The following is a 288,358-nucleotide window of genomic DNA, read 5'->3' on the forward strand; positions in this document are numbered from 1 at the left end:
GTTGTTGCAATGGCCCTCAACAAATGGGAGTCATCCCCCAGCTTGACCCGAACCCACATGTTATTATGAAGGGATTGTATTGCCCATAACAGCCCAGCTTGGATGTTCCTTTCTGTCAGTTTTTTCCATAATTTCTCCTGCTCTACCCTCTCAAACGCAGATTCATCGTCTAAGAAACATAGATGAATCGGTTGATTGTACGTTATTGCAAAGTCGTTCAAGAAGGAGAGGCCATGATGTTAGTTGTAGTCCATATATTCTTAGTAAAAACCGGTTTCATTCAGAGGAATTATGGAGTTATCCTTTGCCCACAACTGGAGTTTTTTCTAGTAGCATCTCCGCAAAATATTTAGCTTCATTATCTATTAGGGTCACCAGGTGGTAATTACCTGTTTTTTTGTGTGGCCCCTCTAGGCTTGGTTGAGATGATTGATGCGTTCTCAGCTGTGGACACCATCTGTGAAGCATCTAACCATAGCTTGATCACAGTTGGGTCCCAACAGGCAGACAGTACCCACATGGCCAACACAGTAGTGTGGCCCAGTCCATCCCTGGGGTGTGACTCCTGTCCCCTTCCCAGGGGAAACTCTGTCCACCAAGACAGAAAGCCACAGTGGCCACTAACAACTGTCAGTGAAGAGACCCAGGCCTTAAGCCTCTAAGGGCGCACAAACCTCTGTGACATCAGAGAGTGGGCGGCAGTAGCCTCTGGTGCCTGGCACCCTTTGTCCACGTAACCTCCTGTCAGGTCAGGGATGGCATCCTGACACTGACCCATCAGACCCCGGCCTGTACCCGGCGGCTGGACAAGAGACTGGGGTGGGCTTTGCCACACCCAGTTCTCCTCCTCTGGGTTCAGTACCATCTCACCTGGAGTGGTTCACTTCTTCCAGAATTGTCAGGGGACCTGTGGCAGTTGTCCTGCACAATTCGCCCACCAGTTCAGCGGTTCCATCCTGCAACTGGGTTCTCACTCTAGGGTCTGTACCCTTAGACTGGGCAGAGGTCAGGGGTGAGGCTGCCCTCTCCCCGCCCCCTCACTGGGGCCCAGTACCCTCCCACCTGGAGTGGTGCCCCTAGAAGACAACCCAGTAGGGGTACTGTTAGCAGTCACGCCTTGCTCTAGGTCAGGGGGGACACCCTGAACCTGGCCCTCCAACCCAGGGTCTGTACCTTAGGCTGGACCTGTGCCTGGCAACCCAGGACTTCTGGGGGAGTACACTAACCCCCCCTCCCCAAGGGAAACACACTCCTCTGGAATTGGGTAAGAGTCTGCCTCATGCACCTCTCTTACCTCAGGTCCACCTGACAGAGCATGAAGATCCCCCAGGCCAGAAGTGGCTTCACCAGGGTCAGTCCTGGGGGACTCCAACCTCAGCACTGGCAACCACTGACCCACTGGTCCTTCCACTGGGGACTGCACCCCCTCATCCCTCTGTCTAGACTCAAGCACCCCCTCCCCCCAATGGAGAGGTGCTGCCAGACACCACAGCTGGTGGAATGCTAGTTACAGTAGTTTCCCACAGCTCAACTGACACCCTGGGATCTCCCTCAGGGAATGGCCTCCCGGTACAGACTAGGACCCCCTCCTGGTGTTCCCTCATGGAACCAACCAGGTCTTGAGACTGGGTTTCAGGCATCTCAGGACACAGCCCACTCCAACTCCTTCCCCTCTGAGACAGGACATGGGATCCTACACCTCTCCCACTACTCTGGGACATATCTGGGCCATCACAACACTCCCCGTACCTCACTTGGTTGAGAAAAACCTGAACCACCTCCTTCAGGATAACCCCCAGATGCTTCGTCAGACCCTCCAGAATACACCACAATGTCTGCCTCCAGTGTGAGCTCCCTGGGGTCAGAGAACTCACACTCCACCAGGTGTTGGCATAGCTCTGGAAAACTGGGACTTAAAATATGCTCTCCACCAATTGAATCACACAGCCCCACACAGGTGTTTACCAAGGGGGGATTCTTTTCTGGCGAAATCCTGTTGCTGCCGCTGACCAGACAAGCGGGAGACCTGTGGAGTACCCTTATTTGCTGCTGCTTTGCCCTCCCGCCTCCCGCCGTGTGTTACCCGACTCCACTGCCATCTGGGAGTACGAGGTGGCCGAAAGGAGCGCGGTCGAGGGAACTTCAATCCCCAGAAGGCCAAGCGGCGCACGCCGCGTTACCAGCGTCATCAGCGCGCCTGGAGGCGCTCAAATAGCGCATCACCCCGGTCGAGGGGGGGGATTCTTTTCTGGCGAAATCCTGTTGCTGCCGCTGACCAGACAAGCGGGAGACCTGTGGAGTACCCTTATTTGCTGCTGCTTTGCCCTCCCGCCTCCCGCCGTGTGTTACCCGACTCCACTGCCATCTGGGAGTACGAGGTGGCCGAGAGGAGCGCGGTCGAGGGAACTTCAATCCCCAGAAGGCCAAGCGGCGCACGCCGCGTTACCAGCGTCATCAGCGCGCCTGGAGGCGCTCAAATAGCGCATCACCCCGGTCGAGGGGGGGGATTCTTTTCTGGCGAAATCCTGTTGCTGCCGCTGACCAGACAAGCGGGAGACCTGTGGAGTACCCTTATTTGCTGCTGCTTTGCCCTCCCGCCTCCCGCCGTGTGTTACCCGACTCCACTGCCATCTGGGAGTACGAGGTGGCCCAGAGGAGCGCGGTCGAGGGAACTTCAATCCCCAGAAGGCCAAGCGGCGCACGCCGCGTTACCAGCGTCATCAGCGCGCCTGGAGGCGCTCAAATAGCGCATCACCCCCGTCTCGCGGGACGCGAGCGGGACGCCCGGGGCGAAGCCCGGGCAAAGGGCGGGCCCTCTACGGCCCTCATCGGCCGGAAGAGGCTGGGCTGGGCCAGAGGTCCTGGCACAAGGTCATCGTAAGTCCCTGTTTTGCTTTGTATTTACCTTGCCATCACTACCCTTTACTGTATGGCTACTGCAGCTACAAGCCCTGCCCCAGCGGGGCTGGATAAAAGCATTACTAACCGAACACTGGATGACTATTTCTTTAAACCAGCCATAGAAGGCAATAAGGAGCTCACATTAGCTGAGAGGAGGGCCGATCGCCGCCGGTCCATTGAACGTATAAAAAACAGAACCCTCTCTGAACCTATAATGTCTGTCTCTCTGATCGACGATGTGATCAGCCCTTCAGTAGTCAATATCTCATCGACCCCCAGTGTACCTTTGCTTTTTCAAGATTGTCTAGCCCCGGCAGTGTCACCCTCCCAAACTCAATTAGCCACCTCACCAGTGACTATTGTTGCCAACAACACGCCAAAGTCCCTGATATCTCCCACTATAAGGCCGGGTAAAATTGTAAGAGGCAAAAACTCGACGCTAGTGACACAAAAAACGCTTGGGCCCCCTCCACCTAAAAGAAGAAGGAAAACAACAACTGTGATTAAGCCCAAGATAAGTCACTCCGAGTTTGGTAAAAAGATGAACACTGTTACTACAACTTCAACGGGAGCCTTAGACACCAATCAAGCTATAACTGCTAGCTCTGTTCCTCTGACATCTCCAGCTCAAGTAATTTCAGATTTAGACATTCCCCATATCCAGATGGAGGTGGACTCGCAATCCACCACTCCTAAGTTACTTCTGGACAATATTGAACTGATTATACGTAGCTATATGCTTGCATTGGCAGAAAGATTTAAGGGGATGGAGCTAAGACTAGGTAAAATTGAGGGGGATTTGACTGCGCTAGGGAACTTTGTACGTTTACAGGGTCAACCTAAAGCACAACACCAACAAGTCAATACAACCACCCAACCCCTCCTAAAAAATACTGTGGGCCTTATACTATCGAAACCTAGCACAAGCAATAGCCAGGCAGCTGTTGTAACCCCAGCTGCCCTTAACCCCCCAAATGTGGCCCCGAAAGTTCATGCTGGTAATACCAGCAATAAATCTTTACCAACAGCCCCTTCTATTGGCCAGGGTAGACTTACTACTTTAATACCACCTAGTAATACAATCATTATTCCATCTAGGGAACCTAGTACTTTCCCGGACGGACTCCCCAGACCTGAAGGGAAGGAGAATAATTGGGGCAGTGGGGGCCACTCTAGGATACCTCCTACAGAAGTCCCCCCAGAAGCATTACCGTATGTGGTTATACTTACTGGGGTTCCGGAATTGCCTAATGGCAAACGAGAGGGTTATTCACAATTAAAAAACAAAATAACGCATTGGCTCTCCCTCTATAGACCTAAACCCACTGCAATTAATGGAGAGATAGTCCATGTCCGGCGCATGTCCTGGTTGGGAGGCAGAGCGAAGGACATTGGCGGTGATGTCGTAGTTATAAATTTCAGAGACAGAAAAGCTGTACATCACATCTTGAACTGGCCATATGGTAATGAAAAGAACTGTGTAGTACCACGCCCCCTGACGTACTTCTACCCCAGATCTACGGTCCTCCCCCAACAGCATCTCAATAACAACCCTTTCACCTCTTCCCAATTCCATAATGTTGAGTCTGCTTTAAATCCCGCATACATGTATCAACCGGCCTCTTTCCCAGTTATACATGGGTGGAATACTATACCTTTTCACCACAAAACAGGCTCATTTGGGAATATGTCAAGTTTGTTACCATTTACGCCTCTGGAGCTCTCTAACAGGTTCGAGGCGTTTAGTGGCCTGGAAGATTGCGACTGATGCTTAAGGAGTACCGCAGTCACGGGGGGTGGGGATAGAGCCTCAAGTCCCATAAGGTCATTTGTGAAGCTGGGGTGTTGTTGCAGCGGAAAAGGCATGTACATTGCTCCTATAACCGGTGATATAATTAGTAGTTCGCCTAAAGTGTCCCCTTCAGTGTTCTTTGGGGAGATTGAGGCGCCTTTAATATCTGTGGATGATGTAAGGACAGTAAATGATGTCTCAGAATGTGGTACAAATAAGACAGAATGCTCAGTAGGTAACCATGAAAACCATCCCAACACACCATTGTTAATAACGGATCCTTTATTTAAAACCGTGAATTCTCACACCGAGTATGGGGCATCTGTCCCTATATTAGAGCATAGGGAATTAACTATAACGAGTATTTTGGATCTGGCGGTAACTGGCGAAGCGTTGCCTACTTTAATATCTACTCCACTTATCAGAGAGCCGGTTATTTGCCCTGCATTTGAGGAATGTGGCAATCTAATTTCATGGAATATCGCAGGTTTGGCAAATAAGCTACGAGACCCAGCATGGCTTACATTCATTAATACATTTAGCATTGTGTGTCTTCAAGAAACTTGGATGGAGAACAAAAATGTCCACATTGAGGGTTTTCTAAGTTTCATTAACCCAGCGGTTGCTTCGACCAGGGGCAGAGCCAAGGGCGGCTTGGCCATTTTTATTAACCTAGGTCTGTGCTGCAATATATGCAACTGTCACAATGTTAACTCGAATACACAGATGATTGATATAAAAAATGGTAAGAATGTGCTGACATTGGTCAACTTTTATAATGCAATTAGCAGTAACGAAGTTTGTAACATTGCCTCCCTACTTGATATATTGAGCAAAAATGTCTATACTGTATCACGATATCTGTTGTTAGCGGGAGATTTTAATGTCCAACCATGTGGAAACCCAGCTAAGACGCCAATGGGGTCTTTAGGGTGTAATATGGAGGATGGCTTTCATTTTTCTCATAGTAGGGGCGGTAAGAACTTAAACGACTTGGTGCACGAATACAATCTGACTGCAGCCATGTCGCTGGTCCCCGATACAAAAATTTTTGAGACCCCAACCTTTAAAGGACATGGGCAGGGAACCTTTATTGACCATATACTAATGTCTTCGGACGTTGTTCATTGGGTCTCGCTTTCACTATTCTCACTAGTGTTTACAGTGATCATAACCCCCTTCTCTTAAAGTTGGGTGGACCACTTTTAGCAAAACGACAGTCACGCACTGACCATGGTACGCTAAGGTGTGTAAATGGTAGACGTCGCATCAGATGGTCAATGATCAACCAAGATACCCTGTACACGAAAATAACCAGTGCATGTGAAGAGGAGCTATCTGTTTATTTATTGCCTGAATCAAGCCCTGTGAACATTCTGTCCAGGTTCGAGGGGCTGGTCACTAAAATTGGCTCCATGCTCACAGTGCCTACCAAGGGAGATAGTGAGAATAACTCCAAATGGTTCGATCAAAATTGCTCAAAGGCAAGTAGGGATCTGAAACAGGCATTAAAATCCAAACCCAGAGACTGTGATCTGATAAGAAATCTCCGCATGGCCTATAGGAAAGCCACAGCTACCAGAAAAAAGGAAATCAAGGCCAATGTTATTGAATCCCTCTTAGACCCCTCAGTGCTGGGGAACAGCAGCAAGTTCTGGCAAATAATTAACAAACCCTTGTTTGACAATCCAAATGACACAGCCCTTGGAACAAACATCTCAGAGGGGGAGTGGGTGTCCCACTTCAGTGCAATTTTTAAGAGTAACGAGCACCGGGTAGACTTTGATGTTTTATCTTCAACTGTGACTCCATTGTGCTTCACAGTACAAGAGACTGTTAGGGGAATACAGGGTCTAACCACCAACAAGACCCCAGGTCCGGATGGACTGCCACCGGATCTGTTTAAGTCCAGTATTCCTTTCTGGGCTCCGGTTCTTACCGCTGTAATCAATGCAGCGGCGACAACTGGGTGCCCTAGAATCTGGGGTCTTTCCACCATAGTCCCCATTTTTAAGAAGGGCGATCGCAGTAGCCCGTTATGTTACAGGCCTATTTCTTTATTAAATTCAGTAGTTAAAGTGGTGGGGGGCGTAATTCTCAACAGGTTATCCACTTGGGCTAAAGATAATAACATCCTTTCACCCATACAATATGGGTTCAGATCAGGTCATTCGACCATTACGCAGTGCCTGAACCTATATCTTATCCTTAGCAAGTATACACTGGCAAGACAAGGCACTGTCTACATGGCATTTATGGACCTGTCGTCCGCATTTGACTGTGTAGACAGAAGCCTACTCTGGGCTGCTTTGCTGAGAATGGGTGTAGAGAGTAACCTTGTCCACTTCCTCGCTGATCTGCAAACAGATACTAGAGCGAACGTCCGTTACTCCCAAGACCTTAATGTAACGGACGAATTTAAAATAAATCGAGGTGTCCGACAGGGCTGCATCTTGGCCCCATTTTTATTTAACCTGTACATTAATGAACTGGAGGACTATCTCCTTAACGTAGAAGCAGATTATCCCTTAGTTGAACGTAGAGGGGTACCTGTATTACTCTACGCAGACGATGCTGTTCTTATTTCAAGAACAGCAATCGGTCTCCAGAAACTTTTAAACTCCTTCCACAAATTCATGGAGTCACGTGGTTTAAGCATAAACAATGCCAAGTCCTTCGTCATGAAAGTAGGCAAGGGTGGTTTGAAAATCGACCATTTTAGTATAAATGGCGAGAAAATACCATCAACCAATTCCTTCTCTTACCTTGGGGTTCTGCTTGACAATAAATTGTCTTGGGGCCCTGCAGTCTCCAAGAAGAAGGGAGCAACAGTAAGGGTCAATGCGGCCATCCTTGGCTTTGCAAAAAAAAATCGGCAACTGCCCGATGGCCGCATTGCTCAAACTGTACCAAGCAAAAAGCGTGGCTGGTGCCTGCTATGGGAGTGAGCTTTGGGGTTATCGTAAGAGTAAAGACCTAGAGGTCACAGAAAATAACTTCCTAAAAAAGATTCTGAGACTCCCCAGGGGTACTGGGAACTACTCGGTTCACGAGGAGCTGGGGATCCCCCACTTAGGTGATAGAATAGCAGTAAGCCCCGTTATATGCTGGCTGAATTGCTGGCTGAACAATGACATCCCATTAACACATGCTATAATGAAAGAAGCCTTACAGCTAAATGGGAGGTTTAAAATACCGTGGGTGAAGTACATAAAGGACAGCCTAACGGCAATTGACCGACAGGATCTGTTTTATGCCCCAAATTTAATTACAAAATCAGATGTTAGCTTGGTTAAGAATGCTATACTACTGTTAAGAGGTACCGACAGAGAAGAGGTTGAGATGCAGAAGGCCAGTGTTAGGAAACATCTTCTATTAAAAACCTGCTTGCAAATGGAACCTTACCTGACTTGGTCTATGTCTAGTTATGAAAGATTTTTGTTAACAAGGTTCCGCTTTGACCTCTTCCATCTTTTACTGGCAGTCCCCAGTGGGGTTCAACGGGGAGAAGTGTTGCCAGCTTGTGGCTGCGACGGAAAGTCTCCACAAGATCTGGCACACTTCCTTTTCATTTGCCCCTATTATTCGATCCCACGGAAATTATACCTCAAACCGTGCCTCAAAAAGCTGAGTTTTTCACAAATTAAACCTGCACTTTATTATTTACAACTACTGAACAGCGATTGCACTTTATTTGTTTGTAATTTCCTTAAAAAAGCCATCAGCTTTAGGAAAAGCATGGATGGCTAATTACACTGCAATTCTTTTAGGTGATTTTAATATTACAGTTATTTATATTTTTATCACATGTTGCCCATGCTCGTACTGCCTAATATATTGTACTGTATACTGTGTCTCTATTTGCCAATTGAAGTGATTTGTTTTTAATGTTATTTTTATTGTGTGTTTATAAATTGCACTTTTATGATTGTAAAACCTACAATCGAATAAAGATTTTGAATTGAATTGAATTGTTTACCAAGCTACCCATCTAGTGCCTCACACAAGTACCCCACATCACTCTCCTGAGATTGGCAAGACAGTGTCTGACTGCCTCTGTCATTCAACCCACACTCCTCTGGGAATTCGGACTGCAGAACCAGGAATTCCAAAGGAAGGCAACCATGGTAAATCTATGCTGGAAACTCAGAGCAGCAGAGTTGGGAACTTTGAACAACTTATGCTGGTTGAAAATAAAACAACAACTAGAGCAAATAACCCCAAATATGTGGGGGGCCAACTGCGGATAGCACTGGAAGAATTAGAGATCAATGGGCTTTGGAACAGCAAGTTGGAAAAGTCCACATTTAAAAAAGCTTGTAATAACAAAGCAAAAGCATTATCCTTCGTGGAGGATAAAAGGGGATTATTAAGACGCCGCCACGCATGGGTCATAATAAATTCTTATACACGGCTAAGACCACAACCCTATCTAGCAGCTCACTTCCGATTGTCTTTAAAAAGGAGATTCATGGCATACAGACTTGGAGATCATTGTTCATTAGACTTGGCGCCCACCTGGAAAAATAAGCATCAAACAAAGGCATGTCGTTTATGCGGTTATCACATTGAAACTCTGAGCCACTTACTGTGTGTCTGTGACTCAGTGAAATCAGAAAGAAGGAAGCTGCTGAGAACAGTTTTTAATGATTTAAATATCAGCACCTGCAGACAGGCGGCGACAAGTTGGATGGGTGCCGCATCAAACATTTTAATATGTAGGGGGATAAAATGTATGATAGCGGTAGAAAGCTTACTTATAAAAGTGGGCAAAGACTGAAGGCTCTGTGCCACAAAGGAACTAAGTAGAATTTTTATTGAACTGAAAATGTTTTTTTTTCTTTTTTTAAACAAAATATGTTTATATGCTTTATGGTTTGTGAAAACCAAATAAAGTTATTTTTGACTGACTGACACACTCCTCTGGGTGGTAACCACACTCACAGACCAGGACTTCTATCATGGGAGAACCCCTTTCCCTGCACCTCTCATCTAGAGTTAGTAGAGCATCACTCCCACCACTAGGAATATGATCCCCTGTGCCAGTTCACCAATCCACTTCAGGGACACTGCACACCACTGGAGCTACCTCATAAACCTGAACCCGCTGGTGCATGTCAATCCCCTCCTTCAAGTAAGGAGCCACATCTCTGGGTGTGTGTACTTCTTCCTCAGCACTAGATAACACCTTTTTGCTGCCACAATCTGAGCTGGACTCCACTTCTAGTCTAGCCAAGCTAACTTCCTGAGCTTCACACATTTCTTTTGCAGCTAAGGCTTGCTCAGTTGCTCTATCTCCTCGCACTCCTGGTTTAGCTGCCTCAGCCTCTGGTCATGAGCACAAATCTGATTCCTCTCTTCAAGTGCCAATCTTTCCCAAAATGCTTCCTCCTCAGGGCCACTGCCTTCTTGGTATTCTGGGTGGTGATCCTCCTCCTCAGATTCCTACTCAGAGTCATCTGCTAGTGTTGCTTTCAAGCATAGCACCTCATAGCTATGCAGGGCTGCCTCAAGATCCTGCCTGTTGATGTCCTCTTCACAGGTACCCCCCTCTCCTTGCAAAAGACTTTTAGTTCACTCATCTTGTAGATGTGCAGGTGCCAAAAGTTGACTTCCATTTTGACATGACCCAACAGGTGCAACAACTAACCAGAGTTTCAACAACCAAATTCCAAAGGGAAACAGGAAAAAATAGTATATGGTTGCATAATGGTCTGTACTCTACTAGTAGTGTACACCAATAACTATATGTAAGACACAAATACAAGTCTAGATCCTCCCCGCTGACCACCAATGTTAGAAATGGCGGTCTCTAGTTGGCAATGGGTTGAACCTATGTCCAAGTAGGGACACTTCTTCCTAGTCAGGGTAAGGGGGATAAACTTCTAAAATACCCCCTGCTCACCCCCTTGGTAGCTTGGCACGAGCAGACAGGCTTATCTCAGAGACAGTGGGTAAAATATATGTGCATGCATACAGTAATACAGTGAAAACACTACAAATGGACACTACACCAGTTTAGAAAAATACATAGTCTTTATCTAAACTAAACAAGATCAAAACGACAGAAAACCACAATACAGTAATCAAAATGTAATCCTTAAAAGGCAAAAACAGTTCTGTCCAAAGCAAACTATGGACGCAACACTTTCAACACAAAGGATCTTGGATCTGTCACAGTCACACAAAAAAAACAGCCACAGTGAAGGTGATGCATTGGTTCCCTACGCCCAGTGAAAGTGGTGCCTCAGTTCCTTACTCCAGGGGAGGTGATGCGTCGGTTTCTTACTCCAGGGGAGGTGATGCATTAGTTTCTTACTGCAGCCCCCATGTTCTTGTAGACTTGGCACCAAAGTGCAATGTTTTGCGCACTGGAGGTGAGGTGTTGCTTTGTGAGGCTTCACGTCATTCAGCGTTGGTGCTGGGGGCTGTGCGGCACAGCTTTGTGTCGCCCGGCGTCGGTTCTGAGAGACGTTGCACAGATTGGCGATGCTTTGCGCTATTTCTTGCAGAGAGCAGTTGCAAAACCCACTTCCGAGGCCTTTTGACTGCAGTAGGCACCTCAGGCAAGGGTAGGACTCACAGATGGCAGAGTCCAGCAGCACCAGCAGAGTTGCATGAAGTCTTTTGTGTCCCTGCATCTTCTTAACAGGAGGCAAGCTCTATTTCAAGCCCTTGGAGATCTTCATCAAGCAGGGGACACAGCACACAGCAAAGACCTTGTCCTTTCCTAGGCAGAAACAGCCACTGCAGGCCAACCCCAGACAGCAAACAGAAAAGGGGCAGCACTCCTTCTCAGTTTCCCCCAGCTCTTCTCCTTGGCAGAGGTTCCTCTTGATTCCCAGAAGTAATCTTTGAAGTATTTTCTATCCCTGAGACTTCCAACATGAGGCAACCTCTACTTCAAGCCCTAGGAGAAAACTCTAACAGCAGGATGATGAAAGCACAGTCCAGACCTTGCCCTGCCCAAGACAGAAGCAACCACTGCAGGCCAATCCCAACATCACAGGAGCACAAGGGCAGTACTCCTACTCCAGCCTTCCCGGTTCTTCCTCCTGGCAGGTTCCTTGGTTCAACAGTGATCTAAAAGCCTGGGGTCTGGGCCCCTCTTTTTATACAGTAAATCTCTTTGTGCTCTCCTTGCCCAGGGCTTTGAGCCCATTCTAAACCAGTTCTGGGGGACACTTTGCAAGTGCACAACAACCTCCATTGTCAGTGTAAGTCCTGGATCCAGACATACCACATGGGGGCAGAGCCATCATTGTGGAAGGCAGGTACAGCCCTATTCAGTGCAGGTGCTACTCCTCCCACCACTCTAAATGCAGACCAGGCCTATTCAGCCTAGTTCCGACTCATCCAGACTTTCTGGAGCCACTGCACATCCCCATCCCCTGTCACTCCAAAGCCAGACAGTCAATACACATCCTAGCAGAGACACACTGGCTGGCTAAGCAAGAAAATACCTACTTTCTAAAAGTTTTATTTTCAAACACGAAATGAAAAAAATCACCCTCATTAAAATATGCATTTTAACATTCTGAGTTCAGGCATATTAAACTTTATTTTCCTACCTTGTTCCCAGGGGTGGTTGGCCTATAAGATGTTATAAGCAAACTCCTCATTCTATCCTATGGGAACAGATAGCCTTGCAATAGTGAAAAACAAAATTGGCACAATTTAATTATCTGGACATGCCACACACCAGGACATGTCCTACCTTTCACATACACTGCACCCTGCCCACTGGTGTACCTTTGACCTACCTTAGGGGTGACTAACATGTAAGAAAAGGGAAGGTTAGGGCCTAGCAGGTGGGTGCACTTGCCAAATCGACATGGCAGTATTAGATTGCACACTGGCACTGCAATGTCAGGCATGAGTTATATTTACAGGCTACTCATGTGGGTGGCACAACCAGTGCTGCAGGCTCACTAGCAGCATTTGATTTAGAGGCCATAGGCACACACAGTGTACTGTACTAGGGACTGGCTAGTAAATCAAATAAGCCAATTATGGAAACACCAATCCATAACAACAATTGACAAAAGAAGAGCATATGCACTTTAGCACTGATCAGTAGTGGTAAAGTGCCAGGAGTAATAGAACCGACAAAAAAAGGTCAGAAACAAAGGCCACAAATGAAAAAATCTGGGGATAAACCCGCTGTAGTAGCCAGGTCTAACAATCATAGTAATAGTGCCATCAAATATTGAATGGACCTTTGAATCATCCTGTTTTAACTATTAAAGTATTGGAGTGCACTAAAATGTCTGGTCAGCCACAGGAAAACATATTTTTTGTTTCGAATGTGTCACCCATCTTTAGTTATTTGCCTACATGGACGTACTAGGCTTAGCTTGGATCAGCCCAAAAGCCTAACCATTGATCATAAAACTGTCAATTATGTTGAGTGATGGAATTATCCCTGTGCACAGTAGTCTAGGCTAGGATTTGAGTTGGTAGGAAGAGTGTGAGAAGGCCTCACCTTAGTGGTCGTTTTGTTTATTCCTTTGTTGTGAAGGAGTTATAGGTGGCAATTGTGTATGTTTCTGGAAGCAGTCATTTGCAATTATCTGCAGCTCGCTTCTTTAAAAAAAGGAATTTAAGTTAAGTGCGAATGTGTTGTACTAGGAGGCAACTTAATGTTTCGCTTTCCATTTTTTTCTTTTAGAAACCTTTGTCATTTATAACAACAAAATATGTTTTAATGGAAATGTAACTATATCCTCTGTTGACTTCTGTAAACACCTACCAGGGGCGTAAAGCAAATGCTATTTTCCTATAACACGAAGGTCGTCTTTGCCCCACAGAAGTACTGAATCAATCTGTGGCAATGTGCACTAAGGTCCGGAGCCTATCTCCGGAAGCAGTAACACCATATGACACACACAACACTCGCGGTGGCCGCTTCAAAGAACATTCTATTTGCAGACCAAAGAAATCAGGAGGGTTCTTATAACTGTCATCTACTCTGTGATAGGAGACAGTGGAAACGCAGAAAATGTTAATGTCACTGTACTCACCGTAGTGGTGTGATCACTCTTAGGTTACTTCACCTACTAGAATATTTGAAGTGAGAAGAGTAACTATCAATGGCAGGCAATATAGGTAAGGAGCAACGAATAGCCTGCGTGAGGAATGAAACTAAGGACATCCCCTCTCAATTTAGGAAACGTTGAAACAGGGAAAGAATGTAAACACGGGTGACTACTCCACTATTGGGTTGAAGAAATTAGCAAAATGCCAACAGGCAGACAACACGACAGGTATGTGACTTAAAGGCCGTCCTGTGTGTGTGTGTGTGTGTGTGGGGGGGGGGGGGGTCGGTGTATCCACGTGAGTCAGGTTGTGCACCTAAATGTGTGTGTGAATCCATGGACAAAATTAATTAATTTACTGAAAAGGAACAAGTGGTAATTATGGTTGCAACGCGAGAGAAAATGACAAGCTGATGATGCGTGGGGAAAAACTGTAGTTTTCTTAAAATTACAATGTGCTTGTAGAATCCGAATTTGCTAGTGCAGCAAAATTGAAAATTGCACTTCGTTCACATAAATATTTTCAGACGAGGGACTGTTTGGCAGAAAAATGTCTTTTTTCAGATAAAACTAAAACTCGTGTTTTTTTTGTATTTTCAGAATAAGATGGTGTGTTTGAGGATCAACAGAGTGTGAAAGGGCGAGATTTTGATCTATACCTTATATCTATTGATCCAAACCTCGATCTGGTCGACTGAACCTTTATTGCCTGTCTTGGAAGGAAACAGTACACCTATCTGCAAGTTAGTTCACCCAATAAAGGACTCTACTCTTAAAGATCACGGACAACTTCTAGGTTTCAAAAGTTTATTGTAAAGATATAATGAGCTGCAAATACAAGCATCTCAGAATGAGATTCACGAGATACACAGGTCCAATTACATACATGTGCTCTCGAAAAGCCCTCAGACGAGCAACAGAAATCACTAACACAAGTTCTAAAAATAGTAAAGCTATAAGCATAGACGCATATCGCTCCTTCATTTAGATTGGAGGAAAACAAACACAGGTTAGGCGTCCCTACCCTGTTCTAGATGGTATCCCTACTTAACCAAATCCCAACCTAACAAAGGTGTCAGCAATGAATGACCCCCAAGGGAAGTCACCCACTCTAAGTCTCTTGGTGAAAACCTAAAGTTCTCCAGTCATGACCCCTCACTGCCTACCCATCCGCTCTCTAAAGGGTCCTCAGGTCTCTGCTCTAACTCCACCCAGGGGTGCTGTCCCTAATACAAAACAGTCAACAACATTTGAGACGCCCCTTGTGGAACGCCCCTCACGTGGTGCAACTTCAGGCTTTTTCCATGATGCTTTGTATTGGGCCTCAGACGTTAGAGTTGACCTTGCTTCTCAGATTCTTCTCCGGCCCGCTGATACCCCTTAAACATTCCAAAACCCTCCTCCATGTCTGGGCCGTCTACTGAACAGACCTCTATTCATTCACTTATAATTGGATCCCCCCTTTCCTGTTGCAGACAGATATCTGCCGCCAAGAACCCAACTCTCATAGACTTCTAAAAAGGCTTGCAACATTTCTCAGCCCAGACATGTACGTGTAAATCAATGCTAAAACATTTCAGGCCTACAATATTTCTCATTATGATTATAGCATTCAACTTCTTCATTTAATTAAAGCATGTTAAAACTCTTATTCTTTTATTTAGAAAACATTACTATAAATCATGGCCCATTAATGCAATGACCAAAAACGTTAAACAATCTGTGTCGTGAAAAGAACCACCTTCCCTTTCCCTCCAGCTCTGGCCCTGAGGCCTACCACGTTCTGCTCTTAACCACATACCACCTTATGTTTTAGCAGCTTCACGACATAGATTCAAAATAATCACGTCTAATAAAATCATATAATGTCACACATTTCTGTATTAGTTCCACTTCTACTTAAATCTCTATATTAGCTATACCTTTAGAATATAATTTCAGATACTATTAGCACTCATGGCATTTCTCTTCATGACTGGTGCTTACTATAGGTAAGTGTGATGTACTCATATATTTAAATCAGTTTGCGCTCTCTCAGTTCCCCCCTTTGATGACCTCTCGGGGTCATCACTAACATTTAAACTGCAGTTATTGCTGGCATTCTCTGCGCTTCCAGAGCTCTCAGACTCCTGTACTGATTATCTTGTATGGCAGCCAATCTCTGCAACTGTTCTCTTTGGGCCCTTTCTGACCTTCTTGCTCTGTACCATTTGAATACCCTCACCAATCCCCACAATATTATCCCACAGATCAATATTATGATGATAGGCTTTAGGATATACCATATAAAGCTTTTGCCTAAGGTGGAAAACCACCCTCCAACTGTACTCATTCCGTGGCCCACCTTTTCCCAGACATTTTCTCTACTCAAGTCTTCGATCTCTTTGTGTATATTAGTTATGTTCTTAATAACCTTCTCAAGGGGTTTTGAAAGGTCTGGAATGTAAGTGCAACATTCCTGGACCTTCAAAGCCTTACAGACTCCGCCCTCTTTTGCTAATAAGACATCTAATGCAAGCCGATTTTGAAGAACCATAGCCCTTATCGATTGCATCTCTCCTTCTACCAGCATTAAGGACTGAGCAGTGCTGGCAGACAACCTGTCGACAACTGTTGCCAGTCGTCTAATTTTAACATCATTAAGGATTATTCCCAAAAGAGGGAACATAGCTCCAAAGACATCTCCAACCATTTCGGCATCACCTACATCTCTCCTTCCCCTCGATGATGTCTGACCCTCAATGATCACTAAGTCTTGTGCATGATATATTTTGGGGAAGACAATTGCCAAGTAACATGATCCATACCAGTTGTCAGGTAGTCTCACGTAAGCATTTCTTCCACATACAAAATACACATTTGGAATCACTTGCATTCCCTTCAGGAAATCCTTAGTGTAGTACTCTAAATTAAAAGCATGTTCACAGTCAACTTCACCCACGTATACATTTTCATAATACGTTTTGGCTCGGTGTAGACATAACTTTCCTCTCTGCGTTTTATCTAAAGCTATTGGACCACTACTACCCTTTCTCTTATGTGACTTCTCTTCCTCGGTCCAATCTAATTTCCCTTGTCCTGATTTCTTCAAAATCTTTTGTCTCCTGTAACGATCATCCACCTGCCCTATGAACTTTTTCTCGACTTCGGACACCTTGCATGTCAGATTATTTCTACGGGCATGTGAAGTATCTAAGGTAATCCAAGGAATGAAGAACTTGGCCAATCTGTCTTCACTCTTCCAGTAATCCCATTTATTCATCTGCTTATAATTTGGGACTTCCGGCAACACTGAATCATAATTAGAGAAATAGTATTCAAAACTATCTCTCTCATAAAATATACTAAGCAATAAGCTACATGTAATGCCATATGTCAGAGGGAGGTGATGATATCGAATTCCTTCATCTACAGACGCAGGCAACTGCATGCAGACGTAGCAATCCTTAACCTCCATGGCATCCACGTATTCATACAAAAGTTTAGCATAAGCATTCGACCTAAAGTCTCCTTGGGACTCGTCCACATGTAACCTGCGGGCTTCTGCAGCCAATAACGCTTTCTCTTGAGTGTTTTCCCTTTTCTCACCTGCAACAGTGGGTGTAAGTGTTACTACAGAATTCGCATCAGTTACCTTTACCTCTTCCTCATGTCCCTTTACATAAGAAATTGTTACCACTAAAGCTATTAATATTATCACTCCTACTATTAGTGTACCTATTATACATTTAGCTCTGCGGTTCGGGGTGCCGGCCTCCATTTCGTCAGACAATCTAGCTTTTCCCTTTCTCTTTGCAAAAAGTTCTTTTCCTCTCGTTCCTTTACAGTCTCTTTCAATCCTTTTTTGTCTTTAGAATCCACACAGTTGGAGGCTGACAGCCTTTTTTCGCAAAAGTCCTTTCACAGTTCAAAAAGACAACCCTAGCCCTTCTCCATCAACTCAAGGGATTCCCTAAAATTCTCTGCTTCCTGGGCGCTAGGTAATCTTCTTTTTCTGCTTGCTTTATTTACAAAGTCCTTTAACAGTCAACTATCAGATTTGTGGTTGCAGCTTCAATAGCATAGTTCAATATTTCCATGCGAAGAGTATGCTCTTCATGTGCTGTTATCTTTGTACCAAAGTCGGGGAATTGCAATTCTGTAAGAAACATGTGCTTTAACTTGCTGAGGCGGGGAGGTCTGGGGAGCACGAATGTTAGTGACCCTTCTTGTTCGACACCGGGTACCAACAGTTGTATTTCCACGGTGATAATGGGCTCAGAACTGGACACCACCACCGCTCGGATCCTCCCTGTCTCCGGTTTCACAGACATTTGTCGCCAGATATGTCCACTCAGGTGTGGAGTATCTTCTGTTAGGCACACGCACTCTTCTTGACCTTCTTCGGTCCGGTGCCTCAGCGCCCTGAGCACCTTCTTCTGGGTCTGAGTCTTCTGATATCGGAGGAAGGGTTGCTTCTGGAGTTGACCTCAGGCTAGAACTTCTTCTTTGCGGCCAAATTGCTTCTCCACGTGCCCTTCTACTCCTTCTCCTTCTGGTCTGTTCTCGCTCTCTTTCAGACCTGTCAGGGTCAGACTCGTACTCCCAGCTGTCTTCTCCTTCTGTAGCGTCTTCTGTTTCGCTGTTGTACTGACCGTCCTCAGCTTGGTCAGACTCGTTCCCTGCTTCCACTGGCACCTCTACAGCTTGGCTAGCCCCCTCTATGGCTTCTTGGTCCTCAGCTGGACGTCCATCCGAGAGAGGAGCTGTTTCCAGAGGTGCTGGAACCCTTTTCGTATGTGACGCGTGTATCCAATTGGGCAGGCCTCCCACCTTTACAGCTGTACTTGTGATCAGGATGACCTGGTAGGGCCCACGCCAACGAATATCCAAGCAGCTTCTTCTCACATGTTTCTTCACCAGGACCCAGTCCCCAGGATACAGGTCATGGCAAGGGCCCTGGCACGCTGGAACCTCTGCAGCCTGCACCTGAAGGGACACAGAACGCATGGCGTCAGACAGCCCCTTACAATAGTCCAGGATCATATCATCTGTGATATTTAACAGTGCAGTAGCTGGAATAGATGGCAGCCTCATTGCTCTCCCCATTAACACCTCATGTGGTGACAACCCTGTTCTTCTGTCTGGGGTACTACGAAGGCTCATGAGTACTAATGGCAGGGCATCAGGCCAACTCAGGGTCGTTGAGGAGCAAACTTTCGCTATTCTGGACTTGATCGTGCCATTAATTTGTTCCACAATTCCTGAGGCTTCTGGTCGGTAACTGCAATGTAGCTTTTGATCTATATTTAGTGCAACACAAATCATCTTCACAAGCTCGCTGTTAAAATGTGTTCCCCTATCTGATTCCAAAAAGGCCGGCACCCCGAAACGAGGGATAAGTTCTCTAAGCAGTAACTTAGCCACTGTGAGGGTGTCGCACCTACGTGTAGGGTATGCCTCAACCCATCTGGAGAACACACAAACAACCACCAGGACATAGCGGAGGCGGTTGCATCTTGGCATTTCAATGAAATCTATCTGCATTCTGTTGAATGGACCTCCTGATCTTCCTATGTGACTTAGTGCAACTGGTGTTCTTTTCCCTACGTTCAGCTGCTGGCAGGTCACACAACGCTGGCACACTGCTTCTGCTGCTATTCTAAACTTAGGATTGTACCAAGTCTGTCTAAACACTCTCAGCATAGCATCTCTCCCTAAGTGTACGGGACCATGTATGAGTCTAGCCATTGGACTCACCATCTCATTGGGCAACACTGCTCTGCCGTCTGCTGAGACCCAAAAATGAGTCTCACCCATTACACATCCTGCCTTTTCCCACGTTTCTTTTTCAGAATCAGGAGCATTTTCTTGCATGATTGACAATTCATCCCAAGTATCAACAGTTTCCAGTATCATGGCTAATTCAGTTCTTACATTTATTCCACCCACATCCACCTCTGTGAAAGAGTAACCTTGTTCTGCGCAATACCGCGCAACTTCATCTGCATATCTATTGCCTTTCGAAACAAAGTCCTCATTTCTGGTATGTGCGATGCACTTTACAACTGCGATACTTGCTGGACATTGCAATGCTTCTAACAACAGGCGCACAAACTCTCCATTGCGAATGGGAGAGCCTGAAGAAGTCATGAACCCTCTTTGAGACCATAACTGCCCGTAATCATGAACTACCCCAAACCCGTATTGGCTGTCGGTGTAGATGGTGACTCGAATTTGATTGCCTGCTAAGCAAGCACGTGTCAGGGCAATAATCTCGGCTACCTGAGCGGAGTGTACTCCTTCCAGGCACCCAGCTTCCACAACTCCTTCAATTGTACAAACAGCATAAGCTGCTCTCAACTGCCCAACTTCGTCTCTTACACATGAGCCATCGACAAAGAAAACTTCGTCTGGGTCGGTCAGTGGCTCATCTACGATGTCGGGTCTGGGTTTGGTGCATAGTTCAGTCACATCGAGACAGTCATGGTCTGTATATTCATCATCATCAATATCATTTGGAAGTGGCATTAAGGTAGCAGGGTTCAAAACAGAGCATCTCTTGAGGGTCACGTTCTCTGCAGCAAGAATAACTTGCTCATAGCGCGTGAGCCTGCTATTGGTCAGATGCTGTGTTTTGGTCCTGGTCATCAACAGTTCAACAGAATGTGGCACGCACACCTCTAACGGGTGCCCCATAACAATATTTTCACATCTCTCAATGCTGACACCCGTTGCAGCAACGGATTTGAGACATCCGGGCAACGCTGCGGCTACTGGGTCTAAAGTAGCCGAGAAATAAGCAACTGGTCTACGGGCATTCCCATGGATTTGGACCAACACAGACAACGCACAACCTTCTCTCTCACAACAGTAAAGAAAGAATTGTTTATTGTAATCAGGCATTCCCAATGCCGGAGCACGACACAGGTCCTCTCTCAGCTGTAAGAATGCCATCAAACAGTCTTTGTCCCATGGTACCGGATCACTCACCTCTTTGTGCGTCAGTTTTTGCAAGGGCTTTGCTTTCAGTGAAAAGTTCACGATCCACTGTCGGCAATAACCCACCATCCCTAGGAACATCCTGACCTCTCTCTGTGTCTGAGGCGCATTCATTTTCATGATCGCCTCTATCCTGTCTGGTGACACCTTTCGTTTGCCTTTCTCAATTCTGTGTCCCAAGTACTGTACTTCTGTCAGGCAGTACTGCAATTTTCCCGGGGACACCTTGTGCCCATTGGCAGCTAGGTGATTTAACAAAGCAATGGAGTCTTCCCTGCAAGCTTCTTCTGTTTCTGACGCCACAAGGAGGTCGTCTATGTACTGGACCAGAACTGACTTCTGGGGCAGCACTAGACTTTCAAGATTTTTCTTCAAAAGCTGGTTAAAGATCGATGGGCTCTCTGTATACCCCTGAGGGATACGACACCATGTTAGGACGCGATTTTCCAGCTTAAATGCGAAAAGAAAATGGCTATCTTCGTCCAAAGGGATCGAAAAGAAAGCCTGACAAAGATCGATCACTGTGAACCACTCAGCTTGGAATGGAATCTGAAACAGTATCACTGATGGATTCGGTACCACTGGACAACATGAAACGACTATGTTATTAATTTTTCGAAGGTCCTGTACTATCCGAAATTTCCCATTTGGTTTCTGCAGACCCATAATCGGGGAGTTACATGGACTACCCACGATTTCTTTCAGTATTCCCTGTTTAATCATGGACTCGATCACGGGTTTTATGCCTGCAATCGTTTCTGGAGTCAATTTATACTGGGGTGTTCTTGGGAATTCAGCATGTGGTTTCACTACTATTTTCACTGGGTCCACCCCTTTGACCAATCCAATTTCCTCCCCAGTGAAATCCCATACTTCTGATGCCACTGTCTCTCTCAAGTCCCAGGGAAGCTCGTCCACTGTCAAAGTAGGGTACAGCTCCACACATATTCTTGAGTTTGCAACTTTGAAATCTGCATCATCATCATTAGTCAATACCTCCACTCCCTGGGGGGTACAATATATAGTACAATTCAATTTGCATAACAGGTCTCTTCCTAGCAGACACACAGGGCTTGAATCGCAAACCACAAATTGGTGCTCATCGCTGTACTTCCCTATTTTCACCTGTACCGGTTCTGTCAATTGGCTGGTTATTCTCCTGTTTGCGACCCCTACCACCTGTATGGTCTCTCCAGACATGGGCAGGTCTGGAACTGCAGCTGATCTGATCGTGGATCTAGTGGCTCCTGTGTCCACCAGAAATGTCGTAGGGCACCCTGCTACTTCTGCTTCAACATAGGGTCCCCTCTGATCTACCTCTAAGGCTGCCCCAAGGGTGCAGTCTTCTCTTTCCACTCTCTGTCCAGTTAATGGGTCCACATAATAGCACTCTTCACCTTCCACAAACAGGGGCATTTGTCTATAGGTCTTACCCGTACTCCCTACTCGAGGAGGTTGCGGGAACTGGGCTCGGGGAGGAGCCCCCCCCCCTTTGAGCACCTTCCCTTGGTATGGCGTTACCCCTCTTGTAGGTGCACTCTGAACCTCTTCCTCCTCTATCTCTTGCTCTCCTATCTCTACATTGTAAGGGCACTCGCGTTTCCAATGCCCCAGCTCGTTGCACTGGTGGCACCTAGTCGTTTTCTTCAAGGTAGCTATGTCTATTCTGGGTCTAAAGGTAGTACTCTCCTCATTACCCTTGTTCTGACTGTACTGCTTCTTACCTCCTGTACCTGTCCCTTGCTGCTGTTGTTGCGGTCCCCCCTTTCCTGCTGTCTGCAATTGTACCACCATCAGCTTTTCTTTTAGTTTCTTAGCCTTGGAGTCTACCTCATCACAGCAGTACCTGGCATATCTCAGTATTTCATCTAGTGGTTTACTTTGCCAACAAATCGAGTGTTGCTGAATCATTAAACTAATATCCGGTCTCAGTCCCAAGACGAATTTGGACACAAATTGCCCTATGTCCTTTGGATCCATTACATCCAAGCCGCTATACTGTTTAAACGCCTTCAGCAATCTCTCGTAATATTCATGGACTGTCTCTTTGGGTTCCTGTCTCGTTCTGTCTATTCTGACCCAATCTATGTCTTGCATTGGCACTTTTTCTTTCAGCCAAGTCATCACTCTCTCGAATTTTGCCATCACGATCTCGGACGGCCCATTAGTCCTAGCATCTCTCTCTGGCTCCGTTGTGGGCCACTCAGCGCTAACCTTGCATGCTGTCCACAGATCTCCTGGTACTACAATGTCAAACAGCGTGTTCAGATCTATCCATAGGACTTTTGAGATCTTTACAAACCTCTCGACTTGCTTGTACCACTCCACGGGGCTCTCTCGTAACTTGGGGAAAGATGTGGTAAAAGCAGCTAAATCTCCCCTACTCCAAGGGACATGTACATAGCTCCCATTGGCAACTTCACGCAAAGGGTAAGCTTCTATTCCCTGCTGTCCTGGTGTTATACCAATCATGCTTCTTCTGCCGGTCCCTTTCTTGGACCACCTCTCTTCCCATTTATCTAGTGCCCTCCATGTCCTTATTCCAGTAATCAGTTCCCTTATGTGTGTTTTCAGCCCAATCGTTCTCCTCTCATCTAGATCTCGATCTGAGTAATGTAGCCTGTGGTTACCCTGTAATGCTTTGGTTCTTGACAAGTCCACCATATATTTGCCTGCTAGTTCGACTAACTTCTCATGGACTGCTCTCGCCTTTCGTGTGATGTCCTTTGCCATATACAGTATTTCATCCTGTTCATACATTTCCATTCTTTCTAAAGGTAGGGTACCATCTACCATGTCATCCAGATCTGACCTTAAGCTGGAGACATCAAGTCTCTTGGCTTTTATCTCAGCTCGCAATATGTCTTTTGAAGGGGGCTCACTGGTCTCCCTACCATCCCAACTTCGAGCTCTGCGTTTGGGCTCAGGAGAATTAATGGGTGGCCTCCCTTGCTCCCATCTCTCCAGGTCCCATGCTCGGCCATCCGATCTTGGAAGGTGATGGAACACGGGCCTGTTATCCCTACTCTCTCTCTGCCCACTCTCATCTTCTTCTCTCCTCTCACCGCACATCTCTCTGTTATTTTCCCTCTGGTCGCTACACTCCCTTTGCCTCGTATCGCTCAGTATCCGATACGATCCTTCCTGGTTCCCCATATTCCCTGGGCTGCGCTCATTTCTGTCATCACAGGGACTATGGTGCGACCTCTCACAACTCCCATTCTGTTCTCTGGTGCCAGGCACACAGTGTGGACACTTAAAGCTATTCCTGTACTCTTGCGCCCTCCTCTCCCCTTCACTGAGTATTGGGCACGCCACCCCTCCACTCCCGGGACCTCCGTTTTCCAGGTCTGTTCTACCTCCATTCCGGGCCCAATGGGTGACTCCCCTACTCCCTCTACAGTCCCACTCCGGGCTACTCTCCCCAGCCCCGCAGTGAGTCCGTGCTCGGCTGTCCTGACTTTCCCTTTCTGCTTCTGCAGCATTGATGCACTTTTGAGCCTTCACTGCCTCGTCCCACTGCTTCATGTACTCATTTAGCTCTTGGAAGGATTTTCGTCCAGATCCCCTCAGATCCATTGGCCATCTGGGGCCCCCAGGATCTCCCCCTGGGTCCCCTGCTGTGTGCATCGGGGTGCTCCACTCTCTGGGTATCGGCATCTGACTTGGGGAATTAGTGGTATCGTTCCTCCTTGCCTGCTCTGCTCTTTCTCTGTCTTTCCGTTTCCGTTCTTCCCCTTTTGCTCTCTCTTGGTCATATATCGATATTATAGGACCTATGGTAACAGGTACCTGTAGTGCATCTGGTAATGGGTAGGATGTGACGCTTTCCGTTTCCGGCGCTCTTTGTACCACAAACCTACCGACCACCTGTTGCACCTGACTAGGCTGGAGCAACTCTTTCTTTGGCTCAGGATCCCACTCTGAACTGGGAAGCGGTCTATGCTCTCCTGCATTGCCCCCCTTTGCTCCTTCTGTATTCTCGACCTCTCCCCCTGCTCTATTATACGGGGGTGGCCTGTCTGTCAGTAATCTGTTTATCAGGCTGTCCTCTGTTTCGCTCTCATCATCTTCTTCTAGGGGACTTTTATTTACTGGCGCCTCTAACACTGGGTACAGTTTATTTATTTCCAGATTATGCACTCTCCATCTTTTAGCATCCGCATCCCACCTTGCATCCTGTACTGCCCTTACCGAGCGTTTCACCCTTTCTTGTCGTCTGTTCATATTCCTTTCATGCGCTGCCCTAAGCCATGCATCAAGGGCTTCAAACTGGGTTGGTCTAGGCAAGGGTCTCTTTGAGGTCATGACTGATTTCAATCGATGTAACACCTCTAATCTGAACGTCCCGTACTTCGGGAACGTCAGTTCCTCATTTCCTTCAGTAATCTTACTCCACTCTGATATCCAAAGGATCGTATGCAACCCAACATTTACTGCCATGTAACGAGCTGGCGTACCCTCCGGCGGGGCTTCTTCCCCTTCATACGATCCCCGCTTCTCTTTCTTAAACAGCGCTTTCAACCATTTAAAACACTTCATAATTATGCGCACAAAATCCAGCCTCGCTACTCTGTTTACTTCCTGATGACACTCCACCAATCCTGTCGCGGCTTTGCTAGCTTGGCCTATCACAGCGCGGTCTTTCTCCTGTTGGCCAATCACGTCGCGACCCTGTCTGACGTGTTCGCTAGCTGGCCTATCACAGCGCGGTCTTTCGCCGGTCAGCCAATCACTGCGCGACACCACCTGACGTCACTTTTTCTCCGCTTCGCAGCAGCACCCCTCCTTTCTCAACTCGTCTCCCGGTTATGCATGCGTCCCATTCATACACTGAAAAATGACTACTTCCGACCAAGCGGTCACTTCTCTCGACTGTACGTCCACAGTCTATCTGTAATTGTCAACACAACTGACGAGATGTCTATCGTCCCTCTGATAGGTTACTTACACACACACAGTAACTTCCGACCAGCGTCCGTTACTCACGCACTCACTCTTACGTTCCCCCTATCTCGGTCTCTCGGGTGATCAATGGTACCTCATGACCCCCTTCACACTAGTTGACAATTACTCTGGGTGTCCGATACACCCGAACCACTTAAGCTCTCCTTGAACTTAAGATTTCCACCGGTTGCGCGCGCTCACAACCTGTTCCACAGTCACTCTACAGACATTCAACTCCGCCAGACATTACAACATAGATACAATACAAAAACACCGCAATCTAACACGCATAACCCTTTATACTCACTCTCAACCGATACTGCTGCTTTTCTGTCTCACGTCATCCGGATCTTCATCTGCGGGCTGTTCTTCCGATCATCGATTTCTAGGGGCCTTGGGGTAAGCTAACCTAGCCTAGGTCACCGTCCTCAAGAAGGCAACCATCCTCTATAGCTACCAACTGAAAGGGCGAGATTTTGATCTATACCTTATATCTATTGATCCAAACCTCGATCTGGTCGACTGAACCTTTATTGCCTGTCTTGGAAGGAAACAGTACACCTATCTGCAAGTTAGTTCACCCAATAAAGGACTCTACTCTTAAAGATCACGGACAACTTCTAGGTTTCAAAAGTTTATTGTAAAGATATAATGAGCTGCAAATACAAGCATCTCAGAATGAGATTCACGAGATACACAGGTCCAATTACATACATGTGCTCTCGAAAAGCCCTCAGACGAGCAACAGAAATCACTAACACAAGTTCTAAAAATAGTAAAGCTATAAGCATAGACGCATATCGCTCCTTCATTTAGATTGGAGGAAAACAAACACAGGTTAGGCGTCCCTACCCTGTTCTAGATGGTATCCCTACTTAACCAAATCCCAACCTAACAAAGGTGTCAGCAATGAATGACCCCCAAGGGAAGTCACCCACTCTAAGTCTCTTGGTGAAAACCTAAAGTTCTCCAGTCATGACCCCTCACTGCCTACCCATCCGCTCTCTAAAGGGTCCTCAGGTCTCTGCTCTAACTCCACCCAGGGGTGCTGTCCCTAATACAAAACAGTCAACAACATTTGAGACGCCCCTTGTGGAACGCCCCTCACGTGGTGCAACTTCAGGCTTTTTCCATGATGCTTTGTATTGGGCCTCAGACGTTAGAGTTGACCTTGCTTCTCAGATTCTTCTCCGGCCCGCTGATACCCCTTAAACATTCCAAAACCCTCCTCCATGTCTGGGCCGTCTACTGAACAGACCTCTATTCATTCACTTATAATTGGATCCCCCCTTTCCTGTTGCAGACAGATATCTGCCGCCAAGAACCCAACTCTCATAGACTTCTAAAAAGGCTTGCAACATTTCTCAGCCCAGACATGTACGTGTAAATCAATGCTAAAACATTTCAGGCCTACAATATTTCTCATTATGATTATAGCATTCAACTTCTTCATTTAATTAAAGCATGTTAAAACTCTTATTCTTTTATTTAGAAAACATTACTATAAATCATGGCCCATTAATGCAATGACCAAAAACGTTAAACAATCTGTGTCGTGAAAAGAACCACCTTCCCTTTCCCTCCAGCTCTGGCCCTGAGGCCTACCACGTTCTGCTCTTAACCACATACCACCTTATGTTTTAGCAGCTTCACGACATAGATTCAAAATAATCACGTCTAATAAAATCATATAATGTCACACATTTCTGTATTAGTTCCACTTCTACTTAAATCTCTATATTAGCTATACCTTTAGAATATAATTTCAGATACTATTAGCACTCATGGCATTTCTCTTCATGACTGGTGCTTACTATAGGTAAGTGTGATGTACTCATATATTTAAATCAGTTTGCGCTCTCTCAGTGTAAAGAATAGACGCTGTTTTGGGAACAAATGAGACTGTTAAACACTGGCATCTGGGGACAAAGCAGCATTTATGAAATTGAAAGATTACGATTGAGGACTACATTATTGGCTTTCCAAACTATGTCAGGATAATATTTCCACAAAAACTATTGCTGTGTGCTTGATTGTATGGCATCATTAACCTGCACTCTGTGGCACTTTCTTCTACCTATCGTAGTTTTTTAATAACTTTTTCATGAGTGCCCCTTCAAAAATGTTAGTCAAATCTTTTTTTTTTCCAGTCAAATACATCGTGATCATTATTTTTCAAAATGTTCTCGTGAAGTAACCCCAAGTCGCTCCTGTGGGAGGTGGTTATGCTTGCATGCTTTGCTTGTGCCTCTCAGTGTTAATCGGGCATTTTTAAAGTTCACCAGCGACCACAGATATAAAGAGTAAATTGGTTTGAAACGGCAGCAGAAAAAAAAGTATGCAGATCTAAAGCATTTAGTCTGACCAATCTACTACATGTGAGCAATTAAAAATGGCATTCTGCTAATTATAAATGTTAATTAACACCTAATTTGCACTTTGCTTAATTTGCATTTGAAATAAACAAGATATTATTTACACCCACATGCACATCTTGTCACTAATTACTTAGTTGGTGCATTGAATTTAAACGACTGGGTTTTGTAATGGACATATCATACTTTAGCATCTTAAATTGACATATGCCCTTTCTGATTTCTATGTAATGTATTACAGATCCATTAGTGCATTATATAGCTAAATGTGCATCTTCTTATAGGATAATGTGTATATTAGGCGCCAATTTTAGACCAGTATTACATGCAAGACATCAATGTAATGAGCAAATCAAAAAAACATGTCTTTGTTTAATGATAAATACATAGGGCCGAGCATGATATTATGACACACACATATATATATATGATCAAGCTCCTTCGTGGAGTGAAACGCGTCATGGTAGACACCTGTCTGTTAATGCCGGATTAAAACCTTGCACTGCTTGCACTTTGATCCTGTGTGTTGGTCTGTGATTTTTGAAGGGAATTTAAAAGAGGTCTACACCTGAGGACTTTCCGCCGAGTACTAGGCGGCCAGGAATTTCTGTATATATATATATATATAATAGCAGCCTGTCCCGACGTTGTCCGGGAGCAACAGGCTTCCCCGCCCCCCGCCCGCCCCGACATTGTCCAGCAGCCCGGCCCCCTGAAAAAACACAAGTTAATGCAGGGCTAGAGGGATGTTTATAGACCAAGCCTAAGTATTATCCCCCACAGGAATCAACAAACAACTACAAACTTAGGGGTCTTAATTAAGGATTCAACCGTAGTCCTCTACTCTTCCAAACCTTGTCAATAGTACAAGGGTGTGGATACAATATGCTAACAAACCAGATCACAAGATGTGAAGAACCAGTAACGTGAGTCCCCCTTGGTGTAGGATTCCCATCAACGGTCTTGTGATGATCAATATTATCATTTGGTAGTCCTAATCGGGTATTGTGTCTCTAGATCATTGAGACCGGCATACCCCGATAACCAGATAAGGGGTAGCGACCCACAATCACTCGGTACTACCACATGATGTTGATGTGGTGGGAAGTGCAGTGTCAAAAATATAGTAAGTGGTGATCTTAAAAAAGGATAGGGAGCTCAACCCAGAAAACTTTAATAATTGTTTGCCCCTTCCTTGCTAAAAACAAGAACAGTGTAATATCGTCATCGCAGTACAAACAAATAGCTGCGAGGAGACCAACATGTTTCAGCCACTCAGGGATTAGTCCTTCGGCTTTCGTCAGGGTCTCTGTTCTATACCAATACTACTGCAGTAGTCGTGAATAAGGTGTGAAAAAATTATCAGTCACGGCCCGGGACACCGACGGATAGAGCGGGGTCTCACATATCCTGAGCCAGGTCCAGGAAGAGGTGAGGTCCACTCCCCGGACACACTGGTACATACTCAACCAGGTGCCGAAGAGAGGAGTTGAAACAGCTGAAGGAAAATCATATCCTTTACTGGTTTTTCACTTGTGTGTTTTTTTCATATAATTTTTTCACACCTTATTCACGACTAATGCAGTAGTATTGGTATAGAACAGAGACCCTGACGAAAGCCGAAGGACTAATCCCTGAGTGGCTGAAACATGTTGGTCTCCTCGCAGCTATTTGTTTGTACTGCGATGACGATATTACACTGTTCTTGTTTTTAGCAAGGAAGGGGCAAACAATTAGTTTTCTGGGTTGAGCTCCCTATCCTTTTTTAAGATCACCACTTACTATATTTTTGACACTGCACTTCCCACCACATCAACATCATGTGGTAGTACCGAGTGATTGTGGGTCGCTACCCCTTATCTGGTTATCGGGGTATGCCGGTCTCAATGATCTAGAGACACAATACCCGATTAGGACTACCAAATGATAATATGGATCATCACAAGACCGTTGATGGGAATCCTACACCAGGGGGGACTCACGTTACTGGTTCTTCACATCTTGTGATCTGGTTTGTTAGCATATTGTATCCACACCCTTGTACTATTGACAAGGTTTGGAAGAGTAGAGGACTACGGTTGAATCCTTAATTAAGACCCCTAAGTTTGTAGTTGTTTGTTGAAAGCTTACATCATAGCTAATCTTTTTGGCCTAGAGGTGTGTTAATGATTGCTGTTTCCCCATAAAAACACGGGATCATTCTCTTTTCTCCTGCAGCCTGGGCGCCCGCCCAGCCCGTCCCCCGCCTGCCCCGACATGGGTCCCCTTACCTCAGCCGCCGCTCCTCCCGCCTGTCCGCAGCTCGCACCGCCGCTGGCCTGTCCGCTGCTCCTCATGTCAGCGCTCCTCTCCCGCGCCATGTCCGCCGCTCCCTTACCTCAGCCGCCGCTCCTCCAGCCTGTCCGCTGCTCGCACCGCCGCTGGCCTGTCCGCTGCTCCTAACGTCACCGCTCCTCCCCGGCGCCATGTCCGCCGCTCCTCGTCGCGCTCCTGGACGCCGCTCCTCCCCGCGCTCCTGACGTGAGCACGCACGTCGCGGCTGGCAGTAGGTGTTTCTGCAGGGCGGTGACGTGGGCAGGGGGAGGGGCAGGGTGGGGTGTAGTAATGTATGGATTACGGAATTTTACAGGTAAGTAAACATTTAAATAAATAAAACGAATTTCGTTGCGCGCATTGCAACACCAAATGTGATGCAGTGCGCGCAACGAAATTTGTTTTATTTATTTATGTTTACTTACCTGTAAAATTCCGTAATCCATACATTACTACCCCCCACCCTGCCCCTCCCCCTGCCCACGTCACCGCCCTGCAGAAACACCTACTGCCGACCGCTACTGCCGGCGCTACTTCGGAGGGACTACTTTTTTTTTACTGTAAATTTTCTAAATAACGTTTTTAAAAAAAATGTATATAGCCTATAACCATCTACACACCCTGGCGATTCCAACGGCGTATCGGGTGTGTGGATTGGCGCTGTGGTTCCCGAGTTTACCCACCTCAAAGGCTGAAATTTCTTCCTTTATTATTGTAGTATAGATATATATATATATATTCACTGAAAAAACCATAGGTTATAGACCATATATAGTTAGGAATTAGCATTTACAAAACCTTGAAAATTCACTGAAAAAACCATAGGTTATAGACCATATATAGTTAGGAATTAGCATTTACAAAACCTTGAAAAATCACTGAAAAAACCATAGGTTATAGACCATATATAGTTAGGAATTAGCATTTAGAAAACCTTATTTTACTCACACAAAACCATTGAAATTCCATATATAGTTAGTTGCACTAACTATATATCGCGCACCCGCAATCCACTGCTGATGATGTCACATATTACATCATTCATGACATGGTCAGTGACATCACTGATGACATCACTGATGACATCTCAAATGACAGCACTGATGACATCACTGATGACATCATCCAGTGACTGTGTGTTTCTGTAAAGTTTAAATATGTTTTACATATTGAAGAATGAGTAGATGTAGAAGTGTCTGGATGAAGGATTTAGTAGGTGCGTGACTGACTGTATGAGTGAGTGATTAAATGTGTCTCACTGAGTGCATGGGTTAGTGACTAAACTGTCTTAATTTGTGCATCATTATGTCTGTTGTTCTGTAAACTGCTGCATGTGTTGATCAGTAGCTATATGAGTAACTATATGGGTTATTGATTGATTGCCCAAGTATTTGTATGGGAGACTGAGTGTGTGTGTGGCTGGCTGGGAGGTGTGTGACTCTGTGCAGATCAATGTGTACTTGTATCAATGATTGTATAAGAGAGTAATTATGTGTTAGTATATGTTTCAAAATGTAAGGTGCTCTATGTTTAACTGTATAGATTAGAAAATGGAAGTGTGATTGATTCTTTACAGGACTGACTAGGTGTGTGAGTAACTCCATGGATGAGTGACAGAGTGTGAGAGTCTGTATAGGTGTATGAGTGCATATGATAGTGTTGTAAAGATGAGTGATTGTATGTATGAATGATTGTATGGGTAAATGAGTGAATGTGTGTGTAAACATAGGAATCACTGAGTGCGTATGTAGTAACTAGTATTGGTGTGTCAATGGTTTCAAAAATTATACTCTGTATTTAACACTGGGTGTAACAGAGGTTATATTAAAGTGTGAGGAGATGCATTGTATTGTCACATGAATGATATCATCAGTGATGTGGTCATTGATGTCAAATGAGATGTCATCAGTGATGTCATCAGTGATGTCATTTGAGATGTCATCAGTGATGTCATCAGTGATGTCACTGACCATGTCATGAATGATGTAATATGTGACATCATCAGCAGTGGATTGCGGGTGCGCGATATATAGTTAGTGCAACTAACTATATATGGAATTTCAATGGTTTTGCGTGAGTAAAATAAGGTTTTCTAAATGCTAATTCCTAACTACATATGGTCTATAACCTATGGTTTTTTCAGTGAATTTTCAAGGTTTTGTAAATGCTAATTCCTAACTATATATGGTCTATAACCTATGGTTTTTTCAGTGAATTTTCAAAGTTTTGTAAATGCTAATTCCTAACTATATATGGTCTATAACCTATGGTTTTTTCAGTGAATTTCAATGGTTTTTTAATAGCAAATATCATAAGCTGTCGAATGTCAAGTACGTGGTAAGTAAAAACATTTTCGTGTTTATGCACACTGATCTGCTTTGATTGCTGCCCCCCACCCCTCATTTCTATTAGGAGTACTCTCTCTTTGCAGATAGTGAAGGGTAGTTAACGCAGCCCTTTGCCCCCTTTGTAATCCGTCGTGCCTGCTTCTCTCTCCATTTGATTGATTGTTCTCTTTGGTTCATTCTCTATTTACAAACAAGCACAGAGTCGCAATACTCTGTTTAGTCTTTGCAGATAGCGAAAAATCGTGTAAAAAAACAAAAGGAATCGAGCAAAATCAGTAGGCCACTAATGGGATCTCTTTTGACCTCGCTAAAATAGAAACATTAGGAACAACCTGTTGAAAATAGCAATGCGTATGTATATAAGCGGCGTTCATTTGTGTTCACAGTACCCCTTGTTGATTGTTTCAATCGAGCATTGAATTGTTCGAAGTTAATTCTCTTAAGGATCTTCTCTACCTGCAAACGAGGAAGAATAGGAATATTCTATCTCCCTTTGCAGATAGTGAAGGGTAGGTAACGCAAGCCTTTAACACGTCGTACCTATTTCATTCCTCATTGATTGATTGATTGTCCGAACATTGACTGTTTGGGAATTAGTTCTTTTTGGAGGTATTCCCTGTTTGCAAATAAACGTAGGAAAATCTTTGCAAGTAGTGAAAGGGTACGTAATGCGGACCGTTCTCCCCCGTTGTAATCTGTCATGCCTATCTACTCCCCACTGATTGATGCACCTTTTTCACCCGGACCATTTACTAGAGATACGTCATCTGGCCCGACCAGAGAGCACCCCTAGTGAAAAGGACATATGCAATAATAACGAAGTGATCACTGTATCCTGTTAACAGAAACTTTACCATGAAACAACCTGGAAAGAAAAAAATAGGAAAACGAAAATCAGTAGGCCACTGATGAACATGAACTTTTATTAAACAACGAACAAAGAAACGATAACATAACGTAATGATAAAACCTATTAATGTCCTAGAAACAAGAAAACGTTAAAATATGCCAGTGGTGAGAGACCAGAAAAACAGTAAGAGAAACCAAATCACCCCTCGCTGTCCCACCGCCTGCCACGCCAAAAAAATCGATAGACTAGGGAAAATGCAAGTCAGTAGAACATCCACCCCCACTCTGGAAACTTCCAAGGTGGGGCAGGGTTCCGGCTACGCCCAGCCGGGAGCAGCCCATATAAGGCAGGTCCTGCTGCCACGCCTCGGCCAGGAGATCCTAACGTAGGGTGTAGCCGAAGGAGAGGCCGAGGCCAGCGGGACCCGGCCAGGGGATTGCCTTTACAACGCTGAACAGTTGCAGGGGGGGGGAATGTCTCCTCGACCCTCCCCTCTCTCTCCCAGTCCGGCCGCGGTGGCCCTTGAGAGTTGCAGGTAGTCCCGCCACATGCTCTTCCGGTCCGACCACCAACGGTCGGGGGGCCGAGGCCGACGGGATCCGGCTGCAGCCGATAAACCAAGAAACCCGTTCATGGGGCCAGAGCCAGGGGCGTCCGGCCGACATCCACCGGAAGCCCGGCCCGAAGACGGACGGGACACTTCTTTCTTTTATAATGGCTGCGACAACACTGGGGGGGGATGTCTTGCACATGCCTCCGACCCCCCCCTCGTCCTCATCGCCTGGTCCGGCCATAACAAATCTCAAGCGAGACGCCGTGGGGTGCACTGGGAGGGAGAGACGGTGCGAACAGGCCTCTCCCGCCTCCCCAGGTGGAGACTTCCCAGCTGCACCCTCAGCGCTCCAGGCGCCCGGAAAACGGTTCTTCCACTGTGGACATGCTGCAACGTCTCGCCCGGCAGGGTGGAGCCCGTCCGCTCATGTGACCCCGCGATCGCCGGTAGCTGCCGAACTCTCAAAATGGCGGTCGACCTGGCAAGAGCGGGCCCAGCATAAAGAAATGGCCCGGTCACTGGTTGACTCCACCACCGTAGTCCTCCACGACCTTGAAGATTCTAGAGGAGCCGCGGGAGTCTCCGACCCCCGATGGGGAATGACTGCCATGATCGCCCGTGGAGTGACGAAACTGTATCCGCGGGACGTCGGCGCTCCCATGCTGGCGCCAGCCTCACTTTGAATTACTAGCATCCTGCAGACCTCACTTCCGGTGAAAGCACAGTGTGACCCGGTAGGAAAAATTATTGCACCTCCTCCCCTTTTTGACTGATAGTTCAAACCACCGATCCTTTCCTTTGCCCTTTTAACGGAACTTTGGACTGCCTCCCCCTCTTTTACATTTTCTAGAGAAAACAAAACATTAACCACTACAGTAGCATAGCAGTTGACACCAGAACTGTTTTCAAATTGAAAACCAACAACATCTTCAACAGAATCCTTTTTGTTTCTGCTGTGACCCTGCTACAGCACAGGCATTGTCCCCAGCAGTAATTCTGCAATGCCGGTAAGAATAGCTGTGGTGCCTACTGGACTCACTCACCCCCGCGGCGCCCCACGCCGTTTTTTGCTGGGCGGCAACTTACTAGACATCACTTTCGTGCCATCTAGATTTCAGCGCGTTCTGCTGCCTTGGAACTATTCGCACAACAGACCGCTACTGACAAGAATATTTCATTATTGGTGCTGTCAATTTCAATAAATCTATTGGATAATTAAAAAGAAATTGCCACGGTCTCTTCGTTGTTTAAATGTTTTTACTGTTTTTGTTTTGTTGTATATATTTATATGTTATTAAAGTTTTATATTCCTACTACTTTGTTGGAGTGCTATATATTTTTAATGTGACACATAATTGTAAAAACTTTGATGTACAAAGAGTCATTCCTGGAATCTTCCGCTTCAGGCTCGGTCCCCTCCCCAATCACAATACAGGATGGTTTTCAGATAGTAGGAACACCTGTGGTGTGACGGATCTCATCGGGTGTGGGCCTTGATCTACTATAACTCCTTTGAAGAGGGGTGATTCTTTACAGCTGGGGCCATAAACTACATCTGCAGGGCTAGCTGATAGCCTGGACAATCGGACACAGAGAAAGAGGAGTGTCAGAGGGTGCGGTAGTGAATAGGGCGAAAGGGAGGTGTCGGGCGGGCACAGAGTGTGATTCTCAGGGAAGAGCAGCGCAGATGGGGGGAGGTTTATTGCCCATGCATAAGACAGAGAGCGGTGGTGACCAGTGCCTAGGGAAGATGCTTGCGTGGGTGAGGAGCCATGCTACGAATCGACAGCGTGCAGAGAGTGGGTCTGGTCAAGACATCTAAAATGGCTGCCGTGCACGACAAAAGTGTGGCATTTCAAAAAAGGCAAGATGGCGCAGACAATGTTTTTCAACACTTCCTCATTTCCTTCGAATCGAACGTTAACAGACGTTGGGGCATATTACCAAAGTTAAGCGATATTTATCGCTAACGATGCTTACCAACCAATTTTTTACCACTAAGCATCGTCAGAAATTATCGAAGATAAACCTTACTATTATCAAGGTTTATCGCAAATGCGATAATAAACGGCCGCAATGCATGAATATCGCTAAAAACTCAGCGATATTCATGCATTACCGAGCTAATGCTCTTAGCCATGTTATCCACCTCCCATTGGATAACATGGCTAAGAACTGCTCAGGGCAGGTGTTACTTTTTGGAGATATTCGCGCTTAGCGCGAATATCTCCAAAAGTTGGTAATAGGAGATAGATATCTTGCATGTTGTAATGCAAGTTATTGTGGTATATGGAACTCATACCATAATCTCTCAGGAAAGCAGAAACTGATCCTTTTGGGACCGCCTAAAAAGGCCTAGGGGGTGAGGAGTACTCTACTTTGCCCCCTTTTCACGTTCCGAACTATTTTATTTTACTCTCTTCTGTAATTACACAAAATAGCAGCGATAAGATGCATCGGAGACACACAGTGAGAGAAAGGAGGCCGGAGATGAAGAAGACATGTCAAATACACATTGGAGATAATATAGTGGCAGAAGGGAAGTAAATATGAGTAAACTTACCATGTAACATAAAAATGTTGCACTCTATACTATAAGTCTCATTTTATACTACAATCACTTCGCTACAACCTCATAAATTAAAAATAAAAATGAATAATGTCTCAAACAATTTTTGAATTCTAAATATAAATTTATTCTTCAGAATTTTCTAAATTTGAAAGAACTAGTAACATGTCCTCATCAGCAATGTCCTCATTAAAAGTCTCCAATGATGATTCTTGTAACTCTATGGTCTCCAAACACTCGATAAATTCGCCATCAAGAGATTGATCAAAAAAATCATTCAAGTCATCTCCTCCTTGTGACAATATTTCATTATTGGTGCTGTCAATTTCAATCAATGTAGTGGAATCATTCAAGTCATCTCCTCGTGACAATATTTCATTATTGGTGCTCTCAATTTCAATCAATGTAGTGGAATCATTCAAGTCATCTCCTCCTTGTGACAATATTTCATTATTGGTGCTGTCCATTTCAATCAATCTAATGGAATCATACAAGCCATCTCCTCCTTGTGACAATATTTCATTATTGGTGCTCTCAATTTCAATCAATGTAGTGGAATCATTCAAGTCATCTCCTTGTGACAATATTTCATTCTTGGTGCTGTCCATTTCAATCAATCTAATGGAATCATACAAGTCATGTCCTCCTTGTGACAATATTTCATTATTGGTGCTCTCAATTTCAATCAATGTGTTGGACAATTCAAAAGAAATTGCCACGGTCTCTTCATTGTGAGCCATTTTATTTTGAAATTGCTTGCTGTAAATTGCAGAAAAAAATAATCACTTTCATTTATCGTTTTTAGTAATACATAATATAAAACTAACTTTATCAAGTATTTAGTATAACAGAAGGACTGCAAATAAATAACAGAAAACATTTTTCAAATTATCTTCAAGTGTACAACATAGTTCCCCTTACAAATTAACAACTCACCTTTTTAAAAGTAGCAGAAGTGTTAGTACTGTGTAAATCAAACACCAGAAATTCACCACCAAAAATTCCTCACAAATGTACCTCAGACAGTAGTATCACAAAATGGCTGTGGTTTCCTCTCATTTGACATATATACATAACCAATTAACTTTCATCACACACAAATACAAAACCAAAGTAACATTTTAATTGGTTCTAAATTTCAACACTTTCAAATGTGTTTTCCCCATGCAATTTTCCATAGGACATTTACATACGTCTACAGCCTGAATGGCTGAACGGAATTACACCAAACTTGGCAAAATGGTACATCAAACCTAAGAGGTCAGGAAGGATCTACTATGCCCCCTTATGGTCATTTCCCCCTTCGCTTTGGCCTCCTCTTGTCTCTCAATCCTACCGAGGGACAAGATGGCGGCCGCTACGGACTGTTTGGAATGTTGACAGACGCCGGAGAACCAATCAGCTTCGCAAAGCTCCGTAACGCGAAAAGTACGCGAAGCGGAGCGCTGTTACAGATATATATCTTTTTTTGAACGTTAATTTCTCAAAATCCACTGGAGCACATATATTGAGACCTAGCAAAGGCACATCGGGCTACCAGTCCCTAATATTTTGCCAAGTTTCGTGCAAATCCATTCAGCCGTTCGATTATTATTATTTTGGTTTTTTTTTGCCCCGCAGGGCCCTTTTAAAACCTCCACATCAAACCTAGGGGGTCAGCGAGGATCTACTATGCCCCCTTATAGTTATTTCCCCCTTTGTTTTGACCTCCTCTTGTCTCTCGATCCTACCGAGAGACAAGATGGCGGCCGCTACGGACTGTTTGGAATGTTGACAGACGCCGGAGAACCAATCAGCTTCGCTTCACAAAGCTCCGTTGCGCGAAAAGTCCGCGAACCAGTGCGCTGCCCGGTCCGCTGTTACAGATATATATCTTTTTTTAAACGTTAATTTCTCAAAATCCACTGGAGCACATATATTGAGACCTACAAAAGGCACATCGGGCTACCAGTCCCTACAATTTTGCCAAGTTTCGTGCAAATCCATTCAGCCGTTCGGCTAAAAGTGAGGCCAACCGCCCTATGGAAAACTCAATGTTAAAAACACGTTTTGGGACCCCCCTTTTTTCTCGGCCCCCACTGGACGAACCCCCCCCAAATTGTCAAGGGCTGCTCAGAAACAAAATGTGCCATTTTCCTGAAAATTTCAGCCAATTCCGTCCACAAACGCCAAAGTTATTAGACATAGAATTTTCAAAAAACCCATAGAGAAAAAATCCTAACTATATATACCTACTGGCGACCGCCAGTAGGTAATATATATATATTCACTGAAAAAAACCATAGGTTTCACACCAGTTATAGTTAGGAATTAGCATTTAAAAAACCTATTAAATTCACTGAAAAAACCATAGGTTTGACACCAGTTATAGTTAGCTGGAAATTTTACTGACATAAAACCATTGAAATTCCCACGTTATAGTTAGTTGGACTCACTATAACTTGCGCGCCTGCAATGCACTGCTGATGACGTCACATATTACATCACTCATGACATGGTCAGTGACATCACTCATGACATCACTGATGACACCATCCAGTGAATGTGTGTCTTTCTGAAAAATAAATATGTTTTATATATGTATATGTAAAGGTCGATGGAAGAATAAATGTTTAAATAGGTGTCTTAATGGATGTTTTTAAAAAAAAAAAATTGATTGGTTAACTGGCTTATTAAGTGTAGCTTAGTGAATACATATATTAGCGAGTATTGTTTAAATATTTAAATGTTTGTATCAGTGTTTCACTTTGTGTATATGTGGCTGCATGGGTTTGGTGATTAGCTACATGTGTGTGTATATGGGTTATTAGATGTTTTTTTTTAGTATCAGTATGAGTGTCTGTATGGTTTGGTGGGGGTGTTACTTAGCACATAGATGCATCAATGACTGACTCACTGTTTGTACGTGTTTTGAAGACAGCATATGTGCAGGACTGTATGGGTGGATGAGTGTGTATATGTGTGTGTTAGTGATTGAATGACTGTCTCACTAGTGTCTTTATCAGTAACTACATATGTTTTAATCTATTATATGTGAGTATTGATGTATATAAGTGAGTATATGTGAGAGTGAGAGATTGAAAGAGTTCTTGTTTAAATAAGTATGTGTTTCTATAAGTGATTGTTTAAGAGAGAAAGTATGTGTAAGTTTCCTTAGAAGTAAGGTGGTAGTGTGTGTATAGCTGTATATGCAAATAAATGGATGTTCAATAGTTTATTTGCATGTGTGATTATGTGTGTGAGTAACTTTTGGATGACTGTCGGTGTGTAACAGGATGTATAGGTGTTTCACTACATATGATGAGTGAATATATGTATGAGTAACTATATAGAACTGTTGGTGAATGAGTGGATGTGAATATAGATGGTGGTATTACTGAATTGGTTGTTGTAACTAGTATGGGTATCTCTATTTTTTTGAAAATTTTAGTTTCTATTTTTGAATATGTGTTTCAAGGGTTACATTACACTGAAAGTAGGTCTGTCACTCTGTCACAGGGATGGTGTCATCAGTGATGTCATGAGTGATGTCACTGACCATGTCATGAGTGATGTAATATGTGACGTCATCAGCAGTGCATTGCAGGCGCGCAAGTTATAGTGAGTCCAACTAACTATAACGTGGGAATTTCAATGGTTTTGTGTCAGTAAAATTTCCAACTAACTAGCCCACCAGGAGCCTCGAGTATGCACCAGGGGGCTGCATTACAGAGAGGTGTAATTTGGGCACACCCTTTTTTACACCTCTCTGCATGTTTGAAGAGGGGGAACTAATTCCCCTTGCATACTAGGGGTCCCTGGGGGCCAACTAGCCCACCTGGAACCTCCAGTATGCGCCAGGGGGCTGCATTGCACAGAGGTGTAATGAGGCTATGCCCCTTTTTACACCTCTCTGCAACGCAGGCCACTGGCGCGTTTGCAGAGTGGGGGACTAATTCACCTTGCATACTGGGGGTCCCTGGGTCATATCTGCCCAAACACCGATATTCCGAACGATTGAAAATGACTTTTCTTGAGAAACATTTGGATTTGGATTATCATGTCCTATACTTTGGAATTCTTGAAAGACTGACTTTGAGGATGCTATAAATTACTCAAGTCTGCCCGAATTGTGTGGGTAAAATTGATACCTAGTCACTTTGAATAAGAATGTACTTACGTCTCGTCTAACATTTGGAAGAAATATCTAGTTATATGACAACAGGATACCGACATAACTTGAAGGAAATAAGAACGCCCTGAAGAAGTTCTGTTGTACAGAACGAAACGTTTCGGCTGGCTGTGGTACATAAACTTATGGAAAATAAAAGCATTTGAATATACACCAAGATTCAGTGTTTCAATAAGGACTCTAAGTGATATGATTTGATTGGACTTATTGTGCAAGTGGTGCTGTGCCAAACTTTGGAATATTCTCCACTACTCTCTACTACTTACTCTCTCCTACTCCACTACTCTCAAATACTCACTCTCTACTACTCATTCTCTACTACTCTACTACTCTCTACTACTCTCTCTCTACTACTCACTCCCTACTACTCACTATCTACTACTCTCTACTACTCACTCTCTACTACTCTCTCTCTACTACTCACTCTTTACTACTCACTCTCTACTACTCACTCTCTACTTCTCACTCTCTACTACTCTCTACTACTCACTCTCTACTACCCTCTCTCTACTACTCACTCTCTACTACTCATTCTACTACTCACTCTCTACTACTCTCTACTACTCACTCTCTACTACTCTCCCTCTACTAGTCTCTACTACTCACTCTACTACTCACTCTCTACTACTCTCTACTATTCTCTCTCTCTGCTACTCACTCTCTACTACTCTCTACTACTCACTCTCTACTACTCACTCTCTACTACTCTCTACTACTCACTCTCTACTGCTCTCTACTACTCACTCTACTACTTACTCTCTACTACTCACTCTCTACTACTCACTCTCTACTACTCTCTACTACTCACTCTACTATTCACTCTACTACTCTCTACTACTCACTCTCTGCTACTCTCTTTACTGCTCTCTACTACTCTCTACTACTCACTCTCTACTCTCTATTACTCACTCTCTACTCTCTACCTCTCTACCTCTCTCTACTTGTCTCTCTACTAGTCTCTACCTCTCTACCGCTACCTCTCTACCTCTACCTCTCTACCTCTACACCTCTACCTCTCTACCTCTCTCTATACGCACACATATACACATATATATATGCATATATATGCATATGCATTTATATATATGTATGTGTATTACCTACTGGCGGTCGCCAGTAGGTATATATAGTTAGGATTTTTTCCCTATGGGATTTTTGAAAATTCTATGTCTAATAACTTTGGCGTTTGAGGACGGAATTGGCTGAAATTTTCTGGAAAATGGAACATTTTGTTTCTGAGCAGCCCCTGAAAATTTGGGGGGGGTTCGTCCAGGGGGGTCCGAGAAAAAAGGGGGGTCCCAAAACGTGTTTTTAACATTGAGTTTTCCATAGGGCGGTTGGCCTCACTTTTAGCCCGAACGGCTGAATGGATTTGCACGAAACTTGGCAAAATTGTAGGGACTGGTAGCCCGATGTGCCTTTTCTAGGTCTCAATATATGTGCTCCAGTGGATTTTGAGAAATTAACGTTTAAAAAAAGATATATATCTGTAAGCGCGCTCCGGGCAGCGCTCCGGTCCGCGGACTTTAAGCGTACCGGAACTTCGCATAGCTAAGCTGATTGGCTCTCCGGTGTCTGTCAACATTCTAAACAGTCCGGAGCGGCCGCCATCTTGTCTCTCGGTAGGATTGAGAGACAAGAGGAGGCCAAAACAAAGGCGAAAATGACCATAAGGGGGCATACTAGATCCTCCCTGACCCCCTAGGTTTAATGTGGAGGTTTTAAAAGGGCCCCGCGGGGCAAAAAAAACAAAAAAAAAATTATTTTTTTTTGCGTGGGGAGCGCCCGGTCCGCGAACCGGGAAGCGTTCTGGGCAGCGTACTGCAATGAAAAATGAATGATAGACTTTTCAAATGCTGTATGTTAATTGATTGTTGTTTTTGTTGATTATTTTTTATTTTCTTTATTTTTTAAGCATTTTTTTTAATGTGATTGTGTTTCATAATTTATTAAACTTTCTAACATTTCATTGTCAGAAATTTCATAATTATCATGGAATATACATTGTAGTCTCTGAGGGTGTAAAATGTCCTCATTTGCAAGGAGGTTATCTACTGCTTGTACACATTGCAGTAGTTCATTGTCCCAAGTTTCATCGAAAAATTCAATGTCAATTTGATCAATTGTATCAATCAATTCTTGGCTGCTGTCTTGCAGGTCCATTTCAAAAGAAACTTGGTTTTCGCCTTCCATTTTGCCTGAAATTTGAATTAAAAAAATATATATTAGTAGAGATAGGGCAATGTTGGGAATAATTTTAGATAGGCATTTTTTATCAGTGAATTTATCTTTGGGCAGTGTATAGTATCAGAGTGGAAGTAGGAATATAAAAATGTGTATGTGATTTAACGTAAGTAAATTCATAATTATACAAGAGAAGCCTAACTCCATCCTTAACTATAAGAGAGAAGTCTCTCTAAATCTATAACTACTACAGAGGGATAGTATATATCTATCAGAAAAAGTTTACCATATTAACTTATAGTGCACAATATACTTCAGTTTTAAAAATAAAAACTTACCTTTAGAAAGAAGTTGAAGGAATTAGTGAAAATACTATTGAAATGTACAGCAAGAAGTAGTAGTCAAAATGGCTGTGTTTTCTTCTCTTCCTTTATATATATTCAGGTATATAACCAATGAAATGTCAGGTAAAAAAAATAGAAAATGAAAGTAACATTTTCATTGGTTGTCAATTCCAACACTTCAGATGTGTTTTGTGAAGTAATTTACCTCAGGGTATTTAGAGAGGTCTACAAGCTAAATGACTAAATGGAATTCCAATCAAATTTGTGAAAATGGTAGGGATTGGTATGTAGTATGAGCTAATCTATATTTGGTGAAATTGTCTCCAGTGGCTTTTCTGTGAACTACTTTCCCACCTTTTTTGATGGTGCGCTTCCCAGGGAGCGACCCGGTACGCGAACCGTTGAGCGCCCCGGTTCGCGAACCTTAAGCGTTCCGGGAGTCCACCATTTTGTGTTTCGGTCGAATTTAGATACAAGATGGAGGGCAAATAATGTTCAGAATGGGTAGAAGGGGGCACGGTAGACTTATCTTGACCCCCTAGGTTTTGTGAGGGTGGCTGAGGAGGCCCATATGTGCGAAAAAAAAACATTTTTTTAAAAAATTTCGCGAGGTTAGCTCCCGGTTCGCGTACCGGGTAGCGCCCCGGGGAGCGTACTTTGTTGAAAATTAGTGAAAATGTTAGAGTAAAATAATAATTGTGAGTGATTAGATGTAGGGTAGCTCTGAGAAGAGCTTTTGGGTTTATGGTACATTTAGGTACTTATAAGTAGGTACCAATGCACATTCTTAAATTCAGAGTGAAAACTCTGTTGCCCTCATCTGAGAAGTGAACTCCATCTCCTCTGTAGATATCTTGCATGTAGTAACGCAAGTTATTGTTGTACAGGGAGCCCATTCCATGGTCTCTCATGTAAGCTGAAACAGATTTGTTTACATGCTTCCTCGACTTCTCAATTTGTGGACAAAATTGGTTTGACCACCTCCATTTCTGTCTTTGGCATATATTTGAATATACCAAGGCAGTCTGAGGAAAAAGTGCCATTAATTGCTCAAAGGTGTCCTTTAAAAGCATTTCCAGACCTACACCAGACAAAGTGCCCAAGTCATTACCTCCACAGTGCACAATTAACAGGTCAGGTTTGGGCAAATGCATAAAGGTTTTCACCAATGGTATCAATTGGTGACATTTTAATCCTCTGTGGCCAAATCACTTAATTTCCACATCTTGTAAATTGAGGTTAGGTAATTTCCTGTTTTCAACGTACCTTTGAGCCCAGTGAATATAACTATGTCCAACAATCCAGACAGAAAACATGGTGAGAGAAGGTTCTCCTGCAGTCAGATGAAGTGTGGCAATGAAATGGCAGTTGAAAAAATGAGAGTTTAAAATGAAAAAAACTGTGGAGTTTCTGTGTTCATGAAGCAGTAACAGTGATTGGTGGATTTTGATTGCTGAAAACAGAAAGTTAGGGTGCACGGATGTGTTCTTTGAAAGATGTATTTTGAATGGTCAATAAAAAATCATTAAATGAAAGAATGCACTGGATATGCAGGTGCACTGAGAGTTCAGAGTTCAATTGCAACAAAGTTGTGTGAACTTGCAAACACCAGAAGTCTTCCAATGAGGTGGTTGCCATGCAGAAAAGACAGAAAGGGCAGAGGGGGGAAGGGTTTTCATTTGAAAAAAAGTGAGGGAAGAGTTTTGATTGGGTGACATGAGAAATATGTGTGAAGAATTACAGCATTTCTGTGCTTTTGATAGCTGCAGACTCTGGAGTGCATACCTTTTGCTCTGCTGAAGACAAATTGGTGTGTTTCTGAGACTGTTTTCAAACTCAAAGTATTTGCTAAGGTGAGAAAATATTTCTTTAATTTAGATAGAGAATAGTGTGCTTTAAGGAGAAAATTATGAATTATGTGGCACAAATTGCTTGTAAATATGCTCCCACCTGTGCATGGAAAATTTAGATTTTGAATGTTTGTGTTACATAGCCATGTTAAAAGTGACCCAACCATGCAGGAAAGGCAATCAAAAAACGCTTTTATGTGTCTTAAGGACATTTTAAGTAATTTTCCCATGTGCAGTGTTTTGAAATTATGAATTGAAAATCGTTTTTGAGGTAAAGGAATTGTTTTTAAATTTATGACAAGGACATAATGGTGTATGCTTCTTTATAAGGCAATTGACTGTCCCTGATGTTATTTTTCCCATTTTAATGTAAGACTTTTCTCTGTGGCGCAAATTGCTTGTAAATATGCTCCCACCTGTGCATGGTAATTTTAAATTTTAAATGTTTGTGTTACATAGCCATGTTAAAAGTGACCCAACCATGCTGGAAAGGCAATCAAAAAATGCTTTCATGTGTCTTAATGACATTTTAAGTCATTTTCCCATGTGCAGTGTTTTGAAATTATGATTTGAAAATCGTTTTTGGGGTAAAGGAATTGTTTTTAAATTCATGACAAGGACATAATGGTGTATGCTTCTTTATAAGGCAATTGACTGTCCCTGATGTTATTTTTCTCATTTTAGTGTAAGACCTTTCTCTGTGGCGCAAATTGCTTGTAAATATGCTCCCACATGTGCATGGAAAATTTAGATTTTGAATGTTTGTGTTACATACCCATGTTAAAAGTGACCCAACCATGCAGGAAAGGCAATCAAAAAACGCTTTTATGTGTCTTAAGGACATTTTAAGTAATTTTCCCATGTGTAGTGTTTTGAAATTATGATTTGAAAATCGTTTTTGAGGTAAAGGAATGTTGTTAAAATTTATGTGCGCCATATGCCCCCAAATTTCTTTTTTCAGGGGTGCAGCAGGGTGTTATTGAGACACCCCTGCAGCTTTGGAAAAATTCCTAATTTGTGATGAGCACATTGTTAATCGCAAATTGCACCTTCATTTATATGAGCCTCCTAGCCCATGGAAATGAATGGGTAATTTGCAATTAGCAATTTTCTCATCGCAAATTTGGAATGGTAAAGAATCGCTATTTATTCCTTAAAATTCGCTTTTTTGGAAATGCAATATAGTTATATGATACATATGGCGGTTGATGTCTAACAAGATAAGAAGCTTAGGCATACATTTATGATGACTGGCGCAATGAAGTAGAAATCACTTACTTCATTGGTAGAGCTTTACATGTATTATCTCCTCTGTATTCTTCATCAAGCGTAACTTTAATCTGCAATCCTGAGTAGGCCTCACTTTAAACAAACCTCTGGATAGGCCACATCTTATTGTTATCTTGATTTAATCATTTAAAATGCTAGGGACAGATTTATGATAGGTGTATGCCTCTTTTGCGCCACTTAGAAAACATTGTCCATGGGGAAATGACTTAAAATGTCCTTAAGACACATGAATGTGTTTTTTTAAAACGTTTGCAATTTTTTTGGGTCACTTTTAACATGGCTATGTGACTCAAACAGTCAAAATCTAAATTCGCCATGCACAGGTGGGAGCATATTTACAAGGAATGTGCTCCATGGGGAAAGGTCTTATAATGTAATATGGGAAAAATGACATCAGAGACACTGAAATGCCTTATAGAGAAGCATACACCATTATGTCCTTGTCATAAATTTGCAAACCATTACTTTTCCCCAAAAACGATTTTCAAATCATAATTTGAAAACACTGCACATGTGGAAATGACTTAAAATGTCCTTAATTCAAAATGTGCGATTCCTTAAATGCAATGTATCAAACAAAAAATATGTAAAAAATGATATTAAGGATTTGGAAACTACCACCAACTTCTAGTTTGTGGTAATTTGCGAATTCTTTTCAAAAAGCATTTTTTTCCAAAAAACAAAAGGTCCCATATGACGCCCATACATGCCCTTAGGGCATGTAGGTGTGCCATATGCCCCCAAATTTATTTTTCAGGGGTGCAGCAGGGTGTTCTTGAGATACCCCTGCACGCTTGAAAAAATTCCTATTTTGTGATGAGCTAATTGCTAATCGCAAATTGCAACCTTCATTCCTATGAGCCTCCTAGCCCATGGAAATGAATGGGTAATTTGCAATTAGCAATTTGCTCATTGCAAATTAGGAATAGTAAAGAATTCCTATTTATTCCTTAAAATTTGCTATTTAGGAAATGCAAAATAGTTTGATGGTAGATATGGTGGTTGATCTGTAACAAGATAAGAAGCTTAGGGATACATTTATGATGACTGGCGCAATAAAGTGCACATTACTTACTTCGTTGGTAGGCCTTTACATGTATTATCTCCTCTGTATTCTTCATCAAGCGTAACTTTAATCTGCAATCCTGAGTAGGCCTCACCTTAAACAAACCTCTGGATAGGCCACACTTTATCGTCATCCTGGATTAATCATTTAAAATGCTAGGGACAGATTTATGATAGGTGTATGCCTCTTTTGTGCCACTGTGCGTCACTTTTATGATGCAGCGGTGGTGCAAAAGATTTGCTATGAGGCGACAACATTACAAATTGATGCATTTAGGCAGATATGTCATGGTGTAAAAAAAACGTACCACATGAAACCGATGCAGCAGTGATGCAAAAGATGCACCATGTCGTAAGACAGGCCTCACTTGGGGCCATATGTATCAAGCTAATTAGCATTCGCAAAGATCAAAATTCTACGAATTTTGGCCTTTGCGAATGTTAATTAGACAAATGGTATGTATCAAACAAGTTTGATGCAAAATAAGGAGTAGCAAAATTTGCTATTCCTTATTTTGCAATTGCACTGAAGGATTTGCAAATTTTGTGACTACTTAAATGCAATGTATCAAACAAAAAATATGTAAAAAATGACATTAAGGATTTGGAAACTATTGTGGTAAATTGGTGGTAATTTGTGAATTCTTTTCAAAAAGCTTTTTTTAAAAAAAACAAAAGGTCCCATATGACGCCAACACATGCCCTTAGGGCATGTATGTGTGCCATATGCCCCCAAATTTCTTTTTCAGGGGTGCAGCAGGGTGTTCTTGAGACACCCCTGCACCCTTGGAAAAATTCCTAATTTGTGATGAGCAAATTGCTAATCACAAATTAAACCTTCATTCCTATGAGCCTCCTAGCCCATGGAAATGAATGGGTAACTTGCAATTAGCAATTTGCTCATCGCAAATTAGGAATGGTAAAGAATCGCTATTTATTCCTTAAAATTCGCTATTTAGGAAATGCAAAATATTTTGATGATACATATGGCAGTTCATCTCTAACAAGATAAGAAGCTTAGGGATAGATTTATGATGACTGGTGCATCACCAGGGATGTGCCAGTCATCTTGCGCCACTGTTCCGCCACCCATGGTGTGCTGCATTTACAATGCGGCGCAGCATGGGGCAAAAACGGCACAGATGCTTGACGCATCTGTGCCGTTAAGGTGGCGCATTGCTGGAGTTGTATCGCAAGTGCGATGCAGCTCCAGCAAGGCTCAGGGGTGCACCATCTCCACAATGTTGCGTCAAGACCTATGCCTGCTTCAAGCAGGCGCAGGGTTTTGACACAGGTTTCTCCTATCTGATTGTAAATGCGGCACACCATGGGTGGCAGAGCAGTGGTGCACGTTAACTGGTGCATGCCTGGGGATGTGCCATTTAACATAAATCTGCCCCTTTACATTTAAGTATGTGCAGGGGACACAGAGTCGGTGAGGCTTATCCAAGGTTAAGAACAGATGAGTCCTGTTCAGTGAAAAATTAGACATAGGCTTCACCTGCTCAGCATCGCTGGACATGGCTAAATAATAGCTGCAAAATGTTACTCTTGTTAAACAATTTTACTATTATAATCTGTGAGATTTGTCTCTTACTCTGCAACATCTCATTGTTGTTATCTTTCTTTAAAGATAAAGACAACCTCAACATGAGCGACAATCTGCAATCAGTTGATTTTGACCTCATCATTGAACTTGTAATTGAAACATCAGTGGATGTTGATCCATTGGATAATTTAAATCATGAGGATGAAGAAGAGCGTGATGAGGATGCAGATTTGTCCGAATTATATGATATAGGATGGGAAGCTGACCTGCTTGAGCCTTTGGAAATATAAACATTTATTTTTAAAATTTATAATTAATAAAAAGTACAAAAAAAGGTAAACCCTTTAATTTAAAAATAAAGACACATTCAAAAGCAGGTTATGTGTAGTGTCTTCAATAAAATATTAAAATATGCTCATAAAATTAGATCAGATTCACATATAAAATAGCATAGGTAACATAAATATAAATGTCATTTCTTTTCTGGTATTTCTGTATTGTAAATTTGCCAACGACTAAAAAATCTTCTAATTAAAATGTCAAGTAGTGTGTTAAGTTTTTTATCACTGTTACTGATTTACTGTTTGGTAATAATGGTTAATAACATTATTTATTATATTTTTCCACAGATTCAACTGCAGATCATTTCAAGATTTCACCATGCCTACAATAGAAAGACAGAGAAAGGCTGCAAAACGTCAAAGACAGCAGGTGAAAAATAATACGCAGCAGTCCTCTAACAAAAAGATTTGTCAAGTCACGAAGAAAGCACCGGGTAAGAGCACAAAACACTTTATAAGAAATATGTGTAATAAAAAAAATATTACTACAGAAAATGTTTCAGTCCATAAAACGAGAAGGAAATCAAATGGAAAAGAAAGGCCAATGAAAAATGTTACTGCTAGAGCAAGAGATAACTCTGTGCATGATAGTAGAAGGAAACAACAGTTTAGGGAGATTCGTAAACGAATGTTCCGGAACAGGATAATTGGCAATTTGTTAAAAAATATTAAGAAAGGTCAACATAAACTAGTTTTTTATAAGACAAAAAAAAAAGTTGAGAAAGTTATTGATCAGGCATTTGAAATTAAACGTAAGTTATTTATTTTGATAATCAATAGAATTAGGAAGCTAAACAAGGCAATTTTTGATTTCAAAAGAAATAGTAGATGGAAGAGAATAGTTAATCGTAGTAATTTTTGTGAAGTTTTTTCTGGAGAATGGATGCATAGTTCAAGCTGTGAGGCATTTTTTAATGAGGAGAGTTATTTCCAGGATAATGATTTGGTGCATGCAGTTGACACCAGTGGTCGTGCTTATGAAGTGAAAGATGGTTGTCCAGTTGAAAAAGAAAAACTTGTGACAACAGAGGCAGAAGAGGTGTTAGGTAATGAGGTTTTAGGAAGACGTGCTAAGGGTCCTGTGTACACCTGGAAGTGTAGTAGTATTTGCAGTGTGCGACAGGATTCCATCAATTTGCTTTGTGATTTTGTACGGTCATTTAATAAGAAAAGTTTGAAGCAGAAAATGATGTTGTTGCAAGAATTAGATCCTTGCAGAGTAAGAGAAGTGACAAGTTTGCATGGACATTCACTGGCTTGTCTTTCCAGGAGAGTATGCCAGAGTGTTTTTCATCATTTCAGGATGCTAGCAGTGCATCATAACAAAGTGAGGAAATTAGTTAGAATGTTGTATTATGCTAAGAGTCCAGCAATTATGCTTAAACAATTATGCGCTGCTCTTTTGCATGGTTCTGAAATAGATGTGAAGAATATATGTGAAGAAATTGAGTTTTGTTACTTTGGAAGTAAAGAGGAGAATGTTGAAATTGAGCAAGAAGAAGAGGGTCTTGTGGAAGATAGTGTACAGGTTTCCAGTACAGATAATTTCCAGAGGGAAATTGCGACGTTTGAGGTGAAATCAAGTGAGAGGCCGAATTTCACTTGTGTGTGTTGTCGACGCACTTATTATAAGAATCAGACTAAGTTAGTGGATTTATATGCAAAAAGTGAAAGGGAAAATAATAGTGAATGGAAGGATTTTGCAACATACTTGATGGTAGAAAATTGTTTTGATTTGGGATTGGATCAACGTGTGTGTACTTATTGTTCTTGCAAATTAAATCAAAACCAGATGCCTGCTAGAGCAGTTCATAATAATCTGGAATTGGTTGAGATTCCTTCTGAATTGAAGGATTTAAATACTTATGAATCTATTTTGATTCAAAGTATCCATCCCTTTCAGGCTATTGTAAGAATGGAGCCAAAGACAGGGAAATTGCCTCCATCAGATTTACAGAGAGGATTAAAGGGAAGAGTTGTTTATTTGCCTCTAGATTTGAAGAAAAACATTAACACAATTGGAGTAGAAAAAGTGGAAGAGGAACCTCTGGTTATCTTAGTTAATGGGGTTCCGACAAAGAATAAGAAAATATGGCAAGATTTAGTAGATGTTAGGAAAGTTAAAAAGGCAACATTGTATTTGAAAAAAAATAATAAATACTATAAGAATGTATATGTTGCAGAAGAGGAAGTAAGTGAGGAAGAGGATAGCGATTTGTGTGCTGGTCAAATTGAGAAAGTAGAACCCTCTACTAGTGAAGAAATATATGAACATTATAGTGTTCATCCTTTGCATTCCAAGGAAGTCATGGGGAATGCTATTGAGTTGTTTCAAATGAAACAAGCCAAAGGGAGTCCCATTAGTGTTTGGGAGGAAAGTTTGGAAGCTCGGTGTTTCCCACAGCTTTTTCCAACAGGTCAGGGAGGAAGATATGATGAGCGACCTCATCAAATTCCTGCTTCTGAATACCGGACTTTGCGATTGTATGCAGGAGATGCTAGGTTTCGACAATGCATTCCTTATTTGTTTCATCTCCTGTTTGAAAGCGATCTGTCTGGACTGTCATATGCAGTGAACCACATCTTGAAAAGTGGTATACACATGCAAAACATCTCGGCAAGTGACTTTATGGATAAAGTCAATGTCCAAGATAGTATTTTGGATTCTCACCTGATTAATCTCATGGCGTGTCAGCGTGGTACTAATGAGTACTGGTACCGTCGTCATGGTGATTTAAAATGTATGCTGAGGAACTTAGGTACTCCCACATGGTTCTTCACTCTGAGCTGTGCCGAGTATGGCTGGGAAGACTTACTTGAATTTCTACGAGAGGCAAATGCTAACGTAGATAACATCGAATTCAAGACACCCGGAGAACTGTGCTCTTTGGATCCAGTCAATGTATGTAGGTACTTCAATCATAGATTTGAAGCTATGATGTCTTTCATCATGAATAAGAAGAATCCACCTCTTGGAGAGGTGTTGGATTTCTTCTGGAGAAAAGAGTACCAAGCAAGAGGTGCTCCTCATATACATATGTTGCTGTGGATCAAGGATGCACCTAAATTTGGAACGGATCCAGAAGACTCAGTGATGAGTTTCATCCAACAGTATTCTACGTGTGCTGTTCCAAACGCAAAGGAGAAGAAAAGCCTAAGAGAAAAAGTTCTGCGTTTCCAAAGCCATCGATGTGGAAAGTACTGCCGTCGTAAATTCCGAAACAAGGACAAGTTCTACACTAAATGTCGTTTCGGCTTTCCACGACCGGTGATTTATAAAGGAAGAGTAAACAGTTTGATGTCTTCGCTGCGACACAATGTCATGAAGAAATCACCTAAAAACACTTACAATTTGAAGAGGAACGAAGAGTCCAAGTACATCAACGACTACAACCCGGTGATTTTGTCCATGTGGAATGCTAACATGGATATACAGTTTGTGGCTGATAACTGTATGGCTGTGGCTCGGTATGTGACGTCTTACATCACCAAAAAAGAGAAGACAGAATTGAAGGATATGTGGGAGGACATTTCCCATGAAAAGAGCCTCAGCAAGAAGTTGTACAGTTTCAGTCTGAAGATGTTGTCGCATCGAGAAATCGGAGCGTACGAATGTTCTGACCGGTTGTCTTCAGCAAGTCTCTATGCCAAGTCCAGGAGTATCGTTTGGGCGAGTCTTGGTCTTGCAGCAACGCGTAATCGAGTTCTCAAACCTGTGCGGGAAATTGAGTATTTGGCGGAAAAGGAGCCAAACAGTACCGACATTTTGAAGACAAACATGTTGGATACATATTATCCAAATCGAAGCAGTCACCTCGAGAATGTTTGTCTGTATGAGGTTCTGCAAAATTACATATTCAAGAGGAACATCAAAGAAGATACTGAGAAAGGAGTGTATGCTGTAATAGGAAGTGAGGGATGTCTGGTCAAGCAAAGAAAATGCCACTTGGTAAACCATCGAAAATTGAGTGGCGAATCTCCTGAAAAAAAGGAGTTTTTCTATTTAGCACTTTTGCAACTTTTCAAGCCTTGGCGTGCAGAAGAGGAACTGCTTGGAGATTTCCTCTGTTACGAAGACTCTTTCAATGCCGCCAAGGAGACCATAGAATGTCCTGCTTTTCCCAAATATGTAGAAATGTTGAATGCGGAAATTGAGCAGGAAGCAACGATTGCAGCCGAGATTGCCAGAGACAGTTCTCAGGACAGTCAGAGTTCTGCTTCATTGAGTCAGGATCCACTAGGAGGACCTGTTATTGAAAATGAAGCTGCCACTGCTATGAATGAAGTGGAAAGAGCCATGGCACATGCTCAGGAGGATGCGGTTAACTTAGAAGAGTTGGAAAGACAACTTAACGTTGAGCAGAGGAAAATATATGACGAAGTTACCATGCAAATTGATCATGGATTAAGTCATGATAAGAAAGAGTGCTCATGTACGTCATTGAAGCCTGTCCGACTGTACGTGAGTGGAGAAGCGGGAACTGGAAAAAGTTTCCTCATTAAAGCAATTTCATGCTATTTGCAGGAAAGGACAGAGTCATCGCTGTCTTGTGTTGTCACTGCTCCAACTGGACTGGCAGCACATAATATTAAAGGGATTACTTTACATCGTTTACTGATGCTGCCAGTGGAGCATGACAACAAATTACAATATCACAAGCTATCTGGAGATGCTTGTTTTGAAGTTTCAAGAATCTTGAGGAAAATGAAACTTCTTATCATTGACGAAGTAAGCATGGTTTCCAATGTCATGCTTGCCTTTGTGCATTTGAGGATGCAAGAAGTTCTCAAAACAGAGTATGATGTGTTATTTGGTGGCAAACACATCATTGTTTTCGGAGATCTTTTGCAGCTGACACCAGTGAAAGGGCAACCTGTTTTCAAAATGCTCACGCATGAAGATACCAGGAAGTGCCTAGGCAGCATTGGCAACGTCAATATATGGTTAAACTTCAATTATGCTGAACTGCATGAAAATATGCGTCAGGCGAAGGATGAAGTTTACAAGACTATTCTACAAGATGTTAGAATTGGAAAAGTGACCGAGCATGGGAAAGAAGCTTTACATGCACGATTACTGTCAAATTTATATCCAGAACAAGATGTTGTGCCTGAGAATATTTTTCAGAAAATTACTGAGAAGAAATCTGGAATATGTTTGATGCCAACTCTTGCAGAATGTGCCAAATTTAACAACAAAATGTTGCATTTAGAAAAGCAAGAGATTGTGAAACTGGAAGCTATTGATAGAGTAGAGCATATGGGATCAACAATTATTTTGTCTGAGAATCTGAAAACAAAATTGGATTCATTAGAGAAGAGTATATCTAAAACTGCAGGTTTTGAAAAGACTCTGAATGTGTGCTTGAACTGCCGTATAATTTTAAGAAGGAATTTACATGTTGAAAGAGGTCTGGTAAATGGATCAATGGGTAATGTTGTTGATTTTGTGAAATACAGAAATAGAGATGGAATTGAATTTTTAAAAATTAAATTTGATGGCATTGAGGAAGTACAGCTAATTGCTCGTTGTTCTGCTAGATTTTTGCTTGTAAAAGACTTATATGTTCGCCGTAAGCAGTTTCCTGTTTGCTTGGCATATGCGGTGACAATTCATAAATCGCAAGGTTTAAGCGTAGACAGTGCATTGGTGAATATTGGCAGTTCTGTGTTCAAGGAGGGTATGGCATATGTGGCATTGTCACGAGTTAGAACTTTATCGGGATTGTACTTGATTGAGTGTGATGTCACAAACATTTGTGCGGATCTAGATTGTGTTAAGGAATACAATAGGTTAAGAAGAGAGTATGCGCCACATTTGCCTCAGTATCCTTTGTTTGAGAAACGTGTGGTAGGCCGGAAACGAAGAAATGAGAACAATACTGGGGAGGTTGTAGCAAAAAGACAAAAAGTCAATGAACCTAAAATTACAAGCAGAAACAAAAAGGATTCTGTTGAAGATGTTGTTGGTTTTCAGTTTGAAAACAGTTCTGGTGTCAACTGCTACGCTAATGTAGTGGTTAATGTTTTATTTTCTCTAAAAAATGTAAAAGAAGAGATTGTGGTCAATTCTGATCAAAGATTTTGCAGTTTGTTAAATTCTGTGTTAGAGAAATGTACCACTGATAGAAGAAACATAGAAAGTGTGTCTGAAATTCGAAATCTGTTAGACAGATGTTCAGGCCAAACACAATTCTCTCAAAATATTCAGCAAGATTGTCAGGAGTTTTTAATGTATATGCTTGATGTATTACGTGCTGAAGGTGTAGATGTAGATCAGCTGTTTGGGCTTTCTTATCAATGGCAGCATGACTGCGAGAACTGTATGGTATCAAGTACTACTAGTGTAGACTCAGAAAGATTTATATATTTAACTTTGCCAGACAGTAAATCAGTCTCCTTTAATAAGCTAGTAAAAGCAGCTGATCACAACATGGAGTGTAGCCAATGTAAATCTGAAATGATGTCCACATTATTTATACGAACATATGGCCAGTATGTCATTTTAATGTTCCAACGATGTAGGCCTGATGGAACAAAATTGACAACTTTAATTAAAAATGTTGTAGCTTCGCAGTTGTCAATATCAGGAAGGACTTTTGTAACTGCAGCAATTATATATCATGACGGCCCTTCAATAACATCAGGACATTACACAGCTCATTTAAAGTCTAGAAATGGCTGGTCATTCTGCAATGATTCTGTTTTAATTTTCAAAAAAAAATTGCCGTATGACCTTAAAAACTCTTACCTGGTGTTTTTAAAACCAAAATTTTAGGGAAAGAATCTCGGGATATGCTCTGTGGAATTTCAAGAAGTTCTAATGGCTCCTACACAATTTGGCCTTGAGGATAAGTGTAGTTCAGAGACATAACTTCTAACCATAGGACTGGACATTATGGAGAAATACGTGCACTTTGAATGAGTTCAGAAAAACTGTTTCTTTTTATAAACTAATTGAAGCAGCCAATCAAAACATGGAGTAGAGGGAATGTAAGTCTGCAATGCTGTCTACTGTTTTACATTGCTTTGTGATTAAAAGTGATGTAGAGAATTAAATAATTGTAGTAGTCATAGAGGTAGTGTAAGTCTGCTTGTATCAGTGTCATAGGAAAAGTAGAACATGACTGAGCAAGAAGGGGAAGATATTACTATTCCAGGATTGTGAAAATGATCTTCAACATTTTAATTCTGAAAGTTGCGGAAATGCCAAATGACGGGATTGGCTTACAAGAAATCCAAGAGTTATAAATGGCTCTGACAAGATTTGGCCTTGTGGAAAATTGTGGTAGAGAGCAAGAAGTCATTTATTGCATGTAACGTGTTTTTAAAAACGATGGAGATTTTCTTTCAGAAAGTGGCGGGCTGAAAGTAATAACAGCACAAAAGAGTGTAAGCTGTTCATAGGACATCCTTGGACGTCATGGAAAGTAAGTTAACTTTAAGGAGTTCTGATTTTTGATTTCTGATGTTGTATGGGTTTTTTAAACACAATCATTTTGATTGTGTTTTTTTTTCCCCGCTGTTATATGATGAATACCTTCAAGTCACTGTTTTAGTGAAATTTGATACATTCTGAGAACAGCAAAAATAAACCATTTAACATGTATAATTAATTCTGTTCTGTTTGCATTTATGATGTACATGTAGAACTGTGTAGGAGGCATGGAGAAGGTGAAGCTTCTGTAAGTGTCAAAGTTGTTGCATGCAGTGCTGCACTTCTGCGTATTCTTTCATATGCTAGACTACATCTGCACAATGAGATACCTAAGCAAAGGAAACGCAAGTGATGTGATTGAGAAATGAGCAAAATAAATTGCACGTATTTCAATTACATCACCTGTGTTTCCTATCATTACGAATCACATTGTGCAGATCAAGTTTAGGTCTGTCCAGGGAAACATAGGAGGTTTCTACTTTGTTGAAGAGTGCAGTGGACATGACTCACTTCATTGGTAGACTTTCACAGATATTATCTCCTCTGTACACTTCAACAAGTGTAAATCTCATCTTGAACTCTGAGTAGGCCTCACCTTAAACAAACCTCTGGATAGGAGACATGTTATTGGCATCCTGAAGCGACACTTTTCTGAAACAAGAGCAATGCAAAAGATGCACTATGTTTTAAGATAGGCCTCACTTCATCTGTATCAAGATACTGTTAGTTTAAAATGTATATCTTTAGGACTGTGTAGGGGACCTGGAGAAGCAGAAGCTTCTGTCAGTGTCAAAGTTGTTGAAAAACTATTTGTCCTTCAATCTTTTCCCTTGTCTTTTGTAATTTTTAAATACATGTTTTAATATTTTTCAAATGTTGGTTCTCTCTTTCACAGATTGAAAGTATAAAAATAAAAAGTGAGTAATTTAACGGCAATTATAAGGTAAATAGTTGTACTCTTTTCGTTACATTTCTATCACATTCACCTACTATTAGATCCACTGCTTCACTTCTTTAACCCTCAATTTCCTGCCTTTGCTACTTTCCTCATTCCTTTCTCTATTACCTACTTACTCAACTCCTTCCACTCTTTTTCTCAGTCCCTCTGTTCTCATAGTTCCTCAGTCTTGTTCACTCACTCCGTCTCTATTACTCTTAGTGTCTGTGAATTACTTTCCCACCTTTTTTTTAGGACCGCTTCCCGGGAAGTGGCCCGGTTCGCAAACCAGCAGCGTTACGGGAGTCCACCATTTTGTGTTTCGGTCGAATCAAGATACAAGATGGAGGGCAAATAATGTTCAGAATGGGTAGAAGGGGGCACGGTAGATGTATCTTGACCCCCTTGGTTTTCTGAGGGTGGCTGAGGAGGACCATAGTTCTTCACTCTTGTTCACTCTCTCTGTTTCTATTAATGTCACTGTTTCTGAATGATCAAAAAAAAATTTTTTAAAAAAGAACAGTAACTATAAGGGAAGGAAACAGACAGTTATGTTAAAAGAAAGACAGCTATAGGGAGTAAACTAAGGATACTGTTACCCGCAATCCACTGCTGATGATGTTACTGACCATGTCATGAATGATGTAATATGTGACATCATCAGCAGTGGATTGTAGGTAACAGTATCTCTTGTTTACTCCCTAGAGCTGTCTTTCTTTTCACATAACTGTCTGTTTGCTTACCTTATACTTACTGTTCTTTTTTTTTAAAAATATTTTTTTTGGTTAGCTTCCGGTACGCGTACCGGGTAGCGCTCCGGGGAGCGAACTAAAAGAAATAGAGGTTGGCAGAGTTCCAAATATTCTACCAATTTTTTTATAACGGGGAGGTAGTTCTGAAAAGAACTTTTTTTTTATGTTTTTGTTGTTTTATATTTTTTTTATTATTTTTTGAACATTTTTTTACTTTTTGTGTATTTTCTGAACGTTTTTATATTTTTTTTGGTTTTTTTTGGGGGGGGGGGGAAACAAAAACGATCCATTGTAAAGGGCTCAACAGGAGCAACAAAAAAAAAAGAATTTATTTTTTGGGGCGTCTCGGACAAACATTAACATGATTCTGAATAGCTCTCATAATCAAAATGATGCTACTTTCCCTGTAGCAGATGAAATCGCCGCAGTGCACGCACACTTGCTTCACGTGCCCAAACAACATTTGAATGTTTGGGATCATCTCCCTCGCCTCTGGTCCCGACACCTCTGGAACAACCGATCTTCTTGCCATTGGAAGGGGATTTTGTTGCTCATCCCGTAGCTGGGCAGCACTATAATTATTTGGGTGCCACCTACTCATATGCCGATGCATAGTGTGATTGCCGTAACTGTATTTTTTTTCAGTTCCCCTTGACAATCTATCACCGCATATACGGCAAAACACGTAGCGTGCATTCACTTTTTTTTGCCCCTCAGGAAATTTATAGAATTGCCAAATGTAATTCTCTTTTCGATTGTACCTCCTGGGCTCCTCTGGCAAAAACCTTGGCTCTTCCTCCTCTTCCTCCTCTTCCTGTTCTTCCTCTTCTTGCAAAATTACTTCAGCAGGTGGTCCTCTCTTATTTGGATTTGGTGGAGGTGGTGGGTTAGAACCAGCTGAAGCTACTAATGAAGCCATGTCAAAGTGTAAATAAAGGGTCTTTCTCTCACCAAGATGAAAGTCAGAGTGAGGAAAGAAGGAGGGGTTTTCATCATTTGGGAAAAGCAAAAGTTCTAAACCAATGAAAAGTGTTCATTTTAGATCACATGACCTAGTATTACATCATTAGGAAACCAAAAGTGAAATGAACCAATGAAAAGTGTTATTACCGAGTCACATGACCTGCTGTGTTTACGTTACGCGGTCGGCGCCGCGCCCCGGATCGCTTCCGGTTCGCGTACCGCTGCGCTTCCGGGTACGCTAACGTAGCACGTCATATGACGTATCACGCGAGAACGCGAAACGTCATGCTGACGCGACGCGTCACGATGTTGTTTTCTAACGCGACAGTTGCGCAAACGGAACGTTTACCGGTTCGCGGACCGGGTCGCGGCTCCGAATTGAGCTAACGGGAAGCTAACCGGTTCGCGTACCGGGAGCGAAACAATAAAAATAATTTTAAAAAAATTGTATTAAAAACATGTAAAAAATATTTTTCGATTTAAAGAAGAATACATTGTAAAGGTTTTGATATTTGCTATTAAAAAACCATTGAAATTCACTGAAAAAACCATAGGTTATAGACCATATATAGTTAGGAATTAGCATTTACAAAACCTTGAAAATTCACTGAAAAAACCATAGGTTATAGACCATATATAGTTAGGGATTAGCATTTACAAAACCTTATTTTACTCACACAAAACCATTGAAATTCCACATATAGTTAGTTGTACTAACTATATATCACGCACCCGCAATCCACTGCTGATCATGTCACATATTACATCATTCATGACATGGTCAGTGACATCACTGATGACATCACTGATGACATCTCAAATGACATCACTGATGACATCACTGATGACATCTCAATGACATGACTGATGACATCACTGATGACATCTCAAATGACATCACTGATGACATCACTGATGACATCTCATTTGACATTACTGATGACATCACTGATGACATCATTCATGTGATAATACGATGAACTTCTTCAGACTCTAAAATAACCTTAGATACACTCAGTGTAAACAGACACTCACAGACTGTCACTCATCCATGGAGTTACTCACACACCTACTCAGTCATGCAAAGAATCAATTACACCTCCATTTCCTCAACTATACAGTTATACATACCTTACTTATTCAAACATATACTAACACATATTTACTCTCTTTTACAATCCCTGATACAAGTTCACAATGATCAATACAGCCACTCACACATTCACGGACTCTTATGCACAGTTATTTATATATGTCAACTCTCACATGTACTGTGTTTTACATATGTTCTTACTTTGACATGTAGCACTCAGATATCCATTCACTCACCAAAGCACTCAGTCAACCGCCCATACACCTGTTTCCACATGCACTTTTGAATCCATATATCTAGTGAATCAACTGATTACACATCTATGCACAGAGTCATACACCTCCCAGCCACCCACACACACACTCAGTCTCCCATACAAATACTTGGGCAACCAATCAATAACCCATATACTTACTCATATAGCTACTGATCAACACATGCAGCAGTTTACAGAACAACAGACATAATGATGCACAAATTAAGACAGTTTACTGACTAACCCATGCACTCAGTGACACACATTTAATCACTCACTCATACAGTCAGTCACACACCTACTAAATCCTTCATCCAGACACTTATACATCCACTCATTCTTCAATATGTAAGACATTTGAGATGTCATCAGTGATGTCATTTGAGATGTCATCAGTGATGTCATCAGTCATGTCATTGAGATGTCATCAGTGATGTCATCAGTGATGTCATTTGAGATGTCATCAGTGATGTCATCAGTGATGTCACTGACCATGTCATGAATGATGTAATATGTGACATGATCAGCAGTGGATTGCGGGTGCGTGATATATAGTTAGTACAACTAACTATATATGGAATTTCAATGGTTTTGTGTGAGTAAAATAAGGTTTTGTAAATGCTAATCCCTAACTATATATGGTCTATAACCTATGGTTTTTTCAGTGAATATATATACATATATATATTCACTGAAAAAACCATAGGTTATAGACCATATATAGTTAGGAATTAGCATTTACAAAACCTTGAAAATTCACTGAAAAAACCATAGGTTAGAGACCATATATAGTTAGCTGGACATTTTATTGACATAAAACCAATGAAATTCCATATATAGTTAGTTGCACTAACTATATATCGCGCACCCGCAATCCACTGCTGATCATGTCACATATTACATCATTCATGACATGGTCAGTGACATCACTGATGACATCACTGATGACATCATTCATGTGATAATACGATGAACCTCTTCAGACTCTAATATAACCTTAGATACACTCAGTGTAAACAGACACTCACAGACTGTCACTCATCCATGGAGTTACTCACACACCTAGTCAGTCATGCAAAGAATCAATCACACCTCCATTTCCTCAACTATACAGTTATACACACCTTACTTATTCAAACATATACTAACACATATTTACTCTCTTACACAATCCCTGATACAAGTTCACAATGATCCATACAGCCACTCACACATTCACTGGCTCTTATGCACAGTTATTTATATATGTCAACTCTCACATGTACTGTGTTTTACATATGTACTTACTTTGACATGTAGCACTGAGATATCCATTCACTCACCAATACACTCATGCACACAGTCAACCGCCCATACAGCTGTTTCCACATGCACTTTTGAACCCATACATCTAGTGAATCAACTGCTCACACATCTATGCACAGAGTCATACACCTCCCAGCCACCCACACACACACTCAGTCTCCCATACAAATACTTGGGCAACCAATCAATAACCCATATAGTTACTCATATAGATACTGATCAATACATGAAGCAGTTTACAGAACAACAGACATAATGATGCACAAATTAAGACAGTTTAGTCACTAACCCATTCACTCAGTGAGACACATTTAATCACTCACTCATACAGTCAGTCATGCACCTACTAAATCCTTCATCCAGACAGTTATACATCCACTCATTCTTCAATATGTAAGACATATTTTAACTTTACAGAAACATACAGTCACTGGATGTTGTCATCAGTGATGTCATCAGTGATGTCATTTGAGATGTCATCAGTGATGTCATCAGTGATGTCATTTGAGATGTCATCAGTGATGTCATCAGTGATGTAACTGACCATGTCATGAATGATGTAATATGTGACATGATCAGCAGTGGATTGCGGGTGCGCGATATATAGTTAGTGCAACTAACTATATATGGAATTTCATTGGTTTTATGTCAATAAAATGTCCAGCTAACTATATATGGTCTCTAACCTATGGTTTTTTCAGTGAATTTTCAAGGTTTTGTAAATGCTAATTCCTAACTATATATGGTCTATAACCTATGGTTTTTTTCAGTGAATTTCAATGTTTTTTTAATAGCAAATATCAAAACCTTTAAAATGTATTCTTCTTTAAATCAAAAAATATATGTTATATGTTTATTAATACATTTTTTTTTTATTTGTTTTTTTGTTTCGCTCCCGGTCCGCGAACCGGTTAGCGTTCCGTTAGCTCAATTTATTGCCGCGATCCGGTCCGCGAACCAGTAAACGTTCTGTTTGCGCAACTGTCGCGTTAGAAAACAACATCGTGACGCGTTGCGTCAGCGTGACGTATCGCGTTCTCGCGTGATACGTCATATGACGCACCGCGTTAGCGTACCCGGAAGTGAATCGGTACGCGAAGCGCAGCTCCCCGGAAGCGATCCGGGACGCGGCGCGGAGCGCGTAACGTAAACACAACAGGTCATGTGACTTGTTAATAACACTTTTCATTGGTTCATTTCACTTTTGGTTTCCTAATGATGTAAGGCTAGGTCATGTGACCTAAAAATAACACTTTTCATTGGTTTAGAACTATTGTTTTTCCCAAATGATGAAAACCCCTCCTTGTTTCATCACTCTGACTTTCATCTTTGTGAGAGGAAGACCTATTGTCAGTACTGAGCAATGGCTTCATTAGTAGCTTCAGCTGGTGCTTCCCCACCACTTCCCCACCTCCAAGGAAGAGAGGACCACCTGCTGAAGTTATCATTCAGCAAGAGGAGGAAGAAGAGGAAGAAGAGGAAGAGCAGGAAGAGAGGCAGTTTTTGCCAGAGGAGCCCAGGAGGTCTCATTTGAAAGAAAACTTTATTTGGCAATTTTTTAAATATCCCCGGGGCCAAAAAAAAGTCAATGCCTGGTACGTAACTTGCCTGATATGTAAGAAAGATTTGTCCAGAGGGACAGATAAAAAATATAGTTACGGTAATTACACAATGCATCGACATATGGACAGGTGGCATCCTAACAACTACAGTGCTGCGCAGCTACGTGACCAGCAAGATAATCCTCCTTCTGTGGCCAGAAGATCAGTTGTAGAGGAAGTGACGGGACCAGAGGCGAGGGAGACGGTCCCAAATATACAGATGAGGTTCGGGGCAGTCAAAAAAGTGTGTATACGTTGCGGTCAGATGATTTGCTACAGAGAAAGTAGCATCACTTTAATCAACTTAGCAATTGATAATCATGTTTGTTCAGGACGATTCAGAAAATAAATTATCTTTTTTGTTGTTGCTCCTGTTGAGCCCTTTACAATGAATAGTTTTCGTTCCCCCCCCCAAAAAAAACAAAAAAAATATAAAACCGTTCAAAAAATACAAAAAAAGTAAAAAAATGTTCAGAAAAAAAATAAAAAATATATAAAACAACAAAAATAATAAAAAAAAGTTCTTTTCAGAACTACCTCCCCTTTATAAAAAAATTGCTAGAATGTTTAGCACTCTGGCAACCTCTATTTCTTTTGGTTCGCTTCCCGGTTCGCTCTCCGGTACGCGAACCGGGAGCGAACCAAAAAAAAAAAAAAAAAAAAAAAAAAAGAAGAGTAAGTATAAGGGAAGTAAACAGAGAGTAATGTTAAAAGAAAGACAGCTATAGGGAGTAAACCAGAGATACTGTTTAATAGATCTATTTACCGAAGAAAAGATGGAAGAGGGTATAATTGTGAAAAACAAAATAAATAAGGAAGTGAAAGAAAAAAAGGAGAGTAGAAGAATAACAAAAAAGAGTTTCTTAGAGAATGTGACTGAATGATCAAATTAAGATTAAAACATTGGAATAACAGAGAGAAAAAACAGAATGCAGAAAAGAAGAAGTAACAGAAAAGGCATGATTGAAACAGCAAAGAAATGTAAATAACATAGGGGCATATTATCAACATAGGCGATAAAAGTTTCGCTGCTTTTATTGGCAGAAATCTGCCGCTAAAGCCGCTTTTGCGGCAGAAAACTGCCGCTAAAGCCGCTTTTGCAGCAGTTTTCTGCCGATAAAAGCAGCGATAATTTAATTGGCTGTGTTGATAATATGCCCCTTAGTGTGCTTCAACTACACAGAGAAAGCATAATGAACAAGTAGTGAAAGAGTGATCAGTCAGAGACAGTGAGAGTAATAGAGACGGAGTGAGTGAACAAGAGTGAGGAACTATGAGAAGAAAGGGACTGAGAAAAAGAGTGGAAGGAGTAGAGTAAGTAAGTAATAGAGAAAGGAATGAGGGAAGTAGCAAAGGCAGGAAACTGAGGGTTAAAGAAATGAAATGAAGCAGTGGAACTAATAGAAGTTAAATGTGATAGAAATGTAACGAAAAGAGTACAAAACATTTACCTTATAATTGTGGTTAACTTAGTCACTTGTTATTTTTATACTTTCAATCTGTGAAAGAGAGAACAAACATTTGAAAAATATTAAAACATGTATTTAAAAATTAGAAAAGACAAGGGAAAAGATTGAAGGACAAACAGTTTTTCAACAACTTTGACACTTACAGAAGCCTCTGCTTCTCCAGGCCCCCTACACAGTCCTAAAAATATACATTTTAAACTAACAGTATCTTGATGCAGATGAAGTGAGGCCTATCTTGGAACATGGTGCATCTTTTGCACTGCTGTTGTCTTACAAAAGTGACGCAATGGCAGCGCAAAAGAGGTGCACAGTCATCATAAAACTGTTCCTAACATTTTAAATGATTGTTTCAGGATGCCAATAAGGTGTGTCCTATCCAGAGGTTTGTTTCAGGTGAGGCCTACTCAGGGTTGCAGATGAAATTTAGGCTTGTTGAAGACTACAGAGGAGATAATACATGTCCATGCCTACCAATGAAGTGAGTCATGTCCACTTCACTCTTCAACAAAGTTCAGACCTCCTCTGTTTCCCTGGACAGGCCTAAACTTCATCTGCACAATGTGATTCGTAATGTTAGGAAACACAGGTAATGTATTTGAAAAACGTGCAATTTCTTTTGCTCATTTCACAATCACATCACTCGTGTTTCCTTTGGTTAGGTATCTCATTGTGCAGATGTAGTCCACCATATGAAAGAGTACGCAGAAGTGCAGCACTGCATGCAACAACTTTGAAACTTACTGAAGCCTCAGCTTCTGCATGCCCCCTACACAGTCCTAATTATATACATTTTAAACTGACAGTATCTTGCTGGAGATGAAGTGAGGCCTATCTTGCAACATGGTGCATCTTTTGCACTGCTGCTGTCTCACAAAAGTGACGCAATGGCAGCGCAAAAGAGGTGCACAGCCATCATAAAACTGTCCCTAACATTTTAAATGATTGTTTCAGGATGCCAATAAGGTGTGTCCTATCCAGAGGTTTGTTTGAGGTGAGGCTTACCCAGGGTTGCAGATGAAATTTAGGCTTGTTGAAGAGTACAGAGGAGATAATACATGTCCATGCCTACCAATGAAGTGAGTCATGTCCACTGCACTCTTGAACAAAGGCCAGACCTCTTCTGTGTCCCTGGACAGGCCTAAACTTGATCTGCACAATGTGATTCGTAATATTAGGAAACACAGGTGATGTAATTGAAAAACGTGCAATTTCTTTTGCTCATTTCACAATCACATCACTTGTGTTTCCTTTGCTTAGGTATCTCATTGTGCAGATGTAGTCCAGCATATGAAAGAGTACGCAGAAGTGCAGCACTGCATGCAACAACTTTGACACTTACTGAAGCCTCAGCTTCTGCATGCCCCCTACACAGTCCTAATTATATACATTTTAAACTAACAGTACCTTGATGCAGATGAAGTGAGGCCTATCTTGCAACATGGTGCATCTTTTGCACTGCTGCTGTCTCACAAAAGTGACGCAATGGCAGCGCAAAAGAGATGCACAGCCATCATAAAACTGTCCCTAACATTTTAAATGATTGTTTCAGGATGCCAATAAGGTGTGTCCTATCCAGAGGTTTGTTTCAGCTGAGGCCTACTCAGGGTTGCAGATGAAATTTAGGCTTGTTGAAGACTACAGAGGAGATAATACATGTGCAGGCCTACCAACGAAGTGAGTCATGTGCACTGCACTCTTGAACAAATGTCAGACCTCTTCTGTCTCCTGGAACAGGCCTAAACCTTATCTACACAATGTGATGTGTAATGTTAGGAAACACAGGTAATGTAATTGAAAAACGTGCAATTTTTTTAGCTCATTCCACAATCACATCACCTGTGTTTCCTTTGCTTAGGTATCTCATTGTGCAGATGTAGTCTATCATATGAAAGACTACGTAGAATGTGAGCACTGTATGCAACAACTTTGACACTTACAGAAACCTCAGCTTCTCCATGCCTACTACACAGTTCTAAATGTACATCATAAACACAAAAAGTACAGAATTAATTATACATGTTAAATGGTTTATTTTTGCTGTTCTCAGAATTTATCAAATTTCACTAAAAACAGTGACTTGAAGGTATTCATCATATAACAGCGGGGAAAAAAACACAATCAAAATGATTGTGTTTAAAAACCCATATAACATAACCAATCAGAAATTAGAACTCCTCAAAAGTAACTTACTTTCCATGACGTCGAAGGATATCCTATGAACAGCTTACACTCTGTTGTGCTGTTATTATTTTCAGCCCGCCACTTTCTGAAAGAAAAGCTCCATCGTTTTGACAAATATGTTACATACAATAAATTACTTCTCACTCTCTACCGCACTTTTCCAGAAGGCCAAATCGTGTAAGAGCCATTTATAACTCTTGGAATTCTTCTAAGCAAATCCCGTCATTTTGTATTTCCGCAACTTTCAGAAAGAAAACGTTCAAGATCACTTTCACAATCATGTACTAGTAATATCTTACCCTTCTTGCCGACTCATGTTCTACATTTCCTATGACACTGATACTGCTTACTATGAAGCAGACTTACACTACCTCTATGACTACTACAATTATTTAATTCTCTAATTACTTTTAATCACAAAGCAATTTAAAACAGTAGATAAAATTATATCAGCCCCTAGAATCATTATAGGCCAGTTACCTACCCTAAATTCTCTTTTCTGAAAACAGAAAGTAAGAATATTTTTAAGTAAAAAGGCAACATTGTATCGTAGTCAAATGGGAATCATTTCCGAAACAGCAGCTTTTTTTACATTTTCAATAAGCTGTGTAATAAGCGGATCTTGTCATAGGACCATCATGTCATATAATAGCTGCAGTTACAAATGTTCTTCCTAAAATCAACGACTGTGTAGCCACAACATTTGTAATTAAAGTTGAAGACTTACTTTCATCAGGTTTATATAGTTGGAATTTTAAAATGACATTATAACCAAAAGTTTGGACAAATAATCTAGACAGCATTGCAGACTTACATTACCTCTACTCCATGTTTTGATTGGCTGCTTGAATTAGCTTATAAAAAGAAACAGTTTTTCTGAACTCATTCAAAGTGCAGTTATTTTTCCATGACGTCAAGTGTTATGGTAAGAACACCGTTTGCTTTGGGAAATACTCTGTTGTCCTTTAACTAATCCGTGCCCACCACTTTCTGTAAGAAAACCTTCTTTTTTTCCAGGAACTATTTAAAACTCAAAAATAACTTTTGACTCTGTACTACACTTATCCTCAAGGCCAAATTATGTAGGAGCCATTAGAACCTCTTGAAATTCCTCAGAGTAAATCCCGAGATTCCTTCCCTAAAATTTTGGTTTTAAAAACACCAGGTAAGAATTTTTAAGGTCAAAAGGCAATTTTTTTTTAAAAGTTAAAACAGAATCATTGCAGAATGACCAGCCATTTCTAGACTTTAAATAAGCTGTGTAATGTCCTGATGTTATTGAAGGTCCGTCATGATATATAATTGCTGCAGTTACAAAAGTCCTTCCTGATATTGACAACTGCGAAGCCACAACATTTTTTATTAAAGTTGTCAATTTTGTTCCATCAGGCCTACATCGTTGGAACATTAAAATGACATACTGGCCATATGTTCGTATAAATAATGTTGACAACATTTCAGATTTACATTGGCTACACTCCATGTTGTGATCAGCTGCTTTTACTAGCTTATTAAAGGACACTGATTTACTGTCTGGCAAAGTTAAATATATAAATTTTTCTGAGTCTACACTAGTAGTACTTGATACCCTACAGTTCTCGCAGTCATGCTGCCATTGATAAGAAAGCCCAAACAGGTGATCTACATCTACACCTTCATCATGCAATACATCAAGCATATACATTAAAAACTCCTGACAATCTTGCTGAATATTTTGAGAGAATTGTGTTTGACCTGAACATCTGTCTAACAGATTTCGAATTTCAGACACACTTTCTATTTTTGTTCTATCAGTGCTACATTTCTCTAACACAGAATTCAACAAACTGCAAAATCTTTGATCCGAATTGACCACAATCTCTTCTTTTACATTTTCTAGAGAAAACAAAACATTAACCACTACATTACCATAGCAGTTGACACCAGAACTGTTTTCAAATTGAAAACCAACAACATCTTCAACAAAATCCTTTTTCTTTCTGCTTCTAATTTCTGGTTCATCGACTTTTCGTCTTTTTGCTACAACCTCTCTACTATTGGTCACATTTCTTCGTTTCCGGCCTACCACACGTTTCTCAAACAAAGGATATTGAGGCAAATGTGGCACATACTCTCTTCTTAACCTATTGTATTCCTTAACACAATCTAGATCCGCACAAATGTTTGTGACATCACACTCAATCAAGTACAATCCCGATAAAGTTCTAACTCGTGACAATGCCACATACGCCATACCCTCCTTGAACACAGAACTGCCAATATTCACCAATGCACTGTCTACACTTAAACCTTGCGATTTATGGATTGTCACCGCATATGCCAAGCAAACAGGAAACTGCTTACGGCGAACATATAAGTCTTTTACTAGCAAAAACCTAGCAGAGCAACGACCAATTAGCTGTACTTCCTCAATGCCATCAAATTTAATTTTTAAAAATTCAATTCCATCCCTATTTCTGTATTTCACAAAATCAACAACATTACCCATTGATCCATTTACCAGACCTCTTTCAACATGTAAATTCCTTCTTAAAATTATACGGCAATTTAAGCACACATTCAGAGTCTTTTCAAAACCTGCAGTTTTAGATATAGTCTTCTCTAATGAATCCAATTTTGATTTCAAATTCTCAGACAAAATAATTGTTGATCCCATATGCTCTACTCTGTCAATAGCTTCCAGTTTCACAATCTCTTGGTTTTCTAAATGCAACATTTTGTTGTTGAAGATGGCACATTCTGCAAGAGTTGGCATCAAACATATTCCAGATTTCTTCTCAGTAATTTTCTGAAAAAAATTCTCAGGCACAATGTCTTGTTCTGGATACAAATTTGACAATAATCGTGCATGTAAAGCTTCTTTCCCATGCTCGGTGATTTTTCCGATTCTAACATCTTGTAGAATATTCTTGTAATCTTCATCCTTCGCCTGACGCATATTTTCACGCAGTTCAGCATAATTGAAGTTTAACCATATATTAACGTTGCCAATGCTCCCTAGGCACTTCCTGGTATCTTCATGCGTGAGCATTTTGAACACAGGTTGTCCTTTTACTGGTGTCAGCTGCAGAAGATCACCGAAAACAATGATGTGTTTGCCACCAAATAACACATCATACTCTGTTTTGAGAACTTCTTGCATTCTCAAATGCACAAAGGCAAGCATGAGATTGGAAACCATGCTTACTTCGTCAATGATAAGAAGTTTCATTTTCTTCAAGACTCTTGAAACTTCACAACAAGCATCTCCAGATAACTTGTGGTATTGTAATTTGTTATCATGCTCCACTGGCAGCATCAGTAGACGATGCAAAGTAATACCTTTAATATTATGTGCTGCCAGTCCAGTTGGAGCAGTGACAACACAAGACAGCGATGACTCAGTCCTTTTCTGCAAATAACATGAAATTGCTTTAATGAGGAAACTTTTTCCAGTTCCCGCTTCTCCACTCACGTACAGTCGGACAGGCTTCAACGACGTACATGAGCACTCTTTCTTCTCATGACTTAATCCATGATCAATTTGGTTGGTAACTTCGTCATATATTTTCCTCTGCTCAACGTTGAGTTGTCTTTCCAAGTCTTCTAAGTTAACCGCATCCTCCTGAGCATGTGCCATGGCTCTTTCCACTTCAATCATGGCAGTGGCAGCTTCATTTTCGATAACTGGTCCTCCTAGTGGATCCTGACTCAATGAAACAGAACTCTGACTGTCCTGAGAACTGTCTCTAGCAATCTCGGCTGCAATCGTTGCTTCCTGCTCGATTTCCGCATTCAACATTTCTAGATATTTGGGAAAAACAGGACATTCTATGGTTTCCTTGGCGGCAGTGAAAGAGTCTTCGTAACAGAGGAAATCTCCAAGCAGTTCCTCTTCTGCACGCCAAGGCTTGAAAAGTTGCAAAAGTGCTAAATAGAAAAACTCCTTTTTTTCAGGAGATTCGCCACTCAATTTTCGATGGTTTACCAAGTGGCATTTTCTTTGCTTGACCAGACATTCCTCACTTCCAATTACAGCATACACTCCTTTATCAATATCTTCTTTGATGTTCCTCTTGAATATGTAATTTTGTAGAACCTCATACAGACAAACATTCTCAAGGTGACTGCTTCTATTTGGATAATATGTATCCAACATGTTGGTCTTCAAAATATCGGTACTGTTTGGCTCCTTTTCCGCCAAATACTCAATTTCCCGCACAGGTTTCAGAACTCAATTACGCGTTGCAGCAAGACCAAGACTCGCCCAAACGATACTCCTGGATTTGGCATAGAGACTTGCTAAGACAACCGGTCAGAACATTCGTAAGCTCCGATTTCTCGATGTGACAACATCTTCAGACTGAAACTGTACAACTTCTTACTGAGGCTCTTTTCATGGGCAATGTCCTCCCACATATCCTTCAATTCTCTCTTTTCTTTTTTGGTGATGTAAGATGTCACATACCGAGCCATAGCCATACAGTTATCAGCCACAAACTGTATATCCATGTTAGCATTCCACATGGATAAAATCACTGGGTTGTAGTCGTTGATGTACTTGGACTCTTCGTTCCTTTTCAAATTGTATGTGTTTTTAGGTGATTTCTTCATCACATTATGTCGCAGCGAAGACATCAAACTGTTTACTCTTCCTTTAGAAATCACCGGTCGTGGAAAGGCGAAACGACATTTGGTGTAGAACTTGTCCTTGTTTCTGAATTTACGACGACAGTACTTTCCACAACGATGGCTTTGGAAGCGTAGAACTTGTTCTCTTAGGCTTTTGTCCTCCTTTGCGTTTGGAACAGCACATGTAGAATACTGTTCTATGAAACTCATCACTAAGTCTTCTGGATCTGTTCCAAATTTAGGTGCATCCTTGATCCACAGCAGCATATGTATATGAGGAGCGCCTCTTGCTTGGTACTCCTTTCTCCAGAAGAAATCCAACACCTCTCCAAGAGGTGGATTTTTCTTGTTCATGATGAAAGACATCATAGCTTCAAATCTATGATTGAAGTACCTGCATACATTCACTGGATCCAAAGAGCACAGTTCTCCGGGTGTCTTGAATTAGATATTTTCAATGTTTCCATTTGCCTCTCGTAGAAATTCAAGTAAGTCTTCCCAGCCATACTCGGCACAGCTGAGAGTGAGGAACCATGTGGGAGTTCCTAAGTTCCTCAACATACATTTTAAATCACCATGACGTCGGTACCAGTACTCATTAGTACCACGCTGACACGCCATGAGATTAATCAGGTGAGAATCCAAAATACTGTCTTGCACATTGACTTTATCCATAAAGTCACTTGCCGAGATGTTTTGCATCTGTATACCACTTTTCAAGATGTGGTTCACTGCATATGACAGTCCAGACAGATCGCTTTCAAACAGGAGATGAAACAAATAGGGAATGCATTGTCGAAACCTAGGATCTTCTGCATACAATCGTAAAGTCCGGTATTCCGAAGCAGGAATTTGATGAGGTCGCTCATCATATCTTCCTCCTTGACCTGTTGGAAATAGCTGTGGGAAACACCGAGCTTCCAAACTTTCCTCCCAAACACTAATAGGACTCCCTTTGGCTTGTTTCATTTGAAACAACTCAATAGCATTCCCCATGACTTCCTTGGAATGCAAAGGATGAACACTATAATGTTCATATATTTCTTCACTTTTAGAGGGTTCTACTTTCTCAATTTGACCAGCACACAAATCGATATCCTCTTCTTCACTTACTTCCTCTTCTGCAACATATACATTCTTATAGTACTTATTATTTTTTTTCAAATACAATGTTGCCTTTTTGACTTTCCTAACATCCACTAAATCTTGCCATATTTTCTTACTCTTTGTCGGAACCCCATTAACTAAGATAACCAGAGGTTCCTCTTCCACTTTTTCTACTCCAATTGTATTGATGTTTTTCTTCAAATCTAGAGGCAAATAAACAACTCTTCCCTTCAATCCTCTCTGTAAATCTGATGGAGGCAATTTCCCTGTCTTTGTCTCCATTCTTACAATAGCCTGAAAGGGATGGATACTTTGAATCAAAATAGATTCATAAGTATTTAAATCCTTCAATTCAGAAGGAATCTCAACCAATTCCAGATTATTATGAACCGCTCTAGCAGGCATCCGGTTTTGATTTAATTTGTTACAACAATAAGTACACACACGTGGATCCAATCCCAAATCAAAACAATTTTCTACCATCAAGTATGTTGCAAAATCCTTCCATTCACAATTATTTTCCCTTTCACTTTTCGCATATAAATCCACCAACTTAGTCTGATTCTTATAATAAGTGCGTCGACAACACACACAAGTGAAATTAGGCCTCTCACTTGATTTCACTTGAAACGTGGCAATTTCCTTCTGAAAATTATCTGTACTGGAAACCTGTACACTATCTTCCACATTACCCTCTTCTTCTGGGTCAATTTCAACATTCTCCTCTTTATTTCCAAAGTAACAAAACTCAATTTCTTCACAAATATTCTTCACATCTATTTCAGAACCATGCAAAAGAGCAGTGCATAATTGTTTAAGCATAATTGCTGGACTCTTAGCATAATACAACATTCTAACTAATTTCCTCACTTTATTATGATGCACTGCTAGCATCCTGAAATGATGAAAAACACTCTGGCATACTCTCCTGGAAAGACAAGCCAGTGAATGACCATGCAAACCTGTCACTTCTCTCACTCTGCAAGGATCTAATTCTTGCAACAACATCATTTTCTGCTTCAAACTTTTCTTATTAAATGTCCGTACAAAATCACAAAGCAAATTGATGGAATCCTGTCGCACACTGCAAATACTACTACACTTCCAGGTGTACACAGGTCCCTTAGGACGTCTTCCTAAAACCTCATTACCTAACACCTCTTCTGCCTCTGTTGTCACAAGTTTTTCTTTTTCAACTGGACAACCATCTTTCACCTCATAAGCTCGACCACTGGTGTCAACTGCATGCAGCAAATCATTATCCTGGAAATAAATCTCCTCATTAAAAAATGCCTCACAACTTGAACTATGCATCCATTCTCCTGAAAAAACTTCACAAAAATTACTACGATTAACTGTTCTCTTCCATCTACTATTTCTTTTGAAATCATAAATTGCCTTGTTTATCTTCCTAATTCTATTGATTATCAAAATAAATAACTTTCGCTTTATTTCAAATGCCTGATCAATAACTTTCTCAACTTTTTTTTTCTCTTATAAAAAACCACTTTCTGTTGACCTTTCTTAATATTTTTTAACAAATTGCCAATTATCCTGTTACGGAACATTCGTCTACGAATGTCCCTAAACTGTTGTTTCCTTCTACTATCATGCACAGAGTTATCTCCTGCTCTAGCAGTAACATTTTTGATTGGCCTTTCCCTTCCGTTTAAATTGCTTCTCTTTTTCTGGACTAAAACATTTTCTGTAGTGCTACTTTTTTTTCTACAAATGTTTCTTATGAATGATTTCGTTGTCTTACCCGGAGCTTTCTTGGTGACTTGACAAGTTTTTTTGTAGAGGACTGCTGCAACAATTTCTTAAGCTGCTGTCTTTGACGTTTTGTAGCCTTTCGGATTCTATGCTTAGACGGCATTCTCTAATTTCAAAATGATCTGCAGTTGAATCTGTGGTAAAATATAATAAAAAATGTTATTAACCACTATTACCAAACAGTAAATCAATAACAGTCGTCAAAAATTTAACACACTACTTGTCATTTTTACATAGAATAATTTTTAGTGCATTGGCAAATTTAGTATTCACAAATAGTAGGAAAGAAATGGAATGCTTCTACATTTTACCTGTGCTGTTTTATATGTGAATCTGATCTAATTTTATGAGCATATTTGACTATTTTATGAAAGACACTACACATAACCTGTTTTTGAAGTTGTGTTTAATTTTAAATGAAACGGTTTACATTTTTACTTTTTATTTCCAGTAAATTTTAAAAATAAATGTTTATAGTTCCATAGGCTCAAGCAGGTCAGCTTCCCACCCTATGTCATACAATTCTGACAAATCGGCATCCTCATCATGTTCTTCATCATCCTCAGGATTTAAATCATCTAAGGGATCTACTTCCACTGACGTTTCAATGACAAGTTCAACGATAAGATCGAGATCAACGGATTGCTCATTATCACTCATGGTTGATGTTGTCGTTATCTTTAAAGAAAGAGAACAACAATGAGATGTTGCAGAGTAAGAGAGAAATCTCAGAGACTATAATAGTAAAATTTTTTAACAAGAGTAACATTTTGCAGCTATTATTTAGCCATGTCCAGCGATGCTGAGGAGGTGAGGCCTATGTCCAATTTTTCAGTGAACAGGACTCATCTCTTCTTAACCTTGGATAAGCCTCACCGACTCTGTGTCCCCTGCTCATACTTAAATGTAAAGGGGCAGATTTATGTTAACTGGCGCATCCCCAGGGATGCACCAGTTAATGTGCACCGCTGCTCTGCCACCCATGGTGTGCCGCATTTACAATGTGGAGCACCATTGAGTAAAAACAGCACAGATGCGTCACGCATCTGTGCCGCAAAAGCAGCACATTGCAGGAATCACGTCGTAAGCGCGACATGTCTACTGCAATGCACAGGAGCAAGCCACACATTGCATGGTGCATCACTCCTTATGCCTGTTTCAAACAGGCGTAAGGATTTGATTCAGCAATGCTATAAAGCTGACTCAGTGAAATCTTCTAAATTTCACTGTGTTAGTTTTACAGGGCTTTCATGCAAATGAATGCCCACCCTGCAACAAAACGCCTATATGAAACCTGACGCAGGTTTCATGTGGCACACGACTTTACAGAATTACACATCTGCCTAGATGCATCAAGTTGTAAATATGTCGCAACATAGCGCATCTTTTGCGCCGCCGCTACGTCACAAAAGTGACGCACAGCGGCGCAAAAGAGGCACACGGCTATCAAAAATCTGTCCCTAACATTTTAAATGATTGATTCAGGATGACGATAAGGTGTGGCCTATCCAGAGGTTTGTTTGAGGTGAGGCCTACTCAGGGTTGCAGATGAAATTTAGGCTTGTTGAAGAATACAGAGGAGATAATACATGTGCAGGCCTACCATTGAAGTGAGTCATGTCCACTGCACTCTTGAACAAAGGTCAGACCTCTTCTGTGTCCGTGAACAGGCCTAAACCTCATCTGCACAATGTGATTCGTAAAGTTAGGAAACACAGGTGATGTAATTGAAAAATGTGGAATTTCTTTTCCTCATTTCACAATCACATCACCTGTGTTTCCTTTGCTTAGTTATCTCATTGTGCTGATGGAGTCTAGCATATCAAAGAGTACACAGAAGTTGAGCACTGTATACAACAATTTTGACATTTACATAAGATTCAGCTTCTCCATGCCCCCTACACAGTCCAAAATATTTACAGTTTAAACTGACGGTATCTTGTTGGAGATGAAGTGAGGCCTGTCTTGCAACATGGTGCATCTTTTGCATCACTGCTGCATGGGTTTCATGTGACACAGGACTTTACAGCATGACACATCTGCCTAGATACATCAAGTTGTAAATATGTCGCCACATAGCAAATCTTTTGCACCGCCGCTACGTCACAAAAGTGACGCACAGCGGCGCAAAAGAGGCACACGGCTATCATAAATCTGTCCCTAACATTTTAAATGATTGATTCAGGATGACGATAAGGTGTGGCCTATTCAGAGATTTGTTTGAGGTGAGGCCTACTCAGGGTTGCAGATGAAATTTAAGCTTGTTGAAGAGTACAGAGGAGATAATACATGTGCAGGCCTACCAATGAAGCGAGTCATGTCCACTTCACTCTTGAACAAAGGCCAGACCTCTTCTGTGTCTGTGTACAGGCCTAAACCTCATCTGCACAATGTCATTCATAAAGTTAGGAAACACAGGTGATGCAATTGAAAAATGTCGAATTTCTTTTGCTCATTTCACAATCACATCACCTGTGTTTCCTTTGCTTAGATATCTCATTGTGCAGATGGAGTCTAGCATATCAAAGACTACGCAGAAGGTGAGCACTGTATGGAACATGGCTATGTAAATCAAAGATTCAAAATCTAAATTTGCCAAGCACACATGGGGGTGTATTTACAAGGACCTTCCACCACGGGGAAATGTCTTTAATTAAAATGGGAAAAATAACATCAAAGGGACTAAAATGCCTTTTAAATATACCCCAAGCAACCTATGAAACTCTAGCACTACATATCAAGAAACCTAATTGATTTCAAAAAACGTTTTTAAACACATCATCTAACTCAATTATATATCTACATTCAAGGGGAAATGACTTAAAATGCCCTAAGACACATGAAAGCGTTTTTTTAAGGCCCTTGCACCATTTTTGGGTCACTTTTAACATAGCTAGGTAACTCAAAGAATCAAAATCTAAATTTGCCACGCACAGATGGGGGCGTATTTACAAGGACCTTGCACCACGGGGAAAGGTCTTAAATTAAAATGGGAAAAATAACATCAGAGAGACTCAAAGGCCTTATAAATATGCCCCAAGCAACCTATGAAACTCTAGCACTACATATCCAGAAATCTTATTGATTTCAAAAAACGTTTTAAAACACATCATCTAAATCAATTATATACCTACATTCATCGGCAAATGACTTAAAATGCCCTAAGACACATGAAAGCGTTTTTTAGGGCCCTTGCACCATTTTTGGGTCACTTTTAACATGGCTATGTAACTCAAAGAATCAAAATCTAAATTTGCCAAGCACAGATGGGGGCGTATTTACAAGGACCTTGCACCACGGGGAAAGGTCTTAAATTAAAATTGGAAAAATAACATCAGAGAGACTCAAAGGCCTTATAAATATGCCCCAAGCAACCTATGAAACTCTAGCACTACATATCCAGAAATCTTATTGATTTCAAAAAACATTTTTAAACACATCATCTAAATCAATTATATACCTACATTCATCGGGAAATGACTTAAAATGCCCTAAGACACATGAAAGCGTTTTTTTAAGGCCCTTGCACCATTTTTAGGTCACTTTTAACATGGCTATGTAACTCAAAGAATCAAAATCTAAATTTGCCAAGCACAGATGGGGGCGTATTTACAAGGACCTTGCACCACGGGGAAAGGTCTTAAATTAAAATGGGAAAAATAATATCAGAGAGACTCAAAGGCCTTATAAATATGCCCCAAACAACCTAGGAAACTCTAGCACTACATATACACAAATCTAATTGATTTCAAAAAACGTTTTTAAACACATAATGCAAAGCAATTATATACCTACATTCATCGGAAAGTGACTTAAAATGCCCTAAGACACATGAAATCGTTTTTTTAAGGCCCTTGCATCATTTTTGCGTTACTTTTAACATGGCTATGTAACTCAAAGAATCAAAATCTAAACTTGCCAAGCACAGATGGGGGCGTATTTACAAGGACCTTGCACCACGGGGAAAGGTCTTAAATTAAAATGGGAAAAATAACATCAGAGAGACTCAAAGGCCTTATAAATATGCCCCAAGCAACCTATGAAACTCTAGCACTACATATCCAGAAATCTTATTGATTTCAAAAAACGTTTTAAAACACATCATCTAAATCAATTATATACCTACATTCATCGGCAAATGACTTAAAATGCCCTAAGACACATGAAAGCGTTTTTTTAGGGCCCTTGCACCATTTTTGGGTCACTTTTAACATGGCTATGTAACTCAAAGAATCAAAATCTAAATTTGCCAAGCACAGATGGGGGCGTATTTACAAGGACCTTGCACCACGGGGAAAGGTCTTAAATTAAAATTGGAAAAATAACATCAGAGAGACTCAAAGGCCTTATAAATATGCCCCAAGCAACCTATGAAACTCTAGCACTACATATCCAGAAATCTTATTGATTTCAAAAAACATTTTTAAACACATCATCTAAATCAATTATATACCTACATTCATCGGGAAATGACTTAAAATGCCCTAAGACACATGAAAGCGTTTTTTTAAGGCCCTTGCACCATTTTTAGGTCACTTTTAACATGGCTATGTAACTCAAAGAATCAAAATCTAAATTTGCCAAGCACAGATGGGGGCGTATTTACAAGGACCTTGCACCACGGGGAAAGGTCTTAAATTAAAATGGGAAAAATAATATCAGAGAGACTCAAAGGCCTTATAAATATGCCCCAAACAACCTAGGAAACTCTAGCACTACATATACACAAATCTAATTGATTACAAAAAACGTTTTTAAACACATAATGCAAAGCAATTATATACCTACATTCATCGGAAAGTGACTTAAAATGCCCTAAGACACATGAAATCGTTTTTTTAAGGCCCTTGCATCATTTTTGCGTTACTTTTAACATGGCTATGTAACTCAAAGAATCAAAATCTAAATTTGCTAAGCACACATGGGGGCGTATTTACAAGGACCTTGCACCACAAGGAAATGTCTTAAAATAAAATTAGAAAAATTGACATCAAAGGAACTCAAAAGCCTTGTAAATATGCCCCAAGCAACCTATGAAACTCTAGCAGTACATATCAAGAAACCTAATTGATTTCAAAAAACGTTTTTAAACACATCTTCTAAAGCAATTACATTCCTACATTCATGGGGAAGTGAGTTAAAATGCCCTAAGACACATGAAACTATTTTTGTAAGACCCTTGCACTATTTTTGCGTCACTTTTAACATGGCTATGTAACTCAAAGAAACACAATCTATTTGTAAAACACTTGACTAAAAACAACATTTTAAATACACAACTTTCTTCATAATTTTCTCCTTAAAGCATACTATTCTCTATTTAAATTAAATGAAACTTTTCTCACCTTAGCAAATACTTTATGAGTTTCAAAACAGTCTCAGACACACACCAATTTGTCTTTAGCAGAGCAAAAGGTATGCACTCCAGAGGCTGGAACCAACAATGGCACAGAAATGCTGTAATTCATCACACATATCTCTCATGTCACCCAATCAAAACTCTTCCCTCACTTTTTTCAAATCAACACCCTTCCCCCCTCTGCCCTTTCTGCCTTTTTTGCATAGCAACCACCTCCTGAAAGACCTCTGGTGTTTGCAAGTTCACACAACAATGTTTCAATTGAACTCTGAACTCTCAGTACACCTGCATATCCAGTGCAATCTTTCATTAAATGATTTTTTCTTGACCATTCAAATTACATCTTTCAAAGAACTCATCCATGCACCCTAACTTTCTGTTTTCAGCAATCAAAATCCACCAATCACTGCTACTGCTTCATTAACACAGAAACTCCACAGTTTTTTTTCATTTTAAACTCTTATTTTTTCAACTGCCATTTCATTGCCACACTTCATCTGACTGCAGCAGAACCTTCTCTCACCATGTTTTCTGTCTGGATTGTTGGACATAGTTACATCTACTGGGCTCAAAGGTATGCTGATAACAGAAATTTACCTAACCTCAATTTACAAAATGTGGAAATTAAGTGGATTGGCCACAGAGGATTAAAATGTCACCAATTGATACCATTGGTGAAAACCTTTTTGCATTTGCCAAAACCTGACCTGTTAATTGTGCACTGTGGAGGTAATGACTTGGGCACTTTGACTGGGGTAGGTCTGGAAATGCTTTTAAAGGACACCTTTGACCAATTGATGGCACTTTTTCCTCAAACTGCCTTGGTATATTCAAATATATGCCAAAGACAGAAATGGAGGTGGTTGAACCAATTTTGTCCACAAATTGAGAAATCGAGGAAGCAAGTAAATAAGTCTGTTTCAGCTTACATGAGAGACCATGGAATGGGCTCCATGTACAACAATAACTTGCGTTACTACATGCAAGATATCTACAGAGGAGATGGAGTTCACTTCTCAGATGAGGGGAACAGAGTTTTCATTCTGAATTTAAGACTCTGCATTGGTACCTACTTATAAGTACCTAAATCTACCATAAACCCAAAAGCTCTTCTCAGAGCTACCCTAACTATGATCATCATAAACAAATTTTAAATGTAAATTTTTTTAACTAATTTTCACAATTTACGCTTCCTGGAGCGCTACCCGGTACGCGCACCGGACGCTATCCGCGCGAAAATTTAAAAAATAATGTTTTTTTTTCGCACATATGGACCTCCTCAGCCACCCTCAGAAAACCTAGGGGGTCAGGATACGTCTACCGTGCCCCCTTCTACCCATTCTGAACATTTTTTGCCCTCCATCTTGTATCTCAATTCTACCGAAACACAAAATGGAGGACTCCCGTAACGCTACCGGTTCGCGTACCGGGGCGCTCACCGGGAAGCGCTCGCTTAAAAAAGGTGGGAAAGTAATTTACAGAAAAACGACTGGAGACACTTTCACCAAATATAGATTAGCTCATACTACATACCAATCCCTACCATTTTCACAAATTTATTTGGAATTCCATTTAGCCATTTAGCCTGTAGACCTCTCTAAATACCCTGAGGTAAATTACTTCACAAAACACATCTGAAGTGTTGGTTATTGACAACCAATGAAAATGTTACTTTCATTTTCAATTTTTTTTACCTGACATTTGATTGGTTATGTACCTGAATATATATAAAGGAAGAGAAGGAAACACAGCCATTTGACTACTACTTCCTGGTGTATATTTCAATAGGATTTTCACTAATAACTTCAACTTCTTTTTAAAGGTAAGTTGTTATTTTGAAAACTGAAGTATATTGTGCACTTTAAGTTAATATGGTAAACTTTTTCTGATAGTTATATACTATCCCTCTGTAGTAGTTATAGATTTAGATACACTTCTCTATTATAGTTATGGATGGATTTAGACTTGTCTTGTATAATTAAGAATTTACTTAGGTTAAATCACATACACTTTTTTATATTCCTACTTCCACTCTGATACTATACACTGCCCAAAGATAAATTCACTGTTAAAAACTGCCTATCTAAAATTAATCCCAACAGTGCCCTATCTCTACTAATATATATTTTTTTTATGCAAATTTCAGGCAAAATGGAAGGCGAACAGAAAGTGTCATTTGAAATTGTCCTTGCAGAGACCAACCAAGAAAACATTGATCCAAATGACATTGAATTTATGGATGAATCTTGGGACCAAGAACTACTGCAATGTGTACAATCAGTAGATTTCCTGCTTGAAAATGAGGATATTTTACACACTCAAACGTTACAAGTTATGTTCAATGAAAATAACGACATTTCAGACAGTGAAATGTTAGACATTTTATTAAATTTTGAAAAACAATCACAATAATAAAAAATTGCTTAAAAAATAAATAATAAAAAAAAAACGAACAATCAATAAACATACAATATTTGAAAAGTCTATCATTCTTTTTTCCTTATAGTACGCTCCCCAGACCGCTTCCCGGTGCGCGTACCGTTTGCGCAACAACCGCTTTAGAAAGCAACATCGTGACGCGTCGCGTAACGCGTTGTCGCGTAATGCGTCATATGACGCGCCGCGTTAGCGCACCCGGAAGCGCTTTAGTCCGCGAAGCGCAGCTTCCCGGAAGCGATCCGGGGCGCGGCGCGGAGCGCGGAACGTAAGCATAGCAGGTCATGTGACTTGTCATGAGACTTGTTAATAACACTTTTCATTGGTTCATTTCACTTTTGGTTTCCTAATGTTGTTAGGCATGGTCATGTGACCTAAAAATAACACTTTTCATTGGTTTAGAACTATTTTTTTTCCCAAATGATGAAAACCCCTCCTTGTTTTTACCTCATTCTTACTTTCTACTTCCAGAGAGCAAGACCTATTTTTCACAATGGCTTCTATAATAGCTGCAGCTGGTGCTTCTCAGCAACCACCACCACCACCACCACCAAAAGGACCACCTCCAACACTGGACTTTGGTAGAGAGGAAGATAATGAGTACGAAGAGGAGGAGGAGGAGGAAGAGCAAGTAAGGCAGTTCCTGCCAGAAACACCAAGGCAGAGACATATTAAAGAACACTACATATGGCAATTTTTTAAAATTCCACCTGGACAAAAGAAGGTCAATGCACACCAGGTGTCTTGTTTGATATGTAAAAATATACTTTCTCGTGGCAACCCCAACAAGAAATACAACTTTGGCAATCATACAATGATTCGCCACATGGAGCGATGGCATCCTAATAATCTTTCCCAAGCACAAGTAAGGAATCTTGCTGCCAACCCCCCAGATGTCATCCCCAGCACCTCCAGTGGACAAAGCTCATTCGCCGGACCAGAAGGCCGAGAAATAATCCACAATATTCAAGCTCCTTTTGAACACTACAAAATAGTATGTATATATTGTGGAGGAACTATTTGTTATGGAGAGAAGAGTATTACTTTGATTAACCGAGCTGGAGAAAATCATAAATGCAACAAGATGAGAAAACAATGTATCCTTTTTTTTTTTTTTGCTCCTGTTGAGACATGTTCAAACCCTGCTTTTTTGTTATTTCCCCTAAAAAAAACACTAAAAAAAACACAAAATAGTTTTCAAAAATCAAAAAAAATCTAAAAATTGTTCAGAAAATTAATAAAAAAAAAAAAAAAAGAAAAAGAATAAAAAAACAGTTCTTTTCAGAACTACCTTCCATTTATAACAAAATTGCCAACATTTTTATACCCTGTCTTTCTTTTTTCCTCATAGTACGCTCCTCGGACCGCTTCCCGGTGCGCGTACCGGGCGCTCCCCACGCAAAAACAAAGAAAAAAAATATATTTTTTTTTTGCCCCGCGAGGCCCTTTTAAAGCCTCCACATCAAACCTAGGGGGTCAGGGAGGATCTACTAGGCCCCCTTATGGTCATTTCCCCCTTTGTTTTGGCCTCCTCTTGTCTCTCGATCCTACCGAGAGACAAGATGGCGGCCGCTCCGGACTGTTTAGAATGTTGACAGACACCGGAGAGCCAATCAGCTTCACTTCGTGAAGTTCCGTTACGCGTCAGGTACGCGAACCGGGGCGCTAACCGGAGCGCTGTTACAGATATATATATTTTTTTGAACGTTAATTTATCAAAATCCACTGGAGCACATATATTGAGACCTAGCAAAGGCACATCGGGCTAACAGTCCCTACAATTTTGCCAAGTTTCGTGCAAATCCATTCAGCCGTTCGAGCTAAAAGTGAGGCCAACCGCCCTATGGAAATTAACATGGGAAAAACGCATTTTGGGACCCCCCTTTTTTCTCGGCCCCCCCTTGACGAAACCCCCCCCCAAATTTTCAGGGGCTGCTCAGAAACACAATGTTCCATTTTCCTGAAAATTACAGCCAATTCTGTCCACAAACGCCAAAGTTATTAGACATAGAATTTTCAAAAATCCCATAGAGAAAAAATCCTAACTATATATACCTACTGGCAACCGCCAGTAGGTAATATATATACATACATATATAAACATATATAATCTGTATATCTATATAAATAAAAATATAAATGCATGCATACATATACATATATGCATACAGATGCATGTTATTTACATGAAAGTTTAAAAAACACTAATAAAAGCAAAGCTAAAAAGCCACCTCATTACAAACAGAATGGCTTCAACTTAAACAAGGGCGAGATCTATTGCATTTTCAAAGCTTGTTTACTTTGGTTCCATCAAGAAGGCATTCAGATGTGTCACACATTTGCCATTAATTCTGAATGTTAGCACTCTAGTTGCTCATTAGATCACTGTAGTAAAGCTACTGCTCACCAGGGAAGTCTGCTGCTGGTATTCAAAGTGCATGTTTCAGTCTGCATGTCAGAATTTTTTAATGAAATTGAAGAGGATTTGAGAAGTCACTCAAAATGTGCCCTAATTTTTCTTTCTGCAGCACTAATCATACTTTCTATGGCAAAATATACCCCCTCATTTTGTTCATTTTTAAATTAATTTTTTTAAGAGTTACCACTTTATTCAAATCAAGATGGCTTCAGGTGTGCCATACCTTTGTAATAAGTAGGACTGTTAGCGCTCTAGTTGTTCTTTAGAACACTCTGGGACATTCTGTCATTGGGCTATACTTGGGCTACATGTGGGTGATATTTGGGCTACATTTGGGCTCTTTTATCTCTGGTGGCCATCTTGGGAGACTGCATGTCAGAATTTTTTAATGAAATAGCAGAGGATTTGAGAAGTCACTCAAAATGTGCCCTAATTTTTCTTTCTGCAGCACTAATAATACTTTCTATGGCATAATATACCCCCTCATTTTGTTCCTTTTTAAATTAAATGTTTTAAGAGTTACCACTTTATTCCCATCACGATGGCTTCAGGTGTGCTATACCTTTGTAATTAGTAGGACGGTTAGCGCTCTAGTTGTTCTTTAGAACACTCTAGGAGGCTACAGTAGAACACAAAGGAATCAACTGACAGTCTCTGTCCTTGTTGGATGTACATGTTTTACTGAGAATGTCAGACTTCATTCTCACATGACTGAGAAAGATAATGTGAATTTACAGAAAATATGCTTTCAGTTTAGCTTATAGATCCCCTTCCAAACCACTGTGGGAAAATCATGAGATATTAGTTTTCTTTCAAACATGATTCATGATATCACAGCAGAAGGCTTTTTCACATGGTAAAATCACCTTAGAACACACCACAATTCCTAAAATGAGTATGGTACCATCAACAAATGATTTATAATGTAACTAAAGTCCTAAAACCCTCTATTAACTACAATGCTTTTTAATGAGGTGCTATCATGTATATTGGTCCCAAGATGGCTGCCAACACTTCTTGGATGAAATGCTGACAGCCAATCAGATCAGATGTGTGGTTAGGCTCCGCCCAGATATATATATTTTTTGAACCTAAATTACTCAAAATCCACTGGAGCACATATCTTGAGACATAGCAAAGGCACATCAGGCTACCAGTCCCTACAATTTTGCCAAATTTTGTGGAAATCCATTCAGCCGTTCGGGCTAAAAGTGAGTCCAACCGCCCTATGGAAATTACCATGGGGAAAACACGTTTTGGGACCCCCCTTTTATCTCGTCCCCCGCTTGACGAATCCTCCCCAAACTTTCAGGGAAGGAGCAGAACGCAGCGAGGCAAATTCAAGGAAAATTACAGGCAGATTCCTCAACTGGCGCCAAAGTTATTCCCAATAGAATGTTGCGGATTTCCTATAGAAAACAATCCTAACTATAACTACCTACTGGCGACCGCCAGTAGGTAATATATAGATATATATATATATATATATATATATATATATATATATATATATATATATATATATAAACTCCAAATGCTGTACCTCCTTCCGGTGAGTACAAAGACAACGCGAATCCAATGCTTCTGGCACACAAATTTTATTTCATGGAGCTGCCAAATCTGACGAGTTTCGGGCGTCCGCCCTTGTTCACAGATTGTCAGTAAAGAGGCTCACCATTTTCTTATATGTTTTTGTCTACACCACATGTGATCACAAACATAGGAAATGTACTATTAGCAACTTCCTTTACACTTTCTTCTTTTTTTCCTCTCTCTTTTTTTTGGGTGTTTGTTTGCTCATTCAAAAAAACTTTAAGCAAATCTTTCAAATGCCTGCCGACAAATGACAATCAGTGAAATTTAAACCACATAAAATCATTTACATGGACATTTTAAAATATCGCTGCATAAATGCACATAGATTTGAAAAAACTCTTGGGCTCCTATATCTTTAAACCACATGCTTTAGAAAATAGAATACAGTTTATACGTTAATGCGGGAAGAAAATGGCTGAAACCGGTTTGCACCAATTTGGGAGCCAGGAATTACAGGGAGGTGCTGCGCATCTTAAAAACTGACACATCTTCCCTTAGTGCAATCTGTTGGGTAGCTAAATATTTGGTTTGTGCGTGGTTAACCAGAAGCAAGCTGCTGAGGGATAACAATAACATTACCAACTAATAAGAGTTAGGCCTCTTTTGTGTCCACTGCTGTCCCTATTGATTATAAACTTGTCTGCTTTTTATTGTTTTTATATACTATTTATGCATACTGATATTCTTAAGATGTGCTTTTAACCTCTATTGGTTGTATGGAAATTTGGTACTGATTTTTAAAATTGGCTTTGTTTTTAAAGTGATGGAATTGGATTGTACATACTTTTATGATATTTTATATCGAATAAAGTCATACAACAAGTTTTTGACTACAATGTATTTATACTCATCATGAGGCAAAACTATGTGCTGGTTTTCTGGCTCTGAATGTGCTAGCAGGCCCCAGGGCCTGTGCTCTATGTGGTAGGGAATGTAGTCTAGAGGGTCAGTAGATTTAATGCACTTAAATGTGCACTACTGCGGTGCCTGCTGTCATTTTAAATGCCATCTCTGCCTTGCAGGCTGCTTTTAAATTGAAATTATATGCAAATTCAACTTTGGAATTAAAGGTACTTAAAAAGTAGTAAACTTCCTTATTTGTACATATACGTCTACTGTAACATCTCCACTAGGTGCCCCAGGTGTAGAGTGCATTGTAACTATAAGTAGGGACATTATATGCCCTGGTGAGGAAAAAATTGCCAATTTCATTTCCCCACTGAAGTACGATGGCTGCACCAGCTAACATGGGAATACTTTATTAAAGTATAACTATTGGAAGAACGGAGCTAAAAATATACTTCAAAGTTTCCAAATGAAAGAATAAACCCAACAACTTGCCTCTGTTAAATTTATTATAACCATCACATAAAATACATTATAGATTTTTTTTTCTGTAAGCCAAAAAGCAGCCTTCCAGCAGCCCTACTCTGATTGGTCAGCCTTTGACAGACTGAACCAAGCTGTCTTAATGAGGTGTGAAGTGGCCTGACTAGAGACAAAGGGGCAGATTTATGATGACTGGCGCATCCCCAGGGATGCGCCAGTTATCATGCGCCGTTGCTCCGCCACCCATGGTGCGCCGCATTTACAATGCGGCGCACCATGGGGCAAAAACAGCACAGATGCGTGACGCATCTGTGCCGTAAAGGTGGCGCATTGCTGGAGTTGCGTCGCAAGCTCAATGCAGCTCCAGCAAGGCTCGGGGGTGCCCTATCTGACCAATGCTGCGTCAAGACCTACGCCTGCTTCAAGCAGGCGCAGGGTTTTGACGCAGCATTGGCCTGAAAGTGACTGAGTGAAATCTTATAGATTTCACTCAGCCACTTTTGCGAGGCGCACCTGCCCCGGAACGCCCACCCTGCGCCGGAACGCCCACAAGTGCGCAGGGCTTTACAACATGACGCATCTGCCTAGATGCGTCACGTTGTAAATGGGTCGTAGGGATGCGCCACGTTTACGCCGCAGTTGCGTGACGCAAACGTGGCGCATTCCCAACATAAATCTGCCCCATAGAATTTGCTGTGGGAGGAGAACTCCAAGCGACAGAGCTAGAGGAAGGATGGGTTGGAGTGGACAAATTGGTCTTCAAAGAGGGAATGACAGTTTATGGCAGTACAGTCTCACAATCACATCCTGCACTCCCAGACAGACAGGACAGTAATTAAATGAGTGAAGGGGGCTGTAGGGTAGTGTTAGAAAAACGTAGTCACACCAGTGGGTCGGTTTTGCCAGATCTAATCCTCCAGGAGAGGATTTCTTCATTATTGATTTTTTAAGAATAGTACTTTCTTGGTCAAGAATTTGCCACATTTTGGAAAAAGTGGTCATACACCTGAGTGGCACCCTGCATAACATCGGTCAGGGGTTCCACCCCTCTTAACACCCTGGAACTGTGAATAAAAATGGAACAATTGTCCAGCAACTCATATCCCTGCCTGGAATAATCAAGAGAAGAAGCACTCCTCTTCTGAACCCCCTGTTATGCACCCAAGAGGACTGGACTCATAAGGATTACACCTGCTGCACACCTTGGAGTTCCGCAAAGATGACGTTGTCTGGCTTTGAAAAGGATTAAGGAAGGACTCCCTAAAAGCATCAGGTACAAAAGAGCTACAGAAGTCCCCTAATTTCAGTTACAAGAAGGAGGACTGACCTGCTGGAACCATGGCCTGCACAAAAACAATTGCACTCTGAATGACTGCACTTGCTGCACACTTTGGAATTACAGCCCCAAGGACTTGACTGGCTTCACAAGGATTAAGGAGTGGGCTCCCTGAAATCAACAGATTAACAGAGCTCTACCTGCATGATCTCCATCAAGAAGGACCAACCTGGAATGCATCCTGTGAACTTTTAAGGAGTTGGCCAGGTGCATTGTGGCTACCATACTCCCAAAGTCCCAAAGACCATCTCAGATCTTCTTGACCCTTGGATTCGGATGGTGGACTATTTGGAACCCTAAGAGGAACTTCAGGAAGAAGTTACAGAAGTTTGGATCAGCTTTTGTAAAAAGCTCTTTAAATTGACTAAGTGCATTGTGGGAGTTCTTCAGTTTAGCAAGACTGTATTTCCATCACTTTAGTTAAAAAAAGTACTGTACAAAACACAGCACATACAATCACAAAGAAACACAATGTATATTCTTTAAACAGATAAAACTGAATGCAGAAGACAGAGAGAACTTCAAATATTAGTTTGTTAATCCATTTCAGTAGCAGCCTATTGAGAAAGGCTCCCCTATAAAATCTTAAAATTACATTCCTTAAATATTATTATTAGTAGTAGTAGTAACAAGCTTTATTTCGATATATTTCACATATCTTAAAAAGCATTACAAAACAATAAAAACAGTGTAAAATTCATTGCATTGATAAAAACATACATTTCATATTTAAGAAAGCAAGGGATTACACATGGATACAGGCTAATATAAATATTTATGTTAGACACAAAAGCCTAGCGGATCTAACTCGCCATGCCCAGCCAAGGAATTTGGCCAGGGCACAAGCAAACAAGGGACAAGGGTCTGATCTTAAGAGTTGTAGGGCCTCCTTATGTGATCTACTACCAAGGCTCCTACAGAGTGGCTTCAGCCATTTGCGGCGTGGAGCAGCATAGGCCGAACATTCAGACAATAGGTGGGGAACTGACTCAGGCCTGTTCGGACAGAAGGGACAAAAAGGAGTTGTCTGTACCGGCACCTTCCAGCTAGCGGTCAGTGTCCCCACTGGCAATAAACCCACCCTGAATTTAAAGAATAATGCCCTATCCCAGGTTTTTGTAACTATATCCAGATATGGTTCGCAAAAAGGGACCTCCTTAACCATCAAGAAGTCTACAGTTGTTCTGCATAGGTTGGCCTTGCTATTTCTACCATCAGTCACCCAGGTCCAGTATAGCTTCTTCAGGATCAGCTTGGGCGGGGCAGATCTGTTTGACCAGGCGTCTTCAAGGCCCAGGTCGAAAAGGAGGCGCTTAACTTCTTTTAGCCAACGAACCTTGTGCCAACCAGGTGTTAAAAGAAGTTCCTTTAAGCCTTCGGCATAACTAGACAGTTCTGGGACCCTCCAGATGCGTGCCCATAGAAGGAGGGGGCGCAACTTCGCCAGGTCGCTAATTGGGCGAGTGCCAGCATCTAAAAGGAGCGGGAGAGATGGTATACTATACGGCCCATGAGATCTTTATGAAATTTGTTCTCTGAGCGAGTCAAAAAATCTACATTCTGCACGCCCCATAGTTCTGACCCATATAAAGCTGCACTCACCCCTCTTGCCCTGTAGATGTCCAATACAGGAGCAATAGGTTTAAGGGAGAAGGCTCGTTGTTCTTTAAGAAGGGCCCCCACCACCATCTTATGGGTCAACAACATCTTCTGCTGGTGGGGTTTCCAGCTCATGGAGTCACATAGGCGAATGCCTAGGTAATCGAACTCTTTTACCCTTTCACAAAAGTTCTTAAAGCTGGTAAGGAGACATTGCAGGCCTACTGGAGTTTTTGAGATCAGGAGGGTGTCATCTGCAAATAGGAGGGTGGGAATTTTCCTACCAGCCAGGGAAGGTGCATCTGCTGGATGTTTAAGTAGATGCTCCACCACTCCGTTAACATATAATGAGAACAGAGTGGGGGCTAGCACACAACCCTGGCGCACACCCCTATTTACAGGGATACGAGATGTTTTTTGTCCCTGGTCACCCCACCGGATCTGAGCAAAATTATCCTCATGCAGCTTAATAAGCAAATTAAATAAATATGGAGGGATTCCCAGTGCATCTAGGACACTCCAGAGTTGGCCACGTGGGACCAGGTCAAAGGCAGTCCGTAAGTCTATAAATGCCAGATACAGACTGCCCTTGCCCAGTACAACCACTTTCCAGTAGATCATTAATAACCGGAATGTCTGTTCAATAGTCCCCATGCCAGTTCTAAAACCCGCCTGGTAATCTGAGAGTATTTCCTTTTCCTCAACCCATTGCAAGACCCTTCCTAAGACTACCTTACCAGCCACCTTCTGCGTGGAATCTAACAGGCTGATAGGGCGATAGCTAGCGGGGTCGTCCCGGCTTCCTTTCTTAAAGATTGGGACGACCTCCGCGCCTTTCCATGAGTCCGGAAAACACTCACCATGCAAGCCAGCATTAAAAAGGGAAGCAATGAGTCTGCCCCACTCTTCTGGGTTAACCCGAAGTAGATCGCCTGGGATACCATCAGGTCCCGCAACCTTATTTGGAACCAGGCACTTGATTGCCCCCTCTACTTCCTTGGGCAGAAAGAGACTCTCCTCAATGTGGTCAGTACATTTAGTAAGTGGCAGGCTCATCAGGCTAACAGAGGGATCCACAGATAGAGAATAGAGCTGGGAAAAGTGGGTAAACCACGCCTCACCAGTTATATTACATGTTAGTAGAGAGTCTGCGGATTTGTCCCTAGCCCTCAACAATTCCCAAAAACCCTTCAAGTCTTTACTAGAGCTAGCCGCCTTTAGGTCATTCCAAAACTGGGTTTCATGCTCAGCCCTTGCCGTAATTAGTGCCCTTTTGTAGATTTTCCTAGCAAGGCTAATCTGAGCGCCATCCTTAGCTTTCACTGCTTTGATTAGCTCCCGTTTGGACGAACGGCAGGCAGAAGAAAACCAACTCGCACTGCCCTTAGGTACGGCTCTTGTCTTATCCCTCATACCAGCTGGGTGGACAGTAAACAATTCACCTAATGCATGGGTAGTTTCAGAAAACAAAATTGGGACATCATGCGTACTGAGGCCCGAAGAGTCTAAATGCAACATCACATTGGACATTATGGACTTTACTTCTAAGATCTTAACCTCATTAGCAGCAATTTTGTTCCACTTCAGCCGCCTGCCACAATTGGATGGGCGTACTTCATGAGTTGTTTTCCAAGAATGCGGGGGTGGAACTGGAGTCATACCCTTCCAAGGAGAGGACAAAGTTAAAGCTAGAGGATTGTGGTCACTATCAGTAGATGGCAAGATCACCATATCTATCAGATGAGCCCAGAGCCTATAATTCAAGCATATGTAATCAATCCGTGAAGAGTGACCCACCCTATTGTATGTGTGTGCCCCAAGGGAGTCGGATTTAGATCTACGATTGGTTGCCCTAAGACCAAATTCCAAACAGAGGGCATTAAGATCTATGACACTTTGGGTCCAGCTTCTGTTGGGTGTGAGAGTGAGCGGGGGAATACCTCTCCTAGCATCATCTTCCCTGATGCCTAATATATCCTCACGGGCAAGAGGTTCGAAGGAACAATTAAAATCCCCAGCTAGTAGGACAAAGGAGTCAGTATTACAGGAACCAAGTTCCTCCTCAATTCCTGTAACTGGCAGCGTAGAAACACCACCCCTTGCCCCTCTTACATAAATGTTAAAAACTTCAAGCTTCTTCCCCCAAGAGCCTTTTATTGATACTCTCTGCAGGTCAGGTGATTTTGTTGATATGGACCTAATATTTAGACCCAGGGAGATGCTAACCCAGATTAATAGGCCACCGGACGGGCGGCCTTTACTACCAGGTGGTTGTGCCGCGGGCACAAAGTGGGTGGAGTACCCAACCTTGTGGCGTGGTTCCAAGCACCAAGTTTCCTGGAAGAGACAAATCCCGAAGGATTCAACAAATGAATTCCAATCGGGTATATCGATGTTCCGTGCAAGGCCCGCTACATTCCAACTAAGCACCTTCAGCGCTGAACTACCAACATCGCCCGACCCTAGCATAAAGACAGACACAAGGGGATCAGGAGTGAGGCTAGGCTTCCTAGCCATGGGCAACGGCAGTAGATCCACCTCAGTTACCCCCCAGGAGAGCTGTATAATCTCCGCCCCTGAGGATGTAATTACAGAGGAATCAAGGACAATGCCAACATTGTTTTTATGGTGGATTACTGCATCCGGTGACAGAGGTATCGGAGAAGTCTGGGACAGGATGCCTGGAACAAAGGCCGCCCTTTGGATAGGATTGCTCAACACACCCTGCTCGATTGGAGCCTCCAGGACTATTTTGTCGATTGGGTGTGTTGTGACTGGGTTAGGATCCAAAACAGTAGTCACTATCCTTCCTATGTCCATTTCTGTTTTAACAGGTGCGCTACTCCTGCCTATATTACACTTGGTGGGCATTAGTTCAGTGTTCGACAAAGGCGGTATATCTTTAGCGTCAGTCGGGGGTGCCAGAAACGTAGGGAGTCAATCTACCTCTTCCAGGCAGCCAAACCTATTAAAGGTTGGTACCCCATTCCGCCATCTATTTGTGCCTTGCCAACCATCTCTATCACCTCCCCGAGCAGGGTGTCTGGCCAGTAACCAATCCCCCTCGTGGTTTATGGTAGGCCGAGGGGGATAGAAAAATGTTAGTGGTCTAACTACTATGGAAGAGTTCTCGCCACAAGTGTTCCAAGAACATAAGTGTTGTGCCGTATGTGGATCTTCAAATGAGACTACAATGCAGTCACCTGGAATGGTTTTGTGTGACGGACCTACCCAAGGAACCCTTCGCACCATCAAGATTTTGCTTCTCAGATGGTTGAGTAGCGGTCTATTTGCATTCAACCAATAAATAACCTTGTTTTTAAGAGACCAAAAATGTTCTTGATGGTGGGTCTCAACTGTAGGTTTTTGTAGGTATCTGCAAGAAAAGTTTTTTTTTTTTTTAGTTTTTCAAAACCTTTATTATGGAAAAAAGGGTACGGTACATCAGTGCAATAAGTACGTCCAATACAGTGACAGGTTATCACATAGGCGAAAAGGCACCTTCCCGTACATGCTGATGATCATTTAAAAAAGAAAGAAACCAAGTTTAGGTAACAACTTCCCCCCCTCCCCTCACATAATAATGCATGCATCGTACCAAGGTGTCCTATGGCAACAAATATCAGTTCAGGTAATAACAGTGCGACAGGTGTTACAATATGCAGGACTTGTGTTACACGGAGCTTGCCAGGTCTGCACAACTGCGATACATCTGTGCCTCCTCCCAGCTTGGTTATCCCTTCTATCTAGCCCTATTCGCTCCAGTGTATAAGGTGATACTTGCGGCATAGTCAATCCGTGTGGGCCTGTCCGAATCTGCAACAATGTGCGTTAAGACGTAGCCTTACAAAATTAGTGAACAGCATAGGTGTCCCCGGCGGGTGTGTCCCCAGTCTCCCCTGATCTCTCCATCTCGTCCTCTTGCTGCCTTATGAGATAGGATGTGAGTGCCCCCAGACATCTTTTGGGCGCGACTTAGGCGGTAGTAAGCCTGCATATATGTGTAGTTGGTCTTGCCACGTGGTCATAGTCAATATCCATGACTTAAATTTGGGGGCGCATCCCCTACCCCATCTGCATGCCACCTGGCGCTTGGCCAAGAGTAGGCTCAGTGCCAGAAACTTTTTGTGTTTTGTCGTAATGTTGTGTGTGAGGCCTAGCAGCGCCACCAGTGGGCACGGTGTTACCTCTACCCCCAACATGTCCGACAGGCCCAGAAAAACCTACGTCGCATATTGGGCAACTTTGGGGCAGGTCCATGCCAGGTGGAAGAAATCCGCTCCTTCCCTCCCACAATGGTTGCAACAATCATTATCCCTGAGGCGGAACCGGTACAGTTTAGCAGGGGTATAGTATAAGCAGTGTAGGAATTTGAAATGTACCAGTCGTAACCTATAATTGCCTGTGACTGCATTTGTTTGTGTGCAACTGACCTCCCACTGCTCATCCATCAGCAGTGAGTCAAGATCCCCATCCCAGTCTGCACGCGCCCGCAGTGTGGTAGTCAATGGTGCGTTCTGCACATGCTTGTAAAGTAGTGATACAACATGCTGCGGGGCATCCTTTGCAGGATAGCGTGGAAGGGTGCAAGGGTGTCGGGTTCGTCCGGGAATTTGGGGGTGACTGCACAAACACTTTGTCGAAGCCGGGTGTACAGGAAGGTTTCCATTATTGTGGGTGAGTGTTCCCCGAAGAATTGATGTATCGTGCGGAACTGCCCTTGGACGTACAGGTCTCCCCAGGTGCGATATTCAAGTCTAGTTAGCATCTTGCGACAGATCTCCTCACAGGTGACCTGCAATCGGGGGTCATTCATCAGAGTCATCCGTGGTGAATACATGAACGGGCTCCCCATGGCGCGGGCAAGGCATTTCCACGCCGCCGCCGTACAGTCAACCGTGGATGGGTCGCGTTCTCTCTCCCCCACGCACGTGAAGATATATCCTGATGCTTTCACGGGGCTCATGTATCCATCTTCCACCGCCAGGTGTGCCATATGGCGGATGGAACCAATAAACGGTGAAGTGGCCTTGTGCGCAGTCGTAATACCGCTCAAAGTTGGGGACCTCAAAGCCCCCTAGGTGATATGGTAACATTAGCGTGGCAAGACTAATTCTCGCCTGCTTCCCGCCCCATATAAGCCGTGTCAATTGAGTTCTGAGTGCGCGGAAAAAATGCTGTCCAGGGTTATATGGAATGTTAGTGAATAAATATAAAAGTTTTGGCAGAAACACCATCTTGATGAGAGAGATACCACCCGCCATTGAGAGTGGGAGGCGTATCCATTTGGTGATGCTATCAGTAATTTTATCCAGGGCTGTCCCGTAATTGGCTCTAATCTGGGTGTCTCTCTGCGTAGTTATTTGGATGCCTAAGTATTTCAGTTCCTCTGTTTCCCAGACAAGGGGGTAGTCTAGTTGGTGTGGCTGTGTTTTTTTCCGTTAGGGGAAACACCGCGGATTTGCCCCAGTTAATTTGTATCCCGGCAACGTCACCAAATTTTCGGGATTTTGCGCAGAAGGGGATTGAGATTCTCCTGCGGTTTCTTGACGTAAAGCGTCATGTCATCTGCGTAGAGTGAGATGAGTAACTGTCAGGCTGGGTAAATTAGCGCTCGGTGGTTATGATGCTGTCTGAGTTTTGCTGCTGATGGCTCAATAGCCAGTGCAAAAAGGACGGGGATAGCTGGCACCCCTGGCGAGTTCCCCTGTTAATACTGAAAGGGGAAGATCTGGACCCATTTAGCAACACCACCGCCATCGGCTGGCAGTACAGCAGCCACACCCAGTCCAAGACACTGAAGGGCATTCCCATGCGTTCCAGTATGCCTAGCAAGTAATCCCATTCTAGCGAGTCGAACGCCTTTGTGGCGTCGAGAAATATAGCGGCTGCCTCGCAGTTAGGATCTATGCCTTGCAACACCACATGAAGCGTGTGCAAGTTATGTGACGTTGCACGATTTGGGACAAATCCTGCCTGATCCGGTAAGACCAGACGCTCCATCAGGAGGTTAAGGCGTGTAGCGAGGACTTTTGATAAGATTTTGGTATTGCAATTTAGCAGAGACAAAGGGCCATATGAATCGCATTGCGCGGGGGGTTTGCCAGGTTTAAGTAGGGCGGTTATCAGAGCTTCACGCATAGTGTGGGGCAAGCTCCCCTCTTCCAACGCTGCATAGTAGATTTCTTTTAGGATAGAAGCAAGCAAGAGGGCAAAAGTTTTATAAAATTCAATCGGAAGACCATCCGAGCCAGGGGCACGGCTGGACTTCGTCTTCATGATGGCTTCATTTATTTCATCTAGCTCCAACTCTAAGTTTAGGAACTTTTGTTGAGTGACTGCCAGCCAGGCTATTGCAGTGTCTCCCAAATAGGCGTTCAAGTTGATCGGCATGCCCCCGTGTGAGGTGTACAGTGTGTTGTAATAATCCCTGAGGATACGGAGTTGATCCGGGAGATTTCTGTACACGGTACCTTGAGCGTCCTGTAGCTCGGTAACATAGTTAGCGAATCTAGGAGGCCTAATTGCATTTGCCAGTGCCATCCCAGGATGGTCGCCTTCCCCGTAAATGCGCGCCGTATGTGATTTCCCACGAAAATTGCATTCTATGTCAGCCACCGTCTCATATTCAGTCAATTTGTCCCTCATTTGGGCTTTAGTCGAATGATCGCGTGGGCTCTGGTTCACGTATTTCAGATTCAAGCTTCCTAGGGTCACCTCGTAAAGATTTGAGTATCCTCCCTCCCTTGGCTAGGCACCAATCTCGCACAGTGACTTTGAAGTCCTCCCACACTGTTGTGACGCTGGACACGGAGTCAAATTACGATAAAAAAAGTCTCGAATTACCTGCTCCAGTTCGGTCTTAAAGACAGCATCGCAGAGGTGAGAGGGATTAAGTTGCCAGCTCAAATATGGGGAGCAATATACAGGGATCTGAAGGTCCACGAGGACTGGGGAGTGGTCCGAGAACGTGCGGGCCAAGTGCACCGCTTGCGTCAGCCAGTGTGTCATTCCTGCTGTCAGGAAAACATAATCTAGGCGCGCCCAAGTGGAGTGGACTGCCGAGTAATGAGTGCCTTGTTTGAGTGTGGGGTGTTTGTATCTCCAGGCATCTAGCAGGTAGTGACCTCCTACTATGTCGCTTAGCATTCTCTGTGTGACTGTGTAGGGTGTCGGGAGGGGGTGCGATCTGTCCGCTTGGGGGTGTAAAGCCGTATTGAAGTCTCCTCCCAAAATAACATATGTGATGCCCAACGCTTGTATCTTACCCCAAAGCAAGAGCAGGGCATTGGGGTTATCAGTGTTAGGGCCATAGTAATTTGCAAAGAGGACATTGTGAGAATGAAGTTGCCCCCACACTATGCAGAATCTATCTTCTGTGTCAGAGTCCCTTCCCTGTGGTGTAAATTCCACTCCCCGTTTGATTAAAATGGTCACCCCCCTGGAGTAAGTGGAGTAAGAAGCAAATCCACGGCATGAAGCCCATCGAGATACGAATTGAGGGGTGCCCCCAGGTGCCAGGTGCGTCTCCTGCAGGATGGCCACTGTCACTCCGTGCCTGTCTAGGTAGCCCAATATCTGTCTGCGCTTCCTGCGGTCACTAAGGCCCCGGACATACCACGAAGCTACTTTGACGTGTCGGAGAGCCTGTGTATTACCTGTCGTCTCCATGTTGACGTGTAAAGAACATTATACAATAATAAGCATCCAGACTTCCCACGGTACTGAGCAATGCAATAGTTAGAACAAAGTATCCCCCCACCCACACCGGCATCCCCAACTAGCCGGGCATAATGTCCCCACCCTCCAACATTAACCACATTTCAATATGTAAGACAGCTCCCACCCAAAGGGGGGAGGGTTCCAGGGGGTTCGCCCTTTAGGGGGAAAGAACCGCTAGGGGCACTCGGCCTGCCCACGCACCTCCCTACTTACACCCACAGGCACTGTCGCTTGGTAGCTAGGTAGCCAATCGTGGGTCGGAGGTTGGTGGCCGAGCAGTCTATAACTAACAGACCATATATGCCTATCTTTATGAATACGTCACCAGAGAAGAACAGTTCGCCAACAATGGTGAAGTATGTAGAAGTGTCCGCCACAGCAGCCATCGGGTCCATATGCAAGTCTTGCTGAGACAATGGGGACTGCGACCTGAGCGGTTCCGGGCCGCCTCCTCCCTGGAGGTCGCCCTCTTATGACGTTTGAGGTAGTCCTCCACCTGCTGCGGGTGGTGAAGAAATGTTGTTTCCCCTGATGATTGATTCTCAGCTTGGCAGGGTAGAGCATCGCGTAGGGGATTTCCTGGGTTTGGAGCTTCTTTTTTACTCCTGCGAACTTACGCCTCGCCTCCTGCACCGACCGTGTAAAGTCTGGAAAGAAGGCCAGTGTTGTGTTTTCATAATGTACTTGCCCTTTCTCGGGGGCCAAGCGGAGGACTACATCCCGGTCGCTGTAATTCAGGAAGCAGGCTATGATGGGTCTGGGCGTCGCTCCTGGGGGGGGACGGGTGGCCAGCGACCTGTGCGATCGTGAGGTGCGCCGAAAAAGATTCTCTCCCAAAGAGGTCTACCACCAGCTTTTCCACAAAGTCCTCCATCCGCCTGTATTGGTAGATTCTGCAAGACCCAGGATGCGCACGTTATTCCGGCTGGACCGGGCTTCTAAGTCCTCGTTCTTGTCCGCTATGATCTTGAGCAGTTTGTCCATTTGTGATATGTGCCGCCCACTAGTCGTGGCCCTGTCTTCCAGATCCGAAATTCTGCTCTCCGCTTCCTTGATGCGGGTGTCATGTTGGCCCAGTTTGGCGACCACAGTGTACATCCTCATATTTAGCGCATCTATTTTGGAGTCGATTGACATGAGGCTCTGTTTCATAACTAGCAGGAGCGTTTTCCAGTCGTCTTCCGGCGGGGTGCTGGTTGAGGATTCCTCGTGTTCCACCGATTGAGACCTGGGGCTTTTACGGGATTCAAAGGGAATCTTGGATTGACTGGCCTCGGTGTGCCCCATCTCGCGATAGAAGAGTAGGAGCTCTGTTGTCCACAGTGTGGTGCGCACAGGTCAGCAGGCCTCCCCGTAGGAGGGGGGGGTAGTCGCTGGTGGGGTCAGGGCGATATAGGTCCTAGCTGTTCCAGCAGGAGGGCCCCCAGCAAAGTCCAGGTGTATGCGGTACCACGTCCCCTTGGCAGCCGGGCGCGAGACAGCTGCGGCCGGTGGGGGCAAGAGTGTCCGAGCAGCAGCAACGAAGAGGAGTCAGAAGCCCCCGCAGGTTCTCAGGCCAGTGACATGCAGGATGCGGACCAGACTAGCCTAGGTAAGGCGTTAGCAAGGGCCAGTCTTGGTTGCCGCTTTGGGGCTCGGGGTGAGGGACGCGAGTATGTAGTACAGTATAGTCAGACACCCGCAGTAGTTATCCTTGAAGGGCAGCAAGTCCGTAGCTGCAGAAGTCTAGGCCTCCGCTATCCAGTGTCCCCCAAGCGTGGTGCATGCACTGTACGTGCATAAACAAAATGGCGGTCACAGCCCCTCTCAGCGCAGTTGTGCAAGGACCTCACCAATCCCACAGCGTACTTTCAGCACACTTTTGGAGCGATCGCAGCCTCTTGTCAGCTCGGGCCTTCACGCTTATTCACTCCTCGAGCATCTCCACCTTTCGCAGCGGCCGCCGCAGCGTTATGTCGCAATGATCAGGCTGCGGCCCGATTCCGTCCCTCAAAGAGTGTTTTCTCCCTCTGCTGCCCCTCTCCTGGGGCTGTATTTAGTGAGCCTCGCAGGAGGCTCCTCGGGGCGGCCTGAGTGCGCCCCCCCAGTATCACCGCAACAGGAAGTCACGCGATCAGACCCAGGCGCAGGGGGGGCGCTCCTCCTCGTCTCCGCCGCTGGAAAATGCTGCGCTCGTGATCAGGAGCAAGCCCTTCTGCTCCAGGGCCGCACCACAGTCACAGGCCCCAAATCCCCAGCCTCGCCTAGCCGGCGCTCCCGGACTCGAGGCCCCCGCGAAGTCGGGCAGGAGGCGGTGGTTAGTCAACGCCGCCTGTAGGATGTTCACCGCGAGCAGTAGAGGGGCGAGTAAAGTATCGCTGGAATCCTCTCTGTAGCGCGCTGCCGATTACGTTGGGCACAGCGAGCATAAACTGGTCAGGATGGCATTGAAGGATGGTTTTCAGCTCGGCCAGGCAGGAGCCTCACTCGTGCTCAGCCATATTGGTCTAGTGCGACCAAGCGCCCCTCAACTCTGCAAGCAAAGTTAAGATGTCCCAGCAACACTTGAATGTCCTTCACCGTCACCTTCTGCTTGGACAACATTCTGTCCAACAACTCCAACATTTTTGACTTTTTTTCTTCTGGCAAGCGAGCCAGCATTGCCACAGAATCAATCTCAATCCCCAAAAAGGATAAGGCTATAGCAGGTCCCATTGTCTTTTCAGGAGCCAAAGGCACCCCTAGTTCCTCCATGAGCTCATGGAAAGTTTCCAGAGCTATCTGGCATTCCGGGGGTCTCAGGAACCGACAAAGAAGAAGTCGTCCAAATAGTGTGTTACCAAAGTATGACCTGTGTGCTGCGTGAAATGCCATTGCAGGAAAGTGCTGAAACATTCATATAAAGCACATGACATAGAGCAACCCATCGGTAATGCTTTGTCCATGTACCATTTACCCTCGAAATGGATTCCAGAAGATCCCGATCATCTGGATGGACTGGAAGCCACCGAAATGCCGACTTAATATCACATTTTGCCATCTCTGCAGTTGAGCCCGCGGTCACTACATGGCCATGTCAACTGAGGAATATGAAACCAAGGCAGCCTCCTCATCAACGAAATCATTCACTGAGGACCCCTCTGGCCCTGACAAGTGCTGAATCAGTCTGTACTGACCTTCCTCTTTCTTGGGCACTACACCAATGGGCGATATAATCAAATTCTCAATTGGCCAATCATCAAAAGGGGCCTGCCATCCTCCCTTCACGCACTTCCTTGCTCAGTTTTCCGTCCACAACCCTGCTAAGCTCAGCCTCTGATTTCAAGTTATCTGCCCACCTTCTCTGCCTTGGTCCCCGTTAGCCCTAATGAAACCCCCACCGAAAACCATCCAAAAGCAATTGCTTGGCCCCCAAATCTCCATACTCCTGCAATGCCTCTCCCAGCTTTGACACCCTAACTGGCATAGGAGCCTTTTGGCCCAGTACCCTGTGCTCCCTTACCTCCTCTACCACCCTGGAACTGCTGTGAATTGCCAGATGTGCCTGCGTCTGACTGCTGCCTTTGCTGGCCCCCCTGCGGTTTGATGCCCCAACAGTTAACAAGGGGATGCCGCTTTCCACACTTGGAGCACTCGTGACGATACTTGCAGTACTCCCTTGTGCAAAACCCCTTATTGAAATCCCAACATGCACCAATCCCAGTTTGCGTCACAGCTGCTCCACCCACCCCTCCCCGGGTGGGCTTCCCATGGAAGGGCCGGTAAACTAAAGGCAGCCCACTAGGTGTAAAAATGATCTTGCCACCTGCTGCCGCCCCATAGTATGCTGCCATAAATCGGTATCCAACTCTCCCCATTTTGCCTCCGGATCCCATGCCATCCGTGCCCAGAACTCTTCGTCATATTGTGCCCATGCATAACCACCACCCGTAATCTGGGCTTTCTGGATTACATCCAGATACTTAAATATAGCCACGCTGCGCTCAGGAAATTTCTCACAGTATACGCTAGCATAAATCAAAAATGCTGCGGTCCAGTTTTGAATGGTCAACGGTACCTTAGGGCGCTTGGCCAACTCATACTCCTCTTCTTTAGAGCCCTCTTTGGACCTTACCTCCCTATGAAGGAGCTTCAATATTTCAACATATTCCCCTTTCCATATGCGCTCCTTGGTCTCCAGCATTAAATGGGCCCCAAAAGGCTTCGTCACCCCATGTAGGGTAATTTCTTAATTTTCAATTCCTTACTTTCCAAAGGTTCCTTACCTCCCCCCACTGCCTCCATGTTAGTCTCGCTCTCCACTTTAGTACCCAACACTGGACCCCATCCGCAGTGCCTACTCCTGTATCCTTAAAGTATCTACCTTTATGCAATCTCCCCTCCGTCACTCCCCCACTCCCCTCACCCCCGGCCCCACACACACCATTTTAGGTATGGCCTGTGTTCTAGCGGTCTCACCTCGCTCTAGCGAGGATGCTCGTACGGACTCTGACCGTCTTGCCAATTTCCCAGTTTGATCCCCCGTCCGAGGATCCCTAACCAATGGGCCCCACTCTCTTGTGGATCCTTATGCCACTTCCTGTTTTTTCGGCACTGCTTCCATAACCTGCAAGAAACTATGAGACACATGAGAGGACCCCCCTCCTCATCATCCTGACATTACCCTTCCTCGGGGCTGTCTTCCTCATAATCAAGCAAAATTGGCTCCTCCACATGGGGCTCCTCAGTTGCAAAATCCACAGCACGGGCCTTACCAGACCCAGAATAACCAAAACTGGCCTTACCGGCCCCTGAATGTCCACCCTGCGGGGGAGCCGACTGTACCCGCCGGTGTTCCCCCATGCGTTGACTCTTTTGAAAATCCATTGCCGCTGGTAAAGCTGACCATCTTGACCTGCCTGATGTTGGGGCCAGCGAGGTCGCGACGGACCTTTGTGTGCTGGCCACGACGGGATCCCCCGCCGGTACGGAATGTGCCTCACAAGGCCTCACCCTCCCTTCTCCTCAGTGTACGTTATTGTTATTGTTATTGTTGTTATTGTTATGTTAGATTTATATCGCGCCAAATCACCTACAGGTCTCTATGCGCTCAGAAATTGATGGAATTTATACAATAACTTCATGCAACACAAAGAGGTAGAGCAGCAGCCAACTTACATTGCACCCAGAACCTTTCCAACAGCAAAGTTTTTACGGACTTTCTGAACCGCAGGAGATTCACTTTGCTGCGTAGCCCCTCAGGCAGCTTATTCCATAGCTGAGGGACCAACACTGAGAAGGCTCTCCCTCCCTTGGTTACCAGTTTGTGATGAAGCAAAGCTTCGCATATTTTGCGGCTTGCCGAAATCAAGAACCTCATTTATGTGTAATAAGGTAACCCGTGTATGTTTTACTAACGTTTATATTAAGTTTGAGTAAAGTTTAAGACGCTTGCCTATGTGTATTTCTAATGAAATTAATCCATGTCCTTTTAAAAATGGCCGTCGCTTGTATTTTAGTTACTGCGCATGCGTCAGCCACACTCACGTGTCCTGACGCGTCTGCAGAAGTGGAGGGAAAGTTATGCGCATGCGTAATTCATAGCTGTGCTTATCATGTGGTACTGCTCGTGCCACTGCTCTTGTGTTTCGTCTAAATGTAGCTAACATTTAATTGCATAAGTTTATTTCTTGATGATGAGTTAAAAGTACAAACCCTGTGATGTGTTTTTCATAATGACATTATTATGTATTAATTTGTTTTCGCTTACTTTTCATGTACCGCGGGCAATGGGGGTCTGAGTGAGAGGAGAGCCATATTGGAGGTCCCTTCTGCGCCTGTGCGACTTTCGGCAGCACGAGGGACCTTGGCTGATGGAACATAGCCAGCTGGCAGTGATGGGCGAGATGCTCCTGAGAAAGTCACCTCTGCCCTGCGAGAACAGCGAATGTGGCTTCTTATATGTTACATTGTATTTTTGCGCTACTGTTAGCTCATGGGAACCCAAAATCTGCTAGGCGGTACCCAAATATGTTAATGAAGGCTTCAAATTGTGTATTGTGATTGGTGTGTTACCCAAACCCTACCTTAGGACCAATCGAAATTGGGGGATTCTGACACTTTGCAACATTTGGGGGGTGGTACACTGTCCCAAACTGTATATCTACCCTGGGTTCACCCAGTGAACCGTCCGACTTGTCTGGTTTAGCTGACCTGTCACTGACCCAACGCACTCAATAGGTGACTGAAGATACAGAGAGCTGCGGAGCACTCTGTCCGAATTTGACCATAGACTAAGGTTTTACTGAACCTTAAAGTGCTGGCAAGGCACTTAGCTGGGAGTTCGCTGACCCAATCGGGGTCTTGATCGATAGCTGCAGAGCGGGTGGAGCGCAGGCGTTGCTTCCGAACTGTGGATTTTGGTCCTGTCCTGAAGAGGGTCCTGTCCTGAGGGTTTGCTGTCCTGTCCTGAGGGTCCTGTCCTGATTCCTTTTCTGAGGGTATCCTGTCCTGTCCTGGGTGTCCATTCTGCACCTGCTGTCCATTGAGGGGTATCCTTCCTTGAGGGTTTTCCTGTCCTTAACTGACCCGTGGCCAGGGTTTGGTTTCCACACCTTTTCTAGGTAAATATTACCATGAACCTCTTGAAAATCTCGCACCTTCTGAATTTCTAACTTTTGCTTCAATAAAGTTAAACATTGCATATGTGATATTTTCCATGCCTTTCCGCAACTATTGAAAGTCATTTATAATTTTGCAAAGTTATTCCTATGCCTTCTCATTTGTTAGAAATTATATTTTGCATAGCAGTGTGTCATTTCCTGATATGGTCTAGAACTTCGTTGCCTAGGTTGTTCAAAGGCCCATTCACCTTAAGTGAAGCGTGTTATTCATTATAAGTTCTTCTATAGTCACACACACTTAGTCTATCACTGTTTAGTTAATACTGACTTTGCATAGTATCTTTTCTCGTTACATTTTCATTGATACTTTGATGATTACTTTGTCATTATTTCTTTCTGCCTATGTGATTTATGTTATCTTGGTTATTGATTGCCTTATTTTACTGTATCTCATGCAAGAAAATATTGAACTTTAGATAAACATTTTAAAACTTCCAGTTGTCCGTGGTCATTTTAAACAGTATTTGAATGTTATTGGTTGGGTTTGTATTTGGCTGCCTTTCCTTTACAGCTAGCTCCCTGATTCATTGTGGTCATTAGGCACCTGTATCGGTGGATGGTAAGTCGGGTGCACTGAAAATTGGTAGCAGGGAACACGCACACACCAACTTGATAGAGCTCGTGAAGTCACCTGATCGATGTATATGGTGATTTGAAAAGTATATGGGCCCTGAAGCCGGAAACGGCGAAAACTGTTGGTCGGGTGGCCTCGCGCGCTCTATCAGTTTTCTGGTAGATCAGAGGATGGTTAGGGACTAGCTAAAGGTTAGGTAGGACCAGTTAGACTAGTTGAGTCGGAAGCTGCTAGTATATTGATGCTGCTAGAAGAGCGGCTGTTCTAAGAGACCTGATCAATCTCTTGTGAATACGCACGAATAATATCTTGTAAAAATAATTCATGAATTACTGTATTGTTATTATTCTTGTTCTTATATTGTTATATGTACTAATCCATGCAATTGTCAACCGTCTTGTTTCTTGTTGTCCGAACTCCCCGGGGAATTGAAAGGGCAAGTGGTGAATAGAATCCATTGTCCTGAGGTCACAGGTTCGAGGAAAGTTAGGTGCAGGTTAGGATAACCGGGAAGCACTAACTAGGGTTTTCTGAATACATGTGTGAATAAACGACAGTGACGGGGTTCATTGGCAAAATTCCCATAGTGGCGTAACCTAGTAAGGGTCACATCGGAAGAGTAGCAGGTTCCTCGGAGCTAGCGTGAAAGCAGAGGGGTCCGCTGAGAAATCTTAAACTCGGAACATATCCCGGAAAGAAGTGGATGAGTTTAGGGGAATAACAGGTTCACCGATGCTAGAGTGAAGGGTAGGCGGAAGAGATCTGCCCGCAGCGCGTGAAAAGTAAATGGAAGTAGTTTACTTGCAGTAAAATAACTCTTTCTCTGTCTAGACACTTGAGCACTGTGGCGAATGTGTATTTGTTGTAAATTAACCAAGCACTGAGCACTTTAAAAGAAAGAAAGTTTCCGTTACCTTGTGAAGGGAGGGAGTCAGTCGCGAAGCGCCTCTGACGTCACTCTGTGCCGCGCTGGGATTGGTGGACACAGCGGGCGGGTAGCGGAGCTGAAATTGTAAAGGAGGGGTGAGCGCCGGAGCGTGGGAACTGTCTCACGAAGGGGCCGCGCACTCATTGGCGGAGCTTATTTTGTGTCGCGCTCCCATTGGTTGCACGAATTTTCTGAAGCGCATTCTGATTGGAGGTAGTTTGTAAACAAAGTTAACGCAGAAAACGTATGTGGCACTCGTATAGTCCAGAGACTAGACCCGATCCAAGAAACCAAGGGTTTGAAAGGGATCAGTGGAAGGCTAACAGATACGATATCATGTACGGAACCAAGAGAAAAATGTCCCTTGTAAATAAGGTGAAAAATTATTTTAAAACGGACAAACCGATTAAATCAAGGGAAGGTGTTCTTGTCCCAGCACCCAATACTCCCGCCTCATTCATGATGTTTGACCGAGGGTACAATACCTGTGTGTGGCTGGAGAATTGGGTGAAGTACACAAAAGATGACGGAGTATTGGCTTTTCCGTTAGATGGTACTTTCAATGGTAGGATCTTATTTAATTTAAGAACCCGAATGAATGAACTGCATCCCAGACCGAGACTAACGCAGTATGAGGCATTAGAGGAATGGGAGATTGAGGCTTTTGAAAGAGAAAGACCCCGAATGGACAAGGGTTTGACCAAGTGGTACCCCAGGCTGAAACAGGAGTCCAGGGATAAAAGAATGAAACAGTGGAGGCAGAGCATGATTGTTGAGGGTCTGTTTCCCATGATGCCGGCATGTCGTAACGTTGGAGCGGGTGAGAAAAGTACTGAAAAATGTAAGCATTGGGGGGCCCTGGGGGATTCAGATGATGAACTAATAGATGACATCTGTACCAGAAGTCCGCCACCTTACAATGAGGGAACCCGACCTTCCAGTGTAGGAGATGTTCCCCGACGCCCCTTCCAAAAGGAAGAAGACAGGTCCCTGGGACTGGGAGGGGGTGGTCAAGTATTGCCCTACCATGAAAAACCGGAACTGGCGGAAACAAGGGACATATATCCCAAAGTGCCCGCAAGTCAGGAAGAAAATTATCCACGTACGAAAACCTTTTTTCCCAGACCCTTGTATGAAAGCGAAGAGAAACCATCGAATTCAGGACTGCCTTTTGTTCAACCTCCATATGGGGAAGAGCGCAGGTCCTTTAATACTGGAACTTTATTCCCGAAACCAAATTATGGGGGAGGACCAAGTGAAACGCATCCTACTGCCCCGAGTTTTACTCCTCCATTGACCCCACAGATATTACATGACACAACTCTAAGAAGGGTACTAGTGGAAAAAGAGCAAGAGGCTCTAGCTAGACAAAGAACAGAAATAATTCAGAAAATTTCTCAGATAAATACCAGTCCTGAGGCATTGACTATTCCAGTAACTATTGGACCGGTGGTCCCGTTATACGGAAATGGTCAGGGAAATCCGATTACTCCAGTCATGACCCCAGTCATAGCAACCCCGAGACAGGAACCAATCATCATAGATGATCAGTCCAGTGAATGCGAGTCTGAAGTTGCGTTCTTGGACTTGCCAAACAAACCGACCGGAAAGGGATTGCAGCAGAGGTATAATCCTTTTAATACAAAAGAAATTAAATTAGAGACAGCAACAGGTACTAGGAATGTCTCTCTGGTAACTCCGGATGAAATTGAGAGTTGGAGTCGTGAATTAGAGAAGCAGACTCCGCAAACAAAGCCTTTAGATCTCTACAAACTGAGGGTCGAAATAGAAGAATTAATGGCAGGAAATGTGGGGTTGGATCGATTGAATACCTACTCTGAAGAAGAATTGTCATTCATATGTAAGAGCTTTACAAGGAACACCAGAGTGCTCCATGAAAAACTGACCGAAACTGCAGTTAGTATGGGGGTAGATATCTCAAAATCCAAGCCCTTACAGAAACCGTACAGAGCAGACTTCTCAGACAAAGATATAGAACACCTGAATGTGGCAGGAAAGAAGTTGCAGATTAAAGAATTAATGGGGGTACTGCAGAAATGGGGAGATGTGGAAAAATGGAGAAGCAGGTGGGCGAAAAAGAGGGAAGAGGTTCGCTCCCGACAAGTGACTCCCGAGTTTGCTTTAAGAGAGGTAGAAAAACCTGAGCAGTTATGCCCCATGCGCGAAGTTCCGGGAGGGAAATATGTGCATGTCCCCTGGTCTAGGCAGGATATTGTGTCCTTCACGAACGATTTTCCAAAATTACGAGAGAAACCAGTTGACTGGTACCGGCAAGTGGAGAGGTTCGTGAAGGTACAGAAATGTCTGTGGAAAGACCTGGATGGGTTTTTCGACATTGTGGTTCCAGTAGATTTATGGACCCAGTGTAAAATAGCCATAGATTGGCCCAGTGAAGAGTATCCCAGAAACAAGGAAACAGGGGAGCCATCAAAGAATGTCATGAAAAAATATGAGCAGGTAATTCAGCACTTGAAAGAAAAAGTGCCCGCAAAGGAAACTGATTGGACAAAAATAGATAGAACAACACAGGAAAGGGACGAGACAGTGCACTCCTTCTATGAGAGGTTATTGCAGGTATTTAAAACATACAGTGGTATTGACAACATCGACCTGAAGGATATGACGCACTTCATTTACAGGTTTGTAAATGGTTTAAGACCTGAAATTTGTCAGTGGATAAAAGACAATAAAATCTGTTGGCATACTAAGAAAATGGATGAGGTCCTGCGGTACGCTAAGTACTGTGAGGATGAGATGGCAGAAAAGAAAAAGGCCCTTAAGGAGAAGGTTATGTGGGCTCAGGTGAAGCTCGCAGAACAACAGGAAAAACAATTGAGTAACATGGTTAAAAATGCTGAGAACAAAAGTCCTGGGGGAGGGGGTGGAGGAAAGCCCCGGCCCAAATTTAGCAGGGAAGAGGCTATGAAAAAATTTCCCTGCCATCAGTGCGGCGAAATTGGACACTGGCGAAACGAGTGTCCCCAATTAGTCGATGTTAATGAGACAACTCCTGATTTAATTCCACAGACGCAGAAAGAAAGACCAAGAAAGACTCAACCCCAGGTAAAAACAGTGCAGGTGCCTCGAGCACCCAAACAGGTATACAGGGGAAGACAGGCAGAGAATGAAGAGATAGAGGTTTGGGAAAGCGGGGAGAACAGAAATACAGCAACTTCGCAGTATCTACTGAATGATACCTTCCTTTGTAATGATCAGGACTGACGGGGCCTGAGAGGGGAGGACGAGGAGTGCGTACTTGGCGCTTCCTTGCCGGTAGACCAGTCTGGACCATATATTGAAGGAAAGGTTGACGGAAATGATGTCACCTTTCTGTTGGATACTGGCGCTACCCGTTCTACTGTGAGAACAGTGGACGTTCCAAACCTACCCCTCTCGGGAGAAAATATCCAAGTAGTAGGTGTATCTAATCAATTGATTAGTACTCCTGTTACCGAACCAATGGAGATTTCAATCGGAAATTTTAAACAGATGCATAGATTTGTCGTCTGTGACACCAGTCCAGTAAATTTACTGGGACGTGATTTGCTGTGCAAAATGAACTGTACCATCTTTTGCACACCAAAAGGTGTTGAAATACAGACCCCAGATGAAGACGGCATTTATAAATTATTGTTGCTTAGACCTGACTCAGAAATTAAGAGATTGACCCTGCAGGACTTGCCCCAAGAACTACAGGAAGCCGTAAAGCCGGAGGTGTGGGATTTCACTGGAAAGGATGTGGGGTTGATGAAAGATGTGGACCCCATACAAATAGCCATCAAGGACAATGCAGTATATCCTAACACTAGGCCCTACCGAATGAATGCTGAAGTGAAAGCAGGTGTCACCCTGGAAATACAAAAATTATTGGAAGGAAACATCATACAGGAAGTGATGAGCAGCCCATGCAACTCACCGATTATGGGCATCAAAAAGCCTAGTGGCAAGTATAGGGTAGTGCAGGACCTGAGAAAGGTTAACAAAATTGTAGTTCCTTGCTGCCCTATTGTCCCGAACCCTGCAGTAATTCTGTACCAGATTCCTTGGGATGCTGAGTGGTTCACTGTGATTGATTTGTGTCATGCATTCTTTTCGATACCCCTGCACCCCGACAGCAAATTTCTTTTCTCATTTGCCTTCGAGGGTCACGTGTATTGTTGGAACCGGGTCCCTCAAGGGTATACAGAGAGCCCCTCTATCTTTAATCAGATCTTGAAGAAATGTCTAGAGACTTTGACCTTACCTGGGAACTCTGTATTAGTGCAGTACATAGACGACCTTCTATTGGCGTCTAAAAGTCACAGGGACTGTGTAGTTGACACCATTGCCCTCCTAAATCACCTATGTGAGAAAGGGCATAAAGTGTCCCCTGACAAACTACAGTTCTGTGCAAAATCAGTGAAATACCTGGGACACCAGATAGAAAAGGGTGTCAGAAAAGTCACTTCAGAAAGAGTAAGAATAATTCAAAAGATGCAGTTGCCCCGTACTCAAAAGGAAGTCAGAATGTTCCTGGGTGTATTAGGGTACTGCAGGCAGTGGATTCTGGGATTTGCAGCCTTAGCCAGGCCCTTGATAAAAATGACCACGAGAGGAATGCCAGATGTTGTACAGTGGGACGATGAAAGTCTAATGGCTTTCACAAGATTGAAAAACTGTCTGTGTACAGCCCCTGCGTTGGGAATGCCAGATTATTCAAAAGAGTTTGCCCTTTTCTGTGACACTCGCGATAATTGCGCATTGTCAGTCCTGACTCAAGAACATGGCACAACCAGGAGGCCTGTGGCCTATTTCTCTGCCACACTGGACCCAGTAGCTGCTGGGTTACCAGGCTGTCTAAAAGCAGTAGCTGCTACCTGTGCAAGTTTGGAACAGAGTGAGTCCATTGTCATGGGACATCCTGTGACTGTTTATGTTTCACATGGAGTGGTAATTCTATTGACCAGAACTAAAACACAGTATCTCACCCCTAGTCGGCTGACTAAATACGAGAGGATTCTTGTGGGTGCAGCAAATGTAAGCATTGTTAGGTGCGGTATTCTGAACCCTGCCACCTTACTCCCCGACCCCTCGGAAATGGAAGGTAGGGATGATGATGAACATGATTGTATTGATCTGACAGAGTTCAGTACCAAGCCACGCCCAGACATAAAAGAAGTGCCATTGCCTGAGCATGATAAAGAACTATTTGTGGATGGTTCCTGCCTAAGACATGAATTAGGAGGCTTGAGTGCTGCTTATGCAGTAGTGTCTTTCGAAAAGATTGAACGAGCAGGTTACCTATATAACATCAAGTCTGCACAAGTAGCCGAATTGATAGCCATGATAATGGCTTGCAAAATTGGGAAGGACTTACGCATAACAGTGTATACTGACAGTCAGTACTGTTATGGCGTTGTGCATGACTTTGGCCAATTATGGATGCAGAGGGAATTCATGACTTCCTCAGGTACTCCCATTCGGAATGCAAAAGTTGTTCATGACCTTTTAGAGGCCATCCAGTTGCCCAAAGAACTGGCAGTGGTAAAATGTGCTGCTCATCAAAGGAGCATGGACAGAGTATCACTGGGAAACGATTATGCTGATCGAGTGGCTCAATGGTGTGCCAAAGATCGATATATTATAAATCCAAAACGAGGGGGGCCAGGAACCAGCTGCCAGCTTCAGGTGTTGGAGGAAGTGCCTACATGGGATGAGGTGAGAGAGTGGCAGGAGTCGGCTCCTTGGCAAGAAAGAGAAAAATGGAAAGAGGATGGATGTAGACCGAGACGTGTGGATGGTGTCATCATAGGTCCAACTGGTATGCCTGTGTTACCCCGACACTTGCTTGGCACTATGGCAAGATTAATACATGAAGGATCACACATTGGTAGGGATGCCATGATTCTGGTATTTCAACAGACTTGGTACAGCAAGAAATTCAGGAAGGTAGCAGAGTCCCTCTGCCAGAGGTGCCTGTCATGTCAACAGATGAACCCAGGCAAAAGGACAATGGTTGAACTGAGCAAGATTGGGAGGTCAGGGGGTCCCTTTATAAAAATACAGATTGATTTCATCACTATGCCCCGTTGTGAAGGGAAACGATATGTCCTTGTCATTGTGTGCGTATTTTCGAAATGGGTAGAAGCTTACCCTACTCCCAAAAGTGACGCACTGACAGTAGCGAAGTGTTTACTAAAAGAACTGATACCTAGGTTCGGAATACCATACATTATTGAATCAGACCAGGGTGGACATTTCCACAATGAAATAATGGCTGAACTGTGTAAGGCCTTTGGGATAAGGCAGAAACTTCATTGTGCATACCATCCAGAGGCTTCTGGAATAGTGGAACAAGTAAATGGAACTATCAAAAACAGACTAGCAAAGCTGACAGATGCTACTGGCATGAACTGGGTGAAGGCCCTGCCCCTGGTCCTGATGGGACTGAGAAGTGTTCCAGACCGCAAGACAGGCCTAAGTCCCCATGAAATCATTATGGGAAGAGTGATGAGACAAGCATGGGTGCCAGGAAGCAAACTGTTGAGTATTACTGATGATTTGATGCTTGAATACTGCAGAAGATTGGGTGACCAAGTGCGTTCTATCTCTCGCCAGATTGGAGACGACGGCATCCTTAATCCAACGACTCCTCTCCACAACTTGGTTCCAGGAGACTGGGTCAAAATAAAGAAGCACACTCGATCAAGCTGTCTGGCACCCAGGTGGGGAAAGAAGCGCCAAGTAATCCTGGTAACAACCACTGCAGTAAAGGTCGCAGGTGTTCCCCAGTGGATCCACGCCGGACACACCCAGAAGGTATTGCCAGACAAAGGATTTGAAGAACCAGGGCAACCAGCAGAGGACCCTGAAGAAGCTAGACCAGTAGCAACTGACAACGAGCAGCTCAGCACCAGTCAGGTTGCAGGAACAGCAGACGTTGGCCCAGGAGTAGTTGACTGCGAACTGCCAAGAAACCAGCCTGCTGAAGAGGTCCAGGAAACTGAGCCAGGAGTAGCTGAAGACGAGCTGCCAAGCATATGGCCAGAGGAATGGATACCGATGATTGATCTGACCGAAGATCCTATCAGAACAAGAGAACGACTTAGTGAAGGTAGAGAGTGGACTAGTCAGGAAAAGCAAGGCACAGGCGAAGAACCTCAGCCACTTGAGATTCAAATCAAAACTGAGGAAGGAGAAGGTCAGACAGGGACAGAGCACGTGATTGATATAGATCCAGTGAATAAGACTGAACAAATATCGGATACTGAACAAGTACCTGAGACTGAACAAGTACCTGATACTGAACAAGTGCAGGATACAGAGCAAGTGTTCGATACCCCTCCATTAACTCCTGATGTGGATAAGGGACAGACTAGACATAAAGTAATAGTTCGAGCAGAAGAAAATCAAGAGATCGAAGTGCTTGAACAGGATCAGATAGGGTTAGAAAAACGGGTTCAGGAAACAGAAACAGAAACAGAGACAATTGAAAGCCAAAAACAAAATATTCCTGAACAAGGCCAGATTAGCAACCAGGCAGAAGAATTTGATGCTAGCCCTGGAACTAGTCAGATAAGGGAAGTAGGAGAAGAAAGTGGAGAAGAATTACCACAAGATAAAGAGAACAAGAGAAGAAGAAAAGAAAGTGAAGTCCAAGTACCAACTAAGAGACTAAAGAAAAGAAACAACCTTGAGCCTAGGTTTGTAAAAAGACTGAGACTAAGAATAAAGACAGTGGAAGAAAAACGTGCAGAAGCAAGAAGAAGTGCTCGAATAGCAGAGCAGGAAGAAGACTCTTCCAAAAGAAGGAGTGAGCGAATAAAAAGACAAAACAAGAAGTACAAGTCTCCTGAATGGACACTGGTTTTGGAGGAGCTTGAAGATCTTGATATAACTGACGTGAGTGACGGAGAACCTGTCCCAGAGTACTCAGCTGAAGAAGAAGACGAGCCACCGTGAATTTGCACAAAGTAAGCTAATTGTGTAAAGCCACAAAGAGGGGTTCAAGAGACTCCTTCTAAGCAAAAATGTCTGATTCAACAGTGAATGGTAGACCTAGTTGCAGCCGTTTTAAGACGTGTTGCAAGGTGTGTATATGTAGTATAGTAGTACTGATAGTTATCTGGATAGGATTAACAATTTTCATTCCCTTTGCTGTAAGTAAAGATACTAACATTGTCCCTACTGAAGTTGTAAATACTGACAATGAGGAGCTGACAACACAGAGTGTAGAAAGACATGAGAGAGCATTGAGACAAACTAAACGAGACTTAGAAGCATCAGATGAGAAAGGACTACATTATCATGGCATGAAGAACAGGACACATTTAAATGTTTTTGCAAACTTGTTAATACACTATGTAGAGACTATGGAAATTGAAGATTGCTATGTCTGCATGAAGCTACCTACTTCGGTGGCTGAAGGCGTGACATACCATCATCTGCCATTAACATATGGAATTTCCTGTAGCATTTTAGCTAGTTTATTTTACAAAAGGGGACCGTTACAGTATTATTACTCTAACAATGACGTGATCTTTTCTGAACTTCCTATACGTGGGAACCTGAATCCTGTACATACCAAAACTGACACCATAAGATATATGGGAGACTACTTTCTGACTATAGGGAACATTGACATAGCAGACGCACACAGAGATAACTTGACTTGTTCTTTGCGTGAGCAGGAAAAGATGTTCCTGAACATGGCAGAGAAAAGGAGAATTAAAATTCAGAAGAAGGCTAATGACGAAAGTCAGAAAAAGCCAAAATGGGCAGAAAACATGGAAGGCACCTCATCTGGTGGAGCGGGTCCTGCTCTGTTGCTGGATTTTGAAAAGAAAGGCAAGCTATGTCTTCACCGCGAGAAGACTAGCTATTATAACAATGTTTTCATTGGTTCCAGTGAATGCGAACATAATTACAAGGTAATTGGAGGTTGGGGTTTCAAAAATGGGTCAGAGCCTGTGTTTCCTGGAATTTATTATATTTGTGGGGACAAGGCTTATTTCAAATTGCCGGATCACTGGTATGGAAGCTGCTACTTTGGCATTGTTTTCCCGAAAATATACCATGTGAATGGAAAAGCTGGAAGCAATGAAGATACTAATGGCTTAGTGCGTAGTAAAAGAGAAAGTATAGGTGAAATTATGGGTAGTATTTTCAGTGCACTGATACCTGGAGTGGGAGTGGTTCTGAACACTCACAGAATTTGCAAATTGTCTACTATAGTAGATGTGCTGTCTACTGAAACAGCTCATGGATTTCTGCTGGTCAACACTGAAATGGTTGCGATCAGATCAATGGTTTTACAAAATCGGCTTGCTCTTGACACCCTATTAGCGAAAGAGGGCGGAGTCTGCCGGATGTTGAAGGCGCAACATTGTTGCACTTATATTCCGGACAAAAGTGTACAGATCAAAAGATATGTGAAAAACATTACTAATTTGGCAAAAGAACTGAAACCACTCGAGGTTGATAGTGCCTGGAAGAGACTGGTAGATGGTCTCTCAAATGTAGGTCATTGGCTTGCTGGCATAGGTAAAAGCTTATTATTCAAAATTCTGATGCCAATTGGTATTATAGGTCTTATTATACTTTCCATTTTCTTATGCTGTAAATACCGCAAGCGCACCAGAAAGCACGAGGTTAATGCAAGAGGAGTGAAACGAAGTGTGGATGAGATGGAATTAGAGGAAGTGAATGATCAAATATACAAAAAGGTGAAGACTTCTCACCCTGCTAAAACTGAAAGAGAAAAGCTAGAACGGTTGCTGGAAGAAATAGAACTTTATAAAGTGTGAAAGAAAGTTGGCATCTGGTTCCATTATAATTTGTGATGATAGTAGATATCATCAAAGAGGGGATTGATGAAGCAAAGCTTCGCATATTTTGCGGCTTGCCGAAATCAAGAACCTCATTTATGTGTAATAAGGTAACCCGTGTATGTTTTACTAACGTTTATATTAAGTTTGAGTAAAGTTTAAGACGCTTGCCTATGTGTATTTCTAATGAAATTAATCCATGTCCTTTTAAAAATGGCCGTCGCTTGTATTTTAGTTACTGCGCATGCGTCAGCCACACTCACGTGTCCTGACGCGTCTGCAGAAGTGGAGGGAAAGTTATGCGCATGCGTAATTCATAGCTGTGCTTATCATGTGGTACTGCTCGTGCCACTGCTCTTGTGTTTCGTCTAAATGTAGCTAACATTTAATTGCATAAGTTTATTTCTTGATGATGAGTTAAAAGTACAAACCCTGTGATGTGTTTTTCATAATGACATTATTATGTATTAATTTGTTTTCGCTTACTTTTCATGTACCGCGGGCAATGGGGGTCTGAGTGAGAGGAGAGCCATATTGGAGGTCCCTTCTGCGCCTGTGCGACTTTCGGCAGCACGAGGGACCTTGGCTGATGGAACATAGCCAGCTGGCAGTGATGGGCGAGATGCTCCTGAGAAAGTCACCTCTGCCCTGCGAGAACAGCGAATGTGGCTTCTTATATGTTACATTGTATTTTTGCGCTACTGTTAGCTCATGGGAACCCAAAATCTGCTAGGCGGTACCCAAATATGTTAATGAAGGCTTCAAATTGTGTATTGTGATTGGTGTGTTACCCAAACCCTACCTTAGGACCAATCGAAATTGGGGGATTCTGACACTTTGCAACATTTGGGGGGTGGTACACTGTCCCAAACTGTATATCTACCCTGGGTTCACCCAGTGAACCGTCCGACTTGTCTGGTTTAGCTGACCTGTCACTGACCCAACGCACTCAATAGGTGACTGAAGATACAGAGAGCTGCGGAGCACTCTGTCCGAATTTGACCATAGACTAAGGTTTTACTGAACCTTAAAGTGCTGGCAAGGCACTTAGCTGGGAGTTCGCTGACCCAATCGGGGTCTTGATCGATAGCTGCAGAGCGGGTGGAGCGCAGGCGTTGCTTCCGAACTGTGGATTTTGGTCCTGTCCTGAAGAGGGTCCTGTCCTGAGGGTTTGCTGTCCTGTCCTGAGGGTCCTGTCCTGATTCCTTTTCTGAGGGTATCCTGTCCTGTCCTGGGTGTCCATTCTGCACCTGCTGTCCATTGAGGGGTATCCTTCCTTGAGGGTTTTCCTGTCCTTAACTGACCCGTGGCCAGGGTTTGGTTTCCACACCTTTTCTAGGTAAATATTACCATGAACCTCTTGAAAATCTCGCACCTTCTGAATTTCTAACTTTTGCTTCAATAAAGTTAAACATTGCATATGTGATATTTTCCATGCCTTTCCGCAACTATTGAAAGTCATTTATAATTTTGCAAAGTTATTCCTATGCCTTCTCATTTGTTAGAAATTATATTTTGCATAGCAGTGTGTCATTTCCTGATATGGTCTAGAACTTCGTTGCCTAGGTTGTTCAAAGGCCCATTCACCTTAAGTGAAGCGTGTTATTCATTATAAGTTCTTCTATAGTCACACACACTTAGTCTATCACTGTTTAGTTAATACTGACTTTGCATAGTATCTTTTCTCGTTACATTTTCATTGATACTTTGATGATTACTTTGTCATTATTTCTTTCTGCCTATGTGATTTATGTTATCTTGGTTATTGATTGCCTTATTTTACTGTATCTCATGCAAGAAAATATTGAACTTTAGATAAACATTTTAAAACTTCCAGTTGTCCGTGGTCATTTTAAACAGTATTTGAATGTTATTGGTTGGGTTTGTATTTGGCTGCCTTTCCTTTACAGCTAGCTCCCTGATTCATTGTGGTCATTAGGCACCTGTATCGGTGGATGGTAAGTCGGGTGCACTGAAAATTGGTAGCAGGGAACACGCACACACCAACTTGATAGAGCTCGTGAAGTCACCTGATCGATGTATATGGTGATTTGAAAAGTATATGGGCCCTGAAGCCGGAAACGGCGAAAACTGTTGGTCGGGTGGCCTCGCGCGCTCTATCATTTGTACCGAGGGCAGACCAGCAACTGAGAATCAGAAGATCTGAGTGTTCTTTTTGGGCTATACACTTTCAGACGGTCTCTGATATAAACAGGTGCATGGCCATAAATTGCCTTATGGGTCGTGCATAGACTCTTAAACTCTACCCTCTCTTTTATGGGGAGCCAATGCAGGCTCTGTAGTAGGGGAGAAGCCTTGGTGCTTCTGGGGAGTCTAAAAATCAGTCGCGCCGCGTCGTTCATCACAACCTGCAGTCTATTAGTCAGAGTTTTGGGGAGGCCTAGATAAAGGGCATTCCCATAATCTATTCTTGAGATAATTGTCGGCGCTACAATTGTTCGCAACATGGACTGAGAAAGAACGGGGGCTAGCTTGCGTAACTGCCTGATGATATTCGTGCAGCTCCCAACAACAGAGGAGATTTGGCTGCCCATTGACAAGTCACAGTCCAGCTTAATCCCCAAGCTCTTTACATTTGCGCTCGGCTTCGGAGTTGGCCCTAACTCCTGTGGCCAGTAGAGATCGCTCCAAGGTGAGGTGGTAGATGGAATTACCAATACCTCGGTCTTGTCCGGATTGATCTTCAGCAGATTTCCAGTCATCCACCCAACCGTATACCTCAAGATATTCTGCGCTTGGGACTGCGCTGCCTCTGTGTTATCGATACTCAGCACAAGCTGAGTATCATCAGCGTAGTTGAAAACTCTGCAGCCCATATTGGCCAGAGATGCAATCAGAGGTTGTAGGTAAAGATTAAACAGTAGTGGGGACAATGCGGAGCCCTGTGGCACCCCACACTCTAAGGTCCCCACATCTGATATCAAATCCCCCAGTTGTATCCTCTGTGTCCTTCCCAAAAGAAAGGATTGCAGCCAATTAAAAGCCAAGCCTTTGACCCCAAAGTCGTCCAGTCTTTCCAAGAGCAGGGCATGGCTGACAGTATCAAATGCCGCTGACAGATCTAAAAGAATCAGGGCGCTCGGTTTCTTAATGTCAGCCATGCCTCTTAATTCATCCAGCACCGAGAGCATCACCAACTCGGTGCTGTGATGTGCTCGAAACCCTGCCTGTCGCTCGTGGAGTAGACAATGAGACTCCAAGTGAAGATATAGAGACTTCAGGACATGCTGTTCTAGAATCTTAGAAAGAAAGGGCAGCTGGGAGATTGGTCTATAGTTCTTCAAGACCGCAGGGTCCGCACCGGGTTTCTTCAACAGGGGCCTAACTCGCGCTTCCTTAAATTCAACGGGTAGGTACCCCGTTTCTAGGGGCCGCGGCCGTGGGCCGCACCTCGCCCTACCGAGTCCGCAGCACTGCCACTCTCACTGCCCTGCAAAGAAAAAGTTTGGACTGGTGTGCTGGTTCCCTGACTCCTAACTGAAAAACCTACCCCCTGCAAGCTGCAAGCAACATCCCTAGCCCGACTGCCTCTGGAAAACCCTGCCTGACCTAAACTTACTGGGGGGGATTCCTCCCATCGTCCTCCCCACTCAATTCCAGCATCGCCTCAACCACCACGGACGCAGGCCCCAAACCCTGACTGCTCCCCTCTAAAACCAATGTCCGCCCGAATCCCGCCTGCTCCCCTCCTCCTGCCTCCCTATTTCCAATGTCAACCCTCGCGCCCCCTTACCTGAACCTCCGATGAGAGTTTCCCCCCCTGATACCCCGAACCCCTTCCACCCATGAAGGGAAAATATCTAAACCCTCCCAAGCCAGTCCACCCTCAGCATGCTCCAATTCCATTGAAATCTCCTCTTGTATCCCTAACCCAGCTCCCTTGACACCCACTACCAATAACATTTCATCTCCACCCCTGCCAGGAGTGCCCATAACACTCCAAGCTGAAGGGGCGGGGGTGCCCCAAGCCCACAAGGCTCATGAAAGGAAACTCTTTTATGGTGACTGCTCCCCCCTCCCACCTGTGCCCACTCCCCCTCCCCTAAAGAGTTCCCCCCACAGGAACCAGACTCCCCTCTCAAAGAAACTGTGGCGGAAAAAAGGAGCTGGCTAGCCATCTGCCCATAACCGTCTCCTGCTTCTAACCCTGACTCCATAACTGCACAATCTTTGCGCCCAGGAGATAAAACCCCAGATAAATCCCTCCCCCCTGAGCAGAAGCCAAAGGTGCCCCAGCCTCTTGCACCCTCCGCGCTAGAACTATGCCTGGACCGGACAGGCGCGCGCACTGATGGGGACCAACAAATCACGCTTTACCCCGCCGAGTTCACCAATGCCGCTCCGCCTGTCACATCTCCAACAGAGCCCCTGCCGAGCCCGGCCTCATTGACCCCAGATATGAGGTGAGATGCGGGCATAGAAGACGCATGCCGCCTGCTACCCAGCCCTCCCCCACGCTTCACTCTCAGCGCGGGGGAGGAAATAGAAAGCTCAACTGGCTCTACAACTGCTGCTTGCTTCCTTGCTCTAGCCCCCACATCTCCACTCCTGGCGCCCACCCCGCAGACGCTCTCCCCTCCCCAGGCTGAAAAGAAATTATCGGGCTGACCTTTTTCCATGCGGGCGGCCTCGTTCACTTACCGGCAGTACCTTTGGACGCTTGGGCGCTGTGTAGACGGCCACCGCTGCTGCCACACCCGCCGAGGCCTGCCTAACTGGTCGCGACAGCCCTGCCACCTCACAAATAACGAGGTCCAACCGGCCCGCCTCACTGAGGAGCCGGATGGCCTCGAGGGCTCAATAGTCTTCACCTGCCATTCAGCCACGACTTCTGAAAATTCTTAAAGAATATAAAATAACGCAACCTAAAAGCACTATACACTCCACACAAAATTCTACGCCTAAGCTCCCAGCCACCAGGTCACCAAACCTAAAATGGTGGCTGGGCTATAAACTAAACAATCCCAATAGCCAAAAGGGTCGAGCGGTTCTCGCCTCCCCACCCCCCCGCTCCTCCCTAAAAGCCCGGGGGGGGGGGGACCTTCCTGCGGTCGGCTGCTCCCCTCAAGCCCCCCTTGGTATAGGGAAATGTACTTTCATACTCGCACAGGTTCAGTTTTACAGTTGTGCCTACGTTTTCTTATCTGGTTTGTGGCTGTGCAGAGTTGTTCCCACAGAGGTCCCTTCCCCAATGAGCACCTATAGAGCATGGAATAATCTTTCCAATGCAGTACTGTGATGGACTGGCTCAGCGTTCCAGCAGCCTGCATGACCTCGCGGGTGACTGACTCCTCTTGCTGGAGTGAGTTTTTCCCTTCCTGACTGGCCAGCCTGTTAGCCAGTGCACGGACTCCGCAGATGGCTGCAGATCATGTGGTGTCTCGGGCAAGGGTGAACTTGTAAACTTGCGAGAAAACACATAATACTCTCCCGCCATGACTTGGTGACAGCTCAGTGTGACTCTGGGTCAGGGCGTATTTGTGTTTATTTCTTGTGCACATGTTACACCCTAAAATGGAACTGTCATCCACAAGGGTGTTCGACAGGTCTGCTATATATTTCTGTTTTATGATTATTCTAGCTCTGCCCCCAGCTGTATGAGTACCCGAAATAAAAAATTCATGTGTAGGTTACGTGTAGAATTAAACTGAACAAGCATGTAAGACTTTTTGAGCCCTTTTGTGGATGCACTTGTGTGAACCTGGAAGGGTACAGAATAATGACACGTCTTGGTTCTTTAAATAAGTAATATGTTGTGTTGTTTCTGAAAGACGTCTATTTTTGTGATCGTAAAGACATCACACCAGTTGGTTCTCTGTACAGATATTTCAGAATGGAAAATATGTAATTTGTCTAGCTTCCTTCAGCCTGACTCAGAACTGTTACATTTTTTTCACGTTTGTTAAACTGCAATAATCTTCTTTCCTTGAACATTTTATGGATTATTACACTTTTTCCGAAAGTATTTTTTATTGAATGCGTTTCACGTTTCCATTATGGTGTAGATTTTAGTCATTTTGTGTATATATTTGCAACAATGGTGATCTGTGATTGTTGTTCTGTAAACAACAGGCAATCCAAAGAAAATAATTTCTAGGGGCACGATTTTTTCATTGGCCTAAATAAGGTCACTTCAGCTGTCTGCCTTACCTTCTCTTCTCTGTGGTGCTATTAGCAATACATTCCACCGTTGTGGCACTTGAGCAGCAACTACCTATTGACAGTGGGATAAAATGTAAACCATTTTAACAGCCAAAGAGGTTAAACAAGCATTTGTAATGCAACAGGTCTCACACATGCGAGAGTTTGTGTTATTGACATTGTACATGACATCGCCTTTTATTTATGTTTTAAAACCTGGCGATGATCTGCTGTAGTTCAGTACGGGAGAGAAGTCCCACCCACTCCCCCGCCCATATTTTTCATTGGCTTGTGTCTTTGTCCTTTGTAAATTGTGGCTTCTTACCTAAATAGGCTTGTTAGTCCCTCCTTAGTACGGCCATGTTGACATTTGTAACCACCCATGGCTTCTGGCCCCTTTACTTGGTTGTTACGAGGTATGGTACGTGGTCTTCAATCTGTAAGCTGGAGGATCAGTACTTGATCATCAAATGACCATGTCACAGGCTTGCTACAGAATTCAGCAGATGCTTCACATTTCACCCACAGTCCTCTAGCGCTTCCTGTCAGCCCCCTCGTCATGCTCGGTTCATCTCCTGCAGCCTCTTCCTGTCTGCCTCTCTGTGATCTGTCCTGTTTTTTTCCCCCTCGCAGATGCTGCCTGGAGAGTCTTTAATATGCGCATCAAAGGTAAGGTGATGCTTTTACTGTTGATTTTCCTTATATTACCAAAAACATTGTATTCATTCTCCCCTACTTTGCACCTACACCTACATAGTGAGTCTTTACAAGTTTAAAACTGACCCTATTTGCAAATGTGGGTCACTTTTTTCCCTTTTTGGGCCACTTTATTTTGTGCCGTCACCTGTTTTCTGTTTCGCTTTTGTGCAAGTGCGACCCTGTGTATATGCCAAATTTGTGATTCATATAAATAATGTTATATCCTTAAATATGGCAAACAGTCCACTACTGCTCTGATTTGGCCAATGCGACTTGTGGAACAACATGAAACTTCCAATAAATAAACAACTGAACTGTTTATGTAAAAACACACACGATTATCTGCATCTACCAAAAATATTTCATAAAGGAAATACATGCCAGCATTAAGAGCATAGAAGTGGGCGATGTAGGAAAAAAATAGGGAAATTAATTTTCGCAATAACTTGCAATGAGGACATAGGTGACACTGGGGATGAAGAAGTCCTGTGCTGGGGTAGGGAGAAGAACATGGCGGCCAGCGTGTAGCCGGACGTGGGAGCACCCTCGGACAGGCGTGGAAATAAGCAACGACCATCTGAATGAATTTGTTTCAAACCTAAGGAGAAACCTAAAGCTGGAATGATGTAGTAATCTTACATCATAAGCCAAAACTTGCGTGCGGTACAGAGTGGCAGAGTCGAGCAGAGTAGCGGCAGCTGGTGTCCGGGGAGCGGAGTCAGGAGACAGTGAGAAATACGTGTGCGGCGGCAACAGAGGTGACTACGGAGCGGCCGTGGAGAAGGGCGGCCCTAGGGCTATGCAGAGGAAGAGGCGCAGCGGCAAGGATCTCCTTCCGCGGGAGAGGTGGACGTAGCAGTAGTAGGCTTGGGTGCGTGACCGAGAGAGGCGCAGCCGGGGAATACAGCCGGACGTGAGTGGGGAGGAACTGGCAGAGATCCAAAGCTGCCTGCTTCTCCAGGAGCAGGAGCCAGTGGTAAATCTGAATTCATCTAGCGGTAAGGAGCAACATATTCAAATAAAAGTTAACTGGGTAATAAGACAACAGTACAAGTAGAGCTGCCCCCAAGCCATTCTTTAAGGAAGTTAAGGCAAGGGAGAAGGGCAAAGAGGTGTAACAAGCTCTGCTATAAGCTTACAAGGCTCTGAAGTGGAGGATGACAATTCATTAGCCAGAAATAAGCACTATAAAGCAAGTGGGGAAAAAACGGCACGGAAGCGAACAGCTGGTCAGAAGACAAAGGTGACTCCCTCTTTAGAAGCATATTTTAAAGTTTTGCCCCAAATAATAACATTTGCGGGTAGTTGGATGGAAGCAGTTACTACTATAGGGAAGGACTTGAGTATAGAGCAGGCTAAAAACTCTGCAGAATTAGGTTCAGAGGAAGCTATAGACTGGAATAAAGATGCATCCCCAAACAGATATCAAGTGCTTGCTATGCCAGCCAATGAGGAATGTTTGAGTAACCAGCCTCTGGTTGAGAAGACACAGGAGAAGCCAATACCAATGCCAATGCCAGCAATCTCGAGGCAAAGTTCAGTGCAGCTAGGGAGTGAGGATCCTGCTTTGGGCGTGCTGTTAAGAGCTCTGACGGCAGAGATTAAAACTAGGTTTGAAACCTCGAAAGGGAATCAGAAGGAAATAAGGCAGGCCTGATACTCTAGAGAAAAAGATGGATGACCTCTGTAACAGAACAACTATGCTGAAGGGCAAAGTGAAAGAGCTTAGAGAGAAGGTAGTTACAAACTCCGTCAAGATAACAAAATTAAAATCTGCAGAAAGAGTATCTCGACAGAGTTGAAACATTGGAAAACTTCCAGAGAAGGAATAACATAAAAATGTTGAAGGTGCCAGAAGGGAGGGAAGGAGATGATATAAAAACCTTTGCAGTGCGACTGATAAAAAAAGAGTTACAGGTTGAAGAATCCGAAGAGGAAATAGGGAGATATATTCAACATGTACATAGGGATCCGTACAGGCTAAATACGAAAAGGACAAAGCCCAGGAAGATTGTGATTAACTTTCTAACCTTCTCCTTAAAAGAAAATATATTATCAAAAGCTCTCAGTCTGAAAAAGATAAAGGTTGACGGGGTCAAATATGATTTCAGATCAGATGTTTTAACCACTACCGCAAATAGGCAATGGGAGTTAGGGAAGAGGGTGTATCAACTTAAAAGTTTAAAAGCAGTAGTCCAGCATTGATTCCCAGCCATTTTGAAAGTTATGCTTGAAAACAAAATGCATACTTTTCACTCCTGCGAAAAGGTGGATGAATTCATAAATGGCTTTCAAGCAAGTGGTTGGTAATTTCTACCCTCCCTACCCTACCCAACTTGCTTAATTGAAATTAACTGAAAATGTAGAGATGGATAGGCAAGTAGAATGGGATGCGTAGGGAAACGGAGAGGGTAGGAAGGAAATAAAGAAAAAAGAAAAACGTGTAAAAGAGAGCAATAAAACAATTGAATTCTAACTGGTTTCTAAAATAAAGAGGGGGAGAAAAAAAATGAAATACACAACCATATAAAAAAAAATTCATTCACCTAGCTATGTTTTTTTACCCCCAGAGGTGCTTGCTTAAGACAGGCGTACTCAGATGGTGAATACTTTAGAAAATTGTTCGCTCCGAGGGGGAACCCACATGGCCTTTGGCCTTGCAGAATTAGGGAGGGTTTTTCCATGGGAGGAGGGCGTACAGGGTGCACAGGGTGGGGAGAAGTGGGGAAAAAATGGAGAAAAAAATAGTTCCTCTGAAGTCTCTTTTAATGTCTCAGAAGCAGATTATTCACTGGGTGGACACCGATGATGGGTGAGAGGAAGGATGGTATTATTAAAATGTTATCTTGTCATTTAAATGGTCTTAGGGTTAGGGGAAGGAGGGCGAAAATACTCCAGTATCTTAAAGAGTGCCCGGCCCAAATTATAATTGCTCAAGAGACACACCTAACAGAAAAGGAAGCAAGAGATCTGTTTAGGTCACTAACATGGATTGTTCATATGGCACGTACAGCTCAATCAGCTGTGACAAAAGGGGTAGCAATTTTAATCAAACAAGGACTACAAGTGAATCAAGACTCCTTTGTATCAGATAATGCTGGAAGATAGATAGTAGCTAAAGTAAAAATCTCAGCTCAACCCTATCCGGTGGCCGGCTACTACGGTCCAAACTATAATGAAGTGTAACCTTTAGGTGAACTGTTGGCCGAACTTTTAAACTCTTCAGATCCAAATATTCTGGCCAAGGATTTTAATGTAGTGTTACATTCCGCTCTAGACAAGTCTTCAAACAGTAGAGCACAGGTAAATCCTACAATGTTTGGATAAAAAAAAACAAATAATGGAACAACTAGGCCTGCATGATGTATGGCGACAATAAGCCGGGTCACAAAAAGAATGTACGTACTACAACAAGAAGTATAAACATCAGTCGAGAATAGATTACTTCTTCATAGACTGCAAGTTAAAAGATTTTCTGCAGCAGATTGATTGATCATATAGGAGTTCATCTGTCTGACCATTTGGCAGTGATGCTTAAATTGAAGATCAGGAAGGTGGGCACTCAATCTAGATGGACTCTTGATCGCACGATATTGCAGGACGAGGGAGTTATTCAGTTACTTAGAAAAGACACAGAAGATTTTTTTGTGTACAATTGGGGGTCCACTCTCCCTGGAGTGATGTGGGATGCCTATAATGTTTTTCTAAGGGGCAGAATTGGGACTTTTGCTGCGGAGAAGAGAAGAAGGTATTACAAGGAGCTGGCGATGCTGGAGGAAAAACTAACTAATCCAAGGTCAGGAGAGGCGGCTAGGACAGTGTGTTGCAGGAAGTGTCACAGGTTAAGTCAAGTTTAGCAATTCTACAACAAGATAGTGTAAGGAAGAGATGGGAGGCAAGCCAGGTGGCTCATTTTGAGTATAGCAAAGGCTGCAGCAAGCTAATGGCCTGGGAGGCCAAAAAACAGCAGTAAGAAAAAGAATCAAGGAGGTGATTTGCAAACAAACGGGGACCCTGATTGGCAATAGTAGCGGGGTTGAGCAAACGTTCCATATTTACTTTATTTAAGTATATCGTGAGGAGCTCTATCCATCTGAAAATAATTAAAAAATATGGCTAGGTCAGGAGGCAGGATACCCGCAGACACCAGAAAAATCTGATAATTTAAATAGAGTTATAGATATCTCCGAGGTAGAAAAGATAATTACTCAGCTCAAGAATGCGAAAGCACCAGTGCCAATGGCATTCCCCAAGAGGTTTATAAAGTTCTGGCAAGCACTTTATCCCCCATTTTAGTGAAACTTTTAATGATTTTTTTGTTAATGGGTTTGATCTGCCTGCCTCTTGGAAGAAAGCTACAATCTCTTTAATTTTGAAGCCCAGTAAATGCCCTAAGAAATGTGACTCCTATCGGCCGATTCCCTTATTAAATAGTGATTATAAGCTATAAGCAAAGATCTTGGGAGACAGGTTAAATGGTCTAATGGTTGAGCTGATAAATGAGGATCAGAAAGGGTTTCTTCGGGCAAGACTCCTGAAGCATCTGACATTTACACTAGTTGGGACAGTAGACTTGACGACCTCTTATAGCCTTCCTTTGGCCGTGGTGGCCTTAGATGCCACCAAGGCCTTTGACCGACCAAACTGGGTCTATCTGAAAGCAGTAGCAGCCTCTATGAAGCTAGGGACACATTTCTGTAATGCACTGGCTGGTTTCTATCGAGCCCCAGAAGCTAGAGTGTTAATTAACGTCTCTCTAACTTACCCTGTGATCATATCCAGAGGGACAAGGCAGGTATGTCCTCTGTCACTCTTGCTTTTTAATCTCTACTTAGAGCCTTTAGCAAGGAAACTTAGAGACAACCCCTACATTTTACCCTTTAATTTTATAGACTGGGAAAGAAAACTGGGGCTTTATGCAGATGATATTTTGATATACACCACACATTTACAGAAAACATTGCCCCGTCTGATGGCTATAACGACCGATTTCGGGAAGGTGTCGGGTTACGAGATCAATAGTGATAAGATCAAAATCATGACCTGGAATGTTGAAGGGACAACTGGGAAAGACGAAATCAGATACCTGGGAGTCATGATAGCTCATGATATTAATAAAATAACAAAACTTAATTTTGATAAAGCTCAGAAAGAGATCACGGAACTTCTGAAAACGTGGTCCCATCTCCAGCTATCACTCTTCGGATGGAGTAAATTAGTTAAAATGATAATCCTTCCTAAGATCACTTTTTAACTTGACTTCATCCCCTTGCCATTAAAGAAGGAAAGGATAAAGAAGCTACAAAGCAAGCTCTGTTATTTTATCTGCGCCATGAAACCCTCGGGTGTACGCGCGCTTAATAAATTCCTACTAACATAACATAACATCTGGGCAAGTAAGGGACCAAGAATAGCTTGGAAAAAGCTGAGAAGGAGAGTTGAGAAAGGGGGCTTAGCCCTGCCGGACTTACTTTTCTAATCTTGGGCTTTTCTTTTAAAAAATGGGAAGTGCCTTTTTAATATAGCTAGTCGAACCATGACAGGGGGCTTGTGGTTGACAATTTCAAGTTTGGAACCATGAGGCAATAAGGGTTTTCTTTTCAAATATGCCGATCCAACATTTTTCAAAAAGGTCAGGCTAAAGATACTGAGGGGACTTGCAGAGACATGGAAGAAGGTCAGAAAAATCCTAAAAATGCCATACTACAATTTATTGGCCCCCATCTGGGATGGACCCAGATCTCCGGAGTGGACAAAAGATGCTCTCGCTAAACCCTTGTTAGAGGGGGGCCTTATACGCTGGGAACAGTTAACAGTAGATGACAAGCTTATCTCTTGGGAAGAATGTACCCAACAGGCAAATTTCAGCCTATCTAGATTTAAATACCTTCAAATGTGAAGTTGGTTTCAAGATCCATAAGCAAAGATAGGTGACCAAAATGACTTGGAAACTCGACTAAAACAAGAGTCAAACCATAAGAAGTTTACGACTATCTACTGGTTAATGGTTGAAATCGAGGATGGAGATTTTATGCTGCCTGCAGAGCTATGGAGAAAATACTTGCCGGAACCATCGCTGGAAAATAATTGGCAAGTATCTATGTCTATGCTATTTAAAATAGTTAAGCCTGTAAACCTGAGGAGAAATCATCTCTTTCCTACTCACAGAGCGTATTGGTATCCTCTGAAATTGTCAAAGTTTGGTAGAGGCGGTGATGTCCCCTGTGCAAAGTGTGGTAATATGAGAGAGGATGATGTCCACATGTTTGTTAAATGCCCGGAATTGCAACTTTTCTTAGAGTGAAGTGTGTAGGGCATTGTCTGAAATGTTGGAGCTTAATATTAAGGTAAGCGTTATGCTTATTATCTTTGGGCTGATGGGACCAGAAGTTATAACTACTAAAAATCAGGCAAGGTTTATCTTTTATGCTGTATTATTAGCACAGAAGGAGATATGTAAGTTGTGGGTGGCTGCCCTCCCCCCTACCCTTGACAACTGGTTGTGTTCCATTAAACATAAACCCTGCATTCAAGCTGGTCAGATGAGGCATCCTTTCTATGCAACTGATTTCAAATACAGAAATAAAGGGAAATGAAACCTATATCTTACCCTGGGCAACGTGCTTGCTGTGCCTTAAGCCTACAGGAGTCTAGACTTTCAATTACTTTAGTCCAACAAGGGATCCATATAAAGAGCTTAGGATTTGTCAAATAGATCAAATATTTGATCATGTACTCCATTGTAGAAAATAAGCCCTTTCAAACACAACAAATGAAACCGATGGTTTTTATGGCATGCAGTTCAATAGATAAGAAATCATTGTGATATAAGTGCTTACTGCTATGGTGTGTTGGAAAGGTAGGACTGGCCTATAGAGCGATTTGGAAGTGCAACAAGGACTGGCAACACAGGTCAGTGTGTGGCCTGTTTGTTTCACTGTTTAGTGTGTGCTGGGCTGGTTTTTAATTTTTATTTCCCTGAAATTCCCAAAACATTATTATTTATGTACTTTAAAGTCCATATGTGATGTAACTGTTTCTGTGGTAAAGCACTCCGACACCTTTGGGTAAAGTTTGCGCTATATGAAAGCACATTTAAAAAAAATCCCTGGGAGGCCCCACCCCTTCGCCCTCCTCCTGCTGTACACTGTATTTTCATTTACTGTTCCTTGCGTACATTTCCATCACTCTGTCTCCTTCATATACCAAGCATTTCCAATGCAATAGGTCTCACATTTGTGAAAGATTTAGCTATTAGCCTTGTAAATGGCAATGCTTTTTATTTATGTGTTAAAAACAAACACATAAATAAAAGGCATTGCCATTTCAATGCCAATAGCTCAAACTCGCGTAGAAGCAAGACCAATTGCATTGCAAATTCTTGTTATAAATTGGTGTTGGAGTTTTATTGTGTGTTGTGTCTTACTTATTTAATGTAGTGGGGTTTTTAAATGCTTTACACACATGTCTCCTAAATTAAGCCTGCCTGCTCATTGCTAGTTGCCAAGGCATGAGCAAGGGAATATTTTATTGTGCCCTTAACTGGATCTTTTATTATGTTTGTGGTCTTATTACAAGTGGTAAGCACCTGCTTATCCCTACCAATAAATGACCTTCCAACAAAGTGTCAAAGAGGAAGTCTATATCTACAGCTATTAAGGATGTTTCCCATTGAATCCATCTAGGATGGAGGGCTTTAGCCTTAGGTATGCTAGCTTTGGTAACAGCCTCTAAGGCTGGACCAGGAGTTGCAACAATAATGTGTTTCCTTTGTGAATGCAGCAGTTCTTTAAGTATAACCATCTACACTGCAGTCAGTATTTATCGAGTAGATGCAAAACGCATTTCCGCACTGGAATATAAATGCAATATATATGCAATGGGCACTGTCTCACCTTCGTTAAATGTGATATAGGTAAAGCCAATAGCACCCGCCATTGCATGAATGACCAGGTTTGTCGTATTGACACATGTATGTAAGTGATATGTTGTTAGCAAGTCAGATTGTAATGAGCTGAGTATGTCTGTGTGTTCTGATGTCCAGTGAAAGCTAGAAAAATCAGGATGAATTCATTCATACTATGATTTGATACATTGTGCATAATCAGGTAGGTTCTGCCAAATTTAAGAAATCCTAGCAAGAATTGCAATTTCTGGAGAGTGTTTGAAAGTTGCAGCAGAGCACACTTCTTTAGGAATTGTAGTGCAAGGCTTTTTACTTCAGGTGCAAGTTCGTAACTTAAAAGGACACTTCAACATGCTATATGAGGTTTTTTGGAGTTGAACTTGTAGCCAGATTAATTCATTCCCAATATTATTTGATTCACCCAGGCTAAATATGTATGTAACTTATCATCCATCAAGTAGATATCATCTACTTAGGACAATGAGTCGGGGTCAATATCATGTAGAATTGACACTATGTGGACAGAAAACAGTTCAGGGCATTTCTTATACGCCAAAGGGAGTTGAGAAAAACCATGCTGAAGGCCAAGTGCCTAGAAGGCAGTACAGTCCCTCCTTTCAGGCACTATATAGTATAATATAAAAAACATTGGAAATACCTAAGATTGTTTTGTATTTTTTACGGACTATATTATTTATAAGTGCTGCACTGTGTGTATTTTAAATCTCAAATATGCGTGTATGACTGTTTAAATGTCTGTAGTCTAAGACTATGCGGTATGATTGATCCAGTTTTAACCCCTTCGATGCACATAACGGAATGGTTCCATCATGAGCATCGGTGCCCCTGTGCTCATGACAGAACCATTCAATCATGAGGCCAGGGGCACAAAATCCCTCTGCTGCAGACAGCAAAGGGATTTCTATTACTCCCCTGTGACCTTGGGAGCTGGTAAAGAGCTTCCCCAGCTCCTGAGGCCCTCTCCCTAGTTTCTGTGCAATGATGACCAGCGCGCACGTCGCGCTTTCGTCATTGTACAGAAACCGAAACTGAAATGAGCCTTTAGGCTCATTTCAGTTTCACTTTCTACATGCTCAGGGGGCTATCTCAGCCCTCTGAGCACGTAGAAAGACGGGAGAGGTATCATTGGAAAGGGGAGAATCTCCCCTCCCCAGTGGATCCCTGCTTGGGGATCGTCCAAGGAAGGCGATCCCCAAGCAGGGATCCACCCACTAGGCACCAGGGAGGGGGGGCGCCCCTTGGGTAAGGGCCTTTGCTCCCCCCATACAATTACGGGCATTATTCAGTCTTTTTGCCTCCCCTGGGGGGAAGATGGGGGCAGTAGCCCACAATCTGCCTTCCCCGGGGGGGGGGCAGAAAGGCCACTAAACGGCAGGGATTTTTTTGCACCATTTTTTTATGGTGAGGCTGCCCCAAACGGGCACGCCAATGCCCCCACCACCACCACCATTACAGCCTTTCCTCCCACCTTGGGTGGCAGAAAGCCCACTTGACGCCAGAGATTTTTTTTTTGCGCATTTATATTTAGGGTGGGGGCAGCCCGAAACGGGCACGCCAATGCCTCCAACCCCCCACAAAAATGACAGTCTTTCTGCCTGCCGGGAGGCAGATGGGAGCTGTTTTCCCCAATCTGGCCCCCCGGGGGGGCAGAAAGCCAACTAGAAACTAGGGATTTTTTGTTTCATTCGTGTAGGGGCTACCCAAAATACACATGACAATACCCCCACCCCAGAGAAATTCCAGTCTTTCTGCCCCCCGGGAGGGCAGTTGGGGGTAGTGGCCCCTGATCTGCCCCCTGGGGGGCCCAAAGCCCACTAGGCACCAACGATTATACAGGCTTTTTTTATGCATGGGGGTGGGGTCTGCCCAAAATGGTCATACAAATGCCCCCTACCCCCACAAAAATATCCATTGGGGGCATATCAAAGTGAACCCCCCTCCCCCGATTCCCCACAGGGCGGCATGAAAGCCCACTAGGCTCCGACTTTTTCTTTTAGGAAAGTGCCTACCTGTGGATTTTGGGCCCTAGCGCAGCTGGCACATAGGGAACCCTATCAAACCTGTAAATTTTTTAAAACTAGACACTAAGGGGAATCCAGGATGGGGTGACTTGTCAGGCTCTCACCAGGTTCTGTTATCCAGAATCCCTTGCAAACCATAAAACTTTGTAAAAAAAACATATTTTCCTCACATTTATCTGGTGGAAAGTGCAGGAATGTACATGGACTTACAAAATTCCACACACCCCGCATTCCCCAAAGTCTTCCGTGAAAAATGGTACATCACTTGTGTGGGTAGGCCTAGTGCCCGCGACAGGAAACCGGCCAAAATGCAACGTGGACACACCCACATTTTCACAGTGAAAACGGACCTGTTATTTTGCAAAAGATTTGTAGATTTTGAACCCTAGGGCAGCTGGCACATAGGGAAACCTAGCAAATCTGGTATTTTGTAAACTATACACCCAGGGGAATCCAGGATGGGGTGACTTGACTGGCTCGCACCAGGTTCTATTACCCGGAATCCCTTGCAACCTAAATATTTGTCACAAAAACTAAAATTTAGCTGAAAAAATAATTTTTTCCCAAAATTTCTGTGTGGGAAAGTTCTGGAATCTACATGGATCCGCACATTTCCGTACACCCAGCATTCCCCATGCGAGTGAGGTATAATTTTCGCATGGGTGGTTCAAGTCCCCGCGACAGGTAAGGGCCCAAAACGTATTGAGGAGACATGAAAATGACCTATCACAAAACAAACTGGTTTTGCAAGGGGAGTCACCTAGGTTTTTGGCCCCTGGCTCAGCGGCCATCAGAGGAAACCTACCAAACACACACATTTTTGAAAACTAGACACCTGGGGAGTCCCGAAAGGTATGGCTTGCGTGGGTCCCCCAATGTTTTCCTACCCAGAATTTCCTGCAAACCTCAAATTTGGCTAAAAAAAATCACTTTTTTCTCAAATTTCTGTGTGGGAAAGTTCTGGGATCTAGTTGGATCCACAAATTTCCTACCACCCAGTGTTCCCCCAGGTCTACCGATATAAATGGTACCTCACTCGCATGGGTGGGTCGAATACCCGCGACAGGCAAGGGCCCAAAACGTATTGAGGAGACATCAAAATGACCCATCACAAAACAACCTGGTTTTCCAAGGGGAGTCACCTGGGTTTTTGCCCCTAGGCTCGGCGGCCATCTTGGGAAACTTCCAAACCCACACATTTCTGAAAAATAGACACCCGGGGGAGTTCAGCGGGGTATGGCTTGTGTGGGTCCCCCAACATTGTCCTACCCAGAGTCCCCTGCAAACCTGAAATGTAGCTGAAAAAAACATTTTTTTCTCAAATTTCTGTGTGGGAAAGTTCTGGAATCTGCATGGATCCTCAAATTTTCATCCCACTGTCACAACAGAGAAAGGTTCACTAACCTTACAAAGCCGGATACAGCAGGAGCGAGGATGATGCTAGTTTCTCCCTTCCACCCTTCACGGTACCACCTGAGAGTAGATAACCACACACTCAGCAGATGGGACCCTAACAGGGGAAGGGAAATAAAGGGAGAAATAAACCAAAACACTGTGGCAGCCAGAAACCATCTACAGCTGGGGTGGTAGGATTGGTAATCTTCCTTCTATGGTTTGTATCTGGAACTGTAAGGGGAAACACAAGAAACAAACATACGTTTTTGTCCCCCCCCATATGCCTCTTTGTATAGCTATATATCTCTTCAATGTGGGTACTCACTATATGTACTGCCACTATTATCCATGAATAAAAAGGCACAAAAAAGAAAAAAAGAAAGAAATGAAAGGAAAGCAAAGTCCTCCTTGTTCCGTAATGCCTGAAACAGATCTGGAACAGCAAATGTCACCACATGTCAAAAGGTAATAAAACCTTTACTTATCTGACCACTGTCTCTTAGCTTTCCACTGTAGGTATTTATAACTTCCTCGTGTCTGTACTTGATGTTGTATGGAGGCGCAATCCGGGCCTCTCAACGGCTCCACGAAAAAAGAGGAAAAAACAAACGTAACAAAAATCCCTTCGATAGACTGTCCCAAACGTTGCCGCTAGTTCCTTCACCAACGGTTTCCAAAATGAAGGGCAAGAATCAGTCAGGGGAAGACGCTCCCATAGATCACCAAATAGAAGCTCTCACCTTCCTTTACGGTGACAACGTTTCTGGCAACGTGAATCCCCGACGCCTTACTCACAAATGCAGGTTACGTTTGGACCCCAACAACCAAAAAAGAAGAATGTTCCGTTAAGGAACCGAACTCCATACAAGTAACGTCCCGCATTGCCAGCACTACATTCAATAGCCGTGCTGCACGGATTCCAGCAACTCGGATCCCCGGCTGCTGGACAAAGGTTCAAGGTTGTGGACGCTCTGCAGCACGTCTACTTCCCGAGAAGAGTTTCCTCGTGCCTCCAGACTCCAAAACACAATTCTCACAGTTCCAGGCATACAACAAAAGCCGTAGCAGTTTCCACCATGAATACAGGTGACAAGCACCGGTTAGGTGTAGAGGAGGAGACTATAAGGAAAACCAGTGATAGGTAGAAAGAAGGAAAGAGAGAAAAGACTAAAGCTAGGTGTTCTGGGAGATGTAGTGCCTCAAACTAGCCCGCTGCCTAACCCTTTTAAGCGATGGAATCATGACACCCACCCAGCTTTCCCCCAGGTCTCCCGATAAAAATGGTACCCCATTAGTGTGGGTAGGCAAAGTGGCTAAAACAGGAAATGGCCCAAATCGTATTGTGGAGACTACAAAATTACCTATAACAAAACGACCTGGTTTTGGGGGGCACCTGGGTTTTTGTCCCAGGGCTCAGCAGCCATCTTAGGAAATTACAAACCCACACGTTTCTGAAAACTAGACTCCTTGGAGAGTCCAATGAGGTATGCTCACGTGTATCCCCTAACGTTTCTCTACCCAGAAACACCTGCAAACCTCCACCACAGAAATGTGAGAAAAAAATTGTTTTTTTTAACAGTTTTTTAGGTTTGCAGGGGATTCTGGGTAACAGAACCTGGTGTGAGTCAGTCAATTCACCCCATCCTTAAATCCCTTAAATCCCTTGGGTGTCTAGTTTTAAAAAATGTATAGGTTTGCTAGGTTTTCCTAGGTGCCGGCAGAGCTAAGGTTAAAAAACTACAGCTAGGTACATGGCCAAAAAAGGGTAATTTTTCGCTGTGAAATTGAGGTGTGTTCATGTTGCGTTTTGCGCGGTTTCCTGTCTCTGGCACTAGGCCTACCCACGCAAGTGAGGTACCATTTTTCTTGGAAGACTTTGGGGAATGCGGGGTGGGTGGACATTTGTGGATCCACACAGATTACAGAACTTTCCACCACAAAAATTTGAGGAAAATGTGTTTTTTTAAACATTTGCTTAGGTTTGCACGGGATTCTGGGTAACAGAATCTGTTGAGAGCCAGTCAAGTCACCCCATCCTAAATTTCCCTGGCTGTCTAGTTTTGAAAAATGTATAGGTTTGCTAAGTTCCCCTAGGTGCCAGCAGAGCTAGTCTTCAAAAACTACAGTTAGGCACTTTGCAAAAAAAGGGTCATTTTTCATTGTAAAAATGTGGTGTGGTCATGTTGCGTTTTGAGCCGTTTCCTGTAGTGGGCACTATGCCTACCCAAACAAGTGAGGAACCATTTTTATTGGAAGACTTAGGGTAATTTAGATTTGTAAAGCATCTGTTATTACCTATTGACTTTTGATGCATTTCTGCCTTCCAAACGAAAGACAATGTGTAAAAAATAAGTAATTTTGAAAATGATCGATAATTCTCATGCTAGTATGAGTATTCACAATTTCGGAAATGTGCAACTATCTACTGTTTCTAATCTCTATATTTTGTTCCCATTTCTGAAATAGGTGTCTTTCATACCGATTTTTCCATGTATACATTTTCCCAGAATAATTGCTATATACTCGGTACAAAATAAAAAAACATTTTAAGTCGCTGCTCAGTTTTTGGCTCTGGGTTCATCGGGTTCTTGGTGACCCTACAAGCCCTATATATATTCCCACAACCAGTAAGGTCTAGCAGATGTAGCGGTATATTGCTTGCAAAGGGCTGTCATAATTAGAAGAAGTTACAGATGAAAACATTAACACAAAAGGCTTTTTTTGCAACTAATTTTCAATTTTTCCTATCTTTAACTGTTAGTTTCTATAAAGAAACCTTAAAGGATCTACACAAATGACCCCATGCTGAATACAGAATTTTGTCTACTTTTCAAACATGTATAGCTGTCCAGGATCCATTACTGCTTTCATACCCATGTCTACCATTAACTGGAAGGAGGTTGAAAGCACAAAAAAAAAAAAAAAATAGGCTATGTCCCAGAAAAATGCCAAAGCTGTGTAAAAATTTGTGGTATTCTGACAAAAGTCTGTCATTTCCTAAAAGCTGGGAAAATTGTGATTTCAGCTCCACAAACCCTTTTTTTATGCCATTTGTAGGGAAAACCCCAGGCGCTTTCATTTGCAGCGCTTTCTTTCAATTTTTCCCCCGAAAAACAAAATTTAGCTGTATTTTGGCTCATTTCTGGGTCCCCTCCAAGGGAATCCACAAACCCTGGGTACCTTTAGAATCCCCAGAATGTTGGAAGAAAAGGACACAACTTTGGCGTGGATATCTTATGTGGTTAAAAAGTTACAGGGGCCTAAGCGCGAACTCCCCCAAAAAGCCAAAAAAAGGCTTAGCGTTGGGGGGGGAAGGCCTAGCAGCGAAGGGTTTAAGACAGGAAAAAGGGGAATATTCATTTGAGAGACACAGGATTCAGTTACTCCCTGGCACTCTAGGGGAGTATTTCTCTAACAGGTGCTCTGTCATCTCGTTTTATTGGGTATTGTGGTTTCACTTTTGGGCTGGACCATATGGATATTGTATGATAAGGAGTGCCCTAATCCTAGACAACATGATTACGATATAAAGCTGTGGCCAGTGCATGAGCCCATTTTACCACATTGGCTTGTTTGAATTTTTCAGGGATAGGCGTAGAAAAAGATGGAAGTATTGCATCCTCAACCTGTGCGGTTTTTGGGACAAACTGCGGGAGCCAATCAATCTCCCCTAAGAGAATGCTTGGCAGTATCCTTATCAGAACTAGGTTTGCCAAGTACACACTTCAGCTATAAGTATAGGTAGCTCACATTCCTGGTTGCATGCAGCAACCTGTATGAGCAGCTCACATATAACCAGAGCAGCTGCTTTGACTTTAATGTTATACAGAATCAATATTCCCATTAGTTTCATCTCCAAATGCAGGTCAGCAGCTTCCATGTGTTTGTTCTGTATTTGTTTTAAAACCTCCGGCAAGACTGACATAGACAAAGTACCATGTGTTATGGTATATACTGCAGTAAAGACTGGGCGCCAAGTGGTGCAGTCATCTATAATGGGAGCTATCCCACTGGGTAAGTGCATACTCAATACTCTGTGCTGGTCTTGTGATCCCAAAGGGGGAAACACAGCTTCAAGTTGATCAATTATTTTAGTGATCCAAATAGGAATTTCTACACAATTTCTGGGAATGTTGCCTATAAATGAATTAACAATTACAGGACTTATGGTTGGCACTGCAGGCAACTGAGCTTGCCCTGCCAGACGGGCCCTTGCTGGGACAGCCAACAAGGTGCGCACATTATACTGAGTTAAGCGTCTATATAGTCTGACTAGACCATTGTACAATTGCTGTAGTTCATTAACACTGAGATTCTTGAAATTAGTGAATGGTGATTAACCAGTTAATGCTGGCCAGGTGTCCCCTTCATTACTAAAGGGCCCCAAGCGTACAGGTGCAAGTATATGTATAAGGCAGTCTCGGAACCAATTATGATGTTCACTATGTGAAAGTGGAATTTCTAACAGCAAATATGCTCTGTATGGTTGCAGTGGATTAACATGATTCTATTCATGAAATGTTTGTGTATTAGTATCTACAGCTGAAAAATTGACCCAAGAATAAAATATTTCTAGGCGTTAGCCGTCGTGGGCTTCAACCATGAAGATAAAGTCACCGCTTGCAACGTCAAGTCCATTCAAAGTTACATGTGCAAAAACTGCGGGTCTGCAATTGTCAGCAATTGGTATAGGCTACGCCTTTGCCATTATAAAGACAGTAATGGAAACAAAATACAAACACACATTTGGGTAATCCTAATAAACGTATAAGCTTGGACAAAACAACAATAAATATGTGGTACTTCCTAAACTACTGCGAACAAAATATCCCCAAACCCATGGATATCTCCTTAGGAGGTGTAACGGTATTAGGGGCAGGCACAAGTACTCATGCGGCCTGCGGAATGAGTACTAGACCATTATTGGTGGTGCCATGTTGCAGGGACTCTGCTTGGAAGCAGAGCTGTGCTTTGGAGAACAGGATGCCAGAATGTAGGGACTGAGTCTCTTTACCACATAAGTACCTGTAGGTCCGAATTCAAGTAGCTCACAAAGTTTTCAGGTGATTTCGGCAAACCTAGAACATGAACCTCTAGTCCCCAAGGTAACCGTGGAAACAGATCATCACCTTTCATTTCTCACTCATGCATGTCCATAGTAAACAAGGGAGAGACACGAAGGACATTTACAATATATTTATTAAAACTATCATAGTCTATTTTGAATCAAGTGTGCTGCGATTAGTAAACAAATCCAACTGAGTGACATAATCAACATTACCAGCGGGCAGTAAACAATGGCCAACACAACCATGCAACTGGTATATCTATCTAGGCCTACCCTCAAGTAGGGGCTTCTTTACACGCCCCCTGTGCCAGTAGTAAGTCACTTTTCTTGACGCACCGGCTGCACAATCTGTGGCTTTTCATGTCCATGTAAATATGGCCCCCTTACATGCAAGACTTTGCGTGAAAGGGGCGTGCCATAGATGTTGCTGTGGGTGTTCCCAAGCAACACCCATTTCTGTCACATTTCCAGATGCTATGCCTCCCAAGGGGAGACGTAGGGATCCTCATGGAGGAATTTTTTTTTAATTTCCCCTCGTTTTTCTCCAATTTCTATGCATGCTGCATTCTGCAGCACACATAGAACAAGGAAATCATCTCTTGTGATTGTTTATATGCAGGAAGATGTCCTTTCCTGCACATAAGCAATCATTTAAAAAATACGTTTTTCAACTTCTATGTGTGCTGCATTAAACAGCCCACATAGAAGTTGAAATACAACATTTCAGGTTGTGTATGTGCAGGAAGGGACACCTTCCTGCACATAAACAATAATTCCCCTCAATTTAGGCACCCTTGCATTATGGTGCAAGGATGCCTGCATCGGTGCATGGCAGCAAATTGTGTGCCAGCACAGGGGAGATCAAAGGGATCTGTCATATTGTTGTAGATATGAACTTCCCTGTGCTTCAGAATTAAAGCACCACAGCACAGCCAAATGACTTGTGGCATCACTCTGTGTTAATTCCTTGTAAATGAGGCCCTAAGTAAGTACAGGGATATATTAGTAATCTCTGGGATTAGCACCGGACCCCATACCTGATGCGTGTAGTTAGGTGATTTGCATCATAGGGTGAACTCAATTTACGCACGGATGCTGCCTCCATTTCAGGACCTGTCTCTCTGCTGTAATTATCCGCTCTGCCACCCGAGGAGGCAAGACATGGTTTATGTGATCAGAACTACTGTGTTGGAAAGCTGCAGCTGTTCTACCATGTTATGTCTAAAAGCAATAGGAGAAGTTGCACAATAAAACAGGACACCATGGTGTTCGACCTTGTGTAAAAAAATTTCCGACTGAATCCCAAGAAGAGTCGCTGAATAACAAATAATATTTGCAGCGTATTTCTAAAATAATATCATGTCACAAAAACAAATGTATTATGTGTGGCTGTGCAAACCAAAGACAGCTAGTACATGCAACTAAGGGAGAAACAAAGTGGTGCCCAAAGGGAAATCACTACAAAATTTGACATTTTCTTGCCTTAGCCATCTGGTGCCTGCTGCCTGTCTTTGGTCGCATGACTAGGTGTAGTTGGCAGTTGGGGTTTTTGGATTCCTCCTCAACAGCCACACATAATGGGAGCTTAGGTGTGACTGGATGGACCATCACAAGCTGGATGGGAGGGAGGGAGTAGCTGGGCCCAGCTTCACTAACACCTGAGTTAGCTGTGCCCTATCTCCACACAAAGGTCTTAACAACCCTACCTTGTCACTTCAGCCCACTTGGACTCAGAGCAGGGGAGGTATGGAATCCCATGTACTTCAAAGACACTGTCCAGAAGCTTCTCCCTCCTTCAGTGTATAAAAGAAGGACCTCAGACACAAACTCTTCAGTAAGTTTCTGGACCTGTGGATACTCTGCCAGGAAAAAGGACTGCTATGCTGCTGAAACAACTACCACTCTGCTACACTGCTACTCTGAAGGCACTGCTGCCTTGCTGTGCTGACCAGCTGCCTGCTGCCCTCTTGCCTGGCAAGGACGAACTGGCCCTGCAACCCATCTTGAACCTACGACCCCAGAGTGACTCAAAATAACAGTCAGCTGGCCTCCTGAACTGAGCCTCAGGGACATAACATGCTCCCAACAGTGCATAGACCCAGCCTTCAGTGAGATCCTGACTTCAAGAGGTTTTTCTCAGATTCTGGACCCTCGGTAGTTTTCAAGTTCTTACATTCAAGCTTTTGGGCGCGTTTGCACCTGAGCTGCACTTCTTGCACCCAAAACTGCTACCAGGCCATCTTGTCAGACAGCAGCATTGACGCTCATGGGCACCGTCATCGCAAAGCACCAGCCCACTCATCCGCGACACCAGACTTGCTCTATGTTCCATGCCATCCACCGCCCTTGGTGCTCTCCTTGCTCCTTGTGGCCCCTCCAACATGGACAAATGTTGAGGAGGTAAACCTTCAGCAGGAGCAATCTGGGAATGTATCCGACTTGCGCTTCATCAAAGGGAATGTATCCAACTTGCGCTTCATCAAAGTCAGCTCCACCTTTTGACTTTGACCTGGTCTAGCATGACCAGGGAGCTGCGATTGGCACCTTATGCTTTTAGGCACTCTATTGCAGTTTATCCTTAAAAAATTCATAACTCAGGTTCTACTGATTGGATTTTTGTTGTTATTTCCCCTTGTTTTTACTCTTTCATGTGTGTAGCTTAGTTTTTGTACAGGGAGGGACCCCTTGTTGGCCACAACAAAGACACCCTTGTACTATTGAGCAAGGGTGGCTGCTTTGGCTGCTGAAAGTACATCAGTGCAGGGAGAGAGTAGACCTGCCCCCCTTCTTTCTAGATATGATGCAGTTCTGCTCTCCCTAGGGGATGTATGACGTTACAACGCAGGCTATTACAACGCCTGCCTTTACAACGCGGTTTTTACATCGCATACCATTACAACGCATAGCGCTTTTGGGTGCTGGATAGTGAGTAGTTTAATTTACTATTCCAACTCCAGTCCCCGTGGACACTAGGGAAGGTTATTGGATAGTAAATTAACCTATTCCCTATCCTAGAGCGCCCCCCAGCGCAATGCGTTGTAATGGTTTGCGTTGTAATGACCGCGTTGTAATGGTAGTGCGTTGTAAACGTTTCGTTGTAAGTGATGTTTCCCCTCCCTAGGTAATGTAATGTAGTGCATCAACTTTACTTGCTGACCTCCGTTGCATCAACCCTTCGTAAATCTGAGTCAAAATGTCTGGTTTCCCGAGAAAAGGTCTCAAGGTAAGACATTAACAACTTAACCTATTCTTCTGTGGGCAAAAAGCATGCACAGTTTCGTACAATGCCAATTGGTGAAAAGTTTGCGCATTTTATCTGATGAAGAATGTTGAAATGATGTGATATTATGTTGGTGTATAAAAAAATTGCACAAGCCGAATTAAAACAACTCCTGAAGAAGATGAATCTTAAAGAAAATGTTCTAAATTTTAAAGGGAACTTTATTAATTACTAGCGTAACGCATCTTATTTGGACACTTTGAGGTTAATTCACATCTTTTTTCCAAAGTTGTCCATTAGCTTTATATCTGGGTAAAATCATGAATTGTGCAGGAGTATACATTACGCATTAATTCTAAAAGCAAACGGTTGTGTATTGCACACGTAAACTCGCGGTCTTATATAGTTCAGGAAAAAATCAACCTACATAATGTGGTTTTATTTGTCCGATTTCCTTGCGTAATATAGTTTCTCCTAAATGCTTGTTAAAGGTTGGTATATTGGCTAAAAATAAAGTTTAAGGCTATGTTGAGTCTGCATTTGAAGACATTATATTCCCGAAAGAAATTAGGGGCATATTACCAAGGGTCTTATCGCCGCTTTAGCGGGAATTTTTCCCGCTAAAGCGGCGATAATTTTATCGCCCTATTACCTAGCTGTCGCTAACACCAGTTAGCGACAGCTATTAGGAGATAGCGATCATCTTGGGGCCCACTTTGCATGTCAGCGATAATTATCGCTAATGACATGCAAAGTGGGCTTGCCAAGATGTTAGCGACTGGAAACAGTCACTAACATCGCTATCTCCTATTACCTACTTTTGGAAATAATCGCGCTAAGCGCGATTATCTCCAAAAGCTAACGCCTGCCCAGAGCAGTTCTTAGCCATGTTATCCAATGGAAGGTGGATAACATGGCTAAGAGCATTGTCACGATAATGCATGAATATCGCTGATTTTTCAGCGATATTCATGCATTTCGCACGATTTTTACCGCTTTTGAGATAAACCTTGATAATATCAAGGTATCTCAGCGTTAAAAATCGTCAGAGCGCGGCGATATAATTATAGCTGCTAACCAAGCTTAGCGATAATTATCGCTATTGCTTGGTAATATGCCCCTAAGTACTTTGAAAAAAAGAGTCTAATTTAAGTGGATTTTACAACTACAATAGCCAAGTGAGAAAACGAGCAGTCTACTGCCTCGGTTACAGTCATGAAACCTTAAGGCTTGGGAATTTAGTCTCTATTTCAGAACATGCCCAAACCTCATTATAGACAAATCAGTTCATTGAAACGTTTTGCAGGATGGTCTTGTAGACATGCTTTCTCGTGTGAAAATTAAGATTTCGAGCTATGCCTTCAGTGTGATAGATGAGACCACATATATATTTTCATTTTTCATGTTAATATGATTTGCTTCATTTTCCCTTTGATTGTTTTCAGTTTTTGATACGTTATTTCTTGTGCAAAAGGAAGCTGTATAAATACATTCAGACTCACCTCTCTGTTCCTGAAATATGCCTCTATAGAAAGTAAAATAAATGTTAGATGTATTATTTGTAGTGTAATTGCATTGCCAAAATCTTCACCATACACTTTCAGAAATGTTCTATGTAAACATTTATCTGCCTACGATAAAATAGTTTATTGTGAACTGGATGAAAACATGCATTTACAAATAAATGTATTGTTGCAACACGAGTACAGTATGCACGCTGTGAGAAGACACTTACAAGAAGGAAGAGAAAAAACAATTATCATGAAAAGGGATCGTGAACGTATAGAGAAAGAAACAACGAGAAGGAGAAATCCATAATTGCCATTGTGTTCAAACTTCTTAACTAACTTATTTTTTAAAGTAAAAGTCATTAAAAGCATAATTAATCAATGCAAATGAGGCATCATACATACATTATTACAAACAGAATCTGGATGTTTAAGACGAAGATATTGGGGTATCACAAATGAACTGGCTAAATTGATGTTTTAAAAAGTGATGGTGCGACGCTCCCTGCATTACCACTGCTATTACTTAAGGGCTACCGGTTTTCTCAACTAAGGAGATCTATTTACATCTTGATCTTCTTTCTCTTGAGAATAACCTGCTTGGGTAGATGGCAATGGAAGAAACCCAAATGATGAAGGGCGGTTCCGAGTGGTGACTGATGGGTATCTTTGACCATCCCTGAGATTGTCATAGAATACTTTTTTATTTGAGGTTCATTGCAACTTTATTTGTTGAACGTTTTCACACACACCACTAATCATTCATTTTTCCTCTCAAGACCCTCTGGTATTTTGTTGTTGTTATGTTATCATTGGGGTTATACACAGAGCTTGGTCTATAAATATTCCCTCGGGTCCCACCTTATCGTTATGTTGTTGTTGTTTCCTGAGCAGTCTTTGGGCTGCGGACCCTGATAGTGCCACACCTCTGGACTGTGTGTGCAGGTCACCACAAATGAGTGGTTGAACCTTTTGGCTCCTGAAATAGTACCCCCTCTTGTGGGCGTTTCCCCTGTTTTCCTTTCTTTTCTTTTCTTTTATCTTTCAACTCCCACCATGGCTGAAAACCACGGCCTATCTTTCACCGAAGATGACTTATTATCAGCACTGGCAGAACACCCCGATTTAGTCGATGTTGTACCAACTGTAATCACCATCAATGAAGATGAGTGGGGCAAGTTATTGGGCCTTAAAAAATCTCAAACCCGCACGGCATTACATGGCACTGTAATGGCGCAATATCTACGGAATAATTGCGCACCTACTGGTTTTATCGTGACCAATGCGCCTAGATTGTTCCTATCGGATAAGGAGTTCTTGAAAAATTGGGCAATGATAGCATGGCGATGCACTAGAGATTGGCTGATTTTAATTATCCAAACAGCCAAACGTGTAGCAGATACCCTGCTTATTGAGATTCAAGGTATGGAAACTAAAATCAAAGCCACTCTCTCATCCAAAGCCTTTCAGAAGAACCTAGATGATAGTAATAAGAACAATAGGGATTACAAAGAGTATACACTTTCAGTCAAAATAGAAAAGTTCAGGAAAGACCTTGACAAATTCAAATTTGACAAAGTATACCCCTATTCCAGTGAGTCCTACGTCCCCCCAGTCTTTAATACCAACAGCCGTAAAAATGGTTCTACATATGGGACATCTAGTTCTGATGAGAATTCATCCGGCAGTGACACTGGGAACACTAACTCCAATACATGGGGTAGAGGACGTGGTAAAAGGAATCTGAGAAACAACTGGAGTGGCAACCACCAGCAACAGCAACAACAATGGTGGCCACCGAATCCATGGCAATTCGGAGGAATTCCTCCTCCTTTCTTTCCCCCACAACAACCAGGGCCTTTTCAACAACCTATGGGCCAATGTATGCCCATTGCCCCAGCGAATTATCAACCGAATTTCCAAGGTAATTTCTCTGGACAGCCTTTTTTAGGGTTTGGCCGAGGCAGGTCACGCGGGAGAAGAAGAGGACAAACTCAGCTTCAGGTCCACTACAGTCCTCCATCAACCTCGACAGGAACGAGGAATTTGAGGAGCAACTCTGAGAAAACCAAGGAACAAGCACAGACCAGTGTGAACCCGGACTCGTGATAAATCTGAGCAAACATGTTTTTACTCCAGCGGAAGAACAAGCCCTGAACAAAGGGCTTGGGTTCGTCCCCACCCATCGGAACAATCATTTCGAGACTCGTCTGGAGCTTGCTAATTTCCTGAGAAAGATCAGATTACATGTCTTTTTTGCTGATAAAGATACGTCTTCACAAGAGGAAAGAGATACCAATACTGGTCTGAAGTGTAAGTCCACTTTTAATCCACCGACTCACTTGATGCCGCCTCAGGTCTTAGCCTTTGAACAAGCCATGGAAAAGGAGGTGGAGAGCCTGTTTTTAGAAGATGACAGGGCATTCTGTAATCTATCCAAAACTGAACACCTGGCACTCAAATCCCTATCAGCCGACAAGGAACTTATCATCAAACCGGCTGATAAGGGCGGGTCGATCGTCCTTTTGGATACCAATATATATCGGTCTGAATGTCTACGACAGCTGCAAGACAGAAATGCATATCATCTCCTGACACAAGATCCTACAGAAGAACTCAAAAGGATAATCAAAACAATGATTGAAGAGGCCACATCCGAAGGGTGGATCACCCAAGCCGAAGCGACATACCTGTACACCGAACATCCAGTGACGCCTTATTTCTATGCCTTACCTAAGGTCCATAAACATCAGAGACCTCCCCCGGGCCGTCCGATCATCTCAGGCATAGGATCGGTTCTTGAACCATTGTCTACCTTCACGGATCACTTTCTACGACCAATGGTTCAAGAAATGCCTACGTATCTTAAGGATACTAATGATGTCCTACGCCTGCTACCGAACATTGATTTTGACATCACTACGGACCTGCTGGTATCTTTCGATGTTGAGGCTCTTTATACCTCCATCCCGCAGGATGAGACATTGGAAGTCGTCCATAACCTGTTGGACTCAAGAGACCTGGACAGTATTACACCAGTCCACTTTATCATGGCTTGTGCCACTCTAGCCATGAAGCGAAATTTTTTTAGATTCGAGGAAGACATCTATTTACAGGTGTCTGGCACAAGCATGGGGAGCGTTTACGCCCCCAGCTTAGCGAATCTTTACGTCCACTCGTTTGAACAGCAACACATCTTTGGTGACAACAACCCCTACATTGATAATCTGAGAACCTGGAAAAGGTATATCGATGACGTGTTGGTCATATGGCGTGGATCGAGTGAGAGATGTATTGAGTTTCTTGAACGGCTTAACAGCAGAAACACCTTTCTCAAGTTCACCATCGAGATAGGAGGCCTCAAATTGGCTTTCCTTGATCTTTTGATCGTGGCCACTCCTGTTGGCCTACAGTCTGAGCTTTATAGGAAACCAATATCAAGAAACTCCCTCCTACCATTCAATAGTCACCACCCCCGGTCCCTAAGGGAGAACCTCCCCTTTGGACAATTTTTACGGGTTCAAAGGAACTGTTCCACCACTACAGCATACAAAGAACACTCTACAGCACTGTCCAAACAACTGATCTCACACAATTATCCCCCTAGACTGGTACAACGATCCATGAAACGGGCCATGAATAATAATCGATCAGCCTTGTTGGAGCCCTCTGATCCAAAACCTCCTCTTGAAAGACTCACGTTTGTACACACCTTTGGGACCCTTTCAAACAAGATCCAAAAGTCGGTTAGAAAACATTGGCCGATTCTCAACTCTGGCCACATGAACATTCAGACTCCCCTGTTCTCCTTCAAGTGGGGTCCTAATCTGAGAGACAGAATGGTCCACACAAGACCTCGAGAAGAACAGCCCAGGGCCTTGGGCACATTGTGGGATCTGCCTCCAGTTATTGGACACCACCCGTGTGGCTCATGTCAGGCGTGCCCTCAAACTAAGAAAACAACAGAGGTCGACATAGGAACGTCTAGGCCTTGGAAACAAAACAAATTCACCAATTGCAACAGCGAACGATTGGTGTATTTAATCACGTGCCCCTGTGGGCTCAAATACGTGGGAATGACGACACGCAAAATCCGCATACGAATATCTGAGCACAAAAGCACAATCCATTGTAAAAGACAGGCTACTAAACTTACTGCACATTTTTTAGAAGTCAACCATCCATCTACTTCATTTCAATGGACTGTGTTGAAACAACCGTTCATTCCCTCTCATACCACGGATGTGGCGAAATTTCTTCTGCTCAAAGAACAAAAATGGGTCCTGAAGCTTGACACCCACCGAAGCGGATTGAATGATGAGATTCCATGGTCTTCTTTTTGAAACCCTTTGAACAGCAGGGTTCTGATAGAGTTAGAGTCAAAAGCACTGAATGCGAATTCTTACCTTACATCCCCAACCAGTATCTAGATGCACCAGCCTATTGGCGAAACATAGATTTCCACATAGTCAAGACACATGCAAACCCTGGTTGTCTGCCGAAGTGTTATCAATATCTGGTCAAAATGTCTTTAAAACTTTAATGACTATGGACCCCACAGGTGCACCAGTTCAGTGGTGTAAGATAGGTCTTTACACAGTTGAGGCACATGCTAACCTCGTGTCTTTACGGAATTGTTATTTTGATTGTTATTTTTAACTTGATTCTTACAACATCAGGTTCATTTTAGTGAACTCTGTTTAAACTTTTGTGAACAAGGTCCAGACACGTGGACGATATGCTCTTAATCGGCGTTTTTTCAATTCCTGGAAACGCCGTCTCCGCAACATCACTGAGAGCACAGTATTTTAAATTTAATTTTCATCTGCAGGTTACAATTATCGTAAATCATGGCTGTCATTCACTTCCATTTCTATGGTTCCCAATCTTCACGTAAGCCCTTAGTTTGTGTTGATAAATACACCCTGGTAACTTAGATACCGATCAACCAATAACATGTTCTGTTTAGCTACATTTCCTGGATCTAGGGAACATATCAGACGACGAATACCAAAACCACGTGACTATTCTGTCCAACCAGAACGGCCCTTATATTCCAGCTTGTGGCAGTTCGCCGGTACCTCCCCAGTCGGCTCAGACGCCGGCGTTGAAGTACCGACGGACAGGTGAGCACCCGATGGTCTCCCGTTTTTTGCTTTATATACCTTTTGCTTTATATACCGATAGTAGCTCTTTTCCAAACTCAGCACCTCTTGTGCCCACTCGCTATTGCTCCTATGGATTTGACGACTCATTTGAACCACGAGTGGGGAGACAAATAAGAGATAAATAAGACTCTGTCTCTTGAATCAGAACACGCCCCTTCGGCGTTTTCTCTCTTTTTTTTCTTATTTTTTTTTCTTTTTTTTCTCCTTTCCTCTCTGCTGGGGTTGCTTGCTACATGGGTGTCTTTTTCATGTTGAAGGGACAAATTCCTGACTTTGTCGTTTTTTGTCTCTGTAGAGCGGTGCTTCACTCTACCCCTGAGCCGCTGCCAGGTGGGGTGAGGCTTTCATTTCTTACAAGCTATGGTAAGAATCACTCTATTTTTTACATGGCATATAATTGTTATATCCTAAAAATATGAGTTTTAAATATATAACGGATATGATCGTTTGACAGTTAGTACAGGGAGTCTAACTCAAGCCTAAGGTCGTTAATCTCTAGACTAGGCTATTTTGATCGTGATATGTGTAATTGTGTGTGAGTCCTACCGTTTGACACTTAATTTTTTGCTCTGATCTTTTTAGTGAACGACATAACCTGTAAGGAACGAGACAAGACCTTTTCACCTAGAAACCACAGGTGATCTCTGTACTTGTCTTTGAATTTTGTTTCGTCACTAATTAACACATTATAATTTTGCAGTAGCAGTTAATTTGTCGTAAGGTCCTGAAGAAAGCAAGGATATAGTTGTCCCTCAATTGCTGAAACATGTAGACCTGGTTCCATCTCTAGGCAGTATATATTTTCAAACTGTCTTCACAAATTTTTTAACATTGGTGGAGTGAGTATCACCTGAATAAATACTGTTCTGTACTCCCTCATCCAAATTTTAACACACACTTTACTTTTTATTATTATTTATTCACCTTTAGCACTGCACTGCATCAGTTACCCTACACTATTCCACTCATTTATTTTGAGAAGTGGTACACCATACTACCGGTTTTCTCAACTAAGGAGATCTATTTACATCTTGATCTTCTTCCTCTTGAGAATAACCTGCTTGGGTAGATGGCAATGGAAGAAACCCAAATGATGAAGGGCGGTTCCGAGTGGTGACTGATGGGTATCTTTGACCATCCCTGAGATTGTCATAGAATACTTTTTTATTTGAGGTTCATTGCAACTTTATTTGTTGAACGTTTTCACACACACCACTAATCATTCATTTTTCATCTCGAGACCCTCTGGTATTTTGTTGTTGTTATAAATACATTCAGACTCACCTCTCTGTTCCTGAAATATGCCTCTATGGAAAGTAAAATAAATGTTAGATGTATTATTTGTAGTGTAATTGCATTGCCAAAATCTTCACCAGACACTTTCAGAAATGTTCTATGTAAACATTCATCTGCCTACGATAAAATAGTTTATTGTGAACTGGATGAAAACATGCATTTACAAATAAATGTATTGTTGCAACACGAGTACAGTATGCACGCTGTGAAAAGACACTTACAAGAAGGAAGAGAAAAAACAATTATCATGAAAAGGGATCGTGAACGTATAGAGAAAGAAACAACGAGAAGGAGAAATCCATAATTGCCATTGTGTTCAAACTTCTTAACTAACTTATTTTTTAAAGTAAAAGTCATTACAGGCATAATTAATCAATGCAAATGAGGCACCATACATACATTATTACAAACAGAATCTGGATGTTTAAGACAAAGGTATTGGGGTATCACAAATGAACTGGCTAAATTGATGTTTTAAAAAGTGATGGTGCGACGCTCCCTGCATTACCACTCCTATTACTTAAGGGCTTTATGGTGTCAGAGTTGAGGGCTGTCCACACTTCTCATTTGGGGCGGGTCACACATCATGAATTGTCCCAATGGACGTTTTATCTTATATGGTATTTCCCGGGGGAATGAGGGGAGCTTTTAAGGGTGGGAGGTATTGACCCACCAGGGTTCTTGATTCGAAGACTGTAGTTGGCAGGGCGAGGAGCCAAGGCATTTTTATACATGTATTTATTTATGAGGCCATTACCTCTGTTAGAGCGCTTTACGCATTTGCAACAATAAATAGCAAAGCACAATCTTTACACAAAAATAACCTCTAAATTACACTATCAGTTGAATGACAGACTTCTTCGACTTGTCTAATCTCAAGAATATCATAAAGGAATATATTTTTTTTCGCATAATTTTTAAATATGTTACACATTGACTGCATTTAGACTGGGTAAACTAGGACATGAAATCTTCGTCACTGAATCACATTAATTTTTTGTATCCCTTTCTAGAAAACAATGTATTCTATTGGGTTTTATGTATTTTTTCTTTGCAGTTTTAAATAGCACAAACTTGGCCCAAGGGCATTATATTTGCATGAGGAACACATTACATTAACAAGACTAAGGGCTAGATGTAGGTAATTTGGATTTACCGATTCATAAATACCGAATTGTACCGATTCGGTATTTATGAATCGGTAAATCCAATGTAGGTAAAAATTCGGTAAAAAATACTGAATCGGTAGGATTCGGTATTTTTAACGAATCGGTATTTACCGACTCGGTATTTGCCATTGATTCCTATGGCCCATAGGAATGAATGTCAATTACCGAATCGGTAATTACCGATTCGGTAAATACCGAAAAATTCAAGGGTGGCAGGGTGTCACTTTGACACCCTGTTGCACCCCTGATTAGGGCTTGTGTGCCATGTGGCACACATACATGCCCCAAGGGCATGTATGTGTGCCACATGGCACAGGTGTAAATGCACATATTTGCATTTGCATAAGAATTCGTTATTTACCACCAACTAATAGTTGGTGGTAAATAACGAATCCTGAAAGCACTGTAGCACTGTTTACAGTGCTACCTACATATCAAAATGCAGATTTGGTAATTTTACCGAATCTGTAAAAATTACCGAATCAGTAAAATTACAGATTCGTTAAATTACCGCTTCAGTAAAATTACCGAATCTGCATTTTCTTATGCCCCTACATCTCAGTATACAAATAACGGTCGGTAACGGCCAAAAACTGTATTTTCCGCCGTTACCGACCGGTATTTGGATACCTACATCGGGCCCCTATGATCCTTTACTTTTGGGGGGGGGCACAGGAAGATTAAAGGCCTGATTAAGAGTTTAGATGATGTTATACTCTGTCACAAATGTGAGGCATATCCCGTTTGCAGTATTGCAAGTGCATTCAGGCTGGACAGACCCAGGAGGGCATTGAGAGTTTGCCCAGGAGGATGGAAGGGTGGAGGCTGGTTTTAGAGCAGTAGGGGCCGGTGTTGTTACTGGGGGCTGGGTCTGCAACAATGCTGCAATATAGGCCCACAGTAACAAAAGCAGCAGTGCTGTGGGCTGGTTTTGTTAAGCAGCAGTGCTTCACTCTGGGGGCCGGTCTGACACTATTGCCAGAGCTGCTTTGGGTACCCAGTCGGACCCTGAGTGCATTATATCCTATGGCACTTGTTATGCTGCAGATAGGATATCTGTCATGCTAGTGACGGAGTAGCCCATCCGCCAAATTCTAAATTAGGCCCTTAGTGATTTGCCCAGAATCACAAAGGCAGAAGCTAGGACTCAAAACCAGTTCACCAGTTCCAAAGTCGGCAGCTCTGGTCATTAGCCACACCACCTCCACACGTTTGTTCTGAGTAATGAGGATTGTTACTTCAGGTTGTTGGCACAGCTACCGGAAATTACTGCCAGAGACATTTCAATAGTTATCACCTTTTTAGTTCTTGAAGTCTTTCCTTTTTCTATGATATTTAATTTGTGTGCTATTTCTCAGAGAGTTATAGTGGCTAGGTTTCTAGGTGGAAAATGCTGTGTTTATTATGCATCATCTGTCTTGGCAAGCCACTTTAGTGGTTTTAGAAAAGAAGATCTGTGATCAATCTTTTTCGGCTGAGCCTACTTGACAGCATAATACACCATTGCACCACACATCGTAAAGCACAGGAATATAGCACTTGCATTTTTTCTGCTATGTTTTTAGAGCATAATGCATCCTTGCATCCAAAATGGACCCCAGAATACATGTCACACTAAAACATACAGCTAAATGTGCACATAGTTTTTGCTGAATTTCTCACCGTTACTCAAATGGGAATGTCACAAAGTTTGCAAACCCCTAGAAATAACACACATGTCCAGGAATACTTGTTCCAATGTCATGTGTGTTCCGCGATTCTGGGAAAAAACTGTTCAGATTTTACCCTGCACAGAACAGACAGAAGATGCCACCGGTGGGGGTGGTGGGGGCCTGGGAATGGGAGGCATGAATCCCGAAACCTTGGCACACAGTGCATGCTGGGTCAAAGTAGGGATAAAACAAGGGAGCATTGTCTGCTCCACCCATGAAGCCATGATGCTGCAGCACTCAGACACGAGATGAGCTGTCGCCTTACCTACAGCCCTTGCCCCTGTTCTTGACCCTGTTTCATTAGGTGTACATACACGCCTAGCCAGTCTGCCCCGTGCAGGCTTTTCCTATTTTAGGTCAATTTCTTTCAGCCAATGCTTGCTTGAAGTGTCTTTCACATCTTGGATTAGACCACAGCATTTCTCCACAGGTGTACACTTTGGATTGGATTTTGGAACATTCTGTCTGGAATTGCAGATGTAGCATGCCAAGGAGAGTAGCATAGAGTGTTACTGTTTGGAATGGGTACATGGACTCCTTTCTATCTCTGTGAAATTTATGCTTGGACAGCTAACTCCGCCTGCTAAAGCATTCTATCAACAATACAAAAGATAGATAGAAAGGATGTGTGGATCAAACTCCTTCAGCCAGTGCTTATTTGAGGTATCTTTCACATCTCGAAATAGCCTACAAGAGTATTCCACAGGCTTCCATTTTGCAGTGGTGAGAGAATATGAAGTCTGTCTTGACTAAGAGAAAAGCATATCATTCTGGCTTTAATGTGCTGAGGCATGATAACACAGTCATGCACAAATGCAGTTTCAATGCATTAATTCACGTTATTGGCTTGGCCAAAGCTCGTCAGGCTTTGCTATCTTGCATTGATGTCAACCCCATCTCCGTTATTCTGCTCCTCTCTCTATTCTTCCCTCTCAATCTTTTATCCCTATTTGTGTCCCCTTACCATTCTCCTTTTGCTAAGCGTCCATACTGATGAAATACATTATATAGTAAAATCTTTTAGAAATTGACACATAACCAAGATGCGTTCGAGGTTTAGATAGCTCAGAATCTATAGAGAAATATTCATCCTGTTAAAACTAGTCCTGATGTTCTTTTTTGGTCATAATATCTTCCTCATATTTTCAACATGAATGGTATTTCAGCTGGCTCAAGAACCCAGACTGTTTAATGCTTTCCTTGGTGAAAATCATTTTATTTTGGTTAATATCACCCAGTAACACCTAAATCCGTTTTTAATGTACTTGTTGTTAGCGAGTACACAGCCCCATATTTTATTTAACCCTGGGTGTAGTGGAGCTATGCGGAATTAAAAAGAAAATTCTGCTCTCTCCGCGTAGCTCCACTACGCGCCCACCGCCTCCCACCCGCCCCCCACCGACCCTATTAACAACTATTTTACAAGCTTAAAAAACATGAAATAAAGTAGTAAAACGCCTTACCTGAGCTGCGGCATCCCTGGGCTGCCCTCTTCCTCCATGTTGACTTCTTGATGACAACTGCGCATGCGTGGGTGCTCGCAACTGCGCATTTCTAATGAGAAATGCGCATGCTCGGGCGCCCGCGCATGCACAGTTGTAATCAAGAAGTCAAGATGGAGGAAGAGGGCAGCCCAGGGACGCTGCAGCAAAGCTAAGGTGATTTACTACTTTACATTGTGTTTTTTAAGCTTGTAAAATAGCTGTTAATTGGGCGGATGGGAGGCACCCGGGCGGTCAATTCCGCTCCGCCGCGGAGTGTATGGAGTTTTGGCTTCTCCGCCTACTTCGCGGAGCGCGGAGTAGGCAAAACTCCGCACACCTCCATGGGCAGAGCGCAGCTCTCCACCCACCCTTAATTTTATTGCCTTCCATGGATCCCTAAAACCCATCTTGTTCTCTTATTTATATTTATTTATATCTCTCCTCCAAATTCCTCTTCTTTCCTCCACCTCAACATCTCACCAGTGGCTTCTCTTGCACCTTTTTATATCCTGCATTTGAGAGAACCCTTTGAATGCCCTCAACTTCTAGTCCCCCCTGTCCTAAACCCACTGGAGGCTCCTCGGACAAGGAGGAGCAGTGTCGCCCCACTGACTTCAATAGGAAAAATAAAATCATAACGTATTGTTATTATCATTTTATTTTTCCTATTGAAGTGAGTGGCACTCGGGGTGCAGAGGGGCTGGCCAGAGCATGAAGGGGGGTGGTTTGCACTCCTTAAGTGCACTGGAAACAATCCTGCACACTTTGCATCTTCCTCACCAGGCTTGCTTTAGGCAGCCTGGTGAGGAACATGCAAAGCCTCCCAGTACCCGTCTTGGCGCAGTGGTTTGGCGCTCAGACCAATGACAATGCTGTATTACAGCATTGTGATTGGCTATGGGGAGCCCGGGTGCTTTCTGTTCCATCCTGCAGCAATGGAGACAGGAAGGAAGGAAGAGGACGGAGAAGAGACGGTGGTCGGCCGGCCAAGGTAAGTGTTTTTTTGTTCCATTCCGCTTTGCCCCCACCCTTTCACCCCAGACCCCCATGCCCAATCAGTAGCAGCCTCTACTGCCTAAACCCTTCACCCTCCTCTGCTAAGGCAGGAGAGCATCACCCCACTAACTTCAATAGGAAGAATAAAATGATAATAACGTATCGTTATTATCATTTTATTTTTCCTACTGAATTGAGTGGCTCTCAGGTGGGGTGGGGCTGGACAGAGCAGGGAGTGGAGTGGTTTGCGCTCCTTAAGTGCAAAGGACTGCTTGGTGGGCCCTCTCAGGCCGGCCAAACATCTGTGCGCACTTTGCCAGGCTTCCTTTACACAGCCTAGTGAGGATCATGCAAAGCCTCCCTGTCCCCGTCTGAGCGCCATTGTTTGGCCACTACTGCCCTAACTTCGGCCCATCCTTAATGCCCCTTCTTTCCTCCTACTCCCTCCTTCCCTCCGTTTAATTTCCTTTAAATCCCATTTATTTGAATTCCCTTTTTCATCAAATATTTTGCAGTCACTGACATTTCCCTATTGAACTTTCCTTTCCTTTTATGATTCCTTCCAGACCTTTGGAGCTCAAGTGGAAGTCCTCTTCATTCAGGTCACGGTGGAGATAGAAAAAAAACTTCCACACTCAAAGCTGTTTATGCCTTCCCCAGCCTCGCATTTACCTCATTAACTCCTTTTATTTCTAGGTCCTGCACTGCCATGACTTTTTGTAAGCAATGCACGGAGATTTTCACTAGTCCCCTTTCTACTGGTAGCTTAGATGGGCCAGGCTTCTTTATCAATTGTTTGTTCAAATCTTGTTCAAATTCCGATTATTCAATGTAATTTTGCAGGTATTTACTTTTTTCCAGTGGCCATTATCTATAAAAAGGAGTCAGTCCAAGCAATCGCATCAAATGTCAGGAGTGGCCCGCATGCTTCACGCGAGCTGAGGGTGAGGGGCAATATTTCTGCTTAATCAGCAGTGCTGCAGGGTTCCAGCGCACCAAAGATGGAGATAGTGCAGGGTAACCTTAGCCTGTCAGCCCCATATCATGCAAGAGATGGTCATTCCCACAAATGGACATGAGCTCCAAGGACTATGCACATTGGAAATTGAACATTTGCCTTCATGAAGTTATGAGGTCAGAGACATTCCACAGACAATTAGAGCAATATTTAGACAAAAACATGTGAGTACTTGGAAAAGTAAGGCCCTTTCTGGAGAACAGCAGGGCACATAGAAAAGCAGAAAACACACACATATGCACGGGATATGAGTCCCTTAGGAAATCTAGAATTGCCCCACATTTTAGATAAAATGAGCATAAATAACTGGTGTCCCTCCAGGGCCAATTAAACTACTGGCTTTATACTTTGTAATGCATGTCGCCTTGAATGCAAGTTTATGTCTCAGCCCTCCCCTCAAGTCAACAGGAACTGCGATTTATGTATAAAGTAAGGAAACGTATTTAGATGCATAGAGCCTCATTTATGAGCCCTTGTGTCACTTTTACCCTGCCGGTGCGTCACTTTTTGTGACGCACCAGTGGCGTAAAAAATGTGCCTTGTTGCTCCATATTTACAAAGTGACGCATCTAGGTAGATGCGTCACTTTGTAAACCCCTGCGCCACATTATACCTGCGCCATGTATAATGTATGCAAGGGGGGCGTATTGACGCAAGAAAGGGTCGTAGAAGTGATGCAGTGAAATCTATGAGATTTCACTGCGTCACTTCTAGGACGCCGTTGCGTCAAAATCTTGCGCCTGCCTCACAGCAGGCGTAAGACTGACATGTGAAAGGACACATTGCTGGAGTTGCGTCACTTTGGTGACACACTCCAGCAATGCATCACTTTTGCGCTTACAGATACGTCAGAAATACTGACGTATCTGTAACTCCTTGCGCAATGATGCGTCATAATGTAAATATGATGCATCATTGGTGTCGCAAGGAGGGCGCAATGAAAAGTGACGCATCGCTGTTTTCACGCAGCGATGCGTCACTTTTCATAAATGAGGCCCATGGAACATCGGGGCCTGCTGGCGGGCATGAGTGGTATAGAAATGGTCCATTCCCCCTAGAAGACAAGTGCTGTTTGTGTTGTGGTCCCCCATTTTTCCCTTTCTGATTTAGCTTGCTTTAGGACTCTCTGTGCTTCATCCTGTCAAACAGTAGTAGTAAAGTGTGATGTGCTTCCACGTAAAATGCGTGTTGCACAATCGAACACCCTGCTAAGCCTATTTTTGATTACCTATTAGTCCAATGTAAATGGCGCCTACAGTGCTCCTTTCACATGGTAGGTTGAATAGCATATGTGGCCAGCAATGTCTATTCACACCACTCACATATCTGTCAAAAATATATTTCTGCCAGGAGCATAACTGTTCTCTGGCTGTGCACTGCAGTGACACAAGGCATGGAAAAGTGCCTTAGCCCTGTTGGAAAAGCCTGTTTTACATAATCATAAATTACTCCTAAATGTGCCTTGTAAGCCAAAGAGACCAGGGTGCTCATATATTAAAAATAGGGCATACTACATTATTGTGCTTAAACAGTAAAATGAAAGCCGGAGCAATTTCCCCAGACTAGACCTTTATAGATTTTTCCCTGAACAGACTTAGATTGGATTAAAATCATTGGCGTAATGAGCTCTGCCATATGCTGATTTGTGAACCACATTCACAACCCAAACCCATGACTGACCGTTCCTGACACTACATCACAGGATTTGGAAATATAATTCCTTTCAGGCAGCCTCTTTAGTTGTCCTGCCTTCTGTGATTCCCTTTCTAGCATTGCCTCACCCGGGCTGTTTAATTTAAAGTAAGGACAAAATTGATGGCAGACAACAATTCCACAGCCCCTCCAGTGTATTTCTGACTCTGTTTTAATAGCAGAGCCCTGACCCTTGCTTTGCTGCACAACATTTGATCCGCTTTGTCCTGAAGAGACCACTAATAATAAGGTTGAAACGCGTCAACCCACACTTTCTAGGATCCACGCCAAGCAAGAAGAAACAACATAATTACAAATTTTGGTTGTAGGGCAGTGCTTGAGTTATAGTCCTATGCAATTGATTTGTGTACTATTTGAGCAAGTCTATGATTTGGCGTTTTTACCTAGAGATGGCTACTCTCTTTTGCCTTTCAATCATGGTGTACTCTCCCGCATCGCAGTTCTAATGATCACCTCAATTCAAATGATTGGCTTTTACATTTTTGGTCTTTGAGGTATAACAGCAATACATTTGAAAATGTTTGTAAAATATGCAAGCAACATTGAACAAGTAAACATTGAAATGTGAATACCAGTTTGATGTCATTGCCTTTCTTCTCACTTTCCCTATGACACACGCCCACCACGGAATGCGGCTTGATCAAGGCATGGCTCATATGCAGAAAGGCTTCTGTGGTAAAACAGTACTCTTCAGCAAACATTCTGCAGTCTGTGCATTGGTAATTCATGTATAATTCATGTATAATGTTTGGACGGCATGATTACCAGAGTACTTTACAAGTTTGTAACCTTGGATAACTGCGCTACCTATTGGACGTATTTGTCATGGAAATACTCAAATGTAACTGTTGTCCACGTGGTGGACATATTTGGCCACACTTATAAATATTTTGTGAACCATTTCAGGACATTTAAAGTGAGCTGTGGGAACCCTGACGATACCCCCTCCACTTACCTCAAAACAAATAAAGGGGTGGTCCTGATGAAGGTAGATATACATTAGAAATCCCCCCAAAACATGCGTTGACCTGGTTATTTTTATTCCAACCTACAACACAATAACAGGTATTTTTTTGAAGTATTTTCACCGTTAGTACCAGAGGTGTGTTTAATTATGTTTGGGTAGGTCATGTATGAGGTGAGAGTGTGATAGTGTCTTGGTGTGCATGAGTTGAGAATGTTCATGTGTGGTCGACTGTAGGGGGCAGACTTCTGGCAATAATTGATATGTTTCGTAACATATGCGCAACCGCCAATTTGATTAATTTGCACAAGACAAATATTTCATATGTCACCATGTGCCAGAACTTTATGTATGTATCTATGGCATATTGTGGTCTCATAACGTGTTTTTAACCATGTAATTTTGTATATTTAAATGAAAAAAAAGAATAGTGGTAAAAAATATAAATACATTTTAATAATCTAATCTAACACTATCCATATGCCTATGACTCAATACATTTAACAATGGTCAGACCATAGAGCTCTAGAGGCCCGAGAGGGAAGAAATACAGGTTGTGTGGGAGTATCTCTTATTTCTCTTTCTTGATTGTAGCACAGCAATGCCTCTCATTATGATTGTAGTTTGCAATTAAATATATAGGATCCATTCTTATAGAGTGATTTTAGTCCTAAGAAGGCAGCAAATATTATGTTTTCATCCCTTTGAAATGTATTTTATTTATCCTGCTGGACCTTTCCCCTTTTTTCTCTTGTAAGCCAAAGATAGCAGGGTGCTCATATATGAAAAATGGGACACACTACGTATTGGGGTTATTGTGCTTAAACAGTGAAATAAAAGACAAAAGCCATTTCCCAGACTAGGCCTTTATAGACTTTTCCCTGAACAGATTTAGATGGGATTAAAATCTTTATTTCCTATCCTTGCTTGGGGAAATGATAGGAAACAAGTAGCCACACTATTTCCTACTTGATTTTTGCAATATGATTTTATTGTGAAGTACGAATGGAAAACAATATTTTTTTTAAATTGTACTTAAGCTGCCTGAGTCAGAAGTTGCTTGAAACCAGGTCTGCCACTCATCAACCACAAAGGTCCATGAGTACATCAACTGTAATTAGTTCTCGCCATTCCCCCAATGACTACTACCCGTCCTTCACACCGGCCCTAACCATACCAGGGCCCCAAGGCCCAGAAGTGTCAAGGAACCAATCTGATACTGGACAATCCTATGCTCACACCCCGACACCCTTGACTAACAATGTAGATTCCTCCAAATATGAATCCTCTTCCGCTAATCCACTCTACTCACCTACAATTGAACACGCCCACAAGGCCCCCCATGACTTGCCAACACCCCTGATCTATGAATGGTTGCTCTCCCTCTCTGAGCATATACCCCCCAACTTAATTAACCACTCCTCAACCATATCTCTTCCGCATGTCACAGGCCCACACACACTATCACCTATCCAGGACTTCACCCATACCTAAAATGACCCCCCCAACCTGACCGGATACACGAACCCCATTGGAACCTAATACTGCCATCCCCATCCAACCAGATCTAACATGCGGACTACGCCCCTAAGAGAATGCACACCTCAACACATAATTATCTGTCCTAAATCTGATTGCATCGCACACTTCAATCAGATATCTTTCGGCCTATCCCACCTCAAGGGCGAAATACCGAATCTATCAACCATCATCAAAGAGCTCCTATATTCTCATAGAGCCACTAGTGCCACCATGAACCGAAGCAATTACCAAATGAACAGATATATCACCCAAAAAACCCACCCCGAGTACACTATTCATAACACCATACTTTTCCCAAACGACCCTTCTCGCCCCAAGAGACTAATTGCTGAGTTAACTGACAATGACATATGCAACCTCCTCCTATCTTATTCCAGTCATTTAGACAATAGCAAGCCTCCACCGAATAGTATACATTCAAACTAATCCTTACAGAGAACCCACTCACAACCACATATCTATAAATAGCAAAAAGCCGAAAAAATATCAACAGATTGTAGACAGACCTCACCCATTACACTAGCAAACTGAAGTGCGTACTTCTCAATTGCAGATCAGCTAGCAAACATGCACCAGAAATCTACGACCTCATCCTCTCAAATGAACTTGAAATTTTTAGCCTTACTGAACATGGATAAATAGCTCCTTCTCACCTATCGTAGACCTATTGGTCCCGTTTAGCCATGATATAATCGGCTTAGACAGAGATCTGAAACCTGGCGGTGGCGTAGCATGCATTTACCAAAATACAATCTCAGTTAATCGAACAGACATCGTCTCTCTATCTACCTGTGAATATCTTTGCATCAACATCACAAACAACAAATGCATCATTAGCAAACTCCACATAATATATCAGCCCCCTGGTGATAATCTACAGTTCTTAGAACAGATAATGTTAGTCATCACATCCACGACAACCCACAAGTGTTGCAGATTTACCTAGGAGACTTCAATCTTCATTGGAACAATATAAATGAGGATGCTGTAAACTGTCTAAAATCCTTCCTGTCAGATCAGGAGCTGACACAATTATGTGACAGTCCAACCCACAACAAGGGAGAAACATTGGACCTCATCATAGCTAAAATGAACAATGTCACATTGGATTCCATTATCCCCTGTGATTGATCTGACCATCACAGCATCTTCTTCTCTATCAATATTAAGGTGACCCTGAAAAGATGACCAAACAATGGAAAATTAATACAGAAAAATATTACCCTATAGCACTAGTAAACCGATGCAACGCCGACTTGATCCCCAAAGCAGGCATGGTAGACGTCCATGACCTCACAGCCTTCTACAACTCCACTATTCTTGAAATACTTGACTCAACAGCCCCCCCTTCAACAAAAAAACATTTCCACCAAAATCTCTAAACCATGGTTCAACGAGAATCTGAACTCTGACCGACGCAAACTAAGATCAGCATAAAGAATATGGAGATCAGCACCCTCTATGGAATACCTAAATCACGTTGGAGCACTGAGGAATCAATACAACAGGAAAATCTTAAGGGCAAAGGCAGTCTTCTTTAGAACTCAGCTGAACCAAGCCATGAATCATCCCAAAAAAACATTTGTAATAGTTAAGCAACAATCGTTCAACTCATCAAACTCTGCCGAACAAAGAGAGATTGCTACCCTCAACTGCGAGGACATGGGCAATTCCTTCTTAGAAAAAACAAAAACCATTGAACTAGACATCCAATCGAAGAATGCTCTCCTACCATCTACCGATCATGAGTCTACACTTTACACCCAGGTCAAGGTGTAATTTCCTTCACCGGTGGGAGTCCTAAAAAACAATGCCTCCTGGCACACCTGCACAACCTACACTGAAAATGATATCTATAATATCTTTCTAGCGATTAATCCCTCCAATCACTTCATTGATCCACTACTTCCGGCCATATTCAAAATGATAAACATTTCCATTCTTCCCTTATGGTCAAAGATTGTAAATGCCTCTCTAAAGTAAGTCACTATTCCTGACTGCCTCAAAGTAGGGCAGGTTACACCCATAATAAAAAAAGCCAATTCTCTCTCCTCAGATCTCAACAACTACTGCCCTATATCCAACATCCCCACTCTGGCCAAACAACTGGAAAAATGTATGCAAACTCAACTATGCAACCGCATTGGGAACTTCAACCTTCTAGATCAACACCAATCTGGATTCCGTCAAGTACATAGCACTGAATCAGCACTCACCCACATTACGGACAACATACTAAAAATGCTAGACCATAATGAATCATTTCTTTTGATACTTCTTGACTTATCCTCCACTTTTGACATGGTTTAACATGACAACCTATTGTCCCTACTGGAACAAAGGATGGGGTTATCTGGTCTAGCACTACAATGGTTTACCTCTTTCCTAAACAACAGAACCCAAAGAATCAAGATGAAGCAATCCCTCTCTCAACCCTCCATGGTCACCCTAGGAGTTCCACAGGCCTCTACACTATCACCCATCCATTTCAATCTAATCATGGAACCCCTGTCAAACACATTCCATATCACATGTATGCAGACGACACACAGTTGTATATGAAAATCTCCTCCCCAGAGGACTTCATCTCCCTCAACGCCATTCTGCATAGCACTCAAAATTGGCTCACCGGCAACCACCTCATGCTCAGCACAAACAAACCAAAATTCCTCCTCATCTCCGCCCCCAACCACACACCGAAGAGAGACCTCTGGCTGAAGCATCTAACAACCTTTAACTGCTCTCCCCACATCATTGACACAGCTAAATCATTGGGAATCACCCTAGACAAACATTTGAATATGCAGGCGCATTATCAGTAACACCACCAATGGAGCTAATCATCAGATGAGTATTGTAAGGAAACTTAAACTTTTCCCCCCACAGGTCGACTTAAAAATAGCGGGACAAGCCCTAGAGTTCCCAAGATTGGATTACGGAAGCACCACTCTATACGGACTTCCCAAATACAAGCTGGCCACGCTGAGGGCCTCGCTTACCGCTGCGGTCAGGCTAGTCTCTGGAACAAAAATAAGCAACCACATTTCTCCGACCTTAAAAGCATTGAACTGGCTACCATACGAGGCAAGAGTACAACTAAAGATCGCCTGCATGACCCATAAAGCCCTTCACACCAAAACCCCCCGTTACTCAGCACAAAATCTAGAGCTGTTCCGGAGGTTGCAGATATTCGCGAAGCACTGTCTCACTACTACTGAAACCACAATCCTTCCACAAAAAGAGAACATACTGCAGACCCCTCTCAGGTATCGGACCGCAGATTTGGACCTCATTACCACCAGATGTTCGCAGAATCCTTTCCTCCTCTTCCTTCATAAAAGTAGTGAAAATGCTCCTAATGAACAAATACACATCCTAAGACTTTAATTATTCTCACTTCACTATTTTTCAACATATGTTACCTTACCTACAACTGTCAATCAGTAAATTGAATATATGTATATTACCTCCTACCTTCTATTGTATCTGAACGGTGTTATGTAAAGCACTCTGATACCCTCTATGGTAATGTTCGAGCTATATAAAACCTTATAAATAAAATCACATTACCAAGCCTGGAATACACATCCTTGGCTCATAGAGTTAAAGACAGTGAATTTTTAAGGAATGGGCAAAGTTGGTTATTGCTCAGGGCCCTGCTTTGTAACATCTCCCCGGTAAATTGAGTGGGAACGCTTGGAGAGAACTATTGCCTAAATGTCCTTGCAATAACACTGCCACTCAAAGCGCATTGCAATTTATTGTATTTTACGCTTTGTATGCTCATGCCAGGAAGAGATTTTTGGGTCTTTTCTTTTGTTCTTTTAACACAAACACCCATAATGAGGCTTTTTAGTGACTGCATAGGTTGGAGAAAGAGGAAATTTGTCTGGTGGTGGGAAATTTTGTTTGCCATGCATTGAGAGTTACAAACAAATATGGATCAGTGTAATTTCCCCACCGTTTGTCATGTAAGTCTTCCAAGGTATGACCCTGTTCTTAACTTTTAATTTGAGATCCTCTGGGATTTTTATATATTTTACATGTTTTATCATTGTAGGCCTTCTATAGAGTGTTCTCTATAAAATTGATTACATTTTGACTGCACTACCCTGTATGTTTTTGAACCTTGATATATCGTTATATTTATTAACTGTTTTTATTATTCTGTACTTTTATGGCCATGATCGGATGAATACATTTTTGTGTCTTACTGGGTTGGAAAGTCAAAATTCCTACCATAGTACCGTTGCTCATAAAAAAGCTTCCTTGACATTCGAACATGCTTGCCAGAAACTAATCAACAAAACCAAAACAGATGCCAGTACTGAGTACTATTAGCTAAATCATTTAATACTAAACCAACAGGTCCACACTGTTCAAAGTGTCATTATTAATTTTATTTGTCAGCAAACTTTTTTATTTCTTATCAAAACACTATATACACATACAAAATGTATATTTACAGAAATACCATCATAAACATACTTAGTGAAAACCACTACACCACAGAGACACCCACTACATCTCAGTACATCCCTTCATTCATTCATTCCCTCAGTCATTCAAAACCAAAATATATTCAGCCCTCACAACACACACACGCCTCACCGGGTAGGGCCAGACCTAACAGCTATAACTTAAAGAGAGCCACGGACCAAGGAGGCCTACTGCACAACACAGGTCAAACAACCAAAAAATTATACTACAATCTCACATTGGCGCACAACCAAATCAAAACTTCCAGGTTCTACAATGTACAACAGTTATTTACAGTGCACCAGTGGACGCCCTAATTTACACCTAGGTTTGTTTGACAAAAAACAACAAAAAGTTCTACGTGTTTCCAACCCGACAGGTTACAGGGTTCTCATCAGGACCACAGTATCTACAATTGAAAGAAACACATATTCTTGTTAAGTTGAAAAGCATCTATGTCTAATGGGTAAGAAAACACTGCACCCGGTGTAAGCAGCCTACCTTAGTTCTCCGGCAGAATCATTCTGCTATCTCACAAATGAGCCAATAAAGGAGTGTCTAAAAAACAACAGAATGCCAACAGCACAGTCTTAACAAAAATCGTTCATGCAAACAAGTCAGTCTGTCTAGTCACATCGGCCAATAACCTTGATATTCTGCTGCCAGAACTTACAGAGCGGTGTCTCCAACGAGTCTTCCCATGAATGTTTGAACTTTCCAATAGCTGAACTAAATTCCAAATCCCCTGCCAAGTAAGGACATGGGTTTTAATGCTCGCTCATACACCAGTCTAAAAGTGCATATTTGTAAAGAAAGCATCAAGGCATACCTCCTCAATGCATCTCCCCAGAATGTAACAAATGATCTTCAATTGCTGTATTTGATGTTCCACCAATACTGTAAAGAGACCGAAGCGTCTTTTAGTATCTCATTTATTTTATATACGAGCCATTGAAGCATTAGATGATACGTCGCGCAGCATTAGTCACCTGAGTAAATCAGCTACGGAGCTTTCGTGAACCGCCCGAACGCCTACCACAACTTCAGCGTCTGACGTGGTACATCGCAAGGCTTTCTGGGATATCGGGGGTATCTGGGAGTTGCAGTTTTTAGGAAGCCTTTTTCCCTTTTGCTGAATTTTATTGACAATTTTTGCAACAAGTCCAAATCCTTAAACATAAATGCACTGTAGTGGCCAAATAATAGCACCTTGTGTCTTGGACCGAAAACGGGTCGTATCGTACCATGTGGGGTCACCGCTGTTGCGCATCTAAATTTTGTAGTCAAACGTTCTTTGAGACCATGGTGGCTGCAACTGTATAAAAAATCAGCCGTGACGCATCGCAAGGCTGTCTGGGAGTTCACTGGCAACTGGGCATTCAAGTTTTAGAGCCTTTTTCTTTTTTCTCGAACTACATTTTCTTAAAACGTCGGCAATCAAGCAAAGGTGCTGCACCGTAGTACCACCTCTATCATACATCAACACATAGTGCCTGGGACAAATACCCTGTCTCCCACCTTATCAATTCTCTGCTGTTAAACAACTCGTTTCCACGGGTCCGTCAGTCAGGATATCAATGAAGACAGCAGCTATATAGTCAACACAACCATGCTCAGCACCAAGCTGAGAAAGCACGTAAACGCTAAATTACACAAAAAATAAGTCCCAAAGGGCCATATTCAAAATACAAATAGTTTGTCAAAACTAACAAACAACCTTACCAAGACATGCCCCCACATAGTTTGACTTGCAAAAGGCCAATTAGGATGAAAACTTAGGGGCCGATTAGGATGGCGGACGGACTTGCGTCCGTCCGCCACCCCTGAGTAGGAGGGACCGTCCGCATGGGCAGCGGCGGTCCCTCCATGGCAATTAGGATGTGACCGCCACCCTGGCGGTCACATCCTGTATGTTTTACATTGCGGCGGGTGCTGCTTGAAGCAGCACCCGCCGCAATGTAAAAAACGACAGCTGTGCATTTGCGTGCACAAAGCAGCAGGCACCGCGCGGTGCCTGCCGCTTCGTGCACGCAAAGGCAGGGGGGTACCATAGGTACCCCCCATGTGCACCCCCACGCAACCTTCACCCAGGGGGCCCGCAACGGGCCCCCAAAGTGAATGTCCGTATGCTTTTCCACGGCGGAAAAGCCGCCGCGGAAAAGCATTACTTTCCCTACATCCTAATATGGCTGGCGGTGTCTGATAGACACCGCCAGCCATGTTAGTGCTTTTCCGCCATGGTCGCCTTCCGACCGCGGCGGAAAAGCGGCGGACACATTGTGAGACCCACCAGCCATCCTGATTTGGCGGTGGGTCTTTCAGGCCTCCTCGGCGGATTTCCCGCATACTCCGGGCCGGTGGTGGCTTCCGCCGGCCCGGAGTATGCGGAAAATCCGCCATCATAATGACCCCCTTAATGCGGTCACCCAGGCAGCGATGTCACCTCTTCCGGCGAGGTAGTGAAATTACCTTCCCCTCACTCGGACTGGCAGCACCACATGGTGCATGTCCCAATGCAATTTAAGTATTTCCGAAACTTCATTAAGTCCATGGATAGCTGTATTAAATTTCATAATTAGAAGAGCCTCCCGTTGGGACAACCGAGCCTCGGTATCACCACCACGGGCATCTACCTCAATTTTGGATATTGCAGTCCATTTCAGATCTCCATCTAAGTGACCTTTTAATTTCCAATGGTTCACCAAAGGAACATTCTCAACATTTCTCCTGATTCTTGACTCATGTTGCGTCACTCTTTGGCAAATTTCTTGGCTGGTTTTTCCCACGTATAGTTTAGGGCAAGGACAAAGAATTCCATACACCAGGTTTTTTCATTTACAATTCGTAAAGGTTTCATATTTCCAGTTGATACCTTTGTGTGAAAACACTGCACCTTCCAATGTCTGATCACAGCATGAACACGACCCACATCTATGATGTCCAATCACGGGGGCTAGTCCAACTAAACTTCTAAGTGTCACTCTGTCTGGTTTGGGTAACATGGCGCGCGCAATATGGTTGGCGATGCTTTTCTCCTTTTGAAAGGCAAAAAGCGTGGTTTGTGTCGATGTTTTATTTAGGTTTTTCACTAGAAGCCAGGTGTGGTTGATAATTTTCTTAAACTGGTTGGCATTCGGACAGAATGTCATGACACACACTAGCCTCTCTGTCTGTGGTTTCACTTTTTTCTCAAGTAATGTCTCTCTTGGCACCCACCACGCACGTCACAACGCATTCTTCAATAGATTTTTGGGATAGCCTCTGTCAGCCAGGCGGTCCCTCAACTGATTTGCATGAAAAAAGTATTCATCATTGAACGAGCAATTACGTCGGATTCGAAGAAACTGATCAAAGGGCAGATTTTGTTTCAAGCCCCTTGGGTGGTTGCTCGTGTAATGTAAAGCCTTATTCCTGTACGTTGCCTTTCTGAACAACGTAGTAGCCAATGCGCCCTCAGAGTGGTATACTTCAGCATCAAGGAAAGTAATCCGGTTCTTGGAGGAATTGCAACTAAACTTGATATCCTCTGTCCTGGCATTCAGCCAACAGCAGAACTCACTTAGCTGTTCCTGTGTTCCAGACCATATCAAAGAAACATCATCTATATAGCGCATACAGTTAGAAATGCACTCTAGAAAGGAGTTGTTCTTATACATGAATTTCTCTTCATACAATCCCATCAATAACACTGCTAGCTCCGGCGCAAAAGGGAACCCCATAGAGACATTCTTTGTTTGATAAAAGAAGTCAGATCCGAAACTAAAGTAATTCTTCTCTAATGCCAAATGAGGCAATTCGATGATAAAGCTTATTTGCAATTCCTCCAAGAACTGGATTACTTTCCTTGATGTTGAAGTCTACCCCTCTGAGGGCGGATTGGCTACCACATTGTTCAGGAAGGCAACAAACAGGAATAAGGCTTTACATTACACGAGCAACCTCCCAAGGGGCTTGAAACAAAATCAGCCCTTTGGTCAGTTTCTTAGAATCCGACGTAATTGCTCCTTCAATGATGAATACTTTTTTCATGCAAATCAGTTGAGGGACCGCCTGGCTGGCAGAGGCTATTCCAAAAAACTATTGAAGAATGCGTTGTGATGTGCGTGGTGGGTGGCCAGAGAGACATTACTTGAGAAAAAAGTGAAACCACAGACAGAGAGGCTAGTGCGTGTCACGACATTCTATCCGAATGCCAACTAGTTTAAGAAAATTATCAACCAAAACTGCCATCTAGTAAAAAACCTAAATAAAACATTGACACAAGCCCCGCTTTTCACATTTAAAAAGGAAAAAAGCATTGCCAACCATAATGTGCGCGCCGAGTTACCCAAACCAGACAGAGTGACACTTAGAAGTTTAGTTGGACTAGCCCCCGTGTTTGGATATCATAGATGTGGGTCGTGTTCATGCTGTGATCAGACATTGGAAGGTGCAGTGTTTTCACACGAAAGTATCAACTGGAAACATGAAACCTTTACAAATTGTAAATGAAAAAACCTGGTGTATGGAATTCTTTGTCCTTGCCCTAAACTATACGTGGGAAAAACCAGCCAGGAAATTCACCAAAGAGTGACGCAACATAATTCAAGAATCAGGAGAAATGTTGAGAATGCTCCTTTGGTGAACCATTGGAAATTAAATGGTCACTTAGAAAGAGATCTGAAATGGACTGTAATATCCAAAATTGAGGTAGATGCCCGGGGTGGTGATACCAAGGCTCAGTTGTCCCAATGGGAGGCTCTTCTAATTATGAAATTTAGTACAGCTATCCACGGACCTAATAAAGTTTCCGAAATATTTAAATTGCATTAGGACATGCACCGTGTGGTGCTACCAGTCCGAGTGAGGGGAAGGTACTTTTATTACCTCACCGGAAGAGGTGACATCGCTGCCTGGGTGACCGCATTAAGTTTTCATCCTAATTGGCCTTTTGCAAGTCAAACTATGTGGGGGCATGTCTTGGTAAGGTTGTTTGTTAGTTTTGACGAATTATTTGTATTTTGAATATGGCCCTTTGGGACTAATTTTTATGTAATTTAGCGTTCACATGCTTTCTCGGCTTGGTGCTGAGCATGGTTGTGTTGAATATATAGTTGCTGTCTTCATTGATATCCTGACTGACTGACCCGTGGAAACGAGTTGTGTAACAGCAGAGAGTTGATAAGGTGGGAAACAGGGTATTAGTCCCTGGCACTATGTGTTGATGCATGATAGACGTGGTACTACGGTGCAGCACCATCACTTGATTGCTGAAGTTTTAAGAAAATGTAGTTCGAGAAAAAAGAAAAAGGCTCTAAAACTTTATGGCCCAGCTGCCCGTGAACTCCCAGACAGCCCCGCGATGCGTTGGGGCTGATTTTTTATACAGTTGCGGCCACCATGGTCTCGAAGAACGTGTGACTAAAAAATTTAGTTGCGCAACAGCCTGACCCCACATGGTACGAAATAACCCGTTTTTGGTCCAACACACAAGGTGCTAATATTTGGCCACTCCAGTGCATTTATGTTTAAGGATTTGGACTTGTTGCAAAAATTGTCAATAAAATTTAGCGAAAGGGAAAAAGCCTTCTTAAAAACTTCAACTTCCAGATACCCACGATATCCCAGAAAGCCTTGCGATGTACCACGTCAGACGCTGAAGTTGTGGTAGGCATTCGGTCGGTTCACGAAAGCTCCGTAGCTGATTTACTCAGGTGACTACTGCTGCACGACTTGTCATCTAATGCTTCAACCGCTTACAGTATTGGTGGAATATCAAATACAGCAATTGAAGATCGTTTGCTACATTCTGGGGAAATGCATTGAGAAGGTGTGCCTTGATGCTTTCTTTAGAAATATGCACTTTTAGACTGGACTATGAGCGACCATTAAAACCCCTGTCCTTACTTGGCAGTTGATTTGGAATTTAGTTCAGCTATTAGAAAATTCAAACATTCATGGGAAGACTCGTTGGAGACACCGCTCTGTAAGTTCTGGCAGCAGCATATCAAGGCTATTGTCCGATGTGACTAGACAGACTGACTTGTTTGCATGAACAATTTTTGTTAAGACTGTGTTGTTATCATTCTGTTGTTTTTTAGACACTCCTTTATTGCCTCATTCCTGAGATAGCAGATTGATTCTGCCGGACAACTAAGGAAGGCTGCTTACACTGGGTGCAGTGTTTTCTTACCCATAAGACATGGATGCTTTTCGACTAAACAAGAATATGTGTTTCTTTCTATTGTAGATACTGTGGTCCTGATGAGAACCCTCTAACCTGTCGGGTTGGAAATGCGTCAGCCTTTTTGTCAGCCTTTTTGTTGCTTTTTGTCAAACAAATCTAGGTGTAAGTTAGGTCGTCCACTGGTGCACTGTAAATAACTGTTGTACATTGTAGAACCTGGAAGTTTTGATTTGGTTGTGCGCCAATGTGAGATTGTAGTATCATTTTCTGGTTGTTTGACCGGTGTTGTTCAGCAGGAGTCCCTGCTACGCTGCCATCTTTAAGTTATGGCAGTTAGGTCTGGCCCTACCAGGTGAGGCGTGTGCGTGTTTTGAGGGTTGAATGTATTTTGGTTTTGAATGACTGAGGGAATGAATGAATGAAGGGATGTACTGAGTGGTAGTGGGTGTCTCTGTGGTGCAGTGGTTTTCACTAAGTATGTTTATGATGGTATTTCTGTAAATGTACATTTTGTATGTGTATATAGTGTTTTGCAATTAAAAAGTTTGCTACCAAATAAAATTAATAATCACACTTTAAACAGTGTGGACCTGTTGGTTTAGTTTCATGGGTCTTAATATTAAATAATTTAGCTAATAGTCTTCAGTTCTGGCATCTGTTTTGGTTTTGGTGTTATATTGACTCAGCCTTACTGAGTAGAGTCTAGGCCTTTTGGTGTTCTTTGCCAGAAACGTATCACCTCATTTACTAAGTGTTTGCACCAGAAGAAAGTCACGCAAAGTGAGCAAAGCCGCACAAACTCTTGCAAAGTCATTTACATTCCAATGCAAAAGCTATTTTGCCATGGAAAGGTGCCCTTTTCTCAAATCAGAAAGTACTTTGCACTGCTTTTTTGCCACTTTACGACAAGGGAGTGTTACTTGAGTGTAAATTTGGTGGATTAGAGCAAGCACCCATAGCTGTTGATTCAAAGCCTGCTCTACGAAGATATCCAGGATGGGCTTTGCCTAAACAAACAAATAACAAGTCCTTGAGCACAGGCTAATATGAAGACATTTTTTAATTTCTTCAAACATTTCACACATTGTAAGTATGCTGTAGACTACAGTAGATTTACAATGTGTGGAAGGTTTGAGAATTAGTCTAGGTATAAGTATGCTTCCAAAACGAATCCTATACTAGACAGCACATGCACAGCAAAGCACCATGATACAAAGGTTGAGCATGGTGGTAGGCAGTCTGTTTTTAAGCCAGTGCATGGGTATTGAACGACAGCAGACCCTTCTTAATAAATATTGTTTTGAGCTGCTTGCTCTTCCTTGTGCTACTGTGCATTGTGCTTCAAATAAATCTGACCATTTGCATGTTTGCCTGACCTGCCCAGCCTTAACCCTCACATTCTGAGGCCGTTGGTGGCAATTACATTGAAAAATATTCTGTCTTATGTTTCTCTCCTTACCTCATCTCACCTCTTGTACCTCATCCTTATATATTAGCCCCTGTCTCTATCGCTACTTCTATGTTTACTGTCTTCCTCCTCCTCTCTCTCCAACTCATTCTACCCCAGCTTTGTCCGCATCACCTCTCTCTCAATACACCCAATCTATTTCCCTCATCTTCATCTCTCTCTACTTCTCTGGCATATTGCCCTTCTCTCAATTACTCTCTATGCCTACATTCACATATACTTCTCTTGATACCCTTTCTCCTATTTAGCTCCTTTTCTATTTATTCCCTCTCTTTGTACCTCACTTACCTTTTTGTACCTTGCCTCCATGTATCTTTCCTCTATCTACTTCTCTTCTCACACAATCTCATATTTAGTTGTACCTCAGCTTTCTATCTTTCTCTACTTGTCTATATTGCTTTATCTTGCTCTACCGCTGTCTCATTTCTTTCTTTACCTCTCCACTCTCTCTCATCTCCTTTTCTCATTTCTCTTTCTCACTCACACCTCGCTCACTATCTCACCTTTCTTTACCCTCTTCACACCCTACCTCTCTCAATCATTATCTTACCTCACAACTTCTACCCTACCTGAGTCCATCATATATAATGAGTCCACTCAATAAGAGAACAATGTGATCAACAAACAAAAGCAAGTTGCTGGACAACAGGAACTTGAGTATCATATGGGCATTTCTAATATTGACATTGGGGCCTTAGATTTATCATCTTCATAATACTGTATTCGATCTTAAGAATAAAAGATCATTAAAGCACAATACATTATAGTTAAAAATATAAAATTCCATTAAAATTTACAGTCTAAATAAAATACAAGAAATTCCAAGGACATCATATTCTTGCTAAAATGTCTAGGGAGTCATTTTAATTTTCTTTATACAAGCCTGAAGGAAGCTAGCTACTGCAAAACAAATAAACAGATTACTAAATTTTTTGAAAAATCTAAGAGCCCAAAATTGTCTAAAATGTTACTGTCTCAGTGTCGAAAGTATATATCTTACACTTTCCACTTTATCCAAATCATAGAATAGGATATTATGAAGGTCTGATTGTTCTGAAAATCCATCACACGGGCATACAAACAAATCACAGTGCTTATATTTTCCCACCGGATAGCCCACCATCAAAGGGAACAGATTCATATGAAATCTTGCTAGGATATATCGGTGCTGTTTATTCTGGATTTCCCCTAAATAGGAATAGTCTCCCTCTGCCAATACAGAAAGGTTGCGATATATCCTAACTGTCAGTTTATCTTTATTTATCTGAACTCTTTCTCATGCCACCGTTGCCACAAACGTTTCTTTTGATCCTTCTTGGACACTTGCAGGCATTCCCTAGGGTTTCTAAACTAATCATCCAGGCCCAAAGAATTCAAAGGTAACCATCCATGATTCAGCCATTCTATTTTGTGCACATTGTCTAATTGAAGGCAATTCTTTATAATGGATTGTTTTAAAATACTGTGTTTCTCCACCGAATTGAGTGCCATAATGCTAATGGAGCAAACCTAACTAGATTGCTGATAAAGGGGAAATCCAATTCAGCTTGACAATTAAAATTGAAGGATGATATCGGAAGAGAAACCATACGCTCCAGAAATTTGTCCTTGTGAATCTGTAACTGCTCAATTTGAGACGTCCCCCACAATCCTACTCCATAAGAAGTAGCTGACATTGTCTTGGCATTGTATATCCTCTTTATTACTCTTATTGGTTTTGCACCCAGTTTCTTCACAAATTTAGTAATTGCTGCAATGCTACTTTCCATCACTACCACCCTATTTTTGACAATATTAGCCCAGGTGTGACCTTTATCAAACATGACTCCCAAATATGAGAAAGAATCTACTATCTTTAATCTGCGATTATAATCAATGGGGTAACCCAGTTGAGTCAAAGGACCTGGGTGTCGATCGGTATAGAAAACAGTGGTCCTAGACACTCGAAATCAATTCTATAACAATAAATGATGATAGAAGTACTAGTAGGCACATAAGGGTATAGGCAAGAAACCATATTGGCCACTTCAAAATGACTTGTATTAGTCAATTTATTCAGTCATGCTAAAGTATGTGTCCAAAACAAAACAGGTCAACAAGTTCAAAGGCAAAATATACAATTTGTAATGTCCACACATGTAGATTTTGTAGATTTTTCCCCCTTTTGCACTGGTATATTTCTCTATATTGAGGCTCAGGTTCAAGCATTGTTGGGTCGTGACCCTCCCACGCTGGAAGCCATATTGGGCCAGAATCATTATGTGTCTCTCAAGGGCCCATTCTTCTAGCCTATGTAATAATAGCCATCCCATTAATTTGGAGGTGCTATCTAGCAAGGATATGGGCCTATAGTTGCCTGGGTCATTTTTAGCTCCTTTTTTATAGATCAGACTATTTACACTTGTCCTCCATGGGACAGGGGGCTAGCCTTGGCTATAGCATTAAATACGTTCAAGGGAGCCCATAGAACATGATTGTCCAAAAATAAGTATATTGGGAACCCATCCTGGCCCGGGGCCTTTCCCTTGCTGCACCTTCCCAGCCCCGTTATTGCTTCTTCAATAGTGAAGACAAGTGGGTGTGATTGAACCAGAGGGACAGAGGACTGCTCGATCGAACAACCCTGACCCCAAAATCTTCTCTAAATGAGACACCCAATCATCCTCTCCCACATGAGATATTCTAAAGTTGGATCCCAGGCATCCTTAAAATGGGGGTTATTTATCACCCTCCAGAAATCCCTGCTATTGCTAGTTAGTGCTGCCCTTTCTAGTTCTTCTCAGGCCTTGTCCTTCAGGGTCTTTTCTCTTTATTTCCTTGTTTCTTTATATGCCTTCCATGAACACTTCAACTTCCCTTGATCTCTGAGTACTTCTATCAGGGCTTGATGGAGATCGTTTAAGGATGCGGAGCAGGCATGATCCAACAGACACCTAGCTGGAGCCCTATTATGAGTAGTTTTGTGGGACAGTGTATTTTTTACTGCCTCAAGTAATTATATAAAATCTAAAATTAGATATTCATCAGGGAAGTTTATATCCAGACAATGCTGTATATAATCCATGTTTTACTTACTATTTGACAGATTGTGTTCTCCTTATCTACACTGTGATCAATAAACAAAAGCAAGTTGCTGGAAAACAGGAGCCTGGGTATCACATGGGCATTTCTTATATTGACACTGGCGTCTTTAATTCACCATTTGTTCTTTACCTCAGCTTACCTCTCCACCTCCACCTCCTCTTTCTCTTTTACTACCTCTGTTTTTGTATGCTTATCCAAATATACTATGCCTTTCCTTCTACCTCTACGTCTCCCACTATGTCTCTATCAGCAACACCTGTTATACTCTCTCTGCCTCTTTCTCTTGCTTTTTATCTCTTCCACACAGATACATATTTCTCTTGTGACCTACTTCTCCATTTTGATTCACCCCTTCCACTCAACTATCTTTCTCATTTTCTTTCTTTGTGGATCTCTCTACCTCGCCATCTCTTTTTCTTTTTCTATCTCACATCACATTGCCTCATATAAACCACACCACTCTCTATTTCATGTTTGTCTCTCAACTTCCTCTTCGCTCTGCACCACAATAATCGTTTTACCCTTCTCCCATCTCTCAGTCTTTCTCTCTTCTCCATCACTCGGTTTATGTGATTTTTTTCATAACACCTCTTATTTAGCTCTATCTCTAACTTGCATCTCTTTTTCTTTCCTAAAGTCTCTGTCTAAGGCTAACCCTCTCTGCCTTTACCTCTGTGTAATTCATCTCTTTTATTTGCATTACTTTTCTCTGTACCTCACCCCTTGGAGTTCTGTAATCCTTTGTCTCTCTCCGCATTCCCTTCTTCCGTATCTCCATGTCTATCTCTCTCTCTACCTCTTTACTGCACTCTTAAACCTTATTTTTTCCTTCTGGTTCTTTTTATCTACCTATATCATCATCTTTCTACAATTCCTTATCTTTCCTTCTGGCAACCTTACCCTTCTATATTTACTTTATTTCTCTCCCTACCACACATATCTTTCTACATCTTATGTATCTCTACTCTCTTCTGCCTTTACTTCATGCCTTTCTCTATAGTGTTCATTGGCATCTCTCCCCATCTCTTGTTTTCTGTCTGTCCAATTTCTCCCCCTCAGAAGGGTCAGGGGTAGCTATCTAGCCAGAGAATTCCTCACACATATGAAGAGGAGAAGAGAGTCAAGGCAGGTGGAAAGAAACATACAAAAAAGTTATTTGATTTTAACCAGTGTAATGATAAAAATCCTCAGAGCAGTGCTTTTATTTACATTGCTGCAGCAAGAACACCAGTAGTGAAGCAGATACATTTGTGATTTCAAATATTCATCAACTAAATTTAAATTTTCAATCCCAATGTGCATATGTCTTATTTTAATATTACATACTATCCTTCTTCTACAGTGGGAGTAACAGGATGGTTATATATTTAATTCCACATCACAAGTTATTAGTGCAACAAAAACCTATAAGGGCAGTATGTTTTAAAATGTAAGTGCTATACTGTTTGTATACATACTCACCTCTGTTTCTATTCCACAAAACAGCTTGAATTGAACCGATCAAGGAGGTACGTTCCTATCACTTTTAACGCGGATCCACCTAGGATTGTCCAGACAATAGACAGGGGCCAGAAGATGTCAGTAGGAGACATGATGACTCTGTTTCATCCGATCTTATTCTTTTCTGGTGCACCGACTGACTAACGAGATATCTCTGGGGTTTACATCAAGGTAGTTTTAATATTTAATCTAGATCCCAGTACTATCCAGTACAGTGCTCTTTGATATTCCTCATTTTGAGGTAAAGACCATCTTGGTGGTACTATCCTACCAAGTTGGGACCAAATCCCATATTATGAAGCATGCCACAATGATGTGGATGAGGCCTTCTCATCAATCTTTCTCATATGATCTCATTAGGACAGTGGCACCCCTCTAGTTGAGATATTGCCAGTCCTACGACCATATTTTCTCATGTATTCATAACTGACTTTTTATGGATATATGGTAGGGAAAGTCCTTTGGCTCTCTTCTTATGATTGAGACAATTTCTTCAATCACTAGCTAGTGTACAGGATAAAGCTAAGGTTAAACCCCAATCCACCACCTTCTCAGAACATTTCTGGATCTGGGAGGGCTTAATCTTAAGACCCTGCTGGAGGAAGACTCTGGAGAACTAGTGCATAAACACCTGCCTTGAAGAGCTAGTAGCTGCAGTATTAACAAGGAAGAACATTTCCAAAACCTTAAAAACTTTGAGACTTAGTAATTTGTTCCTCCTCTGAAGGGCCGGAACAAGGTGCTGAGGCTTGCCCAAAAAGGTCACAACCAGAAACCCTTATTTGTTCTTTTCAGTTCTTTTTGTCACACTTAAAAAGTATTCTGCAAACCTTGTCATAAAGGGATGCAGCTTGTGTACCCTGCCCCGCAATGCAATAGCTTCAAGGAGGAGTTTTAGGAGGACTTCCAAACAAGTGACTAGGTCCGAAATATTGGACAGGGAAAAGGTGGCAAATCTATTTTACCTGCTGAGTTTTCGGTACCAAAACCTACAGTTTCAGTGAGAGCTCCATGAAGATGTATCGGATGTCGAGGGACCCTCACTAGCCACAGCCTTGGACTTTGACCCTTTGGAAGATGCTGACTTCCATTTGAGAGACTAAGTCACAAGCTAAAATGTTGTTTTGCAATGAGCCGCTTGGTACATTCCACTTCTGTTCCAAACATGCAGCTTGAAATTGTGCCCAGGCCCCCATCAACCAGAAACACTTACCTTTGATCGACACTTTACTTTATTTTGCTTATCTTTGTGTACTTTTGCCTATTAAAATGTTCTCTGTTTTTTTAATTGGTTTGGAAAATGTATTGTGCTGTTATCTTAACTTTGACATTGTTAGCACTTCTTGAACATACCACCCATTTTTATGAGGATTGTCGATTGCTTGTGCCATAGATACCAGGTGTTGAGGAGAGATTATCTCCTAACTGTGTGTTGAGCTAACTAGAGTGGGTTTATTTAGGTGGTAGGTGTACCCGGATCCTAAATTAGTTACCCCACTCCTGTCACTCCTTCTTTTCCCTCCTGGTTCTCTCAGTGCTGACTCCTGCATTGCTTCAAGCCAGTCTGCGTAGTCCCCCTACCACTTTCTGAATTTCTATAGTATTCCCTCTCTACTTACTCTTGCTGCAGTCCATCTCTCCTTAATTCTCTAGCAGTACTTCTTAGCATTCTATTATCGCTCCAGGTTTCACCAGAAATGTCTTATCTATACCTGCCAAGTTTCATAAGGCCATGTGTGAATAGCTGCTGCTGTCCATATTTGTATGCTGCATTCTTTTCTCAGGCATATAATATAGGTTTTAAAATGGGATACAGAGAATCACAAGTCCAGGAATACAAAGTAACAACTTGTTCTAGAGTAGCTAGTTTTGCTTGAATTAGCAGGGATGCTTACCCCAGCCTCCCCTAAGTCCCCTCCCTTCATAGACTGCAGTGCACCTGCCTCAAGGATTCTACACCTCACACTTGCTCATGGTTCATGCACATCTTTCTTCCTCTATAATTTAGTAGCATACTCATCCCTTCAACATCTTGCAGTGTACCATTGCTTGAAGCAACTGTCACAACTGCTTTCTGCAGTGTTACCTTTCTCTCTGTCTCTAGATACAGCTAGACCTCTTCTTTCTACAGGTCCCCCTATCCTGCTCCATTCCACTGTTAACCTTTTAGACCCATCCACAGGCATGTTTTGCAATAAAATTACAATTGCTTGTGAGAAGAAAAGGTACAAAACAAGCCTAACTCACATAATGCAGCAAATAAAAGTTGTAGCCATCATAGCATGGGTTGTACTTACTTTGTGTTTGTGTCCCCAGGCCGTTGGGCTTGTTTGCTTGACCTTCCCCCCATTTATTAAGAGGTGGAAAGCAAGTGTGTTTCTTAGATTTGGAATGAAACAGCCTTATAGATGATAAAGCAGTGGTCCCCAAGGGCCCGCACGAGACAATTTGAAGACTTCTGCAGTATAGCCATTAAAAGCATGGGGAGGTCTGAAAATAATTATATTTAAAAAAATGGATAACTATGGATCATCAAGCCCAATCACAACAGGTGACAATTAATTAAAAAGTCTTTAAAATTAGCAATTATTTCTGGTATTCCGCTAGGATCCATATGAGAGCACGAGGAAGGCATGCAAAAATCAATGAAAATAATTAAAAGTAATAACAGGTCCAATCACAATGGCAGATAATTGAAAAAACAATTCTTAAAATAAGCAATTATATGTGGTGCCCCTCCAGGGGAAACAACCTTTACAACGCAGACATTACATCGCACAACCTTTACATAGCAGTCATTACATCGCAACATCCTTTACATTGCAAGTCATTACAACGCAGCCATTACATTGCATGTCACTACAACGCATGTCACTACAACGCAGGCATTACATCGCAAGTCATTACAATGCATACCATTACAACGCATAGTACCCTTACACTATCCGACACTTACCCTACTGTTGCACTCACTGGCGTTAGAATAGTAATTTTTACCCCTACACTATCCAATACTTACCCTACTGTTGCACTCACTAGATTTAGAACAGTAATTTTAACCCCTACACTATCTAGCACTTACCCTACTGTTGTACTAACCGGAGTTAGAATAGTATTTATTACCCCTATACTATCCAACACTTACCTTAAATACAATGTGTTGGTATGCATTGTAATGGTATGCGATGTAAAGGTATAATGCGAAGTAAAGGAATGCTTTGTAAAGGTAGTTTCTGAAAATGAGATGTAATGGCATGCTATGTAAAAGAATGCATTGTAAAGGATGTTGTGATGTAAAAACTGCATTGTAAAGGCATGTATTGTAAATGTATACGTTGTAAAGGAATTTGTGATGATACCACGCATACCAACCCAACGCGGTATTTTACATCGCGGTTTTGACATCGCAAGTCCTTACATCGACTTGCGTTGGAGGGCGCTGGAATTAGGAATAGTGTGAATTACTATTCCAACTCCAGTCTATGTACAGAAGGGAAGGTGTTGGAATAGTAATTCACACTATTCCTTAGTCTAGAGTGCCCTTCCAGTGCAAGTCGACGTAATGACTTGCGTTGTCAAAACCACGATGTAACCATTACGCGTTGTAAAGGTTGCATGGAAAAGCATGTTTCCCGTTGTAAAGTCATACATTCCCCCTCCAGAGCCACTGAGATCCAAATGAGAGCATGAAGTAGACTTGCAAAAATATGACTTTAATTCAAAATAATAACCATGGACTACTACACAGATGCACGATGGCAGATAATTAAAAAATAAATGTTAACTGAATAATATTATGTGGTTTTGCCCAGGTACCATGAGACTCATAAGAGAGCACGAGGTGTCGAGATTCAACAACCTTGTAAAAAAAAACACAAACAACAAGAACTGAAAATAACTGCAAGCTGCTGCCAGCCCATCTCTTTGCACAGGAACCATCGATCACCATGGAAGACCACCAATGCAAAACTCCAGCTCCCTTGTCCATGAAGCCCAGCCTGCTCCTTGAGCCATGTCGACCACCACCCACAATGCTCTCCTTGCTTCCCGCAACCCTCTCCAACGTGAATGTGGCTCTTGGCTCAAAACTTTAGATGGTAAAAATTCAGCGGTACTAATCTGGGACTTTTTGCGACCTATGCTCTATCATGGTTAGCCTCCACTTTAAACAGCATGACCAGATAGCCGCGGTTGGAGCTTTATGCTTTTAAGTGCTATATTGCAGTTTATTCTTCAAAAGTTCAGAACTCATGTTCTACTAATTGGATTTGTGTTCTTTTTGTCTTGTTTTATTTACTGAATTAAACTCTAATTTTCAAACCTGGTGTTGGTTCTTTTTGTGTGGTGTTTTTACTGTTTTACTGCTTGAAGTGTTGCACAAACACTTTACACATTACCTCTAAATTAAGCCTGGCTGCTCTGTGCCAAGCTACCAGGGGGTGAGCATGGGTTAATTTGGGGTTTTCTTGTGCCTTACCCTGATTAGGATTGTGGTTACTGCTTGACCAGGGCTCACACCGTGGTCAACCAGTAACCCCATTTCTAACAAACATTTATTAAATACTATACAGAAATCTGTTGAGAACAAACTTTTGGAAATCTGTTGTTAGACTTTGAACCAGCTCAACGAGTAACTATGATGCTTTCATTATAATTTAGGTTGATAGCACTGGTCAAAATATTATTGTCTATTCCATGTTTTTACTGAAAATGGAAAGAGACAATCCTGCCTTATTACAAATACATGCACTAGGGGGGTTTCTGATGAAAGTGCAAATACAAGTGTAAATCAGTATTCAGGTGTAGAATATATAACTCGGACATTCTTTTGTAGGAAAACTTCACAGTTTCAAGGCCATAAGAAGGAGAGTACAGAACAGTGGGAATGAGGGAATTTAAAGGTAATTAAAATGACTAATTCTTGAAAACAGATTACCATTAAAGAATAAAGGGAGATTTTTATATGATCATTAACCACACCATTGTCATTTATTTAGGTGAACTGAAGAGGGAATAAGGCCGAAGCAGCAGAACTAAGACAGCAAGGAGTCAAGATAGCCACAAATGACTGTTTTGAACCACATCAGCAACTGTCCACTTCCCTCTCCCATGGTGGACAATTCTAACAATTAATGAAAACTCTTGGAAGCAGAAGTTAAAACTAAATTGAGAGACAGTAGTTTTGTGAATACATGTAGCTCGCATAGTACCATGAATCACAAGCAGTGGCGGCTGTCAGGGAACGAGTGTGGAGGTCCTGGAGGGTCACAGGGTGGTCCAAGATAATTTTTTTTAAAAGCTTACCTCCTTGCCGCATCTCTAGTCCTCAGTCGTCTCCCTTCCTTCGTCCCTTGTCGTCTCTCTGTGGCCAGAACCAGGAAGAGCACAGGCTCTCTCCCCTAAGCCAATCACAATGCGCTCAGACCAATCACAATGCTGCATTGCAATGCAGCGTTGTGATTGGTCTGAGAGCTGTGGCTCAGTGTTCAGATGGGAAACGGGAGGCTGGGCATGTTCCCCACCAGGCTGTGTAATGCAGCCTGGTGGAGAACATGCAAAGTGTGCATGGCTGTTAGGACGGCTCAAGAGTAATGGCCACTTTGGATTGTTGCAACCACTCCTCCTCCTCGACGTCACAGGAGCCAAGCCCCATCCCGCCCAACTTGGCTGATACTAAAAATAAAATGTTAATAACAGGAATAACTTCTGTTATTCTCATTTTATTTTTGTTTTTACAGTGCTCTGAGAGCAGTGGGTCAAAGCTCCTCCGCCTTAGCGGAGAAGCCGCCACTGATCATAAGGTTTGAGACTCATTCACATGATGGGGTCTTCTGTCAAAGTTGATTACATTAATTACAAATAATGATAGTGGCTCACCAGACTCAATCACAAAGGTGGACACTTTACAAATATTTTTAAAATGAATAGTGGCATGTTCTGTCCTTCCAATACGAGAGCACAATCATTGTAAAATCAGTTATATTAAATAATTTAAAAATTTAAAAATGATAACCAGGGCCCACCAGACTGATCTCCAATAGCAGAACATAAAAAAACACAACAACGTAAAATGAGCAATAATATTTGCCATCTCTCCAGGACCGACAGGTCCCATATGAGAGCATGAGGTAGGTTTGTAAAAATCAATGACGTTATTTAAAATAATAACCATGGCCTGTATAGACACGCCCACAAATGGTATAGCCAAAAATGCAGATAAAATAAAAACTAGGGAAATATGCAAATTATTGGTGCGATCCAAAACAGCCGTAACATACAATGTGAGTAAAGAATATGAGAGAAGACCCCACAGGTTCCAGGGAACAGGGTACTTTAGACACTACAAAGTCAAAGGACTATCCCGTTACTATAACAGAGAGAGTCTTCTGGAAAAAAAGGAGAAAGACACAGCCATGGACAAAATTGTCATGGTAAGCCAAGTCTCAGGGATAGCCAATCAGATTAAAAATGTAATAAACCATAACTGGAAAATCCTTAACGAAGGAATGGAAACTAAACTTCCAAGGCCACTATATGCGTACAGAAAAAACAAGAACCTACGGTCTACTTTGGTACACACGTACAGAGATGACATAGTTGAAGGACAAAAAACTCTGACAGGAGAGAAAGCGGTAGGAAACCACAGGTGCGGCTCTTGCAGTGTTTGTGACCTGTGTCTAGTTACAAAGGAAGTTTGCCTTAACTCAGCTAAACACAGGATTAGTACTCTTAACAACTGTAGGAGCAAAAGCCTGGTATACTTAATCCTGTGCCCATGTGGTCAAGGCTACATAGGGGAAACTGGAAGAGAACTCAGAGTGAGAATAGGAGAACATAAATCAGCCATTAGACTTAATAAGGAAAATGCTCCCTTGGTAAGTCACTGGAAGGATAAAAAACACAGTGAGACAGATATAAAATGGGTAGTACTTGAAAAGATTAAAGAACAGACCAGAATGGGCAACACACTAAGAGACATAAACAACAAGAACAGTGGTACATTATAAAATTTACCACACAATTAAAAATGGTCTAAACACCAGAGAGGACTGGGATGCCTTGATTTAAGTAATAGATGTGGTCTCTATATAAATAACTTGGTAACTTACCCTCCAGATATGGTTCCCTATGAAATAAAGAAGACTGGGATGTCTGGTTTTAAGACATGAATGTGGGCTCCACAATAATAACTAAGCAATTTGCTTTTAAGATGTGGATCCCTATGAAACTAGAAAGATAAGGGTACAATAGATCAGGAGGGATACCTACTCCGCAGGAAATAAATTCGAGATGGATTCAGAGGGAAAACAACCAGTAAAACATAGTACTGAGAATCGTGTACAGAGGGCCATTGTTTAATAAAGTACATCCATATGCCCTATATTTGGTATATATAAGAAGGCATAATGTGAAACATCTATAAACAAACACTTAACTAAAAAATAGAGTGTGTTATTTAAAACAAGGGATAGACAATTATATGCAGTAGGACAGCATTGTCATCACGTAAGGAGCGTAGGATGAAATTTAGGAGGAAACTAGATATACTAAATTGTGTCCCAATAAATAAATTAAAAGGTTTCGGGATTCGTTAAAATTGAAATCTTATATGAACCCCTCTGTGAGAAACAAATAGGGATATGTATACACCATATACTGTGAAATACGACGATGTCTAAGACTATAAAATACCTCTATAAGATGGCCGCCGCCATAACAGGAAAAAGAATGCTCTCTGCGCATGCGCCCCCTGAAAGCACGAGCTTAACACCACAGCTGTTAAATATTAGCCACGGCACATATATATAAAACAGAGAAACACCCGCACTAAACAAGAGAAAACGAGTCAAGACGTACCCATGGCGGAAATAATCGACTAAGAAAAAGGTTAGCGAGGAAACGAACGTGGGCTCCTAATACTACCTTAACTCTAGATAATCATTTGACATAGGGATAGAGAGAAGGGAATAGATATTGTTACATACCAGCCATGGGGAATCCTTCGGGATACATGTCCTAGTTAACTTTACCGCTATGTTTACCATCATGCAGGCTAAAATTTGTAATGAAAGGTAGAGAACCCGAATATGGAAAAAACCAGTGAATGCTAAATGGCCCCTTAAATAGAGAAACAGGGTGTACTACGACGCAAATAAATGTCGAGGGAAGGGAGGCACTCGAATGTGAAAAAACATTTTTTAACTAATGAGATAACTGTGAAAGATATACTCTGTAGCCGGGTTACGGGGCATGATGGATTTTAAACATACAATCCCACAAAAAACACCGTAGCGGAATTCCCTAGAATCGGGGTTATGCTGAGATTAGTAAGAGTGAATTTTGATATCAAGCCATGGAAAAAGGTAGCCTTTGTAAATGAAATGTATAACTCCCCCCACAGAACATATCAAGTTCTATCAGCCGGTATCAGGATGCGATTGCAGTCCGTACACAGAGTGAAACCACGGGGAAGGAGGTGCCTTTATTAATACAAGGTAATGTATAAGAAAGAGGAATTGTTTTGGCATAACATAGGCTTATAATTAGAAATATAATGTAAGGAGTCCTCTCATATTTATCCACAATAGGGGCCCTTATTTTAAACAAGCGATTTATACCAACCAGAGCATTTAAACCAATCATCAATCGAAGAAAAAGAAACAAAAGAAAAGACCTACCCACTCAGTCTCGCTTTAAGAAAAACGGTAATGTGAGACTCCTCTCTATATATACATATAAAAAATGATCAATAGGACCTCATAGACTCAAACCAAGTGTTACCCATACATTCATCTATTCCACCATTAGATTGAACATCAAGTCTGCAGAATAACTTGATCTGTTAACCACAGTGTGTGGCTGAATGTGAAGATTAACCAATACAAAGACTGGAAGAATTAGAATCCTTAACTGAGAGGTCAGTACACAAATAGGAATGGCATGAGTGATGCAGTGAAGTTGGTCACTGACTATAATATAACGGAGGGACCAGTTACCTCGTATAATAGATAACATATAGAAAATTTTATATAATGGGTAACGTGAGACATGTATAAGATGGAACCAGTGCCATAATGAAGAGATATACTAGTACCTGTGGAGAAACTTATGTCCATATACACACATCAATGTTATTAATCGATATAACTATATGCTGGATTGTTGACAGTGACGTTATATTAGGGTGTCAATATACAAACATTAAGATGTATTGACTGATACTTTTCTAATATACAGATAGGATACCGGTCTAATGAACCTGATGACCCCAAGCAAATCTATTTTGTCCTGATGAAGGTGTGACCACATCCGCGGGCTCCAACACCGAAACGCGTCGACGCATTTTTGCCTTAATAGAATTCAAACAAAGCCCAGGAGACTCTAGATATATTGCATTTTGTATTACTGGAAGTCTGCATGATCTGTATGAAGGCTATTGAATCTGATAATCTGTAGCAAGAATAGGTGCTCTATCTACAGTAGGGGGTTTCTTTTGTTTATTTACTTGTAATTTACTGTATGATTATCTCTGATGATTTATAGAATGTATTTTCGCTTTTTCTAATATGCTGTACAAGTGAAATTTTACTATGTTTTTTTTTTTAAATCTTCTTTTTATATTATGAGATGTTTTTATAATAAATGCTTTCAGTAGAATCCAATTGACTCTATACTGAAATTTTAACAAATATATTCTTAAATAAAAAGACTGTAAACGTTATAATCTAGTTCGTGACCAGTGATTTGTGTAATAGATTGAGTACATGCGGTGAGTGAGTGAGATAGGAATACTGTAAGTTGGGTCTTAGTATTCCTACACACAAACCCTTCCAGGGATAGTCCTTTGACTTTGTAGTGACATACAATGTTCCGGACATAAAACTTTAAAAAGTGGCAAAATAATCAACTTTTACATGCATAATGGCGCATTCACAAATTCACACAGACGGACACACAGTAGCCTCAGTCACTATAGATGAATTTTGCACTAAAAAAGTTATTTGAACTGTTCTCTCGACACAATAAATCTACTCTAAAGCAATCCCAAATCAAAGTCCTGTGTTACAGGGGGTGGAAGAATGGCAACATTTCAGGAATTTTCCAATCACAACTGTAATACAAAATATCTAATATCATGCATGCATTAAAGCTCGATGCCGTGGGCTATAATAATTGTTAAATGACGTGCACAGGAGTTATGCCCAAGCTCCTGGCAAAGAAATCTGACATGGTAGAGGACCTTTAGCAAATGATATAGCCCGAGGCAGAAGGGCTATAATGCTAATAGAACATACCACCCTCTGTGTGTAAAATATTGTACATTCAAATGAGTTCTAATTTAAAAAGATAGAAACCGAAAGGCAAGCATGTAAATGTTGGAGCAGAAAGTCTATAATGACCAATATTGAATCTGGGTGACTGAGTCAGTGGAGCTCTGAGTCTTCCAATGTTCTAATAAAATAAAAATGACCGCTGGGTCTAATATGAACTCATATGTTTTCAAGTGATTATAATAAAAAAATATTGTCCTGAAAATTAAAGACTTTATAATGTCCATACCTAACTTCTTTTAAAGTGTATACATTATCATTTAGCTTACTCAAAAGCATATGTATAACTTTTGAAAGTTAAGAAGAGAGTATGGGGTGGGTAAATTCTCTTCAAAAAGTAGAAAAAGGAGACCCTGAGTTTTATTGCATATGTGCACATGCATGTGTTTTTGATTAGTCAGTCTGGAGATTGTTGGAGTTCCAGATTCAAACAGAGAGCTTCGGTTTATTTGTCAATGTGTATTTGTTTAATGATATACTCATATCCACAATTTAAACAATAATAAAATTAGATTAAAAACATAATTAAATAATCAATATACATAGTTCATGCAACAGTCTTAGCTTCTGACTCCTTGAGAGACAGACACTTGCAGGTAAGTGGAGCGACTGTACTCTTTCTCCTAATCGGACCTTATCCCAGATCTGACTATTGGCATGCATCACAAAGTGTAATACTTGTTAGTCTGTGATTTCTAGTACATCGAGTGGCCCATTTGGACTCTGAACCTGTTAGCTGTGCATTGTCTTGTTACATTACGTAATACAGGTTTTTGTGTGTTAAAGTCTGTTAAATTCCCTTCCTTTCCCTTTTTGCAGCATCTGTCTTCCTTTCTTTATCCTCCGCTCCGCACCCCTCTTTCCTCTGTGATCCCGCTCTGCTCTGATCCCACTTCCATGTTAGGGTTCTGCTCCCTTTAGTTTGTTCTGATTTCCTTCTTTGCAGACTCTGTCTTTCTTCGTTTTTCTTCCTGGTCTCTCTGGCCCCTTGACTCTCCACTTACATGGCCCTGCTGGCTCCCTGAGTCTGCCTATCATGCCAATAGCTGTGTACTCCTTGACTACAATCAAAGTACTTGTTTAGAGCCAAAGGTTGGCATTTTCAGTCTAAAATTGTGCTTCTGTTTGGACCTAAAAGTGACATTGTAAAAACGTGTGATTTTTGTGCAATGATGCCAGCCATTAGTAAAACATTACTGCATGAAAAGGCAGTTTTTCCCTCCTCCCCTTCTCCAAGAGATGTGAACACACCCCTCCTACAGGTGCACTCATTGGCCTGTTGCTAGGCGACCACCTGGCTGGCCCATCAGGTCAGTCTAAGAGGATGTGAGAGAATCAGCTGACCTCACCTCCAAGCTTTAAAAGCATTTCTCCCAAGTCGTCTCAGCCTAGAAGGCCAAGGTCAGAGAGGACATGGGCAATTGCCTGTTTGGGCCCATTCAGGTTGCCAGTCTTAGTTCCAGAAATGCTGCCCAATATTCCCTTTCATAGTTACCTCCATAACCCATCCACAGCCTCATGCACACTCACTCTCAGCAAATGCACATTGGTCATTCACAACAAACACATTGTATCCACATTTCAGTTACTTACTAAACACTACAAAACCTCACAAAACTAATCTATATACCCTTCTACTCTAACTACCACACAATGTCACCTTCACTTTCACACAAACCGCAATGTTGTCCCATACCAACATCAAACCCACACATTGCCAATACATCACTAACCCACACTACACATAACTTTAATACCCTCAAACACACCACCATTATCATACAAGAAACCAGCTCTACCTTCTACTCAGGACTACTAGAACTCATCCCAGCGCCATCAGCCCTTTACTCAACCCTCTCTCATATCTTCGTACCAGAAGTCCCCTCCTCCTTTTACCCAAAACACATAACCAAACACTCTCTGCACTCCACTCTACCGCAAATCTAGCTAATCCTCCTACCATATCTACTATAAACACTCTTTCTCCCTGTTCATCCCCTCTAACATGCCACATACACTCTTCTCAAACACTCAACACCACCCCCTTTCCCCTTCAACATCTGTTTCCCACCAGTACTTTAGTTTTGAATCCTACACACAAAAACACAACAATCAATATAATTATTGCACAAAAACAAACATAACACAAATTCATGCACATCAAAATCTCACTGATACAATTTCTTACCACATTCTGTCACAAAATACAAACACACAGTCATTCTAACACTCATACCTACACAAATATTATGGATACTAAATGAACTTTACACTGAAATGTTCAATCATTACCAATATCAACCACAAGCTCCTCTAATACACAACAACACTCATGTACCTGCTTTCCATCAATTGAACAATTTAGAGCTTTAAAACACGACCCTCAACCTCCACCACCACAAACCCATTCACTTTCCACCCTCAATATACATAAACAACATAAACAGCACACCACACTTCATGAATTTGCGCCTCCTTGCCCATTACACAACAAGACTACACTACAAAAACAACTGCACAACCCACCCACTCAATCTCAACCACTATCTCCACCCAATGCACAAACCCAACAAAGTCCCTTCTAAGTCTGTTGGATGAGGGTAACAATGTGGACAAACAACAATGTTGCTATTCTTATACAGTTTACACACTTACTAATAGTACACCTACTACAAGTTCAAATCCCTTTCTAACGACAAGCACCACATCTACGACCTACTCACTGACACATGAATCATGGTTGGGGAATGACATGGTTCCTGTATTGATTGAGGCTGTTCCTCCAGGCTTGTAATAAAAAAGAGAGGGACCCCTTGAAACCAAAGGAAGTGGGTGCAATATGACAATATCAAAAAGACAATTTCCTTTGGATTACCCTATATTGAGAGTACAAACTGCTAATCACATCCACTCGTGTTGGCTTTAACCATACAATCTCTCAACCACTACATAGTCATCATTGTGTTGTATTGTAATTGCATTTATATAGCGCTTACTACCCCTGAAGAGGCGTCAAAGCACTTTTTCGGCGAGTAGCACGCTACTCCGGGAACCATAGAGGATTAGTGTTGAATTAGTATAGTGAAACATGCAAGTACATTTTAAGTGGTGGATAGGTTAGTCAGTTAAAGGTTAGTCAGTTATTTGGATTCAGATTCGGAAAGATAGCAGAATCTTGAAGCACATTACTCTGGAAACCCATAAAGGATTAGTGCTGAATTAGTATGGTGAAATATGAAAGTAATTGGATATTAGTCAGTTATTTGGAGTGAGAAGAGTAGCGGAGGGATAAAAGGGTAGAAAGGTTTGCATTCATGTAACACTTGTTACCTCTGTTGTGTGTTGAAGCGCTATTCTGGCGAGTAGGACGCTACTCTGGAACCCATAAAGGATTAGTGTTGAAAAAATATGTATAGTGAAGTATGCAGTAATTTGAGGGGTGGATATGCTATTCAGTTATTTGGATAGAGAAGGGTAGGTTGCGGGACAGAACAGGGAAAGAGGTTTGTATTTATATAGCGCCTGCTACCCCTTGATGGGGTTACAAATGCAAAAAGAATAACTGATGGACAGAATGCAGAACAATGTCATACATTCACCCCAGTACAGAGATCTGGGTCTAAATCCATAGTTTTGTTGCTCACCATGCCATTCCAGTTTGGACCCAGCCATTTGTAAATCAGTCTTGACGCTGTGCCCAATGGGAACAGTCCAGCCCAAACTGCCAGGCCAGGTCCTCCCTTGACTGGAAACAAGCATCCTAGGACCGGTTTCAGGGTTTCAGCCCTTATCAGCCAGGATAGCTTGATTCCAGTGGCATGGAGAGCACAGGACTTACGTCTGAGCATACACGTCCCACTCGGGGTGACAAATGCAAAAAGAACAATTGATGGACAGAATGCAGAACAATGTCATACATTCACCCCAGTACAGAGACCTGGGTCTAAATCCATCGTTTTTTTGCTCACCATGCCATTTCAGTTTGGACCCAGCCATATGCAAATCAGTCTTGACCCTGTGCCCAATGGGAACAGTCCAGCCCGAACTGCCAGGCCAGGCCCTCTTATATCGTACAGATTGATTATTGTTATTCAGGGTTAGGAATTGTTTTGGTTGGTTATATTACAAATGAACATTACTAACCATATATGTGTAATTTTCTGTCTTGTTCTTTATGTGCTATAACAAAGTCTTTTTAATATAGTTTTTAATGTTCTTAAATGTAGGTACAATGTGTATTTCTTTTTGATATAATAATAAATAGATCTATTTTTCATATGTTATTATTGTGACCTTGGGCTTACAACTATATCTCCCTTGTGTAGCTGATGCATGTGTAGTAGTTGAAAGATTGTATGGTTGAAACCAACACGATTGGATGTGGTTCGAAGTTTGTACTCTCAATATAGGGTAATCCAAAGGAAATTGCCTTTTTGATATTGTTCCTCCAGGCTATCAAGCTATCAGACAAATTTGCATAGGCAAAAGAGGAGTTGGACTAGCTGTTATATTTAAGGAAGCTGTAAATCTCAGCAAAGGATGTTTCCATACAAGGTTGTGAGGCCGTCCTTGCCAAATGTAATCTTACACCAACTCTCTTCTGTAACTTCCTCCTCCTTTACAGACCACCACCTGGCAATTTAACATTTCTCAACACATTTCTAGACAGTTTCAAACCCTCTGACACCACATTCTAACCTATTCATCTTTGGGGTCCTAAAAATATGTTTTGATATACCTATATACCTTATCCCAGAACAAACTGGCCGAGACACACTGAACCTACATAATATCACCCCAAAACCCACACACATATTGTTGGATACATACTAGATGCCATTTTGGGAAATCCAGAACTAGTTACCTTCCAAAGGATTACTCCAGGCACTTGCTCAGACCACCACTTGGCAGCTTTCTAACACAGAACCCTATCAACCACAGCTCACCACACGTAAGGCCACTTTACCTGAAACCACATATTGACCTTGAAACAACGTAAATGTTGAGGACTAGAAACACAACTAACATCTAAGATAGATTTGGACAGAATAAATGCAGTTCAAAAACCCTGTGAGTCGCTCAATGAAGTTTCTGATATTCTAATACCACTAAAAACAACAATATATGACAAAAGAAATCAAGCCTTCGGCCTGGTCACCCCCACGCTCCTGTGCCTGCTGCCGCAGCCCCAGCCTCCCAAGGGCCACCGAGCCCACACCAGCTTTTCCCGCCGCCCCAGCCTCCCGAGGGCCGCCGAGCCCACACCAGCTTTTCCCGCCGCCCCAGCCTCCCGAGGGCCGCCAAGCCGGCTCCAGCTTGTCCCGCCGCCCCAGCCTGTGGCCCCACCCCCCCCGACAGCCGATTGGCTCGCGCTCCCGCCTCCCCGCAGACCCTCCCGACCGGCTCCCTTCTTAAGGGGAGCCAGAGCAAGCTCCAGGGAGTGACCACTGCGCCTTCGGCCTGGTCACCCCCACGCTCCTGTGCCTGCTGCCGCTGCCGCAGCCCCAGCCTCCCGAGGGCCTCTGAGCCCACACCAGCTTTTCCTGCCGCCCCAGCCTCCCGAGGGCCGCCGAGCCCACACCAGCTTTTCCCGCCGCCCCAGCCTCCCGAGCGCCGCCAAGCCGGCTCCAGCTTTTCCCGCCGCCCCAGCCCGTGGCCCCCCCCCCCGACAGCCGATTGGCTCGCGCTCCCGCCTCCCCGCAGACCCTCCCGACCGGCTCCCTTCTTATGACGTCCCCAGAGCGACCGCGCAGCGGACGCGCGCAGCGGGAGCACCGATTGAGCGCCGAAGGTGCGCCAAAGGTAAGCCCGTCTACGCCCGTCCGCGCCTGGACCGCGCCCAGCGCCAGGACCCCTGGCCCCCGCAGACCCCAGCCCACCCGCCGGACGTACGACGCCGCCACCCTCAACGCACTCAACGCCGGCCGAACCCCTGGATGCTACCGAGCCACCCCGAGACGCACCCACGGACCCTTCATCTGCCAGTCCTGCAAGTTCTCCTGCACCCGGACCTGCACTGCACCAGCGTCCACCAAGCAGAACACCAGCAGCAACCACCTGAAGTGCATCCTGCTCAACACCCGCTCCGTCCACAGACACGCCGTCGAGCTCTGGAACCTGCTCGACACCACAACCCCAGACGTCGCCTTCCTCATGGAAACCTGGATGAACGCCTCCTCAGCGCCCGACATCGCCATCGCCATCCCGGACGGCTACAAGATCATCCGGAGAGACCGCGTCAACCAGACAGGAGGAGGCATCGCCATCATTCACAGGAACACCATCCGCATCACGACCAACACCGACGACACCATCGCACCCGCCGAACACCTGCACTTCCAGATCCACGTCAACCCCAAGACCACCCTCAGAGGCACCCTCATCTACAGACCCCCGGGACCACGCACACAATTCAGCGAGGACATTGCCGACTTCATCAGCCCGCTCGCCCTCCCCTCAGCCGACTACATCCTCCTCGGGGACCTCAACTTCCACCTGGAGAACAACGACGACCGCAACACCACCACCCTGCTGGAAAACCTCGCAAACCTGGGACTCAAGCAGCTGGTGACCACCCCCACCCACCTCGCCGGACACACACTCGACGCCGTCTTCTCATCCAGCATAGACATCGCCTTCAGCCACGCCACAGGACTCCACTGGACGGACCACAGCTGCGTCCACTTCACCTTCAGAAGAACGACGACCCACCACCACCAGCAACAGGTTGCCCGAAGAAGCTGGAACAAGATCACAGCCGACCAGCTCGCCGCTTCCCTGAGTCAGCACCCTCCCGCCAGCTCAGTGAACCCCAGCCAGGCCGCCGACAACCTCACGAAGTGGATCAGCAACTGCGCGGACGAACTCGCCCCTCTGAGGACCCCGCCCAGCAGACCCAGCAGCAAGAAAGCCCCATGGTTCACCGACGAACTCAAGAGCTCCAAGAAGAACTGCCGAGCCCTCGAGAAAGTCTCGAGAAGGGAACCAACACCGGACAACATGACCACCATCAAGCTTGCCACCCGGAAGCACCACCAACTGATCCGCGCCACCAAGAAAACTGCATTCAAGGACCGACTGGACAACAACTCACACAACTGCAAGGAACTCTTCAACATCGTGAAAGAGCTCTCCAACCCCAACGCCGGAAACAACGACATCACCCCATCACAAGACCTCTGCAATTCCCTCGCCTCCTACTTCCACATCAAGATCGCGGACATACACAACAGCTTCAGCATTCAACCATCGCACACAACGACCGCTGCAACGCCGCCCACCACCACTCTCCGCGCCTGGACTCCGATCAGCACCGATGACACCGTCCGCATGATGAACTCCATCCACTCCGGATCTCCGACCGACCCCTGCCCTCACCACGTCTTCAACAAGGCCGACGCTGTCATCGTACCCCATCTGCGGGACATCATCAACACCTCCTTCGACACCGCCACCTTCCCGGAGAGCTGGAAGCACGCCGAACTCAGCGCTCTACTAAAGAAACCAACAGCGGACCCCACCAAACTCAAGAACTACCGCCCCATCTCGCTCCTCCCGTTTCCAGCCAAAGTCATCGAGAAGACCGTCAACAAACAGCTGGCCGCCTTCCTCGAGACGAATGGATCCCTCGACCCCTCACAGTCTGGCTTCCGAGCCAACCACAGCACTGAGACCGCCCTCATCGCTGCCACCGATGACATCCGAGCCCTGATGGACAACGGAGAAACAGCGGCCCTCATCCTCCTAGACCTCTCCGCGGCATTCGACACTGTCTGCCACCGCACCCTAGTGCAGCGCCTCAGCAACGTCGGAATTCAGGAGAAGGCACTGGAATGGATCGTCTCCTTCCTCGACGGAAGAACACAGAGAGTCCGTCTACCACCGTACAAGTCAGAGGCCACCGAAGTCATCTGCGGCGTCCCTCAAGGATCCTCGCTGAGCCCCACCCTCTTCAACGTCTACATGAGCCCCCTCGCGCCCATCGCACGCCAACACAACCTGAACATCATCTCCTACGCCGATGACACCCAGCTGATCCTCTCCCTGACCAACGACCCCGCCGCTTCCAGAGCCAACCTTCACGAAGGGATGAAAGATGTAGCCGAGTGGATGACGACCAGCCGCCTGAAACTGAACTCAGACAAGACGGAAGTCCTCATCCTGGGCTCCTCGCCCTCCGCCTGGGACGACTCCTGGTGGCCCCCCGCCCTGGGCACCGCACCCACACCGACAGACCACGCACGCAACCTGGGCTTCATCCTGGACTCCTCCCTCTTCATGACCAGACAAGTCAACGCCGTCTCCTCGTCATGCTTCAACATCCTGCGCATGCTACGGAAGATCTTCCGGTGGATCCCCACCGAGACCAGGAAGACGGTCACCCAGGCCCTCGTCACCAGCCGACTGGACTACGGCAACGCCCTCTACGCCGGAACCACCGCCAAGGTCCAGAAGAGACTCCAGCGGATCCAGAACGCCTCAGCCAGACTCATCCTCGACATCCCCCGACGCAGCCACATCTCCGGACATCTGAGAGACCTGCACTGGTCCCCGTCAATAAGAGAATCACCTTCCGTCTCCTCACCCACGCACACAAAGCCCTACACGATCAAGGCCCGAGCTACCTCAACAACCGCATCAACTTCTACGCTCCCAAACGCCACCTCCGATCAGCCAGTCACGCCCTCGCCGCCGTCCCCCGCATCCGAAGAACGACAACAGGAGGAAGGTCCTTCTCCCACCTGGCCGCCAAGACCTGGAACTCCCTCCCGACCGACCTGCGCCTGACCCAAGACCACCTCTCCTTCAGGAAGAAGCTCAAGACCTGGCTGTTCAAGCAGTAGCAGCACCCCCCCCCCTAGCGCCTTGAGACCCTCCGGGTAAGTGGTGCGCTCTATAAATGTCCTTGATTGATTGATTGATTGATTGATTGAAGCACAAACACGTGGGCACCATTTTTCGATCCCCTTCAAGCTGCACAGCCAAAAACAAATCCAATGAACCAAATTCATGAACCTCTTAACTTTTTCCACAATTTCCTCCATCATACTTAATCTGTTTTACTCATTGTTTGTCTTCAATTCCTTTTACTCATTTTCATTGCCATTTAATCTTAATCAAAAAAAGGCCCAGGAATGCCAATTGTTTCCGCATGTCACGTTTTATTGATGACCCAATGCATTTCGGGATGAAATCCCTTCCTCAGGGGTATGTCTACAATACAAAAGAATAAATTACCTGTTGGAATTTATCATGGTGAAAGTGCATTAAACATATTCCACGCGCTACATATACTGCCATGCAATTTGCTTCTTATGCATTCGTATGTTACATTCCTGTGCGTATCTATTCTTATTTACATGAGTAAACATAACCCTTTATTTAATACCCATGTTTGCTCAACCAACTCGCGCTTTAAATAAATCTGAACATCAAATGCTGTCCAAAAAATTCACCACTCATCTTTAACTATTGCAGCATAATATTTGTTTTCACCTACTAACTCTTAATTTCGCCAGTTTACCGTAACATGAATAAATCTGTCTCTGAATAAATCACTCATCGACAGCTCCGCATCCCACAACCCCATATTTTGAAAAGAAATCAAGCACCTTGGATGTATGCAGAACTAAATAAGATTAAAAAAAATATATTGCAAGGCTTCAATACACCTGCCTCAAAACAAACAACACTCAAGACAAACTTTGTTTATACAATCATACCAGAATATGCAAGCCAACTATCAAACAAGCTAAATAAAACTACTAATGAAGCAGAATTCAAAAAGAAAAATGTGAAAGTAAAATATGTGGTCAAAACCTAAATACACAGGAACCCGTTCTTTTGCTGAAAGATTTACTGACCAACGGGTAAATCCTTTTACAACCAAAACCGACATGTTGGATTCTTATTTAAATCAAAAGATGGCCACTAGCATCAACTAATTTCCAACAATCACCGCCAAGTGTTGGTTAACACAACGTCTGCATTCCTTCAAACAGCTATCAGAAACTGAATTTATGGATCTTGTCAGGACAAGCATGCCAGCCTGCTGCTCTTGTGACCTTGGTCCACCACAATTATTCAAGTACATCCTTTTAGCAACCTCTGCTGCCACCCCAGTCAGAACACTGAACAACAGGAGTTTTTCCAGTTGGCTTAAAAAAGGCATACATATGCCCATAATTAAAGAAAACTTGGACCCTCAAGACCGAAACTCCCACAGACCTATTGCAAATGAGCCATTTAGGGTAAACTGGTGGAAAGAGCACCTTTGTCGTCATCTGGGGTTACCTTGAAACACACAGTTGACCAAAATGAGGTTGCTGCACCACTTCTCTTGGACCTTTCAGCTGCCTTCAATACAGGTGATCATGACACTCTAATACAAAGACTCCATGTAGCTGTCATAGAGGGGCTTGCTCTTTACTTCAAAATAGAACAAAAGTCATCCACACTCCTCCTTTCTCATCCAAACCCATATATTTAAAGCCGGAGTCCCTTAAGGATCTATCATCTCACCCATGCTTTTCAACATCTACATGAAGTCATTCTCAGCGATGATTAATGAGTTTCAGATCACCTGCTATAACTGAGCAGATGACACACAAATACTTTATAAACTTGAAAGCTCCAAAGAAATGTTAAACACCAAAATCTTCAATTGCCTCTAAGCCATTGATGAGTGGATGGCATGAAGCCATCTCGATTTAAATGAGTCCAAAACTAAAATACATGTGGTGATTGGAAAAATTATGACCCACTGTGCCTGGTCTGACAATCTAAAACCTCCTACTAAAGTATCCAAGGAGGCTAGAAACCCTGGAATATTTATGGACTCCAAGCTATCAATGAATGCTCAAGTGCATACATTAGCAACATCATGGTTCATTACTATGAAAACGTTAAAATGCATCTTCCCCCACCCAGGATTTCCACACAAGGTTTAAGCCACTATCTCTATTGTGCTGTCTAAACATGATTACGCTAATGGTCTCTGCCATTGATCACCTCTATCAACTAGGAATAGACTAAAACTAATTCAGAAATCTGCTGCCAGACTGCTCCTACATGTAAAGCCACAAGGCCCATTTCTCCAATGCCTTGAGGGCCCTACACTATTTACTGTTTGCCAGGAGATCCACTTTTAAGCTGCTTTGTATTAACCGCAAGCAATACATGGAAAAGGACAACTTTTCATCAGCAGCCAAATATGGAATTAATTACCCCCAAACATAAGATCTACAGACAACCATCTTACCTTCCGAAGATTACTCCAAAGCTGGCTCTTCACTTCATGACCACTGTACTCAGAAACACAAATGTACAGCAATAGTAAGCACAAGACTCCAGTATTGCATACACCTGTGTATTTAAACATGTATATTTTGATTAAATCATTGAAAATATATGTGTGTCTGTGTGTATATATAATATAACATTTATACTTAAGAAATGTACAAATTTATACAATTTAGTGGCCTTGACCTGGCATTTACAGGAGCAATCCCTCATCAATCAATCAATCAATCAGGGATTTGTGAAGCACACTACTCACCCATGAGGGTCTCAAGGCGCTGGGGGGATATCGGGCAGATCCTAGTCATCCGAAGAGCCAGGTCTTGAGGCTCTTCCTGAATGCTTGCAGTGTGGGTGTTTGCCTGATGCTGAGGGGTAGTTCATTACTGGTCTTGGCCGCAATGTAGGAGAAGGCTGTTCCTTTCGTTCTGGCTCTCCAGATGTGACAGATTTTGGCCAGGATGAGGTCAGCTTAGCGGAGGTTTTCTTGGGGGCGTGGAAGGAGATTCTTTTGTTGAGGTATTGGGGTCTGGTGCTGTGGAGGGATTTGTAGGCATGAGTGAGCAGCTCGAAGGTCACTCTCTTTTCGACTGGGAACCCGTGGAAGTCTTGTAGGTGCTGGGTGATGTGGTCTTTTCATGGGATGCCAGGGGCGAGACTGGCTGAAGCGTTCTGGGCGGTCTGGACTTTGTGGAGCAGAGATTTGTTGATTCCGGCGTAGAGGTTGTTCCCGTAGTTCAATCTGCTTATTATGAGAGCGTGGGTGACGGTCTTCCTGGCTTAGGAGGAACCACTTGAAGATCTTTCACAGTATGTGGAGGGTGTTGAAGCATGTGGAAGATACAGCTTTGATCTGTTGGTTCATGGTGAGGAAGGGATCGAGTCAGATGTTGAGGTTGCGGGCGTGGTCGGTGGATGTGGGAGGGTTGCCGAGGGCGCGTGGCCACCGGGTGTCATCCCAAATGGAGGCAGAGGTTCAAGGAATTCTGTCTTCTCTAAGTTGATCTTCAGACAGCTGCTGCTCTTACAGGATGCAACGTCCTTTAGTCCTTCCTGGGAACTGTGTCTGGTGATGTGGGGTGCCTTTGTGAGTGAGAGGATGAGCTTCCTGAGAGTCCGAGTTTCCTGATGATGGCTACGAGCGGGGTCATGTAGATGTTGAAGAGCGTGGGGCTGAGTGAGGAACCCCCTTGGTACTCCGCATCTGATCTCTGTGGGTTCAGAGAGGAAGGGCAGGAGTCTTATTCTTTGGGCTCTGTTGGCGAGGAAGGAGCATATCCAGTCTAGGGAAGTTCCCTGTATGCTGGCATTTTGGAGTCTGACTGCTAGTGTGCAGTGGGGGAGGGTGTCGAAGGCTGCTGAGAGGTCCAGTAGGATGAGTGCTGCTGTGTGGTCTTGGTAGATGACAGTGCAGCAGTCATCTGTGGCAACTAGGAGGGCACTCCCAGTGCTGTGGCTACTGCGGAATCCGGATTGAGCAGTGTCGAGGATTGAGTTGGATTCTATGAAGTTCGTGAGCTGCTTGTTGATGATCTTCTCATGACTTTGGTGGCAAAGGGGAGAAGGGAGATGAGTCTGTAGTTCCTGAGGTCTGTCAGGTCTGCAGATAGCTTCTTGAGGAGGGGTTTTACTTCTGCACGTTTCGAGTTGTTGGGGAAGGTCCATGTTTCAAGGGAGCAGTTGATTGTACATCGTAGTTCAGGTGATATGGCAGAGGTGGCCCTGTGGAGTATGTGCAGTGGGCAGGAGTTGGTGGGGTCTTTGCAGTGTCTTCTGTCGTGACCGTGGTCCAGGCGGTGATGGTCGGCTGGTTGGCATTGTTTGTGGCTGGTGTTGTGTTCGTGCCTTGGTTCTGTTCATCGAAGTTGTCCTAAAGTGTCTTGATCTTGTGATGGAAATAGGAGCCGAGTTTGTTGCAGAGATCCTGGGAGGGAGGGACGTCCGAGGTTTCGCTGGGGGGTTTGGTGAATTCTTGTATGATGCTGAAGAGTTCCTTAGAGTTGCGGGAGTTGGAGAGGATTCTGTCCTGGATGAAGCTCCTCTTCGTGGACCTGATGAGTTAGTGGTGTTCTGTCATGGTCATCCAAGCTTTCTTGAGTCGTCAACACGTGCGCTTGGATTCTGGGAGGTAATTGGTGAACCAGGAGACTTTCGAGGTGCATTGTCTGTCGGAGTTCTGGAGGGGGCGAGCGTGTTTGTGCAGTCTGTGAGCCATATGTGAAGTTTGTTGGTAGTGGTGAGAGGAGGAGTGGGACTGAGGGCAGAGTTGAGGTGCTTTTCGGTGGTCTTGCTCCAATTTCTGCTTGGGGAGCTTGGTGTAGGTTTGTGTATGGTGATCTTCGAGAAGGAGAAGTGGAGGCAGTGGTGGTCCATAGATAAACAAACACACAAAAACCATAGTCAATAAGGCGTTTTGGAAAAGTATGATAAATTCACGTCACCATAATGCCATACCAGGTGGATTGGTAAATGAGTTTTTAACCAACAATCCAGCTTCTGCCTTGGAATCCTATATTGATGCATGTTTACCACCCCAGGCTTGTACATTATATATAAAATGTAGAATGGGCATTTTGAAAGTAAATACATTTACTTGCAAGTGGAACTCAAATTTAGACAAATACCTACACTGTGCGCATTCCAATTATGCAATTAAGGATGTAGAACATCTACTGTTTTCTTGCTCTGTGTATGCAAGACCTAGGCAGTCTTGGATCAAGCCAATCTGCAATGCCCTGGGTGTGAGATATTTCAAAATGGCCTATTGAATCTTTCAGGTGGATAGCAATCCTTCCTTAGTTTTAATTATTAGCAGTTATTTGCATGCATTTTGGCTATTAAGAAAATCTATGGGTCTTTCATTATAAATTATTTATCAATTCCTGTTTTCTAACTGCTGTTTTAGTTATTTATTAATTTTATGTGGCATTATGCATGTCATTACGGAATAATATCAACTGTACTTTGCTTTTATGGATGAAACTAACGAAATAACAATTCTAGGCTTTTGTTTCTTTTGTAAGTGATTTTAGCTGAAAATCCAACAATGCACACATGATTTTGTTTGCTGTATGTAATTTAGCTAACTGTTTAGGCTTGATCATGTTTAATTGTGAGTGGTTTTGCTGTATAATTGTTTTATGGGCTAGTTCAGAAATAAGCATAATAATAGTTCAAAATATATATGTATTACTCTTCGTAAAAAAAAAAATATTTATGCTTAACATGCATATAGATTCTTTCGAAAACAACAAGGGCAGGCCTTTCTTAACAAGAACCAGGGTATGTACAATTTTTAGAAAACAACAGTTCTTTTTAGCGATGAATTCAATATAGGAAAATAAGGCTGTATACAAAATTGCTGTTCAGAACGAAATTGGGAAGAAAAAAATAGTAGTCAAGAAAGTATACAAAAAGTGTTAATTTTTTTATAAATATACTTAATGTGCAAAGTGTCCCACATGAAAAGAACGTAATGAAGCAAAAGAATAATACACAGTACATACAACTAACAGAAATAGGTAACATAAAGAGGTAACATAAACGTATTAACTAGAAACAACCATGTAGGTATTCAAATGCCACAGGAATTCTTAGTAAATCCTTTCTCATATCAATTAAGGGAGCTAGATGTGTTTTTTGTTTGTGTTAATTATGTGTCAACAGCGTTTTGACGCCGTACAGGATATTGGGTCTCGTCTGGACTAACAGTTGTAGGGACATCTATGATATACATGGGAAAAACAAGGGATAAGAGGATATGTGTGATACTAAACAGTAATGAACACGATACCATGATATATCCTACAGAAATCAATAGAATAGCAACAAAAAAACTCCAAGGTGCGCTATAGGCAGGAATTGCTTACTCGGGGGTACCCCAACAGGAGAAACTTGAAGAAAGCAGAAATAAAGAGCATTAAATTAAATCTAAATGAGAAGATTCGAATAAGGCCATTTATAAAGCTGTGAGACGCACATTTACGACAGATATGATATTACCATGAACAATTATGCCCCAGGGCCATTACTCCTGTCACACAAGCAGTTGTGAGAAAAAACTTCGGGAAGCGGTTGAAGGAATTCAAATCATATATACTGCATTAGGGAATGCATGGCGATAGCATCAGAAGGTGCGGGAGACACTTGTCTACTTTGCATGAGCCTCTCATTCCTATCAATGTCCGAGGGATGATGCAGATGCACTTTTCACCAAGGACACTGGTGGAGACCTACAGTGTCACTGCAAGACCAAAAAGTGGGCACCATAGCAGGAGTGTAATTAAGATGCTCCAGTAACTATAGAAACAAGGCACTCAGCGGGTTCCGTCATCCTTGCAGTCCTGAGACATACATCCAATTAGAGAATAAGGGCAAAAGAAAAAAGCACGCAATGTGGTGGTAAGGAAAACAGTCATAAATTGAGCAATTTTTGACAAAAGGTAGACGCTGTAGCAGGAGTGTATTAATGGCTCTCTGGTAACTGTGGAGACAAGGCACGCGCTGGGTTGCACCGTGTCAGCAGTTTCGAGATATATCTGCAATTAAGGAATAAAGGGGCATATTACCAACAACTAGCGATAATTCTCGCTATGTTGGCTTAGCGGCAATATTTTTATCGCCGAGCTGCGGCGATTTTTATCGCTTAGGAACCTTGCTATTATCAAGGTTTATCTCCTAAGTGATAAAAATCGGCCGAAATGCATGAATATCGCTGAAAAGTCAGCGATATTCATGCATTACCGAGCTAATGCTCTTAGCCATGTTATCCACCTACCATTGGATAACACGTCTTCGAACTGCTCAGGGGCAGGTGTTAGCTTTTGGAGAATATCTCCAAAAGTTGGTAATAGGAGATAGCAATGTTAGCGACTGTTTCCAGTCGCTAACATCTTGGCACGCCCACTTTGCATGTCATTAGTGATAAATTTCATTGACATGCAAAGCGGGGCCCAAGATGGTCGCTATCTCCTACTAGCTGTCGCTAACTGGTGTTAGCGACAGCTAGGTAATAGGAAGATAATTTTGGGCCCGATGTAGGTAATTTCGATTTACCTACTCTTAAATACCGAATCATACCGATTCGGTATTTAAGAGTAGGTAAATTGGAAGTAGGCAGATGTAGGTAATTTTTCTTTTTCAAATACCGAATCAGTATTTGCCATTGATTCCTATGGGCCTTGAAGCCCATAGGAATCGGTAAATACCAAATCCTTCCATGGGGAACGGGGTGTCACTTTGACACCCTCTAGCACCCCAATGTCAGGCTTGTGTGCCATGTGTGTCATATGGCACAGGTGTACATGCACAGATGTGCATGTACACCTGAATTCGTTATTTACCATGCAATAGTATTACATGGTAAATAACGAATTCTTAGGGGCCTGTGGCACTGTTTAAAGCGCCACTTACATCTGCATTTACAGATTCGGTATTTTTACCGAGTCTGTATTTACCAATTCGGTAATTTTACCGATTCGGTAAATACAGATTCGGTAAAAATACAGAATCTGTAAATACATGCCACCTACATTGGAAAAGGCATTTACCGGTCGGTAACGGCCGAATTCGGCCATTACCGACCAGTAAATGCCTACCTACATCGGGCCCTAAATCTCCACTTTCTTGGCTTATAAAGCCAAAAAAGCGGAGATAAACCCCCTTGATAATATGCCCCAAAGAGTGTTGTGAACAGATAAAAAATGTGCAAGAAGTCTGTGCACTCAATCAAAGTACTGGGGAAGTGGCAGTATGATGTTGTTGTTCAATGTGGTAATGAGGACAACAATAAAGACCATGTTGGATTGATTCAGGTAAGCTATTTGGACAAATAGAAGGTTGGCAAACTCAGACCTTTATCTTTCGTTCAAAGTAAAGGTGAAGTGGCAGTAAGAGACATTTAAGGTGAGAAAATCTGACAAATAAGAACTATGGCAGGCTCATGCCGTCAATTCTCGTGTATGGTGCAGTTCGCAATGTGGAGAAAATTGAAATTGCAGGACACAAGTACATTAACAACATCACATGAAAATCTATCATCGATAACGATAGTTGAGGGTCCTGGAATGCAGGCAGGCTATCATCGAGCCGAGCCAACTGTATATATCCATAGGTGATGATAGTGTCACTGCCAAAAGACAAACCGGTGGGAAAGTGCAGGACACAGGTATATTGATCATAGCATATGGTAGACATAATCACAGTGGAAATATTAGTGGATGGTGGTGGAGTGCAGGCAGGCTATCTAAGAGCAAGGAAAAGTGTGTATGTCCACAGACGAGTTAAGTTTCAGTGCTATTAGGGGTGCCTGGCCTCTGGCAAGTAAGTCAGGTGCTTAGTTCAGCCACAAAAGAGCGCCACTCTTCCAAAGTGCTCCATCCATTGTGTAGAGAATGTCACTGATCGAGCCATTGGCAATCCATTTATTGCAAAATCTGTGTAATGTCACCACCTCTCTCAGGGGTGATCGACATATCCATTGCTTGCAATGTAAGGTTTTCAGCAGAATGGTTCCATTCTAAGAAATGCAAGACCAAAGGAGTTTTGGTTACTCTGCATCTTTTCCTGCTATGAAGGAGCATATTCTTGTTTTCACTGGTTGTAAGGTTTGCCCTATATGCAGGCGCTTAGAAGGACATCATATACGATATTTTACATTTTAGAATTACAATAAGAACAAACCCTTAAGGTCAATCTTTATAGTGCCATGTTCAAAGGTTTAGTGTCTTTCGCGTACTTAGAATCTACAGAATTCCCTCACCGGTGATGTCCTTTAAACGCCTGGAGACCCCAGACATCCTCCAAGCTTCTGTTTTTGTTAGGGAAAAATCATCTGGGGGTGGAGCGGACCAGGTGGTCTTTGATATTTTTACCTCTTTTAAAGGCAAACAAAGGTAGTTTGATTAAGCGGTCACTGCTTTGTATGATGCGCCAGTTGTTTGTTACAAGATTCCTGACTCTTTGTGAGGACAGAATGCAGTGACATGCACTCATTTATTGAGGAGTGTTTTCTCTTTGGTTTCGAACAATTCTTCTCTAGGGAAGAACCAGGCCTGTTTGAGAGGTGGTTTAATTATTTTTTTTGGCTATCCCTTGTTGAGTAATCTGTCTGGTAGGATGTTGTGTCTTTGAAAAAATCCTCCTTGTGTGTACAGTTTCTCCGGACACAGAGAAACTGTCCGAAAGGTAAGCCATCTCGTAGTGCTCTAGGATGATAAATAATTCTTACCGTGGACTTCCTAAAGAGTGTGGTGTAGAGCTTGCCATCTTCTAACCTAATGGTAAGAACTATGATGGTGATTTCAGCCTTATTTTATTTATTTTCTATTTATTCATACATGATTTGTAATGCGCATGGCTGCCCCAGCGACGAGGCGTCCCAGCGCAACCAGAAACCAACAGAGAGATCAGGGAGAATAACAAGCGCGAAAAGTTACAGAGTGGGGAACAACCATGTTTTTAATAATTTCCGAAATGTCAGGAGATTAGGAATCGCTCGAATGCTGACTGGAAGAGAATTCCAAAGTTTGGCTGCCATAAAACCAAAAGAGCGACCCCCAGCCCTTGCTTTCCTCACTCGAGGGACACAGACCAGACCATGGTGTGCGGGGCGCAAGACGCGCCTAGGCAAATAGGGCTTCAGCAGGCCTGATAGCCCAATCGGGGCTTGCTGTTTCAGGATTTTGTGCGCAGTGCACAGCACCTTAAACTGAATACGGGCTTCGATCGGCAACCAATGCAGTTTCAAAAGCACTCGCGCAACAGATTGAGATCTTAGGAGTCCCACTAGCATGCGAGCTGCTGCGTTTTGGACCCTCTGCAGGCGTTTGATACTTACCTTGTTGGCTCCTAGATATAGGGTGTTGCCATAGTCAAGCCTCGCAAGAATGGAGGCTTGCATGATGGTTTGGCGGACGCTAGACGGAAAGAGACCAAGCAAAGGCCTCAGTCCTCCCAGGAGCCCAAAGCAGACAGCAGCAACAGCTCTGGTCTGCTTCTCAAATTTTAATCCGGAGTCGAACCAAACACCCAGGTTCTTTACCACCTCCTTCAGAAGCGGGGCAGATTTCAGATGTTGAGGCTACCACTGCTCAGACCAGAGCTCCTGGTCCTTCCCATATAGAAGAATCTCGGACTTACTGGCATTTAGTTGAAGGCAGTTAGCCATCATCCAGTCTGAGATAGTAGCCAGATCCTCTTTAAAGGACTTCAAGTTGGCACAACTTTTTTTAGAGAAAGCAATCACCAAATGGGTGTCGTCTGCATACGGCACTAGGGACAGACCCCTGCCTCTGGCCACCTCCGCTAGGGGTCCCACATATAGATTGAATAACAGTGGGCTTAGTATAGAGCCCTGGGGTACCCCTCTATACAGGGCATGGTCCTGCGAATGGAAAAGGGGCACAGATATTTGGAATGATCGCCCTTCCAGAAAGGATCTCCAGGCCAGAGCCTCACCTCTGACTCCAATTGTCCAGAGCCATTGGAGGAGGATCGTATGGGACACCGTATCAAAAGCAGCGCTTAGATCCAACAGGACCAAGGCCGCGGAGTCGCCTTCATCCAACCGACTTCGGATAGTCTATGTAATAGCAAGAAGAGCTGATTCGGTGCTATGACGGGGGCGAAACCCGTGTTGGGAAGGGTCAAAGATATTGTGTTCCTCTATATATCTGGACAAGATGGAATTAACATGTGCCTCCACCACCTTTGCCATAAACGGAAGTTGGGAAATGGGGCGATAGTTACCAGGATCGTAGGGATCACGTGAGGGCTTCTTTAATAGTGGGATGATTTTAGCATGTTTCCACGCCCTTGGGACAGAGGCTGATTTCAATGACAAGTTGGCCAGTTCGAGGGCCACGGGGCAATAGATGATAGGGACTGGTGAAAATAGGACGCCGCCATTGGATCCGCTGGCAAACCTGACTTGATTTTTGCACTTAACATCTCGTACTCCTGAAGTGACAGCAATGGAAAACACAGCAGGCCCCCACTCGACCCGGCATCTGACCCTTTTAACAGAGCAACTTCACTAGGGGGATTCCCTGTAGAGAGGCCCTGATAGATCCGCTCCACTTTCTCCACAAAGTGGTGAGCTACAGCCTCACAGTGATGATTTGAAACCACAGGGGAAGTGTTAGGCAAGCCTACGCTCTTCATGTTTTTAAGAAGCGTGAAAATGGTCTTAGTCGGGTTAGCGCTGTTCAGGATTTTATTGGCCACAAACTCAGCCCGTGTTTTGCGGATGAGCTTGTGGTAATCTTTCACTGCCTCTCGATATGCTACTTTGGCCAAAGGCTCATAAGAGCGGCGACAGGCACGTTCCAGTTGCTTACAACCCTTCTTTGCCTGCGTTAGTAGATCTGTGAACCAATGATTAGATGGCCCACGTCTCTTACCTCCCCGTTTTGCTGGAATGCAGCTATCCAAGCCAGCTACCAGTCAGTCATGAAAGCACTCTTGTGCCTCCTCGATATCCGCAGGGAGCTGATGTCTCTGCTCTGCCAACCGAGTGGCGAGCGACTCCTGATCTAACTTATACCAGGGCCGTTTGGCCACGACTACAGGATGGACCACTTCGGCTCTGCCTTGCCACCGCAGGGAGAATGGAATAACTGAGTGGTCAGTCCAAGTCAGTGGAACAGGGGAAAGGGTTTTTAGACATTCTATGTTGGAAAAGATGGGTTCAAGTAGATGCCCGGCCACATGTGTGCCCTCCAAGACCAGTTGCGGTAACTGAAAAGCTTCTAAGTCCGCTGAGAAATTGAGGATCTCAGCCTTTCCTTCCAGCTCAAGGTGGAGATTAAGATCTCCCAAGATAGTAAAGTGTGCTACTTTACTAGCTATAGGTCCAATTTTATTCATAAGGTCCTCACGAAAATTCTCAGAGGGCCCCGGGGGTCTATAGATTAAAAGGCCAGGCATGGTCAGATTTCAATTAAGCTCAATTCTAAATAGAGCACTCTCACAGCCTGCTATTTCTTCCTTCGACAGGCTGACGGCAAACATAGCTTTGGCTATTACCGCAATACCGCCCCCTCTTCCCCCTTCTCTATTGATGTTATATAAGGTGAAACCATCCGGAAGGGCAAGCCCTGGTTCCGCTACTGTGTCATGGGTCAGCCAAGTTTCTGTAAGAAAGAGGTCATCAGGGGCCTCAGCCATAAGAAGGTCAAATATTTGTGCGTAGTGACTCAGCATAGAGCGGCAATTTAAACTGAGAAACTTGTATACAGTTTGATTAGAAGTATATAGAGACTGTTCCACCCCGTTAACCTTGAAGGTGCAAATATCGCACACAAAATTCGGCTCGTGAAAGTCCCACGGTGCCACTAAGCACTCAGAGGCCAGCCCCATCAATTCCTCACGGGAATATTGGAGAATTTCACCAGTGGAGGGTGCAGGGGTCCTGGCGTCTGGCGTCGACCTGGCGCGGACGGGTGCAGATGGGCGCGCCTTTGGCGCGCCAGCGGCGTGCCCGCTGCGCACGTCTGCTGCGCGGGCGCCTAAGTGAGGTCATTTATAGTGACCCAGGAAGTGGCCAGGCAGGCGGGTCTGCAACCACTAGTCTGCAGGCTTGACAATCCTCCCCCAAGATGGCGCACAACCTCCCTCCCTTGTCCCATGTAATGAATCCTAGAAGGTGGCAGCAGCAATGCGGTAAGTTTTTAAAAGAGCAGCAAAAATGGTAGTAATAATAAAATAAAGATTCCCCCCACACAATAATTCAATTTGTGGCAGAGATAAAGATTTATTTAAAATCGCGATGCAAAAGCTCCCGGCTCACGCCTCAGGAGTCTGGTTAGCTGCGCGGGCGCCAATGTGAGGTCATTTATAGTGACCCAGGAAGTGGCCAGGCAGGCGGGTCTGCAACCACTAGTCTGCAGGCTCGACAATCCTCCCCTCAAGATGGTGCAAACCTCCCTCCCTTGTCCCGTGTAATGAATCCTAGAAGGTGGCAGCAGCAATGCGGTAAGTTTTTAAAAGAGCGGCGAAAATAGCAGTAATAATAAAATAAAAATTCCCCCCCACACAATAATTACATTTGTGACAGAGATAAAGATTTAGTTAAAATCGTGATGGAAAAGCTCCCGGCTCACGCCTCAGGAGTCTGGTTAGCTGCGCCGGCGCCTAAGTGAGGTCATTTATAGTGACCCAGGAAGTGGCCAGGCAGGCGGGTCTGCAACCACTAGTCTGCAGGCTTGACAATCCTCCTCCAAGATGGCGCACAACCTCCCTCCCTTGTCCCGTGTAATGAATCCTAGAAGGTGGCAGCAGCAGTGCGGTAAGTTTTAAAAGAGCGGCAAAAATAGCAGTAATAATAAAATAAAGATTCCCCCCCACACAATAATTCAATTTGTGGCAGAGATAAAGATTTAGTTGAAATCGCGATGCAAAAGCTCCCGGCTCACGCCTCAGGAGTCTGGTTAGCTGCGCGGGCACTTAGGTGAGGTCATTTATAGTGACCCAGGAAGTGGCCAGGCAGGCGGGTCTGCAACCACTAGTCTGTAGGCTCGACAATCCTTCCCCAAGATGGCGCACAACCTCCCTCCCTTTTCCCGTGTAATGAATCCTAGAAGGTGGCAGCAGCAACCTGGTAAGTTTTTAAAAGAGCGGCAAAAAAAGCAGTAATAATAAAATAAAGATTCCCCCCCCCACACAATAATTCAATTTGTGGCAGAAATAAAGATATAGGTAAAATCTCGATGCAAAAGCTCCCGGCTCACGCCTCAGGAGTCTGTGAAATGAGCAGACAAAGGTATGAAAACATTTCTCCTAATTGCGCCTCCCTACGCCTGCATTTAGACGCATTTCCAAATTTATGATTCCTCGTAAATCTGAAAATGTGTCTGGTTCCCTAGGTGTTGCGTGGGAACACCCACAGCAACACCTATGGAACGCCCCTTTCACGCAAAGTGCTGATTGTAAAGGGGCCATATTTACAAGGACAGGAAAATGGCTTTTCCTGTCCTTGTAAATATGGAGCAGTAAAATATGCCACCAGTATGTCACAAAAAATGACGTACTGGTGCTGCAGGGGGCTTGTAATCTGCCCCATTCTTCTTGAGGCATGTTGGTGTAGAGGGATGTGATGTCTAAAGTGACTAAGAGGTCTGAGTCACTGTTAAAAGGCATCCCTTCTGTCAAGTTCACCATATAGATGATATACCTCACATAGAATTCCTGCAATGATACATTGCCTTGGATGAAGACTTTAATGCTTTCACCTAGTGGCTTTAAAACAGAGCCACAGCCAGACAAAATCGGCTTTCCTGGGGGATACTTTGTGTGCCTTAGGCAAAGTGTATACAACGGGGATACGTTGATTCTCTGCATTCAAAAATGTGAACTCTTTTTCTGAGAGGAAGCCTAACTCTTTACCCTGTGAAGTTACCTTGAGAATTTCACACTTCATTTTATCCAGGAGGTTAAGGGAGAGTCCCTTACAATGATTTGGACTGGAAATCTGCTTTCGCAGCTCATTGTCATAGTCCATGGGATCTTATAAGACAATTCTCCTCCTTTGTTGTCTGGTTTCACTTCTATTGTTGAGCCATATTTCAGGTCTAATAGGGCCCTGCTTTCTGCCAGAGAGATTTTGCAAGGAATGTATTCCCTTCTTTCCCTCATAATGTCAAGACCTTTTAATACACGACGCTTGCAGCCACTTCGTGTAATGTAGACAATGGTCTACCACACCTTCTGATGCTATCACCACACATTTCCTTAGGCAGTATATGTGGTTTAAATTCCTTTACTTGGAGGGAAACCTAAAGAAAATTCAAGTAGCCATATTTGGCAGAAAAGTTTACAGAAGTGGCGGTTGGTCGTACAACAACCTCCAAATTTGAGCAGAAAAAACCTACAAATACCTGGGTTTCCAAATCGACTCAAGGGGCACTTTACTAAAACATGGTAGTCAAATAGCCATGAAAGCCCTGGCTCTCAAAGTCAATCTCTCTAAACTGTCCAAAAATCTGACAGGTCCTTGCTTAGCTTCACTGCTGGAGGTAATGCAGGCCAAGTTAGGTCCCACCTTTTCGTATGGCTAAGAGATCTCTTTGGGCAAGCGCAGCATTGCACTTAATCAACATGTGACTGAAATCTACAAGAAGGTGCTGCGGCTACCAGAAGCCTTGTCCGCCACCCAGATTTGTCTTGAGCTTGGTCTTGTAAATTACTGTCTGCAAAGAGTGGGGGTCTTTCTTAACCTATGTCACAAGTTGACGCAGGCTAGTGCCGGCTCACTTCAGTCCCCGTTACGGGCTGACATCAGTCCAACATCCCTGGTGGGTCACGCAGTCAATTTTTTTATGAACTCCTGCTACAATTATCAGCAAGTGATCTGTGGTCTCTCAACCCAAGTAAAACAGCATTCAAATCAAGCATTAAGAAGCAAATTCAACTGTGCTCTAGTTTGTCAGACAGAGAGACTTTAGCCAAACAAAAGTATCCATGGGCAGTAATTAAATCTTATCAGTTGGCCCCTCCTTTGCCTTACCTTGCTTGCACATACTCCCTGCACCTAAAACAGAGATTTTTGGCGCTTAGATGAGAGGGTGGCATTTTTTGAAACACATAACTCCCTGGAGGCGTTCTTCAGGTGAGGTTTTGTGCAGGGGCTGTGGAAAATCAGATGAATCTCTGGAACACGTTGTATGCCTCTGCCCAGCACTAATGGGCTTTGCGCAGATCAAAGCTGGACCTGAGTGGAATACATTGGGAGTCCGGACCTGTAGGCAGGAACTCATCGCAGCTCTGAACCCAGAGAAGACAGCTCTAAACATTAGCTTTACGATCTTTATCTGTCGTGTATTTCTATAGGTTCTGAATCGATCCCCCTATTCCTGACCCTATTCTGGTTAAACTTACTAGCTAGTTAACTAACAGTCAGCCCATGAGGCAAGAAATCCCCCATGATGCAGATACCGTTATCTGACGCAGTCACACTACGGCACAGGAACGTGTTATCTGATTAGGTCATAACGCTTGAGATCTAATTAGACAAGCGATATTCCTCCAGCCCCTGATAAGGCATACGACGTTCTCATAACAAATCAAACCTATGACAACCTGGATAATCCGTGCGGCCATTGTTTTGATTTCACAGAGAACTTTAGTAAAGAATGTGCTAACGAGCAAGTCGTATGACATCTTTATTGACGTACCTATGTCCATCCTTACGTCAATCCCGGCACCTTTAAGGTATAAATATTGCCGACCTTGCCCTATGCAAGCACACGCGTGGTGACAAGACGGAGCAGCCACCCTTGCCGAAGCCAAGAGCAGAAGCAGACCCCGCAGGCAGCAGCCCCGCCTTCCTGACGCGCTGAGAGACGCGCTGCTATCTCAAGCCGAGAGACCCAGCACCGGCGCTTCCGGGTAGCCCTCGCAGGCAGCCTGGAATATCGAGAGCAGAGAAAGAGATACCATTCCTCATTCATCCTAAATTCCAGGTACAGAACTGAATAACCCCTCCTAGAGAATTCTTTAGTTATTCACTTGGCAAAAACAAACTTAACTTAAACTGTAACTTTCTATTCCCGCCCACGCATTAGACTTAGGTCAGGTACACGGGGTAGGCGTATTTAGAAACACCAGTTGAGTACGTTTAGTCAAATGTATATGTGTATGTAAATATATTTTAATCATTTTAAACATCATATGGCTCAGAAACCATATCAATGTTTTTACAGTATTATTTTATACTATTGCTTCTAATGTATGCACTTTACTTAACTATAAGTATCGCAATAATATCGATCCATTTCTCTTGTACGAGAAAAGAGACTGATCAATAAATAACACCTTTTATTGAACACGCCCGTCTCTTCCTTTTCTCTACATTCTGATGAGACTAAGAATGCACGTACTGACTGAGTAAAATAATTGCCTTGTGCTCACACGACTCTCGAGATTGACTCTTGATTAGGGGAGAGCAAAGTTGTCATGTTCTATGGTTGTCAGAAACTAAATCCCTTCTTGTCTAATCAGGGAAGTTAAACCTTCCTTGAACATTCGAGAAAGTTTCTAGCGAACTCTGAGCTTAGCTGGCAAACCCAAAAATTAAGTCTAGTATCGACAGTAGTAGACCTAGTTAACGTCTGGCCTAGGCCTTTACTGCTGTAGGTACTATTCCAATGCGCAGAGCCTATTGGGAAAATAGGAACTACACTACATGGCGCCCAACGCGTTTGGAAAGGGCGATAAAACTAATGTAAGACATTTAGAGTAACTCAGTCGTGCTTTCTCACTCAGACCCCTTTTCCCAAATACTCCAAAGACGTCTGGAGTGGGTGAAAGGTTATTATATCCTCCAAAACCTCGCAGGAGGGAACTCCTATGTACGGTTCTTGGTCTAGTCAACGTTGAAGGATAAAACAGTTCCAGAATATTGTGCATCTAATCTCTGTTTCCATAAAGAAACCTGATCTGCAAATAAAAATAATACCATCCTGTCAGTAAAATGGGAGACAGTGATGGAGAAAGAGAGGCAATTAGATTAGCTACTGAAATAGCAGATGCTGATGCTACCATGCAAGCAGCAGACCAGGATATAATACTCATCCAGGTCGCCAAAAGGAGATCTATAACCTTAAAACTTATAGAAAATGGACTGACACCTAGAGGTGGCACAGTCATATTCGTAATTGAGGCACACGAATATCGGCAGACAGAGGTATACTATACATGGATACATTTTCCAGCAGCAAATGCTGTAACAAAGTACTTCCACTATTACAAAGTAGAGGAACCTCCTGAAACGTACACTCCTTTCGAGGAGGTGGAAGTACCACTCAAATTCCAAGAGCATTTGCTCTTATTTGATGGCGCCCTAAAACATAATAATCACATTACAAGGCTCGGTCCTTTAGGAAGACCAGGAGCAACGTGGCCGGTCTTAGCCGGATACACACCACATCCAGACATCGACGAGATGACTGCACCAGAGCTATTAATACAGCTAAAACAACTACTAAAAATTCACAGACAATTAGTTCAGTATGTAATGCGGACTTCTACAATTCAGCCAGCGATTAAACTACCACAGCTGACCTCTCACCAGGGGAACACAAATAAAATTACACCACAGAACATCCAATCCTGCCTAGGTAAGGTTCCAGCTAAAAGGGAACAGATACCATTCTGGTTGGCACAGAAAATCACCCAAATAGAGGCGGTGTTTCCTGACACCACCCCGCTAGAGAAACACAGGATTCTGACTATATGTCTCCCAATGGGAATCGCACCACACATTGAGGACTGTGACACTTGGGGTACAGTCTTTGCTTCCATCTACACAAAAACGCACGGTGTTCCATCCATTTCGGTAATACCAGATGTGCTAAAACAAATTCAAGATGAATATGGTCCAGAACCTGCTTTAACTCTTGGTATGAAATTACTGAAAGACTTCAAGCAGGTCTCGGCTATATTACTAGCCAACATAAAGGGTGAAGCAGCAAACGTGGCGATCCGCCAGAGGTTAAAAGAGACAGATATAGCAGACCAACCAGCTGAAATTGCCAGAATCATAGAAAAATCCTATGAAGAACTAGGCAGAGATAGTCTAGGTGGAATACCAGTAAAACCGCAACTGACTACAAGTCCAGAAAAAATGTTTTTTAATAATAATAATAATTCACCAAAAAAGAACTGGGATGGGAACAAACAATCCAATCCTAAAGAAAAGAAATTCCAGTCCAGAGGAAGGTCTCCTAGGCGAAGAGAGAAATCTCCAAACCCGAGACAAAGGTCACCTCAGAGTGAACCCTCTGGGAATAGATATAACCTTAGAAATAGGGATAATATTAAAAAACCTGATAGATATCAAGACATTGATACACGTCCCTCTCAATCTTTTCAGAATTCCTCGCAGAAATCGGAAAGAAGAGGACGATCAGAAGAGCACGCCAAGTCCAAAGACAAGGAACCTGCTCAACTGAAAAAGAAATCACAATTTCCAAAAAAGAAGGTAGCCAGTATCAAGGTAGTTAACAATGCCGAGAATACTGAGGACACAACTGAAAAACGGAGAGTGGGCTCAGACAATGCTAGACAGCGCAGCAGAGGTGAGCATAGCTCGCAAAGTCCTTATGAATCATCTGGAGACAGTGGACACGAATGAATACCTTCAAGTGGAAACTGCAGATACCAGAGTTAGCAAGCCCCACAAAATATACGAGATAACATTACGTATAGAGGGAGATAAGACTAGGAAAATAAGGGGACTATTTTGGGATAACCTATCCAAGGGCTATGACATCCTTCTAGCTGAAAAAGACTGGCCACCGGAGTTTGTCAGGGAGTGCCCTCATGGCGAAGAAGTAATTATGCCTGCCTTCTCGAATCAAATACCGATTCATAAAAAATACACACTTGCTAGAAAGTGGGCAGTGGCCTTAGCACCTGCTTTATATAAAAATCACGTAGGATGGGATGAGGATTCTCCTCCTCACAAAGTCCAGCTAAAATCACAACCAACTGCACAAAGGCAGTACCCAATTAAGCAAGAAGCTAAAAAACAAGTAAATGAAATACTAGATCAGCTAGAATACCAAGGGGTGATTGAAACTTGCACCTCACAAATGAACAATCCTTTGTTTCCGGTCTCCAAACCAGACAATTCGTACCGTCTAGTTTTGGATTACCGACACCTTAACACATGTTGCAAAACCTTTGCAGTGCAAAACTCACACAGTGCTGCACTAATGAATAACATAGTGCGCAAAAAATACAAAACAACCTTGGACATCTCCAACGGATTCTTTTGTCAAAACATAGCACCAGAGAGCAGATATTTAACTGCATTCTCAGTAAATGGCACTCAAAAACAATTCTGTCGTTTAGCCCAGGGGTACAAGAATAGCCCGGGGGTATTCTCAGCGAGAGTAACAGAATTACTACAACAATATGATGATGAAGCATTATCTTATGTCGATGACATTTACTTAACAGATGATGACTTGGAGACTCACTTGAAAAGAGTGAACACCATAATACTTGGTTTCGCTGCAGAGGGTTACAAATTCAACTTCAAAAAGTCCAGAATTGCCCATCTGACGGTCCTATTCTTAGGATATGAGTTATCAAGTGAAGGCAAAAGCCTGGCAGACAATTTCCTAGAGAAATGTGCCGTAATCCAAGCTCCTAAAACACTAAAAAACCTACAGTCAATTCTAGGCTTCCTAAATTTCGGAAGAACTTACATTGCTAATTACGCAGAAAGGGTCAAGCCCCTTTACGATCTAATTAAACCAGACTTTAAAAGATCCAGTTGGACTCAAACTCACACAGAAATTTTGAGATCCTTACAAACAGACATGCTAATTAAAACAAAATTAGAAACCCGTGATAATACACGCAACCTTGTGATCCGAGTCATCCCAGGGAAATGCGGATACACATACCTGACCTCTAATGAGGGAGAAAAGGTACCAATTGCATTCAAATCACATTTTTACACAAAAGCTGAACAGAGATTCAGCAACAAAGGAAAAATGGTTCAAGCAGTTCAAACCGCAAAAGCTAGAGAAAAAGACATAGCTGATGGTCGACATATCACAGTCAGAACAGCTGAATCAGCCTTCGAGGCATTAACAACACCGTGTAATTTACCAACAACAACATTGGATCCAGATTGGTTGCAATGGGTAAATTCAATCACAACGGACAAAGTATACTACTTCTTTGATCCAGAACTAGAAGAATTAAAAAATCTAAAATATGAAAAAACGTATCCTCTGCCAATCGACATTCTGCCTCTAAGACATTACGCCTGTGTAATCTATACAGACGGACATGCTCAACCCTCCGTTTGGGGAGAACATGCATACAATCCCACATGTGAGATTACAAAAGAAGTGTGGCACGGAGGTAAACTAAGACCTCTATTAACAAAATCACACTCAGTAGAAACTAATTCAGAACTGCAAACTGAAATATTAGCTTTGAAAATGGCGCTAGATAATGCGGATCGCGAATTCCCGACGCTTATAGTGTCAGATTCATATTTCTGCGTCAAAGCATATAACAAGGATTTGCAGACATGGATTCAGAACGGTTACAAAGATGACACAGATGCACCAATAAAGCAGAGACTTCTCTGGGAACAAGTAGCTCTTTTGAAGAAAGAACTACCAAAGACTCACGTGACTCACTCACTGAGTCATCAACGTGATGGCGTTCACGTTGTAGGGAATTCATTGGCTGAGACAGCCGCAGCGGCAGCCACTAAATCGGCTCCCGTAGATCGAAAAAAGCGTACATTAAAATACATTGACGGCGAAACATTGCTGGCGGTGAAAACGTCATCAAACGGCGACTGCTCAGCGTTACCGATCAACTATCCACTCAATTATACATACATAATCGATGCAAACTCCGTCCCTTTTGCTCGAATCCCTGGAGTGGGGGATAGAGTGATTCCAAACATGGACAGGAGAAACTTGTTAATCGCAGACGCACACATGGGCGAGGGTCACAGACACCTTAAATTAAAAGATTCTCTGGAAGAATTACAATCACGGTACTGGTGGCCAGGCATGAGCCTGCACTACACCATGTTTGTAAAAAACTGCCCAAACTGCAACAGAGATCGCAGTGGGGAGAGAAGCAGTTTAATACCTCGTCGTATCAAGGCAGATAACATCTCCACTAAAAAGAATGGCTTGCGATTAACATATACAGGCTAGTTCCCACTTATAATGTAGATCCACAGCACTCGGCTGACGTCCGGACTGTTATACAAGATTTGCGAGTCTAAATGGCATATACGCTACGAGCATGCTACGTTCGACCATTTTTTTTCTTTTTCTCAGGCAATCCAGCCTGGGGGGGGAAAGAATGGCCAAATGAGCACAGCCCAGCGGGAATCTTCTCACTTCCTTCCTGAGGGTATGGGATGGTGTAAAGAAAAAACCAAGACAGAAAGCAATCTATAATAGAAAGGATATTAGGTTCGGGAGCTGGGTGGGTCAAACATCTAATAAGTGTCCAACGTAGTCTAAATAACTTGCCAAGAAATTCTCTGAAGGGATTCAGTCCGTACGAATTATTATTCGGAACTAGGATGTTGATCTCTGACCTTGATAGTCAGACTTCAGTGGTAATAGAAAAAACCTTTGATGTCAAAGACCGTTTGGCTATTTTGCAGGACTTAAACAAAACAAGAAAAGACCTGAGCAACATACAGTTGAAACAACAGCCAACAACCACTGAAGAATCACCACCTGTCCCAGCAAGACCTGTCTGGATTCCAAAAGTCGGGGATCTAGTCAGGGAAAAGATCGCGGTAAAGAAGGAATTTGGGCCTTCTTACAGAAAAGCAGTTCCTGTCTTGTCTGTCAACGGGACAAGATCAGTTGTACTACCGCCACTTGCTGGAAAAAAGGAGAACCGAGTTGTATCCATCGACCTGGTAAAACCACAACATGTGGCCGATAACAAACAGTAGGCCAAGTGGACTCCCAATAAGTAGCAGAACACCAAGGTTTGCTACCAGTACAGAGGTCCTATCAAAGAGGCTCATCACATTCGAAACGCCTACAGAAGAACAACAAGGACTATGCAACAATGCAATAGAACTAAGACCTCTGAAAACCCAAATAAAGACATTTAGCAGAGAGACACCAATCTATACTGAAGTACCAAGTGAAAATGCAAAAAACAAAAATCCTGAACCAATTGGAACAATTGACAGAACTGCATCCGGTTACTTCATCAACTTCGATGATTCCTCTGACGGTTTCAGCGAACAAAAGACACAGCCATCATCAAAATCCTTTAAAGACAAAGCGAAGGAACTTTTGAAACAACTAAAAGAAACATATCTGATTTCTCCATGGATTGAATTTTGGGTGGGTTTTGGTGCATTTATCCTCATACTTTGGCTCATCATGGTATTTACTTTGGGACGCTTCATTGAGGGAAAATATGCTAAAATGGACACAGCAAGTCAGAACATCAACTTGGTCCTCAAACCACACACATCTTCACACGTCGAGAAACGAGAACTTTCTTCAGAACTTTCTTCAGCGAACTTCACAGCAATTCCAATACCTGGTGGGGTAGCCTGGGACAACACTGACTATGAAATTTATGGTCCGGTCGAGATCCTGAAATATCCACACCAAATTAAGATCTCTTTGAGTGACTTTGCAAAACCAAACTCATTTGCTGATGATTGGGACTTTGAAAGTATAAACAATATGATGTCTGACTTAGTAATGTCTGCTAAATTTACAAAACATGATTATTTGCAGGGTTCTACAAATTATGATAGTATGTATTGCTATAACCACTATGGTAACCATTTCTTGCATAAATCTGCACAACCTAGAAATGTTTTAAGTTATAATCAATGGGAACATTGTGCTACACCTCCAAAAGGGAGCTCTAGAACCGTATATGACAAATATTCATATTTTTCAGGTTTTAACATAACTAATGCTGAAACATTTTATTGCAAATTGTCAAACAAGACAGGGATGAAAACCATGATAACCAACACAAAATTGATATATTCAGATTCTTTCTTTGAAAAAATGAATACTTTTGGATTTGATTATTGGGACAAACATGTTGATTTGAAAAGTGTTTGGGGTACAAAAGAATGGCAAGTACAGGGTATAGAAGCTTTGTTTAGAGCCTGCATGATCCCAGAACAAATGATATTTTTAAATGACACCGTCCAACAAACCACCTGTCTTGGCCTAGCCAAAATCAAAGATTTAAATAACCTATCTATTCCAAAGCCAACAATGTTTAGCAATAACGCTGATACAGATGAAGGAATAGACATAAACCATATACTTAACCAAAACAGAACACATCCTGATTGGAAACAATGGTTGATCTGGCCCACAGATACAAATAACTGTCAAGATAGATTCCTGAATAAAACACAGGGTTTCAAAATGACCAGGCCAGACCCTAGATATCCCCAAAGACATCACCCAGGGATAATAACAACCTACAGTGTGGGCAAATTATGCCTTCAATGGCTACAAACTTCCACACTGCCTGAAATTAAGCAACACCTAACTTTACTTACTAATGGTGCTGACTTGCGTGATTTCATACTGGGACCACGCAAACAGCGTCATAAGCGTTTCATAGCAGCCTCTGTATATGCAGCATACAATGAGGCCTGGAAGGTTACTCAAATTGAGACAGCAGAAAGAATACGGGAAATTGACCGTATTAATTTGGAAAAATCACTTTCTGTAGTGGACAATGGGTTAATGACTCTGTCCTCCAGAATTTTTTCATTGGACAGCATTGTGTCTTCAGCAATCGATATATTATCGCAAGACTTACTATTATTACAACATGGTCAGTCACAATTGCGTTCTATTGTACAGCTTGGCTGGACGTTACAAAATCTGCGTTCAGGCTATGTGCCTTGGCGTTTAATCAACACAACGTCACTATTCCAAATCTTTAACCTTATTGATAGACAAATCGGTATGGCGCAGAAGGGTGCTGATTATACAATCTTGAGCATTGAAAAACTAGAAAGATTACCAATGACAATGTCAGAACGACCTGTCAGTGAATGGATAATACACGGAATCATAAATATTCCAATCTCAACCTTCAGGTTTCAATACTGCCAAAAATATATACAGGCTGGCATGTACGAGAAATTGGGAAAAGGGTACCTTAAAACAACTTGGAACCTGCCCTATTCACATGCATGTGTCAGTAACAAAGGACAGAAAGTGTTTCTTAGTGGCAACAATTGTGCTATGTCACTGAGCGGCACGCTTCTGTGTAACGGTATTAGTTTGCACGGAGCCTGTGAAGGGAATTCATACAACCTTTCATGTCACCAGCAAGGCGCACCTGCAACTGAAATTAGAACCATTCTTTCAAAGACTCTATAATGGGAGTTACATTCTTATTGTAGACCGCAGATGCTGTAGTCTTATGCCCGGGACTCCTTATCTCGTCACTACGACGGCGAAGGTCAAGTGCTGTGGACGTTCTTTGTTCCCCAGCTCCTTTCCAGACAGGGAGGCAAGGGCATGGCCCGGTCTGAAAATTACTTCTATTCGAATAGACACTTTAAGCAGAATGAAAACAGTGCTTCTTCAGACGCCTACAAGGCTCACGTCATCTAAAGAAACGTATGATCTACAAGTCGCAAGGACGACTGCAGAGATACATACATTATTATCAACCAATTCCCCCGTACATTTCGCGGAAATCCTGAGCAAAATCTTAAATATTTCTGATACCACAGGAGTCTCAAAGGTATTTAAGACAGTATTTTCGATGGCATTAACACCATTCAAAGCCATACTGGGTATTTTTCCAGATTTCGTCCATTCGATTTTTGGCAGACTTCCCCTGATCCTAGGACTAATTGCAGGAATCCTATTCCTAGTCCTTATTTTTCGTTATGGCAACCCATGTCACAGAACAAAATCTCACAACAATGGAAGATACGATCCTAGCCATTGGATACCGGGACCGGATATCAAAAATCCTGGGACTCTCCCGGCTTAGAGACCTAAACATGACTTGGTTTCTATCATTTCGACCAATGTGGCAAAGGTGTGTTTTACCTGTACTAAGGTGTCTGCTATGCGGAGAAGAATGCGTGTTAGACACCTGTCTGACGCTACAATCGGATGCGCCAGTGGATGCAGATACACTGTTGGTTCCTACCAAGGTTCACGCACTGTGCTGCCCTCAAAGGCTGCCAATTCTGATGACGGCATTCCTGGAATCTTCACCACTGCGATTGAAGAGTAGTGAAGTTCAAGATGAAAGCAGCATCGAACAGGTACGACCTTCTGTCAGCAATGCAAATCAGAATGTCAATGGAGACAATTATGCGCATGAATGCATGGTTACCCCTATTTCCGACTTAGTGGAACTTTCCCATGAAGCTGTTGACAGTTTTTTCGAAAGCCTGAATGATATGATGTTCTCTCCGGAACAGAAATAGAGACTTTTGAGTAAACTCGCACACGGCGTTCCCTGAATCCGGCCTTCAACTTTAAAAATAAAGTCACATGAACAATTACAATCCAGTTCACGGACAGCAACTTTTTTCAGCAAGCCCCTAAAATATTTTTCTATATATTTTTTCCCGGGACACTGATCTTCTGCTTAAAGTAAGAAACTATTCCTAGAGAACTAATATTTCTATTTTTTTAGATTCTTTATAGACTTTATATAGACTTTAGCTGCCCACTGGTATGTTCACAATATATTTTATGTGATGAAATGGTTTCGACTTTTTTTCTGTATAGCCATATTAAGAGCCATTTCATGTGTATTTCTCATATACCAACAAGCAATAATGCATAACAATGCGTGTTTACTTTTGCATTTAATTCATAGCTTAAGTGCATACAATATATATGACTGCAATTTTTCAGTATATTTGAAAATTTCAAAATGCATTTATGTATTTTGGGGTGGTAAGGTATACACTATACTCTATAGTATGTTGTACTATGTTATACTATGCATAGATTAGTAGATATGACCATAGTTAGCGTGGAGTCGGTGTCGTGTATTTCTATAGGTTCTGAATCGATCCCCCTATTCCTGACCCTATTCTGGTTAAACTTACTAGCTAGTTAACTAACAGTCAGCCCATGAGGCAAGAAATCCCCCATGATGCAGATACCGTTATCTGACGCAGTCACACTACGGCACAGGAACGTGTTATCTGATTAGGTCATAACGCTTGAGATCTAATTAGACAAGCGATATTCCTCCAGCCCCTGATAAGGCATACGACGTTCTCATAACAAATCAAACCTATGACAACCTGGATAATTCGTGCGGCCATTGTTTTGATTTCACAGAGAACTTTAGTAAAGAATGTGCTAACGAGCAAGTCGTATGACATCTTTATTGACGTACCTATGTCCATCCTTACGTCAATCCCGGCACCTTTAAGGTATAAATATTGCCGACCTTGCCCTATGCAAACACACGCGTGGTGACAAGACGGAGCAGCCACCCTTGCCGAAGCCAAGAGCAGAAGCAGACCCCGCAGGCAGCAGCCCCGCCTTCCTGACGCGCTGAGAGACGCGCTGCTATCTCAAGCCGAGAGACCCAGCACCGGCGCTTCCGGGTAGCCCTCGCAGGCAGCCTGGAATATCGAGAGCAGAGAAAGAGATACCATTCCTCATTCATCCTAAATTCCAGGTACAGAACTGAATAACCCCTCCTAGAGAATTCTTTAGTTATTCACTTGGCAAAAACAAACTTAACTTAAACTGTAACTTTCTATTCCCGCCCACGCATTAGACTTAGGTCAGGTACACGGGGTAGGCGTATTTAGAAACACCAGTTGAGTACGTTTAGTCAAATGTATATGTGTATGTAAATATATTTTAATCATTTTAAACATCATATGGCTCAGAAACCATATCAATGTTTTTACAGTATTATTTTATACTATTGCTTCTAATGTATGCACTTTACTTAACTATAAGTATCGCAATAATATCGATCCATTTCTCTTGTACGAGAAAAGAGACTGATCAATAAATAACACCTTTTATTGAACACGCCCGTCTCTTCCTTTTCTCTACATTCTGATGAGACTAAGAATGCACGTACTGACTGAGTAAAATAATTGCCTTGTGCTCACACGACTCTCGAGATTGACTCTTGATTAGGGGAGAGCAAAGTTGTCATGTTCTATGGTTGTCAGAAACTAAATCCCTTCTTGTCTAATCAGGGAAGTTAATCCTTCCTTGAACATTCGAGAAAGTTTCTAGCGAACTCTGAGCTTAGCTGGCAAACCCAAAAATTAAGTCTAGTATCGACAGTAGTAGACCTAGTTAACGTCTGGCCTAGGCCTTTACTGCTGTAGGTACTATTCCAATGCGCAGAGCCTATTGGGAAAATAGGAACTACACTACATATCCATCTGGCATATCGTAAGTTCAAGCAACCGACTAGTAATAATAAAACCATTGCAAAATTAGGTAACTGCTACAGGTGGTCACAACAATTGGATCACAAAAGAAGTAGCTGCTACCCAACCTGTTAGCTTGGCAATCTCCATCTCATTTGACTACAGGGAACAAGGCTATAAAGCCAACAGCCTGCCTCTGAACGATCTCTGCTACTGATGGTGAACAACCTTTACAACGCAACTTTTACCACGCAGTGCCTTTACAACGCAACTTTTACAATGCAAACCATTACAACGCATTGCGCTGGGGGCGCTCTAGGATAGGGAATAGGTTTAATGTACTATCCAACACCTTCCCTACTATCCAATGGGACAGGAATTGGAATAGTAAATTAAACAATTCACTATCCAGCGCCTAAAAGCATTATGCGTTGTAATGGTATGCGTTGTAAAAAACGCGTTGTAAAAGCATGCGATGTAAAAGCATGCGTTGTAATGTCATACATCCGCTACTGATAGGCACCATTCTACCTGCACCAATGACTGGTTCTGAAGAGTGCCATCTGGATACCCCTGCGGTAGCAACATACAGAACATACTTGATTTCTTTAGAGCACTTCCTTACCTTTTTCCACTGGCCTAACAAACAGACTGGCCATTTGGTTCTAAGCATCACAGGAATTAAACACTCTGTTCTTGCTGGACTGTGAACACGTACACAGTATAGAGCAACTCTGCTTCTGCTCCTGTATGGTGGCTACCTCGCTTTTAGAAGGGAATTCTTACCTAGTGTATATATTAATATATAAATGTCATACCCTTTGCCTGAGATGGGACCAGTGAAGCGTAAAAAGCTCAATTACTGCTTTCTAACAATTGCAATAACTTTACCTATCAAAAACATGTCATCTGTCATTGCTGATCTTCTCAATTACAATTGCAGACAGAGAAAGACCCTATACAGAGTATGAATATTTGCACATGGATTGGCCTTGCTGGTTGACAACTTTCTGCTTTTAACCAATTACGGCTAGTGCGACTGGTAATTTTAATTTCATACAAAAGGCTTAATCATGCAGTCTATGTATAATTTTAAGTGTAACTATTTATTGTTTCTTTTTTGTGCACTATACACTGTTTTTAAGATCCTGTAGATCAAATAAAGCTTCTATTCCCACCACAAATGCCATAAAGATGTATAGTAGCAGTCTCACCACTGCCAGATTTGCCACAAGAGTTAGAGGAGCAAAATACATCCTGGGAGACATACCAACCTGCTTTGTGGCGCAGAGGTGCCCAGGAGGCTTCTTCAGCACCGTCATAGAGCGTCTCTAGACAGAGACGTTCTCGGCTGTGTATAAATGTAGGTACATCAGTTGTTTTTGGTGACTTCAACTACTCCCTGTTGCACTGCAACGTCAACAAAATAAGAAAACAAAAGCTGCCAATGCACAGTTAGTGGGCATGAATTAAATAATTTCTCACTTAAACGATGACTTTGATACGCTGAATAATACTGTTGCCGAGAAACACAAATTGGTTGCTGAAACTTTTAAACAAATAATGACGATTGTTACTACTTTAAGTGTGGTTTTACAGCAAGGAAATGTAAATAATAGATGCAGGCATCATTAGCTTAGTGTCGATTAGATAGATTCACATGATCTGTTAACCATCTGTCAAATGCTACTGCCACTTTATCAATGCCCAGTGAACATGCAGGTAGAGGTGTATGACTACAGTGGGGATGCTGGCCATGGCCTTGTGCAAGTCAACAGTGTTTTGAAGAATACACTAATTTTACACCAGTATCTGTTTGCTTGCTGCTGTTTCCTGACTGCGGTAGGCAGCGGGGGAGCCCATGTGTGCAAAATCCCACCACCCCTGCTGCTGTGACCCCGGGGGGCAGAAACCACAACCCCAAGCTGGCTTTGCGGGCTGGGCCACCCACCTAACTTCATCAGCCAGGTTCTTCTATTACTGGATCGGGGCCCTCTGATGTATATTGTGGTGGAGTAACTGTCTGAAGCGCTTGAAGACGTGGGTAAGAGATAACAAACTATGCCGGAGCCAGGTGTGATGGCGGCCGCAACGGCTCTTGATTCATTTCTGACCAGGGAAGCAAGGGTTCTGTCCAATGGAATTGCCCTGACGGAAAGGAGACTTTCTCTGGAACTGACTAACTTTCCCAGAGCCCGGTCTTTCCACATGACTCACTTCCAACGACAGGCCAAAGTGAGACTGTTCCTACCCCATTAGCAGATTTGCCAGAGGAACTTGAGGGCAACTGAGGGAAGGGTGTATCTATGCTGGATCCGCTGGTAAAAAAGAGGCAAAGGCAAAAGATCCGTACAGCTTCCTAAGAAACAAACGGCATCAGTCCTCCTGGATCCAGTAACTGCCCAGTTGGATGGTCATGTTGTCTCAGGGCCAATAATTAGCAGTCAGCAGTTACCCCATGGGCTCAATATTCAACCTCCAGATGAGCCCGGCCCACAGGAAAGTGCTAGATGCCGCAAAAAAAGCAGGGTCGTAAGAGCTGCTCAGGATAGAGGTTTGCACGGTTTATTGGTGACTGATTACCAAGAAGCCCGGGATGTCCTAAGGACTGAGCCACATGGCTTAACATCTCCCAACCTGCCAAGTAGGTTGGGTGGGAGAACCAACATTGTACATTTACCCCCTGAGTCTGCTCCTCTAGTGACAGTTCTGGTAGGTGGGCCACCTTTGCCGGGGAATTCTAAGGTAACAACGATTGATTTAATAAACAAGGTAACGCAGCAGCTAGATAATTTAATAATCAATGGTCGCGCCATTGCCCCCCATGTCATCATGGCTAGAAAAATTGGCTGGGTGGGGAGAGCAACAAATAAAGATGGGCTTAGGGACTGCATTGTGGTCAATGTGACACATCCTCTACATGCAATAGCTATAATATGTAGTAAGTCAAGACCAGATGCTCACACCGGTATCCAGGCCCTTCCGCTCTCTTTTTTCTACCCAGATGGGGCTGCATATTATACCTCCAGGGGCAGCATACCCAGTCGATCGCAAGGGTTGTTGTTGCAAAGTCAAAATGTGTGCCCCAACACAAACATGTCCATTCAACTCACAAATAGATTTTCCCCTTTAAGGTATCTTGACAGTATTGACTGACTAACAACCCCTAATGACTACAAGACCAGTACAATCTCCCGCTCTTCAGTTCAAACGTCGACTCAGACCCAGCCAGATAGTGACTATAAAGAGGTAGACTCCTCTGTTTGTACTTTCATGTCTTGGAACATCGCGGGTCTGAGGGCACAAAAGGATGAAATGCCCTGGACAGCTATATTAAAAGCTGCCCATATCATTGCATTACAAGAAACTTGGGACATGTTGGATTAATTTGTGATGGAGGGCTTTGCCTCCTTTTTTAAGGCTGCATCTCCCTCTGCTACAGGACAAGCTAAGGGAAGTTTGCTTATTTTAATATCACTTAAATTATCATGCTCTATTAAGGGCCTGCTCAGTCTATCGCCTAACCTGTTAGCAGTTGAATTAACTTTCCCAATGAGACTCACCATGGTGATTATACGTTTTTATAATTCCTTTTGTAGAGTAATCAGGAGTGTTTTTAGAAGATATTGCAGTGGCCAGACACACCCATTGTGAAATAATTATAATGGGAGATTTTAATGTACATCGTGCCTTTCAAACTGTTGACTGGACTGGGGGTTACAGGATGACCTGGGCACTGTAGTACATTTCGAACATTCACCTCAAGGTACTCTGCTAGAAAGCATTTTTGCTAGCAACATTCTACACTGTCTAGAACATACAGATGAAGTGGAGACCATACCGACCTTTGTTGGGAGGGGTTGTAGGACAACCATTGATTAAATTGTGGTGTCTACCCCATTACTTATTAACACAAAGGAAGTAAGATCTTCATGGAGCAGCTACAGTGACCACAGCCCAATCATTGCAGATTTCAAAGGTTTAATGATTAACCGGGTAGCAGAGTCAAAGACCGTAGTGAATGGGGAAGTTCAGCTAACTGACCAGGCCTGCAAAATTATGTGGGGGACGATCATTCCGGAGCATTTCTTAACCGAGTTATATGCAGAGGGTAATGAAGACATCAAGCAATGTCTCAACACCCATACTGAGCCAGAGGAGGTCCTGACAAATTGGCAAAACGGATTGCAAATAAGTTGACTGGTGAAGGAGGTCCAGTTAGTACCAAGGGGCCAAAATAGTTCAACGCAAACTGTTCCAAAGCCCACAAAGCCCTTATGGTAGCACTAAAGAATAAACCTAGGGATTCCGTATTGTTGAAAACATGCAGGAGAGAGTAGAACAAGGCTATAAAGCTAAGGAAAGAAGAAATAAGAGAACAGGCATGGGAGGAGTTAAACCAGGCAAGTACCCTTGCCAATAGTTCCAAATTTTGAAAGGTTGTAAATATCCCCTTTTTTAAGAACGATCACATGATGAGAACCGAATGTGTTATCCCTGCAGTTAGCTGGGTCAGCCAATTCGAGCAGATCTATGTGGAGGTGGTTGTAGATCAAACTGACTCATCCTGGGTACCCTCTACCTTATCGCTTTCATGAGGTTTTAGAGTGAACGAAGTTCAGAAAGCAATTGATAATTCATCCGCGTGAAAAGCCCCAGATCCTGATGGGATACCAACGGACCGTTATAAAACAGACTCTGGTACATGGGCAAACATTTTAACCAAGGTTTTTAATGATGCTACTATGGCGATTTACCTCATTCCTGGTCTACGGCGGTGATCTTGCTTATTTTTAAAAAGGGTGCAAGAGTTGACAAGGCATGTTACCGACCGATTTCTTTACTAGATTCTACAGCAAAAATAATGGGCATGCTAATTTTAGATTGTTTAAGTAATTGGCTCGAAGAAAGAAATGTGTTATCAGACTTGCAATTTGGTTTTAGAAAAGGTATGGGAACGGTGGACCAGTGCATGAATTTGTATATGATGATCAGTAAATACACCTTAGCCAAAAAAGGTCATATGATTATGGCATTTATGGATTTGACATCCGCCTTTGATAGAGTAAACAGATCTAAATTATGGTTTTTAGTGTTAGAAATAGGTATGGACGTAAATTTTGTATCGTTCTTACACTGGTCACATTTTAATTTGATTACCTCTGCAAGTGATAACGAAAATGGCTCTTTAACAAATACATGGAAGGTAAATAGAGGAGTAAGGCAGGGGTGTATTCTTGCACTGGACCTATTTAGTCTCTGTATAAATAATTTAGGGGCCGTGTTACGTGATGCAAGTAGGGACACCCCAAGAGTAGGTTCCAAGCCCATCCCTGTCCTTTTACATGCAGATGATGCAGTTTTACTTGCCAGGACATCAATAGCACTGAAATGTCTTGTTAACTCTTTTATCAATGTTATGGTCACTTTAGACCTTTCTGTTAATTTTACTAAATCACATATAATGTCGTCTGGCAATTCAAAGCGTGACAAGAACTCACTCATATGTTAGGTCGGGTGTTGTACAATGTAGCAACCTACCCATACTTGGGCGTGCTATTTGACAAATCTGGTACTTGGGTGGCACAGCGGACACTTAAGAAAAATATGCTAGCAAGGGCGGCAGAGGCAACATTGGACTTTGCCAACAGATTAGGTAGAAAACCGTTATTGCCGATCTTGAAGGTTTACAATGAGAAACGTGTCCCTATGAAAACGTATGGCAGTGTGGTTTGGGGTTACAAGGAGGTTAATGTCCTACAAGGGGCCGAAAATAAATGCTTATGGAAACGTTTACCTGCTCCCCCTAGTACCCCTACCTTTATGGTGCATGAAGAACTAAGGCAGGGCTACATTTCAGTTTGTATTGCAGTGGCCCCCTTGATATGGTGGTTAAAAACATGGGGCCCAATTCACAGAACTAACTTAAGACAAAATCCTAAACTTACTACTTTTGGTATTCACAGAAGTTAGGATTTTGTCTTAAGTTTGTCTTAAGACAGACTTAAGACAGACTTAAGACAAAATCCTAACTTAAGTCTGTCCTAAGTCTGTGTTAAGACAAACTTAAGACAAAATCCTAACTTCTGTGAATACCAAAAGTAGTAAGTTTAGGATTTTGTCTTAAGTTAGTTCTGTGAATCGGGCCCATGGTCTAAACCATAGTCCAACTTCAACCAAATCATTTCCGAGGACTGTATGAAGCTAGACAGAGCCTTAGACATCCCCTGGTTAGGTTATGTTTCTCAACAGCTGTCTGCCTTAGGACGTCCAGAGCTTTTTAATCAGCCCAGACTTCTGCAATTCGATGAAGTGAAAGACATAAAAAATCAGTTTCTAACCAAGAGAAGGATGGAAATGGAAATAAATTAATTTAGCGAACCCATGTGTAGACATTATGTGGTTTGAAGCCTCTGGATCTTAGATCAACCATTTTGGTCTTTTATCAATAATCTACATCATCGTTTCCTTTTATCTAGATTTAGGTTTAATTGTGTTTATTGGCTCCTTACAGTACCCAAGGGTTTCTCAAAGGTAGGGAACCTTAAGCCTTGTTTATGTGATAATTTTTCAGAGCAAGATTTGGTGCACTTTATATTTTTCTGTGGTTTCTATAATTAATTACGATCTAAACATATTTTACCTCTTTTAAAAATTTGCCAATTTGCACAAGTAAGACCGGCCCTGATCTATTTGCAAATGCTCTCATCCCCAATGGTATGCTATGGCGTTGCTAGCTTTTTGTCGGGAGCAGTACGTAGACGGAAAAACATGGATTGCCCATAATAATGACTTTGGTTTTATCAGGCTGAAAAAGAAATGTTTCACATTTTATGATGAACTCTCAAATTATGTATTAATATTTGCAGATGTACAGTAGTTTCTAACTCTATTCCTATGGCTCTCTTGCTGAGTAATTGTACTTTTATGGCCAGAATATGGCCTAATAAAGTTTTATTGACTTGATTTGACTAACTTTACACCTCTGCTACTGGTGAATGTGGTGGAGGTGAGAATGGAGTGGTTTAAAGCCTCAGAAGCGTCTCAGTATCAGAAATCATGAGAGGGCAACACAGCCTGCAGAAAAGCTCCAAGTAGTGATGCCTCAGGGGCTCATAATGCTGGTACCACAGAAATTGGAAGTGCTGTGAAATTTAGTAAGAAGTGGTAACAACATTTTTAACATTTACTTGTTACTTTGTGTACCTTTGTGGAAAATGATTTGTCAACAATGTGTACTTGTTAGAAAAAACATATCTTTCGAGAGAAACAAATTAAATCTCTAACACATATACACTTGAAATAAAGGTAAAATTGATTTTTTTTTAAATGCAAAACTGATGTCTTGAGTTGCTGCCAAAATGGGCAATCGGCCAGTGGCAGCGATGCTAAAAATGTATCGGGCCAAGTGCATATCTATAGCAAGTTATGGTAGCGATCTATGGGGATATTGCGGCCTCGAGGGTATTCAGGTGACAGAAAACAATTTTTTAAAACAACTATTGAGCGTCCCAAAGGGGACTGCGAACCTGTCTGTCTATGAGGAAACCGGCATGCCCAATTTAAGTGATACTTTGGCTTTACGTCAGCTTACATTTTGGTTGCAATGCTGGCTCAACAAACACATAAACCTCACTCACACTATACTTAGAGAGGCCCTGAGTCTTGACCACATGATAAATATTCCCTGGTTCAAATATCTAAAAACCCGCTTTTATGAGATGGGACGCTTGGAATTGTTTTTAAATCCTGAAGGTATCAAAAGTCTGGATGTCGTGCTTGGAAAGCATTCCTTCACACAAATTAGGAAAATGGAAAGAGAAGAGAAAGAACTGCTGAAACCTAGTGTAAGGACACATTTGATACTCAAAACCACTCTAGACATTGAGCTGTATCTATTGTGGCCGCTGCCCGCTTATGAGCGATTTCTATTAACTAGGTTCAGATTTAACCTTCATTTTTTATTGGCAGTTCCAGTGGGCAGTCATAAAAGGAGTGTGTTGGCTTCCTGTGGCTGCGACTCTAAGTCTCCACAGGACCTACTTCACTTCATGTTTTTTTGCAAATACTATGAAATGCCCAGGACTATTTATTTGAAATCTCTTTTAAAAAAGCTAAATTTTGCACAAGTACGTCCCGCACTGTTTTATCTGCAATTGCTTAAACCTGACTGTATCCCGTTTGTGGCCGGCTTCCTGAAATGTGCAATGAACTACAGAAAATGTTTGGACTTTTAAAATTACTGTGTCTTAAAGGTCTTTTCTAATGGTCATTTTAGCCCCCCCCCCCTTCTTGTATTAATGCCGCTTTTAAATTGTTTTTATCATTGTGAAACACTGTTATCAATTTATTGCTTTTAAGACATCGAACGTGTTGTATTTTAAAATGTTACTTTTATGGTTTCTATGAAAGAATGCCGAATAAAGTATTTTGATGATGATGATGATGATGAGTTGCATTATATATTTTTATTTGCAACATACATTAAAAGTAATGTGTTGTCATGTCTGCGCATTACACTCTCCCTTCTCCTGCCCCTGAGGCATCCTGTGTGATTTGATTGCTGTTGTTGATCCTCATAGTCATGCTCTGCCTCTGACATGATGACTGGTACTCCTCTTCAGGTCACTATATTGTGCAACATAGCACGTGTTGCAACCTGCTTACACTTATATCAGATTTATGCTGGAGAGTACCGCCTCATATGGAGACAGGGAAAGCAGATTTTGAACAGTGCAAACATCCTTTCAATCACAGATCTTGTGGATTTGTGGGCAGCATTGTAGCAGTGTTCACTTTGTGTTGCAGGGTTGAGATATAGGGTAAGCAACCATGAGCGCGAGCACAAGGCATAAAGGCTTTCGCCTACAATGTAAAAGTTGCAGAATAACTAACAAACAATCTGTGAGATCATGTGTATCATATACCTATGAACATCTCAGAAACTGACCCCAAAATCTCCTCTAAGAAGATATGCATAAATACCACTATGTCTAAATATAAAGGAATCGTGTGGTGCCTGCAAAATTTGCAACTATCTATGATTTGATGCATTACAAACCACTTAGATGTTGAGGGAATGTGTATTCTTCCTATTTCTAAAACGATACTCATTGTGAGATGGTGGCAATATAGGTACATGAGTACCATACATTCATCCACTAACATGGGGAATTTGAGCTAATCTATTCCATTTAAACTTTGTTAATTCTAATTCCTGTTCAGTTATAGCAAAACAAACATAAGAATTGATTCTCCTTATCATTGCATCCAGAAAAAGTCTGAAAAATCTGAATAAAGCTTTCAAGAAACCCAACCTGCTGCAGCAATTACACCATGCTAACTACCTGGGGCTATTATGTGCAGTGAGCATAATACCTGCAGATGGCTGGGGACAGAATTTCTTCTGCAAGTGTTTCTCTGTGGTGGCTTAATTTCAGCTACGAGATCTAAAAAACTACACTACTTAGCATGTATTTGTCAAATATTTCCTCCTCTGTCTGTTGGAAAACAGTAACTCTGACTGTAAATATGTGCTCCTGTCTCCTCCTTCGGGGGCGTAACAAAGGCCCCCGCATCCCCTACTGGGGGCTCCCAGGATTACCCATAATGGGGGGGCACCTTCAGCTCCTATTGATGTGAGTATGAGGGGACCCTTCAGCATATCTTGCAGGGGCCCCCTCACCTTTTGTTACACCACTGTCCTCCTCCTCCTCTGCAAACCAGCCAGTATCCTCATCCTCTTCGCCATCACATCACATCCAATGCAGCAAAGGTGGGAAATGTTGATACATTCTGAGGTTTTTATTGTGTACCTGGTTTGTTTTGAGTTGGTGGTACAATGCACGTGCAAAACAAGCATTCTGCGAGTAATCGTAATTCGTGAATGCTGCATACGTTACAATTGGCAATTTGTGAATGCTTTCTACATTATCTCCAAACTAGTAATATTCAAAAATGTAACTCGCTAGCTGCAGTCGCAAAAATACTGATACAGTAATCGATCTGTTCAATAAAATTGAGGAGCAAATGCATTTCGTACTAACAAAAAGGCTTTTTCTGTTGACAAACGGCTCTATTTTGAGATTCGAACCATTTGCAAATGCAAAAACCCTTCTTACAACTGCCCCAAGAATGTTAAAAAGATTTCAAATCTGATGATGTGTGTTGCTGGTTTGCATCAATTACATTTAATGGCTCCAAAATGTAATTATGAGTGTCCAGGTATGTCTATTGGTAACTCTCCCCCCAACAGAGTTACCCAAGTCAAGCGTATTGGTTAACCTCGGGGCCAGTGTTATGGGGGATTACACGTCATGGCTCCCACAGGTTCTGCTTAGAAATGAGGAATTTCCCATGGTATCAAGAATTCCTCATTTCACCCCAGTTTTTCTCGCTGATATTTCAGCCACAAGAATCTCGGGTGAAAGAAAACAGATTCACATTATTACTACAGATCTCATCATTCTGATTGGGACAGTAATTGCTGTTATCAGCACCAGCGGTAATAAAAGTCTGACGACATGAGGACCATGGCGGGAATTAACAGCCTGATTCATCAAGAATCTGGCCCTTTGCGAGCGCTATTTTTGCATTTGGGATTCATCATCCCAAATGCAAAAATCAGCAATAGCGATTTCGCTATTTTGCGAGGAATTACATTTAAGGAATCTCTATTTGAGATTCCTTAAATGCAATTCATCATCCATTTAAAAATTGCGAATTCGCAATTTCGGCCTGCTATTTACCGCGAGGTCAAACCTCGTGGTAAATAGCGAAAACTTAAAAAAATGCTTTTAAAAGCATTTTTCTAAGTTGCATGTTGCACACACACATGTCCTTTGGACATGTGTGTGCGCAACACCTGTTTCAATTTGCATTTAAGGGGTGCTACAGGGTGTCCTTTCGACACCCCTGGCACCCTTCAAATCGCTATCTTATTTGCGATTAGCTAATTGCTAATCGCTAATAAGGACTACTCCCCATTCATTCCTATGGGCCTTTTGGCCCATAGGAATGCATGGGGAGTTATTCCTTATTTGCGATTAGCAATTTGCTACTCGCAAATAAGGAACATGTAGGAATCGCAATATTTTTTGCAATTCCTACATGAATCCCGTTTTGCAAGTCCTTAATAGCGATTCCTTATGAATCGCTATTAGGGGCTCGCAAAACGGGCCGTTGATGAATAAGGCTGTAAATCACTAAAGCTGCTTAATTTACTGACTTCTGTATTGGAACAATGGGCACAAGCTGCAACCTGTACACTCCTGCGCTTTACATTCAAACGCTCTAATATTCAAGGAACTGCAACAATACATGACACACCACCTATAGATATTCAGTAGGAAAATCAAATTTAATTCTACTTAGCAGCCTGCAGCAAAAGCAGTTTAAGATTTGTGAAATACTTTTTTATTTTTCAATTAAACTGTAATTCTTTGAGTGTGTTCTTAGATATTCACTTTTTTATTTGCTCGATTTGTAGGATTCAAACCGGTCAGCAGGAAGAGTGGAACACACTTTCATGAAAGGTACAGGAATGTCAAATGTAATCCTCTTGTTCAGTGATGAAAAATATACTCAGGGGCATATTACCAACAAGTAGCGATAATTATCACTAAATAGGCTTAGCGATGATTTTTTTATCGCTGCCTATCGCTGGATTTGTTAGCCGAGAAAACATGCTATTAGCAACGTTTTTCTCCATTGAGCTAAAATATCCAGCGATACTGGCGAAATGCGTGAATATCGCTGAGAATATAGCGATATTCACGCATAATCGATGAAATGCTCTTAGCCATGTTATTCACCTCCCATTGGATAACATGGCTAAGAACTGGTCTGTGCAGGTGTTAGTATTTGGAGATATTCGTGCTTAGCGCGAATATTTCCATCGCTACGCCTGCCTTGCTAATAGGCAATAGCGACGTTAGCGACTGCTTTCAGTCGCTAACTGGTTGGGTACGCTCACTTTCCATGTCATTAGCGATAAACATCGCTTACATGCAAAGCGGGCCCCAAACCGCTCGCTATCGCCTAAAAGCTGTCGCTAACATCAGTTAGCGACAGCTTGCTAATAGGGCGATAGAATTATCGCCTCTCGGCCGCTAAAGCGGCGATAATTGCCTATCGCCCTGCTTGATAATATGCCCTCAATATTTCTTCAGCCAGTGCTCATTTTTATTACAATAGTGGCACTTAACGGATAGGGTGGTCGAGTGAAATCTGGGAAACCGGGTTCAGGTCTCTGCAACGACTCTCAACATCCTGTGAATTTGGGCAAATCACTTAATCACCTGTCCTCAAAAATTAATATATCCTTATGTGAGACAACTGGTACTCATGTGAAGCGCTCTGATACCCGATACCTTCTGGTAAAGTTCGCTCTATATAAAACTCCGAGAAAAAAAATAGATCTCATATATTTGGCTGGGAAGCAAATTTGTTTCGAACAGTTATAAATTCAGGCTAAGGTTCATATGTACAAGCATGGGACATAACTACTGTAGGAAGTGGCTGTTCTGTTTATGAAAGTAAGTCCTGTAACCACAAATACATAAATGGAGAAAAAAAATTCAATTGTATGTGTCTACCTTATGCACAGAAACTCTAACGCAAAAAATCATTTTGTGGCAGAAAATGGAGAGTGTAGTTAAAAGTTCTGATGATGCAGTGCTATGTACATTAAGCACACTTAAATTCTAAGTGGTATTGGAAAACCGGTGGTCACGAAGAGTTACAGAATAGCAACTAAGGGCATGTGTACATATCCCATCTGCCTCTTTTGGCCTTCGGTTATTTTTTAGTTGCTTGTTTATCACTCAAACTGAAGAGCTCTATTTAGCTCAGTCTCGGTGTGTACTGGGAATATGGTCTTTGCTCTGTCTGTTTATGGGGCCCTGCCAGCAAGCGAACACACAGAGCACGGAGTATTACAGGACTGAGTTTCTGGTAAACTCTGACAAACAGAGCCCAGATGGCAGGCCTAGTCTCTGACCCTATGGCCCCTCTATTCTGCATCTGGACATAGCAAGTTATTGCCCATACAATTCAAGGGATTCGGTAATAGTTCCCTTCAACTATTTGCTACTATTGAAAAAGAAGGACATGAGGCTGTAGTGTTAACAGTTTTATTAATGATATTATCTAACCAGCAGGAACCTACAGATCTCGGGAGTGGTAACACTATCCAGTTGACCCTGTAATCATGAAAGTGTCCCTTGCAGTAGGCCCCGACAATTTGCGGTATTGAATGTCGACAGAAAAGCTTGGGTTAATTAGTTGAAGCAGAACACAGCCGCACGTCTTATCTTGAACCTCTCTCCTGCGCTCAGGGCTGGCTTTAGGGCAGTGCGACAGGTGTGGCCGCACTGGGCGCTGACCACTGGAGGGGACGCTGACCTCAGGGGGTCGCTGGGTTTAGCAATAACTTATGACTGGACAGATGAGGGGCACTTTTGCCTGGTGGTAGTGGAAGAATCCAAGGAAGAGGTCATAGTGTGTAAAGAAACATATCTTTTGAAAGAAACAAATTAAATCTCTAACACATATACACTTACGATAAAGGTAAAATCCGGCTCCCCAAATGACCCTGCACACCCACGCACCCTTCTCTCAGTCATCCATCACATTTTACCCACCATTCTTGAACTACTCAATACCTCCCTTTCCACCGGTATTGTCCCACTCCCTTGAAAGCAAGCCATAGTCAAAGCCTTCTTAAAGAAATCAAACTTAGATCAAAACAACCCTTCTAACTACCGACCTATCTCCCTTTTGCCCTGGTTAAGCAAACTCCTCGAAAAACATGCCAACACGGTGCTAACAGACTTTCTAGAGTCCAATATACTTTCAGACCCTTCCCAGACGGGATTCGCCCCCTCCATGGGACAGAAACCGCTCTGGTCGCAGTAACAGAGGAGGCCAGGAGGATCCTGGATAATGGAGGTTTGGCAGCTATCATTCTCCTCGACCTAAGTGCCGCCTTTGACACTGTAAACCACAACATCCTACTGCACGGACTTAGCGGGAAGGGAATCTCAGGAATGGCAATTACCTGGTTTAGATCTTTTCTCTCCAACCGCTCATTCCAGGTATTCGAGAGTGAATGTACCTGTTCCAGCAAGCCCTTGAATTGTGGCGTCCCACAGGGCTCCTCTCTAAGCCCTACCCTATTTAATATTTACATGATCCCCCTAGCCGAGATCGTCCGCCCCTTCGGGGTAAAAATCATCACCTATGCGGACGATACTCAGCTAGTGGTGGCTCTAAATCCCCCCCTAATTCACCCCGCGGCCTGAAAAACTGTCTGGCAGCAGTCACCGAATGGATGACTTCCTCCTGCCTAAAATTGAATGGGGATAAAACAGAGCTCATGCTCCATGGTACTCTATCAACAGCACCATCGACCCACTCTGGCCTCCCTGCCTGGGACCGCCCCCAGCACCCAAGGACTCGATCAAAAGCTTGGGCATCTGGTTGGACAAGTCACTTGACTTCAACCACCAGGCGACCAAACTATCAGCCACCTGCCTTGGCCTTTTAAGACTCCTGCGCGAAATCCTCCCCCTACTACCTTTTCATGCCATACAGATAATGGTCCAAGGTTTAATTCTGTCCAGCTTAGACTTTGGGAATGCCCTTTATCTTGGGGCTCCCCAGGCCACCCTAAACAAGCTGCAAATAATTCAGAACTGTGTTGCTAGAACCCTCCTTCAAATCCGACGACGAGTCTCTATCAAATCCAGACTGAAGGACTTCCACTGGCTCCCAGTAAGGGCAAGGATAGAATTCAAGGCAATGTGCATCGCACATTGATCCTTCTGGGAAACAGGCCCCATTATCAATCGCCCCTGATAACCGCCTACCATCCCACCAGGCAGCTTAGGTCAGGGTCCTCCTTCCTTGCCGTAATACCCAGATTCAAGAAAGCTAGGTGTGGAGGCCGCTCATTCTCCCATAATCTCACCAAGCTCTGGAATGCCCTCCCTCTCCCACTCAGATCAGAGCCCAAACTACTCACCTTCTGCAAACTCCTAAAAACCCTGCTTTTTAATAAACCAGAGTAGCTTTCATCGGCTTTGTTAAAAGCGTGACTTCTGCAGCGCTGGGACGCCTAAGGGTAGCTATTGCGCTATCTAAATGGTCTTTTCATTTCATTTCATTTCTTTTAAAAGCAAAACTGAGATGCATTATATATTTTTATTTGCAACATACGCCCCTTTTTTATCGTTTTTGGGGCTATAAGGTGGACATAGTGGCAAACCCTTGACCTCAATGACACTCCTTTTCTTCCGTTTTTTCGTTTCCATTTCTCTTGTTAACCACGTATAACTTTATATCTACCCTTCTTTTACTCTTCAGAGTTTCTTATGTGTAAGAATTTGTGTTGTATCAAATAGTTTTTGATATTGTTTTCCTTGAGGTTTTTTATACACAGCCCTGATGAAGTCATTGGCAACTGTGATATGCCAGACGAAACACGTGTTGGCTGTTTTGGAAATGTACCGTAGCTGTGTTTGGAACTTGTGTTAAGAAAATAAAGAAGAACTCTACTGGAACCAACTGCTTGTGGATACTTATCTTTAACAGTGTTATTAATATCAGTGGACTTGAGAAATGCTGTTGATGTTTTTGTGACCAATGATCTATGGTTACATTATTATATTGATATTTGTGATTTGTGATATATTATTCGTTTTTTGAAATCTTAGCAACTATAGTAGATGACTAGTGAACTCAATTTATATATATTTAATTGGAGCGCAGGTGAGATACTTCATTTGTAAATTTAATGGCCACATTTATTTTTGGCCTCTTAGGGTAGTCTGGTAACCACCCTCTTCTCGCCTAGCTGCACCTACCATTACAAGTATTTTGTGTAACTAATATCCCTGTAGATAGTTTTGAGCGCCCTGTTCCGCTTGGTTACCAGCCATCTATTTTAGTAAAAATAATGTGGTGTCATGTCTGCGCATCACGCTCTCCCTTCTCCTGCCCTTGAGTCATCTTGTGTGATGTGATTGCTGTTGTTGATCCTCATACTCATGCTCTGCCTCTGACATGATGACTGGTACTCCTCTTCAAGTCCTTATTTTGTGCAACATAGCACGTGTTGCAACTATCTTGCACTAACAACAGGTCTATGCTGGAGAGTACCACTACTTTTATGGAGACAGGGAAAGGAAAGCGACTTTTGAGGAGTGCAAGCATCCTTTCAATCACCGATGTCGCGGATTTGTGGGCAGCATTGTAGCAGTGTTCACTTTGTGTTGGAGGGTTGAAATATGGGGTAATCAGCCATGAGCGCGAGCGCAAAGCATAAAGGCTTTCGCCTACAATGTAAAAGTTGCAGAATAACTAATAAACAACCAGTGAGGTCATGTGTATCAGCTACCTATGAACATCTGAGAAACCTTACCTAGTAAATAGCTGACCCCAAAATCTTCTCTAAGAAGACATGCATAAATACAACTATGTCTACATGTAAAGGAATCGTGTGGTGCCTGCAAAACTTGCAACTATCTCCGTTATGATATTTGATGCATTACAAACCACTTAGATGTTGAGGGAATGTGTATTCTTCCTATTTCTAAAACGATACTCATTGTGAGATGGTGGCTATATAGGAACATGAGTACAATACATTCATAAACTAACATGGGGAATTTGAGCTATTCTATTAAATGTTAACTTTGTTAAATCTAATTCCTGTTCAGTTGAAGGAAAACGAGCATAACAATTGATTCTCTTTATCACTGCATCCAGAAAAGTCTGAAAAATCTGGATAAAGCTTTTGAGAAACCCAACCTGCTGCAGCAATTACACCATGCTAACTACCAGGGGCTATTATGTGCAGTGAGCATAATACCTGCACATGGCTGGGGACAGAATTTCTTCTAAAAGTGTTTCTCTTTAGCGGTGGCTTAATTTCAGCAATGAGATCTAAACAACGGCACTACTTAGCATTTATTTGTCAAATATTTCCTCCTCTGTCTCTTGGAAAAGAGTAACACTGACTGTAATTATGTGCTCCTGTCTCCTCCTTCGGGAGCATAACTAAGGCCCCGCAGCCCTCACTGGGGGCTCCCAGGATTACCCATAATGGGGGGGCACCTTCAGCTCCTATTGATGTGAGTATGAGGGGACCCTTCAGCATATCTTGCAGGGGCCCCCTCACCTTTTGTTACACTACTGTTCTCCAACTCCTCCTCTGCAAACCAGCCAGTATCCTCATCCTCTTCGCCATCACGTCCAATGCAGCAAAGGTGGGAAATGTTGATACATTGTGAGGTTTTTATTGTGTACCTGGTTACCATTTGTTTTTAGTTGGTGGTACATTGCACGGGCAAAACAAGCATTATGCGACTAATCGTAATTCGTGAATGCTGCATACGTTACAATTGGCAATTTGGGAATGCTTTCTACATTATCTCCAAACTGGTAATATTCAAAAATGCGACTCGCTAGCTGCAGTCGCAAAAATACTGATACAGTAATCGATAAGTTCACTAAAATTGCGAAGCAAATGCATTTCGTACTTACAAAAAGGCTTTTTCTGTTCACAAAAGGCCCTATTTTGAGATTTGAACCATTTGCAAATGCAAAAACCCTTCTCACAACTGGCCCCAAGAGTGTTGAAAAGATTTCTAATCTGATGCTGTGTGTTGCTGGTTTGCATCAATTACATTTAATGGCTCCAAAATGTAATTATGAGTGTCCAGTTATTTCTGTTGGTAACTCTCCCCCCAACAGAGTTACCCAATTCAAGGGTATTGGTTAACCTCGGGGCCAGTGTTATGGGGGGATTACACGTCATGGCTCCCACAGGTTCTGCTTAGAAATGAGGAATTACCCAGGGTATCAAGAATACCTCATTTCACCCCAGTTTTTCACGCGGATATTTCACCCACCGGAATCTCGGGTGAAACAAAACAGATTCACATTATTACTACATATCTCATCATTCTGATTGGCACAGTAATTGCTGTTACCAGCACCAGCGGTATTAAAAGTCCAACGACATAAGGACCATGGTGGGAAGCAAATCACTAAAGCTGCTTATTTTACTGACTTCGGTATTGGAACAATGGGCACAAGCTGCAACCTGTACACTCCTGCGCTTTACATTCAAACGCTCTAATATTCATGGAACTGCAACAATACATGACACACCACCAATAGACATCCAGTAGGAAAATCATATTTAATTCTACTTAGCAGCCTGCAGCAAAAGCAGTTTAAGATTTGTGAAATACTTTTTTACTTTTCAATTAAACTGTCATTCTTTGAGTATGTTCTTAGATATTCACTTTTTTTTTTAATTGCTCGTTTTTTAGGATTCAAACCGGTCAGCAGGAAGAGTGGAACACACTTTCATGAAAGGTACAGGAATGTCAAATGTAATCCTCTTGTTCAGTGATGAAAAATATACTCAATATTTCTTCAGCCAGTGCTCATGTTTAATGCAAAAGTGGCACTTAACGGATAGGGCGGTCGAGTTTAATCTGGGAAACCGGGTTCAGGTCTCTGCAACGACGCTCAACATTCTGTGAATCTGGGCAAATCACTTAATCACCCGTCCCCAAAAATTTATGGGGCAGATTTATGAGGCCCTTGCGCCACGTTTACGCCGCTGTTGCGTCACGCAAGGCGGCGTAAACGTGGCGCATCCCTACGAACGATTTACAACGTGACGCATCTACGCAGATGCGTCACGTTGTAAAGCCCTGCGCCGCTTGTGGGTGTTCTGGCGCAGGGGGGGCGTTCCGGGGCAGGTGCGCCTCGCAAAAGTGGCTGAGTGAAATCTATGAGATTTCACTCAGTCACTTTCAGGCCAATGCTGCGTCAAAAGCCTGCGCCTGCTTGAAGCAGGCGTAGGTCTTGACGCAGCATTGTTAAGATGGGCACCCCCGAGCCTTGCTGGAGCTGCGTCGCGCTTGCGACGCAACTCCAGCAATGCGCCACCTTTACGGCACAGATGCGTCAAGCATCTGTGCCGTTTTTGCCCCATGGTGCGCCGCATCATAAATGCGGCGCACCATGGGTGGCGGAGCAGAGGCGCACTGTGGCGCATGTTAACTGGCGCATCCCTGGGGATGCGCCAGTTAACATAAATCTGGCCCTATATATCCTTATGTGAGACAAATGGTACTGATGTGAAGCGCTCTGATACCCGATACCTTCTGGTCAAGTTTGCTCTATATAAAACTCCGAGAAAAAAAAAGATCTCATATATTTGGTTGGGAAGCAAATATGTTTCGAACAGTTGTAAGTTCAGGCTGAGGTTCATATGTGCAAGCATGGGACCTAACTACTGTAGGCAGTGGTTGCTTTGTTTAAGAAAGTAAGTCCTGTAACCACAAATACATAAAGCAGAAAAAAAATCTATTGTATGTGTCTACCTTATGCACAGAAACTCTAACGCACAAAGTCATTTTCTGGCAGAAAATGGAGAGAGTGTAGTCGCAAGATCTGATGATGCAGTGCTATGAACATTAAACACACTTAAATTCTAAGTGGTATTGGAAAACCGGTGGTCACGAAGAGTTACAGAATAGCGACTAAGGGCATGTGTACATTATCCCCTCTGCCTCTTTTGGCATTTGGCTATTTTTCAGTAGCTTGTTTTTCACTCAAACTGAAGAGCTCTATTTAGCTCAGTCTCGGTGTGTTCTGGGTAATGTGCTTTGCTCTGTCTGTTTACGGGGGCCTTGCCAGCAAGCGAACACGCAGGGCACGGAGTATTACACGACTGAGTTTCTGGTAAACTATGACAAACAGAGTCCAGATGGCAGGCCTAGTCTCTGACCCTATTCTGCATCTGTACATAGCAAGTTATTGCCCATACAAATTCAAGGGATTCGGTAATAGTTCCATTCAACTATTTGCTACTATTGAAAAAGAAGGACATGAGGCTGTAGTGTTAACAGTTTTATTAATGATGTTATCTAACAAGCAGGAACCTACAGATCTCGGGAGTGGTAACACTATCCAGTTGACCCTGTAATCATGAAAGTGTTCCTTGCAGTAGGCCCCGTCAATTTGCGGTATTGAATGTCGACAAAAAGTTTGGGTTAATTAGGTGAAGCAGAACACAGCTGCACGTCTTATCTTGAACCTCTCTCCTCCGCTCAGAGCCGGCTTTAGGGCACAGCGACTGGTGCGGCCGCTCTGGGCGGTGACCACTGGAGGGGACGCTGACCTCAGGGGTCGCTGTGTTTAGCAGTAACTTATGACTGGAGAGATGAAGGGCACTTTTGCCTGGTGGTAGTGGGAGAAACAGAGGAAAAGGTCATAGTGTGTAGGGGCGCCAAAAATGTCGCGCCAGGCGCCACCATTGCTAAAGCCAGCCCTGCCTCCGCTCCCCATCGGACATCACACTGCGCTCTCTCCATTGGCTACGATTAAAAAACATGGGGGCAGATTTACAAGCCCCTTGCTCTAACTTTACGCTGCCATTGCATCACTTCTGTGATGCAGGGGCATCGTAAACAATGTGCCACGATGCAACATATTTACAATATGACACATCTAGGGAGATGCGTCACGTTGTAAAGCCCTTTGCTACATTATACCTGCGTCAGGTGTAATGTATGCAGGGTGGGCACCCCGTCGCAAGGAAGCCTCGTAAAAGTGACCCAGTGAAATCTACAAGATTTCACTGAGTGACTTTTATGATGCCACTGCGTCAAAACCTTGTGCCTGCTTGAAGCAGTCACAAGGAGTGACACAGCATGGTTCAGAATAGGCATTCCTGACCACTGCTGGAGTTGATTGTGCTTACGACACGACTCCAGCAATGTGTTGCATTTCCGACAAAAGATGCGTCACACATCTGTGTGACCTTGCGCCACAGTGCGCGCATTGTAAATGCAGCACATCCATAGTGGCACAAGGCTATTTTTCCGTCACGCAAATGAACTGGCGCATCTCTGCAAATATGCAGAGAGGCGCCAGTTCTCATAAATCTGCCCCGTGCTCTTTTCAAACTTCTCTGTCTAGTCTGCAAACCTCTGCACGGAAATGAACCCTGTTACTTCAGAAACAGACTACAGCCATATATTCCTGTCTGCCAGCTCAGATCCAGCAATCTATTACTATTACGTCCCAAATGTATTTGAACAACCAGATTTGGAGTCGCTCCTTTTCATTCATGGCCCGCATCACTGGAATCAGCTGCCCTTGTTCATCCTCACCTGTTCCAATTTCACTCTCTTTAAAAAGCTTCTGAACCTTTAATCCTGCTATTGTACTGCGGTATGTCCTCTGTTGCTATTGCACCTAGAGATCCCTTTGGGGATGATTTGTGCGCCTAATAAATAAAATAAATAAATTACTACTATTCACATATTACTCAGATCACAATCAAACTCTTGTGGCTTCACCCTGACAGTCTCCATTATGAGTTTGTGCTTATTCGGTATTAGTCAGAAATGTGATCTACAATCCCAATTCAGTCAGTCAAATTACTTTATTTTGGCAAAAATACCTTCAAAAGATTCACTTACAGCAATCTAGAGAAAACCGTGCATATTAAGAACACATTCATACAAGTAAAAATTCATAAAAATGTAAGATAACAACCATCAAAACATCAGTAGGATTTAGAAGATGAGTAGAAAATAATTATATATACACAATGTTTAAAACAGCCCAACATCATTATAGTGGTAATTGTACAATAAAAAAGGCTCCTTGGCTGTTGGCCAACAAATTGTGATGTTGTGTCCCCTATACAGTGAATGATAGGATAGACCGTTTAGGTGCTAGTAGCCACTCTGCAGGATGCCGAGTGTCCACCCTGCCTCTTGGTCCTGATACCCCACATGTGCCCGTTTGTGGTTTTCTGGCTCTTGGTTTATGCCTTGGTTTGATAAAATAGGAGTCTATTAGATTGAAGAACCAGGAGTGGACAGAACCTACATTTTCCAACCTTTCCTGACTCTTGGGTAGAGATTGTAATTCAAGAATACACACTGACAGATCCTGCCGTAGGCCCCGAACATTGTCTTCACAGACAGTGAACTTTTGTCATTTCAATCTGCGGCCATCGTTTTTTGGGAGGACCTCCTTTGAAATATTCAGAGGTGGGAGCTCATAAGGGTTGCCACCCTACACTGGCTTCATGCTTAGGCAAAGCTGTTATGGTCACTATCGGTTGTGTGAACCATAATCATGTCAACAACGCTCCTCCATAGCCTCAAGTCTATTAAGATATAATCAATTTGGGATGGGCTATTTGCTCTATTAAATGTGTTTGCTCCTGAAGGATCAGATTTTTTTCTCTCATTCACTGCCCTCAGCCCATGCTCTAGGTTTAGGGCAGTTACTTGAATAGTAATTGTGACCATATCTTAACTGACGGCAGGTCTAGGGTTTGGACTCCCTACATCTGGTCTTCTTCACTTGTCCCCGTTATGTCAGTTAAGTCTAAAGTTTTGAATAAGATATTGAAATCGCCTGCTATCATTAGTCTTGAATGTACTGGGCACTTGTCCAATAGTTCCCCCTAATGGGCAATAGTAGCTGATGGTCTGCCCCCCTTTGTTCCTCTCACATATACGTTGTATAGCTCAATAGGTTTGCTTGAAGAGCCCGTAATACGTAGCCCAAGGATAACTGGGCTATCCGAATTCAATAATGTGATCTTACAGTCCAGGGAAATCGTAACCCAGATAATCAAACCCCCTGACCGGCGTCCTTTCCCTTTCGGGACTGCAATAGCAAACTTACCCTGATTTGTGTACAAGAACCTGATACCAGGTTTCCTGAAAGGTACACACATGAAAACCCTCTATGAAATCATTCCAATGGGGGATGGGCATTTTGCTGCCAGGTCCTGCCACGTTCCAGGATACTATAGTAAGCTGGGGGACAGAACCTGATCTGGGATTCTGACAGGTGTTGGTAGTAGCTGAAATCAGGTTATTACGAATAGGTCCAGATTCCATACCACAAGGGAACCCCCCCCCCCAATTTTGGTTTGTTATTGTACCTCCTTTGGTTTCACAATTTGAATGGCAACTCCTGCTGTGCTGTTGCATGATATAAATGTATTTGACACCTGGAACAAATCCCGCCCTAAAACCTGGAAGTCCTTGTCCCTAAAAAATGACCTGGAATAATATGTTTACAGGTGAAAATCAGTGTAGTAGCATGATTTCAGTGTGATAATGCCCCACCTGTAAAGGCATCTGCCATTACATTTATATGAATTAAACAAGCCTTGACATTATTAAAAACACAAACGTCATTTGTTTCTCACACATTGTGGGGCTCGGGCTGTCAGCAAGTAGTGAAATGGGGTGGAGACTAATTTATGAGTGTAAAGTGACTACTGATAAAAAGGACCCAAAATAGTAGCAATGTACTCCAGCTCAGACCTGGATTAAATCAAGCAGAACACATGGCCAACCACTGGGACTGCAACACCCTTACATAGGAAACAATGGAGTGAGGGACGTAAAATAGAACCCCTCAGGAAATAATGTTGATCTAAATCAATTAATTTGGAAGTATTAAAAATGTATGTACATTTAATTGAACATTAAAACAATTAGATATCAGTACAAATATATATTATTTAATGATAACATTTGAATATTTTTTAATTGATAATTAACTATAACTTGAATTTATAAAACAAAATACATACATTAACTTTAATTCTATGCATACCTTTTTGTAATTTCTAATAAATAATAAGAAAATATTAACATTTTGCATTCAGTTTGATTTTTTTATGTCTTAAAAAATAACATTAAACTCATTTTCTATTTTTTAAGAAATGTAATACTTGATTCAAAATAAGTTAGTAAATGAAACAAGTCTATGCTGGAGTATATTTGCTACAATTTTGGGTCCTTTTTTGGCTGCAGGAATTTTAGAAGAGCATTTTGTGAATAACAATTGGCTTGCTGTCTTGTGAGTGGGTTGTTTTATCTCCCTAAAGCCCTTCCATTTAGTAATAAGATTAGCAATTTTCCAGCCACTTTCCTTGGTTCCTTTCATATTTACTTCTAAGGACCTGATTCTGATGCGGGTTGGAAAGCTTTCCCATCTAGGGCCTGATTCTGATGCGGTTAGGAAGGCCTCCTAATGGCATTTGCTCCTTCCAAATCAGATCGGGAACGACCCAGGGACCAATTTTGATGCAGTTAGGAACATATGCTCCCATTGAAGTCAATGGAAGTCAAACCAAATAGTATTGGGAAGCATCCGGATGCATTGTACTCCATTGGTCGGACTGTCCCGTTACGAGTGGGTTGGAAACCATTTCCAACCCGATTCAGTCGGGAAGCATTTCCAACCCGCATCAGAATCAGCCCCTTAGTAGCAAGCTTGCAGATGACAGGATCTCACCACATAAAGTATAGGAGAGGTCGAGGTGGAGATTTACACTTGTAGGTTTGTGAACTGCACTTTGTTGTAACTAAGTAGTTCTACTGCAGTACTACTTTACGACCTACAAAATGTAGTTTGCGAATCAGGCCCTTCATTTCAAGTGTCAAAAGACTGAGGTAGATAGTATGTGCTATAAAAATGTAAATAGTCAGTAATACAGTCAGTTAAATCACTCACTACAACAGTACCCTCCTCTAAATGCAGATACACTATATAGCAATGAAAACAAGACAGTTACAACATCATGCCATGAAGCTCCCAGTACTAGGGTAATGATTGCGAATAAGGCAACTCTATTGAATTTATCATACTGTCCACTGCCTGTACATTTTTTGCCAGCATATAGTCTAAATCCCAAAAAATGAACAAGGAATTATAGATGGGTGGTCTATCAGTACATTTGAATTTTTCCAGCAATGGTTTCTGAGTGGTATTAGGTAAACAAAAAGAATAAAACGTGAGTTCTTCATGAAGTCACTTGGAACACTGAGGTAAAAAACATCTCCGTTAGTGACATATAACCATCTAGAATGTATTCGATAATACTCCTGTAAGTCCTCATCCTCTGTTCCAATGAGCAGACAGGTTAGAGATGTGGGTGTACCACACATACATTTTTTTCTTGACCAGTGCCTCTGTCGGTGCTCTGCTTAAAAAACTGAAACTAACCTTTAACCCTGCTACCCACCCCAACCAGCCTCTGGTAATTCGACCACCCACATTAACAAAAACATACCTGACATCCCGCCACTCTCCCCTGCCCACTGGCAGTGCACTTGTGAATATCTCTTTGGCTCCTTAGGACTTCAAATTTATTTCAAATCTACTATGGAGGCTTTCGCTTTGTTGGGGGAGTATTTTGCCTGAATTATGGAATTACATGAGGACAAAGTAGTCAATTGGAACTAATGTGCATGTAAAAGCTCTTAGCTTCATCATTCAAGCATGTTGCCTCGAGTATTGGTGTCTCTGTTTCAAAGGCCATTGCAGACATATTATCTCAGCATACCGGTGTAAGTGGTTGGCAGTCTCATCACCCAGACCCAATGTCTATGATTTCATTTCTGAAGGTGGGGTGTCAATTCAGTGAGGCAAGAGGTCCATGAAACCTAAACATTTGGTATGTAAGAGTATCTACGAAGTTGACATGATTATATCAACAATGATGTTGTGTTGTGTTTTGTGGCCTTTTGTGTTGTGAGTTCATGGCTGAGCAATACAAGTGGAGTAGCATTTTTATCGAGAAATATCTGGGAATGCTGGATGGTAGGAATATTGTAGATCCCTGCAGACTCCAAAAGTTTATGAGGTAAAAATGTGTGATTTTAGGCAAAGTTTGAGGTTTGCAGGGCAATGTGTGTACTAAAATGTCATTGGATCAATGCAAGCCACTCCAACCCCGGACTACCCTGGGTACCTATTTTTCAGCAATATTCTGGTTTACTCCATGGTGGATGCGCAGCCTGGATCTGAATTGTGCAGCCATTCAGCAAGACAAGCAAGAGGACATTTGACTCTAACTCCACTCTTCTGGTTCATATATCAAAATTACACCCAAAAGAATCTAAATTTGTTCTTGCTTGCTATGGGGCTGGGATGTTTGGCAACCTAGTTTGGCAGACAGGATGTTGGGGCTCTTGCGGTGGGGAATAGCCCCTAAAGACAGGGTGGCCCACACACACTGTATATTTTTTCCCTAAAACAAAAAAATATATCCCTGGTGTCTAGTGGTCTTTTTGCTCCCAAGGGCCGAGTTGTGGTAAACTCCCACAATCTGCTCTGGCAGACAGACTGCTGTGCCTGTTCATGGGTGGGGACTCAGTGTGATGACTGAGTGGGTCACACTCAGCACCAACCTCATGGGGATAAACTTGACAAATCTGCCCAAGGGCATTATTAGGACTCTTGTGAGGGGGTGGGAGAGCACAGTACATGCCCATGGGGGGCTGCTCTGCACAAAAAAGCAATATTACCTTTCCCTAATATCTAGTGGGCTTGCAGCATCTCCCCCCCAAAGAACAGAAAGACTGTCATTCCCTGGGGTGGGGCAAGCATAGGCTCTATTCTCTACCCAAGGCTGGCTTCACAGCGCTAAAAGCCTTTGCTCGAGTTACACAGTTTAGCACACACAAGTGGCTTTCTGAAGCTTACCAGATTGTCATTGAGTCTAAGGCTGGTAGATAAGGAGTTCCATAGTTTGGGGGCGAGGTAGATGAACAGCCACCTCTGGCTCTTTTGACTCTTGGTACAGCGGGAAGACCTAATTTGTTTGACACAAGTTCTCTGTTTGCCTGGTAGGGGTTGATAAGTTGGTGGAGGATACATTGGCCTACTTTGTGTTTGGCACAATGAGTAATGCAGAGAACCTTGAATGGAATCCTTTTGTATATTGGCAGTCAGTGAAGAGTTGTGAGCGCACGGGCGGGATGATTGAGTCTTAGGAAATCCCACTAATATACAGGTAGTAGCATTTTGGATGGTCTGCAGTTTGTTAGTGGCAGAAAGTGGCCTGCCTAGGTGAAGGGGGTTGCCATAATAAAGGCACAATAGAATAAGGCCCTAAACCACTATTCTGCTCATGTCCATGGAGATATAGACAAAAAAGTGGTTATGTACTGAGGATACATTTAGTGACTGGTGACTGAGTGGTGGAAATGGTTAAAAAAAACACAAACCAAATCATACAATAACATAGATCAATACATTCAGGGTATCCACTGTGTAATACAATAGTCTCAGGAGGATACATTATTTTGTAGGTTCCTTTGGACTCTGTGCAGGTGGATATATATGCAGAACGTCGACGTTTCGACCCTAACAAAAATGCGCTTGTTTGTGAGCATTAAAGGCGGGTCTGCATCAGGACTGTAATATAGGACAGCCTATGGATGTAAATTGACATGTGGTCAGGGGTTGGAATGTGTCACGATTAAAAGCCAGGGGGGGGGCGATAAAAAGGGCATATTAAGCTCACCTTATTAGAAATACGTGTATTAAGCAACCGTTCTTATGGACGGGAGCTTGTCAGCCAACAAACTCTTGCTGCATGAATTGTGCAATATTTCTATAAAGAATAATAAGGTGACACTCAGATACGATTCTAACGAAGGACTTTATAACATACAGGATGCGGAGGCAAGGGAGAAGCCTACTTTCTGTCTTTATTTAGAATCCTCAACACCAGCCGGTGTGAAGATTTGGATGGGCGGAGTCGCCCATCTCTAGATTCTCTAGAGAATCGCCCTAATATAGCCCCCATGCAATTAGGACACAGTCTTGCCTCGCACACACTATACGGCACATACACACTGCCTGTGATGCCGACTTCTTTTGGTCAGCAGTGAAGAGTGGAGACTGTATTGAAGGCTGCGCTTAGATCGAGGAGGATAAGAGCAGCCGACCCACCCTGATCCAGGACTTTTTTAAGATCCTCAGTGACCATCAGTTGTGTTGTTTCCGTAATGCAGCCTCATTGACATTGGGGGCATTTTCCCAAAATATACAGTAAAATCAACATTCTCTGGTGTCTAGTGGGCTTTTTTCCCCCCGGATGACTTTTGGGTAAACACCACCTATCTGCCCCCTAGGGGGGAAGAAAGTCTGCTATGTTCTTGGGTGGCGGAGCACAGGCCCACACCCATGAGAGGCTGCTCCCTTTCATAAAACAATACAATCAACATTCCCTGATGTCTAGTAGGTGTTTTGTGCCCGGTGGTGAGATCGAGAATAAATACCAATGTCCACTCCCAGTGCAAACACAAAGTATGTCATGCCAAGGGGTTGGGGGAGCAAAGTCCATGCTCATGGGGGAATGCTCCCCCCAAATAAAACAGAAAAAACAGCATTTATTGGTTGCTAGTGGGCTTACCGCTCCCAAGGAGGGGCATATTCGACATATACACCCCTATGCCCCTCCCGGGGAGCACAGTAAGACTATCATGCTTGAAGATGGGGGTGGTCACTTGTCCATGTCTATGAAAGTCGCATCTTCCCAAACTATGGGGTTGATTAGGATCGCGGATTTCCCGCATCCTCCGGGCCGGCGGTGGGTTCCGCCGGCCCGGAGGATGCGGGAAATCCGCTGCGGACCCACCAAAGACCCACCGCCACATTAGGATGGCTGGTGGGTCTTGGTTTCAGTCCGCCACTTTTCCGCCGCGGTCGGCTTACAACCACGGAGGAAAAGCTCTAATATGGTGGCGGTGTCTCTCAGACACCGCCAGACATATTAGGATGGCTTCGCAGACATGCTTTTCATAAGGATCTTCACTTCGGGGGCCCGTTGCGGGCCCCCTGGGTGAAGGGAGGTGGGGGGTGCACATGAGGGGTACCTATGGTACCCCCCTGCATTTACAATACTAAGCAATTTCAGACCCATTCCCTTACTGCCTCTCCAATCAGAATTCTATAGGAATAACTTAATTATCAGCTCCCAGCTTTTTTAGAAACCAAATACCACACTGCTGCAGAATCAGGTTTTACACCGTTACACAGTAGGAAATCCACGTTGGTATTAATACTATATGATCTTAAAATGCTAGTGGTGTTACTTTTCTCTCTGCTTCTTTCAACAGAGTCTCTCATGAACTCTTAATCCATTGCCTTTCGCATGCCAACAGTAGGGGGAATGTACTTTCTTGGATTACCTTTTCTTTTAAAACAATGTGCAGGTGATTTGTCTCCTCCTCTCGGATCTCAATCAGAACTTTTCCCTATGTAGCACCTTAGGCCCCACTTTATGCCGTTATTTTCAAGGACTGTGGGGCATATTACCAACGTTAAGCGATATTTATCGCTAACGATGCTTAGCAACGAATTTTTTACCGCTAAGCATCGTCAGAAATTATCGCAGATAAACCTTGCTATTATCAAGGTTTATCGCAAATGCGATAAAAAACGGCCGCAATGCATGAATATCGCTGAAAAGTCAGCGATATTCATGCATTACCGAGCTAATGCTCTTAGCCATGTTATCCACCTCCCATTGGATAACATGGCTAAGAACTGCTCAGGGTAGGTGTTAGTTTTTGGAGATATTCGCGCTTAGCGCGAATATCTCCAAAAGTTGGTAATAGGAGATAGCGATGTTAGCGACTGTTTCCAGTCGCTAACATCTTGGCACGCCCACTTTGCATGTCATTAGTGATAAATATCACTGACATGCAAAGCGGGGCCCAAGATGGTCGCTATCTCCTACTAGCTGTCGCTAACTGGTGTTAGCGACAGCTAGGTAATAGGGAGATAATTTTATCTCCGCTTTCTTGGCTTTTAAAGCCAAAAAAGCAGAGATAAACCCCCTGGATAATATGCCCCTGTGTTCTTTCGCCCTCATCCACTCTTTCTGTTTCAACCTCATGTGCTATGTGAATGATACCCACATTTGGTTTAGGTGAGGTGACAAATCTTCTGAGGCTTATTCCAACGCCTAACAGTGCTTACTTGTAGGGATCTCACTGAAACTCGATCTGATTTAACTGCCTTCAGACTCCGGCCTTCCAAGCTGGACTCTCCCTGCTCTCCTGTATCTGCATTGCATTATTTCAGTTTTCACTTTGATCAGGATCTACTTATTTCTGCTCAGATTTAATATCATTGCACCTATATATTTTTATAGACTTGCCTCCATAAGAAAACTATGCCATTTTAACTTTTGTCTTTAGCCAATTGGTCTTGCAGGCTGTTATTCTTAGCTACCTTGACTACTGTAGTTTGTGTATATAGACTTAATCATATATCTGCAGGGTTGCATAGAAAAAGATTCGATACACAAGTCTTTCTTTCCAAATTGCTTTCTCAATCACACTCTTTCTGTGCTCCTTACATTGGCTGTTAGTGCCAAAACAAATCATTTTCTAAGCTTTGTGCTTTGTTCTTTGAGATTGTCTTAAGAATGATCCTCTCTATCTTCAATCTAAGATGTTACACAGTAGTCTTGCTTGCTGTATTTGTTCTTTCTTTGACATGTGGCTAAAAAGCTCTCTAGTTTCGCCACTAACATATGGGTAGTCAACACCTTTCCATTTTAGTGGCCAGACACCGGAATTCCCCGCCTCAGAAGCTTCGCATTCAAATCACAGCCTTCCTTCATGAAATGCCTTAAAAACATGGCGTTGTGCAGATCCGCATGATTCCTAGCCTGTTTCTAGTTATTTTCTTTCTACCTTATGGTTTCAGTTCCCATGAATCTAGTGCCCAGATACCCTTCCTGGTAATGGCACATTTGATAAATTCTCAAAATATACGAATATGTAATTATCGCTGGTGAGTGTAAGACTAATACAAATATATTCGCATCACCTGGTGTGTGGTGGTGATATTTACCACTTACAAAGGCAGTTCTTTTACACACATTGAGAAGAATACTCTTTGATGTATAGTGACTATAGAACTTATAGGTAATAACAATATGAGGAAGAGGGAAAAGGGGACACCCTCAGTCCCCCAGGCTATCTCGGTAAAACAACAAGAGAGTGTGGAAAAGACAAGGTAAATTAGCACATGATCAGAGATCAAAATGTTCCCGTCAACTACACATTGGAAATTGTTAGGGATTTATTAGAAGCCCTCACTCACCACCCTGGGTGGTGACATGCTTCATCATCGGGCCCACCAGGAGAAGCTGAGTGCCTCCCTGGTGTGCTACAACGCCAGATTACTGCGGAGCAGGATTTTTTGTGACAGTCGTGTGAAAAATGTGATATTAAAATTGTCAGAATACTGTACCAGAAAGAAAAATTTATTCAATGGTCAGTCTGACAAGGTTAAAATATGTGTTGGGAAATGTGCCAATTAATGTATTGGTTATTTCCACTTACAGTGGGGTCGACATGTTTCGGCCCTTATGTGTAATATTTACTGGGCTTTCTTCAGGACCATGTTATTGTGTACCTCGGCGGTGTGGGCGCGCTAAGGTCGACCCTACCAGAGGACGTGAAAGTTAAAATTGGTCGTGTAAAAATAGTGTAGAAAAAACCAAACAAACCACCAAGTAGTGGGAATTACCTCTGGATTAGAGGAACCTGTGTAGTCTGGAAAAAAGGACATACAATCAGAAAAGACAAACATGGAGTAAGAGAAGTCTCATCAGTGATGTTGTCTGAAAGATTACTCTCTGATAATTGTGCTTACAGCTAATCAAGATGGCGTGACCGTTGCGCCATACATGCTATTTTTATAAGGATGTTTATGCATGCACCATTGTCGGAAAAGTTGTTTGATTGGTAGTCGAACAATGTTCCTATTTTAGCTTGATATATATCATCCGTAAGGATGTTTAGGGCATGCAAGATTGCGAAGAGAATTCTGACTGTGGTCTCAGCACTCGTGAATAGCGATCAATCCGCCAGACGGTGGGGCCAGTGGGAGTGTGTGTACCACAGAGGTATCTATTTATCAGATATCAGAAGATCACTAGAAAATGAGGGAAATCTCACTTGTGTGAAAAACGATCCACACCCCATAGGTCTCGGGAGGTGGGTGGGGCGACAATGGCACACCTTGAAACAGAGATATGGTGAAGTCAAAAAATATTCTAAAAGGAACCGGGTACTTAGCTCAATGAGGTAGATGGGAGCCGTCCTTACGCCCGCAACGCCCTGCACCCTCTTGGCACCTAGCGTTCCCTGCTACCGGACCTCGTGGATGGTGTCCGGCAGGTAGGGAAATGCTAAAGAATGCATTCGATCGGTGCGTGGGCGCAGTCGGGAGAGCGGCGGCCAATCCCGGTCCGGAGCCAAAAAGAGGCTTGGATAGGTAGCCAATCCCGCTCGCGTATGCCAAACTGAGGCATGAAACGCATGTGCGCTGGCGTGGGAGCCTCGGAAAGCTATGAGGCTTGAACATTAGGTGCTTTATTGGGTACATGTGGACAGGCAATGTATAATACACATTCCTCTAGATGCACAATGCATCATGTGATGGGTACAATTAAAATGGGGAAAGTTAGGTTTACAAGGTTAAATAATGTAGAATGATACAAACAAAAAAGGGACTAGAATTAAATATGACAGTGATGAATGGTCAATTCATAGAGAGCAATGATGATAATCAGTCGTCTACACTGGAGAGTGGACTAGACCATGGTTGGATGTTGACATGCTCCTTATTTCAAAAGGTGGCAAAGGTACTAGCGTTTAAGTACAGAAGACCGTGGGATTTGGTCGTTGAGACCCGTAAGGTGGGTCCCTAATCTGTACACCCAACGCTGTTCCTTCTCAAATAGAATACTGGCAGTGTTTTTGATAGTAGTGACTTTTTCAATGACGGTCCAACGTAGGTCATTTGGTGTATGATTTAGTTGTAAAAAATGCTCGCTCATTTTTGTCACTGTTTTGCGACATCTAATGTTAGTCAAGCCCCAAGCCTCTGTGATTGATCTTTCTGTAGGTATGTTGGGCAGGGTCGCAAAAGGCCTTGTATGTACAAGGGAGTCTTTCAAACTCCTGCCTTTCTTAAAAGAGAAAAGGGGTTTCTCCCACGTCCTCTTATTGCTGTTGATAATTCTCCAGTTTTTATTTACTGATTTCTTCATGGCATCAGATAAACTGCTGTATGTGGTTACACAGGCCAGGGGTATACTGGATGGTTCTTTGATGGTTTCTTCCAGGAGTGCTGCCCTTGGTTGATTTCGTGCTCTATTGTTCCCTTTGTTAAGGATGGTGGTGGGATATCCCCGCCTCAGAAGCTTCGCATTCAAATCACAGCCTTCCTTCATGAAATGCCTTAAAAACATGGCGTTGTGCAGATCCGCATGATTCCTAGCCTGTTTCTAGTTATTTTCTTTCTATCTTATGGTTTCAGTTCCCATGAATCTAGTGCCCAGATACCCTTCCTGGTAATGGCACATTTGATAAATTCTCAAAATATATGAATATGTAATTATCGCTGGTGAGTGTGAGACTAATACAAATATATTCGCATCACCTGGTGTGTGGTGATGATATTTACCACTTACAAAGGCAGTTCTTTTACACACATTGAGAAGAATACTCTTTGATGTATAGTGACTATAGAACTTATAGAACATTGTGAGTGATCTAATTTATACAACAACAAAACTGCAAAATTCCCTATGTACGACATTGTTGAAACACACCCACTGGTATACAGTACTCTGGATCAGGTTCTTACCATCATCCATGAATCAGGCTTCATTTCCTCACAATTCCTTGTTACAAGTGTTAGTAGAAATATACCTTTATTTTTATTATGTTCAGTGAGTCTTTGGATTTGAAGCCATTCATAGACTTTGTTAATGAGTTCTTCAGAACGTTAACCCGTTAAGTGCGTCGGACGGCCCCCGGCCATCCGACGTCACAGGGGTGGGTGCCAAAACACTCCCATTCAATAAATCACCCGCACTATGGCAGAATTCGTGCCGCGGTCAACGGGTTAAGAACATTCCAACTACTGAATGTCAACAACTGCTTCCAAACACATCAGCAATGGTGGTGCCAGTGGCTAGCCTTTGCTGAATTCTTTTGAAGGAAACTGGGGGGCATATTTACAATATAAGAAGCAGAACGCGGCGTTAGCCTCCTTAGCTTAATGATGCACTCCACCACTTCTGAAACGCAGGGCTGAACCATATGTACAACAATATGGTGCAGCCTTGTGTTTCCCCTTGCCCTTCACTAAATGTAGCTCCATAGGGCCAACACAGGCCCCCTTGCACAATGTGCTTGCATAAAGGGGAAGTGTTAGATTTGGGGGTCTCTAGTTGGCACAGGTAGGTACTTGTGACAAATAGGGACCCTCTCCTCTAGTCAGGACATGAGGATTACACTCCTAAAATAACCCCTGCTCACCCTCTAGGTTGCGTGGCACGAGCAGTCAAGGCTTATCTCAGAGGTGTTGTAAGTTGAGCAGTTGTGACCACATACAGTAACCCAGTGACAACACTATAAATGGACACCACACAGGTTTTACATAAAAAATAAGTAGACTTTATATAGAGTTACCACAAGACCATAAACAACAAAAATACACACTATGATTACTTTAAGATGGTAGATTTAAGCTTAGTTCAGTTCAGTTCTTAGATGCGACACTCTGCGTCATTGTACCTTAAGTTGCGTTGCGCTTCCACGACAAGTAATGTCGCAGCGATGGGAAAATGCGGCAAAGTTCAGATACAAAGAAATAAAGACGTGAACATCTTCCAGATGCGGCACGCTTCTTGGGGATGCAAGAAGTTCTCAGTGCGATGCGTGGACTGCAGCGCCGACACCCTTACGTTGCGATGACAACAGCTTCAGCGGCGACGCTCTTTTCCCACGATGCGTGAAGCTTCCGCTCGATGCGACAACTACAGCGGCGACATCCAAGATGCGACGGCAGCAGCTCTGTAGGCAGCGCGCTTCTTGGGGATGCGAGGTGCTCTTAGTTGATGCAGTGCAATGCGACAGTTCCAGCGGTGACACCCTCCTTCGGAGTTGCGACAAGCTCCGACCTCGTTGCGAGACTCTTCTCCTGGTGCGGTGCAGTGTGACAACTACAGCGGCGACACCCTCCTTCGGAGTTGCGACGGCAGCAGCAGCGACAGCGACACGCTTCCTCTTCCTTGCGGCACGCTTCTCTCCGATGCGTTGCAGTGCGACAGTTCCAGCGGCGACACCCTCCTTCGGAGTTGCGACGGCAGGCACAGCTACAGCAACACGCTTCTTCTCGTTGAGTCATGCTTCCAGCTCCTTGCGACACGCAGTTCCTCAGCAGGCCCAAAACAGCAGCAGGCACTTCCACAAGAACTCTGGAGAGCTGGGGGTTGAAGTCTGTTGACCCTGAGATTTCAACAGGAGGCACGCTCTTTTTCAAACTCTTAGAGATCTTTCACAAGTTGAAAGCAAAGAACATAAAGTTCCTTTCTCCTTCCTTTGGCAGTAAGGCAACCACTGCAGGCCAATCCTCCAAGCAGAACCTCAGCTTGGGAATAGTCTCTCCTCAGTTTCTGCAGGTTCCTCTCCTCCGTAAAGGTTTCTTCTTGTAGTCCAAAGTGACACAAATCCACCCTCCAGGTCCACACCATCGCAGATGACTCCCTCAACACTGCAGAACAGCTTCACTTCCAGACCCACACCGACCCCAACACCACTCTCAGAGGAACACTCGTCTACAGACCCCCCGGACCCTGGGCCCTCTTCAGTGACTCCATCGCCAACCTCGCAAGCTCCCACGCACTCGCCTCCATGGACTACATCCTCGGGTACCTGAACTTCCACCTCCAGAACAACAACGATACCAACTCCGCCACCCTGATCAACAATCTCACCGACCTCGGCCTCCGACAACTCATCACCAAACCCACCCATGCCGCCGGCCACACGCTCGACCCCGTCTTCCCCACGAGCACCCACATCGCCTTCAACCACACCACCGAACTCCACTGGACCGACCACCGCTGCATCCACTTCCCCTTCAAGAAACCAACCACGCACCACCACACCCACGTTGCGAGACTTTTCTCCTGGTGCGGTGCAGTGCGACAACTACAGCGACGACATCCTCCTTCGGAGTTGCGAAGGCAGCAGCAGTGACGGTGACACGCTTCCTCAGAACAGCCAAGAGATCGTCCTTCAAAGCCCGCCTCGATAACAACGCACACGACAGCAAAGAGCTTTTCAACATAGTGAAAGAACTCTCCAACCCCAGCGCCAACACTAACGACGTCACGCCCTCGCAAGACCTGTGCGACTCACTGGCCACCTTCTTCGATCGTAAGGTTGCCGACATCCACGACAGCTTCAACACCTCATCTGCCCCGACCACAACAGACCCCACCCATAACGCCAGCTGCACCAACCAGCTGACCTCCAGGTCCCATGTCAACGACGACCCAACACGCAAGATCATGAACTCCATCCACTCCAGATCTCCGTCAGACCCATGCCCACACCTCGTTTTCAACAAAGCTGATGCAACCATCGCACCCCAACTACGGAAAGTCATCAACATCTCCTTCCACACAGCAACATTACTGGAAAGCTGGAAGCACGCCGAAATCAGCGCCCTCCTCAAGAAGCCCAAGGCGGACCCCAAGGACCTCAAGAACTTCCGGCCCATCTCCCTGCTTCCATTCCCGGCAAAGGTCATCGAGAAAATCGCCAACATACAGCTGACCCGCCACCTTGAGGACAACAACATCCTAGACCCATCCCAGTCTGGATTCAGACGTAACCACAGCACCGAGACAGCCCTCATCGCCGCCACAGACGACATCAGACGCCAACTAGACAAAGGCAAAACTTCAGCCCTCATCCTCCTGGACCTATCAGCCGCCATCGACACAGTCTGCCACCGCATACTAAGAACACGCCTCCAAGAAGCCAGAATCCAGAAGAAGGCCTTAGACTGGACCACGTCCTTCCTCTCCGGCAGAACCCAACGAGTCTGCCTCCCACCCTTCCGATCTGAAGCCACCAACATCATCTGTGGCTTACCCCAGGGCTCATCCTTCAGCCGACCCTGTTCAATGTCTGCATGGCCCCCCTCGCACAAGTGGCAAGCCAGCACAACCTGAATATCATCTCCTACGCCGACGACACCCAGCTCATCCTCTCCCTCACCAAGGACCCACTCACCGCCAAAACAAACCTCCACGAGGGAATGAAGGCTGTCGCAGAGTGAATGGGGAACAGCTGTCTGAAGCTGAATTTGGACAAGACGGAAGTCCTCATCCTCGGCCCCACCCCCTCTGCATGGGTCGACTCCTGGTGGCCGACCACACTGGGAGCACCTCCAACACCCACAGAACACGCATGCAACCTAGGATTCATCCTTGACTCCTCCCTCTCCATGTCAAAGCAGGTCAACACCATCTCCTCCTCCTGCTACAACACCATCCGCATGCTTCGCTGGATCTACAAGTGGATCCCGCCCGAAACCAGAAGAACTGTGACCGAAGCCCTCGTCAGCAGCAGGCTGGACTACGGCAACGCACTCTATGCAGGAATCCCGGCCAAAGACCTGCAACGACTACAACGCATCCAAAACGCCTCCTCCTGACTGATCCTCAACGTCCCCCGCCACAGGCACATCCCCTGCCACCTAAGAGACCTGCACTGGCTCCCCGTCAACAAGGGGATCACTTTCAAGCTCCTCACCCACGCACACAAAGCACTCCACAACACCGGACCAGCCTACCTGAACGATAAACTGAACTTCTACATCCCCGCCCGCCAACTCCGCTCCGCCAGCCTCGCCCTTGCCGCCATCCCGCGCATCCAACGTACAACCTCCAGCGTCAGATCCTTCTCCTTCCTCGCAGCCAAGACCTGGAACACCCTCCCCACCCATCTACAGCCGACCCAAGACCTGCTCACCTTCAGAAGGCTCCTCAAGACCTGGCTCTTCGAGCAGTAGCAGCACCCCCCCTCAGCGCTTTGAGACCGTCACAGGTAAGTAGTGCGCTTTATAAGTTAATTGATTGATTGATTGATTGATCTAATTTCTTGAGATCAGGGTCCCAATATTTATACCCCAAAATCCTTTGTTCTCTGAGGGGAGAGGGGCCTTTGCCCAGTCCAAACCAGTTCTGAAGCACTCTGTTTACCAGACTTCTCCTTTCCTTTCACAGTGCAGGGCAGAGACATCAGCCGCTCCCCAGGGGGTGGAGCCAGCATTGTGAATGGCAGCCACAGCCCTATTCAAGGTTCAGGTGCAACTCCTCCCTCCCATCTAGATGCATATCTCTCTATTCACCACTGGGTGACTCATCCTGTCTCCTGGAATTCCCCAGCCCTGTCACTCACAAAACAAGACATAGGAATACACAACCTAGCAGAGGCAGGTTTGAATGGTTAGACAAGCAAATACCTACTTTCTAAAAGTGGTATTTGCAAACACAAAATATTAAAATAAACTTTTCTAAAAGATGTATTTTATTATTCTGAGTTCAGGCATACTAAACTCGAATTTCTACCATTTTCTCTGAGACAGTTAGGATTATAAAATGTATTAACTCTACAGCCTATTCTGGCCTATGGAGAACAGGTAGCCTTGCAATAGTGAAAAACGAAAATGGCTGTAATTCACTATTAGGGCATGCCACACACACCCGGGCTTGTGCTACCTTATCCTTCCAATGCACCCTGCCCTTGGTCCTACCATAGGGATGACTGATATGAAGAAAAGGGAAGATTTAGGGACTGGCAAGTGGGTGCACTTGCCCACTCAGCATGACAGTACTAGACTGCACTCAGGCTCTGCAATGGCAGACCTTAGATACATTTTATTAGGCTGCTTCTGTGGGTGTCACAATCAGTGCTAAAAGCCCACTAGCATCATTTGGATTTACACGCCCTGGGCACACTCAGTGCACTAGACTAGGGTCTGACAAGTAAACCAAATAGCCAAACATGGAACCACTGATTAATACATCAATTTACAATAGGGAGCACTTGCACTGTGGCACTGAATAGCAGTGGCACAGTGCCCAAAGCATCTAATACCAGCAAAAATACATGAGGCAACAGCAAAAGTGGAAGGCAGACCCACGTCAATGATGCCAGGTCTAACATGAAGGATTGTTTATGTGCAAGAAGGTGTCACTTCCTGCACATAAACAATCTTTTAATGGTGTTTTGGAACTTCTATGTGTGCTGCTTAATGCAGCACACATCAAAGTTGCAAAACATATTTTTTTTAAATGATTGTTTATGTGCAGGAAGGGACACCTTCCTGTACATAAACAATCAATGGCATTTTGCTTTTTCTATGTGTGCTACACATACAGCACACATGGAAACAGCAAAAAGCTAGGAGAAATTAAACATTTCTCCTCATTGCGCCAGGGTAAGACCAGGTTTTCCCTGGTCTTAATTTTGGTGCTGCACCATATTCAGGCCACCCTAGCAAATAGGAGGCAGCGTAAAAATAAATGGGTGTTGCAGTGGAACGCCCACTGCAACACCCATTGCCCTCCCATTTCATGCTAAGTATAGCATGAAACTGTGCCTTATTTAAGTGGCTTAACCCTGCCTTGTAAATAAGGTTAAGCCCCTATTGCCACCGTAACATCACGAAAAGTGACTTTGTGGTGACGATAGGGGCTTGTAAATATCCCCCTGAGTGTGCAGGGATGCACATATACTAAGTGGACTGAAAACTGGTCCATAAATGGATGGAATGAAAACTAATCTCCTTCCTTGTGTCATCGGGCAATTCTAGCACTTGATGGTGCAGCTGTAGCAAAGTGATATTTGAAAAATAGGTCCGACTTGGAACCTTCCATTTTGGTCAAAGGGCCTACACAAATTCAAGAGAAAAAAAGAGTAGGTCAAACGCTGGCATTTTGGCTAGTTTCCTATTGTTACATTGGACTTTGATTATGGGCTCTGTGGAACAGAGAGCCCTTACCAAACACAACCTTGCTAGCCTGTGGTTGTGTTTGTTTTTCTGCAATGATCTCACATCAGGTAACCCTGTTAAGGGAGGCTGCTTGGATGATGTGGTGTGACTGTGGTATCCCTCTTTTCCTTGTGCCAAGCAGACATTGCTTGAGGTAATGAGTACACACCTGGAGGACAATTGTGGTATCCTTCTCTATGTTTAAAAGAGTGTGAAAGTTTTTAAAAAACAGAAGGAGATCTCGGAGGAAAAGATTTTTGTGGTTAATAAAAATAAATATACAAAGAGATCAGACCCGAGATCAACTTCCAAAAACTCTAAAAAGGGGTACAATACACCTTCTTCTTCTCATGAATTTTCAAGAGTCTCTACCAATTCTAAATTAAAGTGTTTCCGATGCAATGCCTTTGATCATTTAGCTAATGATAGGTCATGTCCTGCCTTGTTTTCTAAATGCAATAATTGTGGTAAAGTAGGACATTTCTCTAAAGCTTGCAGGTCTCAAATAATTAAAGAAAAAAAAGTTAAGGAGGTATTGGTTGAGGATGACTCTGACTCTGATTCTGATGAATTACTTTGTGAGGAAATTTCTATATTTGATGATGACTGGGATCCTGATTCAGACTGTGCGGAGGTATCCTTATCCGATGGAAAAAAATGTAAAGGTGCCATTGATGTTGTTTACATTAATAAGTGTGAAGTCAAAATGTTGTTTGATTCAGGGGCAAAGATTACCTTAATTCCGGAAACCTTCTTTGATGAAAATCTGTTGGGTAAAGTGAAAGTTTTTAAACCCGACATAAGGCCATTGGCCTATGGTAGAAAGCCCATAAAAATCGTGGGTTACTTCATTGGTCATATCGACTACAAAGGACGACTCACTGCAGGTAAAATCTACATCTCATGTAGGGGTGACAGCATTTTAAGTTGGTTTCATCAGGCGGATTTACGTCTTGCCTTATTTCCGGGTGAGGACCCTTGCATTGTGTTAAGAGATATAGTGTCTCACGATGGGGGGAATTCTTCTTCCTTAAAGGTTATGACTCCATCTACATCAGGTTGTAATAAAGTCTCAATTCAAAAATCTCCTGATGTATGTAAGGATGTTGGGTTGTCAGTTCAAAAATCCTCCGTGGTGTGTAAAAATGTTGGGTCTTTTCCTGATTGGCGTAAGCTGTTTGAGAGAGTTTTTAGTGACAAACTTGGTTGTCTCACTGGGTATGTTCATAACATTGTCTTAAAGACGGATGCTATTCCAGTGGCATGTAAAGTGCGCAATGTTCCTTTGGCCATGCAAGAACCAATGCGGTTAGAATTGGATAAACTGTTAAATGATGGGATTATTGTTAAGACTGAAGCGAGTGAGTGGGTTTCGCCAGTCGTCTTAGCTCGTAAACCCTCAGGCGAGATTCGTTTTTGTGTGGACCTCAGGGCTCTCAATAGGGAGGTCGTGGCAGATAGGTACCCTCTTCCTAATATTAACACCATGTTGACTCAGTTAGGGGACGCCTGTATGTTCTCCACTCTTGACTTGAGGGCTGCATACCATCAAGTGAGGATTGATGAAACTTCCATGGGTTTCACTACTTTCATCACGCCTTTAGGAACGTTTAAATTTACTCGCCTGCCTTTCGGGTTAATATCTGCAGCTTCCGTTTTTCAGCGAGTGATGGAAGATGTATTGAGAGGTATTACGGGAGTCAAAATTTATCAGGATGACGTACTCGTCTTTGGCTCATCACAGGAAGAGCATGATTTAAGAGTTAGGTCTGTCTTGGAACGATTTGAAGGCAGGGGTTTGACTTTGAGAGAAAATAAATGTAGATTTAATTTAACTGAAATTGACTATCTGGGTCATTGCTTGACTCCCGATGGAGTTAAACCTAGGGATAAGTTGGTGAAGACCATACATAACTTGCCTACGCCAAAGTCTAGGGAGGAGTTAGTCACCTTTTTAGGTATGGCGGAGTATTATAATAAATTCATACCACACTTCGCCAATAAAACCTCTAACATGAGGGCGTTGTTAAAAAAGGGTGTGAGATTTTCGTGGTCTCAGGTTTGTCAAAAGGAATATGAACTGGTTAAACAAGATCTAAGTCTGGCTCCCTCATTGCGTAGCTTTGATGTTGACAATAGTTCTATTTTGGTCACAGATGCCAGTTCCCGTGGGTTAGGTGCCGTGCTTAAACAAGTGAGAGATGGGAAAGAAGTTACCATCTTGTTCTTGTCAAGATCTTTAGTTGGTCCAGAATTGTCGTACTCAGTGATTGAAAAGGAGGCGCTTTGTATCTATTGGGCCATCAAGAAATTGAAGAAGTTCTTGTGGGGTAATGCTTTCGTAGTCCACACTGATCATAAGCCACTGAAAGAAGTTTTTTATAAGAAGGGTCTAGATGCCATTTCCTCACGTATTTGTAAATGGGTTATTGCTCTCCAAGAATTCGAATTTGAAGTGAAGTACTTACCGGGGGTTAACAATAAGGTTGCTGATTGTCTCTCTAGGTTGGTAGTGGAGCAAAGTAATCAGATTGATGAATCATCTGAGGATTCATGGGAGATTGATGAGTTCAAGGTGTGTGAGGTTGTAGAAGGAGTTGTTCAGGAGTGTGATTGGAGGGATGCAATAAATGCGGATCCCGAGTTACAAGAGGTCTGTAAGTTGGTGAGTGATGGTTGGCCATGTCTCAGGAATCTGAGCGATGGTGCCAAGAGATATTGGAACGTCAAAGATGAGTTATCTTTGAAGGATGGTTTGTTGTGGAGAGGCACTCGACTCATACCACCTTCTTTGATCAGGGAAAAAATTCTTCTCTTGGCTCACCAAGGTCATCAAGGTATTTCCAAAACTAAAGAAAGGATACGTTTACACTTCTGGTGGCCGGGTATTGACCTTATTGTGGAGCGTATGATTCGTGATTGCATGGAATGCAACTCCTCTGATAAGGTTTGTAAAACAAGAACACAACCAATGGTTATTAGGGATGTCCCTGTGCGTTGCTGGCAAGATGTCGCTTTGGACATCCTAGGTCCTATTACTTCAGGGAACAACTCTCAACGGTATGTCTTGGTCATGGTAGACATGTTCTCTCGTTGGCCAGAGATAAAAATCACTCAAAACATTGAGACTAAAGATGTAGTCAAGTTTTTAGGTGAGGTGTTCAGTAGGGAGGGGTTTCCTGAAACCATCCTTACTGATAACGGGGTACAGTTGGTTTCAAAGGAGATGGAGGAATTCTTAGCTAGTAAAGGGATTAAACACAAGCGTTGTTCACTTTACCATCCAGAAAGTAACGGTATGGTGGAAAGGTTTAACCGGGTCCTTAAAGAATCCATTCAGATTTCTAAAGACCAGGGTTCTGATTGGAAAAATAATCTGATGGAGAGAGTCATGATCTATAGAATTACGCCACATTCCTCCACAGGTGAGGTACCGTTTGTACTTTTTCGGGGTCGCACTCCAAACACATCTTTATTTCAAACTTGGATGAGGAATTTGGGGGTGGAAACTAGGACTTCCAACGAGGATCATGTACTGAAGCAGAAAGTGAAATCTGAGATGCGAAAAGAGAACTTTGATAGCAGACATGCTGTCTCTCCCACCAATGTTAGTGTTGGTGATCAGGTGAGGGTTCGTCTTCCACTCAGATCCTCGGGTCCTAAGTTTTCTTCTCCTTTTGTTGTTTCAAAGTTGTTTCGTAATGCTGTTAAATTGAATGATGGGAGAATCTGGAATTTGAATCGCATTGCTCCCTCTTTAGGTATGACACAGAAGCAAGCTACGAACGACAACTTGGCCAAGAAATGTGTACATCCCAAATCTGACATAGTGTCAAATGTTCCCATCAGGAAAAGTATGCGTGTATGTCATGTTCCTAATGCCCTAAATGATTATATTTTGAAATAGTTTTGATTGTTCTTTTGTATTCAGGGGAAGGTGTGTGGTATCCTTCTCTATGTTTACTTCTACACTTACCCTAACTAGAATGTTATTCATAGAATCTGATGAGGTAGTCGTGTTATGGTTCTAATCTGAACTAGACTGTGTCAGTTGCTGCCTGCCCATCTCTGCTGTGGATGAGATCCTTTCTTCCTTGAATAAGAATAAAGAAACCTGCTTATCAACCTACTATTGAACTGTACTTCTTCACAACAATGCTAACTCTTGTGTTCACTGCACCTTTATCATAACCAGTACCTCCTGTCTGATCAGGTTCTTCTCTCTCATCAACGGTTATCTTTTTAGATTATCTGCCCACAGGATTGGATGTTGTTTTTTCATACTGGCTAATAACTCCCTAGAATCATAATGTCCATATGGCTTCCAATGACGCACTGCTCTGTGGCAAACTGTGCAATCTGCAATGTGGTCCTCCTTCTGTTTAAGTGCAAAGAAGTCCCATTCTGGGGAGGATACATTCATCATAGAACCAAAGCCGGAAATTTTTGTGGATCTAGGATGTGTTTCCTCTTCCTTGGAGGGATACAGGTTTTTGAGAAGATGGAAGCAGGTGGCAGTGGTGCAGGAACAGGCTGAATACAAGTGATCTGCATATCTGCAGGGTAACTCTCTCTCTACATAAACATTCACTTATCTATCTTCCCCTCTGCCAATAACGTTTTCTAGAGAGGCTTAAAGAAAATCCGAGTGTCATGATCCTTTTTTTGTGACCACAACTGTCATACATATAGGAACAAATCCTTAAGAAATAATGACTGCCCAAACAAGATGCTACTCATTCCTCATGTAAGTGCCAATATCTTCTCCTCTTGTATTGAAACCCTCAACAGAGTTTTAGTGGATAGTGAGCACCATGAACTAAAAGTATGAGGAGAATGATAAGGGTTTTGCAGCCATGATGTTTAAAAATGCCTGAAAATGTTACATCTCATCGTAATTGGGCTGGACATTCACCTGGAAAAGTAGTCTATAAAAACCCTGCTGATGACCTGACCCATTGCTTGATCTTGAAGCTCCCTTCTAACTCGGTTGTACAGAAAGGCTCTTGAATGCTGAAGATACAGAAGACTGTTAACTGAACAGTTTCCTGATCTAGTTCTGCTCTGATCTTCGTATCTCCAGAGCCCTTGAAAATATTTTCCCAAAACTGATCCTGAAAGACAAGAAAAGACTAATGGTTAGTTAATAAAAATCCTGCTAAATGAATAAGAACACACATTGCTCATACCATAAGACATAAGGTGATGTGTCCATTGTAAAAGTACTCACAATATCCACTTGTGCATCGAGCGCTGCTCCTAACTCAAGGAAATCAGTGAAGGGCACACTTATCCCTGTTGAGTTTCCTGGGAAGATGTGGTGTCCTGGGACAATTTTAGACTCACTGGTTTTAGCCATGATTGCAGGCCCCGTAGCACTGAAATACATCTGCTGTCGTTCTTGTGGTGGTAGTGTTGTTGATCCAGGGGTGATGCTCAGAAGAAGGGACCACGAATTAGCTGTTTTGCACGACTTGGTCGGAAAATGATGAAAGCTTGATGTTTATTGTGAAAACAAACATCTTCTCCTCACTAGCCACTTTCATGGCAGGAGCAACTATCTTGTATGCCATGTTTTCCCTTCTTGTTGACAGCAGTACGAACAGTAGCACTTAGCAGAGAGGTCTCTTAAGTCTGGGACTCCGGTGATAGCAAAATAACCTATTTCATTCTGCCCCAGTCTCGTCCACGTGCAGCCAAAAAAAAAACAAGAAGGAAAACCATGACGGCCATTTCAGTCAATGCGGTGAAAGTAATCAGCATAAAAATAATAATAATAATTATATTAACACTACTAATAATCACAATATTAATAATATTATTAATCCATTCGCTGCTAGGCCTTTAGCCCCCCTGTGCTAAGCTTTTTATGCCTATTTGGGGCAGTTTGCGTTTATGTCCCTGTAACGTTTTGTCCAAATTAGGTTTCCACATCAATTTTGTGTCCTTTTTTTCCAACATCATGGGTATTTTAATGATACCCATGGTTTGTGGATTCCCCTTGAGGGGGCCTAGAATGTTTCCAAAATACAGCAATATTCTTTTTTTAAATGGGGAAAAGGTGCTGCTGAAGAAAGTGTGTTTTTTTCCCCTGCAATTGGTATCAACAAAGGGTTTGAGTCCCTGAAATCACCTTGTTCACAGATTTCAGGGACAGGCAGAATTTTGTCAGGAAACAAAAATGTTGTACACATTTTTGGCATTTTAATGGGACATAGCCTATTTTTGCTACTTTTTGTGCTTTCAACCTCCTTCCAGTTGGTGGTAGAAATGGGGGTGAAAGAAATATTGGATCCTGGAAAGCTACCCTTTTCTGAAAAGAAGACAGAATTCTGAATTCAGCAAGGATTCATTTGTTATAGAAACTAACAGTTGAAAATAAGAACTATTAAAAATGAGTTGGAAAAAACAACCATTTGTGCCAATATATTCACCTGTAACTCCTTCTAAGTATGACAGGTTTTTGAAAGCAGTATACTGTTACATCCGCTGGACCCTTCTGGTTGTGGGATATATAGGGCTTGTAGGTTCATGAAGAACCAGAGGAACCCAGAGCCAACAAATGAACTGCGTTCAGCAATGGTTTTTTATGGTGTCCCAGGTATAAAACAATTAATTTGGTAAAATATAAAGAGTGAAAAATAGGTATCAAGGACACCTATGTATTTCTGAAATGGAAACAAAATATAGTTTAGAACCAGTAGTTATTTGCACATCTCGAAAATATGGGTACCAATACCAGCATGTGAATCATATGACCTTTTTCAAAGTTACTTCTTTTTTACACATTGTCGTACATTTGGAAGGCAGAAACGCATAAAAGGTCAATAGGTAATACCAGTTGCTCTAAGAATTCTGTGTTCCTCTAAATCTCCCAATATAAATGGTATCTCACTGGGTTGCAGGGATTCTGCAGACACACAGAACAAATGCACTGGATTATGGGACCTTGGAGTAAGGAGCTAAGCCTTCCCACCACCTTGGTGCCCACGAGCCCAGGACCGACTAGCAATACTGTCTCACTCACTCTCCTACACACTCACGAAGAAGCAAATGATTAGACATCCCAGAACACAACACTCCTCGATCTCTCAGGAATAGCGGTAAATAGACAAATCTTTTCGCTCACATTCTCATGCTTGTCCACAATAAGAACTGACTGAGACATTAATTTAGTTTAAAATGTGTATTTTACCTATCAGGCTCTATAATTCAGTATGCGGGCCACAACAAGCAGAAAAATGCATAACACTAATATTGTGAGCATTGCGGCTAGGCCATACATCGTAAAGGGAGCTGTCATCATATAAAGACAAAGGAGAAAGGACTATAGTGCCTAACCTTCCTCCCCTTGGTAAGAAAAAGTATTATTATATAATGGAAGATCCCTGAGTCAGCAGACCCTATACCTTAGACTATAGATGGTATTTTTACATCGTAGGTGAGTGTTGCTCTTCTCCCTGGAAAAGGCCCCTCTCCAAGTGTGTGCTACCTACCTAAACATGCATCACCATAATATCAAAGTACGAGTCTACAGCAGCAGCTATTTTGTCTAGGTGCCTGGGCCTGACCAGAAAATAATAACAAGGGGCATTGTTTATCGACCTTGCTCACAATGTTCAAACTCCAGGAACGGGCAGAGAACAAACACAGCAGACAGTTCTCATCTGAAAGGCCTAAACCGAGTCTTGCAAAAATAAAGCCATTTAGTAACGTGCGCAAAAGATGCATCATGGCTGCAGGGCTCATGCTATCTTAGTGATGCCGACAATATCTCTATCGGCCACATGACAGCGTGTGTGGGTAGGCCTAGTTTCTGGGGCAGGAAACAGCCCAAAATGCAACATGTACATATCACATTTTTCTAGTGAAAACTGACCCTTATTCACGATGTGCCTAGCAGTAGATTTTGGACCCTAGCTCAGCTGGCACCTGGGGAAACCTAGCAAACTTGTACATTTTTGAAAACTAAACACCCAGGGTAATCCAGGATGGGGTGACCTGTGTGGCTCTCACTGAGTTCTGTTACCCAGACTCCCTTGCAAACCTCAAACATTGTAAAAAAATCATTTCCCTCACATTTCTGTCTTGGAAAGTTCTGGAAGGTGCGTGGATCCACAAAATTCCACCTACCCGCATTAACCAAAGTCTCCTAATAACAATGGTACCTCACTTGTGTGGCTAGGCCTACTGCCCGCGAGAGAAAACAGCCCAAAACGCAACGTGAACACACTACAGTTTTTTAAAGTGAAAACTGACCGTTTTTATGCAAAGTGCCTAGCTGTGGATTTCAAACCCTAGCCCAGCCGGCACCTAGGGAAACCTAGCAAACTTATACATTTTTTAAAAGTTGACACCCAGGGATATTCAGGATGGGGTGAGTTATGTGGATCCCACCTTGCAAGCCTCAAACTTTCAACAAAAAAGCCCACACATTTTCCTTAAATTTCAAAGATAGAAAGTTCTGGAATCTGTGTGGATCCACAAACTTCTACCCACCCTACATTCCCCAAAGTCTCTCGATACAAATGGTACCTCACTTGTGTGGGTATGCCTAGTGCCCACAGCCCAAAATACAACGTAGACACACCACAGTTTTACAGTGCAAACAGACCCCTTTTTGTAAAGTGCCTAGCTGTGGATTTTGAACCCTACCTCAGCCAGCAACAGGGGAAAACTAGCAAACTTACACATTCATGAAAACTAGACACCCAGGAGAATCCAGGATGGGGTGATTTCTGTGGCTCTCATCAGGTTCTGTTACCCAGTATCCCTTGCAAACCTCAAACTTTGTAAAAAAACATATTTTCCTAACATTTCTGTGATGGAAAGTTCTGGAATCTGCATGGATCCACACAATTTCACACACCTCGCATTCCCCATAGTCTCCCGATACAAATTGTACCTCGCTTGTGTGGCTAGGCATTGTTCCCGCAACAGGAAATGGGCCAAAACACAACATGGACACACCAAATTTTTACAGTGAAAATGGACCCTTTTTTTGCAAAGTGCCTAGCTGTGGATTTTCAACCCTAGCTCTGCCGGCACCTAGGGAAATATAGCAAGCATATATATTTTGGAAAACTAGACTTCCATACAATCCAGGATGGGGTGACTTGTGTGGCTCTCACCAGGTTCTGTTACCCATAATCCCTTGCAAACTTCCAACTTTGTTAAAAAAAGGATTATGGGTATAGCACAGTGAACTTTAAGCTCTAATTTGTTTTAAAAAATATGCTTTTAGGCAATTCTGCATTGGACACCCACACAACGGAGGTAATATTTTACTTGGGAGACCAAGGGGAGCGCTGGGTGGTAGGACATTTGTGCCAAAATGGTGATCCCACACAGAAATGTGAGGAAAATGTGATTTTTTTCAGCTAAATTTGAAGTTTGCAGGGGATTTTGGGTAGTAAAACATTGGGGGATTCATGCAGGCCATACTTCTCTGGACTCCCCTTGGGCCAAAAACGTAGGTGCCCCCTTGCAAAACCAGGTTGTTTTGTGATAGGTAATTTTCATGTCTCTTCAATATGTTTTGGGCCCTTGCCTGTCGCGGGTACTTGGCCCACCCACACAAGTGAGGTGCCATTTTTATCGGGAGACCTGGGGGAACGCTGGGTGGTAGGAAATTTGTGACGGACCAGTGATTTTACACCTTTCTCACACAGAAAATTGAATAAAATGTGATGATATTTTTAGCTAAATTAGAGGTTTGCAGGTGATTCTGGGTTGAAAAACGTTGGGAGATCCATGCAAGCCACACGTCCCTGGGCTCCCCTGGGTGTCAAGTTTTCAGAAATGTGTGGGTTTTGTAGGCTTCCCTAGATGGTCGCTGAGCCTTGGATCAAAAACGCAGGTGACCCTTTGAATAACCTGGTAGTTTTGTGATAGATAGGTGGGCACCTGTGTTTTTGGTCCCAGGCTTGCAGACATCTAGGGGAACCTAAAAAAACAGACATTTCTGAAAACTAGACACCCATGGAAGTCCATGGAGGTGTGGCTTGCGTTGATCCCCCAAAATGTCCTTCCTAGAATGCGCTGCAAACCTCAAATTGATCTACAAAGTCACATTTACCTTAAATATCGGTGTGGGAAAGTTGTGGGATCATCGCAGGGCACACATTTCCTACCACTCATTGTTTCCCTCAGTCTGGTGATAAAAATGATATCTTACTTGTTTGGATGGGCCAAGTGTCTAAGACATAGAAGGGCCAAAAATGGTAGAGATTGAGGGGGACCAAAGCATGTCCAAAAGAGCAGTTTGTTTATACGTTTTTAGGCTGATGCTGCTTTGGGGACCCACACAAGTGAGGTATCATTCGGCAGACCAAGGCGAATGCTGGGTAGCAGGAAATTTGTGCCTGCACGGTGATCTTACAATTTACCCACACAGAAATGTGAGGAAAATGACTTTGTAAGTAAATCGGAGGTTTGTGGGGGTATCAGGGTAAGAAAACACGGTGGTGTCCATGCAAGCCACACAGCCAGCCAAGAGTCAGTACACACACAGACCATCCAAGCACAACACCAGCCAAGCGCCATCCAAACACACCGCCAGCCAAGTGGCATCCACACACACCACCAGACGAGCGCCATCCATTCACACTGCCAGCCAAGCGCCATTCACGTACACCGCCAGCCAAATGATATCCAGGCACACAGTTAGGCAAGCAATATCCACACACACCTGCAGCCATGTGCCATGCACACACTCTGCCATCCCACACACTGCCAGCCAAGCATGGCCAGACTGGGACCAGATGCTGTAATTTTACCACCTTATCTCGACTGATCTGGGGGCTACAAGTTGTGCCAACTATTAGGGCTTACTCGGCTTTCCTCACATTATTGACCAACCCCTGCATAACTACCCGATTCTGTTTGTTAGTTTTTAGTGAATACTGCATAGTCTCTCCCCGCACCCCAGCTTTTAGCGTGTCCCAAATCACTTCAATTGGAGCGCTGCCGTCATTATCCTTTAAAAAGTTAGGAATCGACTCCTTCATATGTTTGCAATAATTTTCGTCTGTCAGCAAGGTTTTCTCAAAGGTCCATGCATTAGGTGCCTTAACTCCAGAGTCTAGCTCCAATGCACAGATAAGGGGGTTATGATCTGATAAGATCCTAGGGAGTTTCATTATCCGACATTTAGATTTAATGGAGTTGGACACAAAGAAATAGTCTAATCTGGCATGAGTGAGATGAGGGTTGGAGAAATATGTGAACCCCGGATCCCCAGGGTTTGATGACTGCCAACCATCCACTAGACCATGAGTCATGCATAGGTGTTTTAATGCCCTAAAAACCTTAGGTTTACGCCCTGTGTAGTGCCACTCATCATTCACAGACCAGTTGTGGGGTAGATTAATATTTAGATCCCCGCAGATCACCATCGGCAATGGCCAGTGTGCTAGTTCATTTGAGATTTCCTCAATAGTAGAGGCCTCATCTAAGTTACTACCATAAATGGCACATATGGTCAGTTTCTGATTTCTATTAAATAGACATTCTGTTATTACTCAGCGGCCAAATTTGTCAGTTTTTGAACGATTAAATATCAGTCCTTTACCTTTTGCTAAAATAGCGACCCGCGCACCCTGTGAAGTGGCACAAATTACCCGGTACCCTAGTGAATTCAGAATATTCTCTGCGACCCTTCTATGTGAGTTTCTTGTAAGCAAACAATATTTGTCCCCCAATTTAGCAGTGCAACCATCACCGTTTGTCTTTTTTTTACATCGTTCAGACCCCAAATATTCATAGACAGAACTCACAATAAACCCATCACATTATTTTAGGATATCCCATATACGTATGCAGCCATGCTTTTCGCCCTGCACATATTGCACTTTCTTTTTCCTTCCCCTTATATATATACCAGCTTACAGCACAAGAGAGTTTTTTTTTGTGTTTTTTGTGTTTGTTTTCCCCCCTTTTTATGTCCTGTCTGCCTGGACAACCCCGTCCTCCTCCCCCCATCCCCCCACCCCCCACCACCTCTGGAGGTTACCTGGCCAAGCCAGGGGTGTGACATCCGACGTGCAGAGCCCCGTGCGCCCGCTGGGCCCCCCTCTGTCTTAAGCGTTTCAACATTACGAATTTTAATATAGCGCCTGGTTACCATAAGGCATCCCCGCGCTTATCCAGAGGGAGACAGCATCACAACAGCACAAGAGATCAGACAGGAAACAAAAAAGTTTTCAGTAATTTACGAAAGCGTAAAAAACTTGCTTCCGAACGCAAATACAGAGGGAGGGAATTCCACAGGGTGGCCACCCTAATGGAGAATCTTCTTCCACCAGTTCTTTCTTTCCTCACCCTCTTGACCTGCAGCAGATGTTGATGGTCAGAGCGGAGAGAGCGGGGAGCCTTACAGGCTAGGACCATGTCCTCAAGGATAGGTGGCCCTTTCCCCTGTAGAAGTTTGTGGGCTATACAAAGCGACTTAAATTGAACCCTCTCTCTAACAGGGAGCCAATGTAGCGCCTTTAATGCGGAGCGAGCCGACTGACGCCTGGAAACGTCCATCAAAAGCCTGGCAGCCGCATTCTGCACTTGCTGCAGTTTGTTAAGTGCACCTTCCGGGGCACCCAAAAGTAGAGCATTGCTAAAATCCAACCGCGAGATGATAAGCCCCTGAATGAGTAACCTCCTAGAGGCTGCTGGCAGGAGAGGTAGGATCTTCCGGGCTGAGCGGAGCAGGCCGAAACACACGCCTGAGATCTTTTGCACGTGTGTTTTGAAGGAAAGGTCCTGCTCAAGCCACACCCCGAGGCTCTTAATCTCCTGCTTAGGGGTGGGCACAGGTCCCAAACAACTGGGCCAGCTGCTAGGAGATAGAGAAGGTAAGGAATTCCCCAGCAGCATCAGTTCCGTCTTAGAGCCGTTGAGCTTAAGGGCTGAACTGCACATCCATGTAAAGATCTTCTCCAGGCATGTGTGCAGCCGGTCAGGATGATGGGTCGATTGTGGGAGGCCTACTACCAGCTGGGTATCATCAGCGTAGCTGATGATCTTAATACCCAGGGGCAGTACCACACTCTCCAGAGGGGCCATGTAGGTGTTAAATAAAGTAGGGCTCAGCGACGAGCCCTGTGGCACACCGCACTGGAGAGGTACTGAGGATGATTTCTCAGGGCCTTCCCACACCTCAAATGAGCGGCCTTCCAAAAAGGAGGCGAACCACTTGAGGGCCACCCCGGAGACCCCCACCCTTGACAGCCGTCGGAGAAGCACCTGATGGTCAACGGTGTCAAAGGCAGCACTGAGGTCCAGGAGGATCACTGCCACTGATCCCCCTGAATCCAAAATGCTCCTTGCACTCTCCACGACTGCCAGTAGGGCGGTATCGGTCCCCTGACCGGGACGGAACCCAGTTTGAGAATTGCCCAAAAGGGCGTTGGACTCCAAGAAGCGCGAAAGGCGGCTATTCACCAGCTTCTCGGCCACCTTACTGATGCCGGGAAGTAGGGATATAGGCCTAAAATTGGCAAGGTCGGCTGGATCCAGGTTAGGCTTCTTTAAAAGAGCCTTCACAACCGCACCTTTCCAACTAGGGGGTACTACTCCTTGGGCAAGAGACAGATTTATGAGATCCGTCACAGGCCCGCCGATGGTATGGGCCACCTGCTTCAGATATTTCATGGGGGCAGGATCTTTCGGAGAGCCACTTTTCATAGATGTTAACACTGTGAGGACTTCTTCCACAGTAACCGGACCAAGAGAGTCCAACTCCGCCGGTCGCACCCTAGATTGAAACCCTGAACTATCACTCGAGGAGACATCCTCGGTTAGCCGGGGAAGGGAAGCAAGGATGTTATCGATTTTGGTTTTGAAGAAAGTGGCCAACTCTGAGCATTTCTCACGTGGGTCCTCGTGAGTGACCTGAGGTTCGGGAGCTTTCAAAAGTTCTTTAATGACCCTAAACGACTCCTTCGAGGAGTTGGCCGCAGAGCCACCAAAACCACCATGCCAAAGTAGTAACCAAAAATGAGCCAAAAAAGAAAAGAAAAGAAAACCCCACAATACAAGCTATACCCAACCTAACCCCTATTTCACCATCTGTATCTGAGCTGTGATTGTTAAAGTACTAATGTTGGTGTTACTTTCTCCCGTTTTTATTTTTCAGAGTGACTCTGAAAAATAAAAACGGGAGAAAGTAACACCAACGTGCCTACGAGTGCTGTTTTCCGAAAGGGGTCTTGAGGATCTGGAGGATTAAGAGCTACATGTTATTGCGGGGGTCCCGCCACCGCAGACTGCACCCACTCGCGAGTGACCCGTCGCCTTTTGGCGGGACTGAGAGCGTGGTATATATATATATATATATATGTCTTATTTTTTTTTTTAGATAGCATTATATAAATTTTTTTTCTTGGTTTAAATTCAGTTGTGTTATTTATTTATATATATATATTTTTTCCCCTTTTTATTATATCCTTCCCTTCAGATTAGTGCAAGAAGTTGAAATAGCTGAATTAGCTTTCCTATAGGAACATATAGGGGCCTATAAGGACCCGGAGAAATCTCTATGCTACTAGTCACGCCTAAGTTAATTTGTGTTATGGGCCTGGGCTTGGGCGTGTTCTCGGATGGATTCTAATAGGTCATCAGCATCATGTATAGAGCGGATGTTATGCATCTTGTTGTTGTACATGATACGTAGAAATGCTGGAAATCTCATCTGCACCGTGGCTCCCAATGACCTAAATTTGTCCATGCGCTGCCCCAGCTCCCACTGTCTATCCAGTGTAGTTTTAGAAAGATCTGAACGTATCTCAAAAGAGAAATCGAGGCCCTTCATTGTTCCAGCTTTCAGAGCAAGATTTAAAATCTTCTCTTTAAGTGCCTAAGTCAAAAAATTGATTAGCACCTTTCTGGGTTTAGTTCTTGCCAGGTTCATGCGAAACGGATCTCTATGTATTCGCTGAATATCCTTGTCTAATTCTTCAGCTGTTTCATCAACATTAAAGGGATTCCTTTAATAGCTGATTTATAAAGCCTTTAAGGCCACCACCTTCCTTGCCTTCTGGAATTTTCAGGAGTCGAATGTTGTTACATCTTGAATAATTTTCTAACACTTCGATCCTCTCTCTCATGTTCTCTCCGTCTCTTTGGAGGGTATGTATTTTAGATCTAGCAGTCTCTAAATTTGTGGTCAAAAGACCTACTGAGCTTTCTAATATTTCAGTTCTTTCACATAGGCCATCCACCTTTTGACCTAATACCTCACATGTTGCTCTTATTTCACTCTGATTAATTTTAGAAACTGCAAAATCGTGTCTTATCTCCTCCCTCATTGCAGCAATAGAGCTGACTATGGCCTCAAGTGCATTACCAACTCCCAGATCCTGACCCAGGTCTACTGCATCCTGCTTCTTCTCCTATACTGCAGCTAGTGTCTCTTCATCTAGCATTTCATCTTGTTGGGTAGATGTTTCGCTAGCAGTAGCATTCTCTACGACCGTTATTGAATCAGGCGGGATAGGTACTAAAGGAGCATCGGACACTGCCACTTCATGGGACGAAATAGAGGAGGGGACTGACCTGGAGGTAGCAGTAGATATACCCTGCCCTTCTTGCTTATCCTGCTGCAGGTTTTTTCCCATAACTGCAGCCACATCCTGCGTGATCTGTAACACTTGGGGCAGAGCTCTAAAATAGGAGCGCAGTGATGGAGTTATACCACCTGGGGCTTTCAGATTTTTGTTTTTGTTTTTGTTTTTGGTCTGTTTTTGCCTGATATTTCCCTCCTTCACCGTCTCTAACCTTTTTTTATACTCATGAACTTTCTTTGGAGCCTCCCCCAAGGTGCACTCTAGGAGCTGTAGTCTGCTTTCTTCCAACCCAAGCTCCTTACCTCGATTCTTAGTTTTACTCCTTGTAATCCTCACTTGCAGATCTTTTATTTTATCACTGCCTGCCTTTGGTCCGTCCCTAAATAATTCAAACACCTTACTTTCAGTTGAAGCAGAAACGCCCCGGTCTTCTGGCTCCTCTGAATCGGCTGCCGCCGGCGCTCCGACTGTTTCACCAGTAAAGGGAGAACTATACAATGCTGTGTCCCTCGGGGCTATTTCTCCTCTTCCTCTGCTGATCAAAACCGCGGTATGGGACCTCCGAGCAGCGGCCGCACGGCCGCGCCTAAACTCCACGGCTGCCCGTCTCCAACACAGGAGAGAGGCGGAGGCAGGAGAGGGAGGTGCCGCCGGTGGACACATTCACCGGACCGCCGTTCCGCGATGTAAATCTCCTTCCTTCGAAATCCTTCGAAATCAAACCAGTTCATGCATGCTCTGTCCTAGAGCCTCTCAAAATTCGTCGGCATAGTTTGAGTATCAGCAACGCAGCGGTGCGGGTCCCGGGAGGCTGATCAGAGCGTGCGAACCGCTCTAGCTTGCGGCCGCCATGTTTCCCTGGAGGCCTTTGTTAGTGGTCTATTCACAGAAGTGCTGGGGTCGGGGCACACAAAAATAAATATTGAGCGAGCCCACAGAGTAGGCCGGCCGACACCAGGGGTGAACAAGTGCACAAGGGACGTCCTCGTCAAACTTCCTTCCTTCAAAGTTAAAGAAGCAATCATGCAGGTGGCATGAAAAAAAGACAAGTATCCTTCCAGGACTTCACCTGCTCCCTATACCATGATTTGGCAGAGGTCACTATCCAGCAGCATCATCAATTCAGGCCAGTAACCAAGAAACTAAGAACGGATAACATTCAGTACAGATGGACATACTCTTTTGGCTTTGCGTTTGAACTCAACAGCAAAACAAAACACGTCACACACTTAAAGGAAGCAATGGAACTCCTGGGAATGCCGCTGCTAGACCCAGAGACCAATAGCGATCAAGCAACGAGATCTGATGCAGGCACAAGACAGAAAAATCCATGGCAAACACAACGGAGAGAGCACAACTTGAAGAATTAGCAGGCTCAAGGACAATGGGAACTCCTGACAGGGACACTGTAGACACAGGCGTGGTCATACCAATTTTGAATCTAAGAATGGGATCGTTGGGGGTAAGGAACGATCAAGAGAACCCCTCACTACCTGGACGAGGTACGATGGGAGGTCCACAACTCCCAGAATGAGCAGCTTTGGTGGTGGCTCTCTGAGCTTCTGTACAGTGTATAGTGTACAGAACTGTATAGTGACAGAAACAGCGCATAACTGTGGCAGCGGGCACTGGACCAAGCGCCCCTCGCAATGATTGCTAACTATCTAACTCACAAGGAGGGGGTCGTAGGATCCCATTCCATTTGTGGGGAATTTTTCCACAGGTCATGTTCTTGTTTTTTTTTATTTTATAGTACAGGGAAGGAGAGAGAGGTTTACTGTTCATACATTAGAGAGGGGGTCGGGAGGAGATGTCCCGAGGGACCAAGGGGGAAGGGGGCCGGGGAGGCAAGATCTTGGGTGTCGAAAACAGGCCCACATTAAGAGGACGTGGAGCAGAGAGAGCAGAGGCCCCTGGGGCTCCAGGGAGTAAGCAGTAATGGTCTTTTTATTATCATGAAATGTACAAGGATTAAACTCGCCACTTAAGCGGCAGAAAGTTTGGAAATATGTCCCTGACCAACACTTTGATGTGGCGACATTGCAAGAGACCTATCTGCAAGAGAAGGACACTCACAGACTAAAGCACAGGAGTTGCCCCTTGATCTACCAATCGGCAGCACACACAAAACAAAAGGTTGTGGCACTACTGTTCCATGCAGCTTTAAATTTCAGCCTGAAGGGGTAATATTCGAAAAGGAGGGGAGAGTAGTCATAATGAAGGGCAAACTAAAAGGGAAACGTTGCACATTCGTAGCAGCATTCGCCCCACACACTGGTCAACCCGCCTTTTTAGACACCCTCTTGAACCTAGTTGGGGGTTTTGCTGAAGGCCCGATAATTTTGATGGGAGACTTTAACCTCACATAGCACTTGGAACTAGAAAGCTCACATTCACAGCGCACCCTTACAGGTAGCTTTCCTAGGAATATCAAAAAGATGATACACATCTTGGGTTTGAGAGACGCCTGGAGGATAACACACCCTACTACAAAAGACTGCTCATTGTACTCCCATGTGCGCCGCACCTATTCTTGTTTAGATTACATTTTTATCAGTCAAGAATTGCTGGGCACTCTGCAAGATGCTGAGATCCACTCCATAACGATTTCTGATCATGTGCCCACCGCGATATGCCTTCATGGGAGCCCTTACCCCACAGGTTCCAGCGGTGGTTTTTCCCCGCATCTATTACATTCAATAGGCTTCTCAGGGATATGCTCAGAGGGACAATTAATTAATTCTTTCAATTATATCACCCAGAAGACACTTCATCCCTAAATAACTGGGGCTCCTTTAAACGGGACTTTGAGGCAAATGCATGGAACTCAGCTCCAGGTAAACAAACAAGGAGTTAAAGAGCAAACAGACATAGAGCAGTGAAACAGATACACAAACAAGTACCAACACAAGATACACACCGCAAATTAATGGTTCTAAAAGGGAAACTCACTGCTATATATACTACTAAAGTGGAACTCACACTCCTCCCTCTGTGTCATCTCTTACATGAACATGGTAATAAAATAGTCTCCCATCTAGCGAGACAACTTAGGGTGAAACGAGAGAGGGAATACATAGGGGCATCAGCGATGGTGGGGGCGCCCTGCACGGCTTTGATGAATCCAAGGCCCAAATCTTCAAGTAATTCTATGAGGGGTTGTACCGAGCATCACCCACAGGCACAGCAACCCAGAACGCTAACCTTGATTCAGTGACTATCTCACAGGTCACTTGGACCCAGAACGAGGCACTGAGTGCTCCTATAACTGACGAGGAGGTTCAGATAGCAATATCCTCGCTGAAGTCTCATAAGTCCCCTGTTCTGGATGGCCTAACGGCCCATTTCTATAAGACCTATGCAGAAGCTGGGAAGACCCCACAACTTTGCTCCTCCTATAGGCTGATGGCACTTCTAAATATCTATGTAAAACTGTATTCAAAGATACTAGCAACAAGGTTAAAAGAGATAATAATGCCAGAACTGATCCATCCAGATCAATCCGGGTTCATCAAAGGCAAACAGACACATGATAATGTTCATAGGGTTCTGCATTTGATAGAAAAAGCAACTAGGTTCAGAATACCGGCAGTCCTGTAGGGCCTGGTTGCAGAAAAGGAATTTGATAGGGTGGATTGGTCCTTCCTTTTTCAGGCCCAGGGGCAATTTGGATTAGGTGAAGCATTTATTACAATGGTAATGGCCAACTATGCTTGACCCACATCCAGAGTGGTGCTGAACGGAGTGTGATCAAATATGTTTCCCCTTAGCCGAGGGACAAGGCAGGGACACCCTTTATCCCTGCTACTCTTTGCTCTTAGCATAAGCCCCTAGTGGCCCAGATCAGAGCGACGAACGAGATAAGTGGAATCCAGTTTGGGTTGATATAACACAGGATCTCGTTGTTTGGGGACGATGTTCTGCTCACGTGCCTCGTTGACGGGTTTCCAGAAAGAGCTACAGGCCTTCGAGGAGGTGGCAGGTTTCTGTATCAACGCATTCTATTTATTTATTTATTTTTTGCATTTATACAGCTCGCTGTTACCCGAAGGTGTCCTGGCGCTCGATGAATACTCCTAAAGAATCAGGCCAGAATCGGATTAATGAGTAAACAGCCCGGTTTTAATGCCTCTCCTAAAGGTCATCAGGTCTGTCATATTCCTCAGGGCAACAGGCAAGGCATTCCAGGCCTTTTTTGCCCCAAAAACAAAGCTCCTGCCTCCCCACCGTACCTTCTTTATACGTGGAACTTTGACCAAGCGCTGCCCAGCTGACCTTAAGTGTCTGGAAGGAAGATACCATTGAAAGTACTGCTTCAGGCAAGCCGGCCCCTGGCCTTGCAAGGCCTTAAAGACCAGACATAAGGCTTTGAAAGAGATCCGCTTCCGTACTGGCAGCCAATGTCATTTGATAATTTCAGAGGAGATGGAGGCATACTTTGGTATGCCCATCAGCAGTCTAGCTGCCATATTTTGCAACACCTGCATTTTATTAAGAAGCCCCTGTTGGGCATTCAAAAGCAGGCTGTTGCTGTAGTCTAGGCGTGACAACACTAATGCCGTAATAACTGTTTTTTACTGCTCTCAGGCAGGAAAGGGAGAATCTTCCGTACCATTTTAAGTGTAAAAAATACTGATGATGCTATGGCATTGACCTGAGGCCTAAAGGTGAGCTGCTCATCGATAAGGACACCCAAGTGCTTCACTTTCGCGACTGGTATAGGCGGGGAGCCCATCTCACCCGGCCACCAACGAGGACTCCAAAAGTCCTCCTTTGCACCTTTGTAGTGACAGAGGTATTTGTAATGATTGGGTCCGCTTATGACCGTTGCCCACCACTATCTCAGCACATTGTAGCCTAATATAGTGACCTTTAGACAGCACTGACTATTGCCTTTGTCATGCTTTGCAATTCACATCATCACATAACATAGGGATGTGTAGGCCTGAAGTTCGCTCTATGTTTCTGACTTTATCTTGCTTAGTGCCTATTGGCTTTGGCATGATTCTTTGTCTTCTTGCATCTTTCGCAAGCATAGAGGCCTATGGTCGAGTGACTTCATGTTCTAAACTGTCGCCATCTCTCCAGCCCCTCTGGGTGAGAGGCAATGCTTACATTCCTACCTGTTTTTAACTTTTCCTTTACCAGAGGGAACCGGTTCGTATCCGAGGAATGTGCATTGCTCTGTGCCGGAGTCACAACAACAGTTCGGCCGGCTGGGGGTGTGTCTTTGGCACAGAGTTGTACAGGAATCTGATGGGAGTCTGGGTGCTTGCTAGAAGCTTCTCTGGTAAACCTGCATTCTATATTAGCAAGAGAGTTAGAGGGCAGAGTGCCAGTTGCCAGTTACAAGTTGGAAGAGCCAGTTGCCAGTTGCAAGTTGGAAGGGCCAGTTGCAATTTGGAAACAGATGGAAGAGCCAGTTGGAAGCCAGTTTGTTCAGATGGAAAGGCCATGGCCCATGGGTAACATCAGATGCTAGAGATGCTGATCTGTTGGTGATGGTGGTCTGGTGATAACAGAGAATCCTGATCGAACCAGAGAGATGGGCCCCCTTGAAAGCCAGATGTATAGAAACATGGTGAGGTGTTCTAAGAATGTTCCTATTATAACTGTTTATGTTTAACCATCTTTACTTTTCAGATTTTATATGTATAAATGTTTTGGTGATCGTGATAATGTTTAGGTATTTCTTTTCTTGTCATCCTATTATCATGTAATAAAGAGACTCCAATGTGCATTAGTGTCACTTGTCTGTTTTCTTCTGAAAGGGAGCGTGGATCATTCCTAGCCAGGTGCTAGGGTGTAGAAGGATGGGTGATGCCCTTCTCCAAAAAGTAACTGAAGACAGGAAGTACTCCACCCTTTTTTATCAGGGAATAACTACAAGTGCAATTTCTATCTCATACATTCTGTAAGGGAAGGTCGGGCCCCTTGTCCACATAAGGGAAATCGGCTCCCAACAGGCATGTCCAAATTTTAGAGAAGAAATGGTGTATCCTGAGCTAAAAAAACAGGAGGTATAGTTCATTCATTAAATCCAGTCAAACGGATTGTCTTCATTTCATCTTGATTTTTTATTTTTCAATCTTCATCAAGAAAGAACACACTAGCCGCCAACACATGTTTCGTCTTGGTGTGGTAACCAAACGACTTCTTCAGGGCTAAGGCTAGAGCCAAAACATCAGGAAAATATACAGCGGGCCTTCATAAATCCACAGCAAAGACACAGAAGAAATTATCAATATATATATTTTTTCAAAAATCAATACGAGAGTCCAATGGTTCTGCGTATATGATGCCAGTCTTCAATGTTCAAAGATTAATGAATCACAGCAATCCGCCTTATCGTGTGAAGGCACCTGTGACAATATCCAAAATTCACCCACGCCCTCCGAGTACGAGGGGAGATAAACCGTAACCTGTCCGATGTTGTCCGATTGAAATACTCCAGAAATGTGTTCTGTCGCATATCCATTACAATGCAAATTAGAGAACCTAACAGAATGTACAAACGAAATTGAAACTAGGTATTATTTTTTCTGTCTCTGGAGAACACGCATGGAACATTCTGCACACAGATGGCTTTGGGTGTCTCATATATTCTCTTTCCTTTTTCTCTTTCCACTTTTTACTCTTTCTCTCTTCTTTTTTTCTCTAACTTTCTAAATATTAATGAACACGCTACCTTGGCAACATTATAAAACATCAGATTTAGAAGACTTTCTTTATCAATGAATGCATGTCAACACTGCTGACTTTTTGCACTCCTCTTTTTATCTCAATACTTGCACTTGTCTTTAGTTTTCAGTAAAATTAACAACATCACTCAACCAGAATTCCTGTTGTTCTGTTGTCTTCTCCTCCTCAATCACTTGTCTTGCATTTATCGGGACTTTTTGCATGCACTTAACCCACTTTTGTTTGGGGTCATTCATTTCAACTAGTATCTCCATTTTGATGATACCATTTTTTATATTTACAGCCTTGAGAAAGCTCTGGCGCAATTCGCCACAGAGGGCAAAACACGTGTCGGCTGTCAATGCTCGA

This window comes from Lissotriton helveticus, chromosome 8, assembly GCF_964261635.1.
Source record: "Lissotriton helveticus chromosome 8, aLisHel1.1, whole genome shotgun sequence".
Lineage (NCBI taxonomy): Eukaryota > Metazoa > Chordata > Amphibia > Caudata > Salamandridae > Lissotriton > Lissotriton helveticus.